The sequence below is a fragment of the Camellia sinensis genome, chromosome 2 (assembly GCF_055761805.1).
Source record: "Camellia sinensis isolate YWXY chromosome 2, ASM5576180v1, whole genome shotgun sequence".
NCBI classification, from domain to species: Eukaryota; Viridiplantae; Streptophyta; class Magnoliopsida; order Ericales; family Theaceae; genus Camellia; species Camellia sinensis.
In genome coordinates this window covers 90,955,198-91,236,066 of record NC_138962.1, presented here as the reverse complement: position 1 = coordinate 91,236,066, position 280,869 = coordinate 90,955,198, and the positions used below count along the sequence as shown (strand labels likewise).

General features: G+C 36.9%; 6 protein-coding genes, 2 long non-coding RNA genes and 2 pseudogenes across 12 annotated transcripts; 7 read left to right on the top strand and 3 right to left on the bottom strand.

Annotated features, from left to right (window-relative positions):
- Nucleotides 1-15,195: 15,195 nt before the first annotated feature.
- Nucleotides 15,196-16,687, bottom strand: LOC145815451 (uncharacterized). The gene is made up of 3 exons (XM_082912160.1): nt 16,237-16,687; nt 16,078-16,126; nt 15,196-15,952 (listed from the first exon to the last, which is right to left on the bottom strand). Exons 1-3 carry the CDS (start codon nt 16,685-16,687, stop codon nt 15,196-15,198), a joined length of 1,257 nt encoding a protein of 418 aa, XP_082768286.1.
- A 52,088-nt stretch (nt 16,688-68,775) lies between these two features.
- On the top strand, nt 68,776-76,510 carry LOC114263952 (proteasome subunit beta type-4). 2 transcript variants are annotated; one of them, XM_028204531.2, is made up of 7 exons: nt 68,776-69,072; nt 69,163-69,227; nt 73,235-73,311; nt 73,678-73,807; nt 73,982-74,141; nt 74,240-74,425; nt 76,055-76,510. In XM_028204531.2, the coding sequence occupies exons 1-7, from the start codon at nt 69,067-69,069 to the stop codon at nt 76,166-76,168; spliced, it is 738 nt and encodes a 245-aa protein (XP_028060332.1). In that variant the 5' UTR covers nt 68,776-69,066; the 3' UTR covers nt 76,169-76,510. The 2 variants fall into 2 exon arrangements, with proteins under 2 accessions (XP_028060332.1, XP_082771190.1); XM_082915064.1 differs by having other exon boundaries at nt 68,998-69,072; nt 69,163-72,018.
- Nucleotides 76,511-97,421: 20,911 nt separating this feature from the next.
- On the top strand, nt 97,422-98,053 carry LOC145819623 (uncharacterized). Its single transcript, XR_014360384.1, has 2 exons — nt 97,422-97,497; nt 97,693-98,053. It is a non-coding gene; the product is annotated as an uncharacterized LOC145819623 (long non-coding RNA).
- Nucleotides 98,054-123,168: 25,115 nt separating this feature from the next.
- On the top strand, nt 123,169-123,636 carry LOC145815444 (uncharacterized). The gene has a single exon (XM_082912143.1). It carries the CDS (start codon nt 123,169-123,171, stop codon nt 123,634-123,636), a length of 468 nt encoding a protein of 155 aa, XP_082768269.1.
- Nucleotides 123,637-138,779: 15,143 nt separating this feature from the next.
- LOC114263951 (uncharacterized) lies at nt 138,780-140,353 on the top strand. The gene has a single exon (XM_028204527.2). The coding sequence runs from the start codon at nt 139,046-139,048 to the stop codon at nt 140,006-140,008; it is 963 nt and encodes a 320-aa protein (XP_028060328.2). The 5' UTR covers nt 138,780-139,045; the 3' UTR covers nt 140,009-140,353.
- Nucleotides 140,354-158,283: 17,930 nt separating this feature from the next.
- Nucleotides 158,284-279,961, bottom strand: LOC114263964 (piezo-type mechanosensitive ion channel homolog). 3 transcript variants are annotated; one of them, XM_082915059.1, is made up of 19 exons: nt 279,338-279,940; nt 279,050-279,207; nt 278,474-278,630; nt 278,179-278,365; nt 260,315-260,430; nt 234,404-234,488; nt 228,832-229,047; nt 228,571-228,748; nt 208,190-208,318; nt 207,774-207,947; nt 207,368-207,601; nt 190,519-192,045; nt 187,350-189,850; nt 186,306-186,701; nt 172,344-172,502; nt 159,464-159,967; nt 159,193-159,334; nt 158,925-159,069; nt 158,284-158,681 (listed from the first exon to the last, which is right to left on the bottom strand). In XM_082915059.1, exons 1-19 carry the CDS (start codon nt 279,508-279,510, stop codon nt 158,546-158,548), a joined length of 7,317 nt encoding a protein of 2,438 aa, XP_082771185.1. In that variant the 5' UTR covers nt 279,511-279,940; the 3' UTR covers nt 158,284-158,545. The 3 variants fall into 3 exon arrangements, with proteins under 3 accessions (XP_082771185.1, XP_082771186.1, XP_082771188.1); XM_082915060.1 differs by lacking the exons at nt 279,050-279,207; nt 279,338-279,940 and having other exon boundaries at nt 278,179-278,336; nt 278,474-278,589; XM_082915062.1 differs by lacking the exons at nt 158,284-158,681; nt 158,925-159,069; nt 159,193-159,334; ... (1 more) ...; nt 172,344-172,502; nt 186,306-186,701 and adding an exon at nt 186,939-187,168 and having other exon boundaries at nt 279,338-279,961.
- Nucleotides 192,616-195,306, top strand: LOC145820184 (ubiquitin receptor RAD23b pseudogene; annotated as a pseudogene). Its single transcript, XR_014361340.1, has one exon. The product of XR_014361340.1 is annotated as a ubiquitin receptor RAD23b pseudogene (transcript).
- On the top strand, nt 209,462-210,268 carry LOC145820186 (elongation factor 1-alpha pseudogene; annotated as a pseudogene).
- LOC145820187 (uncharacterized) lies at nt 212,061-212,481 on the bottom strand. Its single transcript, XR_014361341.1, has 2 exons — nt 212,323-212,481; nt 212,061-212,224 (listed from the first exon to the last, which is right to left on the bottom strand). It is a non-coding gene; the product is annotated as an uncharacterized LOC145820187 (long non-coding RNA).
- LOC145820185 (uncharacterized) lies at nt 240,676-248,115 on the top strand. Its single transcript, XM_082915063.1, has 2 exons — nt 240,676-242,177; nt 247,315-248,115. The coding sequence occupies exon 1, from the start codon at nt 241,543-241,545 to the stop codon at nt 241,969-241,971; it is 429 nt and encodes a 142-aa protein (XP_082771189.1). The 5' UTR covers nt 240,676-241,542; the 3' UTR covers nt 241,972-242,177; nt 247,315-248,115.
- Nucleotides 279,962-280,869: the final 908 nt, after the last annotated feature.

Sequence of the window (280,869 nt, the reverse complement as noted above, 5' to 3'; positions counted from 1 at the left end):
ATATTTACCAATCATTGGACTCTACTTACGAATGGGTGGCTCTATTTGCACACCACCACTCATCTCAAGGCACACCACTACTCAAGGCACACCTTTAATAAATTGATAAATGGGAGCTTCTATATACACACTGTGGGGACATATTTCTTGGATACCAACACGTGGCATGACGAAGCCGACATATAAGCCAAAGTGTCACATATCATGGTAGTTACGCCGAGGTAATCTCGGGGTTGCCGAGGTTATCTCCGAAGATATCGGAATCCGAGATATACAGATAAGAGACAAGAGTCCTAGGACAAAGAGGAGACTTAGCCAAGATAAGGATAAAGCTCTTAGGGAGTTTATCTTTATCTCTCGAAGAATCCAAAGTCAGTATTGAATCGGAGTCCATAGAAGTCAGGCTTCTAATGAGACTAGGATTGAGTAAACTATAAAAGAAAGGCACCCCCATGGGTCTAAGGTACACAATTCTATACTCAAGCTTGTGAGTTTAGTACTTGATTTATCTTTGAGAGATATACTGACTTGATCGTCGGAGTGCCCCCGGGTGGTCGAAACCACCGCGGGATTCTTATATTTCTGTTGCAGGTCAGTCAGGTGCCATCTATTCTGCTAGTGCTCTCCAGCTGGTTACTAAGCGGGCAGTGTGGTCGGAAAATCACCCACACAATTTGGCGCCGTCTGTGGGAATCTTAGAAGAATAGATGGCCAGTGACGGAGAAAGGGAAAACATTGGGGGCAACACTCCTGCTGGGAGTGGCAGACCAATTGATCTTGATATTGAAGGAGACAACCATAATACAGAAAATCATGACCAAGGCCACGGAGAAAAAGACGCCGGCCAGGAGGGCGGCGCTTCAAAAAGAACAGACCAAAGCAAGTACTATAACGAAGATAACCTTCAGGTTTGGTGGAATAGGTGCCTACGAAGAGATGAGGAAGTAAAAGACCTGGCAAACAAGCTGACAGACCTTCAGTCCGTCGTCAATTTCATGATGCAAAACAATGTTATGCAGCCACCATACCCGCTGCAAGATACGCCGATGCCAGCAATCAACACCCAGAAGGGAGAGAGAAAAGAAATCCCCGAAGCCCCTCAGCACACCAGGAGTGGAAACCGCTCTCACCGACGTTCCAGGGAAGTCGGACGACAAGAACCAAGACAGGGAGAATCCCAAAGGACACATCGCATGAGGGATCCAGAACCCAAAGAACATCGTCATATTCAAGGGCAAGCACTCTGCTTCGACACAACCCATGGAGAAAGATCGAAACGAGCCCACCACGAGGCCGAAAGCAGTGTGCCAAAAAGATTGAAGTCCACAGATAGCCGAGCTCCAGGTAGGAGTAAGGAAGACTTAAGGGACTACTTCAAAAGGAAGCAGCAGAATGCTGAAGCCGAGGTGACTTCAAAAGTTAAGCCGAGAACACCATTCTCGGTGGAACTCGACAGATTTGAAGCACCAAAGAGATTCAGTATGCCGAGGTTCCAAATTTATGATGGTAAGTCAGACCCCAACTTTCATGTTGGACTATACCTGAACTCAATGGCATTATACAGTGGGAATGAACCATTACTCTGCAAAGTATTTCCCTCATCTTTTGGGAAAATTGCATCCGATTGGTTCCATAAGTTACCAAAGAGAAGCGTGAAGACATAGGAAGGCCTGGCCGAGATGTTCGTAGCCAGGTTTGTAACGAACAAACTACAGCCCCTGAGGGTCGACGCCCTGATGGCTTTAAGAATTACCAAGGAAGAAAGCCTTAGGACCTACGCAAAGAGCTACTACGAGGTGTTCAATCGAATACCCGAATGCAACCAAGAAGTGGCGATCGTATCCTTCAAGAACGGCCTTAAAGATGATTGCCCACTACGGAAGTCTTTGGCAAAAACACTGCCAAAAAGCATGGAAGAGCTCATGGCAAGAATTGAGAAGTACGCCAGAGCCGAGGAAGATACATCGGGAAACAAAGAGATGAAGTAGGAGAAAGGAAACGGCTCGCCAAAGCGAAGCCGAGGTAACAACGGGCCGACCAAGCAAGAAACAGAATTAAGGGGTAAACAGGCAGTGACGACAGTATTCCGAATCCCTATCCATAAAGTCTTAGATCAGATACGAAACCAGCCCTATTTCAGAACTCCAGTACGAACACCAGGGGAATTCATGGGAAAAAACGTTGGTAGGCGTTGTGCTTACCACAACGAAGAAGGGCACCCAACTTAGGGTTGCAGAGCCCTAAAAGCACACTTAGAAGACTTGGTAAGACAAGGCCATCTGAGGGACCTTATTGACGAGGCCAGAACAAGAGAAGAACAAGCAAGATTGCCTCAAGCACCAGCAGCTCCACCACCTCCAGCACAGCAACCACAGGCAGGAGGGCCAAAGGTGGATAACGTGATCCACTCAAGGGTCAACGAGAATGAAGTCAGAGGAGAGACCCAGAGAGTAAGGCATTTACAACATGTCTACCAAATAGGGGAAAAAAGACCTCGGCCTGAAAAAAGCCAAGGACCAATGATAACCTTCACTGAGGCCGACCTAGAGATGGTCCAGCATCCGCATAATGATGCCTTGGTAGTATCCCTCCAGGTTGGGGAATGCCAAGTAAAACGAATCCTAATAGATCAAGGCAGCTCTTGTGACATAATGTACGTCAGATGTTACAAAGAGCTGGGCCTTCATCCTGACGACTTGGAACAATCCAACAATCCTATGGTCGGCTTCAATGGAACGCCGACATGGCCACTGGGTGCCGCAAGCATAGAGGTACAAGCTGGTACTAAGAAGATCAAGACAGAATTTATGGTGATTGATACACCCTCGCCATATAACATTATCTTAGGAAGACCATGGTTGCACGCAATGGGGGCAGTTTCCTCAACATTACATCAACTACTTCGGTTCCCCACAGAGCATGGAATTGAAGAAGTTAGAGGAAACCAACTGTAGGCAAAAAGTTGCTCCATGGCAGCAACAAAGTCCACTTGCAACATTCGAGAGCCAAAGGAGGCAGAGATTGAAGACAAGGACATGGAGGTCTCAGATGATGTCGGCAAGGAGCCAACCGAAAAGAGTGAAGAAACACTAAAGAAAATCCTAGTCCAGGAGGGCGACGAAGAACGTTTCTTTCTTCTCGGCTCAGGCTTAGCCGAAGAAGAGGAAAGAGAACTGGAAATTTTTTTAAGAGCCAACATTGAGGTATTCGCCTGGACACCTTATGAAATGCCTGGCATTGACCCCGAGGTCACTTGCCACAGACTGAATGTCGACAGGTCGGCAAAACCTGTGATTCAACGAGCCAGAAGACCGACGTTGATGCACGTTGAAGCAGTAGAAGAGGAAGTAGACAAACTTCTGGAAGCCAGGGCCATCCGAGAAGTTCACTACCCAACATGGCTGTCCAACACAGTAGTAGTGAAAAAGAAGAACGGTAAATGGAGGGTCTGTGTAGACTTCACCAGCCTCAACAAAGCCTGCCCCAAAGACAGTTTTCCTCTGCCAAAGATCGACCAGCTAATAGATGCGACTTCAGGGCACGAAAGGATGAGTTTTTTGGATGCATACAGGGGGTACCACCAGATCGCCATGTTCCTACCAGACGAGGAGAAAACTGCGTTCATCACTCCTAAAGGCTTGTACTGTTACAAGGTAATGCCTTTTGGGTTAAAAAACGCAGGAGCAACTTACCAAAGGTTAGTAACAAAAATGTTCAAGCACATGATTGGCAAAACGGTAGAAGTCTACATTGATGACATGGTCGTGAAGACCAAAGAATCTAAGGGACATCTTGCCGACCTAAAAGAGATCTTTGACATACTCAAAACATACCGGCTCCGACTCAACGCATCAAAGTGCGCGTTTGGAGTTGGCTCAGGTAAGTTCCTAGGGTATCTGGTAACAAGAAAGGGCATAGAAGCCAGCCTAGACCAAATCAAGGCCATCTTAGAGCTGCAGAGCCCGACGTCAGCAAAACAGGTTCAGATACTTACTGAAAGGGCTGCAGCCCTAAACAGATTCATCAGCAGAAGCTCAGATAAATGCAGACCCTTCTTCAATTTGGTGAAAAAAGCCACAGACTTTCTGTGGACAGAAGAATGCGAAGCCGCTCTAACCGACCTAAAGAAGTACCTAACCACAACTCCGGTTCTTTCCAAACCAGAACCAGGGGAAGAACTGTTTTTGTACTTAGCAGTTTCAGAACACGCAGTAAGCGCAGTACTAATCCGAGAAGAAAAAGGGGAGCAAAAAGCGGTTTACTATGTAAGTAAAACCTTGGCAAGCGCAGAAACAAGGTATCTACCATTGGAGAAATTAATGCTAGCCTTAGTAGTGGCTTCAAAGAAATTGAACCATTATTTTCAGGCGCACAAGATTGTGGTCCTAACAGAGCACCCACTGAAGTCCTTGTTGCAACAAGGAGACTTAACAGGAAGGATAGCAAGATGGGCAGTAGCCCTAGGCCAGTATGACCTGGAGTTCAGGCCAAGAACAACAATAAAGGGCCAAGTTTTGGCCGTCTTCGTGGCAGAATTCACACCTGAGAGAGTCGAACATCGGGCTCCGTTGAGCCGAGATAAGCAGTATCCCAGCAAGCAAGGAGAAGCCCAGCCAAAGGCAAAAGAACAAGGGAAGGAAAAACTCAGACCCTGCAGCATCTACATCGGCGATTCATTCAGGCTGTTCGTTGATGGAAGTTCAAACCGTCAAGGAGCAGGGGCAGAAGTACTGCTGATATCTCCAGATGGAGAAATAATAGAACAGTCCATCCGTTTGGGTTTCAAAGCCTCAAACAATGAAGTAGAGTATGAAGCATTAATTGCAGGGCTAAAACTGGCAAAAGCGGCAGAAGCAGACAAGGTAATTGTTTTTTGTGATTCACAACTTATTGTTAACCAATCAACAGGAGAATTTACAGCCAGGGACGAAAGGATGTCGGCATATGCAAAAGAAGTCATTAGATTGGCAGTCCTATTTCAGAACTGCCGACTGCTGCAAGTCAGCCAAGATGACAACACCCACGCCGACGCGTTAGCATACCTGGCAAGTTCAATACAGACTGGGAAAACAAGAACAGTCATGATCGACTATATGTCGGGCCCGAGCATAGAACCAGAGAGCACACAGCAGCAAGCAATGTGTGTGGACATTGGGCCAAGCTGGATGGATGCAATAGTTACATTCCTGAAAGACAGAAAATTGCCAGAAGATCGTAAGGAGGCACACAAAGTCAGATTGAAATCTGCAAGATTCTGCCTAACAGAAGATGGACATCTCTACAGAAGGTCCTTCACTGGACCCCTTTTAAGGTGCATACACCCTTCACAGGTCGAAGATTTCTTATATGAAATTCATGAAGGAATTTGTGGAAGCCATACTGGGGGCAGATCATTAGCCCACAGGGCCATTACGCAGGGGTATTGGTGGCCCTACATGCAAAAGGATGCTGAAGCTTACGTGAAAAATTGTGAACAATGCCAAAGGTTCGCACCTTTGATACATCAGCCAGCTGCCGACCTAAACCCAGTATCCAGCCCTTGGCCATTCGCCCAATGGGGCATGGATCTGGTTGGGAAACTTCCCCAGGCAACTGGGCAGAGAAAATACTTGTTTGTGGCAACAGATTACTTTACAAAGTGGATAGAGGCAGAACCCCTTGCCAAAATCCGAGATGTGGACGTCAAGAACTTTATCTGGAGAAACATCATCACCAGATTTGGGATTCCAAGAGCAATAGTTGCCGACAACGGAACACAGTTTGACAGCAAACTCTTCAAAAACTTTTGTGCCAAATTTAAGATCAAGAACTACTTTTCAACACCAAGTTTTCCCCAAAGTAATGGCCAAGCAGAAGCATCCAACAAAGTAATTCTGGATGGAATAAAGAAGAGGCTGCAGGCTACGAAAGGAAAGTGGGTAGACGAATTGCCCAACGTGCTTTGGGCATATCGGACTACGCCGAGAAGATCAACAGGGGAATCCCCCTTTGCCATGGCTTATGGCACAGAAGCTGTCATCCCATTGGAGATCGGCATCCCAGGGATCAGGACCCAGGGAGTAGAGAATGGCACTAACAACATAGTCTTAGCCCGAGATCTGGACCTTTTGGAAGAACGAAGAGAAAAAGCTACAATTCAGCTAGCAATATACCAGCAACAGCTTCCGAGAGCTTACAACAAAAAGGTCAATCCAAGAGATTTTCAAGTCGGTGACTTAGTCTTGAGAAAAGTCGTCGGCAACAAAAAGGATCTGAGAGAGGGCAAGCTTGGCCCAAACTGGGAAGGACCCTACAGAATTACTTCGGTATTGGGCAATGGAGCCTATCGGCTTGAAGATAACGAGGGCAAAGCACTGCCAAGACCTTGGAACACTTGTAATTTGAAATTCTTCTATCATTAGATGTGCAGTATTTTTTGCCGATGTCTTTAATAAAGTTTTCTCAAAAGTTCTTTCAAACACATATGACTGATTAAATTACATACTGATGTTTTTGGAGACATAAATAATAAGAACCCAAGTAGAACTCAGGTTCATATTGGGGGCATAAAGAAAAAGAATGTGTTTATCACTTGTTGAAATTTGTAGCAATTTACAAGTTGGTCAAACCAAGATAATGTTTAAAACTGAAATTAGACCAAGATGATGCTTAACCAAAGATAAGCCGAGGTGATTCCTTGTCTCCACTTGTTGAAATTTGTAGCAATTTACAAATTGGAGTCAAGCTGATTCCTTGTCTCCACTTCTTGAAATTTGTAGCAATTTACAAGTTGGAGTCAAGCTGATTCCTTGTCTTCACTTGTTGAAATTTGTAGCAATTTACAAGTTGGAGTCAAGTTGATTCCTTGTCTTCACTTGTTGAAATTTGTAGCAATTTACAAGTTAGAGTTAAGCTGATTCCTTATCTTCACTTGTTGAAATTTGTAGCAATTTACAAGTTGGAGTCAAGCTGATTCCTTATCTTCACTTGTTGAAATTTGTAGCAATTTACAAGTTGGAGTTAAGCTGATTCCTTATCTTCACTTGTTGAAATTTGTAGCGATTTACAAGTTGGAGTTAAGCTGATTCCTTATCTTCACTTGTTGAAATTTATAGCAATTCACAAGTTGGAGTTAAGCCGAGATTACTGTTTCTCTTCACTTGTTGAAATTTGTAGCAATTTACAAGTCGATATAAAGCCGAGGTTATTGCTAAACATTTTGCAGCAATTTACAAGTTAAGGTCTGTATCTTGCCGAAGTAAAGTTTAATATTGATTGTACCCGAGGTACGTAACCCCGAGAAGATTGCACAAAGACAGCAAAATATAGAAGGCATACAACCAAGCAGAAGCAGATCAAAAAGAAATTAAGGAATTGAAGCATCCATAGAAAAACTATTGTTCAAAAGGAAGACACATCGGCCATAAAAGAAAGTTTACATTGTTCAGAAGACAAAACAAAGTATAAAAAGTACAGAAAAACATTCGAATCAGGACTCTTCAGCATTAGCAGCTGGAGGGGCTAGGACCTCGGAAGACTCTGGTGGAGCCTCCTCGGCAACCTTTTCTGCCTCAATCTCGGCATCAATCTCAACCAGGGTTTTGTCTAGATTTCTTCCAGCCAATAGAAGGTCGGATGATAGTTGCCCGATGGCAATTTCCTTGGGTGCCTCCCCAACCTCATCACCCTCCTCATCCAAGGTTAAATCCATGACTTGCTTAGCAGGAGGAGGGGACTTGGCTTCAGCAGCATCCTTGGGTTTCCTCACCAAGGCCTCATCATCATTTTTCTCTTCATCCTCATCCTCGGCATCAGCCTCAGTCTTTGATTCATCTTCAACCTGACTTGGAGGTGGAAATGGTAAAGGAATGGCATCGGCATTACGAAAGGGTGAGTCAACAGGGAGATCAAGCTTTTTTATCAGGGACATCCAACAAGGGAAAATCCCCTGTTGCATGCCTGCCTGACTTGAAGTTTATAATCCTCTGTGACGTCGGCCATACCCTGGGCATAGGCCTTTTCGTCAGCCTCTTTGACTTCGGCCTCCTTGGTGGCCAAAGCCTGCTGGAGCTCCTTCTCAGCCTGGGCCTTTTTTACTTCGGCCTCTATCTTCTCAGCTTCAGCTACTTTTCAGATAGCCTCAGCAGACTCCACTTTCTCTTCAGCCATCTGCTGGGCCTTAGTAGCAGCCTCGGCCTGGTCCTCCAGTTTTCTCATCTTTGATTCAAGAGATTTGATCTCCTTCTTCAGGGAAGACGCTTCCCTCTTCATATCAACCAATCTTTGCCGATTTTCAAAAGATTGCATTGAAAATGAATGGGCGTGCTGAATGGCCTGAAAGAAAGCAGAAGTATTAGAGAATCTTCTAAAAAATGAAGCAGAAGGAAAAGTTACAAGTTCAAAGCAGGAATACTTACTTGAACGGAGTGCTGGAGCATTAGCGCGTAGTTCTCATATTCGCTGGGCCCAGCATTTCGCTCCAGATCCTTTGGAAGAAGAAGAGTAGTGCTGAGGGCAACACCGACATTAATATCGTCGGCACTTTCACTTGACATGATAGGCCTATCCTCCAAAGTTATTTGTGGGGCCCAGGGGATGTCGGATTTCTTGGACCCAGAAGTGGTAGCTGAAGCAGACCTTGGCCTCTTTGACTGTGTGGACCCCGAGGGTTGGGTCTCAGCGGATCTTTTTGTGGAAGCAGAGGTAGTCTTTTTGCTCTCAGCCAGTTGAGAGATAGGCAAAGCATCCTCAGCCTCGGTGTCAGTGGCCTTGGCTTTGGCTTGAGCCTTTTTAATTCTCTTCAGCTTTGGTGGGGGCATAGACTGGGTTGGTACAGCGTCAACATCGATCAGCAGATCGGATAGAAGATTTTGGGCAACTGGCTTTACACGACCCATTTCAGCAGTTTTAACAAGGCGTCGCCGACGTTTCCTTTCTGGTATTGGGATCAAGTATGGGGTCGAAGTAGATGGCAGATCGATTGGGTCAGAAGTAGATCCTTCGTCCGCTCGTGACATGGAAGCAATGGGAGGAGTTGTGGCAGAAGGTGGAGAAAGACTCTTTTTCTTCTTTTTTAGGACGTCGGGTAATGTGGATTTGTATGTCGGAATGAAATTTAGCAACAGGGGAGCCTTGCGCTTGTGGATAGGAAGACCAAGAAGCTTCTTTAAGTCTTTTCCAGGGAAGAAGGATTGACGAAAGTTCTTTGGTGGTTGATGAAGATCTGCAGGACAAGCAAACAGACATTAGAAACAGACAAAATTTTAAAGACTTAAATAAAAACAACTAAGTGTTGGCACTGGGCTCTTACCCTTGCCCTCTTTAACTGTTCGAGGAAGAGGGTAGAGGTGGACATCTTCATCTGGGCCAAATTCCCAATTTCCCGAAGCGATAACAAAGTCATCCCCAGCCCCCTTGTTGGAGTCTGGGAGGTTGGCTACAATTTTGAACTTGGTAGACCTCGGCTTAAGGTAATAAACAAAGCCCATTTCCTTCAGGTTGAGGGGGCACATTGTATAACAGTACTGAAGGTCGGCCAGGGTGATCCTAAAATTCTCCTGCCTAGCTAAGGCTATAATACCGTTAATCACCCTATAGGAGTTGATAGTAAGTTGCATGGGGTTCAGCTTGTAGAAATAAAGAACTTCACGAAACAGGGGATTAAGTGGAAGCCGAAGTCCACATTCAGTAAAAGCTACTATAGGAAAGGGCATCGTATGATCTGTGGGCATAATGGAATCGTCATCCCCAGCTAGTCTGAGGTGAACATCGGTTGGGATGGAAAACTCCTGCCGAAAGTATTCGAGTTTTGTTGGGGTATTTACCCTATGCCTCCATATACCCATTACGTCGGCCTAAACAAAGAGGAAAGTGTTTCAGAAGATGGGCGTTTTAGAAGGGTTGTAAGGACCTCGACAAAGGCCTAGGAAAGGACTGATAAGGCTTGTTTCAGTTTTCCCTAAAACTTGAAGGTTCTACACACAAATCCCAAGCCTAAGAATTATAAAGATCAAGATCAAAGGCACAGATCTGGGACATATACGAAAAATAGAAAACAAAGACGAAGTTTCAGATTCAAGAACAAAGACGGGCTATCAGAAACATGAAGAATACAAGGGGTTAAAGGTCAAGAATTATGGCAAGAAAAGTGTTGAAACAGTGCAAGTGTTCAAAATATAAGTGAAATCATGAATAGACACATCCAGATAACAGTTCAGCGAATCCAAGGTTTGAACAAAGCAGTAATGGTGAAAGCACATAAAAGAGATTGGGTGTAAAGGGAACAGGACCTTACCAGAACAAATGAAGCCGGAAAGAAAGACGCCGAGGAATGATAACGATTGCGGACACGATGAAACGGAGAAAGCTTCGCTAAGGTGAAGGGACAAAGAATCGCAGAACTTCGAGTTAAAACAATGGCGGATTTCAGAAAGTTTAGAGAGAGAGAGCTAGAAAAACGAATGCGTAAAGCAAAGGGAAAAAGATGTAAAGAAAAGTTTTATCAAAACTTGAAACGGCGGCAAAAATAGGGCATTTATTACGCCTGGAGCAACGCACGCGTCAGACGGCGCAGATGAATGACAGACAGCTTTCAGGCACGTCACAGACACGCTCCAATGAAGACAAAACACGTGAAAGGAACGGTTAGATGTGCATGACAGCTCATGCGCGTGATGGAGTTCATTTGAATTCTTGTTCTCATAAGCGAACACATCGGCTTGGAAAAGAGTTATCTCGGCCAAACAGTTTCTTAGCCACTATGCAAAAAGAAATATCGATATAGGTTCCATCACCTCAGAATGCCGAGGTAATAGAACCTAGGGGGCAGTTGTGGGGACATATTTCTTGGATACCAACACGTGGCATGACGAAGCCGACATATAAGCCAAAGTGTCACATATCATGGTAGTTACGCCGAGGTGATCTCGGGGTTGCCGAGGTTATCTCCGAAGATATCGGAATCTGAGATATACAGATAAGAGACAAGAGTCTTTGGACAAAGAGGAGACTTAGCCAAGATAAGGATAAAGCTCTTAGGGAGTTTATCTTTTATCTCTTGAAGAATCCAAAGTCAGTATTGAATCGGAGTCCATAGAAGTCAGGCTTCTAATGAGACTAGGATTGAGTAAACTATAAAAGAAAGGCACCCCCATAGGTTTAAGGTACACAATTCTATACTCAAGCTTGTGAGTTTAGTACTTGATTTATCTTTGAGAGATATACTGACTTGATCATCGGAGTGCCCCCGGGTGGTCGAAACCACCGCGGGATTCTTATATTTTTGTTGCAGGTCAGTCAGGTGCCATCTATTTTGCTAGTGCTCTCCAGCTGGTTACTAAGCGGGCAGTGTGGTCGGAAAATCACCCACACACACACCTAATCCCCTCTTTGCACATCCTTCTCACTACACACACCAAAAAAATTAATTCCTAATTAGTTTCCTCAGTACACACACGGCGAGTTCCAAATGTACCCTCACACACACACACACACATACACACCCAACCCCAAATACACACACCTATTGAATCTGAAGCACATCTTCAACCTTGAAGCATTCCATCACATACAAGCTGAAGCACATCTTCAACCGTGTGCAAATACATTGAAGCATTCCATCTCATTACCGTGTGCAACCCAGGTGTGCAAATACATTGAAGCATTTCATCCACGAAGCTGCATCCCATTGAAGCATTTCATCAGATTTTCAATCCTCATTAGGTGAGTTTACTTTTGAATCATCATTCCTATTCAATCCTCATTTTCATTTGTAATGTAGAGTTTTTCACTTGGGATGTAGAGTTTTTGATTTGGAACCGTCGTTCGGAACTGGTTAACCGAAATATAACAATGTGTTCGGACGTAGGAATCCGAAAATAATCAATAATTTCATCAGTAGATTTCCAAAAATGTTACATTGTTTCGATAGTCAACTTCTGAAAAAAATGAATTTGGACAACACTCAACCTCCGAAATTATGTTTTTGTTTCGGATTTCAACTTCCGAACAGAATATGTATTTTCGGTTGTGAACTTCCGAACAGGTTTTTTTTTTTTTTTCCCTTCTTAATTAAAACACTTAATTATAACACTTATTATAATTTAAAACACTTATTATAATTTACACACACTTATTATAATTTTACACACGCTCTCATTAATTTTACACATACTCTCTTTATTTACACACACTCTCTTTATTTACACACACACTTATTATTTTTTGCAGATAATATGGATTCTGAATATTAACAACGTGTCCCACCTACTGCTTCAAATAGACGACGTCGTGAATTGGATGTAGACCATGAACGGGGACGAGGGCGTGGGCGTGGGCGAGGACGAGGTCAAGGTCGTGGTTGAGGTCGTGATCCAGTTTCGGTAGAATATGATATTCCCAGTGCCAGTCAAAGTTGGAGCCAAAGCCAAAGACGAGTTGAAGGTTATGATATGCCTGACATTGCTGTGGAGGATACCTCTTTACCTGATTCTCCTCCTGTCCAGGAAGAGTACCTTACTCATGCTTTTCTAGGTGGACCGACTAATCCATCAATACTGCGGAGTTTCAATAGTCATGTGGCTGCAGCTATTTGGCACGGGGAGGTAAACATTCCTCAGTAAAAGTGAAATTCATTTGTATATGAGTTTTTTTTTTTTTTTTTTTGTGTTTTATATGGGAGTTTGTAATGACATATCATTTGTGTTGTTGGAACGAGGGCCCCTAAAGTGTCATAATCACTCTTCCAAGATCCTTGCATGGCTATGGTGGTTAGTAGAGAACAACACCAGATTCAAAGCCATTATTGAGCAGCCTGGACTGTCACAGTTAGCTCGTTGCACTTATCAGTTCGTCAACAAGCTTCTAATCTCCAGTTTTGTTGAGAGATGGCAACCTGAGACGACCACATTTCATATGACAGTTAGTGAGATGACCTTGACCCTGGATGATGTTGGCACTATTCTTGGCCTTCCCATTGTAGGCAAATCAGTCAGCATACCAGATGTGACAGATCATCATGGAGTTACATTACTCGTTTATGGCTTGGGGATTACTGAACGTGCAGCACATGAAGAGGTTTCTTCTGCTGGCGGTAATTCAGTCAGGCTTGAATGGTTGCGAAGTCAGCTTGCTGGTGTCACAGATTCAGACCCCGAGGAGGCTATACAGTGCGCTGCTAGAGCTTATTTGTTGTTTCTGTTGGGATATACACTCTTCAGTGACAAGAGTGGCGGCAGGGTTCCCGTTGTTTACCTTGGCTTATTGATGGATTTGGGATCCATACATACTTACGCCTGGGGTGCTGCTGCATTAGCATTTTTATACAGACAGTTGGGGTATGCTAGCCGATCTGGGGTTAAGCAGATGGGTGGTTATATGAATCTTTTGGAGGCGTGGATTTATGATCACTTCCGAGCATTCCGACCTCATCAGAACATGGGCTACAATGAAGACATGCCACACGTGTACCATTGGGTATCTAGGAGAGAGGCGGGTTCCTCCATTGAGCATTTGAAATCTTTTCGAGCCGAGCTTGACAGTTTGGTAGCTACTGATGTAAGTTTACTCATCCTGCGATAATTTTAACACTCCCATTTATCTTACCCTTTCTGTACTTTAATTCAAAAACACTTTTCGTTTATAGATTATTTGGGATCCATACCACAGCTGCAGAGACCGGCATCCATGTAACCCGGTTACGTTCTACCATGGATGCTTAAAGTGCTTAGACGTTGTCGAACCCTATCATCCAGATAGAGTATTGAGGCAGTTTAGCAGGGTTCAAGCCATCCCAGATGCACTGCTAGCTCCCAGTCGTGGTGCGTGAGGCAACATATCTGCACGATATACAGTCATGTACAGATACTTGGATAGGATCTAGGAGGCTTGGGATAACCACGTGTTATCTGAGCAACGGAGGAGCACACCAGTTTGTCAGCCTTGGCAATGTGTACTGGGTTGCATGGATTGGTATAAGAATATCACGCACCTATATGTCGAGCACACTGATGAACCGCGTGTCCATGACCATCAGGATTTCGGCGAACATGCGGATGTAATCTATTATCCTCTCTTATGCATACATATGTAACTTACTTTTTTTTTCTGATATGTTCTCTAAAATGTGATATTCTTTTCAAATGCAGCGTATTGAACATGCACTGCAGATTTCACATCTTATTATTGACGCTGGTTATCAGGAGGGGATTCGACATCCTTATCGACTTTATCAGGCTATCGAGAGTATGACGCATGTCCTTGAAGGTCAGCACATTGACGAAGCTGGACCTAGTTCTACTGGACCTAGTTCTGCTAGAGGTCGCTTTCCATCTTCGACATTGACATACAGTCGTAGGCCTAGGCGTAGGCATACAGCTGATTCGTGACATGTTATTTTGTTACATGTTATTTTGTTAGTTGATGAATTTTTTTTGGTGTTTTTTGTAAGATGACATTGTTGTAATGGTAACAGTGGTTAATATTTTCTTATTACAATGGAATGGCAACAATGGTATTGTAATGACATTGTAATGACATTTTATTATTATAATGGAATGGTAACAATGGTCGTTGATTTTGTAAATGATATTTTCTTATTACAATGGAATGGTAACAATGGTCGACAACATTCAATCCACATTGCAAAACATAACACATCAACATCAAAAACACATCCATTAATATCTTCCATAATTCTAACATTGTCAAATGCATACATGTGTCATGCGACATCAACAACATCAAAAGTCTCTCGAGTAGCTACATTATCATGAATAATGTCCTTGAAATGTTGAATGCGACGCACATATGCATCGTCCCAGTCGACAGCGCAAGGGTGACGGTATTTTCTCCAATTAGTGGCAATAGGAGGAACTAGATGGCCTGGCTGCAACAAAACCGGCACCAAATATCAATTGACTTAGTGGTCATGCCTCATAACTTCTTGTACATGCGCAAACCCAATTGATAAGTTTCTGTTATACCTGGACGAAATGATTTCAATTGACAAACCCAATGGCAATCTCACGTCTATCAAGTTGAGGTACTTGCACTGTTCTAAGAAGTAAAAAGGTGAGACATTGTTGTAAAGACAAGTGGTATAACACAAGATTGTAGCACGATGCAACAAGATACCCCATGTCTGGCATAGTCATCCAATGTGAGTATCCAGGACTGTCTTCAAAGTATGACAATATGCTTGTCAATTCTTCAAACCTTTCATAGATCACGCCTAACTTGAGCCCAATCATCTTCTGTATGACCAATTGAAGCAGCTATAGCCCTGAAACCACAATTCCCATCTGCAGCTACATCCTTCACAAACTTAATGTATGGTTTCAACCTAGCAGGGAAAGCATCAACATATGCACCAGGTTTCACTGTTCTAGTAATGTATGCCTTCCCTTTCGGATTCACCTTCTCCTTTCCCTTAACAGGTCCCTTCTTCTTGGTTTGCAGAGTAGAAGCTAATGTAGTGATTTGAGTGTCCCTAGGTGAGAAGGAATCATGTCCAGATTGCACTAACTCAAATGCACACGGGTCACGACGGGTAGAAACATTGATCTTCTTATGATCTCGAGGACGTGTTTTGGGCTTCACCTCCGGCTCAACAAGAAAAGTGCTTCCCGGATATACAATCTCTTTCAACTTCTTCAAAAGCTCCAACCGCATGGTTCTATCACTTTCATTAAACTTGTTCACAAACAACTCTACTTCTGCATGACCAGTCACCTCCGTTTCCTCTTCTTTCTTGCATATGGAGATATGAAGTTGCCTCCACTGTGAGTGTATGGTAGCAAGTGGTATAGGACGATCTTGTCTGATGTAGTCAGCAATCTCATGGGCACAAGGTAAACCATGAGTGTGGCGAAGGACGCATACACAAGCTTTAACATCAATACCAATGGAATTGGCTCTCTTACTCTCTACAAGCAAATACTCTAATGCAGAGATAGACACATTACCCCGTAGCTCCCTGAATTGAGAAGGTTTAAATTGATGTTGCACAACAGTTAGACTTTTCTCAAATGAAGCCTTGATATCAGTGTGTTGCAACTCAAGCAGACTGTGTATTTTCTCAAATGATGCCTAAAATGAGACTTGACATGAACCCAATTGTCTTTTAAGTTTTGCATGTGCACTCTCAGCCCTGTTCAATTCAATGTAAGTCAAGTTAAAATCAAGTACATGACACTTATTAATAACATATTGAAGAAAAGTAATCTTATCGGTTCGTTGTAACATTGCCACAATGCATACACGTGTCTGTCCATGCCGCCACAAATTTGTCCTTGTAAGGAACCAACCAAGTATCCATGACGTATTTGACTGCATCAGGATAACTACTGAATTCCTTAAGTAATGATTTAAGACACTCATCGTATTGAATTTCAGAAGATGAATACACTATAGAGTTCCACTCATGGTTGAACTTCTCCCATTTCTGCTGTGTCTCAAACATTTTCTTACATTTGGTCAACACATTCTTACTGATATGCCAACGACATAATAAATGTCTGGCACTCGGGAATATCTTCTGTATGGCATTCATCAAGGCTAGCTCTCTGTCAGTAACAATAACTGTTGGCATAACAAACCCATCCATGACATCACGTAATGTAGCTAACACCCACGCATAGTTATCGACCCTCTCATACTGTAAGTATGCGAAAGCTACAGAGAATGTCATTTCAGTTGATGTCACTCCCATAATTACAAGAAGAGGAAGCCGATATCTGTTGGTTTTATATGTGCAATCCATAATTAATATACATGGGAAAGACTGAAATAAGTCCAAACTGGTAGGATGTGCCCAAAACAAGTCTATCACAGTCATCGTGGACTCTTCAGACCGATGGCGCTCAATGTAATTATACTTGGCCAATTCACCCAATAAGTGTTGCATCTGTGATCTTCCAGCTCTCTGTACCACCCTGTTTCGATGGCGTACATTGTAAATGGTTTTAAGTGTGCTTACATTGAGGGCATCTCGCTGTTTCAAGGTTACTAGGATTTATTTTGGCCGAACCATGCTCTTTGACGTATCCATTAACAATGCTTTCTCATCCTTTGATAGCCTCCCCGCATATAAATGTCCCTCGAGGTGCTCCACAGGTGGATGATTATGCAATCTGCATACTACGGCCAATGTCCATTCATCATGTGTGGTAAACCTGTGAGCCCTCATATCAAAAGGACAACCACACTTCTTCGTACCGGTTATTCTTGATGTATTGTTGCCATCATGTTTTAACTTCTTTATTGCTCTATATTGGCCACTCCTCTCACAAGCAAGATACATCCTGGGTCTTTTTTTCCCTCCACCATAGTCTGATGTTTTGATTACAATGACCAAACCATTTTTCTTTCCAACTTCACGTACCCAGTTGAGCAATTCATCTTTACTTTTGAATACCTACAAAGTTAAATAAATATTATCAAACATTTACATTAGGTGAGCAATTCGAAACATGATCGTTATAATTTCGTAGAGTGAACCTGTTCAGTTGTGAATTGAGTGGTGTAATCTAACACAAAATCCGCGCAAACTTGACTTCCTTGAGTTGACACATATTCCTGCATGTTTTGTATAACATTACAAATTTTTAATGGCATTATAAAGATTAATTTGCAATTTGAAACTGTAAATTTGGTATGCAGTTTGCAAATTTGGAATATAAAATGGGGAAAAAAAAATTTACTTCATTCGGAAGTAGTTGTCCGAATTTATTTTCAAATTTCGGAAGTTGAATGTTGTAAAAGTTTACTTTGTTCGGACAATAACTTCCGAATTTAAATACCTTGTTTGGACAACAACTTCCGAAATTTATTACTTTGTTCGGACAAGAACTTCCGAAAATAAATAATTATTTCGGTAGTAGATTTCCGAACCAAATAACACAATTCGGCCCTAGTTATCCGAACGACGCTGGGAAAAAAAAAATTAAACTCATATTTCCTTCGCTCTGTTTCACATGAACACTTATTTGCTGATTTTCAGAAGGAAAATCCTCCATAACAATGATGTTTTCCCTACGAATGACGAAGGTTGATGAATGAGTGCATTGAGAAGCTGCAGTGCATGTGCAATACGGAAATGCCAAAGCCCTTTGGTTTCACTTCTAGCTCAATGAACTTGGAAGAAGCTATGAATGACTCTGCTTTCACTTCTAGCTCAATGAAGCTACAAACACGATGCAACAGATGTGAACTCTAGAGGGAGGTGTGCATTGAGATGTTTTGAATTAACAATGGTGTCTAAAATAGTAATTTCACTTAGGGATACAATTGTAATAAAATTAAATATCATTAAGTGTGTGCAAAGAGGGTATTTGGTGTGTGTAGATAGAAGCTCCCTTGATAAATAAGCAATTTGCTCAATGCACACCACAATTTTCCATCTTTACCCTTACTTACACACGCCACCCACAATCTTCCATTTTTACTCTCATTCACTTACTCACACACTCCACCCCCACCCACGATCCATCTCCCCCTCCTTTCTCTGATTGATTGTCACCCCCACATATCAGTGAGCAAAACCAGTGATGAAGACTCCTCAAGACACCGGTGAACATAACCAGTGGTAAAGACTCCTCAAGATGTCGGTGACTTAGCCACTTGTCCGGAGTGTTTCGTTCGAACATTAACCATTTGTTCGACATTTTAGTGTCGAACTCGATTACAAAAGGTGTGTATTATAACCTTTTGCCCTTTATGGTCATTTTACATAAGGTTAATATTGTAATAAAAAAATAAATCAATTAATGGTTTGCCTTGAGATGAAACATGGTGTGCAAATAGAGGCACCCTTACGACTCAATAGTAAGTGAGGTTTCATTGATAAGGTTTAAGTTAAGTTAGGGTGCCTCTATTTACACACCACCTTTCATCTCAAGGGACGCTATTAATTAGTTTATTTTTTATTACAATATTAACCTAATGTAAAATGACCACAAAGGACAAAATGCTATGATACACACCTTACGTAAAATTACCATAAAAGACAATAATGAATATAATACACACCTCTCTTCTCAAACGTTACTTACGTATCTTCTTTCTCAAAGACCCAAAAACCCTGAAACAAAAATCAAAAACCCTTAAAGAAACAACCAAAAATATACGTATTATTGAAGATTTTGATTGGACTGAATGATGGATGCATTTGGCAATATTGATTTGAAACAATGGAGCAAGGAAAATGTTAGTTTTTCCATTTTTTTTTTCGTTTTCGTGTACTTGCTGAGTAGTAAACCGTTTGTATTCGTTCGGATACCCAGATTCGAACAATGAACTCATGTTTGGCTATCTACTCCAAACAATTTACTTATGTTCAATACTAAAATGTCGAACATATTACAAGTGTTTGACATAAACACTCCGGACAAAAAGTTAACATTCGAAAGACTAGTGTCGAACGGTTCGCAAAATGAAATTTTTAAATACAATGCTCATGACAATGGAAAAACGTACATAAAATCCTAAAATCTAAGCCAAATGAGAATTCTCACTTATTGTATCTCCAATGTGGATTTGTTTCCAACTGTGACACCGACGTCTTTGATGAAACAGATAATGGAGGGGGTTGTGAACCAGAGGAGAATGGAGAGAAGTCGTCTTCAGCACGAATAGAGACTGGTTTAGACTGGCTCCCAAACCTCTGAGATGACAATGAAACAGAAAATGGAAGGAGACGTTCATAACGCGTGTGTTTTTGAAGTGGAGGTGTGTACTACACGAAATATGGAAGATTGAAGATTGTGGGTGGGGTGTGTGAATGAGTAAAGGTAAAGATGGAAGATCGTGGGTGGGGTGTGTGAGTAAGGGTAAAGATAGAAGATTGTGGTGTGTATTGAGCAAATTTCTTATTTATCAAATTACTAAAGGTGTGCCTTGAGTAGTGGTGTGCCTTGAGATGAAAGATGGTGTATAAATAGAGGCACCAATAAGTTGAGTCAAATTGAATAGTAAGTAGAGAAGTACTAAGTAGTTAGTGAAATTTCATTAATTAATAAGTCATATTTAATTGAATAGTAAGTCAAGTCTAATAGAATAATAAGTAAACATTTTATTAATTTACTTATAATCAATTATGATAATTCTTATCATTATTAAATATAATACTTATTATTTGTTCTAATTCTAATTATCAATTAATGATTTTCAGTAATTAGATATTTGATTAAGTAATAAGTCAAGTCATATTATTCGTTCTAACTCTACTTACCTCTCAATAGTTGTCAAGTCAAATGTTTGATTAAGTAATAAGTCAAGGCTAATAAAATTGTAGGTAAAGTCTCATTGAGTAATAAGCGAAATTTAATTAAGTAGTATGTTAAGTCTAATGAAGTCGTAAGTGAAATCTCATTAAGTAGTAAATGCAGTTTAATAGAGTAGCTAGGTCTCGTTTGGCAAGTGCCCATTTTAGCCAAAAAGTCAAAAAGTTACTAAAAAAATCAAAAAGCTAACAACCCATACCAAAAAGTCAAAGATTCCCTTTTTTCTCTACTTTTTGCACATTTTTTCGTAAAAAACCAAAAAGTCATCCCAAACATACTAGTTTTTTTTACATCACATTTTAACCAAAAAGCCAAAAAGTTACTAAAAAAGCATATTCCCAAACGAGGCGTCAACTTTAGTGAAATAGTAAGTGAAATCTCATTCAATAATAAATGAGATCATACTATGACACTATCTAAAGTTGGTTAGATTTCTAAACTTGTTAATCACTCGTTATGAATTATCTTACCATTTGTTTTGAAATGACTTATCATTTAGTATGACACTCTCTAAATGAGATTTTATTTAATAGTAAGTCTCAAGTTTGATGAAGTAGAAAGTCTGAGTATCATTGAGTAATATTTGGGTTTGATTGAGTAGTAGGTAAATTCCAATGAAGTAGTACCTAGAAGCTCATGAAGTAATGAGTGAAGTAAGTAGAGACTTTGAGTAATAAGTGAAATTTAATTGAATAGTAACTTTTTGGGAACAAGCTATTTTAATAACTTTTTGACTTTTTATAAAAAGATGTGCAGAAAAGTAAAGAGAGTGATGTGACAACTTATAGTGACTTTTTGGCTAAAATATATAGTCGACAACTGAGGCCAAACGTAAAGTTTAATGAAGTAAAGGGACTGACTTTTTGACTTTTTGGTGTAAAGTTTAATGAAGTAATAAGTGACAACTCATTAAATAGTAAATACGATTTAATTGAGTAATAAGTGAAATATGGTAAAATAATAAGTGAAATTCCATTAACTAATTGTAATATCACTAACTATTTAGTTTGATCTAATTAATTTTATTATACTTACCACAGATAGAAGGCAACATTAGGCATAACAACACTGTATACAAATTACATGATGATGATGATGATGATGATGATGATGATGATGATGATGATATTGACATTGGTGAGTACAACATTGATAATCAAGAGAATATCCTTAGTTCTGATGATCACCCAATCGATCAAGATGTTAAGTGTATGGGGAAAGACACCTACCGTTGATTGAGTTTTCCTATAACAGTAGTTATCAGGTAAGTATCGGGATGGCATTGTTCGAGGCCTTGCATGGCCAACCTTGTAGATCACTAGTTTGTTGGGCTGAAGTGGGTGATACACCAATGTTGGGCCCGGAGATTTTTAGAGAGACGACCGAGAAAGTTGTTCTTAGTCAAAAGAGGTTAGCTACGACTCAAAACCGACAAAAGAGTTATGCCGATAAGAGAAGGCAACCTCTATCCTTTGAGGTTGGTGACCATGTGTTTCTTAAGATGTCGCCAAGACGGTAAGAGTGGAAAGTTGCCTCCAAGGTTTATTGGACCTTTTTGAGATTTTAGAACAGATTGGAGAAGTGGCATACCATTTGGCCTTACCACCACAGCTTTCTGGGGTTCACAACATATTCCATGTATCTATGCTTAGGAAGTATGAACCCGACCCTTCACATGTACTTGATTGGGTTGACTTGGAGGTAGATGAGGACGTCTCATATAAAAAGCGACTGGTTCAAATTTTAGATACCTAAGAATAAGTGTTGAGGGGCAAGACTATATAGTTAGTGAAGGTGTTGTGGAGACACCATGGGGTTGAGGAAGCAACTTGGGAACGAGAAGCGGAAGTCTGCTCCAAGTATTCAGATTTATTTGAGAATGCTTAGTTTGTTCTAGATTGTAATTTTCTCTTGTGTGTGAGAATAAATCGTTGAAATTGTAAACCACTTGTTGTCTTTTTAAGCATGAGAACTGTTATAGGATTGTTACAATTGTTGAACCTATGCTTTTGATTATCGTTTTAATGGTTGTTGGTATTGTGGCCTTGGTCCATGGAAAATTTTGATAATGGTAGTGGAGAGTAGTTGAGATTAAGATCTCCATGCTATAATTAAATTGTTGTTATCATGGATTCATTATTGTCATTGTATGGTTGTTATCACTCAAAGCTCTTTTATTGTTGTATTGTCTTTATTCATTAGAGGTGGTTTGGGAGAGGTTGATCAAATTTTGGGGGCAAAATTTTCAAAGGGAGAAGATTGTGATGTCCTGGGTCTTGGACTTGACTAGTGTCGAGTAGGAAGATAGTCTGCTTTACTTTCGACGTTTTGTTTATCGTATTGGGTCGTTGAGAATTCTTTTCAGCTCTTACTTAACCTCTTTTAACATTCCCGGATTAAAATTTTTGAGTTTTGGGCATTAAAACTTATTTCGGAGTACAAAATCAATTGCTGAGTTTTTTAGGCAAAAACGCTCAAGTAGATTCACATAGGGATTTCTCGGTTTTCTGGGTAGAAAACCGCTTGTGCAGATTCTGGATTCCATTCAACCGGATTTTGTGAAAATTTCTGGGTTTTTCTCTAGAGCAAATCACCCGTGGACCATCAAAATCTACTCGTGCAGAATTTGAACCGCTCGTACGGATTTCGGCACATCTATCTCGAATTTTGTGCTCTTTTCCTCAAAATTGATGCCAAAAACATGTTTGACACATTTTTTCACTTCTCTCTCTCTCTCTATACTCATCTTTTCTCTTCCTTCTCTTTACAAACACACCAAAATCTAAACTTCTCTCTAAGATTTAGCAAAAATCTTCAAAAATTTGAGGGGGACTTTTACACCAAATTAAAGAGGACGTCAAAGGCTACATTTACACCGATTGAATCAAGTTTTCATCAACGTCAAGATTTAGGGTTTTCATCTTCTATACTTCAAGTGTACAAAAGAGTGACACATACATTTATACATTTATAAGCCCTAATTCTGAATTTATAGCATATGTTATGAACAAAAGATATGAAATAAAAGTTAAACAGATATAAAATGCCCTATTGGCTACAACTTCCCAAGATTGTGCTTTGTTACAATAAAAGTGAGTTTAAATTCAATACAAATAAAGCCCTAGGCTTGTACAAAATAAATATAACAACAACCAAAAAATAGAAACTCTTGCCTCCACGTCCTCCTAAGTTATTGTCTTGGCGAAGGCATATCATCAGCACCTAAAAATAGTTTTCCACATAGGGTGAGCCAAAACCCAATAAAGATACTAACACAATGTATGAATCTTAACAGAGTTATAAGGTAAATGCATATGCAATGTTCATGCCAAAAATATTTTTATATCTCTTTCCAAAAGCCATGTAATGCCAGGTTATAACACAATTCATGAAATTTCTCTCTTTAAAATAGAAAATAGGGCGGTGGATACAACACTGGGAATCTCTAGAATGTGTTTGCAAGTAGGCTACAAGTACTACCAATTTGTCATTTTTACCGGTACTAACTGAAAGGCTTGATACCTAACTGCGCATGTTTTTGGACTTTCATCAAGGACATACAAGCCAACATAATACCATAACTACACTCCTACCCAAATTCACCAAGGTATTCATCCATTTTTCTCAAAACAATAACCATTTTCAATGTGTTAAATATGTTACAATGCTCAATACAAATGGATGAGAAAATAGTTTCAATTTATCTAATTCTCATGCAATTTCTACAACAATCATAGCTATCCTCCACCGATAGCCCAAAATAGATATCTCTAAACAAATAAATAATTTCTAACACAGATATACTTTCCAACATTTCTAAGTAGGAGTGATAATTCATATCCAACTCCACCACCATCATCATCATTGCTCAAATTCCATAAAACCAACATCAATTTTATTTTTCCTTATCAAAACCAAATATTCACAATTTAGGGTAAAAAACCCCATTTTCTTTAAAAATTTATCTCCACGAATAAAATCCACCATCTATCACAACCCAACCATTTTTACAAACCCACAATTATATACAAGGACCTATTTTGAAAATCCCTCTTTTGATTTCAAAGCCAAAACCGTAGGTTTTAACCAAAAATTTCCAAATCTCAATCTTGTTTAGAAAAGCAAATAACTAAGTTAAAAGTCACAAAAAAAATAGTCAAAATAATCCCTACCTCAAAAACAAGGACCAAGAAGAACAAGAGTTGAAACTTGACGAAATCGAAAATGAACTTTGCTCCGATCAAAACGAAACCCTAGGTGAGCTCTACCTTTTATCAAAGGGACTATAGTGTAGAAATCAACGGATTAAGATATATTTGAGTTTTAAAGAGGGTTTCTAGAGAGAGAGAGTAAGTAGATCTAGATTTTTGGAGTGTTTTAGAGAGAGAGAGAGAGAGAGGGAAAGAGAGGTAAGAAAATGACTTAAAATTGACCCCTTCGGATTGATATACGTGTAGATTGCTCAAGCGGAGGAATGGTCACTCGAGCTACCAGACACAACGAAGACACTGCTCGAGCGCAAGAGTGGTTGCTCGAGCGCGCAATGCACCCCTTCCAGTAGTTTAGACTTGTGAAAGTTCGCTGGAGCGCAAGAAGCGTTGCTCGAGCGTAGATATCAAACTCTCCGTAGTTTGCAAACTATAAAAGACCGCTCAAGCGTAAGAAACGTTGCTCGAGCGAATGAGCAAAATTCTGGGCAATAAACTCTTTGAAAACAAACTCCCAACCTGTTTCAAACACAACAAAGGCACTCCAATAACCAAACTCAATAAGGAATAAGATGGAAGAAGAAATAAACAACCATCAAGGCAAGAAAACTCGAATACAAGACAATAAATGGGTTGGGTTTAAACCAGATATAACCTCCTCCTTAAGGAATTTCGTCCCCAAAATTTTGAAAGAGTGTTGCTATTAGCACCTGCCCAAATTCTTTGGACCCACAATTTCTTTGGACCCCAACTCTAAATCCTGAATTTTAATAATATTTTTTTGGACACCCCACTTATTATCAAATCTACCCATATTTATAATATTTTCACAATCAAATGCACACCCACCCACCCAATTTTTCATACCTCTCCTTCCCTGACCATCCGTCTACCATATTCATCTTCTCCACACCGATTGAATCCATTCAAAGTGGTGCTGAAGTGCTTGGGACACTGTTTTTTTTTTTTTCTTTTTTCTTACAAGTGCTGCTGTAATTCATTGGAAATTCAACACCTTTGGATCATAACCACACAAAGGTACAATTTACTTCTTTTTTCTTACAAGTGCTGTAGACTTTTTCATTTACCATCAAAGGTATAATTTACTTCTCTTTTCTCTTCAATTAATCATAAAAACACAAACAAAAACCCTTTACCAACCAAAACCACAACCACACAAAACCCTAATTGTAAGAGAATATTATAATGTAATGGATGGCCTGATTCCACATAAAATTCAACTTTTTGGGGGAATAAAGGTCTGAATATTATAATCTAATGATGACTTGAATATTATAATGTAATAGAAGTTTACATACCAACTAGAAATAAAATATAAATAAATATATATATATATATATATATATTGGTACCCTTTGTCTTTTAGAAAATTTGTTTGGCTGATCCTTTGTCTTGGAGTGTTGGGTATTTTGGTTGTGTTTTCTTTGTGCATGAAAAAAACAAAATTTGTTTGGCTGATCCTTTGTCTTGGAGTGTTGGGACCAATTGCAGTGTGAGGTTTTTATGTCTGTACTATACATATAGTATAAAATTGTCCCCTTTTCTGTTGTTATAAGGCATTGCCCTTGCCATTGGTTTTGCCTTTGTTTTCTATAATAATCTTTAGAAGTACTTTATTTTCATATTTTTTTTTAAAAAATTTGTTTTGTTTTGTGTGTGTGTGTGTGTGTGTGTGTTACTTTTATTACTTAAACATTAACTAGTAGTGAGGTTAGGTTAGTTTGTTATACATTGTTTGTTGTAAATGACAAACCAGAAATTGTCAACAAAGAAAAAGGCACTTGCCTCTGTAATATTGTACCCTATTTGAGCCAAAAAGTTATGTTCTTTCTTATGTAATATTGTACCCTATAAATTCCAAGTTTATATTTGTTTGGTGGGTAAGAAGTAAGAAAATGAAAATTTTGACTTCTATTACCTCTAAATTTTCTTCCACATAAAAAACTTATATCTAAATTTTCTGCACCAAAAAAAAAAAAAAAAAAAAAGGGAAAGAGAAGGCAAATAGGGCAGCAACCAGCTAGATTATTTAATTCACATTTTCAGCTTCTTTTCGATGTATTTTCATACATCAACTTATAGCCACATAATCACACAACACTTGTACTAGTTGTCTTCCACATAAACTAACTCTAATTAGCACAATACACATCATAAACATAACAAGAGGTAAGTAGGCTATTTGAAAACAATGCTAATTTTAGCACATTATATCAACTTGGAGATGCATGTGATTATATTGCAACTATAGGCTTTGGGCTAATGTTGAATTTTCTTTAAGTACTTATAATCAATCCGAAATGTCCTAAGAAGCAAAACACACAGCTTTTGCTGTGTACTAAGCCTTTTTTGTTTTTAATACCAAATTCCATTGTTTAGGCTCTCAAATTTTTGCACTTTTTTTGGAAAACTTTGTTTTTGTCTATAATTTTGTTTAGGATTTTTTTTTGTTTTTAATGGCCTTGCTCTTGGCATGCTTCTAATGCATTGCAATTCTCAAATTTTGGTCCAACTCAAATATCTTATTTTTAGTAATTGCTTTTTATTATTTATTCATTTTGTGTTTGGCAAGAAACTATCTTAGTTTGTTGTTTCCTATTTGAATTTGTACCTTTTCTAAAGCTATCTCTAATTTGATATCTACATACATAAAAATACATGTATATATACTTCTGACCATGCATGTTTTTTTGCCTCATTGGTCATGACACACCTATTTAAGATAGGCTTCAATGGCTTATAAGTTATATATATAATGTCTCTAGATGACATGCATTTTTGATGCATAGGAAGGACTGGCTATATTATTAAGGGTAATTGACATTGGATATATTTCCTTACATTGTCATTGACTAACATCTAATTGTACTTGGTGGACAGCAATGGTGGAAACTGCTTGAGATCGCCCAACAGCGTCTAGGAGACGTAATGTTGTACTTTCTCAAAAAGTGGCTAAGAGACCTCGACGCACTCGTAAGACTAAAGATCAAGGTAGTGGAGTTAATGAACATGACATGAATCACATACGTGTTGCTCTAGCAAAAACGGTTGAGGTTGAAAACGATGGGGGCAATCAATTGAATGTGAGTGACATGGGTGATGAACCAATAGATATGGGTGATGAACCAACAGACATAGGTGATGATCCGAGTGATGAACCAACAGACATGAGTGATTATGAAGACCAACCCGCAGATACAACTGAAAAAGTTAATGAAGATCTTACTGGACTTTTTCCTGGAGGGCCACATGATCCTTCAATTTTGAAGAGTTTTCATTGTCACGTAGTAGCAAAAATTTGGCATAATGATGTAAGTCTTTGTCTTATATTAATTTAATATTTTAAATTTTATTTCAACTTTACTAATTCTTTTTTTTTTCTTTTTCTTTTTTTTTATTCTATGTTGTAGGAACGTGGAATACTTAAATGCTTAAATCATGGCTTTAAAGTTGGTGAATGGTCATTCAACTTGGAAAAGAATGAACAGTCCAAATTTCATGGTTTAATTATGGATTCGGGGTTGATTTCTTTAGTGAGTTGCTCATATAAATTTGTAAACATATTTGTAGTTTCGGCCTTTGTGGAAAGATGGCAGCTAGAGACAAATACGTTTCATCTACCATTTGGTAAGATGTCGCCAACCTTAGATGATGTTAGTGTAATTCTAGGGATTCCAGTGATTAGTAAATCAGTCTCTTGCAAGAAGCTATCAAATGTTGATGCTGCAAATCTACCTAGTTGAGGCTTTGGGAGTAACAATAGATGAGGCAAATGTAGCGTTGAAGGTAGCACGGGGCCAGTCTATCAAGGTAGAATGGTTGAGACAACGGTTTGGGTCAGTGTCTGATGCGGACAATGATAATACCATTGAGTGTGCAGCTAGGGCATATTTGTTATATTTGTTAGGTTGTACCTTATTTGCAAACAAGACTGGCACACGTGTTCCAGCAGTGTATTTGTCTTTTCTTATGGATTTGCGATTGGTTGCTTCTTATGCTTGGGGTGCAGCCGCATTGGCTTTTTTATACCGGCAATTGGGTACTACCACAAGGTATGCCGTGAAACAGATGTCGGGATACATGACATTGCTAGAAGCTTGGATTTACGAGCATTTTGTTGGTGCTAGACCCCACCCCAATTTGGACTATAAAGAAGATCAGCCTCGTGTCTTTCGTTGGATTTCTCACACCCAATCTGGTTCGTCAACATCTATTTTACAAAGGTTGCGAGAGGACCTCGATAGATTAGAGTCCCATGACGTAAGTGTCAATCTTATGTCAATATATGTACATATTACTTGTTATTATTCAACCTAATTCATAACTTACATATAAAATTTTTACTATTGTAAAAGCGTATTGAGCATCCTTTTTCTGATGTTACTTACTATAGTGGATGCCTAAAATGTATGCACATTGTTGAACCATACCATTCAGATAGGGTACTGAGACAGTTTGGTAGGGTGCAAATTATTCCCTCACCTCCGCTTGCTCCAATTCGAGCCTCTAGAGAATCCACTGCAAAACAGTACATCATTGCCTATAAATACTTGGATATGATTTGGAAGAGTTGGGAAAATCACTTGTTGTCTGAGATAGCTTGTAGTGTTCTAGTCTTACATCCATGGGATTGTGTGCTAGGTTACTTGGACTAGTTTACTTCCATTTCACACGTGCAAGTTCAAACCCGACACATCGTTCTAAGTATAACCCATGCGCTGAGACATCAGCAAATTATCGTCAACTTCAATTTGTATGTCAATTTTTTACCATTTTCATATATATTTTATTTAAGGCAATTGTTAAGTTTTATTTTATTGTTTGCAGTGCATTGACAGTGCCTTAAGCATTTCACGTTCAATGCTCGAAATCGGATACAATGAAGCAGCTCCCACCTGAGATATGTTACACAATGCTATGAAGAAGATAACACAAGTCTTTGAGGGCCAACAGTCCACTGAAGAACATGCACCATCAGAGAACTTGGTGTACACTCATCGCAGGAAATGTGGAGCAACGTCTTAGACTTTAGTATTTGTTGGGTTCAAATGTTTTAAATGTGTATTTTGAAATCTTAGTCTCAAACATATGTTAGACTTTTTGATAGTGTTAGACACAAGTATAACAAAGGTTAGATAACACTTTAGTATATGTTAATTTTTCTGAGAAAAATTTTTGGCATACATTTTGATGGTGGTATGTATATGACATAAGTATAAGCTAGGCTTGTATATGACTTTACCATACCTTTTTGAACACTCAATGAATTATTTTGATGGTTTAGAATTGCTTTGATGGTTTGAATTGGTTTGATGGTCTGGAATTAGTTTGATGGTTTGATACTTTGTTTGTTTGAAATATTGGTTTGTTTATTGCTTTATGGTCATCACTGAATAAACAAATCTGGATTAATGAATAAACATGAATTTTATGTTCATCACTGACCAACTGAACAAATCCTCCTCGTTCAGCATTGTAAAACCGAATCAAAATGACTCACTCAACACTGTAATGTCGAACAGGTAGTCTTCGTTTAGCACTGTAATGTCGAACATATATGGGTTTTTTAGTATCGTAGTGCCGAACATAAATGCTTGCTATCCCTTTCACAGTTACTGGCCTACTCATTTCAGCACTGTAAAACCGAATAAAAACAATTTGTTCACCACTATATAGCTAAAAAAATATATTTTGTTCAGAATTGTTTTGTCGAACAATAATGATCTTGTCAACACTGTATGTCCGAACAAAATTTGTTCATCACTGTGTAACTTGAATCCATTCCAATTCACTTTTTTCATCAACTTTGATTTAGTATAACACAAAAAATAACATTCAATTCAATTCACTGTTTATCATTCCAATTCATTAAAACAAAGAAAATAACGTGAATTAAATCCATTCAAAATACATAACTTAAATCCATTCCAGTTCACTATTTTCCATTCTAAGTTAGTTTAACAAAAAAAATTACATAACTGAAATCCATTCTAATTCTATTTCCTAGCTTACTCGAATGACATTAGTCCTCATCTAGGTCTACTGTTTCGATTGTGGCTACGTCTAGACTGATGAGTGATTTGAAATGTTGCACTCTGGAACAGTATGTAACCTTCCAGCCTACTGCACAAGGGTCATGGTACCTCCACCAGTTAGTTGCTATGGGTGGAATAGGATGCCCAGGCTCCAAAATGAGCTACAATATATATATATATATATATATATATATATATTAGAATGTACAAAAATGTTATCGTTATTAAGAAATTTGTCGTTATAATGTACAAGAATGTACAAAAATATTAGAAACCAATACTTGAACAAAATGGTTGTTGTTGACAAAGCCAATACATATCTCCTTGCAAGAGGCAACAGACGTCGGTATTGACTTAAGAGAGAGGAATGTCAAACATTGTTGCATAGACAAGTGGACCAAAACGACTTGGTAGAAAGGCGATATAAGATGACCCATGTCAGGTATCGTCATCCACCGGTCCAACCCAGTGTTTGGTTCAAAATATGCCAAGATGTTGGTAAGGTCATCGATTCTCTCTAGTGATCCAAATAATTTCCTATAGTGGTCACTATGCGCATGCAACTCTTTAAGTAAATTTTTTCTCACTTGTAACCATCCTTCTACTCCAAAACCCATCAAACCAGCAATAGCTCGGAACCCACAATTGCTATATGCTGCAACATCCTTAACGTATTTAATATATTGTCTCAATTTAGAAGGGAATGCCTCTAAAAAGAAATTTGGATTCAATGATCGAAGCTGGTGAACCTATCACAGGCCAATGCCAATGTTAGACAATAAAGTAGACAACATGACACAATTACATACCTCACTAGTAAACCATGTACCTTTTATTTCTTCCTTGTGTTCACCTTTTTTGTTGTTACACTTGCCTTGGCAATGACTCCGAGTGAATAGCTATCATGTGCTAAAGCAACTATTTCAAACGCATATAGCTCACGACGAGTGGAGGTCTCAATCTTCAATTTTGGCCGACCTCGTGGATTAGACTTCACTTCCGGCTTAATAAAAAATGTACAATCAGATTTGGCTAGCTCCCTCAATTTTTGTTACAAAAATCTCTTCACATCTAGATCCACTTCCTCGAATCGTTTGGCAAACAATTCTAACTCAGGTGTACAAGTCCACTCTTCACTTACAGTGTGTGGGGTACTCAACTTATCAAGCTTAGTCCAATATGAATAAACCGAAGAGAGGGGAATTGGTTAATTTTCCCTCATGTAATTTGTTATCTCATGTGCACATGGCAAACCATGAGTACGTCGAACAATACATCCATATGCAGTAATATCAATACCAACAGAAAATGCTCGTTTAGACTCTGCCATTATGATCTCGAATGCAGTAATTGAGACATTACCACGAAGCTTCTTAAACTGCGCAGGTTTGAAATCATGTTGCACAACTATCTTGTTTTTCTCAAATGATGATTTTATGTCACTATGTTGCAACACAATTTACTTCATTTCACTATGTTGCAACTCAAGTAAATTGTGTATCCTTATCCAATTCGACTTAAAATTTCCTTGACTTAATCCAAGATATCTTTTAAGTTTTGCATGTGAACTCTCAACCCTATATATGAAAATAAACTGTTATAAAAATAATGTTATAAAAAACCAAACAACTAATAAATTTAAATCTTTGTATTTACCTATTTGTTGTAGAATTTCCAAGGTGCATAAATGTCTCAGTCCAAGCAGCCACAAATTTCGACTTGTATGTATCCAACCAAGATGAGGTAACATAATGAATTGCATCTTGATAAGTACTGAACTCACTATATAACAAAGACAGTCGTTGCATGTATACTTCTTCAGACGATGACATAACCAACATTTTCCAACTCATTATAAACATTTCCCATTTATCCTTTGTCTCAAACATCTTTTTGCAATTAGCAAGCACATTTTTTCCAATATGCCATCTACACAAAAAATTTGTAGTTGCAGGAAACACTGTACATATGGCATTCATAAGGGCCAATTCTCTATCTGTGACAATAACAGAAGGAAGAGTATTTTCATCCATGACATTACGCAAAATACCAAGTGCCCATGTATAGTTATCCTCCTTCTCATACTGGAGGTATGCAAATGCAGCTGAAAAGGTCATGTCTGTTAATGTCACACCTACAATCTCTAGAAGGGGCAACCGATATCGATTGGTCTTATAAGTATAATCCATCAACAATACTTTTGGAAATGCACGTAACAAATTCAAACTAGTAGGATGTACAAAGAACAAATCAGTCACTGTCTCAGTATCTGCACAGCTTCTACGGCACCCAATGTACTTGTTCATCGCTAACTGACCTAATAGTTGTTGCATTTGAGATCTCTTAGCTTTCTCAGCAACTTTATACCTATGACGTGTATTGTAAATTTTCTTCATTGTGGAAGCATTTGCATCATCACGTTGTTTCAATGTAACTAATATCTCACTCGGTCATACCATACTCTTCGTTATGTCTACCAACAAAGAGGTTTCCTTATGTGACAATCTTCCAACATAAGAATGACCCTCAAGATATTCTGCAGTAGGATGATTATGCACACCACAAACAACTATCAAGATCCAGTCCTTCTTTGTGGCTAATTTTTTGCCCTTCAATAAAAAAGGGCATTTACATTTTTTTGTACCAGTTAGTCTTGCTTTTTTTTTGTCTTAGGCTTGCTATTTTTTCGAGGGTCCTTATAAGATCCACTCCTCTCACAAGCTAAGCTAAGTCTTGGCTTCCTACCTCGAATACCACCCCCATCTGATTTGTGCACGACAATAACGAATCCATTTCTTCTTCCAACTTAACGTGCCCATCGAATTAACTCATCTCGACTCTTGAATATCTAAAATAAATAAATTAAACTAACCAATTATTGCACATAAAAAAGGTACATTATTTGTAAAACAATCAAACACTTACTTCACGAGTATTAAATTCATTACTATAATCCATTACAAGTTTTGAATCAACCTTACTACCTCTAGTCTAAACATCATCCTGAAAACATGTGTGAATGTAATCTCAAAATTGAAAAAATGATGTTCATTTCAATAGTCCCGAAACTAATGGTTTTGTTCAGTTCAACAGTGCCGAAAATAAAGATAATATTCGGTTTAACAATACTAGCTATCTGCATTAATGTTCGGAACCTATGTATTGAATGAAAGGATTATGTTTAGTACTGTATTACCGAACATAATCCTAACAGTTAGCAAACCAGTACCGAACAGCTCGAACAAAACAAGAACGACCGAAAATGACCAAGAACGTTAATACAAGGCAGATAAACTTACCAATGGAATGTCGGTCTCACTAGAATTGTTGTCCTCGTCCTCCATTGCTCTACATAGTGAAATAAGTGATGAAGTATACGTTATACTTGAAGCAAAACTTTCAAGTTCAATAGCGTTGATGATGGTGATGAAGATGACACATTCAGGATTTAAGATGATTATGAAAAATAATAGATTTAGGGTTTATGTTGGTTGGTTATGAAAAGTAATAGGTTTAGGGTTTACAAACATAGAATACGTATAGTTGGGGGTGGAGGTGGGGGTGGGTGCCCAATATTATTGAGTATTAGTTCTTATTGATAGGTAGGTGCTCCATTTAATAATGTCTTTTAATGTAATTGTACTTTAGGGTATAATTTTAATAAAAAAAAAATTATAAAATAGGGGGTTCAAAGAATTTTGACAAGTGCTAATAGCAACACTCATTTTGAAAATCAACACAATAACCATTGTATTCAAATCAACATAATAAAGGTCCAACTATCCTTATAACCATGACCTATCCACCAGTCATCCATTCTCATGATAGTGATAAACAAGTTTTCAATATTGAATGTGCAATTCATTTCTCCCAAAACATATACAATGTTCACATATAATCAACATAACAGGATTTTCATTACATGTTTCAAACATCAACAAAAAGATCCAGATACTTCTCACGAACTTCTGCCTTACGTTCCTAAGTTGCTTCCTCAACCCCGTGATGTCTTCACAGTACCTTTACCAAAAGAATTGTTTTGCCTCGCAAGACTTGGTCCCATGTATCTAGGACTCTAATTGGTCTCTCCTCATATGAGACATTCTTATCTACCTCTAACTTAGTCCAATCCAACACGTGTGATGAATCCGTCTCATACTTCTGAAGCATATAGATATGAAACACATCATGAACACAGGAAAGCTGTGGTGGCAAGGCCAAACGATAAGGTACCTTCATAATGCACTTTAAGATCTCAAAAGGCCTAATAAATTTAGGAGACAACTTGTTGCTCTTCCCAAACCTAATTAGACCCCGTCTAGGTGATATTTTCAAGAAGACGTGGTCTCCTACCTCAAATGATAACGACCTCCTTCTACGGTCAGCATAACTCTTCTGACGACTCTAAGTTGAAACTAGCCTCTTACAGATAAGTGAAACCTTCTCCGTCGTTTTCCAGTCTAACTTATGACCGATACATAGGAGATCTACAAGGTCAACCATACAAGGCCTCAAACGGTGCCATGCCAATACTCTCTTGAAAACTATTGTTATAGGCAAACTCCACTAAAGGCAAGTGCCTCTCCCATGATCCCTTAAAGTCAAGAACACAATCTCAAAGTATATCCTCTAAGATTTAAATGGTATGCTCTGACTACCCATCAGTTTAAGGATGATAAACGGTACTAAAAGTTAATCTAGTGCCCAAGGCATTTTATAGGCTCTGTCACAATTGGGCCGTGAAACGCAGATCTCTATCTGAAACAACAGTCACAAGAACCCTGTGAAGTTGCACTATGTCCCTAACATAAAGGCCGGCAAGATAATCCACCAATTCACTTATGCGCATGGGTACAAAGTGTGCTGACTTGGTTAACCAATCAACTATCACCCACACGGCATCATTACCCTGTTGGGTCCTCAAAAGACCCACAAAAAAATCCATCGTAATATTCTCCCACATCCACTCTGCTATAGGCAAATGTTGTAACAAATTCGTTGGCCTTTGATGTTTGGCATTCATTTGTTGACAAGTGAGGCACCTTGATACAAACAAGGTTACGTCTCTCTTCATCCCCCTCCACCAAAACTGACTAAGGTCTTGATACATCTTAGTACCTCCTAGATGTACCGCAAGGCGCGAATGGTGAAACTCTTGGAGTACTTCCTCTCTATAAGACTCCGGTACAAAAGGACGGTCAAGGTATCTAACACTCAAGTCAGAATACACATTCAAGCCCTTCTCCACCTTCCCATTAGATATCTTCTCCCGTATGGATTCCACGTTGCAATCACCCCGTTGTGCTTCTATAACCCGACTCACAAGTGTAGGCTGTGCAACCTTAGTAACAAGGCTGCTAGCTCAATGGACTCACCAAGATGCAAGTCAAACTCACCAATAGTACCCAACATCTCCCATTCACAAATGAAAATACTAGCTACACTGCTGATGGATTTTCTACTCAAGGCATCAGCCACTACATTGGCCTTTCCTAGCTGATAGTGTAACTCTAAGTCCTAATCCTCCATAAACTCCATCCACCTCCTCTATCTCAGATTCAAATTTTTTTGTGAAAATAGATACTTCAGACTCTTGTGATTAGAGAATACCTCAAACCTCTCACCATACAGATAATGTCTCCAAATCTTCAAGGCAAAAATCATAGCTGCTAGCTCTAATTCATGAGTAGGGTAGTTTCTCTTATGTGTTTTCAACTGCTGTGAGCCATAAGCTACTACCTTCCCCTCTTGTATCAAGACACAACCCAAACCTTCCCAAGACGCATCACAATACACAGAATGGCCCAAACCCCTCTCCGGAATAATCAACACTGGAGCAATGGTAAGTTTAACCTTAAACTCTTGAAATGACTTCTCCCAAGTCTCATTCCACACAAAGTTAATTCCCTTCCTCTTCAGTCTAGTCAACAGTGAGGTTAATCTATAGAAATCCTTTAAGAAACATCGATAATACCCAGCTAACCCCAAGAAATTCTGGATCTCAAAGGCATTCTTAGCTTGTTCCCAATCTTGCACTGCCTCAATCTTAGAGGAATCTATAGTTACCCCTTTCCCGAATACCATATGGCCTAAGAATTTTACCTCCTTTAACCAAAACTCACACTTCTCGAACTTAGCATACAACTTGTGGGCTTTAACTCAAGTACAACCCGTAAGTGTTCCTCCTTAGAGGGTGAGTAAATCAAAATGTCATCAACAAAGACAACTACAAAGCAGTCTAGGAACTCCCGACAGATCCAATTCATCAAATCCATAAACAAGGCCGGTGCGTTGGTCCAAAAGGCATCACTAAGAACTCATAATGGCCATATCGCATACGGAATGTCGTTTTATAAATATCCTCCTCCTTCACTCTCAACTGGTGATAACCCGATCTCAAGTCTATCTTAGAGAAGCAACAAGGCCCCTTCAACTAATCAAACAAGTTATCTATATGAGGCAATAGGTACTTGTTCTTAACAGTACCCGATTTAACTTCCGGTAATCAATACAAAGTCGCAAAGTGTCATCCTTCTGCTTGGCAAAAAGAGCCGGTGTTCCCTAAGGTAAAGTACTAAGGCGGATAAAACCCTTATCTAGCAATTCTTGGAGTTAAATCTTCAACTCACTCAACTCGGCGAGTGCAAATCTATAGGGTGCCATGGAAATCAGTGCTGTGCTAGGCACTAAATCAATAGAGAACTCAATCTCACGGTGATATGGTAAACTAGTGAGATCCTTGGGAAAGACTTTCGGATATTCACAAACTACCCTCTTCAACTTTACTAAGATCACATCACTCTCAACACCCACGAATGTAGCAAGAAGAAGACTAAGCTCACCCCAACCACACGAATCATACATTTGCAACAAGGCTTTATCAATTCGGTCCCTTAGGAAATCAAAATAGTCACCACTCGAGGTGCACACCGTAACTCTCTGACGGTAACAGTCTATAATGGCCCTATAGGATGACAACCAATCCATGCCTAAAATAATATCAAAACTCGACAGATTAATCAATACAAAAACAAAAGAAAGTCGGCGACCGATAACCTCTATCTCACAACCTTGACACCCCCGGTCCAACACAACTTCACCACTAACAGGTGACTCTACCCTGAGTGGAGATGCTAACCGAGCCACTTCTAACCCCAATACTGATACGAATGCAGACGAAATAAAAGAATGGGATGCATTGATATCAATCAAAACATTAGTAATAGAATTACACAATGAGAAGTTACCTCTCACTACTGAAGGTATTGGCAACAAATCTGGCGTAGTAACAACATACACATGCCCCTCGGAGCAATCTGTCCACACTGATAACAGGTAGGCGGTTGCCCTCTCCCCTGACTCTAGCTTTGAGAACAAGTCGAAGACGGTATAGACTGTTGCCCTCCTCTCTTCTGTTGACAAATTATGAACTTGTGGCGCAACTGACTACACTTGAAGCAAGTGATCCCTCATTGGCCATCTCTCCCAGAACCAGAACTCGGTACCGGAAAAGTGGACCTAGACTATACTCCCTAGGACTATTGTGTGTTGGAACTCCTCTGCCTCTTATTGTCCCAAGTCTCCCCCTAAACCTCATGATTTCTCTACTTGGAGCCCCTTATCCTCTCCTCTTTTTTCTGAATCACGATCTCTAAGTGAACCGATGCCTCCATAAGACGATCGTAATCTCTAATCATAGGCGTGACCACATTGAAAAGGAGTTCGGTCCTCAACCTCTTCTCAAATTCCAAACAACGGCGTTCCTCCATTGCTACTATTTTTGGTGCAAACCTCGACAAACCAGTAAAGGCAACCTCAAACTCAGCCACTGGTGTGTTAAGCTGCTTGAGCTTTAGAAACTTCTCCCTCAACTTATCCCCAACAGTGAGAGGCAAAAACTTGTCCTAAAAGGTGTTGACAAAAGCCTCCCAAGTCACCCCAATGCACCCCCGCACCAACTTCCACCACTGACCCGCTATAGACACCCTATTTTTGACCGCCCTTAAGACTTGGGCGCTACTGATGGTTTCTTTGGTGATGAAAAATATGAAGGGCAAAGGTTCGATTTCTTCGGCAAGAGGAGAGTCAAATCCCAACTTCATACCCCTTTTGGACCAAAATAATCTTGATCAAAATATTTTAGACCTTAAAACCCTCTTTTTCAAAATATTTTTAAAATAAAGTTCCTACGATGTTCCGACGCTCGCATTTTGTTAAATGTTGCGCTTTTCGATAAACCGAGCAAGAACAAAGTGAAAATGAATGAAAAAGAGATGAAATCTTTGAAAAATCTTTCAAAATACCTTGTTTGGAGGTTTAGAGTTGAAGAAAAGAGGAGAAGAGGGAAGAAACCTGGTTCAGGAAGAAGATGGACATGAACCGTTAAGAGAGAGTTAAGCGGCCCTCACTAAATCGGGCCTATCCTTTTGTATATTTGGATTTAAGCTATGAGGCCACCACCGTTGGAAAGCTTACTTCCGGGGTTTCATTTTTCACTTAAGAATCTCCTAAAGCTGAGTCCGGATGGGGGAGATATGATTGGCTGAAGTTGGGCATCATTCCGGTTGGACCAAAACTGAGCAACCTTCACTAAAAGAGAGATATCTCTTAGTACACATGAAATTTTGATGTGAGGCTTGCATAATTGGAAAGAAGACTTCCGGGGCTATAGTTTAGGCTCAAGAATGACGTGAAAAGGAGTCCATATGAAGGAGTTAGGCTTTCTTCAAGTCAGGGACCAGGTTTGATTTTTGCCATCGGCCTCTATAGAAGTGCATCGGCCACAATTTGACATCAGCAGCTATAGGTCGGCCAAAACTGAACCTTATCAGCCACAAATGTTGGCCGATCGGCCAAAAATGTCTAGAAAGCCCAAAATTGGCAGATATTTCTCCTCCAGCTGTTTCCAGCTTGTGCCACCTGTCCTAGCTCAAATATTTTCAACCAAGCTTGATATTTTGCTATATAATGAAGCCTTATATCTCATATTCAAGGGTTAGAACTTTTAGAGAACATTTTTGGCAAAAGGTTTGGGAGCTTCTCACACTAGAACTTCTTCCTCTGCAATCCTCTCTTGAGCATTTGTGCTAGAAGGCTTGCATACAACCATCTTCAACCTATTAACCCTTATTAAGACTTGATCACCATTGGGTTGAGGTCCCTTGGAACTTGGTTTGAGCTCCAAAAGGTGGTTTTGGCTCAAGAAAAGTGGTTGTTTTTGCTGTTGTGCTCCAAAGGTAATCACTCACCCCTTTTTAGCTTGTTTTGCATACTAGCTTTGCCATAGTTTTCAACTACTTTGGGGCTGTTTTTTGGGGTGGTGTTGAACCACAAAAACCTCTGTTTTTCAGTCCTAAAAATGGTGGTTTAGGCCTATTTTGTGTTAGGGGGTTGTCTCTCCCTTTTGTTCCTTAGCTTGTATAGCTTTTGAGCCATCTTCTAAGGCCTTTTAAAACAACTTTTCGTGGCCTTTTAACCACTGAAATCTAGAGGATTTTTAGTAGTAAAAACCCTATTTTGAGGGCTCAAATAGGAGAGGGTGGCCCCCTCTCCTCTTGTCTTGCTTGCTAGTGTTGATGGCCAACCAAATGAGCATGTATTTTTACTTCTTTATGGCTTTGTTTAGGCTCATTTTTGTGACTTCTTAGACCTAGAATATCACTATTTTGGCTTGGTTTGATCACCTCATGCATGCTTTATACACTTGTAGTGTAATTCTTGCAAACTAGCTTTGTGTGCCTTATGAAGTAGCATGTCTTTCTAGCATGTTTTGGCTCCATTTCAACTTGTTTTTGGTGTTTTTTTAGCATGCCATGACTTTGTTTTGGGTTGGTTTGTTAGCCCCTTGCATGTCCCTTGCACTTGTAGTGCAATTCCATTCATTGGCCTAACCTACATCATGCTTTTGACTATCATTCTAGCATGATTTTGGCTTAACTCCGAGAATATTTTGGTCATGTTTTAGCATGCTCTAGATCTAATTTGTGTTGTTTTGGTCATGCATGCATTGCTTTGTATAACCATGGTTCAATCTTGTTCACTAGCTTTGTGTATTGAGTCTACTAGCATGCATTGCTTGGACTATCTTCATGATTTGGCATCATTTGTTATGTGATTTCAGAGCATATTTCATGGTCATGCACTCACATCTTTCACTCTTTTAATGCATTGGAAAGTTTGTGCTTTATGCCTTAAATATGAGCCCTCTATGTATGCCATCATGCCTAAGCTTTTGGGATGCCATCTCAGTGGGTTTTTGGTCTTATTTTGTCATGGTCTAACTCTGTTTTTGGTCGGTTAGGGCATCCCTCATTTGCTTCTTACACTTGTAGTGTAAGTCTTCTTTGCTAGCCTTACATGCCTAATGAGTGAGCTTGTTATTCTAGCATGTGTTGACTTGGTATTAGCCCATTTTTGGTGTTATTTTGACATGCCATAACTCTGATTTTTATTGGTAAAGTCATCCCATGCTTCGCTTTGGTAGGTGTAATGCAATCATCCTTATTGGCCTTGTATGCGTCATGTTTTATGCCTTCCAGTCTAGCATGAGTTAGCCCTATTCAAGCATGTTTCTAGACTTGTTTTGGCCTGCCTTGGGACTGTTTTGAATCACCTTGGCCCTTTGGGGCTTGCTTGTTATGGCCATGGTGTGAGTCCCTTGGCTAGCTTTAAGCTTTGAGCCCACTAGCATGCTTTATTTGTCATATATGCATGATTTAGCATCCTTTAGAATGTAATTTCAGAGCTTACTTCATTGCTACATTCTCACATTTGTCACCTCTTCATCATGTTTGAGAGTTGTACTATTATGCTTAAGTCATGGGCCCATGCATTGAGCATGCATTTCCTTACTTTTCAAGCCATCATTTCAGCATTATGGCCACTGTTTTGGCATGACTGAGGTCCGTCCATATTTGGTTTAAGTCCATTGAGCATGTTTGTTTGCATGCTTGTGTTGCATTGCATGTTTGCATGCTTGACATTGCATTGTGTATGCCATGTTATTTGTTGCATTGTTGTTTGGATAGGGTGTTAGTCCAAACACGAGAAACGAGGGACGTTTCATACTTGAAGTGATGAAACGTGCCTCAATTCTCAGTCGCCGACACTCTTGATCATACATGATAAAGATCAAGGCATTTATGTGCTTTTGTGCATTCATTTGACATTAATTTATGCACACTTGGCTTCTTTGGCCATCATGCATTGAGATGTGTGATTGATGGCTCAAGGGCCGAGCACTACACTCCTTTGAGCCTTAGACATGATAAGGAGTGTGGTTGCGCACATATTTTCTTGTTAATACATTGTCATGCCTCTGTTAGTACTCTGTTGCAACAAAAGAAGAATTTGCAAGAATCAGTGGCCGATCGACCATTTAGTTTGCTGATAGCCATGAAATTTGGCCGATAGCCATAATTCTGGCTGATGGCCACTCCCCTTGGCCGACCACCTCTCAGCATGTCCATAAGGTGGATCAGAATCATCTTGGAGGTTGGCACAGTTTTCAGAAGTCTAAAACAGTGTAAATAGAGGCATTATGAGGCACGGTAGTGGATTTCCGAGTGAAGCCGACCGAGTACGCATGCATCCCTCGTCACAAGGCCATTTCAGTGCTTTTGATAACTTAGAATAGTTATTTGTTTTGATTCGGTCGTGTAACAATTAATTAGCTTGATAGTTATTTTATTTTGGTTTGTAATTAATTAGCTTAGCGTAGCTAGTTAGTTGATTCATTCGGACCCTCCGTTGAGAGGGCGTATTGTTGTAGTAAGTGTGCGTGCGTGTGTGAATGTCTTCCAACCCCACGTCTTTCTCCCTTTTACTTAACTGCTTTCGATGGTTAGTTTTAGGGCATGTTTCAATTAGCATCCTTATGTTTGCATGCGTGCATCCATTCATCTGTCTTGCATGCACCGGGCTCGACACATCATACAAACTACATTATATTTCAATACATTTACTTGAATATGTGTTCAACAACATGTTATCAAGTTGCATCTCACATGACATCTTAGAATAGCCGAGCCTACTTAGTTGCATTTCGCATGTGTTGCATTAGGCATTCTTAACATAGCTAGAATCATGCATTGATTACTAACTAGCTTCTTTTTTGGCTCGGAGTACTAGGTAAGCTTTTATGCTTTAGCATCCTTGCATGCATATAAGTGACTACCATGACAGCATGCTTGCCATGAGGCTATTTGCTTAAATGATATAACTGCCTGAATGCCTGTGGGTGAAGGTTAGATTGCTTGAATTGAAACAATTCATTGAAATGCGAGTTTTAAGCCCATTTGAGGTGGCAAATTCATGTTTTCTAAGCCCACTCGAGGGTGGCAAATCCACGTCTTAGCCTATGTGTGAGTAGCACCTTCAAACCATTTTCAAACAAACATGAGATGTTTTGTTCCAACTTAGGCGATCTAGTCTATACTTGTATGCTGTGCGCATCACATAGTAAGCTAGCTAATAAACCGGAATAAGAACACATGTATTTTCAAAAACAACATATCATGTTAGTAAAGGCCGATCCTTTGATCGAGCGAGCGGGGGTGCTCATTGCATGACCTTCCCCTCTCATACCCAAGTTCCCGAGCCGAGGCAACTTTGGTGATGACGAACACGTGGCTTTAGGCACGAGTCAGGGTTTCCTAAATTTTTCAAAATAAAACATTTAGGTGGCGACTCTGTATCTGGCAAAGCAGTCCATGTTTGACACTTCTTTATAAAAATCGATTTTCCAAAACGATTTGCCGAATTTGGACTCTTTACTGATTTATCGGTCTTGCATTGCACTTTGCGAGATTAGATTCAGAACCGTAACATTGAGTCCAAACTGTAGTAGCTTAAGAACAAAACGATTTCGTGCCCTCGCGCACGGAGCTCGGGACGTTCGGGCACGTCTACACTCGCATCTCCCTTTAATTAAAAGGATGCTAAGGTCACTCTTAGCCCATCGTCCTCAATGCCAAGCATCTCGAACGTCTTCACCATTTGCTCTAACCATTCATCCACCTTCAATGGCTCCTTCGGATCTCCTAAAGACTCATCCGAATTTGGCCGAAAAAATGTCCTCTTCAAAAACGACAACCCTGTCTCAGCAAGATAGGCCTGGACTTGATTCTCAGCTCTGAGAATGTCCATGGATTCTCGCAAGGCTCCGACCATTTCACGGGCCAAAGCGCCCATGGCCTACTGACCAATTAGTTTGGCCATATTGGCCTGACCAATCCCTTCCTTCTGCGCCGGAATACCAGCCAGTAACGACACTTCCTGCCATCTAAGCATGCCACGCCGACCATTACCACGTCCACGTTTACGTACGTCTTGACATCCTAATGAAAGGTAACACAAGAGATTAACACATTTACAAATGTGTTAAAGCTAACTCACTTGTATCCTGAAGTGGTGGACAACAATTAATTCACTCCACATAAGCACGTAGTCACATAAACACATACGAATTTCTTTTCTAAATAATGATCGTCTCGCAACGTTGCTAAAGTTCCAGTTAGAAATAGCAGTGATCAAGTGCTCTTCTAACAGGGCTTCTAGAAACTCATAGACCCAATCAATATCTTAGAAATTAAATTCCATACCCACTTAATCACATAAACATGTTATCACATAGCATACCAGGTTTATTTCTAATATCATCTAACAAGGGAACCTATTGTAATAATAACCACTCCCTACGATACCAAAGTATTCAAACCTGAGGGCTCTGATACCAAGTTGTAACGCTCGGAAATAATTACAATAAACCAAGAGTAATGATTAATTAAATAACACCATAATCCGAGAATAAAGCCCTTCCATTTATATATTTCAAGTGTACAAAAGAGTGACACGTGCATTTATACATTCATAAGCTCTAACCCTGAATATATGGCATGTGTTATAAACAAAAGATATGAAATAAAAGTTAAACAGATATAAAAGGCCCTATTGGCTACAACTTCCCAAGACGGTGTTGGGTTACAACAAAAGTGAGTTTAAACTCAATACAAATAAAGCCCTAGGCTTGTACAAAATAAATATAACAACAACCAAAAAATAGAAACTCTTGGCTCCAAGTCCTCCCAAGCTATTGCCTTGGCAGAGACATATCATCAGTACCTGAAAATAGTTTTCCACATAGGGTAAGCCAAGGCCCAGTAAAAATACTCTAACACAGTGCATGAATCTTAACAGAGTTATAAGGTGAATGCATATGCAATGTTCATGCGAAAAACATTTTTATATCTCTTTCCAAAAATAATGTAATGCCAGGTTATAACATAATTCATGAAATTTCTCTCTTTACAATAGAAAATAGGGCGGTAAATACAACACTGGGAATCTCTAGGATGTGTCTGGAAGTAGGCTACAAGCACTACCAATTTGTCATTTTTATCGATATTAACCAGAGGCTCGACACCTAACCGTGCGGGTTTTTAGACTTTCACTAAGGACACACAGGCCAACATAATACCACAACTACACTCCTATCCAGATTCACTAAGCTATTCACCAATTTTTCTCAAAACAATAACTATTTTCAATGTGTTAAATATGTTACAATGCTCAATACATATGGATGAGAAAATAGTTTCAATTCACATAATTCTCATACAATTTCTATAACAATCATAGCGATCCTCTACCGATAGCCTAAAATAGATATCTCTAAATAGATAAATAATTTCCAACAAAAATATACTTTTCAACATTTCCAAATAGGAGTGATAATTCATATCCAACTCCACCACTATCATCATCATTGCTCTAGCTCCATAAAACCAATATCAATTTCATTTTTCCTTTTCAAAACCAAATATTCACAATTTAGGGCAACAAATCCCCTTTCTTTAAAAATTAATCTCCATGAATAAAATCCACCATATATCACAACCCAACCATTTTTACAAAGCCACAATCATATACAAGGACCCATTTTGAAAACCCCTCTTTTGATTTCAAAGCCAAAACCCTTGGTTTTATCCAAAGATTTTCAAATCACAATCTTGTTTAGAAAAGCAAATAACTAAGTTAAAAGTCATAAAAAGAGTTAAAGTAATCCCTACCTCAAAGACAATGACCAAGAAGAACAAGAGTTGAAACTTGACGATGCCGAAAATGAACTTTTCTCCGATTAAAACAAAGCCCTAGGTGAGCTTTACCTTTTATCAAAGGGACTATGGTGTAGAAATCAACAGATCAAGATGTATTTGAGTTTTAGAGAGGGTTTCTAGAGAGAGAGAGAGTAAGTAGATCTAGGTTTTTGAAGTGTTTTAGAGAGAGAGAGGGAGAGAGAGAGAGATGAGAAAATTACTCAAAATTGACCCACTTCAGACTGATATACGCATAGATTGCTTGAGTGCAGGAATGGTTGCTCGAGCGACCAGACACAATGAAGACACCGCTTGAGCATAAGAATGGTCGCTTGAGTGCACAATGTACCCCTTCCAGTAGTTCAAACATGCAAAAGTTTGCTTGAGCGCAAGAAGCGTCACTCGAGTGTAGATATCAAACTCTCGGTAGTTTGTAGACTGTAAAAGACCACTCGATTGCAAGAATCGATGCTCGAGCGAACGAGCAAAATTTTAGGCAATTAACTCTTTGAAAACAGACTCCCAACCTGTTTCAAACACAAACAAGACACTCCAATAACCAAACTCAACAAGGAATAAGATGGAAGAAGACATGAATAACCATCAAGGCAAGAAAACCCATACATAAGACAATAAAATGGTCGGGTTTAAACCAGAGTTGCTATATCTCCTTCATCTCCCAAGCTTAAGGTAGGGATATTTTTAGAGTTATTTATATGTTTTTGCAAGTCTATACTTGTTTGGAGTATTTCTTACATGTTTAGATAATAGTTTTGAGTTGATGAACACTAGATGATATTAGAAGTGGATTTTCTCCTCTCTTTTTTTCCAAAGCTTTTGAGAGTATGAGCTATGTTCTAAAGTGTGGGTGTTATTTTGGAAAAATCTTTTGAAAAATGGAACAAAAACCTAGTTTTGGTAAAAACCCTAGAATTTGGGGATTTTGGAAAAAAAGTTGAGATATTGTGAAATTTATGCTTGATAAGTAGTTATATGAATAAATGATGGAGGGAATTTCTATACTTATTTCAAATGAGAAAATTTTCATGAGGAAATGAGAATTGTTGATTTAGGATGCTTGAGGAATAGTTTATCGTTGTTATCTTGGAAAGACCAAATTTAAAAAATGATGATTAATATGTGGAAAATGCATGAATAATCATATTGTATTATATTATCTCTTGGAAAAATGTATTATGATGTTACATTGATAGGAGATGTGGAAATCTGATCACAATGGAAGATTGTGTGGTGGAATTGAAAGTGAAACTATATTATTGTTAAGTCTTGTATTGCCATTCCATTTAATCATTGTTGCAATTGATTTTCAATCTTGTATTGAAAAATTATTTCTTTGAGAAAGGAATTATTATGTGAAACAAGTTCATTTTGATTTGTTTTGGAGTAAATACGTTGGAAAGTCCGGATAGGGGTGTAGTTGGTATTGGTTAAGTTGGCTTGAGTGTCCATGATGAAAGACCGAAAACAGGTGTGGAGGAGATACTACGTGCCTTCTTGTTACTAACTGATAAAGTGGTGATTGGTAGTGCTTGATATGCCTACTTGCAGACACCAACCTAGAAATTACCTCAGTCGTATTTACCACCTCTTGAACTACATTGAAGTTATTGAATTGTTGTGTTTTCAAATTGCATTGAGCACAAGATTTTCAAAAGATAGAGACATATGTTTGGAGCATAACATGGCATATGCATTCATCTCAGGAAACTATATAAAATGTATATACTTTGTTAAGATCTTCCTACTAGGCTTTGTGCTCACCCTATGGGATTTTGTACAGGAAAGGATGTGGTGATCCTACCAAGTTAAAGGTGTGGATTGTATTTTGAGTGCAGAAGGCTCTTTTCTTTTGTTGTAATTATTTTTGATAAGCTAAGGGCTTTATATGTATGGGTTTCGAAAACCATTTTTGTGTAATCAGGCTTAAGCCTTGGAATTTATAGCCCTTGCAAGCATTAGATTGCACTTGACTTATTGTGCCACATGCTATAGATTCATATTCTAGGAATGTTGAATATATAATCGCATGTGAAGTATTTATTTATTTATTTTTGTAAATCTCTAGAGTTTAATGAATACACATGTTAGAGATTGGTGATGATGTTAATGATGAGGTTTTATATTCCGTATACTTTAAGCAATGAAAGCTATTAATTTGGAAAACAAGATCATGTTGTTAGAAGATAATGAGTCTATTTGTGTTAATTTCTTTGGGGCATTACAGATCAACTAATTGAAAAACATGTGTTTTAAATGACATTTGATTTAGTAGAAAATGGAGAAAGTTTCAATAATATGATTTTACTAACACAATACTAACTATTCAATATGATTTTATTCACGATATTCATAACAACATAATGGTTTTCCATGAACACATAAATTATTTGGCAAATAGTTTACAAAATCATCATCACCATCATCAGAGAAGCCTGAAATTTCTAGATTAGAAACCAAGAGTAGATCTTTTATAATTGCTATGATGGCATTGTCATGACCAAAATTGAGTAGTAAGTTTAGTGTAATGAAGTAATAAGTGAAACCAAAATTGAGTAGTAAATGAAAGCTCATTGAGTAGTAAGTAAAACCAAAATTGAGTAGTAAATGAAGTATAATGAAATAGTAAGTGGAAGCTCATTGAGTAGTACGTGGAGTCTAGTGAAGTAGTAAGTGAAAGCTCATTCAGTAGTAAGTGGAGTCTAGTGAAATAGCAAGTGAAAGTTTATTGAGTAGTAAAGGAAATCAAAATTAAGTAGTAAGTGAAGTGTAATGAAATAGTACTTTGAAACTCATTGAATGGTACGTAAAGTCTAGTGAAATAATCAGCAGAAGCTCATTGAGTAGTAAGTGGAGTATAGTGAAGTAGAAAGTAGAAGCTCATTGAATAATAAGTGAAATTAAAATTGAGTAGTAACTAAAGTCTAGTGAAGTACTAAGTGGAAACTCATTAAGTGCTATGTGAAAGCTCAATGAGTATTTTTCAATTTTTTTGGAACAATGATAAATCTGATGAAATAGTAAGTTGAATCTAATTGAGTAGTAAGTGAGATTTAATTAAGTAGTAAGTCAAGTCCATTTAAGTGATGTCTTATTGAGTAGTAAGTCATATTTGATTGAGTAATAAATAGAGTTTGATTGAGTAGTAATAGTGATATGATGGTGACAGTAGTGGTGATGAAAGTGGCAATGGTGGTAGTGACAGTGGTAGTGGCATGGTGGTAGTGGTGGTGGTAGAAGTAACGATGGTAGTGGTAGTAAATTTTAGTGATGTTTATGGCAACAATAACAATGATGATGAAGGTGGTGGTGGTGGTGGTGGTGGTAACGGTGGTTAAGTAATAAGTGAAGTTTGATTGAGTAGTTTGTTGAGTCTTATTGACTGGTAAGTAAGATTTAATTGAGTAGTAAGTCAATCTAATTAAATAGTAAGTGAAGTCTCAATAAGTAGGATAAATGAAATTTATTTAGTAATTTTTATAAATTCAAATATTTTTTAAAAAATACATAACATGTCCTAATAATTTATTTAATAATTTTATGTAATAGTAAGTGAACCTTTATTAAGTAGTAAATTATGTTTAATTGAATAATAATAAAATTAGGTTTTAAATAATCATATAAATTATTTTGGGCAAACTTCACTTTACCCCCTAGTGGTTTGGGCCGTGTGTGGTTTATCCTTCTACCATTTGGAAATCACCACATAACCCTCATGTGGTTACTGGATTGAATTACACAGTTAACACCATTAACATCAGAAGTAAAAAGATTATTTTACCCTTAAATATATAACCTTTGTTTAGCATTTCTCATTCAATAGTTGTGCATTTGAGAAGTGCAAGGGAGAGAACTTAGGGTTTCAATATATGAGATTAGGGTTTTGATTTAACAAATTAATTTAAACAACATAATTTCTATTAAAGAATAACTTAATTTATGTTCAATTTGCCTTCAAGTTTAAAGTTCAAACCAATTATTCACTTATTTTCTTAGTTGGAATTTGGTGAGCATTACACAATAAATTGTGAAGATTGTTTCTGCCAATATATATATAGATATATATGTGCAGTGGTGTAATTTGAAACAAACCAATTAAATCAACACCCAAATATTACATACAAATCTGTGAACATTGAGATCGATTCAAATACGAATTCATTGATAAATCAATTTGAATTCGGATACTGTAATTTGAAATCACGGATGGATCTATGGAGTACCTCTCTTGCACTCGCGACTCTTGCCGAAGGCGTGAACGACATTGTTGGAAGCGTAGTCGGTGGCGACATCGGGATTAGAGTCCTGAGGTTGCTCATACTAAGCTAGATTGTTCATGCTAGTGCTTTTCTTGAACGATCCTTCCGTAAGCCGAATATCGAACACACGCGAGACATGATCGTTAGCATCATAGTTCACAGAAAGGAGGAATGATTGAGTGAAGACTATTCTCAACTCATATGCAAAGGAAAGAGAGAGAATGAAGAAGAGAGATAAAGGAAATATTTTTGTGCTTTGAAAAATGAAAAAGATAGGCTGCTTTGTTTACAGTGTATATATATATAAATATGTAGTGTGTATATATAAATTACAGTATCTATATAAATATAGATGTATATATCTGTAAAATATAATTATATGAAAATTAAGTTAAAAAGATTATGTATTTTCTTTTCTGTTTTTTATAGATCTAATAGTCCTTTCACCTTTTTTTTTTTCTCCTGGGTAGAGGTTTACAGATCTAGATATTGATGATGAAGATGAGGGTAGGTTTTGGAAATTGAGGATGAAGAAGAGGGTATTTTAGTCATTTAATTCGGAGGAAAAATCATCTTTCCATGCCCATTTGCATATTAGGCGCGTGTCATACACAGACTATTATGTTAGATGGAAATGCTAACTGTGCAATTCAATCCAATAACCACAGGGGGGTTATGTGGTGATTTTCAAACGTCAGAAAGGTAAACCACACGTGGCCTAAACCACAAGGGGATAAAGTGAAGTTTGCCCAATTATTTTTATATGCTTGATGTTTAAGTAAGTTACACGTAATATTTTGTGATCATGTTATAAATTACTTATTAGTTTGATTTGGTTTTAAAAATTTTATAGTTCCATTCTAAATTTCAGAAATCTGTAAGTAATCGTTTTGTTATTAGTTTATTCTTAAACAAACCAAATTAAATTGTAACGCCCCCAAATTAATTACAATAAATTAACTCCAAACACTAGTACAATGTGATATAAACAAAATAAGAAGCTTTCATTAATCAAAATTAATATACAAGAGGTGACACATGCGATATACATTCATAAATCGTTCATCTTGAATCTACAACATGTGTTATAAGTAGTGATAAATAATGAAAGCTAAATAGATATTCATATGCCCTAAGGGCTTACATCTTTCTAAGACCGTGCTTGGTTACAACAAAATGAGTCATAAGTTCAATACAAATTAAGCCCTAGGCTTGTGCAAAAGATTGATACAAAATAAACAAAATTGAGTCTTCAACTCCACAGTCCTCCCGAGCAAAGTCCTTGGTAGAGGCATATCACCAGCACCTGAAAAATAGTTTTTCCCAAGTAGAGTGAGTCAAAGTCTAGTAGAAACAATCTAACACAATATATGAATCTTAACAAAGATATAACTATAATGTGCCAAGTTTTATATCTCAATCCATTTTATCCGAATTCATTTCAAGTCAATTCATTTCACCTCAGCTCATGAGTCAAATTCATTATTATCCAGACAAACCAACTGAGGCTATAACTCAGCAGTTCTTTAATCAATACAACCATTTCACAAACACTTCAATTTTCCATTTTATCGAAATTTTGTTCACGGGAATCGGCACCCATGTATACGCGCAGTTTTCGAGACTTTCACCCTAAACACACAGGCCAACTTAATTCAATGGAGTCCATCTCCTTTCTTCTTCCAAACATGGAGTAAATCCATTTTCTCCTCCCAAATATTGTGCATATATAATGTATTAAAATATAGTCATATTCAATAACAACAGTTAAGAGATTAGTTTCAATTCACGTAATCCTCATGCAATTTCTACAACAATCATAACTATTTTCCACCGATAGCCCAAAACAAATATTTCTAAACAGATATACTATCTCCAGGACAGATAAATTATCCAAATTTTCATAGGTGAGAGAATATATACATCCAACTCTACCATTTATATAAACATTCATCTAATTTCATAATCCCCATAGCAATTTCATTATTTATACAAAATAATTAATTGAAACATTTTAGGGCAAAACTTCATTCTCTCCCAAGTCCAACACGTGTGCCAAAATCAACAAATTTAACACAGCACATCCTCATATCTATACCCATAACCATTTTCAATACCTTCATTTGAAAATCTCTCTTTTGATTTTAAACCAAAACCTTAGGTTTGTCTAAAATCCTCCAAATCCCAACATTATTTACACAACAACAAATAACTAAGTTAAAAATTATAGGAGAGTGTAGAAAGTCCCCACCTCAAAATTCGAAGACAAGCAAAGCAAGGAGAAAACTTCAAAGACGCCGAAACCAACTTTTGTTCGGATCAAAATGGAGTTCTTGAGATGCTCTACCTTTTCCCCCAAAGACACTAGGATAGAGAAACCAATGGATCTAGGTGAAAATGTAGAGAGAATGTGAGTTTTAGAGGGAGAGGCTCTAGATCGAGGGTTTTAGAAGGAAAATAGATGAAAAAGTGATGTAGAAAGAGGTTGTTGTGAATTGATATACGCACAGTTCGCTTGAGCGCAAGAAGTGACGCTCGAGCGTCAGACACAATAAGTTGTTCTGCTCGAACGCAAGAAGTGACGCTTGAGTGCAGAATGCACACTCCTAGTAGTTTTGCAGACAACAGACCAACGCTCGAACGCAAAAAGTGCCGCTCGAGCTGAGCTCACTCAAGCGCAGAAAATGCCGCTCGAGCGTAGAATACACTCTTCCAGTAGTTTTGCAGACCTGCAAAAGTACTGAGAGTTCACAAGCCCGCTCGAGCACAAGAAGTGTCGCTCGAGCGGAGGAACAAAATTCTGAGCAATAAGAGTTTGGAAACTAAGCAACCAACCTATCCCAAACACCTGGATACAACAAGAGTCGGGTCAAAATCGGAATTGTTAAATAAATCGCGCTCACCTCTAATAAAGAAGTTTACCACTTAATATGACTAATTATCATTTGTTACAAGTTAATTTACTACTAAATACAATTAATCTTATAAGTTTGATATAAACTGATAATTAATAACACAACAAGTTATAATCAAATATTACAAAGCTCATAACTATATATCTGGTACACATCCAAAAAAAAGAATGCATTATAAAATTTCCTATAAACACAAGAATAAATACAAATGTACTATATATATATTCTAATATTAAATAAATAACATTCTTTTTGTATTCATACAACTAACAAAATACTATTGAAAAATTAGCTAAATTTTATTTAAATTAATAAATTTTGAAGAAAATTCAATATAATTTTGTCAAATTTTATGGTACTTAATATATTTTTTAAATCTTAAAAAAGATTAGTCCAATTTTTTTTGTATAAATAATTTAATGTGAAACATTGTGTTAGGTTTTATTCTTGGCAATCCCGTTTGACAAAACCCCTTTCAGTTGTATTTGTTTTCGCACCTTTTATTTCAGTGAGGCTATGAGTTTATTAAATGCAAATCCAACCCGAATCATGCCTTTGTCAATTTCCATGGATCAAAACCGAGGTTGTAAGATGATCAAGTTTTTCAGATTTTCCAATTTTGGTCGTCCCGCTCGAGCGGGAAAAGTGACGCTCGAGCGGGGATTGCAAGCTCACAGCATCTCTGCTTCGCCTGAAAAAGTACTGGATGGTGTGATTTTCCGCTCGAGCGTGGAAACTTCCGCTCGAGCGTGAAGCCTATATGAATCACACAATTTTGAAGCCTCCGCTCGAGCGGGAAGTCCCACGCTCGAGCAGACCGCGCGAACACAGATTCTTAGATTTCTATAACGAATTGGTTTTCTTCCAAAACTAGGATTACTTTGGTTTTCTATAAGTAGTTGGTTTTCTCCCAAAACTTGGATAAGTCCTCCAGATCTTCTTTTTGGATTCTAAGGTTTATATCTAGGGATATTTTGCTAGTTTTCTTTGATATTTTGATTGAGTATTCAACTCATGATTTTAGAAGTTTACATCAAAGGATTGTTTGTTTAATTCTACACAAAAGAGAGAGTTGTTCTTCAGTGAATTCTGAAGAATTCGAGCCTGAAGCTTTGGTGGATTCCGGAGTGGCTCATCGTCAAGATAATTTCGAGGTGAAGACGGGGTTAGAAGAGACACATAGAGGTTGGTTCAATTCGGGCGTGGATTCGCTAGGTAATTGAGAGTATACCTGTGTAATTCCTTTATATCTTCTTAGTGGATTGTTTTGTGACTGTTGCCCGTGGTTTTTTATCACAATTGGAGATGTCCAATTATGGTTTTTCCACGTAAAATCGTTGTGTCGTTTTGTTTTGATTGTTTGATTGAGATTGTTATACACTGCTTAAAATTGATACATAATCACAAATCAACATCTAGGGGATTTCTAGATTTTTGAATTGGTATCAGAGCAAGTCGCTCTATTTTTTTTGTTTTACAAATCTATTAGAGCGAGATCTTGTTTGATTTGTGATAATGGACTCAATTCGTGAGGGAAATTCTATGGTTCGACCACCCCTACTTGATGGATCCAATTATTCTTTTTGGAAAGTTCGGATGAGATCGTTTTTGAAATCAATAGATGAAAAGTTTGGCAATCTGTCATGAATGGGTGGACCGAACCAACAATTATCGTTGATGGAGTAACATTCCCCAAACCAATTGAAAAGTGAGACACAATTGATTACCAAAATAGTAGTTGGAATAGTAAAACAATCAATTCTCTCTTTTGCGCTGTCACACCTGAAGAGTTTAGTCGTATTTGTAATTGTGAAGTCGCAAAAGAGGCTTGGGTATCTTACAAACTATTCATGAGGGCACTCCTTCAGTTAAACGCTCAAAACTTCAAAGGCTCACATCTAGTTTCGAAAACCTTTCAATGAAAGATAGTGAGATCTTTGATGAATTTTATGCGAAGTTGAGTGACATTGTAAATTCCAGCTTCAATTTAGGTGAAAAAATACCAGAATCTAAAGTTGTGGGAAAAAATTTTGAGATCCTTGCACGATCGGTTCCAACCAAAAGTTACGGCTATTGAGGAGGATCAAGATGTTGATAACCTCAAGCTGGATCAGTTGGTTGGAAATCTCCAAACTTATGAGGTACATAGGAATTTCAAAAAGAAACAAAAAGATATTGCTTTTAGTAGTGCTCATAGAGTTGGAGAGGATTCTGATGAGGAATGTGAGATAGATTCCAAGATTACGGCTGCTTTTGTTAAACAATTTTAAAAAATCTTTTTTGAAAAAGAATCTTAATCTTTTGGAATCTACTCATACTCATAAATCTAAAGGCAAAGATAAACTCAAAATTAATCCTATAGCCAAGAAGGAGAAAGGAAAGATACAAGGAAACTTTGAAAGAATCCAATGCTATGAATGCCAAGGATTTGGCCACTTTGCTTCAGAATGCCCCACTAGTTTGAAGAAGAAGAAAGCCCTCGCCATCACTTGGGATAATGAATCAGAATCTGATGAAGATGAAAGTGACAATGAAGATCAAGGCAAAGAGGGACATAAACAATTCCTTGCTTTCATGGCGGCTTCCGAAACTGAAGGACGAACAGTGTCTCCGAAGAGCCCAGTTGAGAATGCCACTGATGATGAATCCTCGGGAAGTGATGATGAAGAGCTTGAGTAAGCTTATGAAAAGTTATATAAGGAATCTCTTAAGTTATCCAAATTGAATGACAAACTCACTATGAAACTCAAAGCATGTGAAAGTGAGAATGTCAAACTAAAAGAGGAGATTTCTGAGGCTAGGATTGATGCCATTAAGATTTCTAATGATCGACAAGTTCTTTGTGCAAAACTCTTGACTTGTGAGACAGAGAGGAATGAGCTACATCAAATCTATGCAACATATGAAGAAAAAATTGAAACTCTCGAGATGTCTCAAGTTGCTTTGGAAGAACTTATGATCAAGAAAGAGGAAGAACTCAAGTGTGCTATGGCTACCATTGGTCTTTGGAACAGAGGATCAAAGACTTTGGACGATATTATTGGGTCTCACAAATTTGTTCAGACAAGAGTGGCATTGGCTTTGGTGGTAAGAAATAGCAAAAATAGAGTGTATCAATATCTAATGATACAAGAACTCAAGGAAAAGGAGAACAAAAAATTCAACATAAGGATGGACTTCTCAAACTTCCTAGAGTTGGTAAGGTAAAAGAAAAGAAGGTACACCCTGTTTTTATTTGTCATCATTGTGGTATGTATGGTCATATTCGCCATTATTATTATAAGTTGCATGGGAGAGTGTATTTGCCTAGACCTAAAAATAGGATGTTGGAAACCAAGTCGAGACGGGATCCCATTGAAAACAAAGGGAACCACAACGTCAAGACACCATTCAAGAACCGCAATGCTCACAACTTTGTTTATACTAAAGCGGTTTGGGTGAGAAAACGTGACTTGTGTTAATTTGTTTATTTGTTTTAGCTTTTGGGTTTTGTGTGTTGTTTTTAATGAAAAAAAAATGTGTGCTTGTTCATTTTTTGTCTTGTTTTGGTTAAGAAAAAAAATAAAAAAACCCAAAAAGATTTTCTTAGTATGGTTTTGCAAGTTTGAAATTTTTGAGTGGTCCTTGGTGCATATTGGAATTGATGAGAATATCTATTACATGTTAATATATGTGTGCTTTCTGTGGTCATTACTCATTTTGGAGTGTGTGTTTTTTGATTAGTATGTCTCATTCTGTACACACTCTTGGATTAGCAAATTTTGGAGTCTTCCGCCTTAGTGATTTTTTTTCTCTATGGACTTCTATCATTGATCTTTTGCGTTTCTAGAAGAATTGACCTATACTAGCATATCATGGGTGATGTTGAGTCTCTTAACCACCTACCATCTTTTTGCATCTCCATGGCTTTCCCCTTAATTCTTTGCAGTCTAGCCATGAAGAAAAGGCTACCTCAGAGTCACCAACCAGGCTATCCTTATTATATCCATGCTTTTCTGGTTCGTTTCCATACTCTTGAGTGTTTCAGCCGCCAATGAGTGTGAAAAAGAAAAAGAAAAAGAAAAAGAAAAAGAAAAAAGAAAGAGAAGAAGAAAAAATATGGAAAAAAAAATGTGCAAAAGAAAGAAAGAAAAAAAAAAGAAAAGATTCATTGATTGAGGGGGAGCCTCCGCCTTTACTCACCAAATACCCCTTGATTCCTAGTGGTTTAACTTTTCTTTGTTGTGCTTAGATTCTCTTATCAGAGGTCCAACTTTCAGATCACTACTAGGATTGAATCTAGTGTTTGTCGAACTCCAAGAGTCACACACACACTTTTATCATGGGATCTATACTTTTCACATAATGCATCACTTTCTTTCATGAGGAATCTACTGCAGACTGTGCACATTGTGTTTACTAGTAATTGTGCTTCTTGGATAATCTTGTGTGTTTTACGGTACAAATCTGAGATTTCTTGCTTGTTCCATCATAATTTTTGTCGTTTTCTTCTTGTTCACTGTTTACAGTGTTTGTGGTTACTTTTAGTGAGTGGGAGTTTGGTTCATCTTGACTTGGGTTGGTTTATGATCTTGCTTTTGTTGTTTGAGAGTTGTTTTTCATGAGTCTTAGTTTTCATCTATTCATGTTTTCTATCTCATGTTTTAAGATAATCGTGTCATATGTCTATTACTTTTTCATATACTCTTGTGGCACTAATAGTTGTTTTGGAGATTGTGGCACTAATACCTGTTTTGCAGATCATGATCTTGAGAAAGAAGTTGGCTTTTGTTGGCTTTTGTTGGCTGTTATGGGTTGGGGTGTTTAGGATTTTATTTGTTAGGTGTGTTTTGTCACGGCATTGCCAAAGGGGGAGATTGTTAGGTTTTATTCTTGGCAACCCCGTTTGACAAAACTCCTTTTAGTTGTATTTGTTTTCGCACCTTTTATTTCAGTGAGGCTATAAGTTTATTAGATGCGAATCCAACTCGAATCGTGCCTTTGTCAATTTCCATGGATCAAAACTGAGGTTGTAAGAGGATCAAGTTTTCTAGATTTTTCAATTTTGGTCGTCCCGCTCGAGCGGGGAAAGTGATGCTCGAGCGGGGATTGCAAGCTCACAGCATCTCTGCTTTGCCTGAAAAAGTACTGGATTGTGTGATTCTCCGCTCGAGCGTGGAAACTTCTGCTCGAGCGTGAAGCCTATATGAATCACACAATTTTGAAGCCTCCGCTCGAGTGGGAAGTCCCACGCTTGAGCGAACCGCGCGAATACAGATTCTTGGATTTCTATAACGAATTGGTTTTCTTCCAAAACTATGATTACTTTGGTTTTCTATAAGTAGTTGGTTTTCTCCCAAAACTTGGATAAGTCCTCCAGAGCTTCTTTTTGGATTCTAAGGTTTATATCTGGGGATATTTTGCTAGTTTTTTTTTATGTTTTGATTGAGTATTCAACTCATGGTTTTAGAAGTTTACATCAAAGGATTGTTTGTTTAATTCTACACAAAAGAGAGTTGTTTTTCAGTGGATTTTGAAGAATTCGAGCCTGAAGCTTTGGTGGATTCCGAAGTGGCTCATCATCAAGACAATTCCGAGGTGAAGACGGGGTTGGAAGAGACACATAGAGGTTTGTTCAATTCGGGCGAAGATTCGCTAGGTAATTGAAAGTATACCTATATAATTCCTTTATATCTTCTTAGTGGATTATTTTATGGCTGTTACCCGTGATTTTTTATCACAATTGGAGGTTTTTTTACGTAAAATCGTTGTGTCGTTTTGTTTTGATTGTTTGATTAGAATTGTTATACACTATTTAAAATTGATACATAATCACAAATCAACATTTAGAAAATTTTTAAATTTTCACATTATATAAAGGTTATACTTTTAAAAAATTATTTATTGATTCAAAAACGTCACGTAACTATACTCTTTATCAATAACAAACCACCGTACCCTTATTATTTCATAATCACCTAAGGTAAAATTATAGACCTCGTCTCCTCTATCAATTACGATATACCTATTAGTTTCAAAACAAAAAAAAATATATATATATATATATATATATAATCAAGTCACGTGACATCACCACTAAAACCGGGAACTTTCAGTGAAACAAAATTTTTTTATTAGAATACTACTTTTTTGTATGGTACGTGAAAACTCCGTAAGTGGACCCCTCAATAGGAAGAGGGAAGACTTTTCATCTTTGTACTGCACGCTGGACTTGAGGTCCTCGTCTTTTTCTTTTTATTTTTGTTTGTAATGTAATCTTCTTAATTCTTATAATTTTAATATAATTATAATAAACTTAAAATTTTAATTTAGAAAAAATTATTAATAAGTCTTATTTTACCTTTAGATTACTTTTTAATCTTATCAATTTTCAATGTGAACACCTAAGTTATATTTTTCATAAAATGTTTCCAACAAGCTAATTTCATTTCTCCATAATAGTGTATGTTATCTTAATTTTACTTCTCATTTATTATGAATACAAACTATCAATTTTTTTAATCTAAGCAAATTTATATTTTTTGAGTGTAAAAATTATGATATTATATTAAAATATTAATAAACACAATAAAAAAATTACCAATAAATTTTATTTTATTTTAAAAATTACTATTTTTTATTTTATAAATTTATTAAAAAAAATTCAATTATTCATAATAGTATATTTTATTTTATTTTTATTTTTTTCATTAAAATACGAACCAAAAAAATTATAAATATTTTTAATTGTTAAAATTAAATGAATTTTCATAAACAAAAGCTTATAAGATCATCTCATGCATTGAGAAATAAATAAATTTATCATTGTATTATTTTTTCATAACTCTTTAGAAGTTTAATAGAATTTAGCCTTTTTAAATTGTTTGTACTAAAAAAAAATCATAATTGGAAATAACAACACATTTTATACTAAAGTTGTTTTTGTTACTTATTTTTTTATCATAATTGGAAGTTTAATAGGTTTTTAAGTTTTCAATTCGTACTTTTATATCTTTAATAATTTTTTAAAATATTTTAATCAATTTTATTTTTAATTTTTAGATCCACTTAATCTTAATATACTTAAAAAATAAAAATCTTTAAAAAATTTATCGAATACAACAAAATACAAAATTTTATTGAATTTTCATTTTTTTTAATATTTTTTGTATTTGGTGAATTTTTTGAAAATTTTTTGCATAAATATTATACTTTTTAAACATATTTAGATTAGGTGTATCCAAAAAATTAAAAAGAAAATTATAAAATATTTATAAAAAAAAAATCACTAAAAGCACCCCCAAAAAAAAAACTCAATTTTCTTAAAAATTGATTCAATTTTATAGAACCAAACATATGGAGTTCAAATGCTTTTCCTTTTTCTTTTTCTTTTTCTTTTTCTTTTTTCTTTTTCCTTATTTGTGAGTGAGTTAGTGGATAACCATTACACCATGATCACCACTACTCCCCTATCATAAATCACCATGATCGTCACTTTTACTTTTTCATAAATCACCACTTTCTTTACATTTCTACCTCTCCATTTGCACCACTAATTGGTTATTATAAATGTCACATTTAATCCTTATTATAATTAAAGACCTACAATATAATCTTGTCAATCTAAAACGGATACACATAAATAAAAATGAAAATTGAATGATCTTCAAGATTGATTCTTCTCTAGTTCAGAGGTTAGCCCACATTAAGCCTAACCTAATCATCCAAGTTCACTTTTAAAAATTATTAAATTACAAATTTATTTACTTAACTCAATACATGAGTTATTATTATTTAGAGAAATGACATTCCAGTGAGAAATGAAGTTTTTTTCATTACTAGTTAGTGAAAAAGTTTTTGGAAATTATTGTAGTAGTGAAAGAACAAAAAATAAGGGTAATTCTATTTACACACTATCATTATTCTCAGTGCACATCATTGTCTAATTTTTTTTAATTACCATTGTGTCCTTGAATGAAATTACCATTTTGGACAAAAATCCTAAAATCAAATCCACTAACAGACTCCCCTTCGGCCACACCATCAACCAGCCACCGTCGACACCTTTCCCAGCCCCATCGTGCCAACTCCTCATTCTCCGGCAACTCTCAATCTCCTCTCTCCCTCTCTCTCTCTCTCTCTCTCTCTCTCTCTCTCTCTTCTTATTCCAGCCTTCATCTTTGTTGCCTCTGTCTCTGCAACTCGTGCCTCGCTTCTTTGCCATCGCCGCTGTCGCAGCAATTCACACCTTCGTCTGAGATCTGAAAACCCTCGGCTTTTCTCTCTCTCTCTCTCTCTCTCTCTTTCTCTCTCTCTCTCTCTCTCTCTCTTTCTCTCCATACGGTGGACAAGAGTTGGGTTGCGATGGAGGGGGGTGGGGAGACAAATCGTGATGGCGATATAGAAGCGGGTGGTTCACGATGGTGAAGTCACCATTGTCTTGGTGGCTAGGGATGGCGATTGTAGTTGAGGGATCAAGAGAGGAAGGTTGGCGGTGGTGAGGAGGATGATGACAATGGACAACGGGGAGAGAGAGGGCAACAACGAAGAACAACAATGGTGATGGAGATTTGTCGGAAGAACATGAAGCTTCAGGGAGTTATCGGAAGTGATGGGCTAAAGAAGGGTAACAGCCAGCGTTTGGTGGTACGAGAAGGGTAGTAGGCTGGAGAGGAAGTGGTGGCCGGCGGTGATGGTTAGGGTTTGGGATGTAGAGTTGAAGAAGATGAGGGTAATTTAGGATTTTTTGAAAAGTGATGGTGCCAAGTAAGAAGAAATAAAAAAATTGAAAATGTGTGTGGTGTATATTGAGAAAATGATGTGTACTAAAACATTTCATGGTGTATAAATAGAATCACCCAAAAAATAATTACCAAAGCATGGAATCTATTGGCAAGATTAAGAAATTGCCCTCATCTCTTTTTGTTCTCTCCCAAAATAACCCTAACCACTTTCTTTGCCCTCCTCCGCCACTGCCGCCACTTCCTCCACCCTTCCTCATCACCGTGACTTTCATTCACTCTCCACTCCCTTCTACAAATTCCAGCGACCCTCGTCCATTTTATAACCACCTCCATCGCTCTTCCACCCATTCTATTAAACCCCAAAACTTTCCCACCATCTTCGCCACACCCGGCTATACCCACCCAACCCAACACCCTAGTTGACCCAAAACCTAGCTAATAGCACCCACCCAACCCCTCGACCCCTCCTCTTCCCTGTTGCCACCGCACACCCATTTCATTCGATGTTGCAAAATGCATAGTTTAGAGTTGCATCCTATGATTATCGTAGCTAGGGTTGGATTGACTAGGTATTGGGTTGGGTGTGGGTAGTGTAGGTGGGTGGGGAAGTGGCGAGGGTGATGAGAATGAATGTCACTACAAGCATTTTGACATTCACCGTGGGAAAATATGTCACAAAGTTTGAAAATTTCTCACCAAAAACTTTTTTGCGAGGAAATTTGACTCGTCATACATTCGTTGCAAATGGGTCGCCTTCGATACTTGAATTCCACGCCAAAACCAACCTTTTAGCAAGGAACCAATCTTGACTCCAAAATGTAAAGTGTTTTGCAACGAACATTGCTGGAAGCCAAAGTGTAAAATATTTTGCCACTAAAAATTATCATTTCCTCGCTAAGTATATTCTCCAAATTTGAAAGACTACCTATGGTGGTGAGGATGTTGTCACCAAATATGTTTAACATTTAGCAAGGATTGTGCTTGTCACCAAAATGTATTCTTTGTCGACAAGTATTACTTGGGTGGCTCTATTTCCACCCAAAAAAATTGGTTAGACACCCTGAAAATATCTTTATTTAAAATGACAAAATGTACTTGATATTAGAAAAAGTGTAAATCATAGTGCTTTGGATGCCTCATTCATAATTAGTCTTAATCTTCTCTTATCTTTTCTCTTCTTCATACTCAATAATATTTCACTTGAACCTACCATTTTTGCATTCTATTTCATATTGAAGTCAATAATGAACAATGAAGAAAACGTTCCCAAGCTATTTTTTTATAGAGAAGGCAGGTTTTTTTGTTTATCTTCATTATTATTAGTCGGTGGATTTTCGAAATTTGTTCAGAAATTTAGTACCGAACAAATTACTTTTATTCGACACTATGTTTCCAAACTATTTGACATTGTTTAGTATTTAATATCCGAACAAATAGTCTGTGTTTGGCTCTACGTTTCTAAACATTTAATTTTATAACTTCTTCTTATTTCAATTCTGAACAATAAGAACTAGCCAGGTTTATATCTCCAAATAAATTTAATTTTGTTCAATATTGAGTATCCGAAAAAAATGAAAATATTTGGCTCTATGTTTCCATACCTTTAAATTTTCTAACTTCTCCTTCTATGTTTTAGAGTGATGTTCAACATTGTTCGTGGACTCCGACAGGGTACGTGACGACGGGCTTCAATGAGGGTAGGCTCCAACGGGAGGGGTTTGATTTGTTGGGTTGCTCTATGTGAGAAGTTGAGTTGGAGACAATTGAGACAAATTTAGTTTAGGACGTGTTAAGTATCTCCCTAGTGTTTTTGAAGATATAATAGGCATTATTTAGGCTGTCCCAAATAATAAAATAAATTTTAAATTTTAAAACGGGATGTCCAACCAATCTTTTGGGATGTAAATAGAGTCACCCGAAGGTTTCCCATGATGTTGCCATAATATGGCATTTTGATTTTTGGAAAAATACCATCATAGCCTATTTTAAAAAACAAAATATCTAGTGAGGTGAATGAGGGTTGAACTCAAAAATTTATCGTTTAGGAAATAACATATTCTATCACTTGAGTGGTACAAAACATATATGCTTTTAAACCAAAATCTATCTATCTATCTTTTATATTAAAGTGAAGGCATTCCATGGTGTTGACACAATGTGACATTTTGATTTTCAAAAATACCTTTATAGCCTATTTGAAAAACAAAACCATACAGTGAGGTAGATGAGGCTTGAACTCAAGACTTATGGCTTAGGAAATAACATCGTTATCACTTGAGCAGTATACAACATATATGATCAACTTAATCAAAATCTAAATTTATATTTTATAGACTTAACAACACATTCATCGGGCAAGCACACACCTACTAGTCTATCCTATATGAAAAAGCCTAGTTGGTATTGACACTTTTGTGTTATAGAATTATATTCCCAAATTAACTTTTTTGAAACGTTGAACGGATTTCTTACATTTAAAAAAAGCAAAAAAAACTAATGTGATCAAAAGAATATTTATCCATTTTTTTTTATTTGACAAGGTTTACAAAAAAGTTACTTCCATATATAACAATTAATTTTTTTTTAAATATATAACAAAGTTTACAATAATAAAAAAATAAATGATCAAATCATCTAAGCATAAGAAATAAATAAAAAGTGAATAAACTGTAGTAAAATATCACCATTTTCACATTTTTAACTACAATATTGATAACCAAACTTGCATAATCCAACTTATCAAAAAAATCACTTTCAATGGATAAAATTTCTAATTCATTTAATCTTTCTTGTGAAACAGTTGATTGAAAGTAATATTTAATCAAATTCAAATTCAATTATTTTTCCATAAATAACTTTACATGGTATAATTAATTGTATTATATACAATCAATGTACTTAAAAATAACCCTCCATTAATTTCAAATAACTCACAATATTAATTGGCTTTTTTGATTTTTTTGGATAAAAATAATTATCTCTTAGTTCTAAATAATTCACCACATCAACCATATATTAATTTTGAATTTTTATAGAATTTTATCGGGCATTATATCAAGGCTTTCAGATTCAAATAGGTTATTTTAATGGACTATATAATAGCTAAAAAATTTCTGAGGGCCATTTTTTTACTTATTTTTTGGAGTCCTTGCTTTGCCTACTTTAGGCCAAAGTCGGCCCTGCCTATTTATAGTTGAGAATTGAAGTACATATTTTATCTAACTACCCACTTAATTTTGGGGAATTGATTGAAAACTCCTAGGGCAAATTACTAACAAGTCCTCTTTGAAAAATGTGGGGCCTATTTAGTTCCATAACCTTTTGTTTATATTCAAAAGTCCTATAACGTTTTTCTTCTTCTCTATCTCTTTCTCTTCTTGATTTCCAGTAATCGGTGACTGTCGACCACGTTTTGCTTCTTATCTTTCTCTTCTTGATATATAATCACCAGCGACCAACGACTACCATCGATTGGAGTTCACCGACTACCAACTTCTTACTTCACCCTCACCAACGGCAAAGGAGAAGAGTTTTCGGTGAAGAAAATCTACATCAGATCCAATTAGATCTAAATAAAAAATAATTGCTACAATCCTCACTCTATATCTGTCTCTCTCATTCGATCTCTCAATTTTTCTATATTTTCTCTGCTACACACTTCTCTTTTCCTATTGTAACGGAGAAAATTTTCAAGTTCTAAACAAGCTGTTTTCGAGTTTTACTTATAGGCAGTGAAAACTATAAAATTTTATAGTTTCAATTTTTTTAGTGTTGAAATGAATCATGCTTTACCAAACCAAACCAAATCAACCCAAGCCTCAAGTCTCATCAAATAAGGTCGGCTACATGAATCCTTCTTCTCCACGCGGTTCTATCAAAGGCAGTTCTTGGTTCTCAATCTTCACTTCTCCTCTGCTTTCATTGTTACTGTTATTAAATTTACACTCCATATACGCTATCTTAGTTCTGCTTATCCGGAATTTTTTAGATTCAAGTGCTTTTCACTAAATCTCCAACTTTGTGTTAACTCATTCTCTAGTCTCATCCACTAGCACGATATTGTTTGCAAAAAGAATACACCATGGCATGTCATCCTGAATATTTCTCGTCAACTCATTCATAACTAAAGCAAAAAGATAAGGACTTAAGGTAGATTCTTGGTGTAACCATACAGTGATAGGAAATTCATTTGTCTCTCTGGCAGACAATCTAATAGTGGTCACTACTCCTTCATATATAACCATAATCATATCAATGTAACATTTTGTCACCCTTTTTTTTTTTTTTTCTAACACCCACCATATTATATTCCGAGGCACTTTGTCATATGCTTTCTCAAGGTCAATAAATACTGTATGAATGTCTCTTTTCTTTTCCCTATACTTTTCTATTACTCTCCTCAAAAGATAGATCGCTTCCATTGTTGACCTGCCAGGCATAAACCCAAATTGATTCTTTGACACCTCTGTTGTATCTCGCAATCGGCGTTCCATCACCCTCTTCTACACTTTCATTATATGACATATTAGTTTGATTTCGCTATAGTTGTTGCAATTATGGACATCTCCTTTATTCTTATAAATTGATACTAAAATACTCTTCCTCTACTCATCTAGCATGTTCTTAGTCAACAAAATTTTGCTAAACAACCTAGTTAGCCAAGCAACCTCCTTTTTACCTAAACACTTCCAAGCTTCAATAGGGATACATTGGGTCCTAAAGCCTTATTTGATTCCATCTTCTTAAGTACAATCTCCACTTCAAAGTTCCTAATCATGCAATAGAACCTATAGTCTTGGTTTATTGTATTACTAGTAATTTCTTCCCCTATTGATATACCTCTATATTCCTCATTTAATAGTTTCTCAAAATAATTTTTCCATCTTCTTTATTCTCTTCATCATTCACTAATACCTTAGAATCCTCACTCTTGATGCACTTAACTTGATTAAAATCTCTTATTTTCCTCTCCCGTATCTTAGCAAGTTTGTATACCCTCTTCTCTCCCTCCTTATTATCTAGTCTAGTGTATAGGTCATCATAAGCTTTCAACTTACTACTTTCTTGACCTCCTTATTAGCCAATCTATATCTCTTAAAGTTTTCCTTAGTTCTATCGTTCTGCTACTTTTTAAAGTACTTTTTTTTTGTCTTAACTACCGCTTGAACCTCTTTCCTCCACCATCAAGTTTCTCTAAAGCTGTGTCCCGTTCCTTTCGACTCTCTAAACACTATCCTTGAGATTCTCTTCATACAATGGGCTATCGAGTTTCACATAGTGTTAGTATCATCTTTCAAGTCTCAAGTACCTTTCTTATCCATTCTATTCATAAATATTTATAGTTTATCTCCTTTTAGGTTCCGCCATCTCGTCCTACGATGCTCACCATTCTTCCTAGCTTGGTATTGCCCTTTAAAATATAAATCTAGTACCAAAATCCTATGTTAAGAGGTCAGACTCTCTCCAGGAATCACTTTACAATCATTGCATTTTAGGCAGTCCACTTTTCTCACTAAGAAGTAATCTATTTGGCTCTTAACTCACTCACTCTTAAAGGTTATCAAATGCTCCTCCCTCTTCTTATACATAAAGCTAACTCAAAATCTAAGATAATCTCTCCAGCCTCATTTCTGTCACCAAAATTGTATCCACCATGTACCTTTTCACAGCCTAGTTTATTTATGCCTACATGGCTATTAAAATCTCCACTTATAACCAGGTTTTCTCCTACGGGTATTTCTTGTAAGATCTTATCCATTTGTCCCAAAAAATCCCTTTTAGTCCGATCATCTAGTCCTACTTGAAGGGCGTATGCACTAATAACATTCACTATATTCCCTCCAATAACTAGTTTAACTAACATAATCATATCCCCTTTCCTAATAACTGCCATTACATTCTCCACAAGACCTTTAGTAATTATGATTCCTACCACATTCCTGAGTCCATCCTTACCACTATAATACAGTTTAAAACCAGTATCCTCAATTTTCCTAACTTTCTCACCCTTCCACTTAGTTTCTTGTACGCAATCTATACTAACTCTCTTTCTAATCATAACATCTATCAATTCCATTGTCTTACCAGTTAAGGTTCCTATATTCCAAGTGGCTACCCTAAACCTATAGTCTTGGACTAGCTTCTTTACCCGCGCTTGTTTAGAAAAACATGGGAACCTTTGCCCATTTTTCACCACACCCAGGCGTCGATGTGGTGTTCCTTACTCACTTTTTGAAACACCTGGAGGCAAGCGCAACGCGTCACTTGAGGGGAACGACCTAACATTTGAACGATTCAAAGTAGGATTCATTGTCATAAGGGATCCGAGCGGCTTTTTTACGTATTGACTGTCGACTACCTAACACATAACCCTCCTCCTTTAGCTGGACTTGGGACCGGCGGAGTTATTAACAACCCTGGCGGAGTTATGAATTATGCTTTAAAACTGAAAATTTTTGCAATTTCATAACATTGTTTAGAACTGTAAAATTTTGTAATTTCATAACATGTTTTAGAACTGTAAAATTTTGCAGTTTCATAACATGTTTTTCAATTTGATTAATAAAGATAAATGCTTAATAGATTTTTGTTTTTCAATTTGATTAATAAAGATAAATGCTTAATAGATTTTTGCTTTGAAACTCTAACATTTTACAGTATCAGAACTTGCTTTTCAATTTGATCAATATTGGAGATTATTTGTTTAATCCCTCCAAAAATTGAAAATAACATATGTTTTTTTTCTCATTGTTACTGCTACTTCTTTGTTTTTTTTTCCTTTCATTTTATCAATATTTAGCACATTTTGCTATGTTTTTCATTTATTCTTTTTTTTTTCCAGGTAATATTCTGAACATTCTGGTGAGTCTCTGATGACATTCTTAATGTTCAACAAACGTTCTAAACATTCTGGTGACTTAGAGTGACATTCAAAACACTCTGACGATATTTCAGTGAACTTCCGGTGATATTCTAGCAAATTGTTGGTGATGTTGAATATTCCGGCGAATCTTCGATAATCGTCTGAAAGAAATTTGATGATGGTAGGATGTAGTAACATCTATAAATTTAAAAAATAAAAAAATAAAAAAGAATTTTTTTGAAAACAATTGAAAATATATAAGACTAATTAGTGTAAGTATATTTTTTTCTAGAATTAGATAAATTTTAAACTTTGTATATAAGACATACTGATAAATTCTTCAAAATCTTATTAGAAAGATGAGTGCACAAATAAGTCTTATGGACATTTTGGTGTATCAGGTCCCGTTGCCTTTTAATTGTTATTTGGATGGCCATTATTGAGTATCTTTGGGCCCCAAGTCAAGTCGAGCCCAATACTCTCAAAAGTTAACGGGCTGAGCGGTTTGGAGTGGGTCCAAGTTAACCCTGGCTTTCTTCAAAGAAGGGACACCCGAAGTTCATTCATTATTATATAGCTTTAAGATCGAAACCAAATTTTGCTCTGCATTTTGCTGCAAAAAGTACCCATCAAAATCAAAATCAAAATCAAAATCAAAATCAAAATCTCAAAATGAATGTAAGTCTTTTTTTTGTTTTTGTTGTGATTTTGGTAATCATCCCTCGGAAAATATTGTTACTGATGTATTATTGTCTGTTATATATGCAGTTGGTGGACTCTAATCAACCTCAAAACAACTTCATGGTCTCTCAAGCAGCATCAGAGAGAACTCTGTATGTCTTCTCTCTCTCTCTCTCTCTCTCTCTATATATATATATATATATATACACACACACATATACACAAACAAATTCTATTATTGATGTGCAGAAATAGCCTGCTATATATATATGAATCATTGGTTTCTTATTGTTTTTGAGGATTGTTAAAAGGTATTAGTTTTAACCCTAATTACATTGTACTTTCTTTGATGTTACGCAGCATGGCAATATGCGTATGTATGTACTCAGTAGGAGTGAGATTTGAAACTTTTTCTCTACAGGGGTATCCATAAGTTCACTTGTTTTGGATTGAAAATTTGCAGCCCTAGGAGTGATTTTTGTAAGATGGCTAGGTTGAAATTAACATAAATCATAGGTGTTATTTTTATTTTTATTTTTTTGTAAATCTCTTTTCCATGAGAAGATGATTAAAGAATTGGTTTATTTTTTAGGGAATTATCACAATTTTGGACAGTGGGTATTTACAAAATTCGTGCCCAAAAAAATAAAATAAAATGAGCTATCATTAATCAGGAAATTCTTTCTTTGACAACACCTGACTGCACTAATTTTGGGGAAATGTCAAATAATTTGAGACATTTTCCAAAGCATGCAAGCGATTCCCGATGGTTATAGTATTTGTGTGTTGGTTTACTTTATTTTATTTTGTTTCATGCCCTGTTGTTGTAAAATTCCATGTATTACCTGGAGTTATGCAATTCTAGCTTTGGGTTCATGTGGCAAGGATTATCTTCTTGTCTATTTTTCCAAAATCCAACTAATGAAGCTTATTGAGTGCCTTTGCCATGGTTCCACTAGAAAATTTGGACTCTTGTTGGGATGTTTACCTTGAAAGCATAGTGAATTTTTTAACCACACTTGTGCATGTCAAACTTTTGGAATGACTTAGATGCCTTTCTTTTCACCTTTTCAACAGTGCTGCCAATATTTATGGGTCCTCCTAACTGCCCAAAGAGCATCCTTGAATATTGCGTCATAGCCCTTTGAGTTATGCTGCCAAGATTTCCTAATGGATAGTAGTGTAGTCGCTACTTCCAAGTTCCAATCTACTTAAGTTATGCCTCCGTTCATTTAGGGCCCCTTTTTGTTTCTGGGAGTAAAAAATGAATTTAGTGATATCAAGGTTTCAAAAATATAGGGACTTTGTTGATGTTGATTATTGCAGGAGAGTGGTAGTTAACTTTAGTAGTGATATTAACATTCTAGAAGTGGTGAAATTTAGTAATAGAATGGCATACACAATGACTTTAATACATACAAAAGCAGAAAGCATGTGTTGAAGTTTGAAATATTGATGATGACATATGTATGATACCTGTATTTTGATATCGACACATAATCAATTCCATGACTTGTTAAGAGTTTTAATCTAGAGAGTTCAAACATTTGGAATTAGCTTTTAGAAGATGAATTTAATGTAGTCCTAATATGTGGTTTTTTCAATATATGTTTCCTTGTTGCAACTCATTGCTGTGATGGAAATATGAATAGGTTGAGCTTTGTTATAGCATTATTCAATTCAAGTTTTATTTGGTTGTGTTCTTTGTGCATGTTGGCAAAAGAAAATTTTACCATAATATTTTTATCTGATCTGCAATATGTTGTTTGAAAATCTTTTAGTCGTTTAATTGGCCTATATGCATACATGAAAGTGAATCTGCCGGAGATTTTTTCTGATGTCCGAACTCATCAAATGAATTCAATTCATGTACTTATATGATCGTTGATATTGAGGTTTCAGTTGTTCGATCTTCATGAGTCAAAGATCCAAAAAAATGATAATAACAATAAATAAAACTTAAAAAAATCTTGACGACATATTTTTTTAAATGACATATGTTACATGGAGTTGTGTGCATGGACTTGAGCAGGTAAGTGCAGGTGTAGGTACCTTTACTTGTGCGCAATTTAGTGTTTATAGTTTTGTTGTAAACAGGGTAGACTGGTTTTTTAAGGTTCGAGAAATGAACAATGGTGTACTATTTTTTTTTTCTTTTTTCCTTCTTCATGCCTTTTCCTCCCTATTTTGTGTGCGTGTGTGTGGTTGTTAGAGACTGATGAAAACCTAAAAAGCATGGACACTATGCAGGAGGTGTGCCATGTCGAACACGACACTCTGTGGGCACTCCCAAGAGCGTGTTCGATGCTTCTTCAACTCGTCTTAATTGAAATTTAAATTCATAATATCGGACACTTCATAAACACTTCTTGAACCCTCCAAACTCAACTTATGTGATGAATCTCTTCATAGTAACAATGTGCACTAAGTATGTTTCGAAACATTTATCAGATAAATACATTATGTGTAATTTAATGTTCTACAATTGTTTTGCTTTCTTTAAAAGTAATTGTTATGTGAATGATATCTTAATGTTAAGTTATGGTATATATGACTTTTTAATTTTAGTTAGTGTTATGTTTATGTTTCTTTTTCTTTTTCTTTTTTTTTCCTTCTTCAGTACATTTGAATAAACTATGCATATGTTGGACATATAATAAATTTATAAAAATATAAAATTTTAATGTGTCTCAAGCTTATTGTGTCCTCATTTTTTTGAAAATTGCCATGTCACTGTTTTGTGTCATGTGTTTGTGCTACTTAGATGAAAACCAATCTATTCATGGCTCCAAGTTGAGGGATGTTATGATATGATTCTACAACAACTGGGAGAGACACTTTCAAGTTGATTTAGGCTATCTCACGTTTAGATTGAAAACCTCAAGGAGAAAGAGTGGATAGAGCAAGCTGGAGACATATTTCATTTGGCTAGTTGCCAATAAGGTGAGCTATACCCATTGAGGGAGATAAACCTTTGTCAAATTGCCTATGTGCCTGCAGCTACTTTCATTCTGCATGATAGTTATTGAATACTAGGTTCAATAGAAGAGACCTATCTTGACCCCATAGATCCCATAAACTCACCATTCAACAGATAAGGAGGGTCTTGTAGTGCTTTAAGTAATCAAGGGCTAAGCATCTGGTGACAAACATAAGTCAACAAGGGAGAGGAATAAGATATATCTAAAAAAGCGCCAAGGGCACTCCTTTATTATTCCCCTACAAGCACAAGTATTCCATCAGGACCTGTTTGGTGGTCTCGAAATGTTAATTGGACCATTTTAGAAGCAGCAAACCAGAACAGGGTGCAAAGAACCGAAAGTCCTTTTAAGTTCGTCCGAGAATTATGCTTATGCACTAGGCTCAAAATTCTTGGTAAACAATTGAATCAAAGGTCCGGACGAGAACTGGCCATTCAATCTTGTGAATCAAATGAGATTAGAATTGGAGAAAGAGATATAATTGGAGGGAATAACCAACTGATGAAAGAACATGAAACCATTATGTTTCAATGGAGGAACAAGAAACAGTTGGGGGCAATAAAGTAGGTAAAGTGATTGGATTTTGCATGTCATTCCCCCATTTATGAATTGGATAATTAGATGTGTTTGGTTGTAAAATAATTCCCAAATCTACTATATTTTGCTTTTGTAATAAAAATTTAAAATCAATCATTTGTTATAAACTAAAGAATTACCTAATCTATAATTGGGAGATTTAATATATATATATATATCCTCTTATGGCTATACCAGTTTTTGAATTAACTAATTTAGGATTGCTCATTGGAATTATTAAATTCTAAATGGAATGGTTGAATCTGTTCAACCAAATGTGGCCTTTCCATGATGGGTACTCATTAGTGAAATACAAGAATGTATCGAGTGGTAGATTATTGGAGGGTCACTAGTCATGTTCGTATCTCATGGCTTTAGTTTGGAGTTGAAACTCTGAACCAGGGTTGAATCGCTGAACCTGAATGTCTACGCATATATATCAACAAAAACGTGTATATATGTATATAGATGCATGCATATGCACATTGGTCCCATTCACGAGTATGAAGTATGTAATGGATTAGCTTCTCTTCTTCTTTTTTTTTCTTTCTGTGTGTGTGTGTGTGGAGTATGAAATCATTACTTGTTGAATTTTGGTACAGTTATCCATATGTGACCGGTACATCAGTAATTGGCATCAAGTTCAAGGATGGTATTCTCATGGCTGCTGATATGGGAGGTAGCTCCTTAACTTGTCTTACTTGAATTCGCATGACATATACTTATTTATTGATTTACTTGATTTGTTTTGTTTTGTGTTTTTTTTTTTTTTTCAATATCCAATTCTTTGGTACCAACATCTGTTTGAAGAGTATGATTGTCAACATCTGTTTGAAGAGTATGATTGTTTAGATGCAGACAGTGGATAATCTACTGGAAGTCAACACCGAAGATTTGGCTATTTGCACTTTTTAGTTTTTCATACTAGTAGAGATAGCATTGATACTTCTTTATTCCTCATGTTACACATATGCTTCTATCTGGGTACTTGTTACAAAATTCTAAAATTATGTCTACTTCAAGTGATTGATGCTTTCATTTACAGGTTCCTATGGGTCTACCCTGCGTTACAAGAGTGTGGAGCGATTGAAGTCTGTTGGGAAACACTCTCTCCTTGGTGCAAGTGGTGAAATAAGTGATTTCCAGGAGATTTTATGCAACCTTGACAAGCTCATGTAAGCATCTGATCCTGTAGAAAGGCTTGGCAAGTGATAAAATGCTGACCCTTTTGTATTTATTAATTTTTATTTGTTTTCTATTGTTACTATCACTATATGGAGGATGGTGGTGCTCCTAGTGTTCATTGTAGATTCGTGACTCTTTTTTCCGTGAGTGCTTAATTTGGGCAGTTTGTATGACAATATGTGGGATGATGGGAACTCACTGGGGCCTAAGGAAGTGCACAACTATTTGACTAGGATGATGTACAATCGTCGCAACAAGTTCAACCCACTATGGAATTCACTTGTACTTGGAGGAGTGAAAAATGGTCAGAAGTATCTTGGAACGGTAATCCTGTCAGTAACTTAGTTCATTTTCTTGATGCTCAAGGATAAGCTTTCAGTAATCTGGAATATGAATAATTTGTTTTAGTAAATGTGATCCAGGTTAATATGATTGGTGTTCATTTTGAAGACGATCATGTGGCAACTGGATTTGGAAATCACCTTGCAAGGCCTATTCTCCGTGATGAATGGCATGCGGACTTGAGTTTTGAAGATGGTGTTAAGTTACTGGAGAAATGCATGCGTGTACTTCTCTATCGTGATAGGTCTGCGGTCAACAAACTTCAGGTATATTTTTAACTCATGAAATTTAATTGATGGCTTCTTCTTATGGTGCCATTTATCATGTTCTTTTTTTTTTGTTTTGTTGCAATTATATGCTTGAGCCTTGATAGACTTTTGAGATGTTGACTTAAAGAAGATTTTCAGATTGCATTTCTTGTCTTGCTGAACTTCAGAAATTTTTAATTTGTATTAACTGCTATTTGTCTTGTCTATTTATACCATTGTTATAATCGGGATAAGTTACAATATGTTTTTTCGTTGATTCTAATTATGTCAAAATCTTTAAATTTTATCGCATTCATGAAGATCTGAGGGAGTTGTGAATTGAAGAAACATATATATATATTTTTTCCATCTGGTTCCTATGAAAGTTTGATCCAACTATTGTGTTCTAGTTTAAAAACATATATACACTTTTTTTCTTCTAGACAACTGTAAATCTTCAAGAAACATTGAGGAAATTTTGCGAACACTGTATCTCAGCGATACTTTCTTTCTTAACGTCTCTCTGGCCTAAATTCAAGTTTTGAACTTCATGTTGCTATTCTAATTTAGCCTGCTTTGAGAATAGATTCTCTTTTTGGCACGGGATGAATTGCTTCTAAAGCCTTGAGCACTAAGCTACGGCATGGGTCATATTACGTGGACTTGGGTACAGGTATCAGTGGCTATAGTATTGTGTATCTAAGGGTTGGACCCATCAAACCTCTAACTGAAGGATATGTGGACTCCGCAAAGAAAGGGGAAAAAAATATATTTTGAAATGATATTTCATGTAACATATAGAGTGTCAAAAAAGACACTGAACTTTTGTAGCAATTATGCAACAAAAAATACATGCAATGACATTTCAGTACAGGTATATGGAAAATTGAATTGATGGATATGGTTGTTGAACCAATATCCAATGGTAAGTGTCAGGCACATTATACCTCGTAGCCTTTTCCAAAGTGTTCAATATGGGTATTTTGATCTATTTTGAAGAGTCCATGTGACATAGAGGCCGTGGGTTATTAGGCCCCTCACTGATTTGTGGCGACTTTTATGTTGGTGCATGACAACTGGACCTGCAGTAGCATATGCTGTAGTTTAGGAACTTATCAGGTGACTATCATGAATTAATGAAATTAAACCGATCATTTGAATGTTTCTAAGCGCTCATTGTGGTAATTTTTTTTTCAATTCTCTGCTATCATTGAGATTAGATAATGCCAAATTTGATTTGTGTTATGTAGTGCCAAATCCTCCTAGAGTTTTATGCATCTTTTCTGATGTTCTAATAATACAAGGAAAAGCCGGTTACTTTGGTCTAATCTAGAGAAGGGACTGTGAAATTTGTTTCCTTGCTATAATGAGGATCTATATAAAGGCTTTTCATTGCAGAATTGGTTGTACTTGGAACTAGTTCACCCGAGCCAACTTAGTTATTAGTTCCCTTTTCATATTTATGTGAATTACTGTGCTCAAGCTATTGGAAGAAAGTTCTTTTCCGTGACAAGGTTTTTTTGTTGCAAGCATTAATTCTTAATTTTATACTGCTAGATTTTTATTTTTTTTTACTGGAAAATGAGCTGTAGATGTGGCAGTTTTTGAACATTATATCTAAACAGAATTGATATTTGGAAATTGCAGATAGCAAAAATCACTGAAGAGGGCGTGACGATTTCTCAGCCCTACGCATTGAAGACTTTCTGGAATTTCGCTGCTTTTCAGAATCCAACTGTGGGTGCTGAAGGGTCTTGGTAGTGCCGCCGAAGCGCATGGCGTGAAAATTGAAAACAGATGCAGCACCTTGAGTTGCTGAATTTAAAATTTGTTTCCATCTTTATTTTCATTTAGTAACTATATGTATGTTTTTGTTAACTGAGTTCATTTCAAGTTTCTCTTGTGGACTGATTCTACCGTGTTCATCAACTGATCCAAAGTGATCAGTAACACGTTGATTATTATCTGAACTGAAATGAATTGCCTTTTAAAAAAAAAAAAAATTCCCTAGATTATGAAGGATTGTTAAGTTTCATTCTTGCAGATAATGTTGGCACTATAAATAAATAGTAATAATAATAATATTTATTACTTATATAATTACACACAGCGCTTTGGTGATTGAAGGAAGTTAAGAGCACGTGTGGAAAATATGAAGCGGAAGAATATGGAATATAAAATAGAGAAAATGGAAAGACACATGTCAACAATAACGATGGGAGAATAGGATAGTTAATAGGGTACTAGTGGCCGGGCAACTTGGAAAATAAATGTAAGTTTGAAACAGTGCATTAAAAATTAAATATATTAATTAAAAAAAAAAAAACAGATTGAATATGAAAATAATTTTGCTTGAACTCAATACTCCTAACTAAATATAATTTTTTTTAAAAAAATTGAATATATAAATAATTAAACACATTTAACATTTGCAATCAAAGAGTTTTAATAAACATGAAAAAATTAATTAATTAAAAACTCAAAAGAAAAAAATAAAAGGTAAAGCACCAATAAATATCAAAATATGGTATTGTGAACTATTTAGTCATTTTTTTCTTCTTATGAACTCAAAAGTTCTATTAAAGTGAAGATTACATAAAATGATAGTCATTTATACGTATGGGTTTAATTTTTGAGAGATAAAAGTGAGTTTCTCCAAACGTGAAATTACACATTTAGACAATCCACACTATAAAGGTTTTTGATTTCCCCTCCTAGAATAAATTTCACATTACGAATAAAAACGTAACACTCTAATATAACGCACTAAAAAACACTCTAAACTTTTTTCAAATGTAATATTCCAAACGTAACACACTCCAATACATTTCTCAAACATAACCTTCCAAACTCCAATACATTTTTCAAACATAACACTCCAATCAATGTAATCTCAAACATAACATTCCAATCAATGTAATTTCAAACATAACACTCCAATGTAACACACATAAAAACACTAAAAAATTACTTAGTGTACTTTTTTTAAACGTAATATTCACAATTTGAAATTATATATTTACCCAAAATTTACTAAGGAATTTTTATACTCTTTTTGGAATGGTTTGAAGAATTCTACACCCGAAAAAGTACACTAAGGAATTTTTTTTTGTTACATTAGAGTGTTACACTAAGAAATTTTTTTGGAGTATGGAGTTTTTATTGGAGTGTTATGTTTGGAAAAAGTATAATAAAAAGTTTTTTTAAAGCGTTATATTGGAGTGCTACGCTTAAAAAAAATATAATAAAGTTTTTTTCTAAGTATTACATTGGAGTGTTACCTTTGAGTGTTATATTGGAGGGTTATAGATTGAAATTATACATTTGCTCAAAACTTACTAAAAAGTTTTTGTACTCCTTTTGAAATATTTGAAGAATGGGTCAAGCTTGTCTCCAGTCCACTTTGTGGACTAGACGGTACTATTGGGCCTGTGGAGCCCACCACAGATCCTATTTCGATAATCCGAATCGTTCAATGTGAAGATTTCATTGAATACTTTATTCTTGAAAAAATACGTTGATCGGATAGATTTTTGTCAACAATTTATTTTGAAAATTATATTTGTCGTTGACAGAAATCTGATCCGATCAAGTAATTATTGATATTCGATCAACGTGATTTTCTTACATGGATAAAGTACTCGATGAGTTCTATATATTAAACGATTCAGATCATCAAAATAAGACCTATGGTGGGCCTACACAGGCCTAACAGTACGCTTCAGTCTGATCTCAGATTGGAGAGAAGCCTGGCCTTTGAAGAATCCCACATATTTTTGAAATGTTTGAAGAATCTCATATTTCTAATCATTTTTATACTCTTTTTGAAATATTTGAAAAATCTTACATTTCAAATCATTCCAAATAAAAAAGATTCTTATATATAAATTCATCTCAAATTTGATTTCCATAAGTTATGTATCTTACCTTTCTAGTACAAAAGGAAAAAAAAAAAAAAAAAAATTAGAAATAAGGGTATAATTGTAAATCTAATTTTTAAATTATATATTAATTCTACCTTTCTAAAATTAATGGGACCAATTGGTCTATAAAAAAAACTCTTGGGACTAATCGGATCATCATTCCTCAAGATGTGATTTATAAGTAAATTTTTCTTAAAACAATGTGCACAAAAAAAAAAAAAAAAAAAAATTATACTTAGGTGGATAATCTATATAATTTTAAAAATTTGTATTATAAAATCCACATCTATCTATGCTATGTATAAAGCATCGTATGTATATTTGCACGAAATCTATAAACAAATAAAATAAAAATATGCTCACAAAGATAATATATACACAAAATATGTACAGTTATTTTTATTTTTTGTATTTTTTTAATCAACATAATAAAGAAAATGAAAATGAAGTTTTTTTATTTATTTATTTTTGCAATGAACGTGATGAAGCAATAAAAACTATTAAAGAATTACAAAATTTGTACCAAAAAAAAAAAAAAAAAAAGTCCAACACTTTTAGATCACTTACAGTGAAAGAGAAGCAAAAAGATAAATATTGATAAGTAATTACTTGAAAAGTTATTTCTTTTGAACAATACAAAGTCGTAAACACAATCTGGGGAAAAAAAAATTTGTATATAAGTTGTAAGACAACACAAATTTCTGTATATAAGTTGAAAACTAACCTTTGAAAAAAAAATTGTATAAATTTGTGTAAAACAACCTGGAAAAAAAATAGGAATACGAATTCTATAAATGTAAATTTTGTATAATGACTCATCAAATGACCAACTCTTATATGGGTATGCACTTTACTTTTGTACTTCCTTTGCAAACCCAATCAAAACCTCTGAATTTTGGCTCCAAAAGACTTTTCTCTTAATTTCTAAACTTTTAATAATTGTTCTTCTTTTATTATATCTCGTTCTTCCTCAATTTCTCCTTTTTTTTTTTGACCCATTTGGACATCTTCAATAGACTCAACCACATTTTCTGAAAAATCAAAAAGTTAAAACTAAAAATAAAATCATGTAATAGAATAATTGTAAAAGGGGAAGAAGAAAAGAAATAAACAAAACAAAACAAAACAAATAAACAAAAGTTCAGTCATTGAAAATATAAAAATTGACTCTTAAATCACTTACCATAAAAGAGAAACAAAAGATAGTCTTCTATTGGTTTGTACTTCCTTTGTCATGATTGAATCAAACACTTTTGTACTTTCTTTAAAAGAGAAAAACATTGTAAAAATAGAGGAAGAAAGCAAAAAGTTAATTTTTTTTTTTATGTGGATAAAAGTAACTTATTGGAGAAGAGAAAAAGTTATTGTAGGGTATTTATTTGGTGAATGTGGTTGAATGGGAAGTTATTGTAGAATAGTTATTATATTTATTCTTTTTTTTTATATTTTTTAATTATGTAAATGTCACATGACAAAAGTTTAAAGAAATCAAGATAGAGGTTCACTTAATATAATATAATAGTATAGATAGATTATTTCCTACACTTCGTTTTTCTATAAATAGTCATTCATAATGTAAGCTTTCCAAAAAAAAATCAAAGACATTGATTTATATTTGGAAAATTCTATTTTTACATAAAATTTATACAAAAAAACTCCACATCATTAAATATGAAATTTATGTATGAATCTTTGTTTTGTATAGCATTATTCTTTATATTTTTTTGTCATTTCTCTTATTTTAGGAGTAAAGCCAACTTAGTTTTATTTTTTACACTTCTTTTTCAAAGTATAGGAGTAGAGGTAAATTAATGGTTCCTTTGATTATTCACTTCATCTTCTTCATTTCCTTAGATTTTTCTTTTAGTTTTATTTTCTTTACACTTGGTAATTTTGGAAGTTCTCTTCGTTGAGGGAAAAGAACCTTTCATATTTGCTTGACTACTAACTTGAATTTAATTTGTATGGATTTTTTAATCTTTACCAGCACGCTCGTACTTATGATATTTTCTTTCGTAGAAAAAACAAGCCAAACAGTTTTGTGGCATGCCTAGTAGGACGTCAACTGTAAAAAATGAAAAACAAATTGGATTTTTTTATTCAAATTAGTCAATATGAAATATATTGGTGTGAATGGAAAATTTTAGATCTTCAATAAGAGATCTATTTTCTTTATGAAAAAAATGTTCAAGTTGATTCTTCAATACCATATTATTTGGTTGAAAAAAAAGACACCATTTAATTTGAGTAATTCATCAATTTAAAATAGAAATTCGCCAATGGAGGGATTCACTCTCACTACCAAGTCTTTAAAGACTAAAATTGGTGGAATTTTTCAAAAAAATTTCAAGTCATTAATGTTGAAATTGGCAAAGAGTTGACTTTATCAATGGTTCGGAGTCGAAAAATATATATATTCTTAAGAAGCCAAGTTACAAAAATAACATGACCAAAGAGAATGTTGTGGAGCCAAACATGGTTAGGAATGATATTCCATATAGGAGGAGGATTCCTTCCATGATATTCCATATGGACTGGAAGGGGTTGTTTGGGCTCGTAGGCCCACTACGGGTCCCGTTTCGATGAGCTGAACCGTTTATTTTGTCAAGCACTTCATGTATTTCATCCCAAAAAAATTAAGCTGATTCGATAATTGTAATTTGTTCAATTTATTATTTTTGTTATCAAAAAACTGTATGGATTATTTTTTAAAAACACATGTATCATCTTTTTTTTAGTAAAAAACACGGTAAATTGAACAAACTATCGGATCGACTTAAGTTTTTTTAAGGATGAAATGCATGAAATATCCAATAAAATGAACGATTCGAATTATCAAAATGAAACTCATGGTAGGCCCTACAGGCTCAAACAGTCCCCTCCAATTCAAATCCTCCTTCATATGGCTTAGGGTGTCAAAAAATCCATTCTTAGAGGAGTTGGAATCCTCTCCTTCAGCTCTCTCCTTCCCTCCCTACTTGCAATGGTGGAGACGCATCTTGAGTTGATCTAACAGTCCAGATTTGGGCCGAAAAAGCAAATTTGAATTTGTTTTCTTATTTTTTTTTAATTTTTAAATAGCTAAATCTGAACCGTTAGATCAACTCAAAGTGCATCTCCACCGTTGCAAGTAAGGAGACAATGAGAGAACACAAGGAGAGAATCTCAACTCTATGTCATGCGTGGGTCAACTATTTCTGGGTAATAAAAAATTAGGGCTTCATTCAAAATGGTGTAGTATTGACAAATAAATTATTAGCGACTAAATTAATTAGGTTGCCATAAATATAGCCCACATTTTCCCTAACTAAATAATTGTTGTCTCCAAAAAGTTACATTTGGAGACAAATTTTAGTCACCATGTATTAATTTTGTCGCAGAAACTTTTTCCTCGCTCTCACACAGAAATTTAGGCTCACGCCAAATCCAGTCACAATCAACCATGTTAACTAGTCGCCAATTGGTTACTTTTTGGGGACCAATCAATATATGGTCGTCAATTATGTATATTTGGCAACTAATTTATATTCTATTGCCAAAAATAGTCGCCAAAAATATTAGTGCATTTTGAACTGTTTGATTTTAGAACAGGTTTTTTGGTTGAATAATTTTCACTATTCAATGACAAATGAGTTATTTATTTTTTTATTTTTTCTATTAATGGATTATAAGAATCTCCCGTAGTCATGTTATCTTCATAATTTGACTCTCTAAGAAGAATTGAGATTCTCTCCATGTGCTCTTTACTTGTAATGACAGAGATGTACTTTGAATTGATCCAACAATTCATATTTAACTATTTAAAAATAATAAAACAAATTCAAATTTTCTTTTTCCACCCAAATCTAAACCGTTCGATTAATTCAAGATACAACTCTACCATTGCATTGCAAGTAGCATGGTTGAAGCGCCATTCTCTCATTCTCTCACTCTCGCGACCTCAAATGGCACAGGTGTATGTCTTCTCTTCTTCTTCTTCTTCTTCTCTCTCTCTCTCTCTCTCTCTCTCTCTCTCTCGTGTCGCTGACTGCACTGGCAGTGGCGTTGCCTATTCATCTCTCTCTCTCTTCTGTTCTTCGTCTGAACTGTAGAAGATTCTCTTGAAGGTTGTCGATGATGATGATCATTACCATCTTCCAAGGTTTGATTTTGATTCTTCAAAGTCACTCTTTTCATGAATTGTATATGTGAGATTTCTGTATTCATTTCCGTGGTTTTAGCTATAGTTTTGATGCTCTGATTAACGCTGATCGCGACTGCACTGGCAATGGTCGCTGCCCTCTTCTCTTTTCTTCTCTTCTCCTCTCTTCTCTCCTCTCTCTCTCTCTCTCTCTCTATATATATATATATATTTGATCGCTTTCTACAGTCTCTTCTCTTATCTGCTCTCCCTTTTATTTTCCCCAAAATGTGCAATGCATCTCTTTATTTTGATTGTTGGGTGTTGTTTGTTTTGCCATATATGCATTTGAGTTGGTTGAGGAATGATTGTGGATTGAACGGTAATCTTTTGGGCTATAAAGATGATGAGTATATTATGAAATATAATAATCAAGCCTTCATGAGAGTGACACACAATGAATCTCACCGAGTTGATCCCGAAACTCTGTTTGTTCTTTGAAATACGTTTTGATTGTTGTTTTATTAGTTTGTTTTTTGAGTGAAATGTTTTTTTTTTTTTTTTCTGACTTTTGAGTCTTGAATGTGTTTTTTCAGCTGTGTACGAACCGTTATTTCAACTTATATTTTATTTTGTGAATTCGGTTGCAATTTGATTGGGATTTGTTATTGCTTGATTTTGAATTTTATCAAATTTTTATATGGTTTGTACGGGAAATAAATAAACCTTCTCGTATAATCCTGTTGATCAAGTCCGCGTTTCTCCAAACGTCGTCGTTTTACTTCTTGAAAACACAAATGTAAGCTAGCCGGCGGGTGTGTGCCGGAAACCCCTCCGATGCCTAAGTCAGCAAAATAGACAAGTAGACAAAAAGTTCTGTGTATCAAAGTTGTGTTATCTCCCCATAGGTGATATTTGTGAGCTTTTATAGGTTCTGTGTGGCACAATCCAAGTAGGACTCTTACTCCTCCATATAGAGTCCTCCTAGGATTCATACTCCTGAAAGATAATGCTTATCATTCAACACCCTCCTCACTGCTTAAACCAAGTGAGATGGTTTTACCATGGTCGGATTCTACTATGACCGAGGTAAGCATGGCCTATGCTAAGCCGCAGACTAGACCGAGCTAACTTTAGTACGGCTCTTCCATTCATTGCTCTTACCCAGGTTTCTCCTAGTGCCAACCATGGTGTGATCAGACCGAGCTATCAAATAGCAAGGTTCTGGCTGAGATAACCTCGATAAGCCAAGACCGGGCTAACTTTGAGTACGACAATCGAGCTATGTTCAAAGCTTCCTTTAGACCGGAGTAACCTCAAGATTCTTTCGGACCGGAGTAACTTTATACATCTCTTGGGCTGGAGTAACTTTACACCTCTCTTGGGCCGGAGTAACTTCATGGCCTCTCTTGGGCCGGAGTAACTTCATGGCCTTTTTACCCAGTCCTTCGTAACGTGGCCCGTAATGGCCCATTACCCAGCTCGGCCCAATTTATAAGTATAAATTACCCTCTCAATTTCCCCTTAATTCCATCTGCGTAGCATGAAAGGGATTACCCGTTACCAGCCGAGCTAAAAAATTTCAGAATTCCAACCGAGCTAAAATCATTTAGCCGTTCCAGCCGGGTAAAAAACCTTTTTAGCCTTTCCAGCCGGGCTAAAAAACCATCTTAGCCTTTCCAGCCGAGCTAAATTCACTCCGGATTGCACCTGTCCGGTCAAAACGTCTCTTCAATCACAGCAACTGAAACGCTTCTTATTTCATGGACACGTGGCATGCTCTTATTGGCTGAAGGCAGCTGTCACGCCGCCCTCGTACCTCGCGTTTTTTGAACAGTTCCCCACCTTTTCGTCCTTTCATTTACACAAAATAAACCCTTGCTATTTTGAATCACTACTCATCTCCTTCTTTCTCTCTTCTAACCTCCATTGTCCTTCAACCTTGCAGCTGTGAAGCTCGTGTTTTGCTGCTGCCATGTGCTCCCATCCTCTAGGCTGTTCAATCTTCATCAGGTAAGCATTATAAATCTGTTTTATTTTTCTTGTTTTCGTATTTGTTCAATCCATTGTATCTTGTTTTGTGTGGTTTTGCAAAACACACTCTTTCTTTCTACTTGATTCGTATGTTTCTGGAAAAACTTAGCAATAGAACACTCGAATACATGTAATACCCTGTAGAACACTGGTTTTCGATCCAAAATCATAATGCAACCGGACTAGGATACTGTTTATGCTATGTGTAAGTCTAGCCAGACCATTCAACCGAACCAACACTTGTACCAGTAGTTTTAACAAGTCAAAAAACCATCTTTTGGTTTATCTTAGCCGAGATAACAAACCGAACTAAGTCTGCACTGAGTGTGTTTGAAGGCCTTAATTCCGACCGAACTATCTTGGGGCTAAACTAGCACTCTTAGTTCAGACCGAACTAAGAAAGTTGCTCCTAGAATTTCAACCGATCTAACAAATCACTTGCCCCAACCGAGCTGCCAAGCAGCTTACTGAAACCGAGATAGGACCTGCAACATTTCACAAAGCCGAAGTTGGACTTAACTTGTTTTTACTTTGTAGCACGGTCTACAGATCTGTGCTTAACACTTCTGTTTTTTCACTTTGCAGACTTAGGTTGCCCAGGCACTCTTTTTGATCGCTCAACCGAGCTAAACAGCAACATTTTCCAACCGAGCTAGCACCAAGCATTATTTATACATAACTTAGGAGTAAATGGATAAATATAGGTTTTTAATAGAAACACCAGGTGGCATGGCCGAATTCCGAAGGGATTATAACATCCCTGACGATGTCCACCTAACCTTAGCCAAAAAAGATGTTATATCTTGGGGAAACCAGGGCTTTGTACCCTTTACCCTTTTATCAATAATAGAAACCGGACTAAGATTTCCAGTCCAACCCTTAATTTGTGAATTCCTTAGGCAAACGAGAATATGCCCAACCCAGCTTTCCACCAACTCATACCGCCTAGTAATGGGCATAGCCGAGCTAAACCGCCGTGCTGGCATTAACCTCGGCTTAGCCGAACTGTTCCATCAATACTCCATAGGGTCAAAAGAAGACGACTGGGTTTACTATCTTAGAATACGCCGCCGCCGAGAAAAAATGATAAAAGACACACCGGACAAAGACTTGAATGATGATGACTTTTTCTGGGTGTCTAGCAATTTTGAAGACTAGTAAGCCCAGATCTCTGGCCGAAGTATAAACTAGAATAAAGGAGAACCTGGTATAATTACTTCGGTTTGTTGGCATGCTTTGTTTTATTTCGGTTACCTGCTCCTGAACCGAACTAACAGTTTGTCTTCTTTATGCAGATTCAGCCCATCTTCAATCCTTGTACAGTTACCCCAACCTGAACACTATCCGCGCCGCACTACGTTTTCCAGAAAGAAGTTGGGCCAAACTTCTAAATTTCGAACCGACATACAGATACAGCGGCCGCCGAAAAGCCAGAGTAACTAACTTTTTGTTAGAGGACGCCCCCGAACCAGACCCAACCTTGCCACAAATTATACTAATCCCATTGACTGCTGAAGAAGAGATGGCCAAAAGGAACAGAGTCAGGGCTCTCTTGACCGAGACAAACAGGGCCGAGGTACCACCACCAAACCAATCACAAGAAACAGTGGTGGCCCTTCTATCTCAACAACCTTCTTCATCACACCGAACTAAGCGCGCCCGTACTACCCAGACCGAACAACGCTTAATTGATGAAGACGAAACCACTCTGCCACCAAGCCCACCACCGAGCTCGCAACCGGAACATGCCGACCGAGCCAGCTCTTCCAAGTGGGCACCCAAACTGACTTTCCAGAACCGTGATATTCAGGATACTGATTCAGTTGTCGCTGAAAAAGACCATCTGATGGCTTTCAACCTTGCCAAGAGTGTGTGCCTCCCAGCTGACATGGAGCACCACAAGAACTTGACCGAGCTAAAGGCCATCCGCTCGGCCACGAAATCCATGATCCTGGTGAGTTGTTCATCTTGTCTTTCTAAATATCACCAACTTTCTGTTCGGTTTTGACATTAGTTTTTTTTTCAAGCCGTGCAAAAGGGCCAAATTGCGCATAAAAATGTGTTAGAGCTCAGGAGCACAGCAAGGCAAGCCATAGCAGAGGTTGAAGCAAAAACAACCGAACTGAAGGAGTCCTACCAGAAACGACCGAGCTAGAGGCCGAGGTAGCTCGTCTGACCGCACTAGTTACCTCGGTCGATGCAGACAAACAGAAGGCCCTAGCTGTGATGAAGGACAAGTACCTTCGTGAGCTAGTCAAGCTCGAAGGTAAGAAGGACGCCGAGATAACAGAGCTGAAGAAGAAGACAGAAGACGCCGAGCTTCGGGGTTTCAAGGAGGGCGAAGCCCTTTATATTAAACAATGTGAAGCAGCAAAGGATTTGTTCTTCAAGTGCGGTTGGAGAGGTGCAGTGGAGCAGCTCGGTTGCGGCCTAAAACCGAAATCTACAATGCTTCTCAGTATTTCTTTCCGGCCTCACTAGCGGAGTATGTTGCCGACCTTCAGAAGCAATTTCTTGAAGAAGGTGGAGATGAAGGCTCTTCTTCTGAAGACGACTCCCAGCCTGGTCGCCAGCCTACTCCTCCAATTCCAGCGATCTCCAATCCCCCAGCACCTGATGCTATAGTCGTGTCTCCAGCTGAGCCGAACCCAGAGGAGCTTGTTTCAACCGAGCCCAACCGAGTTCTGGCTACAACCAAACTTCCTGCTGAGACCGGACTCAGAGTTGAGTTGGATGCTGATCTGGACGATCTTTTTAACTGATTTTGTATGTTCTTCTTTTTCTTTTTTTTTTTGCTCTTGTAACCGGGCTGTGGCCCCTCCTTTGTACTTGTTTTGAATTTGATCAATGAAAATCATCTTTTCTGCTCAACACTTATTCCGGTTTGATCTGTATGCTTGTACCTGTAATGACTTTTCAATGAAATCTATTGCTCCAACTGTTATCTCGGTTTGCATTCCTGTTTGTGCTTGCTTTCTAACTGCAACTTGAAACACAATATTTGTGGCCGAGATACTTTATTCCGGTCTTAGCTGAGCAATCTGACTGAGCTTACTAGCCAACCACTCTTTAGCCGATATACTTACTTCGGCTGAAGAGTACCAAGAGTTGGTTTAATCCAGTCAACTTCTAAGTTGGTTTTTACCAGCCAACCACTCTTTAGCTGAATTAGCCGATGTCCTTACTTCGGCTAAAGAGTACTAAGAGTTGGTTTAGTCCAGCCAACCACTCTTTAGCCGATGTCCTTACTTCGGCTAAAGAGTACTAAGAGTTGGTTTAATCCAGCCAACTACTTTTGGTCGATGTTCTTACTTCTTTAGCCGATGTTCTTACTTCGGCTAAAGAGTACTAAGAGTTGGTTTAATCCAGCCAACCACTCTTTAGCCGATGTTCTTTCTTCGGCTAAAGAGTGTTAAGAGTTGGTTTAATCCAGCCAACCACTCTTTAGTCGATGTCCTTTCTTCGGCTAAAAAGTATCAAGAGTTGGTTTAATCCAGCCAACCACTCTTTAGCCGATGTTCTTACTATGGCTAAAGAGTATCAAGAGTTGGTTTAATCCAGCCAACCACTCTTTAGCTGATGTCCTTATTTCTTTAGCCGATGTTCTTACTTCGACTAAAGAGTACGAAGAGTTGGTTTAGTCCAGCCAACCACTCTTTAGCCGTTGTCCTTTCTTCGGCTAAAGAATATTAAGAGTTGGTTTAATCCAGCCAACCACTTTTTAGCCGATGTTCTTTCTTCGGCTAAAGAGTGTTAAGAGTTGGTTTAATCCAGCTAACCACTCTTTAGCCGATGTCCTTTCTTCGGCTAAAGAGTATCAAGAGTTGGTTTAATCCAGCCAACCACTCTTTAGCCGATGTTCTTACTATGGCTAAAAAGTATCAAGAGTTGGTTTAATCCAGCCAACCACTCTTTAGCTGATGTCCCTATTTCGGCTAAAGAGTACGAAAAGTTGGTTTAATCTAGCCAACCACTAAATTGGTTATTCCTGCCAATTTAGAATAAAATGTTTGGTTATTCCGACCAAACGTCCTGCAGCCTGGATCCTTATCCTGGGCTTAGGAGGGGTGTTGGTTTTTTCAGCCAACCTTCAGATTGGTTTTTCCAGCCAACCTAAAGTAAAGTGTTTGGTTATTCCGACCAAACGTCCTGCAGCCTGGATCCTTATCCTGGGCTTAGGAAGGGTGTTGGTTTTTCCAGCCAACCTATAGATTGGTTTTTCCAGCCAACCTTGCTTTTGATGTCCTTAACTTCTTAATACAATCTTTTAAAAAAAACAACTATGCTGAAAAGAATCGACTTTGTTTTATTAAGAAAAAGGAAAATTACATATATTTTTAAAAAAAAAAAACTAAAAATAAAATAGTTTGAGATTGGCAGTATTCCATGGCCTAAGAATAGCTTTGCCGTCCTCACCTTCCAGGTGGTATGCCCCTTTGCCAGCTAATCCGACCACTTTGTAAGGTCCTTTCCAATTAGGCCCTAACTTGCCATCTCCTAGTACTAAGGTGTTTCCCATCACTTTGCGCAGCACCCAATCTCCGATCTTGAATTGCCTTGGATGCACTGTTTTGTTGTATTTCCTGGATAACTCTTGTGGTATGAGGCAATGTGAACCAGTGCTCTTTCTCTTCTTTCTTCGGCGAGGTTGAGGTCCAATGCTATGGTTTCTCCATTTAAGTCTGGATCAAAATTTTCGCTTCTAATTGTAGGAAGGCCAACTTCCAGTGGGATTACTGCTTCCATGCCGTAGGCTAAGGAGAATGGTGTTTCTCCTGTTGATCGTCGAGGTGTGGTGCGGTAAGCCCATAAAACATGAGGAAGTTCCTCTGCCCACTTGCCTTTTGCCTTCTCTAGCCTTTTCATTAATCCATCCATGATGACCTTGTTTGATGCTTCAGCTTGGCCATTTGCTTGAGGATATGCTGGTGTAGAATTGTAGAATTCTATCTTGTATTCTTCACAAAAGCTTCTAAAGATTTTGCCATCAAACTGGGTGCCGTTGTCTGATATTAGGGCTTTAGGTATGCCAAATCGAGTAATGATATTCTACCAGACGAACTTCTTCACATGTTTTTCCTTGATTGATGCCAATGCTTCTGCTTCCACCTACTTTGTGAAGTAGTCTGTTGCTGCGAGAAAGAACTTCTTATTTCCGGGCGCTGTTGGAAGTGGTCCTACTATGTCCAAGCCCCACATTGCAAAGGGCCATGGGCTGGTCAATGGTAGGAGTTCTCTGGCCGGCTGATGTATTTGATGTGCGAACTTCTGACATTTCTCGCATTTCTTCACATACTTCTCTGAGTCTACTTGCATGTATGGCCACCAGTATCCTTGCGAAATGACTCTGTAAGCTAATGATCTTCCTCCTTGGTGGCTTCCGCACGCCCCTTCATGTATTTCGAACAAGAATGCTTCTACTTTACTGGGGTGGACACACTTTAGATAAGGTCCTGAGAATGACTTTTTGTACAATGCCATAGATGGGGAGAGCCAAAATCGCTGCGACTTTGCTCTAATTTTGTTGGCTTCTTTCTTGTCTTCCGGTAAGACGCCGTCTTTTAAGAACAGTATGATGGGATCCATCCATGAGGGGCCTAATTCGGCGCAACATATATTTTCTACTTCGGGGTCTTCAATGCTTGGTCTCGGTAGGTAGTCAATTAGTAGTGGGTGAGGGATGGATGTATCTGCCATTGATGCAAAGCCTGCTAGTTCGTCTGCTCTGCTGTTTTCCTCCCTGCCAATCTGTTTTATCCTTACTACTTCAAATTTCTTGATCTCTGTTCTGACCAATTCTTGGTACTTGGCCATTCTGTCATCTTTTGTTTCATAGTCGCCAGAAATTTGGTTTACCACCAGCTGTGAGTCGCTGTAGACCATTAATTCGGTGGCTTTCATGTAGAATGTTGATTTGAGTCCTGCAAGAAGTGCTTCATACTCCGCTTCGTTGTTTGATGCTGGGAAGCCAAGGTTGATTGCTTGCTCCACAACCAGGCCGTTTGGTGAGATGAGGACTATGCCAAGTCCTGCACCATGCCGGTTGGATGCTCCATCCACAAAGAGCTTCCACATTTCACCAACGAACAACTTCCAGCAACTGGAAGGGTTAGATGATGTCCCGGGGTCAAGAATGTTGCTGGTGTTTTCTTCAAGGTCCATACTTGCTGTCTACCCCTTGCTATCTGATTGTGTCAAGTCTTTATTTGTTGGTGAGTCTTGGCTCAGTGTGGCTTGGTTCGCTTCTTCCTTGTTGTCTTTATTCTGGTCTGCCTTGGGGTCTGACTGAATATTTTGCACCAGGGGTTGCGCTATTTCGGCGTCAACTTTTATCCCTGGTTTGGTTGTATCAGTCAGGTCGACTGGGCAGATATGATGACTTCCTGGGGTGAATTCTGCGACAAAGTCTGCCAAAGCTTGGGCCTTTATTGCGGTTCTGGGTTGGAACTTGATGTCGAATTGTCCCAACTCCACTGCCCACTTCAAGATTCGCCCAGAAAAGTTTTCCCTCTCAAACAAAGCTTTTAATGGGAAAGCTGTGAGGACGACTATAATGTGGGTGTGAAAGTAGTGTGACAACTTTCTTGAGGCCATCATCAAGGCCAATGCCAGTTTTTCTAGTGGCAAATACCTTGTTTCGGCACCTAGCAACGTCTTGCTGACATAATAGATGGGCAGATGCTGGATTCCTTCCGCGCGAACCAACACTGCGCTAATTGTATGCTGAGAGACTGTCAAGTATAGGAAGAGTTCTTCTCCAGGTATTGGGGTGACTAGCAGTGGTGGAGAAGACGTGTATTCTTTTAAGCTTTCCAGAGCGCGGTCCCATTCTTCGTCCCACTCGAACTTGGCTTTTAATGCTTGAAAAAATGGTCGTAGTTTGTCTGACGACCAGCTAATGAATCGGTTGAGTGCAGCAGCCATGCCGGTGAGATGCTGTATCTCTTTTACTGAGTTAGGCCTCTCCAGATCCTGAATAGCTTTGATTTGGGAGGGGTCTGCCTCTATACCTCGGTTGGTCACCAAGAAGCCTAGGAATTTGCCAGATCCTACACCGAACGCGCACTTAGATGCATTAAGGCGCAACTTGTGTTTCTTCAGAATCTGGAACATCTCACCTAGGTCCCTTAGATGGTCGTTCTCGTCCTTGATTTTGACCACCATGTCGTCGATGTAAGCCTCCATTGTTCTGCCTAACAACGGCTCAAACATCTTGGTGACCATTCTCTAAAATGTTGCCCTTGCGTTCTTTAGGCCAAAGGGCAAGACCTTATAGCAATACAGTCCTCTTGGGATGGTAAAGAACGTGACCTCCTGGTCTGGTTCGTACATGACAATCTGATGGTAGCCTTTGTATGTATCCAAAAAGCTAAGCCGGTTGTGCCCCGCTGTTAGGTCTACCAATTGATCTATCCGTGATAGGGGGAAGCTGTCCTTTGGGCATGCTTTGTTGACTGTCTTATAGTCGACGCAGACACGCCATTTGCCATTCTTCTTTGGTACCACGACTGTGTTGGAAATCCATCTGGGGTAGTGCACCTCTCTGATAGCTCCTGCCTCTAACAGATTTCCCACCTCTTTTGCCACTATCTCGGCGTGGTGGAGTGCCGATCTGCGAGTGCGCTGAATGATTGGTCTAGCAGATGGGTGGACATTGAGTTGGTGACAGATGAAGTTTTGATCAATGCCTGGCATGTCGTAGGGCGTCCAGGCGAACACTTCAATGTTAGAGGTAAAGAATTCCAAGACCTCTAATCTCTTAGTGCTGGACAACGACGAACCGAGCAAAAAGAACTTATCCGGGTTCTTTTCATCTATTTTAATCTTTCACCGCTTTTTGATCAGCTGCTCTGCTGACATCTGCGAATAGTTCATTACTCTCAGGTTCTTCCACTGAATGAACATATCCCTTGGCAGCGCGGCTGCCATTAGCCGTGACAAAGCATTGCTTGGACATAAGCTGGTCTCCAAAGACCTCTTCAATTACTCCAGTTTCGTTGGGGAACCGCATTACTTGATGGTAGGATGATGCTATTGATTTCATGGCATGAAGCCATGTTTTCCCCAAGATTATGTTGTAAGTGGAAGGGACTTTCAATACCCAAAATTCCACTTGTTTTGTCACGCTTCCTGCCCTGACTGGAAGAATGATTTTGCCGACTGGCCATTCTGGCATTGAGTTGAATCCAATCAGGGGGGATACAGCTGGTGCCAGGTCTTTGTCCTCCAATTTCAGTTATTTGAAGGTGTCGTAGTACATTATCTCACATGAGCTACCTTGGTCTATCAGAATTCGCTTGACGTCATAGTCCTTGATGCGGAGGGTGATGACTAGTGCATTGTTGTGAGGGCAATATGTTCTCTCCAAGTCCTTGTCTGAAAAGGACATGATGTTCGTGGCCTCTGTTCTCCCCTTTTTGATGGTAGGTTGGGCACTTAGTACCTCCCTTAAGTGCTCAGCCTTCTTGATCGATCCTCTGAGCTCGCATACACGCTCAGGTTCGAATACCCCATGTATTACATTGATCACACCTTGAGGTGGGGCGTCAATTGGCATTCCATTGGGGTTATTGTGGTCCTGGGGGGCTGGTTGCGTCCCTCCTTCAATGTATTTATCTAAGTGACCGGCTGCCACCAACTCCTCCAGATGCTGTCTCAATGGCATACAATTTTCAGTGCGTGCCCCTTTTCTTTGTGGAAGGATCGTGACCTTTCGTTGTAGTCTTTCTGTGCTTCTCCTAGCTTAGCTCGCCATCTAACGAAAGGTTCATCGCGTATTTCACTCAAAATCCGATAGATCGGCTTCTTGAATACCGTGGTTATGGCAGTACGGATTCTCAAGCATCTTTTATCCTGGTCTTCTCCGTTGTCCCACTTGCCTCGTCTGTTTTTGTTTGGACGTTCTACCGCGTTGATCTTTGCTGTGGTCTTTTTATCTGGAACTATAGTCGTGCCAGAATTTACCTTAGCACAGGCGCCATCCTCTTCCACCCTGATGTGCTGATGCACGCTTTCCATCAAGGCCTCCATGGTGAGGGGCAGTGTCATGGTGATTGAGTCCCTTAGTCTGTTTCCGACTGAAAGGCCTCTTTTGTACTGTGCAATGGCGAGATTTGTGGGACAGTCCCCAATCTGGTTGAATGTCTCCCAGTAGCGACTATTGTAGGATCTTAGTGTCTCCTTTTCGCCCATGTCGATGGAGAGTAACTGGTCAATCTCCACCGGAGTTTTGGTGTTTGTTCTGAACCTTGTGACGAACGCCTCCGTCAATTGTGCCCAGGAGGCTATGCTGCCTTCTGGAAGTTTTTCGAACCAAGTTAAACCTAGATCACCAAGGCTTGATGGGAAGAGGATGCACATCAAAGCCTCGTTTCGCCGATATACCGCAATAACCTGACGGAAGTGGCTTGGGTGTATATAGGGGTCCGTCTTCTCCTTGTACGTGGTAAATTTGGGCTGAAGGAAGCCTGAAGGTAGGGGCGCGTTTTCTATTGTCGGAACGAACGGCGAGGTCTGCAGCCTTGCTAATGCTTTGTCCGTTGGTTCGTAGGCAGGGTGCGATAATGGCATTCCAACTTCGACGCCTCCATGCGTCCGAGGAGCTAACCGCTGAAGGGCAGATACCTTGCGAGGGTCGCGCGCCCTAGTATCTTCCTTCAATCGTGCCATTTCTTCCAGCATGATCCGCAAATCGGATGATTTGGGCAACTCCGTTTGCCTGGATGATGTCTAGTGCGAGCGCGAGGGTCGATAGGTACTTCCCTCTGTGTAAGACCTCAATGATCTCGTTCTCTCAGACCTAGAGAAACGAGTTCTGGAGGTTTTGGATTGAGTATCGCCTGTCCTGAGACTCCTACTTTCTGTTTGCGATGGTGTGGAATACCTTCTACAGTCTTCTGAGCGGCGATGGGGTGTTTTACTTTTGCGCCCCTCTCCTGTCACCACTCATTTTCCCTTTATCTGGCGCATCATGGCCTCCATGTCCGTCGCCATCTGCCTTATTAATTCATCTTACTCCTTTACGCAGTCCTCCAGAACTTGAGGATCAATCCTCTGCCTTTGTCTGTCTGGACTTCGTGAACGAGAGTGACGGGGGCTGTTAGTCCGCCTCCTCCCCCTTGTATCCCTCCTGGGATTTTGTCGCTGTGGCTCTAAGTCCGCCATGGAAGGGATAGAAGGTAGGCCTTCGCACCTTGCACCCCCCTCTGGTGTTTGTCCGTCGATGGCGGACTGCGGCAAATCTTCGTTGTGCGCCATTGCTTCTATAAAGGAGAAGCTTGATTAAGAGGTTTTGTTCTTGTCTGAATTCCCACAGACGGCGCCAATTGTACGGGAAAGAAATAAACCTTCTTGTATAATCCTGTTGATCAAGTCTGCGCTTCTCCAAACGTCGTCGCTTTACTTCCTGAAAACACAAACGTGAGCTAGCCGGCGGGTGTGTGCCAAAAACCCCTCCGATGCCTAAGTCAGCAAAATAGACAAGTAGACAAAAAGTTCTGTGTATCAAAGTTGTGTTATCTCCCCATAGGTGATATTTGTGAGCTTTTATAGGTTCCGTGTGGCACAATCCAAGTAGGACTCTTACTCCTCCATGTAGAGTCCTCTTAGGATTCATACTCCTGAAAGATAATGATTATCCTTCAACACCCTCCTCACTGCTTAAACCAAGTGAGATGGTTTTACCATGGTCGGATTCCACTATGACCGAGGTAAGCATGGCCTATGCTAAGCCGCAGACTAGACCGAGCTAACTTTAGTTCGGCTCTTCCATTCATTTCTCTTACCCAGGTTTCTCCTAGTGCCAACCATGGTGTGATCAGACCAAGCTATCAAATAGCAAGGTTCTGGCTGAGATAACCTCGATAAGCCAAGACCGGGCTAACTTTGAGTACGACAATCGAGCTATGTTCAAAGCTTCCTTTAGACCGGAGTAACCTCAAGATTCTTTCGGACCAGAGTAACTTTATATCTCTCTTGGGCTGGAGTAACTTTATATCTCTCTTGGGCTGGAGTAACTTCATGGCCTCTCTTGGGCCAGAGTAACTTCATGGCCTTTTTACCCAGTCCTTCGTAACGTGGCCCGTAACGGCCCATTACCCTGCTCGGCCCAATTTATAAGTATAAATTACCCTCTCATGGTTAATGATATTTGTTGTTTGGGATCCAAGAAAACTGTGTTTCTCAGGAAATTTGTTCGTAATTTTGAAGTTTTTATCGAATCTAGTTAATGGCACTTGAAATTTGTGGTGTTGAAGTGATTAAAATCTGTTTGGTAGCTAGAAAAATGGCGGAAAAGATAGAGGGAATATAACTTTGGAATTTGGATCTTATGCTTTATGGTGTCCTAAGAAAAAGTGAAAAACAAAGAAAATCTGGAAGAAAAAAAAAAAAAAAAGGTCTCGTTTGGCAAGTGGCTATTTTAGTCGGTTTTTTGATTTTTTAGCTATTTTAATAGGCTATTTAAGTTTGTGTGTTTGGGAAGTTGGGTTAAATTTTTGAGTTGATTGTTGTATTGAAAAATGTGTTTGAAATGATGTTTAAATTGAAATGACAAATTTATCCCTGACTTTATTTTTTTCAAAATTGTTTTGTAGGGGTAATATAGTAATTTAACCTATCTGTAGCCTACACTGTTGGTGGCAGTGTAGGCTGCGTTGCTGCAGTAGCCATTGCTTTTTGACTTTTTTTTTTTTTTTTTTGAAAATCAATGGCAGCCGTTGCTTTTTGACTATTTTCTCATTTAAGGCTAAAATAGCCTCACTCACGACTTCCCAAACACTCCCAAAAAATCCACTAAGCAAATCTTTTATCAAGTTAAGTCGAGTACAGTAAGTTTTTGGGTTCCAAAGTACTGGGACATTATGTGACAAAAACTGATTTATTTGCTCTTTTTTGTTTAAATTTTTTTTCTCAGTAAACAAACAGGGCAGAAATGAACTTAGCAAAAGAGATTCCCTTAATAATAAACAAATAGATTTTAGTCAAAATTGAAGTTCTAGAACTCTTTTAAGCTTTCTTGTAACTCTTGAACTTGGCTTATATATGAATGTTTTTCTTCTCTAATTTCCTTAAATTTTGGCAAATAAATTTAAATTATTTGAAGTTTGTTCACTTACCTAATTTGTTATGGCCATCAATCATGTACACAAGATGGGAAGATGGGTGGGATTTAGGTATCTAGAAGGTTTGGGTTTTGTACATTTGAAGGTGGAATTGTTAATATAAATTTCATACCTTGTTTTATGTATTTAGGAACTTAATTTATGGGTGTTAATTGGTTTTGATTTCTAATTTAGCTTCTTGGTTTTTAGTTACTTGTTTGGAAAATGGTCGTATTCAATCCCTTAAACTAATCAAACTAAATCAATCACATCTCACTCCTATAACAATCTTTTACTTGACATTGGTTTATCAATATGTTTTTCTAATTCTTTTTCTTCTAGTTTTCTCTTGTTCTCTGTAGGACAATCAGAGCATATGACAATGGGACAAACAATCACTACAGGAAATATATGATTTTACGGCGTTTATTTAACGGCGTTTTTTTAAACGTCACTATTTTTAACATTTAACGACGTTTTATAAACGTCATATTTTATTTTAATTAAAACGGTACCGTTTAATTAATCCAAGTCATTTAAAAAGCGCCTCCAAATGTGTTTCTCTCTCTCTTCAAACCCTCCAATCTCTCACCAACGTATTTGAATCTGAGAAACCCTAGAGTCTTAGAGAAACCGATCCCTCAAATCTCTCACTCGTTCTCTCTCTCTCTCTCTCTCTCTCTCTAAACCCTTCAGCTCCTTCAACTCAATTCAACCTTCTTCGCTCGGTGATTCATCATTTGGTCGATCCAATCTCAGAATGATTTTGATTTCGAAGTTTCAACATTTGCATTAGTTTTATTGTTCAAGATTTCTTTTTCGTAACTCAGGTTGTAGAAACTCCAAGTTATATGTGCCCTGAGCTTCTTGCTGACATACCTTATGGCTCTAAGTCAGACATTTGGTCCTTGGGTAAGTGTATACACAAATGTCACATAAATACATATATAAGTTATAATGCAATCATGAATGCAAGTTGCAACTTGGCATATTTTTGATGCCTATGAAAATTTAGATTTTTCCTCGTGAGGAATTGTGTTCTTATTTGTATATTGTGGCCTTTAATTAGTGTCTTAATCTAATCCTTACTCTATTTTTGTTTTCCAGTCAGGCCCTCATCAAAAGCATGCTGCGGAGAAAACCCAGAACTTCGGCCGAGTTTATTTCCTGTTCTTTATTCTTTTTTTAACACTTTCCGAAAATGTTTTACGTAGGAGAAACATTAATATAAGCATGCGAATGATTTGCCATTGCTTTAGATAATCTAAATGATTACTAATTCATTAATTAGGACTCAGCTAGTTGTGTTTGTTCTAGCTAATATATTGCCATTCATAGTCATCGGCATAAGCCTTTTCTAGTAAGTTTCTCTAATAATTTTAAATCCCTGTAATGTATCTTCCAAAATTCGAAGCCAAGACATTTTTAAGGTACTTATTGGTTTTATGTTTCAATTGGATTTAACTTTTGTGGCGTTGTATATAAGGTAGTAATTTTTTGATTGAGAATTGTGAATTCAATTTTTGGATATGTTATTTTGTGGAAAAATTAATGCTATATTAAATTGAATCGGAAAGTGAATTAATACTATATTTGTTATTTGAATGGGAGTTATTATTTCATATTAGTGTTATTTAGTTTTATTATTGGTGTTCTTTTAGTTCAATCACATAAAATTAGCACAATTTCAAAACCAAAAAAAAAAAAAAAGTTAAGACGGCGTTTTTCAAATGCCACTATAACGGTTGGAATTTTTAAAATTAAAAAAACCTATGAAGGCGTTTTAAAAACGTCGCTAAAAGCATGCTGACGTCACAGTATTGTTAGGGCAGGGCATTTGGCGGCGTTTTTAAAAACGCCGCCTATACTAATACAGCGACGTTTTCCAAACGCCATAAAGTTATAGCGACGGCCGCGTCATCGGCGTTTGGTATTAAACGTCACAAAAAGTATTGGCGACGTTTTTGGTACCTATAGCGGCGTTTTTTAAACGCCGCTAAAAGCCTAATTTCCAGCCGTGAATGGCCCACGATCCCCTCCCCTTCCCTTAAAAAACAAACAGAAAATGATTGTTAAATAAAAGGCCTAATAATGAAGAATTAGGGAGGGGTTTCAGTCTTATTTTTTAAGAATTTAAAATTAATATTTAAATTCATAAAAATAGTGCTTTGTATATAGAAATAGAGCTTTTTATTTTTGCTTGTAGATTTTGACTGCCATGCCATGCCATGCCATTGCTTTAATTGATATTTATTTTTTCTTCAATCCAAGTTTTCAATCTATGTTTTGTATCTGTCTTTTCTAGTAATGAATTGTACATTTTTCAAACTTGTGATTTATTCATTTTTGCTGATCATAATTTTCATGAATTTTCTCTCTAAGGATTCATATTGTTATTTTCCTCTTCTACTTGGTAGATTAGAAAATTAAAAAGTATTCAGGATCTAATTTCGTTTGTGTACAACACAATCAGACATCGGTGTCTTTAGACTAGGCTTCATTGTATTCTGGAGGTAAATTCGCGGATAACCCGGTGTGCTATATACAATAGGATTGGTGAGGACAAATATCGTCTTAAGGAAAATGGCGTTATAACACTCTTTGAAACAATCCTAATTATTTTATATTTTATCTTTTTCCATTACTTTTAGCAATTTTGCATCAACAATCTCAAGACGATATTACAAGAGATAGAAGGGGATTAAATAGAAGATAAAATACAAAATAATTAAGGGAGGAATTCAATTCCAATTTGATGAACAGTGGTCCTAATGAAGTAATCAAAAGTTGATTCGTTTACCAGTTGAACGTCTTTGAATAAGGCTACATAAACTGTCAAAGGTGATTAAATTTGATTGTCTATAATTATGGAGAAAGGTATGTCATAACTTCTTTGTTCATATATTTAATATTCTTGTGATGCTTGACATAATATATACGAATAATACTATATGTACCAATTGATATACTAACTAGTATACTAATTGATGATGTGACATAATTTAAGAGGTTTTTGAAATTTGTAATGTAATTAATGAGTGAGGTCAATAATAATGTCATAACTAGTGTTGATACACTCGTTAGTATACTAATTTGTGCATGTAACACTACTAATATATACACTTCACTGTTGTTATCAAAGTCATATTTGTTGAAGTTTATATATTTATTTATTCCAATTCATTGGTCAAAAAAAAATATATATATATATATATATTTTTTTCTTCTCCCTCACTCACCAACCCCCACATGTGTGTGGGGGTAGGAATCTGAGGGGGTCTGTATCGCCACTGTTAATATAAAATCATTAAAATCTAATCAACATGGAACGAGATATGCATTTTCTATATATATGCATTTGCTGAAAGTGAAATTGCAAGGTATGAGTCTTTTTTATTCTATTTTGAAATTAGTATGATATGGATCAACTTTGAATTTATGACTATATCTATTGTTTCTTTTCTTGGATAAGAAAGTGTGTCGCACTATAGTTGACACATGTAACCTTCAAGGAAATTTTTTTACTTGTATGCCATGAAAGAAACTATTATGAACAGATTCTGTCTTGTTTAATTATAATTGTTACATTTGATAATGCTTGGGACCCCCTTTTGGGGATCACCCCCTCACCCCCTTTGCCACGTGGCGGGTGGTGAATGGAGGAGCAGGAAAAAAAAGAAAAAGAAAAAGAAAATGTAACCAATGAGAGAGAGAGGGGGTCAAAGGGGGTGGGAGGAAAAGGGGGATGAATCATTGTTGTATTTCAAGTTTTGCTTTCTCTATTGCATCATGAATATAGCCTTTTCTTGATATGTGTTTACAATTAATGAGGTGTAATTTATAAAGTAGAATCTTTGTGGCATTGAAGCCTCGTTTGGCAGATGCCCGTTTTAGCCTAAAAATCAAGAAATTACTAAAAAAATTATGAAATCTATAACTTATACCAAAAAGTCAAATATTTCTTTTTTTTTCTACTTTTTGCACATCTTTTCTTAAAAAATCAAAAAACTATTCCTACTAAATTTTTTTTACCTCATATTTTAACTAAAAAGTTAAAAAATTACTAAAATAACTTGTTCATAAACGAGGCCTTAGTGTTCAGTGACCAAAACACGGGTCTAACTATAATTTTTGCCACATCAAATCCTTCCCTTTGCTTAGAAAATGCTGTCTGCATTTTGGTAGGACCCTTTTATGAAGAATTCATTGACTTCTAAATATAAGTCCATGAACAGAACATATAATTGAACATTAATTGTTGCATGTTATTTGCAAAACATATGATTTTGTTTGAATATATTCTCAATTTACATAAAAATTTAAGTCTTGTAAGAATTTTAGGATATTGTTTGATTGATTCGTTTGAATTTGATTTCTTCACAAACAGGGCAGAAACAATTTTTTGAAAGGATCCAAATTAATTTTCAAGGGGGTCAGTGTATCTAATGAAAATGATGCACCGTTTGGCCAGTGATGTGCTGATGCCGTTGATATGGTCGTTGGAATCAGAAAAAAGAAGTAAGGATTCCCTGTCTCCAAATATTTCTGTCCTCCTGTCTCAAATCACTTACAACTATTTGATCATATGAGAATACCAAAATTTGAAAATCTCAAAGACATATCAAATGATTATGAGTGATTTAACATAAGGAGACAAGGATATTTGGAGATAGGAGATCCTTAGGCCAGAAAAAACTACCAGCATCACTATGGTGTTCCGGACAAAGGTGTCGCTTCATTTAACAATGGTGATGACCCAAACTGTTTGAAACTTAAAGTTGGGGCCTTAAATGTTGAATTAAATTTGGGTCATCCAGTGATCCAAACATCAAATCTGATTGTTTGCAATAAGACTTCACTTCATTGGACTTATTTATACAGCCCAAATACTATTCTGAATGAGGAGCTTTAAATTGAGGAAATTACTCACAGGTCCTATTTGAAATATATGGACACCATTTAATCTAACAACTTTTTGAGTAGACCCAAAAGTCCTACTTTCCCCCCTCTCTCTCTTTCTATACTTTTTGCCTTACTCTTTACGTTTTCCTCTCTCTTTTTTTCTGTATTTTTCTCTCATCTTCTTTATTATGGACGACGACCGGTGATCACGTCTTTCTCCATTGATCGGGGTTCACCGGTAACCACCAACTATCGAAATCAACTCATTGACTTCACCCTCACCGACGACGAAGAAGATGAGTAGATCTACTTAGATTTGATGTAGAAAGATCTGATATAGATCTACATCAGATCTGAGTAGATCTACATCAGATTTGGCTAGATCTAAACAAAAAATAGTTGCCAGAGTACAATCCTCTCTCTATATCCGCCTCTTTCCTTCGATCTCTTATTTTTTTTCTACATTTTCTCTGTTATACACTTCTCTTTTTCTATTCTAATGGAGAAAATTTTCAAGTTCTGAACAAATAGTTTTCGAGTTTTAGTTACAGGCGGTGATGTTTTTCAGTTTGATTAATAAGGATAAATGCTTAATAGATTTTTGCTTTGAAATTGTTTCATTTTACAGTTTCAAAACTTACTTTTCAGTTTGATCAATATTGGAGATTATTTGCTTAAACGTTACAAAAATTAAAAAATAGCATATGTTTTTCCCATTGTTGCTGTTTTTTGTCGTTTCATTTTTTTTTTCTTTTAGTTTATCAATATTTAACACATTTTGCTATGTTTTTTTTGCTCGAATTTCTTCATTTATTCTTTTTTTTCCCCTGCAATATTCTAGACATTTTGGTGAGTCTCCAATGATGTTCTTAACGTCCAGTGAACGTTTTGAACACTCCAGCAATTTCCATTAATGTTCTTAACACTCTGGTGAACTTCCGGCGATACTCCGGCGACTTTTCGGCAATACTCCGGTGACTTTCTGGTGATGTTGAACATTCCGACGAGTCTCCGGTGACCGTTTGACAGAAGTCCGACGGTAATAAGACATAACAGTATCTGTAAATTTTTTTTAAAAAAAAAAGGATTTTTTGGTAATAATTAAAAATGTGTAGGTCTAATTAGTGCAAGTGTTTTGTTTGAGGATTAGATAGGCCTTGAACTTTGTATATGAGACTTATTGGTAAGTTCCCCCTTTAAATTCTTATTTTGGATTTAAGGAAAAACCAACAAGTATTGTGAAAATTTCAAGAATGTATCAAGTTATGATTTTAATTATTAAAATCTGAGTTTGATTTTTGGATTGTGATTTCTGGAAGCTCGAGAAAACATAGAGTATATATATATTATATATTTGGTAAATTTTTTGAATGTAATTAAATTAGAATTTCTATTTTATGTAACTTGTATTTGAATGAAAGTTTCATATTGGTTGGTCAGTTTATGACTCAAGACAAATACAAGCACAAATCATAAAACGTAAGACATAAGAAAGAATTAGTTCTTCATTCTTGAATTATTTGATTGTTTAAGTCTTATAATTTAATTTCTTAAAATTAATGAAATGATAAAAAAGTTCATGTTTGCCCACTTAGCATGAAAATTATGGCTTAAGAGTAAATAAAAAATTACTCTTTCTGGGGGTTTATCTCTTAGAATTGAAGTGATAATTTTTTTCAATTTGTTAGTCACTTGTAAGAAAAGATATTGAGTGACATGTTATTTTTGTCACAAGTTTTTCTTAATTTTTTCAAGATACAAACTCATCATCAGTATGAATTGATAGTTATGATAGTGATTGTTAGTTTGGACATGTTGATTACGTTATAAACTATAGTAACACATAGCTATGTAAAAATATTGTTCACATGATTGGAAAATTATCAAAAATACTTGCAAGGAATTTGATGTGAGATCATCAAAGCGGATGAATCTTAAGTCCAAGTAACATAATCACTCATAATGAAAACTCGACTAAATGCTTGAAACATCTAGTCCTTGAGCTCAATGAGCCAAAGTACATCATATGTCATAATTGCATTCATTTGAATTTTATTTTTATAACCATCGGTGTTAGTTAGGGTATTATAGTTGGAGGGGTACTCTCAGTAAACTTACTTATGTGAGTGTATGAGGTGGTGTCGTTTCTTATAAGCTCAAGGGTTTGACTCTAGAGTGCTTATGAAACATAATATATACACAAGACCAATCCACATGTCGGCTTTTTGAATTGCTAAGAAGAAGAAAATTTATGTGTGAGACATGTCTAGGTTAGTCGTATAAGATAGCTAGTTTAAAGATAAGTCTACTATGTTGTCTTAATTAACTTTGATGTGTTTTCGCTAAATGAATGGTTTAAATCGTAAGATACCTTCATTATTTTTGCATAAATTTCCTAATCTATCCAAGTTATTATTTTTATATATTTTGAAAATGGTGGGCAATCGTTGAAACATTTTCATTATATATTTATATATTTAAATATATAATTTAGTTATATGAATTATTAAACCAATCTTCTCATGTAATTTTAGAAAATCTTCCACTATCTCATAATTAACTCTCTCAACAGCCACTGAACCCTAATTCCCCCAAAATATTTTATAGAATTTTTTTTAAAAATTTTATTAAAAAATATTTGGGCTGAAATAAAGAGAGCGCTAAATTGGAAAAATTATAATGCATTTCATTGTTTTGTCAAAAAAAGAAAAAAGAAAAAAAGAAGAAGAATGAATTCATAAAAGTAACCTCCAACCTTGTTTGGCTAGATGAGCCATGTTGAAGCCCTTGAAATCTTTGAACCCAATTTTGATGTGGATAAATTCTTAATGAATTACATGAAATCATTTTTATTGCATTAATGCAATAGGTGATCAAATATGTTTACCAGCCAAAAATTGGACACCATCTGTATTGATAAAAGGTTTGGCTTCTCTTGATAAAAGACATGAAAAATAGAAAGCGTTAAACCAATCTATTGACGACATATAGACATTAAATCAATTTATTGATGTCATATCAGGCAAACTTTTATTATTTAAATTTAGTCATTATAACATTATTATTTATCCCCTTGAGAAGCTACGTCATTAAAATCCTCAGCCACAAGCCAAGAAAGGTTCATGTTGTCAGCAACTGATTCAAGGTTGTCCCACAAAAGGTCATGGTTCCTAGGGTTCAGACTTGCATAAACTGCTGACAAAATCCAATCAGCATGGTTGTCACGTTGAATTTTGGCATGGATAACTTGGGGTATGTACCTCAAGGGCTTTCACTATAGCCTCGAAAGGGTCCCAAAACACCCAAATGCCCTCACTCCTACCAACAGGGTCTACATGGAAAGAGGTATTGAACCCCAATTCGTTAAAAAATAAACCCATTGAGATCAAATCAATTTTGGTCTCCATCAGAATAATAATAGAAGTTTTATGATTTTTCTCAAGCTTCTTCATGGTTCTTGTAAAAGCTTTGTTATCGACTCCACAATAATGATGGTGGTTGGATATTTGACCCCATTGACCTTAAAAATCATGTCCATGATTATTTTTGTAATATATTCAAGAGAGGTACCAATGACTCTATGAGTTTTGGCCATGATCCTTTGTAACCTAAAATTAGTTTGGAAGATAATAGGGCCCTTAATACCCCTATTTCTGGTAAGAAAGTGTGGGAAACTATCAAAAGTGTTAAAGTCTTTAAAGCCCCTGGTAGTGACGGTATTCCATCCCTCTTCTATCATTAGCACTGGGACATCATTGGACTTCTGTCTGTAAGTTTATTCAGAATTGCTTTGCTAATAAAATACATCCCTGATAAGATGAACAAAAATCTTCTCACCCTTATACCAAAAATTAATAACCCTGAATCTATAACCTAATTCCGCCTTATTAGCCTTTGTAATGTTCTTTACAAAACCCTCACCAAAGTACTTGTTAGTAGACTTAGACCCTTGTTGACCGATATTGTTGGACCTTTCCAAAGTAGCTTCATTCATGGGCATACGACTAGTGATAATGTTATCATTGCCTAGGAGATGCTTCACACTCTTAAATGCAAGAAATGCAGTAAAGGTGACATGATTCTCAAAATTGATCTAGAAAAAGCTTATAACAATGTGTCTTGGAATTTTCTCTATCAAACTTTAATAAATCTTAACCTTAATGACCATTAGGTTGATCTCATCATGAATTGTGTCACAAATGTTTCTACCTCCATTTTGTGGAATGGGGAAAAACTTGAGGAATTTTGTTTAGAGAAAGGATTGAGACAAGGGGATCCCTTATCTCCTTATCTCTTTGTGTTATGCATGGAAAGACTCTTCAATATGATCCTTTAGAAAGTCCACAATAAAGTTTGGAAAAGGGTTAAAGCCTTTGGCAGAGTCCCTATGTTTTCCCATTTTTTTTTTTTTTTGCTGATGATCTTTTGTTGTTTGGAAGAGCTGATGAAAAGATGTGCAACACTGTTATGGGGGTGTTGAAGGAGTTCAGCAACCTCTCGGGCCTTAAGGTGAGCCTTTATAAATCTAAACTTTTTGTCTCGCCCAATGTGAGGCTCAAGAAAGCTAGAGTTTTGAGTAATTGTTGTGGTATCTCCTTTACTCAAGATTTGGGTAAGTACTTGGGCATCCCTCTGCTACATAACAAATGTAACCGTGATCATTTTAGGCATATAACTAAGAGGATTCAGAACAACTTGTCTAGGTAGAAAGCAAATATTCTTCCTTGGCTGGAAGAGTCACCTTAATCCAATCTGTCATCTCTGCCCTCCCTTTCTATACTATGCAAACTCTTGTTATCCCTATGAGTATATACAGGGACATTGACAAACTAAATCGTAATTTTCTTTCGGGTGATAGTGATCACGGCAAAAACGTTCATCTCATGAATTAGGTTATGGTCTATAAAAGCAAGAAGATTGGAGGGCTTGGCCTGAAAAAAGCCAAAACGCAAAACCTAGCCCTCCTATCAAAAATGGGTTGGAGATTGTTATGCAATGATACTAGCCTTTGGGGCAAGTTCTGAAGGAGAAATATCTCTGAAAGGAGACTTTATTGAATTATTCTTCAAAGAAAAGAACTTCTCAAACTTGGAGAGGTATTCTCAAAACTAGAGATATCCTGAGGAAATGTACTCAATGGGGAGTGGGTAATGGCACTACCATTTCCATTTTGTTTGACTAGTGGTGTGGAAAGGGAACTCTTGCAACAAAATTTCCAAACCACCAGCTTATAAACCATGATACTGTGGATTTTCTTGTGGATAATGAGGGCAAATGAGATGTGAATCACATCCGGACACATCTTCCTAGTAACGCCATTGACAGTGTTTTAAAAGTTAAACTTCCTCAATTTGTTACCTTCCCTGACAGCCCGCACTGGAAGGGTGCTTTAGGAGGGTTTTTTTGCTGCAGCAGCTTATAAAGTTGCCTTTGGGTAGCTTGAGAGTAATTTGGATCTAGAGTGGTTGTGGAAACTTAAAATCCCTCACAAATTGAAAGGGTTTCTTTGGCTAATTTGTCATGGGAGACTTCTAACCAATGTTATGAGAAAAAATAGAGGCATGGCTTTGAATGCTAACTGTCCCAAATGCAATTGTCACACTGAGGATATGGAACACCTTTTATGAGGATGCGTTGTCTTTAGAAACATTTGGAATAATATTGCTAGAATGCAATGGGTGTCAACGATTAACCATCTTAACATGGTTGATTGGATTAAGAAGAACTCGAAGTCTCATAAGATGAGTGATCCTCATTGGTGCCTTGTTTTTGTTGTGACCCTTTGGCAAATTTGGAAAGATAGGAATAAAAAAGTTTTTGATAATATTGACTCTACTTTATTTAATGCTTGTAACTGTATTTGTAATTATGTTAGAGAGATACAACAAGCTTTCTTATCTTTTATTGTCTATGTTCAACAGCCTACTAATGAGATTAAATGGAACCCTCATCTTGCAGGTAAAATCAAATTAAACACAGACGGTTGTGCTCGGGGTGATCCAAGAAAAGGAGGGTTCGGAGGCCTTTTTTGGGATGAGGCTGGCATTTGGTTGTGCGAATTTTTGGGAAGCCAGAGACGTGCTATAGCTTGGAAACAGAAATGCGGGCCATCTACAGAGGCCTTACTATAGTGCTTGAGAAAGGACTCACCAAAGTTGTCATTGAAACTGACTCTATCATAGCCCAAGAGTTGATAACCAACAAGCCACCCCCAAACTGCCCGTATAAAGCCATTGTGAAAGGTACACATCACCTACTTCAGCAGTGTAATTGTTCCATCCAACACATTATACGTGAAGCCAACCAATGCGCAGATAAGCTCGCCAATATGAGTGCAGATCAAGTTGAACACCTGCTTGTTATGGAGGAACCTCCTCCGGAAGTTAGAAGCTTGATTATAGCAGATGTGGTGGGTACGAAGTATCGGAGGATCTAGCCTCTATTGCCTCATCCACCTTAGTTTGTTCTTGTATTGCTTTACTTTTCGATGTACCCAAAAAAAAAATAACATAATCATTTTTGAAGATTTGCCTGGGTCTCATTCTATATATATATAACACATTAACACATTAAGTTCCACGTAATATTTTTAAAGCCATTAAGTCTTACCCCAAGGGCGTGTGAAACTCAACAATGCGTCACATTGTTAGTTTTTGGAGGATTTATGTGCAGGTCCCGATAGATAGATTTATTGTTTACAGTAACACTATATCCACTGACTTTGGGCTCGCTTGTATTGCCCGAATTTGTACATGCTGGTTGACGCATCAGTCATCCAAGAGAATGTCTGGTCGGTCATTTGGGCCGATACTAGTTGACATGCCAGTTAACTGTTGTTCAAATTGTGAAATTAAATAAATAGATTTATGAAGAAATCAAATTATATACCAAGAACATATGCTGATAATTACAATTAAATTTCAACAGAAATGCACAAAACAATAGAAGGGTAAAGAGACGAAACTGAAGCCTGCATGGAAATAGTTTCCTTAAAACAGATTTCGCCGTCTCACGGGTCGAGTGCTTGAGGAAACCCGACGTCTGTCTCGCAGGATACGACGGTCAAAACCAGCTACGGTAGAAGCACTTTTTGTCTAGCTTAGCGAACAAGAACAGTGGCAGCACTCTCTCAATGTAAGAACTTTCTGGCAAACTGACTTGTAAAATGGAAGCAAAAAAATTTCTATATTGAAACTTGATAGGAGGGTCTCAATTTATACATGTAAAGGGGAGAGAAGAAGAGCCTCCAGCCTTTAAGGCTGGTCATTAAAACACCAAGCATCCATAGCCTCTTTCCAAAAATATGAAAGTTTGGATGCCCAAAGGATTCACACCCTTTAGCCAAGAAAAAGGATTTAAATACTCTTTAAAATCCTATTCATGAATCTAACATCATGAGGCAATTTCTTGGCAATTTCTTATTCAAACCCCAATGGTTTTTGGCTTACTTGGACCTAACACAATAAAAGGTTGGGACCCACTTTAATATTTAATTAAAGTCACCACACTTTAATATTAAATTAAAGTCACTAAAAAACTCATTTTTTCTAACAATCCCCCACATGAATAAAAATTGACCGAAAGACTCAACAAACGGACATCGTTCAACAATAATGACTCGAAGAGAGAGTACAACAAACTAACCCCGACATCAGAGAATGTAGCTTTTGGCTTTGAACCTCTCCCAGTGAAAACCTATCGAGTTTACTGGCTGATCAGTGAATAACACATCTTGAACTACTTTGCCGTTTATGTAAACTGAGACAATAGATCTCACACGGGAATTACTCCTACCACCATTCTGTTCTCATTGGTGTGCCCTGTGTGGCCTTGGACACTAGCCTGGTTCAGCAAGTGGTTTCAAAGAATCTTGGCCTGCCCAATTCTTCTAGAAGCGGCCCCACATCACACTCACATAGGTGACTCTGCTTGAGTATCCTGCAATACTCAGCTTAACAGCTTAACACACTAAAGTCATTAAAAGCTCAGCTTAACCTCTACACTTGCAGGTATTACTGATAGAAGGAATGGCTGGAGGTTTAACCTCCTCAGTGACATACCACCATTACACGCAATTAGGTTGTCCCATTGAACCTAGATCTTGGGATCTCCAATCAACTAGGTTGGGTTTCTATTCCGGTAACTTCCAAAGGCTTCAACTCCATTCCTTTTGACGACGTTTCGACTAACACTCGACTAAACCCTTTGGTTAGCGGATCCGCAATGTTGTCCTTAGACTTTACATAGTCTAAAGAGACAACTCCATTCGAGAGTAGTTGTCGTATGGAATTATGTCTACGACGAATATGTCTAGACTTTCCATTATACATATTACTCTGTGCCCTACCAATTGCAGATTGACAATCACAATGAATACAAATAACTGGCACAAGTTTAGACCAACGTGGAATATCTTCAATGAAATGGCGAAGCCATTCTGCTTCTTCCGTTGCTTTATCCAAAACAAAAAACTCTGATTCCATCGTTGATCTAGATATACACGTTTGCTTGGAAGATTTCCAAGACACGGCTGCCCCACAAAGAGTGAACACATATCCACTAATGGACTTTGAGTCCTTTATATCTGATATCCAATTCGCGTCACTATATCCTTCAAGCACCGCTGGATATCGAGTATAATGCAGCCCATAATCCCGAGTGTAGCGTAAATACCTTAACACCCGCACAATGTCCTTCCAATGAGAAGCATCAGGATTATTTGTGTATCTACTAAGCCTGCTAACCGAGTAAGCTATATCCGGCCTAGTACAACTCATCAGATACATTAAACTTCCAATTACCCGAGAATATTCTAACTATGAGACACTTTCATTATTATTCTTGGTAAAATGTAGACTTAAGTCTACAGGTCTCGATGACACACTCGTATCTGATCCACTAAACTTCTCAAGTATCTTATCAACATAATGAGACTGAGAAAATACAATTCCACCAGAGATTCTGGTAATCCTAATTCCCAGAATAACATCTGCAATGCCCATATCTTTCATGTCAAACTTAGAGTTTAACAACTTTTTGGTAGTTTTAATCATTTCATCGTTACTACCTATAATGAGCATATCATCAACATATAGACACAAAATGACATAACCTCTGTCAGTGTCTTTGACATAAACATACTGATCACATTCGTTGATTCTAAACCCATTTGATAACATTACGTTGTCAAACTTCTCATGCCATTGTTTAGGCACTTGCTTCAAACCACACAATGATTTGACAAGTTTACAGACTTTCTTGCTTTGCCTTGGAGCTGAAAACCCTTCAGGTTGCTCCATGTAGATTTCTTCATTCAAATCCTCATTTAAGAAAGCTGTCTTTACATCCATCTGGTGTATCTCTAGATTGCGCAAAGCTGCTATCGCAATCACCATGCGAATGGATGTCATCCTAGTTACAGGTGAGTACGTATCAAAGTAATCCAGGCCTTCTCGTTGCCTGTACCCTTTGATAACGAGCCTTGCCTTATACTTGTCAATTGACCCATCGGCCTTCATCTTTCTTTTTAAAAATCCATTTGCAGCCTAAAGGCTTGCAACCTGGAGGTAAATCTACCAAGTCCCAGGTGTGGTTCTGTAAGGTGGAGTCAATCTTACTTTTGATCGCTTTTTTCCATCAAGGACTCTCAGGAGAAGTCACAGCTTCGTGAAAAGTTTAAGGTTCGTTCTCAACCATAAAAGTCAAGAAGTCTGGATCAAAAGACTTGGACATCCTAGCCCTTTTACTCCTTCTAGGCTGATCATCACCTTGATTCTCAACTTGATCATCATCACTAGCAAGCTCACCAAATTGCTCCAAAACCTCAGAACCCCTTCTTAGGTTCGGCAATGTCTTCAAAGAAACATGCATTCCTTGACTCCATGATAGTATTCCTGTGAATGTCTGAAGTTTCAGACTTATGTACAAGAAATCGATATACACTACTATTATGTGCATAATCAATGAATATACAATCCACAGATTTCGGGTCTATCCTAACCCGTTAGGGTGTAGGAATCGCCACTATTACAAGACACCCCCACATTCGTAAGAATTTATAAGAAGGCTTAACGCCTTTCCATAACTCATATGGGATCTTGTCCACTTCGCTTCAACACAAGTTTCACACCTGTGTTTCATCAGAACAACCTTGTCGGACTCAAAAAACCATGCGAAAAACATGTTTACTGAGAAGAGACCTTGAGACAAGATTCTAACGAATGTTCGGAACATACAGGACTTTGTTCAAGGTTAGCTCTTTTCCTGAGGTTAACTACAGGACCTCCTTTCCCTCAACAAATGAGGTAGTAGAGTTTCCCATAAATAACTTCTCACCATTTGTAACCGGTTCGAAAGTTGTAAACAGCTCCTTCTCGGAGGAGATGTGGCGTATAGCCCTAGTAAAACTAAAAGCCTCGCTACCACAGTTGTAGCTCTTCCCAAAGAACCGATAACTAGGTTCCCGCGGCTTGTATACCAGCTTCTTTGCAACACCACCCCTTGGCCCCAACTTAGAGCCCTTGTTCAAGGGGGGGCTTCTTCCCCATCCCAGAAAATTTGCCATGCTCAATGACATTGGCCTTCACTGAAGAGGTACTCCCTCCTTTCTTTCTATTACCCTCCTCATTACGGAGTCGGATAATCAGGTCTTCTTTGTAGAATTTATACAAAGTTTTAAACAAATCCTTGTGTCACAATGATTATGAAACTCTCAAAATCATATCACAGTAAATACATTCCCAGAATGTCATCAACCAAATTAGGCACCCAAATATATTAGGTCCAACCTATCACTCTGAAGCTAATAGTCTTACTATTAGGAAACACAAATCCAGTGTTCAATAGTCTACTATTCGGAACTTCATAACATGGCCAGTAGTCTTATCACTAGGAATCACTAATTTCTCAGCATGTGGTCAGTAGACTTTCTACTAGTAGGAATCACAATGTCTTAACCTGTGATCAGCAGTCACTTTACTACTAGGAATCACAACGTCCTGACATAAGATTAATAGACTCTTTCATTACTAGGAATCATCATGTCTTGACATATGACCAGTAGCCTCTCCACTACTAGGAACCATGATATCTTGACATGTGATCAGTAATCTGTTCACTACTAAGAACCACAATCTCATAATTGTGTAGCCAGTGGTCTAACACCTCCTAGGAACCACCAATTTTCTATCTATGTGATCAGTGATCTTGTACTCACTAGGAGCCACCAATTTAAGAATATATTTGGAATTTTAAAAATCTAAAAAATATTCACCTACTATAACAGGTTGTCTCAACTTTGCTTTCAAGCAAAGTCACATAGCAATCATAAATGCTATAAATAACACAAGGATACCATACTAATTGTCTCTAATTAAATCAGAGATATTTTAATGCAATCTTATGATTTCCTTAACCATACTTGATCTCTCAAGATCTTCCTTTAAGAATCTCGCGAGCCTAAGGTTGTCAAGTGGAACAACATTTCTGTTTGTCACCTTTGAAGCCATTTCTGAAACATCACAACAGAATTTCACTTATGTGATTCCAAAAATTAAACTTAACTTTTAGAAAATCCCTCAGATAGAAATTTAATTCAAAACTAGTCTCACCATTTAACCTAGAATCGAACATTGTCAGGAATGTTCCCAGGAAGACTGGAGGGGAATTCACCAAAAAAAAAAAGACTGGAGGGGTCACATCAGTCCCACTTAAAACCCAGTTAACCTTTTGACAAAACATCCAAGAGCATGTTGACTCCTAGTCCATAGAAAACAATTTTAAAATTAAGATTTTCAGGAGATAAACCAGGTTATAACAAACCGATTTCCAAGCAAATAAAATTTGCTACCAGAATTACACCATTCATAAAAGTTAACCGGTACTCCCGGAACTGAGCCCATTATTTCTGAATAAAATCAGAAATATTTTAGCTAAAGCTAAAATTTGGTTTCCTTTTTCAAAACCAAAACACTTGGGACATAATCAGATTATAACCAAAGACTTTCTCCAAACTTGGTTTTCCAACACTTTGGGAATAAAATGATTAAACCCAAAGACTTCCTCAAACTCCAAAGGTTTGAAACCAAATCCGTCTTAGTTGTCATTTCTGAACAAATAAGAACTACTTTTTAGCCAAGGCTAAACACTTTGGTTTCTATTACAGAAAACCAAACCAAATTCCAAATTTACAAGCAATTTAAAAATTGCTACAACCAAATACATGCATATAAAATGCTACTAATAAAACAAACAAATAAAACTTGCTACCACAAATTGATAAACAAACCAACTAAATCTCAAGCAAAACATGCTTCAAACATTTAAATAAAATAGCCAATTCATAAGGATTTTATTTAGTTCAAAAGCTTTTCCACGCTTAGGTATTCCTATTCAACACAAAAGTTAGTAGTCCAAACATTTTTTGTTTTTTACATCCCAAATACTATTCATTTGGTTTTATATTCGTTTTTCCATTCCCTTTCGCATTGGTATGCTTACAAAGAAAGTTAGTAGCAAACCACAAAAAAATACAAACAAATAATCTAAGCAAAAAATAAATATAATAAATAATAGAAACCATCTAGCCAACTATTTATAAAATTAACCAATGAATTAAAATGCCAATTTAATTAAAACTTTAAAAAAAAAAGTTCAATACTCATAAGTTATGAATGAAATTAATTCATAATAAACATTTAAACTAATAACTCTAAATAAATAAGTTAAATTCAAAGTTAATGCACCCAATTAAATAATTCAGATTAATGCACCCAATTAGATAATTTAGATTAATGCACCCAAATAAATTCAAATTAATGCACCCAATTAATTAATGCACCCAATTAAATAATTCACATTAATGCACCCAATTAGATAATTTAGATTAATGCACCCAATTAATAATTCACATGAACGCACCCAATTAGATAATTTAAATTAATGCTCCCAATTAGATAATTTAGATTAATGCACCTAATTAAATAATTCACATTAATTATGCACACAATTCATAAAAATTCTATAACTCTAAATACATTAAACTAAAATTAATAAGCAAGAGTTACAAACCAATAACCATTTAGCAATCAACATATGCAAATAATTCTAAAAACATTAAATTATGTAATCTAGTCTAGAAAATAATAAGCATGTAACAAATTAAAACTAGAATAGAATTAGTATGTCAAAATTGCAACATTCATAAATTATATTTTATAACCTTAAAATTCATGCAAATTATGATAGAGAATTCTAACTAAACTAAGCAATTAGAGAGTACCATTGCATAATTTACAATCATTGAAATAGTGAGCAATTCCGTAACAATTCCTAGTAACATTATACAAAGCTAACCTTATAGTCTATATAAATCTATTCGATCAATTTCATAGAAAATATATATAAAAATCTGTTTTAAGCTTGTTGTTCAAATTGCGAAATTAAATAAATAGATTTATGAAGAAATCAAACTATACACCAAGAACATATATTGATAATTACAATTAAATTTCAACAGAAATACACAAAACAATAAAAGGGTAAAGAGACGAAACCGAAGCCTGCACGAAAGCAGTTTCCTTAAAACAGATTTCGCCGCCTCACGGGTCGAGTGCTTGAGGAAACCCGGCGTCTGTTTCCCAGGATACGACGGTCAAAACCAACTACGGCAGAAGCACTTTCTGTCTAGCTTAGCGAACAAGAACAGTGGCAGCACTCTCTCAATGTAGGAACTTTATGGCAAACTGACTTGTAAAATGGAAGCAAAAAAATTTCTATATTAAAATTTGATAGGAGGGTCTCAATTTATACATGTAAAGGGGAGAGAAGAAGAGCCTCCAGTCCCCTTTCCAAAAATATGAAAGTTTGGATGCCTAAAGGATTCACACCCTTTAGCCAAGAAAAAGGATTTAAATACTCTTTAAAATCCTATTCATGAATCTAACATCATGAGGCAATTTCTTGACAATTTCTTATTCAAAACCCAATGATTTTTGGCTCACTTGGACCTAGCACAATAAAAGGTTGAGACCCACTTTAATATTTAATTAAAGTCACCACATTTTAATATTAAATTAAAGTCACCAAAAAACCATTTTTTCCAACATTAACAAGGGTGACAACCGTTGTTGACAAGAATGACGCCGGTCATCCTAGCAGTTGTTCGAGAAGTCGTCCGGCTTATGTAATTCGGGCAATTCGGGCGAGTTCGAATTCGGTGGATCAATCATTTTTCTATCGTCTAATAAGTCTTGTGATAATTAGCGACGTTCTTATAAAAAAAATGTCACTAATTATTAGTTTTTAGCGATAGTTTGAAAAATTCATCATAAAAAGTCGATTTTTAGCAACAAATTTAGAAGATCGTCACACAAAACATTATCAATTGTTAGTTTTTAACAACAGCTTTAGAAAATTGTCACAAAAAGTCTTTTTTAGCGATGATTCTAATAGAACCAGCTTTTAGCGACAAATTGATAGGACTTATTGGGAATTAAGTCCAATTACTAGTACCTACTAATAATTTAACCTTAGTTTTTCAACTTTTAAAATATTATGACTCTTGTTTCACACAAAGCATGAATTTATGTGTGTGTGTGTGTGTGTGTGTGTGTGTGTGTGTGTGTGAGAGAGAGAGAGAGAGAGAGAGAGAGAGAGAGAGAGAGAGAGAGAGAGAGAGAGAGAGAGAGAGAGAGATCTTAATTTCCTAAATTATGAAAAAATTTCAACCCTTCAAAAAATTTCAAAATTGATAATTTTCTTAAAACTATGAAATTCCTTACTTTTGAAACAAAGAAATCAAAGAGATATCTACTGTGGTTCCAGATCAACAACATTTAGTGAGGGCTCAAAATGGTTAAACCAGTGCCATAAAAGCAATTCAATAAGGGTTCTTTCGTTTTCGTTGTTGTTGGGTATTTTGGGCATTGTGTTGGGTGTGGGACTTCACGTGTTAATTGAGGAATTTCACAATTTCATTTTCAAGTGAGAAATATCTCTGTATTTTGGGCATTGTGTTGGGTGTGGGACTTCACGCGTTAATTGAGGAATTTCACAATTTCATTTTCAAGTGAGAAATATCTCTATTTCAAGTTACTGGGATTAGCATTTGGGATTTTGAAAACTGAGAAAAATCTCAATTTGAAACTAAGAAATTCATAGTTTTTCATAATTTGAAATGCTAGGAAATTTCTCAACTTTGAAAATTTTCAGTTTCTAAAAACTAAGAAATTTATCAAGTTGTTTTTCTTTTCACATAATTTCATATCAAATATGGGAACTTGTATTATAGATCTCGAACAATATATTTCAAAAATATAAATTTTATAAAACATAGATATGTATTATTGATATTTTTTCATAATAATACTCGAAAATATATAAAATAAAATTAAATAGAAAAGATAAAATAATTTTTGTTATTAAAGAATGAAATACAGAATAAATTACGAAACCAAAAATACAAGAATAAATTAGATTACAAAATCACTAATAAAACAAATTATTAACATAGATAACTAAAGATTAGAACTCGTTGAGATAAAATAAATTTTCAAAAATTAAAGAACAAATGACAAGAAAAGAAGAAAACAGAAATCTGTGGTATACACAGTTTCCTTAAAACAGATTCGCCACCTTGCCAATGGATGCTGGAGAAACGCCGGCGTCTGTTTTCCAAAATACGACGGTTGAAACTAGCTAATGAAAAAATATCTTCTGAATAATTTCGGTGAACTTAACAATGACAACACTCTTTTTCTAATAAGAACCAAAGAAACTGTTAGCAAAAAGAAGATAGGAAAAATCTCTTTGATGTAAAAACTATCTCCAATTTTATTATCTCAAAATATCTCCATTTTTCATATTAAAAATCTCTTCAAAATCATCCTACCAATTTGGAGGGAAAATGTCTCTATTTATATAAGTAGGCGAAGTCCATAGCCATGAAGGCTTGGCATCAATTGCCATTAAGCAAGGCCATCAAATGTCATCAACTCTAACTATTAGGGTTAGAGTTACAAATGGTCAAAATTCAAAAAATATTATATAGATCACAATGTGTTTATAATGCATAAGCTTTGAGAATTAAGTCAGATGGGTCACAAAATGGATACAGGTGTGGGTCACAACTCGATCCAAACCTAATTTTAAACACATGCACAAATTAAGCCCAACATAACTCAGCCCAGCCCAACCTACGCTCAAGACTAAGTCCAAGTCCAACTCCAACTCCAAGACCAAACCCAGCATATGCACAAGCACAAGCACAAGCCTAGGTCTAGTCCAAACCAAAACAAAGTCCAAATGTAAGCTTTATTGATGTCCACTTTATGTGACAATTTTCATTCACAGCTCAATGGTTTCAGCTCATTATTTTTATATTATAATCTTCTCACTTAAGAGAGTACAAGCCCACTCGAATCCACTTCAACCAATGGTTGGACCTCACTTTAATTTCAAATTAAAGTCGCTGAAAAACTATCAGTGTGTTTGGTTCCAATATTCTAAAAATTAAGTTTTTTATTTTTCGTGTTTGTCTTTAGTGAATATTTTAAAAAATTTAAGTATTTTTTTTTTCACTTTCTTAGATGCATCTTGCTTAGATGTATCTAAAAAGTAAAATATTTGTGAAAAATATTTTAAAAAATTAATAAATACGCAAAAATACAAAAAATATACTAAATTTTTGTATTTTTTGTATTTTTGGTATTTGGTAAACTTTTTAAAGATTTTTTTACAAATATTATACTTTTTTAGTGTATTTATGTTAGGTATGTCTAAAAATTAAAAAAATTGCTTAAATATTAAAAAAATTCAATGAAAACAAAAAAATACGAAAACAAAAAGTAGAATTTTTAGAAAAATGAATTCTGAAAATCAAAACCAAACAGAGTATTTTTCAACATGTACAATTAAAATTACAAAACCGATTGAGAGCTCGAATCGAGCTCCCTCGAATCCCCCGAATTGACGAAACGACGTCGTTTCGTCGTTTTAAAATTTTTTTTTTTTTCAATCAGAAAATCAAAAGCAGAAGGAAGAAAACGAAGAAAGAAAAAAGAAAGAAAGAAGAAGAGAAGAAGAAAGAAGAAGGGAAGAAGGCAGAGGCGGAGGCGACGGCGGCCGGGCGCAGGCAGAGCCGGCCGAGCTGCGACGATCGGCCGAGCTGCGACGATCAGACGATCGGCCGGAATGCAGGGGCCTCTGTGTGTGTGTGTCTCCGTTCCCTCTTCTCTCTTCTCTCCCTCTCTTTCCCTCTATCCTCTTCTCTCTTCTCTCCCTCTCTTTTCCTCTCTCCTCTCCTCTCTTTTTCTCCCTCTCTCTCTTTCTCCTCTTCCCTCTTTTCTCTTTCTCTCTTCTCTGTCTGATTCGGGGGATTTGGGAGGGGGTTGGATTCGGGGGAAAAAACATTTTTGTTAAAATTATGATATTTTGAAGTTTAAAGGTTTATTGCAACTGATAGGACTCTTCTTATTCAAAGGCGAGCCCATCATGAAAAAAACGAGTCCGGATCCTCGGCCGCACATTCCTGCGGCCGTTCCTGCGGCACCCCCAAAACGACGTCGTTTTGGGGGAAATTTCAATTTAAAAAAAAAAAGGGACAGAACAGAATAAAGAAGAAGAAGGAAGGAAGAACAAAAAATGGAGAAGAAGGAAGGAGAAGGTAGATCCGGACTCCTTCAATCTCTGTTGCTCTATTCAATCGATTTTCCTATCACTCCAATTGATTCGAAGCTACCTCGTCGACTCTCACGGCTCCAATTACTTCTCCTCTTGGGACTTCACCACCGACCCCTGCAACTTCCCCGGCGTCTAGTGCGACTCCGACAAGATCATCGCCATGAATCTCGGCGAGAGAAGAGAGGTTTCCGATAGCCGGGTGGAGGCGGCCGGTGAGGCCGGGTTTTGTTCCCCAAGTTTGTCTCTTTCTCGTCTCTTATCACAAATTTTTTTATTTTTTATTTTTTTTAAGAAAATCAAGCAAGTTTTAAAATCTTTTACTAACATCTGATTCATCAAATTTATTTATTTATTTATTTATTTTTGTTTCCTCTGTTTAGAGGTCAGTGAAGTAGAGAGTAAATCTCAGAGGCACAATGCAAAAGCGGAAAAAGGCCAATTTTTTTGATAGGGTTTTGATTGTAAAGCCAAAAAAAGCTTACACAAATGGAGCTTTTTGCTCAAAAAGTTGTTTGATTATTATTTTTTAAAATTTTTTGAACTAAAAGTTGTTTGCTTATGTCCAAAAGGTTTTGTAACTTATTTTTTGTTTTTTTGTTTCCCCATTTTATGAAATGATTTCAAGGAAATGCCAATGGTGTTCTTGTGAGTCTTTTCTGGGTGTGAACTCCGTTTGTTCTTCCTTCCTCCTTCTTCTTTATTTTGTTCTGTCCCTTTTTTTTTTTTTTAAATTGAAATTTCCCCCAAAACGACGTCGTTTTGAGGGTGCCGCAGGAACAGCCGCAGGAATATGCGGCCGAGGATCTGTACTCGAAAAAAACATGGCGATACAAAAAAGGCGTAAACATTGATGTTGGTGGGATTTCAATTTCATGTGTTAATGAATGTTGAGGCCTATTATTTTATAAGTTCGACTTTATACCAATTAATCCATATGTTTATGTTAAAAAAAAGAAAAAAAAAGAAAAAAAAAAGGAAAGGATATTAGATTCATGATTTATGAACTATTTAATCTCATTAATAATTTTATGAATTCATAAGTCTTATTTTACATTAAAATCTCTCAAATAAAATATACTCACATTTGAAAACGTAATAAGATTATAGTGCATAAATGTCTCATTGTCACATTTTATGAAAAATAATATATTTAGCAAAAGTTTAATAAGACATTAGTATAAACATTAGAATGATATCCCATTGTCATATTTTAAGAATAATACGGTTGGCAAAAATTTAATAAGATAATAGTGCACAAATGTCTCATTATCAAATGTTAAGCAGACACATTGTCACATTTGACAAAAGTTTACTCAGAGAATAGTGCACACATTATAATGGTATCACATTGTCACATTTTAAGAATGATACGTTTAGAAAAAGTTTAAAGACAAATAGTGCACAAATGAAGCATATCCCACATTTGTTATCTCTAAAACATATATTAAAAGGATTTCACGGTATACCTTTTCAAATTCAATAGGACTTAATAGTTTACAAGAAAAATCATAAGACTTTCTAGTATATACTTTTCTAATATGGGACTTCTGAGTAAATTTTCAAAAAACAAAACTTAAAAATACTTTACAAACAATTTTTTCTTAAATTTGAAAACTGAAATAAGACTCACTTCAATATTCAATGATGTGATTCCTTCTTGCAATTCTTCTTATGCCATGATGTTTGTGATTCTTGTTGTGCCAATTAGTTGGGGTGAATTAGATTTGCTATGATGTAGTTGTGATTTCTTGTTGGGTGGGTTCCATTAATAAAGATTTTTTTCATTGATAATATATATATATATATATATATATATATATATATATATATATATGAAGAAGAAGAAGAAGATGTGTGACATGACTAAGTAAAAAATTTCTACTTCTTCCGTCTCAAAATATTAAATTTTTATTTTATTTTTTATTATTTCAAAATATTAGTTCATTTTTAAAAATTAAGAAATAAAATAATATGAATATACTATTTTGTCATTCTTTCAAATTCATTAATAACACAAAAAGTGCAATTATGACAATTGATATTCATAAAAAAATATACTATCAAAGTGTAATTTTGAAAAATTAATATTTTTAAAATGTAATAATTGTACTATAAAAAAAGTTAAATTCTCTAAAAAGAATTATTATTTTGAGATGGAGGTACTCAAAAAAATATTGATAAAAATGACGATATTTTCAGCAGGCAAGTGTCATGGGTTGAGCCATGTGATAGACTAGAAAGTTGTAAGCGTGCTCAAATCCAAGGAAGATAAGTTATGAATGGTAGTCTACCAGATATTGCACTTGTACATCACAGGCTCTCTAACCAGCAGGTGGACCCTTCATCCCATGGTTGAGTACTTCTTCACCTCTGTATACAATATTCTCGTGGAGGGGTGATTATTTAGTATTTTCAGAATATGAACACGTGGTGTTTTATAAAGTTTTGATTGGTAGAGAGGGGTAGGACTCACGACTTCCTGAATGGTTTGAGATGATCTAAATAAGTGTACTTTTTAACTTTTTGTGAAATATGGGTTAGGTTTGAAGTGATGTGGTAGAAAGGTGATGTGACTTAAATAAGATGATGTAACTTAAATATAATAGTAACTTTTTGACTTTTTAACTTTTTAAAGTATCCCAAACAAGGCCTGAGAATAGGGGACAATATGAGAGTTAAGTAATTAATGATTGACTTGAAATATGACTCCGTGGTGTTCCGGAATTATTAAATAATTTCCCCTTGTAGACCCGGTTCAATGATTCCCATTTTAACCTTATTTTTCTTTTGTTTTCTTACTTTTTTTTTTTTTGGTTTCATTTTTTTTTTTTTTTTTTTTTGGTATGGTAATTGGTCCAGTAAATGGGAAGTGTTTGTTGTTTGTTATATATTCTTCAAGGTAGTTGCATTTGAATTTGTGGATGGATGGAGCGATTGAGAGAAGTGACAAAGGGTGTGCCGGTCGTTGGTGGTGGTGGGTGATGAAAAGTTTGGGATTTTTAGTTCTTAATAATAATTTTATAAAGAGATAAAAATGTAACAAAAAAAATTAAAATGAAAGTGTAATACACTAAAAATGTTGTGTAAGTAAAATTTTTCACCAAAAAAACCAAACAATTAAGTAATTTTCCTATGTACTTACCAACTGCGACTCAAGCGTTCCTACAATCGTCAACATGGTTTTTTTTCTTTTCATCAAATTTAAATTTGATAAAAAATTATTTATTTTTAGAGGTAGAATGGAGGGGATTCATAATGAGGGGATTAAGTAAAATTGTGTTTGTTTTGATGATAGAAAGGAGCTTACAAGACTAATGGGTCTGTAATCAGAAAGGCCGGAGGGATTTCCCAACTTAGGAATTAAACTAATGAAGGTACTATTAATCCCATAAGTCAGTTTGCTATTTGCGTGGAAGTCTGCAAAGAATTGCATGATCTCAGGCTTCATAGTCTTCCAAAATTTCTGATAACACAACAGATTGAAACCATCGGGGCCAGGGGCTTTGTTAGTATTACAATCCTTAATTGCAGCCAACACCTCAGCTTCACTGAACTCTGCAACAAGATGGTGAGAAACATAGTCTGCCTCAATGGTGTTGAATGGCCCTCCCAAGACGGGTCTGTTGGCCCAATCCTCAGTAAACAACTTCTTGAAGTGTTGGTAGACCTCTAATTGAACCCTGCTAGGATCCTCATAAGACACGTCGTTAACTACTATAGAGCTGATCATGTTTCTACTCTGTCTGGTATTAGCAAAAACATGGAAGAATCTAGTATTCTTATCCCCATTTAGAGTCCAGTTCAATCTGGATTTTTGATGCCAAATCCACTCCACCATTCTGAGCAAATGCCACATTTCTCCTCTGACCACTCTTCTTCTTGACCGCCCAGAATCATCTAATAGTCCATCCTCTGCTAAGATGTCTAATGTATGCAATTCCGCCTCTAGAGCCTTGAGTTTGGAATGGGGCTGTCCCTCCTAAGGTTTCATTCTTTACTTGGATGGCCTGGAAAAACAAAATCAAGACAGCAGTGTTTATGCACAGAATTGGCATCTTAGATGCTTCTGCTTCTCTCATCTGCCCATTTTGTCGTTCTCAACCTGAAACTGCTGTCCATATCTTGCTTCATTGCCCATTTTCTTGGTTGATTTGGTCATCTATAATTAATGAGTGGGGGTTCTCCTGGTGCATTCAAGGATCAGTGGATGATCTTCTCCAATGGTGGATAAATGTCAAGCTCAAAAATTTTGATAGGTTAATTTGGAGAGCTATCCCCCTTATCGTTCTTTGGTCGCTTTGGAAACTTAGGAATGAATGTGTCTTTGCAGAGGCTCAACCTAGTCTCTCTGGATTGAGTGAAAATATCAAAATTAGAGCTGTACTTTGGCTGAAAGCATCTATTAAAGATCTTCCTTACTCCGTTGATGATTTAACTCTCAATTGGCGCCAAATCAGAGGATGTTCTTAACTGTTCCGAGCTGCTTTGTGTTGAAATCTGGGTTTGTATGGATGTCCAGTGGCTGGGGATGATCTGCTAGTGTTTGGCTGTTGTCTTCTTGTTTTTGTCTTGTTTTGTTTTGTTCTGCTCTGTTTGTTGGTTTCTCACCATCTTGGAGCCTCGAGTGTGTGCTAGCAGATGATTGGGTGTGCGTTTTGGTGCCAACCTAGTTGGGATCCAAATGTTTCACTGTGATGCTTTTTGCACCCTCTTCTTTATTGATGTATTCTTATCACTCTTGTTTTGTTTTTCATCAATAAAGCTTTTCTTTTGCCGATCAAAAAAAAAAGTAGGAATTGTTAAATTATTTTTATATAAAATAATAAAACAAATAAAAAAATATAAAAAATTAAACATTAATATTTATAAAAAAATTCCCAATATACAACAAATAAAAAAAATTCTAATCCCCTCACTATTTTTCTAATACCATCTCTCCAACCTCCATCTCAACCCCCTCCCCAACCTCCATCTATATCACCTCCACCATCCTAATCCCCTCCCCAACCCGACAAACAAACACAACATTAAATAACACCTCCACCATCCTAATCCCCTCCCATCTACTTAATCCAAAACAAACAGGCTCTTAATGTTTATCAAATCAGAGGAAAAATATTTTTTTTCCCACTAAACTTAAGAATTCAACAAATCATTTATTAAATTTAAATTTGATGAAATTTAAAAAGGCAAAGGCCTTATTTGATTTGTCTCTTGAGAGATAATTTCTGAAAAAAAATTCAAAATTTTGTTTTATTGAAAATTTTAGTAAAAAAAAATTCAAAATCACTTTTTTTTCTACTACATGTCAATCAATCACTTTTTCTCTCTTATTTTCTCATATTTTACATATCAGTCAATTATTTTTTCTCTCACGCCCATTTATTCAACTAAAAAATAAATAAATAAATAATTTCAAACTCCAAAGCTATTTTCAAAATATACAACCAAACAAATTTTCAAATTTTATAAACTCTTTCCAAAAAAATTATTTTTTAAAATTGTTTCACAAATACAAACCAAATATGGCCAAAATATTAGAGATGGTTTTCTTTTAATCAAATTTGATGAAAAGAAATTTAGGAAAAAATAAAAATATTTTAAAATATTTTAATAAAAAGGTGATTAAAAGATTAGAGTAATTCATATCAAATAATTTTTTTATTCAATTTCAAGATTAAATTAAATAAAAAAAAATAGTGAATGGTTGAACATCCTCTTAGAATAATAGTAAGAAATAAATAGTGAAACATCCCTCTAATTTTGGATAGTAGAAGAAGTCTAATATGTTTTTTTTTAATTACCTAAGACTTCTCGATGAAATTTCTCTGTGATCATACCAGAGAAATTTTGAAATTTCTCCCTGTTACAGTGAAATTTCTCTTTGTGAAATTTTCTCTGCGAAAATATTAAGAGATCTCAATAACTATAAAAATATTATAAATCTTTTATCTTATAAAATTTTAATATCATGATCTTAAAAAAAATATTTTCCTAATAATAAATAAATAAATAAATAAAAGACAGGCTGTCTTCAAGTTTCAACCTACACACAAGTCACTTTCAGCCTTTGGATCTGAAAAAGTAAATGTGAGTGATTGATCGTGGTCATTGGGTCATATTCGATCGTATGGCACCGTTTGGAAAGAAGTTTTCAGGTTTTTTTTAGTTATTTTAGTTACAAAAAATAAAATAAGTTATTTTAGTCCTAACAAACAAAATATCACATCCAACCCATAATCATTACACTCTTCTCTCACAAAAAAGGTCAAAAAAGCCAAAAAGTCAAAAAATCATTTCAAAACTAAGCTTTTTAGCACAGGCTAAAATAGTCAAAAAAGCCAAAAAGTCAATCCACTTCCCAAACGGAGGCTTAATAGAGTAGAAAAATGTTAGGAATGTATCCTTATAAATTCATTGTTTATTTCGAATGTATTTATACAGCAAAAATTAAATTAATAAAGTATAAGTGTATGAGTAAAATAAATTTGAATAATTAATTTCTTTTTCTAAATAAATTTTAGATTGATAAAGATAGATTTGTACTGTTGTTGTAATTAATATTATTTTATATAATAACTAAAAATCATTATAATTATAATTTTTTCTAGATAGACATTTTAATTATAATTATAATTAAAATCATCACAATGAATTATAAATAACACTACTTTAATAAAACCAAACACCATAATGAGATGTACCAATTTCGATTTTGATAAATTTTAGAAAAAAAAATTATCAAAATTTGATCCTTTAACAAAATAAACCTTAAATTTTTTATTTTGTCAATTTAAACCATAAACTTTTAATTTTTTTTTAAAAATCTAAACCATCTGCTCATTTTTTGTTAACTAATATTGATGGAAAATTTTGTATTATTAGATTAAAAATAAATCAAAAATTTAGGATTTAAATTAAAAAATTTAAAATTTATTTTATTATAATAATCAAATCTTAATTTTTTTTTTATTGTTATAATGTTTTCTAATTTTTATTTTAGCCCAACCACTACGAGTAATGTTATAAGAATCTATTTTTATCATTTTACCGTTATCAGTTGATGTGCCAATTGAATTGTCAACGCTATATCGACGATATAATTTAGTGGTGGGACTCATTATAATAGTATTGTGTCTATATAAGAATCTATTTTTATCATTTTATCTTTATCAATTGATGTGCCAATTGAATTGTGAACGCTATATTGGAGATATAATTTAGTGGTGGGACTCATTACAATGGCATTGTGTTGATAAATAAAATGGTAAAAATAATATATTATAAAAAGGGTTGGGCTGGTGTTGTTTAGGATTATGGGGCCATCACCGATTATATTTTGATAATTTAAGTTATTCATTTTGTAAGATTCTTTATATATATTTTTTACACAAAAAATTAAAGCGATTAGCAAGTGTTTTTTTTAATGTCCATTGAAATCTAATACTGGAAAGTGTATTTAATTTATAGGAGAAGCATTCTCTCCGGTCTAGATTTTGGACTTGAGGGAGCTGTTTGGGCACGTGGGGCTCACCATGGACCCCGTTTCGATGATCCGAACTATTCATTTTATGGGATACTCTGTATATTTTATCCATACAAAAAATAGATTGATTCAAAAATTATAACTTGTTCAAATTTTCACTAAAAAAATAGATAACAATTGTGTTTTTAAAAATAAAGCACACATTTTTTTTTAGTGATGAATGCAATAAATTAAACAAGTTATAATTATCGAATCAACCTAATTTTTTTTTATGGACGAAAAACATGAACTGTCCGACAAAATAAATGGTTCGGATCATCAAAACGGAACTCGTCGTAGGCCTCACTAGTCCAAACAGCCCCTCCAGTCCAGATTTGGACTAGAGGGGATCCTTCTCCTAATTTATAATATTTGTCTCCAAAAAAATAGCCCGCAAGTGTATTTTTTAAAATAGATCAACATTTTTTTTGACAAATACAATAAATTGAATATGCTACGATAGTTGAATAAATTTAATTTTTTTTAATGAATGATATACATAAATGATCTTGCAAAACGAATAATTTAAATTATTAAAATGAGATTCATTTAAATATTTGGAAGCTTCTTTTTTTGATAATAATAAATATTCGGAAGATTCAATACATCAATAAAAACACAATACAAAAGAATTGCATAATAGTATTGCTAAAATTCTGGTGGTAGACAAGCTCCGTTTGATCTTTGGGTACTCGTTTAAACTTCTTCCATAATCATTCTGATTTTTTATGGGATAATTACATTTTAGGATAGAAGGAATGACCAATTGTATCCCAAGCATATATCATATGATTGAAATTATATTAATCTATGAAATTAACATTTCATTATTTGTTATAATTTTTGTTATTAGGATTATATTTCGATAGAATTCTATCCAATAAAATTGATAAATTTTTTAATTCTATAACTAAAAATGCAAAACAAACATATAATTAAGATCATATGTTTTCATATTTATTGCATAATAGATGTAACCACGAAAAAATTATTTATGTCAAATCATAATGTAATTTTATAAATTATTAATTTTCTCACTATTAATCTTATTAGTCAATATAATAGCTTCCTACTAGTCCAAAAAAGGAAATTCTACTTACAACAGTAATTTAACTCCTTACACCTTTAATATTTAATTATTTTTTATATTTTTTTATTTCTATAATTTCTTTATTACCCTCATCCCTAACCTTTCTGTTTCTCCTTCTCCTTACACCCAAAACTAAAAAAACCCTAACCCTAATTCTCCTTCACCATCACCTCCAATCACCATTTTCACTGACGCAGCCACCACTCCCTTCCCAGAAAAGGAAACGAACTCCAAATGGAGTGTAGATGGCTCATTAATCAAAACCAGAGAACAAATTGGTCATATTTCTGAGAGTAATGCTAAAGACTAAATATTCTACCAAAATTTTTATTAAATGTCTCACATAGGTGTGGAACCCACAGTCCCATGTAGGTCCCACACCCATGTGGGATATTTAGTAAAATTTTTGGTAGAATTTTTAGAACCTCTAACATTTTTGTATTTCTAATGGAGTGCAGATGCCTCATTAATCAAATTTAGAGAACAAATTGGCCATATTTCTTCATTGTGTCTTGCGTGGATTGCAAAACCAATAGTTCACTACACCTCTTATTTACCATGATTGTTATCACATTCTCATGTTTGTGTAAAAATGTAATTCGACCCATTCTCAATATCAATCAAAACTCGTAATTGAACAAAACATAATATCAAGAAGGAAGAATTAGATCAAACCCAACTACTACATTAGATGACCCATTCATCAATTTCAATCAAAACTCGTAATTGAACAAAACATAATATCAAGAAGGAAGAATTGGATCAAACCCAACTGCTACATTAGATGAAAACATTAGATGGTTGTTCAACGCCATTGGTGGCTATTGCGATGAAGATGGTTAGAGGTGACGGTGATGGGCAATTAAGATTAGGTTTTTTTTAGGTTTTAGGTGTAAGAAGAAGGTGAAAGGTTAGGGATGAGGGTAATAAAGGAATTATAGAAGTAAAAAAAAATTAAATATTAAAAGTGTAAAGAGTTAAATTAGTGGTGTAAATTTTTGATCAAATGTTGCTCTTAATATGTCAATTCGCAAATTGTAGAGGGACTATTCATCCTCTTGGAAGGATTAGGTTAGGTCTATGCATATTAATTTTTAACTTATCGTTGAGTCCAAAACATCGAATTCAACTCAAGTATTTCTTTTATATAATACAATAAATGTGAATAATATTGATCAAATACATGATAAAGATAAAGATAAAGGTAGGGAAAATTATACTAACCACCCCTTAAGCTTGAAAAATATATAACAAGTCTCATAGTTTTAACAAATTAAATTGACTCTCTTTTTAATAAAATTAAGGGTAAATTATAAATACATTCCTCAAATTTAATTAACATACGAATCACCTTCTGTGATTTTGAAAATTACGTTTCACCCCTTGAGATTTCTAATTTCATAATAAATCGTCTTTTTTATTAATAAATCATCAAGTCAATTAACAGTTTTTAATGATATTAGAAATATGCTTCAATTAATAAGTTAGGTAATTTTATTATTGTATAGGAAAATAATTATGAATTTTATTTTTTTAGTTAATTCTATTAAATAAAAAAATCTAACATAGGGGTATTTGTAATTTTTCAAATTACAGAGAGTAATCTGTACTTTAAGCAAACCTTAGGGAGTATATTTGTAATTTATCTTAAAACTAAAAGGATTGAAACTAATGAAAATAATATAAATAAAAAAAATTAAAAAAACAAAAAGATAAGATAAGCATTTTAGTATAAAATAGATAACAACATAATTTTTATATCCATATGATTAACAAATTACTGACTAAAAATGAGGTAAATATTATGCATATTAAAATCTTAAAAGGGGCAATATAATTATACAAAAAAATGTGAGGCAGCTTATATTTTCTCTAAATTTTAAAAAAATTAATGTAATTTACCCAGATATTATTAATTATGTTTGATTATTATTTGTAAATACAAAAATCAATAATGAATATTTTTTTGTTAAATAAATATAGGTAGGTCAACATAGAGAGGACATTGACATAGGTGGGCACATCCGACCCAAAGATAAAGGGTGCAGCTGTAGGAGTGATATATACCAAATTAGGGATGGGATTGTATTGATATGTACAGATTAAGATAAGGCAACCCCTACATCCCCCGCCTAGCAGGAAAAAAAATATCATGACAGATTCCTTCTCCAAATTTTTGAACCTCCCCCAGCATCCAGGAATATACTTCCCACGTCACCCCCACATCAAATCAAAACCGCCCCATCTCTATTTTATTTTATTTTTTTATATGCATATTTTACACGTGAAAGTTGGTGATTGGAGAAGGAGAAAAAAAAAAAATTTAGACCACTAATTTTGGTACTTTAATGGAACACTAAGGACATGGCAATGAACAAAAAAAAAATAAAATAAGAACAAATCAAGACCAAAACATCACATCACTGTGGATGGAGCCCATTGCCAACTCATTAGAGTTACTTTTAGAGCTAAAAAATTAGAACTCCAAAACATTTTTTTAAAAAAAAATTGGCCAATCTTAGGCCTGTGGGAGTCGTGGGGATGACCCCCTGTGGGGTCTCAATCACTTCCATTTTGTTAAAGAGAAAACAATAGAGACAACAGATTTAAAAAAGATCTACTCCGTACGTTTTAAAATATTAATTTTTTATTTTATTTTTTATTATTTCAAAATATTAATTTATTTTCAAAATTTAAGAATTAAAACAATACAAATTTTTTTTTATTTTACCCTTCTTTTAAATTCACTAATAATACAAGAAGTACAATTATAACAATTGATATTATCTAAAAAATGTACTATCAAAGGATAATTTTGAAAAAATAATATTTTTAAAGTGTAATAATTGTATTATCAAAACAAATCAAATTCCCCAAAATAGACTATTATTTTGAAACGGAGGAAGTACTATATATGTGACAGTTACAATTTTTATGATTTTTAATTATAACTTGTTATGATGCTAGTTATAATTTAATTATAACTTATTGTGATTATTATTTGGACAATTCTTAAGTATGCAAGTGCATACCATATGTATTTGTATAAGTTCTCATAAATATATGTAAATTACCTCACAAATACACGTAAATTACTTTACAAAATTGAGTAAGTTTTCATAAATATACATAAGTTAACTTATAAAAATTTGAGAAATTACAACGTATATATATTTGTGAGAATTTACACAATTTTGTGAGGTAATTTATGTATATTTATGAGAATTTACGCAAGTGCATATGGTATACACCTTACACATCCAAATACTTCGCTTGTTATTATTATTAAAGAAATTTTTAGTTATACTTTAAGTTAGCAGTTGACAAGAATCCATTGGATTTGTTAAAATTGAATGGCCCAAATCAATATGCTATAGAATGGACAGTTTAATGGTCTGAGCAAAAGAATGCGGATGTATTTCGTTCAATCTGCCTAAGTTTGTATAGATTGTGGATGAAAGGCCACCCGATCCAACCCAATCCGCCAACACTCTTTAAGAAAATAAAGTTATGATTTTTGTGTGTTGTGTGTTAAAAAAATGAATTTTATTTAGTAAATATATTTGCTATTTATGAAATATAAAAATTGAATCCTTATTTTTGATACTACAGTTTTATCGGCAAGAGATGGGTCAGACTGATCCAAGCACTCCATGGGTTGACTGTAATTTGTCTTTCTAATCGCACCTGTAACAAGTCTAGTAGGAAAATTCCAAAATGAGGGTGGTTCCTTCTTACAGACCCTCCGACGACCAAGTTCTTTACTAAACGTTCCTCAGAAACTTTCTTATATTTCTTATTAATCATTTCCTTATTTATTCATGCTGTCCCATTGGCCGAAAGTCTACCACTTGCTTGCCGTCGACCATGGCTATTTTACTATGCTTCAAAGTGAGAGGTCTTATTACATTTAATGCCTTGACAATTGTATTTAATGCTTAGCGTGTGGCTTTAACATCTTTGTAGAATCCTTGTCAGCCACATGGCTAGGCTTTTGCTTGACACATGTCTAGCTAGTGCATGGGCTTGACTGTTGTGAGTTCTCTGTTGGGCTTGGTGTTGGGGATATTCTAATCGGCTTTATGATGATAACTAATCAAATAATTGTTTGGGAAACCTATAGCAATCATGGATTGGGCCATCTTGGGCCCTGCCCCATCAATTTTGATATTTTAGATTGGTATAAACAAAATAAAACTATATGATTTGTGCTTTCACAAATGGCCCATGATATACTAATTGTTTCTATTTCTACAGTGGCTTCTGAAATAGCTTTTAGTACAAGTGGATGGGTGTTGAGCGAGTATCGCAGCAGATTTTCATCCCAAATGATTGGGGCACTTATGATATCGAGAGATCATATGCTTGCGCTTATAAGCAGACAAGATTGCAGTGAAAATGAGAGCATTCAAGGCGATTTAAATGATATATCATTGGGCACCGCAAGTAAATTGTCCTGTTCTTCCAATGATAGATTAACAATTTTTTTTTTTCACTATTTAATTTCATAATGTTTTTATTAGGTTATTGAAGTGGAATATAATATAAATGATTGATAGGCTAGTAGGTACCAACCTGGTTAGGATGTACTCGACCTATCGTGATGCAATTTCTCTACCATCATCAATAAACTACATCTATTTTATTTAATGATATAAATTTTTTTGATATTTTATTTCATTTTGAAATAAAATTTATTCATTAAATGTTATCTATTTAGTTTAATGATTGTAATATTTCATTTCATTTTGATATATATAAAATTATTCATTTCATTTTATTTTTTTTTTAGAGAAAGACTATGTACGCACCTTATAACTAAATAAGAAAATGGCATAACTTTATAATTTTTGAGTCATAACTACAAAATATAATATAACCAAATATCTCATTAATCATAACTAAAATAATATCATAATTTAAGAAGATAATTAGCTATAACTAAAGTACAAAATGACATAATTTGGTATTTAGTCATAACTATAAATAAAAAAATTAAAAAAAAATGCATAACTAAACACCACACGAGCCATAACCAAATAGCTCTCATGAATTATAATAACTAAAATAATGTCATAACAAAAGAAGAAAATTACATAACTTCTAACTTTTTTAGTCATAACTAAAAAAATAAGCCATACATGATTAAATACTACCATATGAATTATAATCAATGGACAAGAATAAAGGGGGATTGGGGATCAGAGATTTAAGACTTGTAAACCAATGTATGCTACTGAAATGGTGGTAGAGGTTTGCGATCGAAGAGGGTTTATTATGGAAAACAATGGTGTGTAAGCAACAAATTTAAGTCTTGTTTCAAAAATCTGGAGGGACATTGTTGATATAGCCCAGTCTAGTCCAAACTTGTTTAATTTCTTTGTGGAGAACGTAGAAATCACAATTGGTGATGGGAGGAGGATCAGGTTCTGGGATGACAATTGGTTTTCGGAATCTAGTCTTAGGACTCAATTCCATAGACTCTATCAATTATGCACAAAGAAATGAAGCTCATTGAGTGAAATTCTGGCAAGAAGAGATTTGTCAAATAAGTGATTCTTCAATTTCAGAAGAACTCTTTATGCTTGGGAAGAAAATGAGGTTCTAAGGCTTTATGCTGTGTTAGGTAATGGGCCAAGATTACAGTTGGAGAAAGGGGATTCTGTGAGATGAAAGGCTGGGAATGTAGGTGTATACAAGGTGAGTGTTGCATATAAATGGTGTGAATTGGTAAATGGCCAAACATCCAATTCAACTGGCCTTATTTGGAATAATTTTTCTCCTCCTAAGGCCAAGTTTATCACCTGGCTAGCATGGAAAGACGGATTAAAGACAGCTGAGTTTTTGAATAGAATTGGTAGGTAATGCAGATTTGTACTGTGTGTCCTGTAAAGAGGTAGTGGACGCTCTAAACCATATTTTATTGCTCTGTCCGTTTGTATGGCAAGTCTGATCATGTATGATTCAATGGTGGGGGCTGCAGTGGGTACCTCCACGGTCAGTTGAGGGTCTGCTCCAATGGTGTCTGAGTTGGAAGTTTAAAAAGAAGGAAAAACAAATCTGGAAAGCTATCCCTTCAGCTGTGATCTGGTCAATCTGGAGATGCAGGAATGAATGCATTTTTTCTGGTTTACAACCATGTCTGGGGAACTATGCGATCTCCTTAAAACAAGGTTAGCTCTTTGGTTGAAATCATATGATCCTGGATGCTTTTATTCTATTAATAATATTGTCTCCAATATTTAACAAGTGAGAAGAAGCTGCTAAAAGTTTGGTAGGCTGCAGAGGGGTTATGATCTGATAAGGTGTATTTCTAAGGGTAAGTGGATGCTCCAGTAAAGGGTTTCTTGAGGTTGTTATCGTTGCTGCTGATATATTACTTTGCTGGTGATAATGCTGAGTGGAGGCAGAGCAGATCAGGAGTTCTGTCTTGTTGAAAGTTAGGTGCTGCTGCTGGGTCTACTGGTGTTGCTGCTGGGTTTTTTTTGTTGAAAGTTTGATGCTGCTACGGTTTTTTGAGTACTAGTAGTTATAGAATTGATTGATGATGCTAATTTGATTAAAGTGAAGGTGGTTATCTGGCTAGTTATATCAGCAGGGTTGTAGTGTTGAATCCATTATGCTGCTCTTGTTTATGTTGTTGTTGCCGCTTGCTGGGTGAATCCATAATGCATGGGGGTGTTTTGTTTTTGGCTGTTGGGACTGTCACTGTAAAGTGTGTATGCTGCTGGAATATGCTTCTGCTACATCTGCTAGTGTGTATGTTGTTAGAGTATGCTTCTGTTGCTGTCTGTTGGTGAAGCTCTGTATTAGAAATGGAGGTTGAATGATCTGGAGCAAGTACCCTGCCTATCCTTATGCTTCTGCTGCTGGCTACTGGAGTATGCTTCTGCTATTGTCTGTTGTATGCTATCTGCTGGAGTATGCTTTTGCCTCTACTGCTGTATGCTGTCTGCTAGTAATGGAGCTGAATGCTCTGTTGCTAGTTCTCTGCCTATCCATATGAGCTCTTTGGTTCATTAGTCCAACAATAGGGTGAATCTTTTGTATTAGCCTTCGGTTGTTCTCCTCTTTGGGTGTATTTCTTTTGATTATTAGCCTTTGGTTGTTCTTTTCTTTGGGTGTTTTTGATTGGTTCCTCACCAATCCTGGGGCGAGTGCTTAGCATATGATTGTGCTTTCTTTGCGATGTCAACCTAGTTGGGATTGTTAAATTTAGCTATGATACTTTCTGTACTCCCCTGCTTTGTTGATGTAATTTTGCATGTATTTCGCCTCTTTCATCAATAAAGTTTTGTTTGTAGATAAAAAAAAGAAAAAAGAATTATAATCAAACATTTCATTAATCTTAACTAAAATACTATAGTACAAATTTTCTTTTATTTTTTATTCCTCATAAATAATTTATATATATAATATATCTATAAATTATTTTTGCAAAAAAAAAAGAAGCCCACCAAGCCCGGCTTGCGACCCGAGCTTGAGCCTAGGCGCGCGACCCTATTTTGAGCATGCTTGGGCTTGGGCCTAAATTTTTTTCGTGTGGGCTAGTCTTAAGCGAATTTTGGCAGGAGCCTGCATAACTCGACAATTCCAAATTTACACCCGTAAGTGCAGTATACAATCATGCATAGTCATATTTTTGTATTTTAAAAAGGGAGAATTTCTAAAAAGTGAAGGGTAGACAAAATAATTTTAAAATGATAGAAGTAGAAGTGGTTCGTACATAAATTTATGAAATAAAGACTTGTACTATCATCATTTTGAAATTATTTTTTATACCCTCCACTTTTTTGAAATTTTCCCTTTTAAAAATTAGGCAGTAGATCGTTTCCAACCCACTTTGTGAACTGGATTGTGCGAACCGTTCATTTTTTAGACCATAACGTATAAATTATTCTTGAAAATAATCATGTCGATCTGATAACCATAGCTACGTTAGTCTATGACATTTATTTGCAAAATATGAATGACAAATATTATTTGACAACCAGACCATTCATTTTTTGGGAGACAAATGTAATAAACTAACGTGGTTATATAGTTATCGGATCGACTTATTTTTTTTTTATGGATAATCTACATTTTGTGGTTCAAAAAATGAACAATTTGGATTATCGAGACGGAACCCCTTCCAGGTCCAAACAGTACGGTCCAGTCCACTGATCCTTAAAAATTAAAGGAAAAATAACATATCAATGTAAGGGTTGGAAAAAAAAAATCAAAATGATGATAAAGTCTATAAATTTTAATTATTAAAATCATAAAATTTTTCATATATAGGTAATTATTTTGTAATTTAACAGGGAGTATGTTTTTCCCAGTTCAATGTGGATTCCTAAAGCAATGGACTGGTTTGATTGGTTAAAATTCTTGCATCTCTTCAAATTTTTTATATTTAAATGTGGGTTTTATTCTGGTGTGTTTATTGGGATATCTCCCATTTTGAGAGTTTCTTGATTGTATGTTGTAAATAATGATATAAATTCAAAATTTTTATCTAGAATTTTGTCAAAAAAATCGATGTATAGTTAAGATTTATCTATGCCTATCATTTTAATCTCAACCTCATAGCAGATTTTTTGGTTAGAATTTGGTCTTCTTTTCTCGAACCTTAGACTTATTGACGTTGTATTTGATCTTCATCATTATAATTGTAATTCATTAAATTTCATTTATTATCTTACATGAATAAAAAATATATGAATTAAATAAAAAAGAAGTATGAAAAATTGATCTGATATTTATAATTACATAATTTTATTCAACATGTTAATCTATTTTTATTTTTTTAATAAATGACTTACACATTATCGTGTTCTTCTTTTTGTTTTCCGGTGATAATCAAACCCAAAACCCTAAAATTAAGGATTGGACAAACTTTCCATCGCCTCTTGCGTGATTCAAACTCGAAACACCAAATTTTATTTTAAAATTTTTATTTCTTTATAAGCCCCTTGAATTTACACATTATTTTAGAAAATAAACAATTCTAATGATCGGAATAGGACATCTTATGAGTCCCATGAGCCCCAACAATACTTAAGCCATCTTTTTCGAAATATTGATAGTTACCACTCTATAGTATTTGTCTAGATGTATTATTCCTAAAAACCTCACTTTAACTTTGATATATCTCTATCTGAAAAAAAAAAAAAAACAAACAAACAAACAAACAAACAAACAAACAAACAAACTTTGATTTGTTAAATTTGTTTGGAAAATTTTTGAAAATATATTTGGATGGGCAATCATTTTTTCTGTACAAAATTAAATAGCTAAACTTTTCAAAATATTATTTTGTATATTTCACCTCCACAATGACGAGGACAAATAATATTCCAACACTTTTACAAAATATAAATGGTTAGAAAAATGATATAAAAGTTAACTTTTTAGAATTGTTTTTAAAAAAGATTTGGATTCTTTTAAGTAGACCATCTCAATTTGAGAGAGTCTTTGGGCTTGCTAGGCCCATTTTGGATCCGATCTCAGTAATCTAAATTGTTTATTTTTTAGTATTCGTTAGATAAAATATTCATCTAAAAAATTAAGATGATCGATCAGATATCGATAAACATATGTTTAAATCTTGTTTGGTTTGGTTTTTCAGGATTTACTTTTTAGAAAATTTTAAAAAAAAAATTCATATTTTTTTTTGTTTTCACTGAATTTTTTTTAAATATTCTAAGGTTTTTTTAAAAAAAAAAAATTAGATACACCTAACATAAATACACTTAAAAAGTATAATATTTGTGGATTTTTTTTTTAGAAAATTCAAATACCAAAAAAAAAATAATAATAATACAAGAATTCAATACATTTTTTGTATTCTTGTGTATTTATTGATTTTTTATACATATTTTTCTTTTTAGATACATCTAAGTAAGGCATATCTAAAAAAGTTAAAAAATTACTTAAAATTTTAAAAATATTCACTAAAAATAATTTAAAAAAACACAAAAAATAGAATGGTGGTTCTACATGCACCAATTAGTGTACTAATTAGTGTACCAACACTAGTTATGACATTATTATTTCTCCTACTCATTATACAAATTACAAATATAAAAAACAGGACATTATTATTGATTTTACTCATTATACAAATTATAAATACCAAAAACATTTTAAATTATACCAAATCATCAATTAGTACACTAATTGGTGCATATAACATTATTCAAAATAAAAAAACTTAATTTGTAGAAAATTAAATTCCAAAAATTGAAATCAAACATATTTGTATTACAAAAAATGAATAACTATTATTGGAATTATAATTGTTGTCCTTTTTTTTTTTTTACATAAATGTAATTTAAATATAAAAAATGAATAGTTCGGATCATGAGGTCGGCTCCAAAATGGGTCCACCAAGTTCAAACACTAAGAAATTATTCAATACTCCTAGAGCATTGTTCCCTTCCATTTACATGTTAGATATATCATCACTTGTCTCTTATAATTCTAACACAAAAGTGGTAGGTTTTATGCTTTAAACCAATAATTATTACTTTAGCAATACTCCAAGAGTATTGAATAATTTCTTTTTAAATTAGATAACCAACCTGAGAGAATCCAATTTTTTTTTTTAAACTTAATCATATATAATTAACTAATAATTAGAGAATGAATGAAAAAATGAATTGCTTTAAATATTTAAATATATTATCATATTATGAAATTTTAAAAAAAAAAATTGAACTATTAAATTAGAGTAATATTACCCAATATAAATCAACTTCAAACCTTGTCCAAGTCTAACTAACATGTGGCCTAACAATTTCGATGCTAATCTTCCACGTGTAGATTCGATTCATGTGTGTCTTGCAAAATGCATCATATATTATCGTACTTCCACAAGTTAATTATCTCCTCCCAACCAAAACACAAAAAAAAAAAATAAATAAATATAAAAAAGAAAAAAGAAAAAAAAAAAGAAGAGGATAGGAAAAGAGAGTGGAAGAGTGGAGGTAGGGAGCGGGTAGATCTTGGGTGTTGCGAGGTCATAGTCTGCCATCTTTACGTGGGACCCGGCACCGATTCCTCTCCTCATCACCCTCCAGCTCTATTCGGCACGTTGGCACTCTGTCCACCATATCTCTCTCTCTCTCTCTCTCTCTCTCTCTCTCTCTCTCTACCCACTCTTTCTCTCTCCTCCCCCCTATCCATCTATCCATCTATATCTATCTTTGGTTTGAGTATGTTATTAATACCCTAATCCCCTACTATCATCCCTTTAACCCCAACTCACCCCAACCCAGATGTCCTTTCTTCCCTCACATTCTATAACTTTTCTACTCACAACAATTACAATTATGATCAACTTTTGCGTCAAAAGCGTACACTCTTTGCTCAATTTCGCTAACTCCAAGGACAACAACAATGGAACAGTAGTTGAAACCCCCCCTCGCCACCACTGCCAGAATCTTGCATCTCCGGTCACCGGCGGCCTCAGTTTCGTCGCTCTCACCGCCGACAACATCCACCGACCCACCAATGTCGTTGAGTCCTCCGCCGTCAAATCACCATCACCACCTTCCTCTCCCAGTGCTACCACCGCCGCTGCCGTGAAGATAGGGTTTCTTGATAAGGTGGGAGGAAGCGTGGACGGGCTGATGTTGTGTACCGAGAGTTTAGGGTTTGAAAGCTCCGATGAGTGGAGGGTTGATGACAAGATTGAGAATATTAGCGACGATGTGGTGAATTCGATGACGACGACGACGATTCGGCCAAAAAGGAATAGAATGGGATGGAGGAGTGAGGTGAAGAATTTTCCACCGCCATTATCGTCGATGAATCAGAACGGAAAGCCGATTTTCTATCTCCGGCCGGTGAGGAGAGACGGGAGGTTAGAGCTCATGGAGGTGAAGATTGAACGGCTTGAGGTTTTACGTGCCTCCCGCGAAGATGGACGGTTGAGATTATATCTCATTAGAGATATAGATGTTCAAGAAGAAGAACAAGTAGAGGAAGAGGAAAAGATTGAAGAAGTTATTGAAGAAGAAGAAGAAGAAGAACAAGTAGAGGAGGAGGAGGAGGAGATTGAAGAAACTATTGAAGAAGAAGAAGAAGAAGAAGAAGAAGAAGAAGAGATGAGTGGGAAGTGGGTATTTCCGGTGAAAAGTGGCGATGGAGATGGTTTTCGAAGGTGTCATGAGCTGGTTCACCACCACCACCACCATAATCTGCATGGGTGGAGCCAGCACAGTGTGACGATAAGATGAGATTAATAAGGGGGTCAGATGACGTGTCTGTGAATATGGATGATATATACACAATTTGAATGCATTTTTGTTGCTAAATTTAGCAGAGCTGGCAAGGGTGGTGAATTGGCAATAGTGGAAAGAAAGATACATACATGGTGGATTCTGTCTTTTTCAAGTCTTTGGAATGATACCATAGGAAAGGAATCCACAGAGCAATACATCAGATGAGAGAGAGAGAGAGAGAGAGAGAGAGAGTGTGAGGGAGAGAGAATTTGGAAGCTTTTACAACAATAAATGTTAATTTGTTACGCAAGATTTAATTTTTGAAAAAAAAAAAAAATTTGTTTTCTCATGTTACTAAAAGTAGAAGTATACAGGGGAATGCACCAATAAATCTCAAATTAATAACTTATACACTGTTTAGTCCTAAAAATTTTCTTATAGACTGAAAGGTTCCATTACAATGTTTCAAACATCAGATTAATATTTCGAACATTAAATTTCGAACATCAGATTAATGTTGCGAACATTAGATTTCGAACATCAGATTAATGTTTCGAACATTAGATTGATGTGCAAATGGGACTAAATGGAGCATAAGAAAACTTTTAGGACTAAATGGTTCAACTTTTCAGAAACTAGGACTTATGGGTAAATTTTCCAAGTATATATTCCAAAACTAGGGTTTGTATGTGAAAATTTAAAAAATTTGAGATATTGATTTGTAATTATATTTCAATTTAAAATAGTGAATAACAATTTTAATTAAATAATTAAGACAAATTGGCACAATTATTTAATATGAAAAAAATCACAATTGAAACATCACTAATTATGATAAAAAAAAATCATAGGTCAAAATAACAAAATAATCCACTAAGAAGACAAAAGCAGGAATTACACAAGAGTACTCTAAATTATCAAGCGAATACACGCCCGAATTGAATCAAACTCAATGTACCTCTTTTACCACCGTATTCACCTCAGTATTGTCTTGCCTCATTTTAAATCCACAACACCGATGTTAAATCTACGACAATGAGCCATTCCAAAATCCACTAAAGTTTCAGACTCAAATTTTTTGAAATCCACCGAAGAAACACCTCTCTCTTTATGTAAATAAACAAATAAAATCAACTATTGATGTGTGATACTTTGTTGTTCGTTGATCAATCGATAACCTTTTATACATTAAGGAAAGTCATATAAAAATATCTTTCAATGTAGAACACTTTGTATTTTTCTCATCTCTGAAAATCTAGACGTGTTAATCCTTAAAAAAAGCAAACGACACACTTTACAAAAAATAGAACCGTGAAGACCGCTCGAGTGCACATTTCACCGCTCGAGCGGTGTGAGTAAAGGCGGTGCAAAACATATAAGCCGACCACTCGAGCGGTAAAACAAAATTTTCAGAAGTTCTGAATGCAGGCTAAAATACTGGACGATCCACTTCACGCTTGAGCGCAGCAATGACTACTCTCAAGATATGAAATGTCAATATAAACTCCTCTGCATATGCATAATTCGGGTTAAATTCGCATTTAAACACTCACTACAAGAATCTACACTTTTAGCGACCACTTTCCGCGACCAATATAAAAGTTGGTAGCTAAAAATTATCTTTTGGCGACCAAATATTTATTAGTCGCGAATGATCATTATTTTTGGGGATCAATATGAGTTGGTTGCATAAGGTCATATTTTGGCGACCAAAAAATGAGTTGGTCGCAGAAAGTGATATGCTTTTGGCGACCAACTATAAATTTGGTCGCGGAAGGTCACATTTTGGCGACCAAATAATAAGTTGGTCACGAAAGATAAAAAATAAGTTGGTTGTGGAATTGGCGACCAAAATTTTAGTCGCCAAAAACTTATTTTCCCCGACCAAAAAATACTTTAGTTGCCGTGTATTGAGTTTTGGCTACTAAAACAATTTAGTCGCCGAATGGAAAATAAAAAATTATTTTTTTCTTTGGCGACCAAAAATTTGGTCACTAAAAACTTATTTTCAGCAACCAAAAAAAATCAGTCGCCAAATTAATACATTTAGCGACGAATATTTTAGTCGCCGTTGATTGAGATTTGGCGACTAAAAAGATTTGGCGGTGAAGGTACCTTTTTTGCGACTAATCTAGTATTTTCGTCGCCAAATATTAATGAAATTTTTTTACTTTTGATCTTTGCCAACCAAAAATGTGGTCGGCAAAATACTTAGTTTTAGTGACCAAAAAACAATTAGTCGGCAATAAAGTTAAACAATTTCAAAAACACAGATTTATTTTTTGGTGGGAATATACTCTTACATTACCGCCCAATTTATTAGTTATGATTTATTTTATTTATTTTTTCATATTTTCTATCAATATGTACATAGACCCAAACAAGTTTAGTCTCTTGCTCTCTCTGTCTCTCTCTCTCTCACAGACTCACCATCGTTGATTCACCGTTCACAATCACCGTCGGTCTTCCACCGTCGTTCACCCTCGATCTTCCACTGTCACACATCATTACATCGCAATTGCCGCTCGCATTGCTTCGCTTCAACATTGAGGTTTTTCTCTTCCTCTCTCTACTTCTCTTCTTCTCTTTATCTTTGTCCCTCTCACTCTTTGTTTCTCTATTTCCCCATTTCCCTCCACCTTATTTCAGTGAAACTGGGCTGAAGCCCGTCTGGACGCTTAGCAAGATTCAACTTAGCCAACCCTAAACCTCTTAACTCACACACATTCACCTCGTTCACCATATATATTTATCATCTTCTCCAAAACAGCTCTCATAGGTCTTGGGTTTCTTGCAGTTGTGCAACAATGGTAACCTCTCTCTCTCTCTCTCTATACATACAAATATATGTGTAGCTAATTTCGAATTAGATTTAGATTTTGATTTAGATTTCTTTCAATCTTGTTTTCAATTCTAACCTCCTTTGCTAATGGAATTAATTATTGTTCTCGCCTCCTTTGCTAATGGACTCCTCAAAAGTCATATCGTGAGTATATTCCTTCTCCACCGTGAACAACCACCATCAGCCCTCTTTTCCCTTTTACCCCTGTTTCTCCCCCCTCCCTTTCTCTATATATATACTATATAATTGTTATATGAATTTGGCTATGGTGAGAGTATGTGGATGACCTGTTCGATGAAATTCCAAAATGGGTTTTGAATTAGAGAAATCATGATAGTCTGTTGGATGAGCTGGGTTTGGACTGATTGTCTTTTGATTATATTAAAAGATGTTGGAAATAAGAAGAATACAACGAATGTTAAAATTATATAAGCAGTATGAATTTATTGCTTTATAGTTCTGTTTAGCTTGGGGTGGACAAGTTAGGTGAATATAAATTATTCTTATATTGCTGGTCATTTTTTGGGTTTTTTTTTAGCTTCTATTGGTTATTAGAAAAAGAGTAATAGACATGTTCACCAGCCAATGTTCTAACAGCACTTAACATGGGAAAATGTGTTCTGCACATTTGACCTGCTGTGATTTTGTCTTGTGAATTGTAATGTAAAATTTCATCTAGAATGATGATTTAAGTTTACATTTAAAACTTTAGGAAATTTTCACATGCCCGATATTTCTTTAAAATTCTGATTAACTTTTGGAGCTATTCTTATTTGGAAAAAGAATTATGGTGCAGTGCCTATTATTTACCCATTGGCTGGTATAGAAATTTTTTCAAATATAGCACCATACTCTTGTTTACAGTTGAGCACATGTTTTGACTAATCAAATAAGAATTATGGTGTAGTGCACATGTTTTGACTAATCATGTTTTGACCATATAATTACTATGCAAACCAAAGATCCCCTATACTAATCTGCAATCTACACTATGATGCATGGGTGGAAAACTTACCCCATCAGAAGCAAGAACAATGAACTTATCTCTTTCCGTAAGAATCCGGTGAGAGAATTCGGGAATAGAGATCACCCCATATTCCTTTAAACAGAAGTCCCCAAATACCTGAGCCATTGCTACGCCAGGGGCATCATCAAACGGCAGCCAAACTCTTGACACTTCAAGTTCATCTTGCAACACAAAAACCCTTCCTTTACACCGTTTAATCCTTTCGGCTTCCCCTATTAATAATCACCCCAAATTGACACAATTAGGACTTGAAAACAAACAACCCAACAGTTGAGCACATGTTTTGACTTGAGATTGTAAACAAGAATTATGATGTAGTGCACACATTTTCAAATATAATCCCATGATTAGCTCATTTCTAAATAATGTTGTTGTTGTTGTTGTTGTTGTTGTTGTTTTTATTTATTTATTTATTTATTATTATTATTATTATTATTATTATTATTATTATTATTATTATTATTTCTCCATATTTTAAAACTTGAGCTCTTTCCTTCTTTTTTTTTATGAAGCAAAATTGTCATCTGGTACCGAAACTGTGAGCAATTTTTAATTATGGTTCTTAATATGAACATACAAGGGCTTATGTTGGTGAAACTGCTTGTCAACAAGTATCATGCATATGGTTGTCTTAAATATGGTTTGAGTCCCTGTTCATATGAGGTTTGTATCATTGTCATTGAATTAATAATAAAAAAATTTGTAGCTATTTCAGTGTCGCTTAACCTGGTAGCTATTTCAATGTCAAATCTGTTTGTGACATGGCCTCTTCAGATTTTTGATCTTTGGATCTGTTGTCTTTTAGAATGAGGTTCTTTGGCTATTTGGCTATCCTATTTGTTTTCTCTTGAGGTCTTTGTTTCTATTGACTCAAAGGTAAGCAATGAAAGATAGCAAGAACCCTAACACGATGGTCAGATGCAACTTGATGTGAGCATTACTGCATTATCTGCTATTACAATGTGGGTTTAAGGCAGTTGATGGTTCAATGCATTACTCTATCCTACTTGTAGTTGACTCATGGGATTGATGTCCCTGAAAATTGTAGTTATTGGTTAATTTTGTGCCAATGTATTGTGTAATTCTGTATAACATTAATTTCATTAGACATCGATTATTATTTTATTGATTTTTCCCTCGAGAACATTTGTTAGTGGTATAATTCTTTAAAAACATCCATGACAAACTTAAGCACATTTTTTATTGACAAATACTAAATCATCTTTAGATTCTACAGAATCATAAGTGAAATAGCATATAACATGTTATTCAATTGTTTTACTTCCATTGCCATGTTCTTTTTTTCCCCCCTATATTTTGTTTTGAAAACAATTGGCTTGATGCGAACATTTGAAAATTGCTAATCATTATGAGAAATTGAACAGGAGGTTGAACGTGCGGTGCAAGTTTTAGAAGGTTCGGAGAGGGTGCCTGATCCGGTTTGTGATTATCTTTGTAAATATAGATTTTTCTTTTCCTTGCTCTTCTTCTTCCTTTTTATTTATTTATTTTTTCCTGTCTGGTTTAAATGTCCGGCTAAAATATGGAATAAATTGATTATTACAATTTCTAAGTACTTTTTCATGGGTATGAATATTTATCACAGACATTTTATTAAATTCTTGATAGCAATGAAGCAATGCACACTGAGTAGGGTACAACTGTCATTTCTCAATGGCTTAGTGATGAATTTCTATTCCTGTCAAACAATTAATGATTGAAATATTGAAGACTCCATTGGAATAAAAAACTGGAAAGAATTAGAGCTTGTCTTCAGTATTTTATTTTGACTGGAAAAACAAAATATGAATTTCTATTTGGACTGGGATAACAACATATGAATTTCAGAGCAAAAATTTCAGTATTTTATTCCAATGGAGTCTTGACTGATTTTGTATTTCTAACTTATGCAGACAAGCTCTAGTTTGATTGAAGGTTGCTGGCAATTAATGTTTACAAGAAGACCTGGAACTGCATCCCCTATTTAGGTTGACTTGATGCTATTGGTTCAAATATTATTATTATAACCCTGGTTTGAAGTTACAAGCTCACATCTCATAACTTACTTGGTACGTGTAGCATATTAAAATATAACTATTTATCACGAAACAAATTATCCAACTGCATAGCATGAATATAAGAATTTTTGTACTACAAACATACTTCCTAAATAACCCATCAAAGAGTATTTTGTTTTTATATCAGTCTTAAACTTTTCAGACCGTTACTTACAATTTAATATGAATGTGTGGATTTAATTAAACTGTGTGAAATCAATAACTAAATTTTTATTCAACAAGTAGTCATGTGACAAATATTCATATGGATAAGAATTGTGTGCTCTACATGTTTAAATCACATATAAAAAAGTGTATTCTTTTTCTTTTTACCTTTTTTTCCTTTTTTCCTCTGAGTTAAAGATTACATTTTTTTACTTTCAGTGTATTATTTACACCTTCACTATACACAGCAAAAAAGTTCCCTATGACCTAATGCATAAGTTAACACATATGTGAATGTTGGGACTGCATATTTCATTGTTCAGGTCACCATATCAGGCGGGCGGGCGGGGGGGAGGGGGGGGTAAAGGAATTAAATTTTAGAACATAATTAAATCATTCATGTGCTTAAGGTGTCTTGTTGAAATCAATAAAAAAATAGGCACAATAAAATAGATGATGTAAAGGTTTTATTCTAATTGATAATAGATTATAAGATGCAGCAATGGTGGACCTGGATATGTTTATCATATAGGCACTCTGATTATGTTTATCACATACATGTTGATAGGATCCGCAAAAGTGAACTAGCAATCCATGGATGGGCAACGAGACATTGAAATTGCAATAGGATGTCATTGTGGTATGAGCATACTACAGGAAGAGCTGAAGAACTGTTCCAATAGCCTCATACCTTGTTATTTTTTTTGATTTCTTTGTTCTTTTAATTTTTGGTGAGAGCAAAGTGTAGTTTGAGATTGAATTTTTAGTGATTGTTTTTGCCAAATCACAGATTGTACATACTATTGCTCTTGTATACATGTTAAATTCTCAAGTTTTCTTCTTAGTTAAATTCTTTGGCCGTGTTGAATGAATTTTGTTCCTTAATTGAGGTACCGAAACTGTGAGCAATTTTTAATTTTTTAAATGTTATTGTTCCTTAATTGTGGTTGGGATGAATGAATTTTGTTTGATATTGGATTGAATGTTTAAAAACAAAAATTGAATGTTCTCAACAAAAAAAAAAAAATAGAGAGATTTGGCGACTAAAAAATTGGTCGGCAAATTCTACACTTTTGCGGCTAAAATCATTGGTCGGCAATTTCTTACCTTTTGGCGACTAATCTGTTTGGTCGTGGAATGTGACAATTGGCGACTAAGATATTTGGTCGGGAAAATATCACTTTTCATGACCAAAGTGTTTCACCGACAAAATGGATTAGTCGCAGTAATGATATATTTAGCGATCAAAAATTTAGTCGGCAAATCCAACTTTTCTCGACCAACAAAAACTTTGGTCGCAAATTACTTTTGCTGACCCTCAATTGGCGACCAAAGTAGCGACTAAAAAAATTGGTCGCAGATAACTTTTGCCGACTAAAAATGGGCTTTTAGCGACCAAATTTTTGGTCAACAAAAGTGTTATTTCTTGTAGTGACTCACAATCTCACTGAAACAAAATAGTGAATAAAATTACAATTGAAAGGCATTTTGTCAAACGGAATTACCAATTACAAAATCCTAATAGTATGTAATTTTGATTGGAATACTAGACATGTAATAAATTTTACAGTTTACAATTTTGTGATTTTTCTTTAAAAGAAAATATGAATTTGTTGTTTATATTTAATTTTTTGTAAAAATGAAAACTAGAAAACATGTTTGATATGTACATTTGTTTTCAAATAATTTATTTGAAAGCAAATGAGTGAGATCGCCAAAGGTGATTGCTGGCAATTGGAGGTTTGGGTATGGGTTAATTGATGGAAAGTGCATTCCTATAGACAGTGACAACTCCAAGAATTTTTACAGATAGAATCACCTTATAAGCTTAAGTTCTACAAATGTTAAATATATATATATATATATATATATATATATTTTTAAATCTAAACAACATCGATTTTGTTTGGTTTTGAATTTCTAAGAATAGTTTGACTTTTTTGTTTTTATTTTTTGTGTTTTGTTCTCTTTAGTAAAAACAATTTATATTTTAGTGATTGTTTTAGATGCATTTTAAAAATAAAATATTTAAAAAATATATAATGGATTTTTGTAATTTTTTTTTTGTATTTAGTAAATTTAAAAAACACACAAATATTACTTTTTATGTGTATTTAGATTAATTGAATTTAAAAAGTAAAAAAAAAATTGCTTAGAATATTTAAAAAAAAACTCACCAAAGACAATCAACAGGGGAAAATAAAAAACTCAAAAATTATTTTTAAAAACTATTTACTAAATAGAGTGAATTAAAATTTTCAAAGAGTAGATCTCCATTTTTTTTTTTTTTTTTATTAGCAAAAAGAAAATGAACCTTTATTGATGATAAAACTATATATCAAATGAGATTAAAAATTCAGTGTCAGTGTCAAACAATTCAGTGTCACAATGATACCATGTCACCATTGACCTATAGTATCACCTACCAACAATAAACCTATATATGGAGAGTGAACCCCACTTTCATAATATAACTAACTACCTTGCCAAGAGGACAATGGCAAGATGTAATTAGATGATGATACTAATGACATTTTTTTTTTTTTTTGGATCAACCAAAAGAACTTTATTGATGAGGAAAACCTTACAACAAAGGTATAAACACAACAATAAAGGAAAGGAATGGGGGGGGGGGGGGGGTTGAAGCAAAAGCCATCATAGTGACAACACCATACCAAGACTTTGTTGGTGAGGAACCAACAGAGACACCAGACAGAACAACAGATCAATAACAAATAGATCAACCTGTACCAAGGCACCAGATTATCAAAAATGCACCAGATTAGTAGATTCTATAGAGGCACTAGATTAACAAAATGCACCAGATTAGCAGCTTCTCATACAGCTTCTCAAAATGCACCAGATTAGCAAATTCTACAGAGGCACCAGATTATCAAGATGCACCAAATTAGCAGCTTCTCATACAGCTTCTCAAAATGCACCAGATTAGCAGATTAACAGAGCAAACCCTCAGTGGGAAAAACACCAAATGAAAAACAAAAAACACCAATCCAGCAAACCCTCAGCAAGACAACACAGGTACATAAAAACACCAAATGAAAAACAAGATTTGCCCAACCATCAGCAGACCCTCAGTGGGACAATGTTACCCAATCCAGCAACCCAGCATCCAACAGACTCCAATACCAAAGTTGCAAAACTACAGAACTATAGAACCAAACTGCAGTCAACAGAGCCAAGCTCAACAACAAATTACAGAACCAGCAAACACAGAGCAAGCAGACACAGAAGCAATACAAGCAGTACAAAGCAGAACTACAGCACTACAAACCAGCAGACCAAACAGACCAAACAAAACTACAGAACCAGCAGACACAGAGCAAGCAGACAGAATAATATCATAACAGAAGCTGACCAAGCAAAAATAACAGAACAATTAGCACACACTTAACAGCAGACTAAAATCTGCCTTAGGTTGTGCACAATATCATGCCTTGAGTAAGAGAAACCTGAAAGGTTGAATTTGGCCCACAAGGCCACCCTCCACTTGAAAAGAACACTCAAATCCTGCAGGTTAGGTGTATACCCATTAAAAATACAATCATTCCTCATTTTCCATATAGACCAGAGCATAGCCAGTGGTACTAAATTCCAGAGTTGCCTGATAATCTTTTTGCATTTAAAGCCCATCCACCAATGTAACAAGTCCACAACTGCAGCAAGTGTTACTCAGTTCATATCCCACCAAAGTAACAGATCATTCTATGACTCCCAAATGCCCCTGCACAACAAGAAAATGTGGTTCAAAGATTCAGGCTCGGCTTTGCAAAAGGGAAAAACATTGCATACACTGCTGCTAAGTACTCCAATTCTTTGTAGAAAATCAGTGGTTTTAACTCTACCCTTCCAGATCAACCAATCCAAAAATTGAGCTTTAGGAGGAGCCACATTACCCCATAATAGTGAGGGTAACAACAACTTTGGACCATGATGAGCAGCCAACCAATCTCTCACTACAGCAACTGTGAACTGCCCAGTTGGAGACCTCTGCTACCTAATAGAATCTGGGACGGTTGGTCTCAGGGAAGGAGCCTCTGCTAGCAGGATATATAACCGATTAACCTCAGCCTCCTCCAAAAAACTTAAAGGCCTCCTAAAGGATAGATTCCAACCCCCTACTCCTTCATTTCTTCTCACAAAAAAATCCAGGGACTCCTCATTCTTGGTAGAAAAACTGAATAGCCTCGGGAATTCATCTTTAAGCTTAGTATTCCTCAACCATTTATCTAACCAAAAATTCACTCTATTACCATCACCCAAAATGATTTCAATATTGGATAGGAAAAAGGCAAGTAAATCTACATTAACCTCTACCCCAGATAGAATTCCATTCCACACAATAGACACCCTCCCAGAAGACTCAAGATTAGGAAACCAACCCCCTCCTAAAGCTCCATATCTACTGTACGGGAAAGAAATAAACCTTCTCGTATAATCCTGTTGATCAAGTCTACGCTCCTCTGTACGTCGTTGCTTTATCACCTGAAAACACAAACGTGAGCTAGCCGGCGAGTGTGTGCCGGAAACCTCTCCGATGCCTAAGTCAGTAAGCTTGACAAATAGACAAAAGCTCTGTGTATTCAGAAAGCAAAGTTGTGTCTTACCTCTCCAAAGGTGATGTTTGTGAGCTTTTATAGGTTTCGTGTGGCACAATCCTAGTAGGACTTTTACTCCTCCATGCAGAGTCCTCCTAGGATTCATACTCCTGAAAGATAATGCTTATCCTTCAACACTCCCCTCACTACTTAAACCAAGTGAGATGGTTTTATCATGGCCGAACCCCAATATAACCGAAGTAAATATGACCGTGCGTAGCCGCAGAATAAGCCGAACTAGCTCTTCCTTTTACTGCTCTTACATCGGCTTCTCCTGCACAACCCATGGCGTGGTTAGACCGAACTAACATGTCATGACCGGTGTAACTCCAAGAGCGGTCTGACTCCAAAGAACCGTTAGACCGATCTAACTTCGATCTTCTGTTTGACCGGACTAGCTTCACGGCCTTAGGACCGGACTAACCTCAAAATATCCACACGACCGGAATAACTTACACGGCCATTTTACTCGGCCCTTTGTACTGCGGTCCATAACGGCCCATTGCCCAGCTCGGCCCAATTTTCACATAAATTACCCTCTCATCTACTATTAATAACCTTCTTCCATAATGCCTGTTCCTCCACCCCATATCTCCACCACCAATTCAAGAGGAGACTGCTATTCATTTCCTTCAGATTTACAATGCCTAACCCACATTGCTTCGTACTAACTGTGACTGCCTTTCATTTAACAAGGTGCATTTTTCTTTTTTGATCAGAGCTCTCCCACAAAAAGGCTGCTTGCAGTCTATTAAGAATTTTCGCCACACCCTCAGGTAATTTGAACAATGATAAATAATAGCATGGTAAGTTGGATAGGACAGATTTAATCAAGGCTACTCTACCTGCGAAAGAGAGCAACTTTCTTTTTCAAAGGGCCAATTTTGACTTAAATTTGTCCACCACAGGTTGCCAGGACTTACGTGACTTAGTGTTAGCCCCAAGAGGAAGCCCTAAATACTTCAATGGTAATTTTTTGCATTGACAGTTGAGTTTAAATGCAAAGCCCTGTGCATGAGGTTCCTCAATTCCTACACCACAGAGCACACTCCTATGAAAATATAACTTCAGCCCTGATATAATCTCAAAGCATCTCAAAATTCTTTTAATAGTCACCACCTCTACCTCTTCTGCTTCACAGAATAGTAGAGTATCATCCACAAATTGTAGGTGAGTGAGTTGAATCTCGAAAAAGCCCACTGAAACACCATTAATTAACCCCATATCTTTAGCTCTACCCAACAACAAGTTTAGACCTTCCACAAAAATATTAAATAAGAATGGAGAAAGAGGATCACCTTGCCTTAACCCTTTACTAGGAGAGAATTCATCAGATAGAGAGCCATTGACAAGGATAGAAATTCTGACGGTAGTCACACACTCTTTCATCCATCTAACCCATAATTCTCCAAAACCAAAATTTGTAAGCATAGACCACAAAAACTCCCAGTTAACTGAGTCGAAAGCTTTTTCAAAATCCAATTTCAGAATCAACCCCTTCTTTTTGTGTTTCTTCCACCAATCCACTACCTCGTTGGCTATCATGACGCCATCAAAGATATGACGGCCACCTATGAAGGCATATTGAACTTCACTAATAACCTTTGGTAATACCAAGCTTACTCTGGGAGATAAAACTTTAGAAAGGATTTTGTATGTGAGGTTCAATAAACTGATAGGTCTGAAGTCCACAAGGCTCGAAGGACTAACCACCTTGGGAATAAGGACAATAAATGAACTATTCAGACCTTTAACCAATCTACCATTGGAGTGGAACTCTTGTAAGAATTGGAAAATATCTTTCTTCACCACTTGCCAACACTTTTGGACACAAGCCATGTTGAAACCATCCGGCCCAAGGGCTTTGTTCCATTACTTTCCTTCACCACCCTCCAAACTTCTTCCATGGTAAAGGGAGCTTCCAAAACCTCTCTGACCTTGATTGAACTGAGAGTCACAAAAAAACCAACTAATTTTGGTCTACAAGCCCAATCTTCAGCAAAAACTGAGGAGAAATGCCTTAAAACTACTTGTGTAATCATCCCCGGTTCAACATACCTTATTCTAATGACATGATCTATCACTAATGTATTGAACTTTTTTTTTTCTTATTTGATGGGATTTTTTAATTTTTTTAAAAGAATTAACCTATATAAAATAAAATATTATCAATACAAATAAAAAAAATTCAAAAGTTTTTGTTTGCCTGATGGGGGATGGGACCCCATCAGCATTAAGCTGCCATCGCCCCTACCTATGGGGTCATATGTTATTTAGTTCAAAATTTAATTCTTTTTGGTGATACATACACGTTAAAAAGTCATCAGAAAAGCTATTGGTGCCAAAAAATTCATGAAAAAATTGGCTAAAAAAGCCACTAGAATATTCACCGAAAAGTTATCGGCAAGTGGTGGTCAGCGGTGGCCAACAGTGACGGCTGGTAGTAGTGAGGTGGACAAATAGGTAATATATAGATAAATAGATAGGTGGCACATGTATCGATAAGTGTCTATTTGAACAAATAGTTAGACATTTAAACAAATAGGCAACAAATGTACAAATATATGTACATTTGGACATATAGGGGTGACAGCTTTTGAACAAATAGGTGACATTTGGATAAATAATGTACTTTTCGCCCAAAAATATTTAAGTTTGAGCATATTGGCCCACCAATTTCAGAAATGGACCCTTGACTTGAGTGCATTTTGGGTATTGTCAAAGGTAGTTGCGGATGGTAGAGTGAGAAATGAATCAAAAAATTACTTACAAAACAAGAGAAAACTCATATTTTCTTTTTTCTTTTCATAGAATTTAGTAAAAGAAATTACTTATTTTATTTTATTTATAACAACAAGAAGCTTTTATTTCAAATTTAAAATTTTATAAACATTTATTAAAAATTATAAACATAAATGTTATTAAATTCAGGTGTGGCAAATAGCAATTCCAAAAGTTATAACAATACATTTCTATGCAATAATCATTCTCACAATAATCTTGATTATTGGGAAAATGATTGTGTTTTAATGTTAAACCATTTACTTAAAATTTTATTAAGAGTTTTTTTGGGAAGATCATATTTTAGTTAAAAAATTAAAAAATTATTACAAAAAAGTCAATTATTTTTTCAACTTTTTTACATATCTTTTTATAAAGTTAAAAAGCTCAAAAATAAAAAAAAAATCAATTTTCAAAATAATCCTAATTGTATTTTTAAAAAAATCTATTTAAATAACCATTAAAAAATTGTTACAAAAATAATTATTGCAACGAATTCTAGTTGAAGCTTACATATGCCATTTGCGTGTTGAAAGTTCTATGGATGGGATGGGAGGTTGAGGTCTCATGGGTTTCTTGTTAAAATAAACAACAAGTGTGGAGGATTTATTGGATGAGAATAGGAAAAGTCAAGGGGAAGAGGAAGAGCTTTTTCATATATCTAATTCAATTTTCAGAGGCCGTTGAACTTTGACATTATAACAATCTTTGAGTTTTCACATGATGATGAGCTGGTGTGGGAACTAAAATTGACTTCAAAAGAAACAAAAAACTTTTTTGTGAAGTGGACATTGATGATATCTATCATAGAACCCAAAGTTTGTGTTGGGGGGATTGGGGAGGAAAGCAAAATGTGTCTAGGCAAATATGAACATTAGGGAAAGAAACAGTGAACATGTGTGTGTTTTTGATAATAATTTATTAAAAATCATGCACTTATTTCAAATCTTAACAAACAAACAAACAAACAAAATTTATGAACTTACTTCAAACATCATTCATATCTTCATCCAAGAAATTAAGATAAAGAGTTAAGTCAGATGGATTCACATTAATTTTGTCGAGATATATTATTCATTTATTTTTAGTTGGAATATAATTGAACAAAAGAAACTATGATTTATTTCCAGACAAATTTCACTTTTAACTCTTGTGATTTATTTCATTTGGCTAACTTCCATTTCATTTGAAAATAAACATATAATTTTTTGGGAACTAAAGTGAATTATGTCCAAATTAATAACAAGTACAAAACACATGTCAAGACATAAGAGATTTATGTACTCATTAAAAAAAAACAAAGGGAGCTAAAGGGAATTTCACCTCCAAAATAATGATGAAGCATTCGTAGTTTGCACAATAACACTATTTATACTCAAAAGTATTTTAGTACATTGACTTGTACCGTTGATGAATCTAACAGTGCATTTTATTAATTCACAGACCATAGGAGATTATGTGTTTATTTCTAAATGACTGAGAGTTATCCGCACATAATCACGAGGTAAAGTGAAATATAGCCTTTAAATAAATATATTTTGTCCCCCCACAAGATAGCGGTTAATTATATGGTCGTAGTTAGATTACAAACGCAGACTTACGTTTCTCCACAAACTCAAACTTGAAACATCACTCACTTTGGCACCTAAATGCCCTTCATAATCACACTTTGGCACCTAAATGGCCTCCATCATGATCACTTGGATAATTACTCAAGGTCATTTTTATTAATAAAATCCATCAACCCAATTTTGCCTCATAAAACAATTTTGCCAAAATGTGGAGATCATATTTGTTGTGAATGACAATTTTACTTAGATTTATTTTTGATCACCTTTGTCACACCTCTTCCGTTCAAACCCTTAAACCGTCCAACTTCACATCTAGACAAGCATGCCAATTTGCTTCCCGATTACAATTGCATTGAACATGAGAGCAACTAAAAATGCCTTTCACAAAATAACCAAAATCATATGGCAATAGCTTTCACCATTGTCAAAAAAATCACCCTCCAAGAGAAACAACACTGCATTGCACGTACTCAATACTTCCGTACTGTCACGCTAATATGAATCAATACCATTCCCCTAAAATCTCGAACAATAATCCCCACCCCATGAAATAATTTTTTAAACAAACTCCATTGAAATTTACTTTGTACACCATTTCCATCGCACAATAGGCTTGATCGTTGTTCTTAAATTGGCCTACTTGAATTCTACAAGGTACTGATCACAAAACCAACTGATGAATATTAAAAAGTGTATTATGATATTTTTAAATACTAAAACATATATCTGCTATATATTAATTCTCTCATACTACTTTTAATTATAAATTTAATGATATAATTTTACTTTTTACAGAACTACTTGTAATGAGAATAGGGATTGGGGCTAGTTTACAATTATTGAAAAGGGAATAAAAAACAGAAGAGTGCATTGAATTGGTGGATCCTTAATCTAGCAACCCAACAAAGTGATATGGTATGGTGTTTAAGGCCACTTTGAGAATTGACTATTTTAATCAATTTTTAAAAAAAAAAAATTATAAAAAATATACAAAAAAGAATTAGAAAAAATAATGTAACAATTTATAATATTTTTTGATTTTTTAACTAGATTTTTAAGTTTTCAAACGAAACCTTAGGCTATGAGACTTGTTTGCCACGTCGATGATGCAATAAAAGAAAATCAATATTTCAATGGGGAACATATGCAAGCTGCACCAAGAGGAAAAAAAATCTTATAGCAGAAAGTGTCTCGCTTTTCACCATAATGATTCACTACGCCACATTTCGGCGAATTTGGCTCACTCTACCGCCCCAGTCAATCTCAATAAAATCTGACCTCTCAGAGAGAGGGACGGTGCTTCTATCCATTATCTATCTTTCATTTCTTCTCTTGCAAGTTATCTTATTTTCTTTCTTGTTTACCACCTTCTATCATTAACTTGTCATCAAGAAAACTTTCAGATCTTTACTAAGATCTAATTCTTAACATAGATCTAACATTGCTAAACGCGCTTTTAAACGCTAAGTGACCGCTTCAGATCTATAATGCTTTATTTTGTAATGTAAAGGTAAAGATTAAGGTACCACAGTTATCAGTTGTGACGATGAACAGATCGTGAAGTGGTAATGCCTATTTGGTAGTGATTTTTTTTTTTTTTTTTTTTTCTTCAATAGCACCTCTCTATATGTAGAGGCTTTCTCCTCCTTTTATGAAAGTTTTCTCTCCTTGCGTAGATGTTTATTTTTTCTTCTTATATAGATCCTCCTGCGTGGAGGTTTTCTTTATCCTTTTTAGGATCTATTTCGTACTTCGATGTAGTTTAATTGACAAGTTATTGTCGAATGTGCAATATATTATATCTTGTGCTTCCCATAAATAATAATAACAATAATAAACAAAAAAAAAACAGAGATGAAACTCATTCAGAAAATATTGTAACAAATTGTTTCTTTGTTTCGATGGCATTCTAATTTCTTTGCTAAGCCTGGGGTGAAATCCCAATGACTTATTTATAAATATTAGGAAGAATTAAAAAAAAAAAATGGAATGTAGAAAAAAATAATTTCAAAATGATGAAAGTATAAGTGATTCATGCATAAATTTATGCAGCAAAGACTTGTACTATCTTCATTTTGAAATTATTTTTTTTCACCCTCCACTTTTTCTTCTATTGTAGACTCTGGGCATCATAGAAGCTTGATATTCTCTGTAAATCAAATAATTAAATTTTTATGGTGTGATCAATCTTATGAAATTATTTTTTATATGGAATAATCAGTTTTATTTTCCAATTGAGAATATCATGTATGTATATCTCAATTGAATATGAAATATTTTTTTAAAAAAAAAGGAAAAAAAAAAGCATTGGTGGAGCATCCCTAATGCTTTAGAACTTTTTTTTTTTTTCCTATTTCTGTCACTTTAATTTATTTTTCAACTAATTAAATTTTCCCAGATTATCCAACTATTTCAAAAATTCAAATTCAATTATTTTATTTTATTTGAATGCTCAGCCATTTTTTTGAATAAATATCAAATAAAAATGTTATTTCTGAGTCTCATCATAAAAGAGAGAGATGGAGAGATGCACCAGTGCGTAGCATGCAATAATGACAGATCGCTAGAGACGGTTTGTAGAGTATTTTTGTCAAATTTTTGGCTTTGGAATATGAATCCGAGCCGTTCAAATGTAGCATAAATCATCTATCATACCATAGTTTAGGTAAACAATTCATTAAATCCAGCTATAGTAACTAATAAAAATAAAGCTTTTAGCCAAATGTTCAGCTTTGCAATTTTCTATTGGCAGCAGCCATCTACATTCATACATGGTGAGCAATGAATAATTGCAGTGACAAGAATTTGACCCAAAAATATTCTTATGCCCTGACAAAACCTACACTTGAAGCAGGAAAATCCTATGCAGAAAGGGGAGAGTATATGCTACACCAAGAGGAGATTTCAGCTGATAAATGGAAGGATTGATGCTACTGCTACCGGAAACTGTCCATCGATAATTTTCCAAGTACAATATTCTTCCTTTGTTTGAATATGTAGCAGTGTTGCCAGAAATGGTAATACCCCAACGAATTACGTTTTGGAACGCACTTCGCAAAATATTGTATACTTTCATTTCAGAATAGTAAGTTTAGTAATCCAAAGCAATCTCAAAAATATTTTTTTTTCAAATATTTCTTTAGAGAAAAAAAAAATATATTGAACTAAAATTTAAGGGGAATGTAGTTTTGACAGGGCATGATGTAAAAAATGAGTCACAATGACAATAGAAAAAACTACATTTTATTGGATGCTCAATAGTTATCTTAAATTCTTAGTGTAATCTATACCAATCTACCCTTCTCATACCACATTTTAAAGTGTGTGGCGTATAGCGTTCTCGTTTCCGCTTCTGTTCCAGTTTCATGTACTAAAACAATTCACATTCTAAGTAACATAGATCTGTAGTTAGATAGAGTTAGCATTCAACGTCTTTTAGCTCCATGAAAATTGAAGCTTCTGTTGACCAGAGAAAACAATTCTTGTTGATGATCTAGTCACCTTTAGTGTACTCAAGCAACATGTGCGGTGATCGGTAAATCTTCACCAGTATCCAATAGAGAACCTCTTCAACTTCGAGTTCACCCTCAGCTCTTGCAGCATAAATGTCCTCGCAGATTGCCAGCAACCTGTATCAAGTAACATGAAATCTGATTTGGATAAAACTTGAAAATACTGTAATCAGGAAATTGGAACTCAGAATTTCCTCTGCCTTCAATTAAATCATTATTTTAGGTGCTGGTTCATGCCAGCTGCAATTTAGTATCTAGTTTTTTTCTTGAGGAAGACAACTTTAGATCTAAAAAGCGAGCAATCCCATCACAAAACTCAAAGAAACCTCACGAAGAAGGAATGGATATGCATTTGTATACCTGTCACAAGAAGGAAGGTTTTCAAATGGTATTCTCATTCTTAGGTCAGCACATTGAAGTCTAATGAAACGACCAACTGCAAGCACAAAGGTAATGTAGAGACCCCAAATGCTGAACTTGCTGAGTGTTTCACCAAGAATACCCTCTGGAGGAAAACAGGAGATGAATTTCAATGCACGAAAATGAAAATCAATAACATGTATCAGGATATTTACAGAATGGCAAATACAAACAATAACGCTTACAATCACATTAATTAAAAACTTACGTGGTGTTTCCTCAGATACAATGATAGCCATTGGTCCAGCCAATTCTCCACAAACACTTACATTTGAAGCATCTATATCATGGAAAGACCACCACTCTAGACTACCATGATTAAGCACAAGATCACCAGTAACCAGACGCACCTGTATGCACAATATTTTCGGTGTATGGTCATTAATTGATCATATGTATTGAAATAAATCGAAAACAATCTAGTCTACAATAATCTACATAATTGAGTCTAGAACAATAGATATTTGAATGCAACATACCGCCTGTTCAAGAAATCTCACATCACCAGAGCCAGTCACCCGGAAGTATCTTGGATAAACATTATATATCCTGAAACTGTTGGAAGTACCGTTCAGCACTTCCATCACTTCCATTGGTCTCGGAAGGTCCTGATCTTGAAGAATTAGCTCATACTTCACAACTTCCTTGCCTTTGGGCCTAGCCCTATTGAATTGCCAAGAAAATATAATGTTCATGCTCCACTTAAGAGATTGAACAAATCTGGCCTGAACAATGGGTGGGACAAGCCACGAGATGCTTCCATCAGCTTGGCAGCATATTAATTGAATGTCATCCTTGTTGTAAGCAGTTAGATAACCTTGAGGATCCAGATCAATATGTTCATCAAGCTCAACCAGTGAGAGCTTTTTGCAAAGAGTTGTTTCAAACAATGTCAGCCTACCATCAATCGTCTTTAAATCAATTCGAACACTGGCATCTTTAATTGGGTTTGCAATGTTAGTTGGATTACCACTGCTGTACATCTGTCCAAAGAGAAATTTTAAACTTCATACAAGATCAAAATGCACATAATGACGGCGTATCATGATAGATAGACATTTAAAAGATAGAAAGACGATCTTTCTTAGTATTGTTCTATGCTTTATAGTTTTCGGCCTTTCAAAGAAACTTCACATCCATAAAGAGACAGGAAATTTCAATGCATGAATTATGAAATGCTCATTAAGAACTATGATGGAATTCCATTGACATTATTTGATACAGTCTTACCTCGGTATGGTTCTAAAATGAGCAATGGGTAGATAGTGTATACCTTAAAATAAAATCATGAGTATATCCGGATATAATCAGAATTTTATTTATTTTTATACTAATAATATTATGTGAAGACAAAAATAAATTGAAAAGATGATGTTTTACAATTAGTTGTGGGAGCAAGAGCAGCAGAGTGAGCGCACATAGAAGAGTTTAAGGTTGGAAGCACTTATAAATATTGTACGAAAATATACTTCTTTCCTAATTGTAATGTATATATATATTGATGTAGGACGAGTAGCCGATGAGTTCTTTGAACTGTTGGATCAGAAGAAGCTCATGAGGAGGTTAAGAAAGAGAGGACGACCTAAGACTATTATTTCCGAAGAATTCAGGGGACTGAGCTAGTGACGCCAGACTAACGAGCCGGGAATTACTTCAAATTTGATAGTATGATCAGATGAGATGTGCCAAACACAACTCAAACCTTCGATGATGACGCACGTGTGATTTTGGTCAAATTCTAACTTTTATACTTCCAAATTAGAATTCTATCTATTTTAGAAAAGTTTTTTTAGTTATAACTTACTTTGGGAGCTTTTGTTTTCATTGTTACTCGTTTTGGCAAGTTTCCTAAACCTGGTAAGTAGTATTTCAATATGGGCATAACTCAAAATTACTATTTTTAGTAACTTTTCCTTCTTTCTTAGTTATTTTGTGTTTTACAGTAATTAGGATTTATCTACTATAAATAAAGTTGTAAAGCTCTATCACAGGAATTCATTCTTAATAATATTTCAGAATTTTCTTAGTTGAGTCAAGGTTTTCTTTCTCATGGATTTGAGACCTTCCGGGTACTAAATCAATATCTAGTTTGGTGTGGTACACTATTAAAGATAAGCATAGTAAATTCTCATTGCAATGTCAAGCATATATTAATGTCCCTATTTTGATTTGTTCTTCATTTTTTGCGCTTATATCATTATGACGTACATTGACATGTTCATCCTTGTTTACTACACATACTATACATAGTTTCTCAATATTTCTTTTGTTTATTTAGGATTCATATGTTCGAGCAGTTCTATATCAGTTGGAACTGTGATTCTATCTCGATGGGAATGTGGTTCTAACTTGATTCTTTCTCTGAACTGTGGAGTCGCAATTCTGGAGTGGAAACATCACCTTGAATAGGCAATTCCTGCAACTAAGGCTTTATATGACACATTGAGAAAGAATGGATCCAGTGCAACAGAAAATTAAAAAAGAGTCAAATGTCATAAATCATTGAGAAAATATGTCATTAAAGCAAAAACAAAAAAAAAATGTAACTTAACAAAAGACTTTGTTCCAAGAGGAGATCATTAACAAGGTAGTGTGAACATACTAATTGGATGATTTCCCGAGGAAGAAGTAAATGTTTTACATGACGGACTTAAATGGTCATCTAAAAACAAAAATAGACAGTAGAGGTTAACAATGACATAAATTTTGAGAAAGGGATGGAAGTATGAATACTTTGAACAACAAGGGGCATGTTTGTTAGTAGTATTTAAAGAGGGATTTAAAGTGTGGAGAACATAAGGGGCCCACCGGATTGTTAATCCGGTGTTTGGTTACCGGATAAGAAAATGAGGGAACATCTAGGCCCACAAGCATTTTAATCTGTTGTTTGTTTAACTCAGTATTGAAACTTTGAATAATTTTAATACATGTATGGGGTATTAAATGGGAAAATATGGGAGATTAAGTAGGAATTGTGGTATTAGGCCTCTCTCGATTATTTTTCACCTTCATCCAACAGTAAAAAATAATTATATTTTTTTAACCCATCCTATGAAAACATAATGCCATACTCCCTCAGTGAGAATGTAAAATGGAGAAATTAGGGTTGAAAGTTAGGAGGAAGAAGAAGAAGAAGAGAGAACTTTGTATTTATTAAAAACCAATTAATTCCCTCAACTGTACATCACTCAAATATATATAAAAAACCTAAAGTAGCAATATGACCATCGTACCCTCAACTTAAGTAAATATTAACAAGAGAACAAAAATAACTAAAAGAACTATTCTAACACTCCCCCTCAAGCTGGAGCATAGAGATCGAACATGCCCAGCTTGGCAGACAAACGAAGAAATGAAGGCCAAGCCAAAGGTTTGGTGAGAATATCACCCAATTGATCCGCAGAACGAACATAAGGAGTCACCAGTTGCTTGCGGAGTAAGAGATCACGAATAAAATGGCAATCAACTTCGATATGTTTGGTGCGTTCATGAAACACAGGGTTATTGGCAATGAAGATAGCAGCCTGATTGTCACAAAACATGCGCATAGGAGTGGAAACAGAAAAGCCAAAATCTTGGAGAAGAGACTGAACCCAGAGCATCTCAGAAGCAGTATGAGCCATGGCGCGATATTCAGCCTCGGCACTAGAACGAGCAACGACGGTCTGTTTCTTGCTACGCCAAGTGACAAGATTACCACCAACAAAAGTACAATAGCCTGAGGTGGAACGGCGGTCAGTCGTATTACCAGCCCAATCAGCATCACTGAAGCCAGCGACAGACAAGGAGGAAGAGGGGCGATAGAGCAACCCTCGACCTGGAGCACGCTTTAAGTATTGCAAGATACGACATACAGCCACAAAATGGGGTTGGCGGGGAGCATGCATAAACTGACTGACCACACCCACAGCATAGGTAATATCTGGACGAGTGACAGTGAGATATATTAACTTGCCAACCAACCGACGATAACGACCAATATCAGGAAAGAAGTCGCCAGTGTCACCAGCAAGCTTGACACTAGAATCCATGGGAGTATCACTGGGGCGAGTGCCTAAGAGACCAGTCTCAGTAAGAAGATCAAGAACATACTTCCGTTGAGAAAGAAACAAGCCCTGAGAAGAACGGGCAACTTCAATCCCAAGAAAATACCGAAGATGGCCCAAGTCTTTGGTGTGAAATTGTTGTCCCAAATACTGCTTCAAAGCAGCAATACCATTGGAGTCACTCCCTGAAATGATGATGTCATCCACATAGACAATAAGAACAATACTCCTAGTAGACGAGTGGCAAACAAAAACAGAGTGATCAAAAGTGGAACGGTGAAAGCCATAGGCAAGCACAACAGCACTGAAGCGATCAAACCAGGCACGAGGGGACTGCTTAAGACCATACAAGGCCTTCCTCAAACGACAAACAAGATGCTCTTGGCCGGGAACAACATAGCCAGGGGGCTGATCCATATAGACCTCCTCGTGGAGATCACCATGGAGAAAAGCATTCTTGATATCCAGTTGATATAAAGGCCAAGACTGATTAACTGCAACAGAGAGAAGAATCCGAACAGAGTTAAGACGGGCCACAGGAGAAAAAGTCTCCAAGTAATCAACACCATAGGTTTGGGTGTAGCCTTTAGCTACCAGGCGAGCCTTAAGGCGCTCAACAGTTCCATCAGGAAGATACTTAACAGTATAAATCCAACGACAACCCACAATAGATTTGCCAGAGGGCAGAGGGGTAAGGTCCCAGGTCTGATTTTGATGAAGAGCATGCATTTCCTCATCCATGGCAAACTTCCAACTAGAGATGGACATAGCCTCAAGATAGGTGCGAGGAATGGAAATACTCGACAAGCTACAAGCAAAAGAGTGAAGACCAGAAGAGAGGCGATCATAAGAAACGAAATGAGCAATAGGATGTTGAGTGCAAGTGCGTTTACCTTTGCGGAGGGCAATAGGAAGGTCATCAGATGGTAGAGCAGCAGGTGGAACAGGGGCCTCAGACGAAGGAGATGAACTGGCCGGGCCATAAGACACAATGCGACGAGCTTGAGACCGTTGATAAACCTGCAAAGGAGGGGTAGAAGTGAGAGGAGAGAGAGAGGATAGAGGAGTGGATGTGGAAGGAGCATAAGAGGGAAGAGTAGGAGCGAGAGAGGCTGGCTCCCCCTCACGAGAAGAGAGAAGATCAGTAGATAACTGTTGCCCAGAGGAAGAAAAAAACGAAGTAGACTCAAAAAACGTTACATCAGCACTGACAAAGTAGCGACGAGACTCAAGATGATAACACCGGTACCCTTTTTGAGTGCGAGAATAACCTAAGAACACACACTTGCGTGCACGAGGAGATAACTTATCCAACCCAGGGTCAAGAACATGGACAAAGGCCACACACCCGAAAATGCGAGGAGGCAAGGGAAAAGGAGATGTGGTGGGATATAGCAGAGAATAAGGAGATGTGTGTACAACACTAGAGGGCATGCGATTGATAAGCAAACAAGCAGTGAGAACAGCATCGCCCCAAAACTGTTTGGGGACATGCATATTAAACATCAGGGTGCGAGCAACATCTAGCAAATGGCGGTGTTTCCGTTCTGCAAAACCATTTTGTGGGGATGTATGAGGACAACTAGTTTGATGAATAATACCATGAGCATCACAAAAGGTAGTTACAATAGATTGCACATATTCTAAGGCATTATCAGACCGAAATATCTTAATACATTTGCCAAATTGAGTAAAGATTTCATTATAAAACTTAGAGATGATGGAAGGCAAATCAGATCTTTGTTTCATTAAAAACAACCAAGTCATCCGAGAGTAATCATCCACAAAAATAACAAAATAAAAGAACCCATTAACAGTAGGAGTTCTAGAAGGACCCCAAATATCTGTATGGACAAGAGCAAAAGACTCAGACACACGACTAACACTACGACGAGGAAAAGAACTACGATGATGCTTCCCAAATTGACAGGCTTCACACTCAATCTGAGAAACATGACTCAAACCCGGAACAGCTAACTTGAGCTTGGCCAAGGAGGGATGACCCAAGCGAAAATGCCACTGAAGAGGAGATACACTAGCACTCAACACAGCAGATGAAGGAGGAGACGTCTCAGCGTCCAAAAAGTATAAGCCATCCTTCTTATGCCCCGAACCAATCATCCTCTTGGTCTGGAGGTCCTGCAAAACACATGAAGTAGGAGAAAAGGTTATTGAACAATGGAGAGCTTGAGTCAATTGGCTAACAGAAAGCAAATTAAATGGAAATTTAGGAACATAAAGACCAGAAGGTAAGGACATGGATGGAGTGGGATGAAGAGGACCTTGACCACAGACAGGCCGAGAAGATCCATCAGCAAGTATAATGGTATGATCAACAGGTCTAAGAGTATCAAAAAGAGAGGAATTACCAGAGACATGAGAACTAGCACCAGAGTCTAGGAGCCAAGGCTGAGAGGACTTAGCCACACATGCAATATTACCTGAACTAGCCATGGTAGTAGAGGAAGAAGGTAGACTAGGCCGGAGAGACTGGACAAGGGCAGTAAGCTCACTAATTTGAGTAGTGAGTGTCTCATGCGAAGTAACAGGAGAAGCATCCGAGCCAGTGGACAACAAGGAAGACTGTGAGGAGGGGACATCCATAACCTGATGGACATGATCAGGTCTGCCATGCTTTTGCCAACACCAAGGTTCAGTATGACCTTGGGAACCACAATGAGTACACTTGCGATCACCACGTGTACGAGAACCAGGTCCACTACTACTGCCACCACGGAAACCACCACGTGAGCCACCACTACGAGAACCACCTCCACGAGAGCCCCGGAAACCAGAAGAAGAGCTCCGGGAACCAAAAGAACTATTCAAACCCCTGCGAGTAGACCCATGATCACTACTACTGGAAACCAATGCAGAAGATGATAAATGTAAAAATTTATGTATTATTGATTGATGTTTTTTGATTTATTACAATGATTCATGATTCCTATATATAGAAGAGGGTGAGTGTGTAGTAGGTAAGGAGTAGGTGAAGTGGAGGTGGTAGTGGTGTAGTGGGTTAGGTTTAGTGGAGTAGGTGAGGTGGTAGTGGTGTAGTGGGTTAGGTTTAGTGGAGTAGGTTTAAGTGGAGGTTTAAGTGGGTGAAGTAGGTGATAGGTTTTAACAGCCCCCCGCAAACTCAAGGGGGATAGGAACTAACCAACTTGAGTTTGGAGAGAGTTACAAAGCAAGAAAATACATAAAAATAAAAGAGGATAGGTGACACTGTATGGTCGTGTCAGACCATTGGTGAAGACACTGGATGGTGGTGTCATAACGTTGTAGAGGACACGGTATGGGGGTGTCATAACGTTGTAGAGGACACTGTATGGGGGTGTCATAACGTTGTAGAGGACACTGTATGGTGGTGTCAGACCGATGTAGAAGACAGTTTATGGGGTCATGTCGGACCGTTGTAGCAGACAATGTTGTGACAGTTGTTGTGACAGTTTACAGAGTCTTGCTGGACCCTTGTAGAAACTAACCGGTCGGGACAGTTTACAGAGTCTTGTCGGACCCATAAAGGAGCTAACCGGAATCAATGTCGGGACAGTTTACAGAGTCTTGTCGGACCCATAAAGGAGCTAACCGGAATTAATGTCGGGACAGTTTACAGAGTCTTGTCGGACCCATAAAGGAGCTAACCGGAATCAATGTCGAGACAGTTTACAGAGTCTTGTCGGACCCATGAAGGAGCTAACCGGAATCAATGTCGGGACAGTTTACAGAGTCTTGTCGGACCCATGAAGGAGCTAACCGGAATCAATGTCGAGACAGTTTACAGAGTCTTGTCGGACCCTTAAAAAGTCGCACCCTCAAAAGTTGTGCCCAATCCATAAAAAGGCGTGCCATCAAAAGTTGCGCCCTCAAAAGGCGCGCCCACTTCATCAAAAGTTGTGCCCGACAGAAAGCGTCGAGCCATCAAAAGGTGAGCCGGAGACGCGGCGAGGCACGTGAGCGACAGAGCGGCGTGTCGGCCGCGTCGTCAGTGTCAATATAAACCAATGCGGAGGCGGAGGAAACCAAACCAGACTGAAACCTCTGAACTTGTCATTCTGAAACAATCTGTAAATACTCTGTATCCAACCCTTCTCGGAAACACTCAGCAACCCAAAAAACATGGCCTCTTCTTCCCGTTCAGCTACCCAGAACATGGCCTCATCTTCCCGTGGTCTGCTCACTCTCTTTCCCGACCTCAACGAGTCAACAGGAGAGATAACAGGTGCGGTGGCCCGTGAACCTCAACCAAACACCTCTGGTTTTGCTCCGTTGAACTTTCCGATGTGGTCGGTGGAGCAAAAAATGGCGGTGCAAACTGATATTGAGGCCAATCAGTATACTCTGAAGTCATGTGTGGAAACCATGACTGCGGTCACAAACTTGTCGCACCGGCTGCAGAGTAGGACAAACGAGGTGCAGCAGTTAAACGCCCAACTGGCTCTGCTCCAACGCATGTATAAGGATGCGCGAGTAGAGTTAAGTGTGCTAAAGGCGGAAAATAAGGAGCTGAAGCGGAAGGCCACAGTGATGTTCCGATTTGGAGGTCCACCGTATGCTGTAGTGGAGGAGCAGGGAGGAGGCAACTTGCTTGGTGGTCTAGGAAGCACGGAGGCAACACCGGCAAGGACCACCCAGGACGGAGGCAAGAAGAAAAGACCGGCGGCTGAGTAGAGAAGAAAAATCCCACTGTGGGTGTGGTAGTTTTGTTTTTGTTTGTGTGGGTTTTTTTTTTTTTTTTTTTTTTTTTTTTTTGTTTTTGATGTAAAAGTGTGATCGGGGTTGATCCCCTGATATGAATAAAATGACAAGGTTGTGGAATGTTGTTGGTGTTATTTTGTGGTGTTGTTTTGTTTAATAAGAAAAATAAAATAAAAGAAAATAATGGATAAAGAAAATAGAGAAAAATATTTGTGGATGGGTGATAAGAAAAACAGCAGTGTGATTTTTTTTTTTTTTGGTGGAATATAAAATAAATAATAATAAGAGAATGGAAAACGGGTGATGCTTACTAACAAGGGATAGGGAAAATTTATTATAATAAAATATATATATATATATATATATATATATTAAAATAAAAGAAAAGGGTGAAAGAACGTGGATGAAATAAATTAAGAGAAAAGGAGAGATATGATTAAAGTGGGTGCATGATGATGATGTTGGGTCCATGGAGAGAGAGAGAGAGAGGGATGTCCAAGAAGCTTGTGCTTTTGATAGTTACACATTACCCAAGCTGTATGTGAAGATGCATGTTACTGTCTTACACTTCTGCAGGCTTGGTATTCTTTATGGGGCACTTGCAACACGTGACATTGAAAATTGTATTCGAAAATGATGACATCTCCAACATGAAACGTCTTGGAAGCAGCCCAGGCCTTGTAATCAATATTCCCAATGATGGTTCAACCAGCGGAGTCCCCAACCTTGTACACTGCTGCCATTGAAACCTTCAAGCCAGCAAACATGGCTACCAACAACAGAGCCACAGCTCTACACCCCACACCCAAATCCATGGCTAAGAGAGAGAGAGCAAATCGGGGAAAAAAAACAGCAGTGACGAGCAGAAAAGCAGCGCCAGAAACGCCAACGACGACGACGAGTAAGAGTACAACCACGGATATGTGAGAGGCGAGGTGAACGGCGATAGAGGCTAGACGATGATGCAGGTGCCGCCGCCGACATAGCGGAGGAGGGGTGTAAGAAAATGTTGAAGAAGTCAAGGTATGTGTAGAAAATAAGCGGAATAGGTTGAGGTCCGGCGGGCGGCCAAGGCGAGGTTGCCGCCCGCCGGTGAAGCGAGAAATACTAAGGTCTTAACCTTGCTCTGATACCATGTAGAAATTTATGTATTATTGATTGATATTTTTTGATTTATTACAATGATTCATGATTCCTATATATAGAAGAGGGTGAGTGTGTAGTAGGTAAGGAGTAGGTGAAGTGGAGGTGGTAGTGGTGTAGTGGGTTAGGTTTAGTGGAGTAGGTGAGGTGGTAGTGGTGTAGTGGGTTAGGTTTAGTGGAGTAGGTTTAAGTGGAGGTTTAAGTGGGTGAAGTAGGTGATAGGTTTTAACAATAAAGAAGACCCAACAGTGGATTGTGCTTGTCCCAATGAAGAGCGTAACAGCCTAGAATAGGCATTGGCAGCCGAAGGTAGAGTGTCACTGGCAAGAATCTGATCTTTGAACCCTCGCAACTCAGGATCTAAGCCAGAAAGTAAAGAAGCCATCATAAACTCCTCCCAATGTTGTTTCTGGGTGGTCACATCAGTTGTGAAAGGTCGATGCTGCAGTAACTGATCCCACAAAGTCTTGAGACTACTATAATAATCAGGAAGAGACCGGCCAGATTGACGCATAGCAAAAATCTGTTCATATAACTCGTAGACTCGAGAGACATTACTTTGAGTTGAAAAAGACTCAGCAAGGGAGTCCCAAATGGCCTTAGAGGTATCACAAAATTCCACGGTAGTAGCAACCTGTGGTTCCAGACTATGCCAAATCCAACCCATCACACAAGAATCCTCACAACACCAATCATCATAATCCTTATCATCAGTAGAAGGAGGGAGTTCACTAAGATAGCGGGACTTCTTCTTACCTCGTAAGAAAATCTTGACAGCATGGGCCCAAGCCAAATAATTAGCACCATTCAATTTCTTTGTAGTGATAGATTTAGGCATATCATCATCTTTACCCATAGTTATAGCCTTAGCCTCAATCTCAACCATAATGATCAACCAGACTTGCAAACAGTCAATACCCACAATCACCACTATAAACACAGAACTAGCTCAACAACCAAGTTTGGACCCAAATGAGACCAACACATCAACTCAACAGTAGCAATCAATAAAGAGAGGACAAATATCCCTTGCTAGAAGGGTGTCAGCCCTTAGAGGGGTGATTTTCGTCTCCAGAAACAGCCACAAGTGATTTTCGGCTCCAGAAACAGCCACAAATTGAACAGAATATCAACCCCACAGGAGTAAAACAACAAAGTAAGATCAAGGACCCTTAGAGGGGTGATTTTCGGCTCCTAGGGAAGTGAGCCCAGCAAGAAAAACCAGAAAAAAATAGTCCCAAAGGTAGATTCAAAAAAACAGTCCCAAAAACACGAAATAGTTTCAAAAATCGAAAACTCACATCAGGGATGATCAAAAAATTTCACAAAAATCACCATAAATCTCAGGAGGCAATTTCGAGTCTAGGGGTGAAGGACCCGTCCGTACACTGCTGACGTCATGCTGACGTCATCGTACGGCTGATGACATCAGCACGTCTCGGTCACCTCAGATCGATCTTTAGAATCTGTAGAACCCTTTCTAATGAAGAAGAGATGGCTCTGATACCAAGTGAGAATGTAAAATGGAGAAATTAGGTTTGAAAGTTAGGAGGAAGAAGAAGAAGAAGTGAGAACTTTGTATTTATTAAAAACCAATTAATTCCCTCAACTGTACATCACTCAAATATATATAAAAAACCTAAAGTAGCAATATGACCATCGTACCCTCAACTTAAGTAAATATTAACAAGAGAACAAAAATAACTAAAAGAACTATTCTAACACCCTCTATCAAAACCTTTATCCTATGGTCTAACTTATCCCCCATAGTCTTATTCACAATCTTATATCATATATCCAATCCTTTGTCCCATCTAATCTTATGGTATAAGTTATCACTGAGAGTCGTATCAATAATACCGTTTTATCTAATGCCATAAAAATTAATCCATTTAAAACAATAGAGGTTAACTATGACATAAATTTTTGCTCACTCTTACACAATATGAAGTGTGAAAAAAAATTCAGAAAACACATTAATGGGATTTTATGAATGTATAAAACATAAAGGCAGATGAGAGAGAGAGAGAGAGAGAGAATATGTTCCCAGTAGACTGGGAAGAATTTGGTTTTGCCCCATGACAAACAAAAATAGAATGATATAACACTAACTTTGCAATCCATATGCAACAAGTAGAACGGTAAACTTGTCGAACCAAGTCTTAGGAGACTGTTTAAGACCATAAATAGTCTTCTTTAATTTGCACACTTCCTCTAACTCCCACTGAGTAACATACCAGGGAGGTTGCTCCACATAAACTTCTTGAATGCCACATAAAGAAAAGCATTCTTTTACATAAGTTGGTAAAGGAGACAACATTGTATAGCTTCAATCAATTAACCACAATTTATGCCTTGTAGATTACTTACGTTTATTGTCTAAAGTTGTTCACAATTTATGTTACATGGACTTGCCAATTTTGGAGGGGTGTTGTGTTGACACAACAAGACATATTGACGCAGGTGTAGGATACATGCCGCACATGACAGTGTATATCCAGATACTTTCTTTGTAGCCAATTTTCAGAATCTGATGCACATTAGAAGTAATTCACTGTAGCTGCAAAGTAAGGGTAGAGGAAGATTTCCTGGTCCTGGTCCCTGTTAATTGAGAGTGCTGGGAGGGTGAGACTGGATCTGGATATGGACCTAAGAGGCTAAGAGTTAATTTGAATATCAAAATTCATTCAAACTGGAGGAGCCAAACTCGGAATCAATATTAGCCTCATGGCTTCAAGATTTGGTTATAGAATTGGAGAAGAATAAGAGAAACATTGAATTTCTAGAAGGGTGATAGCCCCTTCACAGTACATGTGGCTCTGCCCTATTTATGATGGAAACACCACCTGTTTTCCACATTTGATCATGTACAGGGAGGAGAAACTAAAGAGGATGCTCTACTCATATAAATAAGGTGAAAGAAATGCTTCCTTTCAACAATAGCACTAATAACAACATCAGAAGATATTTTCTTGAGCATTTGGTCATGCATAACGAATAATTATTGTCCATTGGCCGACCACAGATAGATGGGATGAGCCTTTGATTCAGAGTAAATGAATATACAATCAAGTATATGCTTATGAATGTATTACCAAGTATATGTTTATGAGTAAGTCATCAGGCTCGCATGCACTGCACATACAAAAAAGCAACCCACTCCTGATACTGAGAATAATTAAATCAAAGCTCCTCTTTACAATTATAAGAAATATTTTTTGGGGAAAAAAAAAATTATTCATGTTACACATCCCCTGGCAATACTCATGGCATATTTCCTTAATATTATTATTATTATTATTATTATTATTATTATTATTATTATTTTATTTTATTTTATTTTATTTTCAGATATAGTCAGCCTTGGTTACATAATTTACATATTTTACATTATTTTACTTTGTAAGAATCACTTCAGAGACTACAGTTACTAATATGCAATGTCAATAAATTTAGTTCAATGAAATCTTACCAGCATAGGGGCCCATATAACACACAACAAAACAAGGAATAAGCATATCCCATTGCAGAATTTGGTCATTTTGGTTTGCTTTTGTCCTGGTCGTTGTCTAACTCTATTCAAATCCGCATCACATTTGACAAGAAACAAGCTTCCATGAATGTCTTCCAGCTAGAGAAAAAGCAAACATAAGATCCAGAAAAAAAGCATGCCTCCCATTTACAAAAAAAATCTCAGTGACATAAAACAGAAATAAGAAGAAGAAAAAAAACAAAAAATTAGAAAGAAATTTAGACATCTGCTTCAGTGTAAAAGATCAATGATCGTAATTCAGGCAACTGAGTACAAATATAGGGCTCCAATTTCTGAATACAATGAATAAGAAAAGAACATTGTTTGGTTTGAGGCTCTTGTTCAAATGGAAAGGATTAGTACCTAGACAGTGTGGGATTTTGCTTTACACCCTCCCTCGCGTGCAACGTGCTTACTCAGTAGCACTTGCCATGTGCATCCTGCAGGCCAAGGACATGCAACCTACCCATCCCTAGGCAAACTTTTAAAAGGCTTTATTGGGGCTCGCCTCGAGACTAAGGCAAAACGGATCAAGGCTTTGATTTTTAGGCTTTACTCCCCAAAGGCTTACGCATAACAATTTGAGACACACGCCATAGGTGCAACTTGTATGCCTTTTGTGCATAAGAATATGAGAAGTATGCATATGAAGAGGTTGCCTTGAGTTTTTGTTAAACTTAGTCTTGTAGGTTGTTTAAACATAAAAAAGCAAAATAAAATAAAATAAAACAAAACCTATTTTGCAACTATATTCCTTTACAATTAAAATAGTTTGTAAAGGAAAACTAAGGATATTACCAACTTGGAATTGCCAACCAATTTTGTTGCTTCTACGACACTGAGAAATATGTTATATTGATACCCAATCCCGAATTTGTCAAATTCTAGGTATGGGCGGATCAGTAGCTAGAAAAACTCAAAGTAATCAAATATTCTCTCCTAACCTAAGGTTAAAATTTGATGGTACACTAAACTCCAATTGCAAGCAAAGTTATAACCTTGAATGACTAAACTGTTTTGAAAGGTTCCACACACGCTTCAAGTAATTTTGTAAAATTTTTGCTAAAAGTAAGATATACTTACAGAAATTGAACATAAAATACGAGTAACATTTGCTGGCTTAAAGCAGATTTATTGAACTGGAAAAGCAATCAACAATTAAAATGTGGTTAGAGCATCTAGTCATCTCTTGTGAGTAGGAAAATGACAAGAAAAAATTTTCAAATACCAAAGCTCCTAATGGAGACATTTCTGGCGTGGATTTCCTAAATTTTGCCCTCTAATGCTCAAGGACCTTGTACAAAATCCATAACAATAGCACATTTGATAGTGTTAGATGCACAGCCCAGCCTCCACATAAAATTATTGTTTGTTATGGCCCTGTCTAACAGCCGGCATCACGAGTTTGTCCCTTTGAGGGCAAAGCCCAAAAGGCTCCAAGTTAGAAGTGTCCTATGCTGTCTTATAAGTCCATCCTAGACATCGTCCATAACCAATATGGGATGCCAATATCCCCACCTCTGTGAAGGCACAACCTTAGCTCTGATACCATATTAGACACTTGATTACACCAACCTATCCAACACCTGCTCTTACGTGCAACCCTATCTTGCACATGGAGATGCAAAGATCCAAAAACATAATGCAAATGGGAAATAAATGCAAATAGAGAGACTTGAACTCAAGACCTTTCCCAACCTGTGCTCTAATACATTGTTAGATAACCAATTGTCTCAAAAGCTTAAGTTGTTAAGAAATGGGCCCAACAACGTATACCAAGCTATCCAACTGTTAAGTGTTATTGTTATATAAGGGTAGTTTAGTACTTTAGCTTATGTTTATGTTTATTAGCTTAAATACGTACGCTTAGGTTGTAACCCTATTATCATTGAAATAATATTACAATAGCTGCTTCTCTCTTTCTCTCTCGGTTCATTCTGCTTCCTCTTCTTCTTCATCTGTGAAGCTAACATGGTATCAAAGCCTCCTCTTCCTCCTTGAAGAATTTTTCCTAGTCTTTCTTTACTCTCTTGTTTTTTCATTTTTTTGTGTATAGTTTTAAAAAAAAAAAAAAAAAAAAAAATTCCCCATGCTCGAAATTTGATAGGCTTCCTCCCTATGATTTTATTTTAATTTTTTGTCCATTGTTTGGTTGTTTTTCGATTTTTTGTTGATTTTCTAGAAAAACGACTAATTTTTGAAACTCCTTGCTCCAGCCTTTTTAGGGCTGATTTTTCCCTTCCTCTCTTATTGTTGGGAGCCGACTGGAACAATGTGGTAGGTTAGGAGTCCTGTTTTGATGATTTCTTGAGGTTTCTTTAGTTGATTAGTCTTTTGCTCGCTCTGTCTGGCTTGTTTTGGTGTGGATTTGATTAGTTTTCACCTATATCAGTGAGTTACTGTCTCCAGTTGATTGTTTTCTGATTTGTTTGATACCTTGCTCTATTTTCCTATGGCTGGGTTCGAGAGCCAAACTTCTAAGGGCCTTGAGGAGAAGGGATTGAGTCGTTGTGTGACTCTTGGTGATAGTCCTTTTCTTCAAATTAGTCCTGTTAAGCTTGATGGTACCAACTACTTGATTTGGTCCCGCTCCTGTAGTCTTGCTATCGTTGCTCGTCGTTTGATTGGATATAGTGATGGTACCCTCAAGCAACCAACTGATGATGGTGATTTGCATAACTCAATGGATTTATGAGAATGCTTTGGTTATGACTTGGTTGATCAATTCCATGCAGCCTACACTTAGTCGGACTTTCCTTTTGTTGGACATTGCTCATAAGATTTGGACAGCTATGGCACAGATGTATTCTCAAAAGGGTAATGATGCACAGGCCTATGAGTTACGGAATAAGGTTCGGGGCTTAGATCAAAAGGGTCGCTCACTTGTGGTGTATTATGCTGAGCTGAGTGGCTTGTGGCAGGAATTGGATTATTGCCAGATCTTTCAGGCTGTTTGTTCTTAGGATGCCTCTTTGTTTCAGCAGGCTATCGAGAAGAACGTATTTATGATTTCCTTACTGGTCTTAATTTGGAGTATGATCAGATTCGCATTTAAGTATTGGGTTGTTCTCCGTTTCCCACCTTACGAGAGGCTTATGAGCTTGTCTAGCAAGAGGAGAGTAGACGTAGTGCTATGGTGCACTCCTCTCCACTAGATCGCTCTACTTTGGTTGTTGCTCCTTCTTTGCGAGATACTATGCCTAGTCCGTCACAGTTTGGTAGCAAGGTTCTATCGGCTGATTGGGATTGCTTGAAGTGTGATTATTGTGGGAAGGACAGGCATGACCGGGCACATTGTTAGAAGTTGAATAATCGTCCTTCTCGAGGCCGAGGCCGTGGTCGTGGTGGTGGAGTTCGTCCTCAAGCATATGTGTCCGAGATTACTACTAGCACCCCTGCTGACACTAGTACTTTTTCACAGGATGAGCTACACACGATCAGGCGTTTAATGGCTCGGCTGGATTCTACCACAGCCTCTTCTTCTTCTGCTTTATCCAACTTTGCTCACACAGGTATTCTTGATAGTGCACTCAGTACATCCTCATCATCTCCTTAGATTATTGATTCCGATGCTACCGACCACATGACAGGTGCCTCAAGTTTTTTTTATCTCTTTGTTCTGGGCGAGATAAAGTTAGAGTGGCAGATGGCACTTTATCCTCTGTCTTTGGCAAGGGTTCGGTTCTTTATTCCTCTTTATTGTCTCTTTTATTTGTGCTTCATGTTCCTAATTTTTCCACTAACTAACTCTATGTTAGTAGTCTTACTACCTCTCTAAATTGCTCCGTGACCTTTTTTCCTACTCATTGTGTCTTTCAGGAACTGGCTATAGGGAAAAAGATTTGCAGTGGTAGAGCACAAGGTGGACTGTACTTTCTGGATGCTGTTCCTTCTATCTTACCTTTGTCATCTCAGGCTCGCAAGTGCACTACTGGCTCCTCTTTTCATCTCCTCCATCAGTGGCATCGTCGTTTGGGTCATCCATCCTTTAGTGTTTTAGAGAAACTTTTTCTTTCTTTAGTTCATAATTGTCCTAGGCATAATTTTGGTTATGATGCTTGTGAACTTGAAAAGGGTTAAATATTAGTGTGTAAGGGTAGTTATATCATTTGTTTCTTTAGTCTTTCATTATAAATATGTATAATCCTAATATGTTTAAGAGCAAGATGATAAACACAATAAACACAGCAGTCTCTCTGTTCTTCTCTTCTTCTTATTGTTCTTCTTCTTTTCATATGTGAATCTAACATCTTACATGATATCAGAGCCACATCTTCCTCCTCAAAGATTGTGGTCTTTCCTTGTTCCTCTTTTTCTTCATTTTTTTGCACGCACGCGCAAAAAAAAAAAAAAAAAAAAAAAACACTTCCATGTTTGAAATTTCATGGGCTTCTTCTCCATGATTTTCTTTCAATTTTTTGGTAATTATTTGGTGGTTTTTCCAATTTTTGTTGATTTTTTGGAAAAAAATGGCTATTTTTCGAAAGCCACTGCTAGAGCCCTTTTAGGGCTGTTTCTTCTCCGCCTTCCCTTTCCTTGGGAGCCAACTAGACTATTAGAGGAGGCTAGGGTCACTATTTTGAAGGATTGGTGAGGATTCTCTCAGTTTTTGTTCCTTTTTTACTTTCCTGGCTTGTTTTGGCTCTGTAAGGTATCTTCCCAGTCCTTTGTTGAGGTTTTGGCACTGTTGTTGGCTTCCTAGACTATTATTTATTGTGGGGATTGATTTTCAATGGCTGGAATTGAGGATAAAGACCCTAGGGTGAGTGAAGAGGGTGGCGTGCATCGTGTTATGACTTTTAATGATAGTCTCTCTCTTCAAATCAGTCCTGTGAAACTTGATGGCTCCAATTATCTGATTTAGTCCCGTTCTTGTAGCCTTGCTATTGCTGCTCGCTGTTTGACTAGCTACATTACCAATGACCTTCCCTAGCTTGCTAACACCTGGCTCATTAACTCTATGTGGCCCACCATCAATTGGTCCTTTCTTCTCTTAGATACTGCTCATAAGATTTGGACAGCTGCAGCCCAGATGTACTCCTAACAGTGTAATGATGCACAGGCGTATGAGTTGAGGAAGAAGCTTCGGAGCTTAGATCAAAAGTATAGATCACTCGTAGTATACTATGCTGAGTTGAATAATTTGTGGTAGGAACTAGACTATTACCAAAGCTTCCAGGTTGTTTGTTCTCGGGATGCCACTTTGCTTCAGCAAACCGTGGAGAAGGAGCGTGTGTATCACTTTCTTGCTGGCTTAAACTTGGAGTATGATCAGATTCGCATCCAGGTGTTGGGTCGTTCACCTTTTCCCACCCTCTGCGAGGCTTATGCCCTTGTCCAACAAAAGGAGAGTCGACGTAGTGCTATGGTTCATTCCTCTATTCAAGATCGTTCTGCTTTGGTTGTTGCTCCTCCAACTCGAGCTCCTCGGCCTAGCCCGGTTCAGTCTGGTACTCAGGGTACACTGGTTGATCGAGATCGATTGAAGTGTGATTATTATGGGAAAGACAGACATGATCGAGAACATTGTTGGAAACTGAATGGTTGCCCTACTTGGGGTCGAGGTCGTGGTAGTACAGCTCGTCTCCAAGCACATGTGTCTGAGAATGCTGCGAGTCCTTCTCAGACTCGCACTCTTTCCCAGGATGAGTTATACACTCTCAGGCATTTAATGGTTCGACTTGATTCTCCTTCTACCACAACTTCTTCCACTCCAGCTTCTTCCAATTTTGCCCACACAGGTATTCTTGCTAGTGCTCTTAGTACATCCTCATCGCCTTCTTGGATTATTGATTCAGGCGCCACCGACCACATGACAGGTGCCTCTAGTATTTTATATTCTTATTGTCCTTGCTCCAGCCGAGACAGGGTTCAAGTGGCTGATGGCACTTTATCCTCTGTCTTCGGCAAGGGTTCGGTTCATTGTTCCTCTTTACTTTCTCTTTCATTTGTACTTCATGTTCCTAATTTTTCCACTAACCTGCTTTATGTTAGTAGTCTTACTACTTCTCTAAATTACTCAGTGACCTTTTTTCCTACTCATTGTGTCTTTCAGGAACTAGCTACAGGGAAAACGATTGGCAATGGTAGAACACAAGGTGGACTGTACTTTCTGGATGTCGTTCCTCCTGTTGTTCCATCTTAGGCTCTCAAGTGCACTAATGGCTCCCCTCTTCATCTCCTTTATCACTGGCATCGCCTTTTGGGTCATTCTTCCTTTAGTGTTTTAGAGAAACTTTTTCCTTCTTTAGTTCGTGATTATCCTAGGAGGATTTTTGGTTGTGATGCTTGTGAACTTGCAAAGCACAAACGTGCTTGTTACCCTTTAATTAATCAAAGAAGTACTTTTCCTTTTATGCTTATTCATACTGATGTGTGGGGCCCTTTCCCTGTGGTTTCTACTTCTGGGTATCGATGGTTTGTTACATTATTGATTGTTATTCCTGTGTGACTTGGATTTACTTGCTTCGAACTAAGAGTGAAGTTTTTTCTTGTTTCCAAACTTTCGATAAAATGGTGACCAATCTTTTTAATACTCAAATCAAAATTCTTCGAATTGATAATGGGACTAAGTATGTTGATGGAGTTTTTCGAGCATACCTAGAGGAGCATGGCATCCTTTATCAGACTAGTTGTGTTGGTACTCCTCAATAAAATGGAGTTGCCGAACGCAAGAATGGCCATCTTCTTGAAATTGCTCGCTTTCTCTTGTTTATCATGAATATCCCTAAGTATTTTTGGGGTTATGCTGTTCTTACAGCTGTTTACCTTATTAACCGTATGCCTTCCCGTGTCCTTCAATTCCAGATTCCTCTTCAACTACTTCCTGTCGCATATCCCACCTCTTCTCTTCCTTCTCGGGTGTTTAGGTGTGCTTGTTTTGTTCATGTGTAACCTCGCACTCGTGGGAAACTCGATCCTAAGGCTGTGCGTTGTGTCTTTATTGGTTTTTCTGCTACTCAAACGGGTTACAAATGCTATGACCCTCACACTCACAAAGTGTATGTTTGTATGGATGTCACTTTCCGTAAATCTGCGGCCTTCTTTCCTTCTTCTCCACGATCTCCTCCGCGGGAGAGTAGTGTTATGGATGAGATTGCAGATGAGGAGATGACCTATCAACACGAGTTATCTTTTTTCCTTCCTAGTCAACGGACTGCTATTTGTGGTGAGGGGAAGCCTAATAGTTCTTTTGATGTGGAGCCTAACATTGGTGGTCGTTTGGACAAGGCTGATCTTAAGACTTATTCTGAGCGTCCAAAAGAGCAAGCTTCCCTTGTGCCACCAGACCCATCATCATCCCTCATGCTAGTTCCAGGTAATGCAGATGATTCGAGTCTTCCTATTGCTCTTAGAAAGGGGGTTAGGGCTTGTACTTAACACCCTATTTCTAAATTTTTGTCATATGATTCATTGTCTTCTACATATCGTGCTTTTGTTTAGTCTTTGTCTTCTGCGTGCATTCCCCAGGGTTGGAAGGAAGCTATCAATGATCCTAAGTAGAAAGTAGCTATGGCAGAAGAGATGCAAGCTCTAAGCAAAAATAACACTTGGGAGTTAGTTCTTCTTCTTAGTGAAAAAAAGTCTGTAGGGTGTAAGTGGGTGTTCACCATTAAGCAGAAAGAAGATTGAACAATTGAACGGTACAAAGCACGACTAGTGGCCAAGGGGTTTACTCAGACATATAGAATTGATTACCAAGAAACCTTTGCCCCTGCAGCAAAGATGAATTCCATTCGAGCTATTCTCTCATGTGCAGCTAATTTGGGATGGCCTTTACAACAGTTAGATGTGAAGAATGCATTTCTCCATGGTGATTTGGAGGAGGTATATATGGATGTACTACCAGGATTCTTATCTCAATCTACAGTTTGGAAATTTTGTAGGTTGAAAAAGGCGTTATATGGTTTTAAACAGTCTCCTCGAGCTTGGTTTGACAAATTCTTAAAGGTTATGTTGAGATTCGGGTATAAGCAAAGCAATGCAGATCACACAATGTTCGTCAAACGCCATGCAGATAAGGTAATTGTGCTTATAGTATATGTGGATGACATAGTTGTAACAGATAATGATGAGAAAGAATTGACACACCTTAAGATGCTGTTGGCCAAGGAATTTGAGATCAAAGACCTTGGTCTGTTGAGGTACTTTCATGGGATTGAAGTTCTCAGATCTGACAAAGGCATCTTCATTTCTCAACGGAAGTATATCCTAAATCTTCTTGAGGAAACTGGCATGTTAGGCTGCCGACCTGCTAATTCGCCAATTGAGACTAATCACCATCTTTGTAGTGATGTTGGTGATCTTGTGGAGAAGGAACGGTACCAGCGACTTGTGGGAAGGCATATATATTTATCTCACACTCGTCCAGATATTGCCTATGCAATTGGGATTGTGAGTCAATTTATGCATGAACCTCGTGCACTTCATTTGGATGCAGTGTATCGCATTTTGAGGTACCTTAAATCTACTCCTGGAAAAGGGATTTTATTTTCCAATCATGGTCACTTGGGGTTAGAGGCGGTCACAGATGCTGATTGGGCTGGCTTTATAGATGACATCTACCTCCGGATACTGTGCATTTGTTGGGGGGGGGGAATTTAGTCACATGGTGTAGTAAGAAACAAATAGTGGTGTCCAGATCTAGTGCAGAGGTAGAAAACAGGGCTATGGCACATGGTATATGTGAACTGATGTGGCTCCAGTTTTTGTTGAATGATATTGGGTTTGTTTGCAGTGAAGCATTGACACTGTATTGTGACAACAAAGCTGCCTTTAGTATTGCTCACAATCCTATTCAACATGATAGAACAAAGCATATTGAGATCGATAGACATTTCATCAAGGAGAAGTTGAATAAGGGTTTAATAGGTATGCCTTTTGTATAGGTATGCCTTTTGTGAAGTCTGAAGATCAATTGGCTGATGTCTTTACTAAGGGTCTTAGTAGTAAGGTTTTTCACCCCATTTGTTGCAAGTTAGCATGAGAGATATCTTGGCACCAACTTGAGGGGGAGTGTTAAGTATTAGTGTGTAAGGGTAGTTATGTCATTTGTTTCTTTAGTCTTTCATTATAAATATGTGTAATCCTAATATGTTTAAGAGTAAGATAATAAACACAGCAATCTCTCTGTTCTTCTCTTCTTCTTATTGTTCTTCTTTTCATATGTGAATCTAACATCTAACAAAAAGCATAAACATACTTGTTATCCTTCCATTAATAAAAGAAGTACTTTTCCTTTTATACTTATTCATATCGATGTGTGGGTCCCCTCCCCTGTGGTTTCTACTTTTGGGTATCGGTGGTTTGTTACTTTTATTAATTGTTATTCCCATGTGACTTGGATTTATTTCTTCGAACTAAAAGTGAAGTGTTTTCTTGATTTCAAATTTTTCATAAAACGGTGACAAATCTTTTTAATGCTCAAATCAAAATTCTTCGGAGTGATAATAAGACTAAGTATGTTGATGGAGCTTTTCAGGCATACATAGAGGAGCATGGCATCCTTCATCAGACTAGTTGTGTTGGCACTCCTCAACAAAATGGAGTTGCTGAACGCAAGAATGGCCATCTCCTTGAAGTTGTTCGCTATCTCTTGTTTACCATGAATGTCCCTCAGTCTTTTTGGGGTGACGCTGTTCTTACCGCTATTTACCTTATTAACCGTACACCTTCCAGTGTCCTCCAATTTCAAATTCCTCTCGAACTTTTACTTGTCACTTATCCCACCCCTTATCTTCCTCAGGTTTTTGGGTGTGTCTGTTTTGTTCATCTCCAACCTCGTGCTCGTGGGAAACTTGATCCTAAGGTTGTACGTTGTGTCTTTATTGGCTATTCTATTACTCAGAAGGGCTACAAATGCTATGATCCACACACTCGTAAAGTGTATGTTAGTATGGATGTCACCGTCCGTGAATCTGAGTCCTTTTTTACTTCTTCTCCTCTATCTCCTCAGGGAGAGCATGTTACGGATGAGATTGCGGATGAGTCATATCAACATGAGTTATCTTTTTTCCTTCTGAGTCAACGGTCTATTATTTGTGGTGAGGGGGAGCCTAGTAGTTCTCTTGACGTGGAGCTTGACATTGGTGGTCATTTGAACAGAGCTGGTCTTAAGACTTACTCACAGCGTCAGAAAAGAACAGACTCCTCTTGTGCCACTAGGTCAATCATCATCCCTTTTGCTAGCTTTACATCCTGTTTCGGCTTATTCTCCAGGTAATGACCCTCCGTCTACTTCTCCACCAGTAGTTGATAGTTCTATTATTGATGATTTGAGTCTTCTTATCGCTCTTAGAAAGGGGGTTAGGGTTTGTACTCAACACCCCATTTCTAAATTTGTGTCATATGATTCATTATCTCCTACATATCGTGCTTATGTTTCGTCTCTGTCTTTTGTGTGTATCCCACAGGGTTAGAAAGAAGCTATCAATGATCCTAAGTGAAAAGTAGCTATGGTAGAGGAAATGCAAGCTCTGAGCAAGAATAACACTTGGGAGTTGGTTCCTCTTCCTAGTGGAAAAAAACCAGTAGGGGTGTAAGTGGGTGTTCACCATAAGCAGAAAACAAATGGGACAATTGAACGGTATAAAGCAAGATTAGTGGCCAAGGGGTTTACCCAGACGTATGGAATTGATTATCAAGAACTTTTTGCTCCTGTTGCGAAGATGAATTCCTTTCGAGCTCCTTTCACGTGCTACTAACTAGGGATGGTCTTTACAACAACTGGATATGAAGAATGCCTTTCTCCATTGTGACTTGGAGGAGGACGTGTTTATGGATGTACCACCGGGATTCTCATCTCAGTCTACAGTTGGCAAAGTTTGCAGGTTGAAGAAGGCTCTATATGGTTTGAAACAATCTCCCCGAGCTTGGTTTGACCGATTTCTAAAGGCTATGTTGAGATTCGGGTATAAGCAGAGCAATGTAGATCACACCATGTTTGTAAACACAATGCAAATAAGGTTGTTATGCTTACTGTATATGTAGATGACATAGTAGTGACAGGAAATGATAAGGAGGAAGTGACACATCTCAAGAGGCAATTGGCCAAGGAATTTGACATCAAAGATCTTGGCTCTTTGAGATACTTTCTCGGAATTGAAGTTGCTAGATCTGACAAAAGCATCTTTATTTCTCAAAGGAAGTATGTTCTAGATCTTCTTGGGGAAACTGACATGTTGGGTTGCAAACCTTCTGATTCGCCCATTGAAGCTAACCATCGTCTCTGTAGTGGTGTTGGTGATCTTATGGATAAGGATAGGTACCAGAGACTTGTGGGAAGACTTATATATATATCCTATACTCGTCCCGATATTGCTTATGCAGTCGGGATAGTGAGTCAGTTCATGCATGATCCTTGTGCAACGCATTTAGATGTAGCATATCGCATTTTGAGGTACCTCAAATCAGATTTGGGAAAAGGGATTATGTTTTCAAATCATAGCCACTTGAGGTTAGAGGTCTTCACGGATGCAGATTAGGCTGGTTCTATAGATGATAGGCGATCTACTTTTGGTTACTGCACTTCTGTGGGGTGAAATTTGGTTACCTGGCATAGTAAGAACAAACAGTGTTGTCCAGGTCTAGTGCAGAAGCAGAATATAGAGATATGGCACATGGTACATGTGAACTTATGCGGCTTCAATCCTTGTTGGGCGATATAGGAATCATTGTGATGTACCCGTGACTTTGTATTGTGACAACAAAGCTGCTATCAGTACTGCTCACAATCTTGTTCAACATGATAGGACTAAGTACATTGAAATCAACAGACATTTTATTAAGGAGAAACTAACTAAAGGTTTGATATGTGTGCCTTATGTGAAGTCGGAAGATCAATTGGCTAACATATTTACTAAAGGTCTTAGCAATAAGGTCTTCCATCCCATTTGTTCCAAGTTGGGTATGAGAGATATATTTGTACTAACTTGAGGGGGAGTGTTAAGTGTTATTGCTATCTAAGGGTAGTTTAGTACTTTAGCTTATGTTTATGTTTATTAGCTTAAATACGTATGCTTAAGTTGTAACCCTATTATCATTGGAATAATATTACAGCAGCTACTTCTCTTTTTCTCTCTCGGTTCATTCTTCTTCCTCTTCTTCTTCATCTGTGAAGCTAACACCAACAGATAGAAGCTTTAGTGTTTCCAACTCGGCTTTTATATCTATATTCTGAAATCCACAAATTAAATTAAGCATGCAGAACAAAATGGCGAAAATTGATTCATGTAGCCAAGCTTGCTTTTGTTTGGTTTGGTTATTATTAAATCCCGAGAATAATAGATTTTAAAAAATAAATAAATAAAGATAAAATAACTATAAAATCTGAAAACACACAACAATTCTAGCTAATAAATTGCTTAAGAGGGTGGATTTAACTATAGTTATCCAAAGGAAAGAAAGAAAAAAGAGAAATGAAAATATAAATAAAATAACAAAAAAGAAGTGGATTTAAATGGTTGCAAAGGGAAAGAGAAATTAAAATACTCCAAGGAGCAACTCAAGGAATATCTATACAGGTGGAACAACAATAAAACCACTAATGATTAATAATCTTCAAAGATCAAATTATTCATTTAAAATTGTTAAGATTCCCTATGATGTCCAGGAACAAAAGAACTTGCTCTTGGGATATAGTTTTTAGCACAGAAATAGGACAATGCATGGTTTTAGAGTGTAAGGAACTTGTATTTTTCACAACAAAATATATGTTATATCTAATCAATTAGGTGCTCAGCTCAATAAATAGTCATGATATCCCTTTTTTGGTCCCTTTGTCTACTTGCCTAAAATCCCAATCTACTTGATCGAAAATTCTAGGTGATGTTAAAAATGTCACATGCGTCCCATTTCAACTCAAAAAGAGAATTGAAAATTCATACACAATAGAGAATAAGGAAAGTTGACCAAAGTTTTTGCAACCAAAACCCACTGAGACATTACCTTGATGGGTAGAAAAAATGGCCTAGGATTAGTGTTAGGTCTATATACACATTGTTTGATCCATTTCCTCGTAGCTTGGGACTGGTTATGTAATACCCTAGGTATTACCTTTGCATTTGCACATTCATGTTAAGCATATGCATTATTTTATTATTGAAGAATTAATGAAAGAAGAGAGGAGAGGAGAGAAAAGATGAGAGAAGAGAGGCAACAATATGGAAAAGAGAGAATGAGAACTAGGGTTACCTTCCTGTTCTTTTAACATTTAGGGTTATTTACATGAAGACCCCCTAAATTATTGAGAAGTATCACTTTGCCCTCTAAATTATAGAAGTGTACAAATTGGGCCCCCTAACGGAAGGAGTCAAAGTGAAGCACGCCAATAGTTTTGGGGGTCTATTTGTACGATAAGATCAAGGAAGATCATGGATCAACTTGGAGATGACACCTGTGGCTACAGCAGGTGATGGCCAAGGAGTATAAAAGCTGGGACTTCAAAGAGTAAAGGACCTGCAACCTCATTCACAAATCTGTGATATTCTAGGAGTAGCTTACAACAGTTAGAAGTAGCCATTAGCCATTGCCAAGGAGTAGTTCAGTGATACTTATCTTTTGTAGATTGGTGTTTTTCTAAGTGTTTTGCTCTTGTTGTAACAAGTGTCAAATTCATTTGATTAATATCAATTCAGTTTGTTTCTTTTCATTCTTCTTTGTTTATTTCCTCCAAAGAAGTCCTTGACATTTTCAAGGCATAGAACTCAACCACATTGCTTCATCTATTATTGTTTTGTAAAGATATGTTTTGTCTGTCGATATATTCTCTGTCGATTTGACTCAAATAAGATTTTTACTAACAATAGTAACTGAAGATTTAAGAATACCAAGAGAGAAAAACAAGCATGATCAATTAAATAAGAACTTCTACCAAGGCATCTTTTAAAGAGTGTAATCACTTACCTTCAACCAGTCATACATAGTCAATGCTGTTGTTGTGCAAGACCAATCAAGTACACATCGCAATTCATATAGGAAAGGCAGAGCACGGTAAACTCGGAAACCCATAAAATTGACTTTTGAAACACTACTTGTCAAAAACTGCCGATACAAAGTACTTTTATGGGGAATCCCATAGCGTATTTGTATGGCTTGAAGTGCCAGGGAAATTGCCTTCGTAAGATAAATGGCACGGAGTGATAATCGTCCCCCATGATTATGTGAAGGCTCCATGTGCCAAGCATATTTTGTGGCTGAATATGTAAAGAGGACAAGGGTGAAAAGATAGAAGATAACCTTTCCTGTGGCAAATGAACAAAGGTATATCACACGATCAAGCACAATCAGGAAAAAGATTACCTGCAAAAGGGAAAAAACAAAAGAAAAAAAAAAGAAAATTTAGCCACTTCAAAAAAATATATCAATATCCTAGATTCACTGACAATAGCAAAATCTTGTAACTGACTCATCCTGCCATTGACAGTTGTCTTTGTCAAATCAACATGGACACTAGTAGAATTTGTCTCATAGAAATGAGATTGGGACAGTCCATTACATATCAGAAACAAATCACAAATACTGTAAAGTCAGAGTCACATCAACTCTGGAGAAAATAGTTCGTTAAAGGATTTCTTGAACATCCCATGGGAACTTAATTTCTTCTTAACATTTTACATCTCATCTTTGATATAAATCTATCATCATGATCAGTGCTTAACTACCATCAAAACCAACAGTGAGATTAAGAAACTGATATATGGCATCAGTTCTTACCCCAGTTCCACTGATCTTTAACAGCCCTATCCCGTTGATGGATTTGTAATTTCCTATGTCATGTCAATCACAATGGAGGAGTAACTCAACAAATGAGCTGACATAAAATTCTAAGCTTACAGTGTAGAATACAGTAATGTTTGAAAGAGCAAAACGTGTACAATTAAAACAAATAGAAACTCCTATGGAAATTGGTCTTCTCATTAGTAATGTGTTAAAGACAAGGAGACTTACCATTAACACAAAAACAAATTCTTTTGGAAATTGGTCTTCTAATTGATAGACTTCAAGAAAGTCGCTGTTGTTCTTAATGATTGATTGGTAGAAAATGGCGACCAAGAAGAAAACAGTTAAATCTGCACAAAATACGTAGGCATACAGATCAACTTCTCTTTTCCTTCCCCCAATTACAGATAAAATGGGATATGGGAATCGTAATTCTTTCAAAATCCCTGAGTGCTTCGCAATCAAAATCTCATTGGCTACATCGGCTGCTGGAGTTAGTGACTGGTACCATTCCACTGAAATAGGCTCTGACAAAGGGGATGCATATACCACCTCAAGAACAGCCAAAGCCATACTAGGGTTTTCTGGACTCCTTTCAATGCTTTGTACTCGAACCCTGCTCGCTGAATGTATAGTATTTTCACTCTTCTCCTTGCATCTCATATCATAAACAATTTTCAGTAACTTGTTTATTCCTGACTCAATTCTCTCCGGCTGAATTCCATCATCTGGCCACAATTTAACTTCCATTGACAGCTGCACAAAGTAAGGTGGAGTTTCTGCTCCCTGTGTTACTGATTGCCAATATCTGTACAGTCTTCTAATCATCAGTTCTGTCAGATTTTTGGCTGGTAGGAGCAGTTTATTTATTCTCTCCCCGTAAGTAGAACTTTGTACCATCTCTTCTGGGTTAAGATTTCTTCGCCTAAGAGAACTAAATTCTGTAACTGATGCCCATTCACCATCTGTTGCAGTGATTGAGGACTGTAGGAGAGTAGATAAATACACCGAGAAAAGAGGCAAGTTGCTGATAACAAAGGATGACACGATTTTATTATTAGGGAATCCCAATTCCTCAAGAAAGCTCACCTGAATGCTGAACCCACAGTGTTGGATTATGATTTGATATACATATTGTAGCAAAATACAGATCTCAGTGTAAATCAGCATGATAACCCAGAACATGTAACTTGGGCCAGTGTTTGCACATAGTGCATACAAGAAGAGAGCAGCAAGGTAAACCATGGACAACAAACTGAAATTCCATAGGAACATCAAAACAAAGCAACAATAACAGACAATATCATTGTTTGACCGCATTTGGGCCCACATGTAACAGAATATCATACCAATTTTCGAGGAAGCACCATCAGACGTCCTCTCAAAACTAGATTGCATAGAAAATGTTTGGTCCAAAGGTTCACATCCTATGTTCTGATTGTCTACTTGATAGTAAACCCCATTCTCTGAAGAGTCATCACATAACTCTGCTTCTTCATTTTCTATGTTAAAAAGTTTCACAAGGTTGGTAACTGCCAGACTCCCAAGGGATTGTACTTGAGTAACTCCATCACCAATAAAATGTACAGCTGAAATTAATGGGCTTACCTTGGCTTCAATTTTTTCCTTATCTCTTCTGTCTGAATCCAAAAATTCATTGGTAGTAGTTTTCTCCTTGAAGTCGGCAATGTCATAAAGAGAATCAGTTGAGTGCATCATGCAGTCCATTGCTAACAGACTTCCAGATTTTACACTCGTTGAAGATTCATTTGTGTTGAATGGAAATAAAGTGTCAGAGCTGATATGTGGATCATGCTTCTTGGAATCATTTTCCTCTTTCTCTAGGATGTTGCTCTCCTTAAATGAACTTAAGGAAGACTTCTTTTTCCTTCTGCAACCTTCACTTCCAGGAGAGTTGGTACCACATGTTAAATTATTGGTCATGCTATGAACCTGAATTTGTAGGTCAAGCACCTCTGATTTCATCTTTTCCACTTGCATATTTCGCAGACGTTTCTGTTCTTCAGATTTACGGATACGTTGCAACTGTGCAGTCTTCCAGGCTGCTCGCTTCTCCTGCTGACGTATCAAGGCCTCAATCTGCTCTGCTTCCAGATATTTTGATACATAATCGAACTCCTCCGACGAAAACATATATGATTGAAGTGACACTAGCACAAATATAATGATCTCTACAAGTGCAGATCTTGATGTTATCCGAAACCCATAGTCATACTTATAAAATCCAATCACTTCATATATGTAATCTACCGTTCCGCATTTCCCCTCATTGACATCCCCAACAAAAGGACACTGGTAGGCAAGAGAAAAAACTATCAAACCAAAATTATACATTCTCAAGAACTTAAAAATTTCATTCTTCTTTTTCAGTACTTCAAGCCTCAGTCGAAAGAAAATCAGAGCAAAACCAAGATACCCCAGATGAAGAATGTCATACTCGAGGGTTCCCGTAATCAAAATCAGAGCAAGAACAAGATCCAGCAAGTGACAGTAACAGTAATGCCTCAGGTGGTCAAGAAATGTCCACATGCTTTTTGTTTCAAATGAGAGGTCAATTAATAGAGATGGTTTCTTACATTGATAACTCATTTGTTTATAAGTATGCAACTCTGAGAGGCCATAGAGGTTATCAGCACGGAGTTTGAAACAAGCAAACATAAAAACCATATAATAGCTAATGAGCATTCGAGGATCATCTACTGTTATTCCTGCAGAAAAATCAGGGTGTGGCCAAAGTTAACATCTGGACAGAAATCTTATTTTATGGAAAGAAAATTCATCAGTATTCTAAAACATCTGAAATTGAAAAGATTCCAAATTTCATGGAAGTAAAAGACATCATGACAGTTACCAGTGTAGGATAAATGAACATGAGGTCACTTGATCATGAGATTTTCTTACTTCAAATAGATGTACAGAAATTAAGAGAATTACTTTGAATGTCATGGTTAGAGTAGCATAGACCCATTTTGCATACAATTAAAACAAAAGATTATCATTTTCATGTCTTTATTAACCATCAAAGAAATGTTTTGTAGACTCCATAAATGTCCTACAATAATCGATCCTAATTGGATAGAAACCAAAATTTCAGTGAAGTACAAGACCTAAATTTCTTTCTTCTTTTTTCCTCCTCAATAAATAACACAAACAAATAGAAATGAAGAGACAGTATCTGAGCCTTTCTATCAACCCTCTGGACCTTCTTCTCAAAGTTGAGTCAAAAATTTATTTGAATCTCATTTTGTCCGTGAGACGAAGAAAGACCAGCAAGGGTATTAAGTTGAGCTTGCTTATATTGAATCAAGTTTGTACAAAAGAAAAGTCAACCTACATAGATTAACAAAAAAATTTAGATAGTGCTGAAGAGAGATACCTAGCCAGCACTTCTTGCAATAGTTGAAGAAAAGATCAGAGCTTCTCCAGCAGTCATGGCAAGATATGTTTGCCTCACTGGGAGACTGTTCCTTCGAAGTTGTCAGATTCAACCAAATGGCTAAGTACTCAAGGGTAACAATAGAAGCAAATAAGAAGACAAACATGGGCCATAGCTTTCTAATGACATGGCGAGGTATAAGCACACAAGCAGCAAGTGATGCAATATAGAGCAAAGAGATGGCATTTAAAACAGCAAAGCTAGCAAGAAGTAATACAAGCATGTTAATTTCAAGGCCGAATAGATTGAACATATTCTCTATCCAAAACTTGATATATACTTTTAAGGTGTTCTTCTGCATGTCAAGCCTCTCCTTTTTCAATACATGATTTGACTTTTTAGTCCATTTATGATTCTCTTCGAAGCTATATGAATAGTTTCCAGTATTACTCTCCAAGCCTCCTGTTGTAGTGGATATGTGATCTCCAAGTTGAGATATACCAGTGCCAAAAGATGGCCATGAGTTGCTCATTGCTCCTTTATCCTTATATAACAGAACACCAGCATCACAAGATTCACATCCCTCATTACAAACAGAAATTCCAGTCAGTCCATTTGCTGAGCCAAACAAAGCACAGGGCTCCTCCCACTTTCCCCTTTTTCCATTATTGCATGGCATCATCTCCAGCCAATAGAATACATTGTACTGAAGTACACATGCAATAATAACCAAAATCTTTCCCCTCAAGCCTGATTCTAAACCCAAGAAACCAGGCTTAAACAGCCGCAAACCTAGGAAACAGGACAAATAAGAATGCTTTTGCCCAGGGAACATCTCAGCCTGCTCACCCCATATTTGAAACAGATAATCAACCATTAAAAGTAATGCTGAATAAACTAGAAACAGTTTTGAAGGGAGTCGAGAAGATTTTGGTAAAGTTGAACAAATGACCAAGCCAAGAAGATATAAGAAACCAAACACACTGATTGGGGATAAGGACGCATACAGTAAGGCAAAAAATAGTATCTTCTCACTATGCCAAATCAGAAGACGTTTAATAAAGGAAAAGAAGCCAAACTCTGGCGCATCAAAATCTACAGGTTTTAGGAACTTGCTCCGCCTCCGTTCATAGCTATATAGTTGCATCACAATTACAACAGCCAGGGAATCCCAAACATTTTTTAACATTGAGGCATTTGGGTTATAACCAAAGGCAGGGTAAAGATCTATCATCCTAGACAACCATGTCCGAAAGCTGATAAAAGCACTCAAGCCATAAATGAAAATAAAAATTGCAACTGCATACACTTTCAGAGGGAACCAGAGCCTCCTTTTAGTCTTCTCCACTAGTTGTCTTCCAGTAATCCACAGAAGAAGGAAGAAAAGGTAACCGAATGATGTATAATTAGGTGTAACTAGGTAAACCGTGAGAAGAATAGTCAGACACACAATGTAGGTTCCACATGATCGATATGCCAAAAGAAACTTCTGCTCCATTGCACTCAGATACAATGCTATCTTGCTTTCTGAAAGAAAAACAAGAACACAAGTTATATAGTTCTCATCAATTCATAACCTCAGTCGGTTTCATTTTAATATATAAATTAATTTTACAAATGAACTTCAAAGAGTTTCCATGGCATGTGGTTTAAATGCAGAAGTCTGAACATCGATACATCACTGTTATAATTTCTAGCTTGAAAGTAAACATAGTAAAACAGAGTCATTGATCAAAAGTCAAAACAACAGCTTCTCTGTAGTGCATTTACTTTTTTCCGTTGTTGTGGCTGTTATAATTGTTGTTGTTGTTGCTAATGATTCTAAAGGTAAATCATACTAATTTCCTTGTATTAGAGTTCAATTGCACAAACCTCCCCATCCTTCCGAAGAATCACTATCCCAAATCAAAGCTGTTGTGGCTATGGTGACCAAAGATGAAATTACCTTGGCCAATGTTACATGGACTCAAGTATGGATGCCGGGTGCGGATATGTGTCTAAGTGCCAGATTTATATACCTATGTCTGACACGGGAACACCACCTAATATTCACAAAAAGGTCATTTACAATGTCAAAAAATAAATTTATTTGGATAATGTTAAAATCCACCTACTCTCCACCTACTTCACCCACTTAAACCTACTCCACTAAACCTAACCCACTACACCACTACCACCTCACCTACTCCACTAAACCTAACCCACTACAACACTACCACCTCACCTACTCCACTAAACCTAACCCACTACACCACTACCACCTCCACTTCACCTACTCCTTACCTACTACACACTCACCCTCTTCTATATATATAGGAATCATGAATCATTGTAATAGAAATCAACTACAACATTATATCAATCAATAATACAATCATTTCTCTTTATACATTAAATTTCTACATGGTATCAGAACAAGGTTAAGCTCTTGGTGCTCTTCGCCTTCTGGCGGGCGGCAACTTTGCCTTAACCGCCCGCCAGACCTCAACCAATTAAAACCTACCAAAACCTCCAACCACTGCAGCAACTCAAACCACTGCTAGCTCGAATTGACGCCAACTCTTCTCGCCAAGATGAAGCTTACTGTAAAGACTCTCAAAGGCAGCCACTTCGAAATTAGGGTTCAACCCACTGACACCATCATGGCGGTTAAGAAAAAAATTGAAGATGTGCAAGGAAAAGACAATTATCCATGTGGACAGCAATTATTGATTCACAATGGAAAGGTTTTGAAAGATGAAAGTACTCTGGCAGAGAACAAGGTCTCTGAAGATGGTTTTCTTGTTGTCATGCTTAGCAAGAGTAAAACTTTGGGCTCAAGTGGGACCTCATCCACCCAGCCTGGATCTACAACTCAACCAATTTCTAATCCTACTTCTGCACCTGAAGCTCCTGTACAAGCACCGGCCCCAGAAATCACCTCGTCTGGTTCCAATGTGGCAACAGCTAATGCTCCTTCTGATACGTATGGTCAGGCTGCTTCCATTTTGGTTGCTGGTTCTAACCTTGAGCAGACCATTCAACAAATAATGGATATAGGTGGTGGCAACTGGGACAAAGAAATAGTTACCCGTGCACTTCGAGCTGCTTACAACAATCCAGAGCGAGCTGTGGATTACTTGTATTCAGGTATTCCAGAAGCAGCGGAAGTTGCAGTGCCAGTGGCTCATTTGCCTGTGAATCAGGCAACTTCTGAGGGGGCTGAAACACGTGCAGCAGCAGCTGCACCCATCTCTGGAGCACCTAATTCATCTCCTTTTGATTCTCTCTCTCTGCTCTCTTCGATCCCTGAAAGTGTCAATTTGGGTTTTCATTCACATTCTCTCTCTCTCATCTTTCCACTTTCAAACCCACAATCCTTTTTTTTAATCAACCCACTACCTCACTTTCTTTAAACCCCACTTTCACTCACACTCACATGGGCTTGTCCCATTCTCCTCTCATCTTTTCAACTTTTCTTTCAATTTTTTTTCCAAAGTATTTGATCTGCCCAAGACGTGGCACAACACTTTATTTTATATATTATTATTATTCTTATTATTTCAACCAAAAAAAAAAAAAAAAACAAAAAAAAAAGGGCAGAATTGCACACCAAACCTTCCCTTATTTTATTCATGTCGGGCCTCACCCCGATCACCATTTTACATAAAAAAAAAAAAAAACAAAAAAAAACCCAAACACCCACACACACAGGCGGGATTTTTCTTCTCTACTCTGCCGCCTGTCTTTTCTTCTTGCCTCCGTCCTGGACGGCCCTTGACGGTGTTGCCTCCGTGCTTCCTAGACCACCAAGCAAGTTTCCTCCTCCCTGCTCCTCCACTGCAGCATATGGTGGACCTCCAAATCGGAACATCACGGTGGCCTTCCGCTTCAGCTCCTTGTTTTCTGCCTTTAGCACACTTATCTCTGCTCACGCATCCTTATACATGCGTTGGAGCAGAGCCAGCTGGGAGTTTAACTGTTGCACCTCATTTGTCCTGCTCTGCAGCCGGTGCGACAAGTTTGTGACCGCAGTCATGGTTTCCACACATGACTTCAGAGTATACTGATTGGCCTCAATATCAGTTTGCACCGCCATTTTTTGCTCCACCGACCGCATCGGAAAGTTCAACGGAGCAAAACCAGAGGTGTTTGGTTGAGGTTCACTGGCCACCGCACCAGTTATTTCTCTTGTGGGCTCGTTCAGTTCTGGAAAGAGCGTGAGCAGACCACGGGAAGAGGAGGCCATGTTTTGGGTAGCTGGACGGGAAGAAGAGGCCATGTTGCTGAGTGTTTCAGAGACGGGTTGGTTACAGAGTATTACAGAGTTTCTCTCACAGGCAAGGAAGAGTTTTTCAGAAGTTTTTAGCAGGTTTTCTGCCTCAGCCTCCGCATTGATTTATATAGAACATGACGAAGAGGCCGACACGCGCACTGTCGCTCACGTGCCTCGCCGCGTCTCCGACTCACCTTTTGATGGCTCGACGCTTTCTGTCGGGCACGACTTTTGATGAAGTGGGCGCGCCTTTTGAGGGTGCAACTTTTGATGGCACGCCTTTTTATGGATTGGGCACGCCTTTTGATGGCACGCCTTTTAACAGATTGGGCACACCTTTTGAGGGTGCGACTTTTTAAGGGTCCGACAAGACTCTGTAAACTGTCCCGACATTGATTCCGGTTAGTTTCTACAAGGGTCCGACAAGACTCTGTAAACTGTCCCGACATTGATTCCGGTTAGTTTCTACAAGGGTCCGACAAGACTCTGTAAACTGTCCCGACATAGATTCCGGTTAGTTTCTACAAGGGTCCGACAAGACTCTGTAAACTGTCCCGGCATTGATTCCGGTTAGTTTCTACAAGGGTCCGACAAGACTCTGTAAACTGTCCCGATATTGATAACTGTACTATCCTTGGATGGATGTTCAACTCCATGAAGGACCGGATTTATCATATGTTCCTCTACTGTGACACTGTTTCGAGCCTATAGCATGCATTGACACAGATGTATGCTCATGCTCATAATGATGCTCGTATCTTTAAGCTTTATTAGGATATTGCTCGTGCCTCTCAGTCTACTTTGAGACTTTCTGTGGTGGAGTTCTTCGGATATCTTCAAATATCTTCGGGAAGAGTTGGCTCAATATGAGCCCTTGACTAAATTACCCATCAAAGCCGCCTCTTTTGTATCCAAGTGACTTGCCCGACAGCACACTTACCAGTTTCTAATAGGTTTAAACCCTGAATTTCAGTCTCTTCGAATTCAGATTTTAAACACATTACCTATGCCATCTCTCTATGAGGCCTTTGCCACCATTGACAATGATGAGCGCCGTCAGTGTTTGGTTCAGCCGAGACCTCCTCCAGTGTCTCCGGTTTTATCTGATCAAATGGCTCTTGCTGCAAAGTCTGGTTCTCGGGGTTCTACTAGTCCAGTTACTTGTCATCATTGTGGTGCTTCTGGACATGCTAAGGCTCGTTGCTTAAAACTTCATTCTGAGTTGAGGCAATGTTCTTCTCGCACTCGTGGTACTGGCACCCCTCGCACTTCTACTTTAATGCACTTCTACTTTAATGGAGGCTACTCTAACTCCTGGGTCTCCTAATATCCCTAATTTACAGAAGTTACAAACTCAGATTGGTCAGCTTCAGGCTTAGCTTGGATCCCTCACTACTAGTTCTCATGGCATATCATCTTCCATTGCTGCCACCCTTGCTACAGGTGCTTCTACTGCTTTTCATGTTCGGTCTACTAGTCCTTTATGGGTTCTGGATTCTAGGGCTAATGGTCATATGACAGGTGAGTTTTCCTTTCTTTCTTCTTCAATCCCTACTATTGTTGTTTGTCTTGCTGATGGCTCTTCCTCCTCTATTAGTCATATGGTGTGGTGTCTTTATCACATGATATTACTCTGCCCTCTGTTTTGCATGATCCTAATTTCGCATATAATCTATTATCTGTTAGTCGGCTTGTTAAATCCTTTTAATGTGCTATCATCTTCTTACCTTCTTCGTGTCTTTTACAGGACCTGAGTTCGAAGAGGATTTTTAGTAAGGGCTACTTTGGAGGTCCACCGGACCGACCTTCTTTTTCTTTAACTAGTTTTCAGGCGTCTATTTTTCCTGCTTCCATATCTTATGTTTTTAATGTTCAAACTTTAGAATTATGGCATGCCCTTATGGGTCATGTCAACTTTCAATACTTATGTCAACTTTTTCCTTTATTAAATAAAGCTTGCAAAGATTTTAAGTTTCATTGTGTGGTTTGTGAGTTGTCTAAGCATGCTCGTACTAGTTATCCCTCACATGACTCATGCTCCTAGTACTTTTGATCTTATACATTCTGATATTTGGTGTTCTTCTCCTATCACTGCTTTTTCTAGTCATAGATATTATGTGACCTTTATTGATGATCACACTAGGTGCATTTGGGTTTATTTGTTTCGCTATAAGTTTGACGTGTTTCCCATTTTTGTTTAGTTTTTGCAAATGGTTAAGACTCAATTTCGTACAATTGTTAGGAACATCCGTTCTAATAATGGTGGGGAATATATTTCCAATGAATTTCGTTCCCATTTTAATTAGATCAGCATTCTTTAACAACTTACATGTCATCGGACCCCTAAGCAAAATGGTGTTATTGAATGCAAAAATCATCATATTATGTCTGTTGTGTGATGTCTCCTTCGAGGTATGCATGTTCCCTAGTCTTATTGGCATATGGCTGTCCTCACAGTTGTCTATCTTATTAATAGGATACCTAGTCGTGTGTTGCATGGTCTTACTCCGTTTCATGTCCTTATGCCCAACACCACTTTGTTTCCTCTCCTACCACGTGTCTTTGGATGTACCTGTTTTGTTCAAGATCAGAGTCCCTCTTGCACTAAGTTAGATGGCATGTCTATTTGTTATGTCTTCTTAGGGTATTCTTCCATGTCCAAAGGGCATAGGTGTTTTGATCTTGTGTCTCGTCACTTTCACCGTACTTTGGATGTTACTTTTTGTGAGGATCTTCATTTTTTTGGTACTAACCCTCCCTTGCAAGCTTCTACTCCCGTTACTTCTAGTGTTCACCTGATTCCTATTTTGGACAAGGTTACGGATGAGGTTGTCCCACTTTGAAGGCAAGTATACTTTCATTGGCCACACTCTCAGCTGCCCCCTACCGCCTCTTCGATCTCTAGGTCAGGTAACTCTTCCCCTTTAGCTACATCTCCTCTACCTCCTCATCGTAACCCACCTCGGGATCGGCATCCTCCAAATCGATAGGGTTATTTGAGTAATACTAATCATCCCATTTCCCAGTATCTTTCCCATGACAAAGTTTCCGATTCTTATCACTCTTTCCTTGGCAAGCATGAGTCAGAGTCCATTCTTCGTTCTGTGTCAGAGGCCCTTCAGCATCCCAAATGGGTAGCGGCTACGCAGACTGAGATGGCAACCTTAGAACAGAATCACACTTGAGATCTCACTGTTGGTTGCAATTGCAAATGGTTGTTCACTATAAAGTACTTCGCTGATGGCTCAGTTGACCATTACAAAGCCTACCTAGTAGCCAAGGGTTTCACACAAATTCTTGGTAAGGATTTTGGAGCCATTTTTGCCCCTATCGCCAAGCTTACTTCTGTGCGTCTCCTTATCTCCCTTGTAGCATCCCATTCTTGGCCTCTTCATTAGCCTGATGTCAAGAATGCGTTTCTTCATGGGGGATCTTCTTGAGACGATGTACATGGCTCCTCCACTTGGTTTTCAAGCTGAGGGGGAGTATTCGGGGAAGGTTTGTCAGTTACGCAAATCTTTGTATAGTCTGAAACAGTCTCCACGAGCATGGTTTGGTCGCTTCAGTTCTGTCATCATCTCCATGGGTTTTGTTCAGTGCCACTCAGACCATACTTGTTTCATCCGCCGTAATTCTGCCGGTCAATGTATCATCTTGTTGGTTTATGTGGATGACATTATTCTCACAGGCAATAACTTTGTTGGCATTGGTCAAGTAAAGAAAGAGTTGGGCCAAACTTTTGATATCAAGGATCTGGGATATCACAAATATTTTCGGGAAATTAAGGTAGCTCGCTCAAGACGGGGGATGTCCTTGTCTCAAAAGTACACTCTTGACTTACTTAAGGATTCTGGTATGTTAGGGTGCAAACCTGCTTCTACTCCTATGGATCCTAATGTCAAGCTCACATCAGATTCTGGTAAGTTGCTGGATGATCGGGGCATGTATCAGCATCTTGTTGAACGCCTCATTTATTTGACCAACACTAGACCTGACTTGACATTTACAGTTTGTGTTGTGAGTCAATTATGCATGCACCCCGTACAAAGCACCTTGACGCAGTTCATTACATTTTGAGGTATTTGAAGACTTCTCCTAGCTTGGGATTGTTCTTCATAGCTGGTCCTCAATCTGGGCTCTCCTGTTTCACTGATGTTGACTATGTAGGATTTAGGGCCGATCGGCATTCTACTTCTGGCTTCTGTACTTTCTATGGTGACCATCTTATGTTATGGAAAAGTAAGAAGCAGACAACTATTTATAGGTCTTCTACAGAGGCTGAGTATCGAGTTATGGCACAAGGAACATGTGAGATTCTACGTGAGATTCTACGGCTTTGTTCTATTCTGGCAAAGTTGGGTTCTAAGGCTTCCTCTTTATTTTGTGACAACAAATCTACCATTATGTTATACTCTGATTCTGTGATTCATGAGCGTACCAAGCATATCAAGGTTGATATACATTTTATTAGAGAAAAGATTCGCACTGGTATTGTGAGTCCATCCTTTGTCTCTTCTCAGCAGTTAGCAACTTTGTTCGAGTCATCCATTGCCAAGCTGCGTTTGTTGAATGTCTTCAAGTCAGCTTGAGGGGGAGTGTTGAATTAGGAAATTATAATATTTTGTTTATAGTAGTATGTATAAAATCCGTGATTACATGAATCACGGATTTAGTGCCTTAACAGTTTTATTTCCTTGTTTATAATATGGATTCATTATATGTACATGGTTTTGGAATGTGTCCTACATCACCTAGAGTTGCCCCATCTGTGCTGATTATAAGGCTCAAGTTTCCCTCTCTTTAATACCTGGGTTTTAAGGAGAAGCGTGGGTTAGGCTTTTCAATTCATGGCTCTACCTTATTCAAAGGTAAGCTAATACATTTCTTTTCATTCTATCCACCTGGGATCCTTTACAGTATTTATAATATAACCAGCCATGCCTCGAGCAATGATAACCAAGTTAAAGGTGCGGAACCAAACCAAATATTAGTGGCATCCAGCATGATGGATGTCATCTATAGAGAAGGATCAGCCTTGACAGACATAACCCGAGAGGATCCAAGCGTCTCAACATGACCCAACCCTCTTGTCCCACTGCCCACAGGAGTTTTACCGTCTTCCACCATGTATGTAAGGATGAAAGGGACTCAAAACACAACACACCCAAAAAAAATTTTTTTGAGGAAAGATTCACAATGCACTAATTACCCAGAAACATAACGATTTGCAGCAGTCAAACAGAACGCAGATACCCATCAATTAAAGAAAAAAAATCCAAAAAACACAAACCCGGTCAAAAATATACCTCAATCATTTATTAGATAAATCAATTTTTCATCAAAATCTCTAAAATGATACAAGAAGGCTAATCAGCATCTTTAGGTTGGGATTCAAGCATCTAATTGAACAAAAAAGCCCCTGATTAACAGATCGCGAAAAAGAAACAAAAAAAAAAAAAAAAAATTGAAATGAGGACCTTAGGCTAACCAAAAAATTTTAAAAATGCTAGGGTATAGTATTCCTTAGCCAAACATTCATTTTTTTTTATTTTATTTTTGCTTTTTACATAACCAATGCTGACAAAACAGGCAAAAAAGGAGGAAAAACTGAAATACAAACTAGAGAAGAAAATAGATCTATGCTCTGATACCAAATTAGAGATAGAAAAGATAAATGAAAATAAACCAGAAAATATTGAGTGGTTGAAAGAGGTAAAGAGAATGGTGTGAGACAAAATAGAAGAGAGTAACTTATGTTTCTCTCTCTCATCCATCATATTTACATTAATAATCTTCAAAGTAAAAAAATACCCATAGATAAAAATAATGCATTAACTTAACAATTACCTAAACCACCAATACATACATTTGTTTCTACCTCACTTCATGTCCATAACACACTACAATAGTCTGCATTCTCTCTTTAGTTTCTCTCTCTACCACAACCACCTCCACAACTTCAGTTTCCCTCTTTTTTGCTTCTAAATCAAATTAAACCACCTCTAAAGTCATAATCCTGTTAGAATATAGAATGTTAGAATATAGAAATATTTCCTATTTCATTCGCTGTAATTATGCCAATGATTTAATATAAAAGAGGGTGAGAGATCACTCATACCTCTAATTTTTCTCTTCTCAAAACTCACATGGTATCAGAGCCACTCTAAAATAAAGAGGAAAAATAAATAATAATAATAAAAAAAAAACCCTAGCCACAAACTTACCACATCACTACTGCACCACCACCCCAGCCACAGCCCCTTCGGCCTTCGCTAGCACCAGGCGCCCCTTCCTAGGGCTCCGAAAGCCCCAGTCAACGTCACAGCCCTAGTCGTCGCCACAGGCGCAGTCCCTAGGGCTCGTCAGAGCCTTCCTTCTCCAGCCCTAGTCTGTCGATTGGCTTAGATACCTAGGGTATGCACTGACGTCTCTCTCTCTTCGTCTTTGTACTCCATCCTCATGTAACTCTGTCTTCATAATCTCTCTCTGTGTCTTCGTAAATCTCTCTCTCTTTCTGTCTTTGTAACCCTGTCTTCTTAATCTCTCTCTCTGTCTTCTCAAAAAAATAAAAAAATAAAAATTTATGATTTTCTAGTTACTATTGTGCTTGTTCCTCCACCATCTTCCAAGTTTGTGATTGGTCCTGAGTTTTGAGGGTTGCTTAGTAGAATATTCATGGCCAATTTCCCTAGTGAGTCAACAGCTTCTCAGCCGCTTAAGAGCGAGAGTTGCGTTATACCTTCTACTATGATTGATAATCTCAGCCCTGGCTTTAAAATCACCACTTCTCTATTCAATGGTCAGAACTATCTAGCGTGGTCGCAGAATCTGACTATTTTCTCGAAGAGTAGAGGGAAGATGGGGTATGGCAGGATACAGGCACCCACCACTACGGACCCAAGTTATGATCAGTGGGAGATCACCAACTCCCTCATTATGGGTTGGTTGATACATTCTATGGTCCTAGAGATTGGAGAGGGCTATCTCTCTATGGACACTGCCCAGGATATTTGGGAGGCAATGGCTACCACTTACTCCTGGAAGGGAAACCTTCTCCCAGGCGTTTAAGTTACGTCACTCCATTGAAAGGTCTGTACAAGGTGAGATGACTATCCTTCAGTATTTTACCTTCCTTAACAATGGATGGAAGCGACTTGATCACCTTCAGAATTACAAACCTGTCTGTCCCACTGATTCTGTTGGTTACTAAAAGTTTGTGGCCCAAGAGCGGGTCTTCAAGTTCTTGGAAGGTCTCAATATGGAGTATGATCCGATTCAGAGCAGAGTCCTTGGCATGGATGTGCTTCCTTCTCTTCAGGAAACCTTTGCTTTTGTGCAAAATGAGGAGAGTCGCCGTTCTGCTATACTTCCGACTACCTCTACTGATCGATCTCCCCTAGTTTCTGCACCCTCTAGAAATGGGGATCGTGGTTCCCGGCCTCCTTCTGAGAAAGATACACTCTTTTGTGACTATTGTTGTCACCCTCACCATACCCGTGAGACTTGTTGGAAGTTACATGGGCCACCATCTGGGGGTCGTGGAACTCGTTCTAGTTCTCGTGGGGGTCATTCTAAAGGCCAAGGGCCTAATGCTCGAGCCCATCATTCTGATACAGTTGAGCTCCAATCCCTAGCTCCGGATGTTTCTTCTGCTGATATCTCTGGTTTTTCTACTTCTGAGTTGGAGGTTGCTCTTTGCTACTTGCTAGACCGTCGGGCATCTAGTTCTTCTTCAGGTAACTTTGCCAATTCAGGTAATTTAGTGTTTTCTCCAAGTGCTTTCCTATCTCATCAAACATTGCCTTGGATTATCGATTCTGGTGCTTCAAGTCATATGTCTGGGTCTTCTGATTTGTTTACAGCATATACCCCTTCTTCAGGCCAGGATAAAGTTCGTATTGCTAATGGCACCATTTCTTCTATGTCTGGGAAATGTTTAATTCATGCCACTGCTTCCCTTCCTTTGTCTTCTGTCCTACATGTTCCTAATTTTCGTGTTAATCTTTTATCTTTGAGTCGTATTACTCGGGGACTTAAATTGCAGTGTGACATTTTTTCCTAATCATTGTCTGTTTCAGAACCTTATCACGAGGAAGATGATTGGCAGTGGTAGACACGAGAATGGTCCCTATATCTTGGATCAAGCAGACAAGCGGGCTCATTCCTTCATTCAGTTACCCTCTACCAAGGAAGACTTATGGCTGTGGCACTGTCGTCTTGGGCCATCTTTTTTGTTACTTAAACATCTTTTTCCTTCAATTTTTTTGAACCATCATGTTTCTAAGTTTCATTGTGAGTCGTGTCAATTTGGCAAGCAACACAGAGCTTCTTTTGCTCCGTCTATTAATAAAAGTTTAGTTCATTTTTCATTGATTCATTCTGATGTATGGGGTCCCTCTCGTTTTGTATCTTTAAAGGGTTAAAGATGGTTTGTCACCTTTATTGATGATTTTTCTAGGTCCACCTGGGTATATCTTATGAAGGATAAATGTGAGATTTTTTCTGTGTTTCAAAATTTTCATAAAATGATTTGCACTCAGTTTGGGGCCGTTGAAAAAGTTCTGCGTTTTGATAATGGGGGGAAATACATTAACTCCGGTCTTGCCAACTATTTTGCCACTCATGGTATTATTCACCAAACTTCTTGTGATATTGCGCGTTGTTTGACCTTTGAAATGCGTGTTCCTCGCTCCTATTGGGGGGAAGCTGTTCTTACGGCAGCCTACCTCATCAATCGTCTGCCTACCCAAGTTCTTCACAAACGCACTCCTCTTCAGGTTTTGTTAGGGTCCTCCTCTTTTAATTTCTCCCTTCCTCCAAAAACCTTTGGGTGTGTGTGCTTTGTTCATAACTATTCTCCTACCCGTGGTAAGTTGGATCCTCGGTCTCTTCGCTGTGTCTTCATCGATTACCCTGCCACCCAAAAGGGCTACAAGTGTTATCATCCTCCCTCTCGAAAATGGTTTGTCTCTATGAACGTGTCTTTCTTTGAGTCTCGGCCCAACTTCCTGTCCTCTCCGGTGCTCCAGTCATACCTTCAGGGGAAGCCTTGGTGTGAAGCGATTCCTGTATCCGTGATTGAGCAGGATGTTCAAGGTGACTCAGCTATTGAGCCTGTTGAGTCGGAATCTGACACAACCGTAAAATATGGCAAAGTTTATGTCAGAGACAAAGATAGAAAACAAGTTACTTGGATACAAGAGCCTTCGGAGTCTCCCCTGCTATCTCCTCCTTCTGATAAGTGTCCAGAATCCTCTTCTACTGATGAGACTCCAGGAACTCTATTCCTTCTAATCTAGATGTTCCCATTGCTAATAGGAAGGGGGTTAGGTCATGTACTCAACATCCTATTTCTCATTTTGTCTCCTATACTAATCTGTCTTCTTCCTATAAAGCTTTCTTATCTAAAGTTTCTTCTATGAGTCTTCCTTCTAATTTTCAAGATGCTCTTTCTACTCTTGAGTGGAAGCGTGCCATGATGGAGGAGATGAGAGCTCTTGCAAAAAATGGCACTTGGGAATTGGTTGAGTTACCTAAGGGCAAAAGACCTGTTGGATGTAAGTGGGTATATATCGTGAAGCACAAAGCTGATGGATCAATTGAACGTTACAAGGCAAGATTGGTGGCCAAGGGCTTTACTCAAACTTATGGAGTAGACTACCAGGAGACATTTGCACCTATTGCTAAGATGAACTTTGTCAGAGTCCTTTTCTCCCTTGCCTCCAATCTCGACTGGCTTCTCCATCAATTTGATGTGAAGAATGCTTTCCTCCATGGTGATTTGGAAGAAGAAGTATACATGGACATTCCCCCAGGCTTTGAGAATGTTAAAACCAAAGGAAAAGTGTGCCGTCTACACAAGTCGCTTTATGGCCATAAACAATCTCTTAGGGCTTGGTTTGAGAGATTTACTTAGCCCATCCTGCGATATGGTTTCAAACAGAGTCAAGCTGACCATATTTTGTTTGTGAAACACTCCTCCTAGGGTAAGACGACAGTTCTTATTGTCTATGTCGATGATACTGTACTCACAGGAGATGATGTTGAGGAGGTTCCTAGATTAAAGGAATATTTGGCCAATGAGTTTGAAATCAAAGACTTAGGCAGCTTGAAGTACTTTCTAGGTATTGAGGTTGCTCGGTCCAAAGATGGCATCTTCATATGTCAAAGGAAGTATGTGCTTGATTTGCTAAGAGAAACTGGAATGCTTGGCAGTAAAGCTTGTGATACACCACTTGAGCCTGGGCTAAAGCTTAGTGAGGATCAAGGAGGCAAGCTTGTAGACAAGGGGAGGTACCAGAGGCTCGTGGGTAAGTTTATTTACTTATCTCATTCACGTCCTGACATTGCTATTGCCATGAGTATGGTTAGCCAGTTTATGCATGCTCCACGTGCCAGTCACTTAGAGGCAGTTATGCGGATTCTGCAGTACTTGAAGTCTTCTCCGGGAAAAGGTCTCTATTTCTCCAAACATGATCATCTGAGTGTGGAGGCATATACAGATGCTGATTGGGCTGGCTCAGTCACTGATAGACAGTCAACCTCTGGCTATTGTACTTTTGTTTGAGGAAATCTAGTAACTCGGAGAAGCAAAAAACAAAATGTCGTTGTGCGGTCCAGTGCAGAGGCTAAATTCAGAGCTATGGCTCAGGGTGTGTGTGAGCTTTTATGGATTCGATTACTTTTGAGGGATTTGGGGATTCATCACATAGATTCATTGAGGCTATATTGTGACAACAAGGCAGCTATCAATATAGCTCACAATCCGGTTCAACATGACAGGACCAAGCATGTGAAGATTGATAGACATTTTATTAAGGAAAAGTTCACTAGTGGCACTATATGTACTCCCTTCGTGAGGTCTGGGGACCAACTGGCTGATGTTCTCACCAAAGGCTTAGGGAATAAATCATTTTGTGACATTCTCAACAAGCTAGGCACGAGAGATATCTTCGCCCCAGCTTGAGGGGGCGTGTTAGGATATATAATGTTAGAATATAGAAATATTTCCTATTTCATTCACTGTAATTATGCCAATGATTTAATATAAAAAAGGGTGAGAGATCACTCATACCTCTAATTTTTCTTTTCTCAAAACTCACAAATCCTAGCAATTGTTGTTGCCTAAATCTCTTTAACAACTATGAGAAAGCTTATCCTCCCTATCACCATCAAATAGCCCCAAAATAATCATTGCCACTTTGCTAACTCCCATATTAGTTCTTTCCACTGCTCTCACCACTATACCTCCAAACCAACAATACCACCACTAGCCCACCAAACCACCACCACAATATAATCTCCACGAAGCCCAAATTTAACTCCGCGTGTTACCATGAAAGCACACTATTCTTTATTTATATTTCTCCATCACCAAAACCTCTCTAATTGGGTGGTTTTGGGTGGTCATTGTTGTACTAGAGATATAGTATAAAACTAGGCTTGAGCAAGAGAAAGAGTTTAAAAAGAAAAAAAGAAGTTGATTAAAAGGGAGCAGTATGTGCGGAATAGTGGAGTTCTATGTACTAGGTGTAACCAAACCAAACTAAACCTTATGTCCCACTTAAATAGGATCGGCTACATGAATCATTTTTCGTCATTCTGCTCCGTAAAGGGCTATATGCTCAGTTAAATTAAATAAATTCATTTATTATTTTACTACCACAATCGATGTCAGTTTAGGCTTCCCCTCCCCCCAACATTTCCATTTATGGTGAACATATGACTCTTCGTTGATGTTGCATCTATAGGTCTTTGTTGTATATAACCAAACCATTTTAGTTTGTTCTCTCTCAACTTATCTTAAATTGGTGCTACTCCTACCATTTCACAATATATTCATTTATAATTATATTTTTACATCAACTAGGTGTATGAAGAAAAAATAAAATGAGAGAGAGAGAGAGAGAGAGAGAGAGAGGGAGTAGTGAGAGAAATTTGGAAGGGAGAGAGAGAATGGTGGGAAAGAAGCTAGTAATGGTGCTTCATGATTGATGTTGAGGCTTTGATTGAAAAGCTAAGATGGTGGTGGTATAGACAAATTTCACATTTTATTTTCTCTAACAAGGGCATATCAGGTTTGTATGTGTTGAATGAAATTATTATGAGTCAGACAAGAATTAACAAATTGAAATAAGTAATGCAAGAGAAAATCTTCTAAAGGGGTCACTACGAAGGAGAGGTTAGTGAATTATTAAAAAGGGAGGGATTGTTTGTGAATTAAGACCAATGCAACAATGATGGTGATGGGAACGACAACTGTCTGATATAAAGTATCTTGCAATAACCTAACCAATAGGGTAAACAACTTGATTCCTGGTTTCTAGACAGTGAAAATGGTTTAGAGACTTGAAGAAAAAGTCTTTTACTATCGTAACAATATCATCCAAGTGCCTATGCTCTTCTGCCACATGCCATATGTTTTGTTTACATATAACACAATGTGTGAACTATGGAGTTAAGCATAACAATATTAGCTAAAGGTCTTTCTGCAAACCACAAAAAGGGAGACAATTTCAAGTTTGTAGCAATTGAGAAAATAATTTGAATCACAAAAATCACCCAGGATGTATTCAGCCTTGGATACAATTATACCATTAAAAGAATTTGTGGGCTCCCTTTCTCTGGATGATGGTGTATAAACTGATAGTAGAACTGATTTATTCAGACCAGCTTTCAAGATGCTCCATCCAATCGGAGGGAAGGGTGTGTGTTGCACAATGGTTGAATATGAAAAAAGCATATCAGAGCCGTGATTATAAACAGAACAAAAGCAAGCAAGCCCAGCAATCTTCACAAAATCCCCAGAACTAGCATGATCGAGAAGACCTAAAATGATTCACAAAATACAAGTATCAATATTACCAGCAAAAAGGGGAAAATTAAGTATAGACATTCTTCAGAAAATACAATAGTTGCTTTTGAAAGACTAGAGTACCCATAATAACATATTGAAGAAATTTAATGGCTCAAGTAAAACAAGTAGTTTACAGATGCTTACCTAATTGTGAGATTATTTCCAAAGCCAAAGAACCTTTCTCCTCTAAGGCCTTGGAGATTAAATTGAGCTGAAGAATGTACTTTAACACAAAATGTACCTCGCATAGAAGAATAAGGTATTGGCGAATCCTCCTACTGATGGTGTGGCTCAATAGATAAATCATAAAGAATACCACTGTGATATTAATAAGAAATTGACAGCAGTAAGTACATTCCTGTAGATTTATATATATTCGAATAGTGAATAAATCAAGAATGCCGTCACTTTCTAAAAACTTGATAGAAACAGAGATACATCTTTTTTTTGGCATTTCAAGGAAATTCCATCCTTGTCTTCGTATGAAAAAGTTTTGGTGGTACATTGACCATAACCGATAGAAACTATGAGAGGAAAGGTATAAAAGGAATTCAACTTACTATATACAGCATGAATGAAGCCAGGTTTCAGAGCAATTGAAAATATTAATGTCAAGACTATAGCACGAGAGCTTTTGCACAGTCCCCATGCTATTGTAGCCACAATCATTACTTCTGGTTCCCCGCTATCTAAAATTTAAAATAAATGCCAAATTTAAGACACCAATATACAACAATCAGAGATAAGAGCAGAGCACAAAGGTCCCCAAGAAATGTCAAACCAAAGAGCAGAAAGAAATAATGAAGTTATGATATTTAATATGATTTATTGAACACAAAAACTAACTTTATCAGGAAAACCTGCAGCCAACAACAAAAGCAGGGGAAACCGAGAAACTAAAAAATAAAATAAAATAAGAACACTACACAAGGATATTCATGGTGATTTGAACCACATAGACTAATCTTACAAACCCCATTTCAATTCATAGATAATTATCATTTACCATGAAAACCTGAAAAGATCCTAAGAAAAATCTGTATTTTTAAAACTGAAACTAGCACATAAGCAATTAAAGAAAGAGTGGTTTTGTGTAATCTTACTTCTCTGCTTGCTACTAATCCGAAAGAGTGTTGTAATCTTAATGTACTAGTGAATTAAAGGAGACAAAAGTATCAACCTGAGACAAAAAATAAGAATAATAATAATATTCCTAGAGGTTCAAGATTAAAACTTTTGTAATCAATGCAAGGACAACTACAATACCATGGAAGGGTTCAATAGACAAAATATAGATACTTGAGTTGAGGAACTAATCAACTCAATTAGTAGTGAATTAATTAAAGACATAAAAGACTGTTAAAACCTATCACCTACTTCACCCACTTAAACCTACTCCACTAAACCTAACCCACTACACCACTACCACCTCACCTACTCCATTAAACCTAACCCACTACACCACTATCACCTACTTCACCCACTTAAACCTACTCCACTAAACCTAACCCACTACACCACTACCACCTCACCTACTCCATTAAACCTAACCCACTACACCACTACCACCTCCACTTCACCTACTCCTTACCTACTACACACTCACCCTCTTCTATATATAGGAATCATGAATCATTGTAATAAATAGAACATTAATATCAATCAATAATACAATTCTCTATTTCTCTTTATACATTAAATTTTCTACATGGTATCAGAGCAAGGTTAAGCACTTAGTATTTTTCGCTTCACCGGCGGGCGGCAACCTCGCCTTGGCCGCCCGCCGGACCTCAACCTAATCTGCTAGAATTTTCTACACATACCTTGAAATTTCTTCGAGTCCACCACCACTGCCCCTCCTCTCACTGTTGTCCTCCCATACACCACCGTCTCGATCGTCTTCATCTACAATGTTGCAGTGAAGGATCTCAAGCGTGGTTTTGTTGCATCCAACTCAAAGGATGATCCAGCCAAGGAAGCTGCAAATTTCACCTCCCAGGTTATTATTATGAATCACCCGGGTCAGATTGGTAATGGGTATGCTCCAGTTCTTGACTGCCACACCTCCCACATTGCTGTCAAGTTTGCTGAGATTGATCGTCGATCTGGCAAGGAGATTGAGAAGGAGCCCAAGTTCTTCCGTGAACATGCTCTCCTTCCTTTTACTCTTGGAGTGAGGCAGATGATTTGCTGCTGTAACAAGATGGATGCTACCACTCCTAAGTACTCAAAAGCAAGGTATGATGAAATTGTGCAGGAAGTCTCTTCCTATCTGAAGAAGGTTGGTTACAACCCTGACAAAATTCCTTTTGTCCCCATCTCTGGTTTTGAGGGTGACAACATGATTGAGAGGTCCACCAACCTCAATATGATTACACAGCCCAAGAGGCCATCAGACAAGCCTCCTCTTCTCCACATTCTTGATAACACCAACAGCAACAGTTTGACGCATTTATTAGAGAAAAGGTCCAAAGGCAGCTCCTGTCAAAGCTAATGCTCAACAGGCTGTACCACCTATTGAAGTGCCAGCACTATCCTTGCACATGGGGGGCACCCACTCATTTCTTTATTGTTTTCTTTTACTCACCCATGTGACCCACGATGCAACCTATACTTTTTCTTTTCTTTACACTCTTGTTCCCCACTTTCTTTATTATATATATATATATATATATATTTTTTTTTTATTATATTATATTAAAAAAAAAAAAAAATCTTCATCTCTCCTCCGTTTGATTTCCAACTCCATTATTTTTATTTTTATTTATTTTCTCCAAACCACTTTCCTTATTTCCTCTATCTTTCATTTTTTGATTTCAAATATATTTTTATTATTTTTTCTTTATTTTTCTTTCACATTCTTTTTAATCTTTTTCCAATTCCCTTCATACCATATAGCTTTGCACACCAAATCATATTTTATTCATCTCAGGGATCAACCCCGATCACAATTTTACACCAAAAAAAAAAAAAAAAAAAACAAAAAAAAACAAACAAACAAACAAACAAACCACCACAACACACCCGCACCCACAGTGGGATTTTTCTTCTCTACTCTGCTGCAGGTCTCTTCTTCTTGCTTTTCTCTTGGGTGTCCCTTACCGGCGCTGCCTCCATACTACCCACTCCACCGAGCACGTTCACTCCACCCTGCTCCTCCACTACAGCATATGGTGGACCTCCAAATCGGAACATCACAGTAGCCTTCCGCTTCAGCTCCTTGTTTTCCGCCTTCAGCACACTTATCTCTGCTCGCGCATCCTTATACATGCGCTGGAGCAGAGCCAATTGGCCGTTTAAATGCTGCACCTCATTTGTCCTACTCTGCAGCCGGTGCGACAAGTTTGTGACTGCCGTCATCGTCTCCACACAGGACTTCAAAGTATACTGATTGGCTTCAATGTCAGTTTGCACTGCCATTTTTTGCTCCACAGACCGCATAGGAAAGTTTAACGGAGCAAACCCTGGGGCGCTTGGTTGAGGTTCACTGGCCCCCGTACCAGTTATCTCTCTTGTTGACTCGTTAAGGTCTGGAAAGAGAGTGAGCAGACCACGGGAAGACGAAGCCATTTTCTGGACAACAGAGTGTTACAGAGTGTCTCTCTCAGAAATCTCTCTCAGAAAACAGAGTGTTACAGAGTATCTCTCTCAGAAATCTCTCTCAACAGAGTGTTACAGAGTATCTCTCTCAAAAATCTCTCTCAAAAAACAGAGTGTTACAGAGTATCTCTCTCAGAAAACGAAGAGTTTTTCAGAATTTTTCTAGCAGGTTTTTGTCTCTGCTTCCAAGCCTCAGCCTCCGCTTCGGTTTATAAAGACCATGACAAAGAGGCCGACACGCGTTCTGTCGATCACGTGCATCGCCGCGTGTCTGGCGCACCTTTTGATGGCACGCCTTTTTATGGATTGGGCACGCCTTTTGATGGCACGCCTTTTGAAAACATGGGCACGCCTTTTGATGGCACGCCTTTTTATGGATTGGGCACGCCTTTTGATGGCACGCCTTTTGAAAGATTGGGCACACCTTTTGAGGGTGCGACTTTATAAGGGTCCGACAAGACTCTGTAAACTGTCCCGACATTGATTCCGGTTAGCTCCTTTATGGGTCCGACAAGACTCTGTAAACTGTCCCGACATTGATTCCGGTTAGTTTCTACAAGGGTCCAGCAAGACTCCGTAAACTGTCGCAACAACTGTCACAACATTGTCTGCTACAACGGTCTGACATGACCCCATAAACTGTCTTCTACATCGGTCTGACACCGCCATCCAGTGTCCTCTACACCGTTATGACACCACCATACAGTGTCCTCTACAACGTTATGACACCTCCATACAGTGTCCTCTACCACGTTATGACACCTCCATCCAGTGTCTTCACCAATGGTCTGACACGACCATACAGTGTCACCTATCCTCTTTTATTTTTATGTATTTTCTTGTTTTGTAACTCTCTCCAACCTCAAGTTGGCTAGTTCCTATCCCCCTTGAGTTTGCGGGGGGCTGTTAAAACCTATCACCTACTTCACCCACTTAAACCTACTCCACTAAACCTAACCCACTACACCACTACCACCTCACCTACTCCATTAAACCTAACCCACTACACCACTATCACCTACTTCACCCACTTAAACCTACTCCACTAAACCTAACCCACTACACCACTACCACCTCACCTACTCCATTAAACCTAACCCACTACACCACTACCACCTCCACTTCACCTACTCCTTACCTACTACACACTCACCCTCTTCTATATATAGGAATCATGAATCATTGTAATAAATAGAACATTAATATCAATCAATAATACAATTCTCTATATCTCTTTATACATTAAATTTTCTACAAAGACCACAGGATAGAGTATGTGGTAATGAAACATAAGTGCACGAGCACACACACATGACAAAGTGGTCCCTTGGCATCATCTATATGAGCATGTATTTCACCTTAGAAAAATATGAACAACCCATCAAATTATATACCATATGCAGAGGAATTTATCAATATACCCACTGTAGTAATAAAGTTATTTATCATCGTGGAGATAAAAAAGTATTTGTACTTCATTGATATCATTAATAAGACATGCTATTATACTTGATTTTTTAATTCATAACTTATGAGACTGTGTTTAGGCTTCAATGTCCTATAACACTGATTGGTGCCATTACTGTCAGAACGGGTAGCTCCCTTGTTGTCTTTGTGGGTTCATTAAATAAGTTGTTTTGTGTTTGGTTGTGTTCTATTCCTAGTAGGTGGGCATGTCTAAGGCTAGGCCGATTTCTACTAGTTGTAAGGTGAGTGGATTAACTCATGCAAGAACTCTTGGTGATAACCCATCTCCCCAAATTAATCTTGTTAAGTTGGATGGCAACTGTTTGATTTGGTCACATGCTTGTAGTGTAGTGATTGGTACTAGTTATATCACGGGAGCGACCAAATAGCCAGCCATGGATGGACATGCATGTAATCAATGGATTTCTGAAAATACAATAATCATGTCTCGGTTGCTTCATTCGATGCAACCCAAAATCAGTCGTATTTTATTGTTAGCGGACACAACTAATAAAATTTGCTTTGTTATAGCTCAGACATACTCCCGAAGTCGTAATGACGCACAAGCTTATGAACTCACAAAAAAGATTAGCAGGATAGGCCAAAAGGATAGGTCACATTCCTTGCAGAGCTGAGTAGTTTGTGACAAGAGGTTGACCACTATTAGGACTATCAAGCTTCTTTTTCTATTGATGCAACCATGTTTCAGCAAATAGTGGAGAAAGCGTGTTTATGATTTGCTCGCTGGTTTCAATATCAAATTCGAGTACAGGTCTTAAGGCCAAGATCCTTCCCCCACAAGAGGAGTTTTAGCTCAATGCTATGGTGCATACTTCTAGTCATGAATACTCTACTTTAGCTATCATATCTACTCCATGGGACTGAAGATCATCAGTCTAAGTCCAATAACAAGGGTGGCAAGATTGATCTGATCAGCTAAGTGTGATTACTGTGGAAAAAGTCAACATACTAGATTGCAGTACTAGAAATTGAAGGATAGTGACTGCAGTGGGTATTATGTGTTCTCGGACTCACCTATCTGAGACTTCAAAGGCTCCTTTTTAGCCTAGTAATAGTGGCACTCTTTCACAGGATGAGTTGTAAACTCTCAACTGTCTAATAACCAGGATTGATATTTCATCTACCACATCTTTTAGCTTTGGTTCATCCCCCAACTTTGCTCACACAAGTATCTCAATGTGTGCACTTAGTGCATCTTCACTTATATTCCTTAGATAATATATTTTAATATTACTTAGATAATATATTTTAATATTACTAAACATATGTCAGGCCCCTCTATTATTTTCTACTCTTACTCTTCTTGTTTTGATAGGGATAAAGCAAGAGTGGCAAATGGCCTTTTGTCCTTTATATTTGGAAAAGATTCCATCAATTGATCTTCGTCCATATCTTCCTCATGTTCTTTATGTTCCACATTTTTCTATTAATCTACTTTTTGTTAGTCACCTTGTCAATTCCATGAACTGTTCTTTGAAATTTTTCATACCCATTGTGTCATTGAAGACTTAGTGATGGGGAGAATGATTGACAGTTGTAGAGATCATGTTGGTTTGTACTTTTTAGATGTTGGAACTTTCTCATAGTCGCTATCTTATGGTTAGGCTCTTCAAGCATATTGTGGTTTTGCTCTTCAATTCTCACATCAATGGCATATGCATTTGGGACATCATCTCTTTCGGTCTTTTAGAAAAACTTTATAGTAGACTAGTGGAATAGTGTTAGCACCTTCTACTTGAAGGCTGCATGGTTGGCATTGGCAGCACCTTGCGCCCATGTCCAACCAAGACCAAGGCATGATGGTGGCATGCCAAGACAGCAAGGTGAAATGTTGGCAAAGTGCTGAGGCAGCAGCACACAACCCTTGGCCAAAGTATGTGTAGCCGTTGCATAGATGCAAGGCATTACCATGACCCCAATGTGGAGGCTTTTCCGAATATAAGCCTTTTTTACATTGTATTTCCAAAACTAGGCCAACTTCTGACGGAATTCCAAAACTAAGCTAAAGCGCCATTACTATTCGCGCTTTTACTGTTAGGAGGCCAAAAGTTGATGAATAGTGAAATCGCTATTTGAAATCGCGATTTTAATTAAGAAAACGCTGTTCCAAATCGCGCTTTTAACATAAAAAAAATTTCTGAAAAAAACGCTATTTAAAATAGCGCTTTTACTGTGCATATAATAATTTTTTTTTTTTTTTTTTTTAAAAACGCCATTTGAAATGGCGTTTCTACTATTGCTACACCAAAGCCAACACACACTGACACACACACACAACAATGAAATAATATAATTTTTATATATAATAATAATTTATAATAATTAATTATATAATTTTTATAATTTTCGTAAATATAAATCATTTTTAGGTTATGAATGGTTTGATTTATAATATGTATGTAAGGATAAAAATAATTTATAAATTATCAAAAATAATTTATAATACGTATGTATTATTTAAATCTTTACATTTTTTATTTAAAATTTTTTACAGTAAACCGATCTTCACATTTTATAATACGTACGTATTATTCAAAAATAATTTATAAAAATTTATAATTAATACGTATGTAAATAATTTAATACGTATCTTCACATTTACATTTACAGTAAACCCATCTTCACATTTACATACGTATGGTTTAAGGGTAAATTTTTTTATAAATGACTTAAATGATAAATCAAACCATCCATAACCTAAATTTTTTTACCCTTACATACGTATGGTTTAAATAATTTATAAAAATTATTGTCATACGTATGTAAAAATCGATTATAAAAATTGCAAAAATTATTCAAAAATTATTACAGTAAATCCATCTTCACATTTAGATTATTTGTAATTTTTAAAATTGCAAAATATAATTTTCGTAAATATAAATCATTTTTTTACCCTTTATTTATAAAATAAAGGGTAAAAAAATTGTAAAAATTGTAAAAATTAAAAAATTTTTAAAAATTATAAAAATTATATAATTGATTATTATAAATTATTATTATATATAAAAAAATTTATAATCAATTTTTGCAATTTTTATAATCAATTTTTACATACGTATGGCAATAATTTTTATAAATTATTTAAACCATACGTATGTAAGGGTAAAAAATTTTAGGTTATGAATGGTTTGATTTATCATTTAAGTCATTTATAAAAAAATTTACCCTTAAACCATACGTATGTAAATGTGAAGATAGGTTTACTGTAAATGTAAATGTGAAGATACGTATTAAATTATTTACATACGTATTAATTATAAATTTTTATAAATTATTTTTGAATAATACATACGTATTATAAAATGTGAAGATCGGTTTACTGTAAAAAATTTTAAATAAAAAATGTAAAGATTTAAATAATACATACGTATTATAAATTATTTTTGATAATTTATAAATTATTTTTATCCTTACATACGTATTATAAATCAAACCATTCATAACCTAAAAATGATTTATATTTACGAAAATTATAAAAATTATATAATTAATTATTATAAATTATTATTATATATAAAAATTATATTATTTCATTGTTGTGTGTGTGTGTCAGTGTGTGTTGGCTTTGGTTGGTGTATCAATAGTAGAAACGCCATTTCAAATGGCGTTTTTTAAAAAAAAAAAAAAAAAAATTATTATATGTACAGTAAAAGCGCGATTTGGAACAGCGTTTTCTTAATTAAAATCACGATTTCAAATAGCGATTTCACTATTCATCAACTTTTGGCCTCCTAACAGTAAAAGCGCGAATAGTAATGGCGCTTTAGCTTAGTTTTGGAATTCCGTCAGAAGTTGGCCTAGTTTTGGAAATACAATGTAAAAAAGGCTTATATTGGGAAAAGCCTCCCCCAATGTGGGCTACAGCATGTTTGGGGGTTCAAAGCAATCAGTAGGCAAAACTTGGTCTGGGGGCCAAGACAACCAAATTCGTGGCTGATTTGATGAGGCAAACAACATGGCAGTTTCTAGCAGTTATGCATGTCTGTTGGCAGCAGTTACCCATGTTGAGCAGAGATAAGGCAAGGCTGGACATCTGGAATGAAGGCAGAAAGTTAGCAGCAGTTACTAGCAGTTATGCCCCAGAAATGATCCTAAGTCTCTAGGCAGTTGGGGGTGTCAACTGCCATGCCACTTGGCATGCTTTCCTTGTAATGCTGGTTGTAAAGTTTGTAACTGATTGTAAGCCTATTTAGGCATAGCCAAGGAACTCAAAAATTAACTAAGTGTTGGCAAGAGTTTCCATAGGCATCCTTTGTATTGTTGGTGCAATTAATAAAGGTTGGGATTTTTCCTGTAATCTCTTGTTGCCTATTCTCTTACTTGTTATAGCACTTTGTGTGTGTGTGTGTATTCATACTTGGCTGAGACTAAGTGTCCAACTTAGTGTCATTGCAAGCTGGAATTTTGAAACAAAAATTGACCCTGTAACAAATAGCATTGTCGAACTAGTTTTAATTGTGATTCTTATGAGTTTGCCAAGCATAAATGTTCTCATTCTCTTACAAATAAAAGAATCTCATTTATTTTATGCTTATTCTTTCTAATGTGTGGGGGACACTCATATGTTGGTTCAATATCCGACTCATTGGTTTGTCAACTTTATTGATTGTTACTCCTGTGGTACTTTGGAATTATTTAAGTGAAGATTTCTTCCATTTCAAAAAAAATTATAAAGTGGTGGCTAACCAATTTAATTCCAAAGTCTAAATCCATCACAGTGATAGTGGGTTTGAACATACTAATGGCGAATTTTGTGCCTAACTCAAATTATAAGGTTTGGAAAATTGTCAAAAAAAAAAATTACCTTGTAGGTCCTACTAGACTAGAATACCATAAAAGCTACAAAAAAAATGAAGGGCAAATTACACCGGTGGTCCCTATATTTTACTTCTTGTATTATTTTGGTCCCTACACTTTAAATTGACTCAATTTTGACCCTTAATTATAAATTTTATGTCAATTTGGTCCGATTGATAATATCATTAGTATTTTTGAAAGAAAATTATCACTAAATTGGTTGAGGTTAACTCACTGAGTTGAGTAAGTTTATAATTTTGTCCTTTCAAATATGACACAAGACACTTATAGGCGTATTTTTCATAAAAAAAATGCTAAGAGTTGTAAACAATTGGACCAAATTGAGACAAAATCATAAATTCAGGATCAAAATCGAGCCAATTGAAATTATAAGGACTGAAATGACACAATAATCAAAGTACAAGGACTACCAGAGTAATTTGTCCTCCCCCCCAAAAAAAAACAAAAAAAAAGAGACCAAATTGGGGGAAAATCATAATAGACACACACAAAGAAAAGAGAGCCTAATTTCTTGGCTTTTTTAACCTTTTTGTTTTTAGTGATTTTATATATATATATATATATACATAAAAACCGGTCCAAGTTTTTAATAAATTTATAGGACCTAACATGTGTAAAACATTTGAAAATAATTTTAAAACTAATTAACTAAAGACAAAAAAGTTTGGAAAAAAAGTTGCTAAAAAAGTAGTAGCCCTCTCTTAATGGAGTTGTTGCAAAAGAAACTCCCCATCTTCTTGAAATTGCTAGTTATCTTAATGTATTAATCTAGAGGGATATGACAATTTTAGAGAATACCAAGATTACGGAATGATTGTGATATTATCCCCTTTTTATATTAAAGAAGATTAATAATTACAAGGAAGCCCTAAGGCATAAAATAATTACAATTGAATAACAACCTAACTAATAATATACTATTTTAACACTCCCCCTCAAGCTGGTGCGAAGATATCTGTCATGCTAAGCTTGCCTAGGATGTCATGCAATGGTTTACTCCCAACTCCCTTGGTGAGGATATCAGCGAGTTGTTCACCAGTCTGCACAAATAGAGTACAGATTGTGCCACTAGTGAGTTTCTCCTTAATGAAATGACGATCAATCTTAACATGCTTTATTCCTGTCATGTTGAACCGGATTGTGAGCGATGTTGATGGCGGCTTTATTATCACAATATAACCGCATGGAGTCCGTTTGATCAATACCTAGATCACTCAACAATAACTTGATCCATAAGAGTTCACACATCCCTTGTGTCATAACTCTAAACTCAGCTTCAGCACTTGACCTAGCAACCGCATTCTCTTTCTTACTTCTCCAAGTAACTAGGTTGCTTCCAACAAAGGTGCAATACCCTGACATCGACCTCCTATCAATTACTAATCCAGCCCAGTCAACATCTATATAGGCTTCCACACAAAGATGATCATGCTTTGAAAAATAAAGACCTTTACCAAGAGCAAACTTCAAGTACCTCAAAATTCTCATGACAACCTCAAAGTGAATCTGATGAGGAGCATGCATAAACTGGCTAACCACACTAACAACAACAGCAATATCAAGATGGGAGTGAGATAGATAGATAAGCTTACCCACTAATCGTTGATAGCTCCCCCTATCAACAGCTGCTCCTTCTTCATCATCCCCCAGTTTTTTATTGGGTTCCAATGGAGTGTCACAAGCCTTGCAGCCAAGCATCCCAGTTTCCTTCAACAGGTCAAGCACATACTTCCTCTGTGAGATAAATATCCCAAACTTGGAGCGAGCAACTTCAATTCCTAGAAAATACTACAAGCTCCCTAAGTCTTTGATTTCAAACTCACTTGCTAAATATTTCTTCAACAAAAGTATTTCCTCACTATCATTGCTTGTAAGAACTATGTCATCCACATACCACGTAAGGAATGTTTCACAAACAAGGTTTGATCTGCTTGACTCTGTTTGAAGCCATATTTAAGCATAGCCTAAATGAATCTCTCAAACCAAGCCCTTGGAGACTGTTTGAGACCATATAATGACTTTCGAAGCCAGCATACTTTACCCTCTGTCTGATGATCCTCAAAACCAGGAGGAATGTCGATATATACCTCTTTTTCTAGGTCACTATGGAGAAAAACATTCTTTACATCAAACTAATGAAGTGGCCTATCTAGATTAGCTGCTAGATAGAGAAGTACTTTGACTGAATTCATCTTAGCCACGGGTGCAAAAGTCTCTTGATAGTCAAGGCCATATGTCTGAGTGAATCTTTTTGCCACAAGTCTAGCCATGTAACACTTAATAGAACCATCCGCTTTGTGTTTCACAGTATACACCCATTTGCATCTCACAGGTCATTTGCCCTTAGGTAACTCAGTCAATTCCCAAGTGTCATTCTTCCTAAGTATTTTCATTTCCTCAATCATGGCAAGTTTCCACTCAGAGGTAGCAAGAGCATCATGAAAATGGTTAGGAATGCTAACAGAGGAAATATTTGACACAAAAACTCTATATGGGGACGATAAATGAAAGTAAGACACAAAATTTGAGAAGATGTTGAGTACAAGATCTCATACCCTTTCTCTTGGCAATAGGAACATTAAGATCAATAGGAGTATCAAGATCAGTGGACTCAAGAGATTCAAAGTTACCTAGACTCTCATCAGAAGCAGGAGATGGCAGTGGGTGAGCAGAAGTGATCTCTTGTATCTAGTTAACTTTATGTCCGTCTTTGTCCCGGACATAAACTTGCCCTTCCCTATCCTTGGTGACATTGGGTTCAGTAGTCCCAGTAAGAGATGGTGGTGCAAGAACAACTGGTTCCACCATAGGAATCACAGGAATCACTTCACACCAAGGCTCCCCCTGAAGGGAGGATTGTGACACCGGAGAGGACAAGAAATAGGACTAGGACTCAAAAAAGATGACATTTATGGACACAAACCACTTACAAGAAAGAGGGTGATAACACTTATACCCTTTTTGAGTAGGAGAGTACCCAAGGAAAACACATTTGAGGGAGCGAGGGTCCAACTTACCACAAGTAGGAGAGTGATTATGGACAAAATAGACACAGTCAAATATTTTGAGAGGAATAGAAAATAAGGACTCAGAACCTAAGAGAACTTGAAGGGGAGTTTGTTTTTTGAAAGACTTGGGTAGGAAGATGATTATTAAGGTGGGCAGCGGTGAGAACAACATCACCCTAGTAGGACCGAGGCACAGTCATAAAAAAACACTTGCACCGAGCTATGTCAAGAAGATGACGATTCTTGTGTTCCGCCACGCCATTTTGTTGAGGGGTATTGGAGCAAGAGGTCTGATAGATAATGCAATGAGCAGAAAAATATTGTCCTAAGTCAGAATCTATGTATTCACCCCCATTTCAGAACGGAAGAATTTGACAGTGACCCCAAACTGAGTACAAATCATCTTATGAAAATTGCGAAACACAAAAAAAACCTCACTCGTCTTTCATGAGATACACCCAAGTAGTACAAGAAAAATCATCAATAAATGTAGCAAACCATCGATGACCTTTCATAGACACAACACGAGATGGACCCCAGACATCAGAATGGATTAAAGAAAAATGAACTAAACTTTTATTAAAACTGAGAGCAAAAGAAACTCTGTGTTTTTTTCCAAGTTGACAAGACTCACAAAGAAATTTAGACACATTATTGTTCGCAAAAACAGATGGAAATAAATGCTTAAGTAAATAAAAGGAAGGATGCCCAAGACGCCGATGCCACAGCCATAAATCATCTTTGGTGGTAGGACTTGTGGTGGAAGAATGAGCAAGCTTTTCCAGTTGATCCAGGAAGTAGAGACCATTTTCTGCACTACCACTACCAATCATCCTCCTCGTGACAAGGTCCTGAAAAAGACAATGATTAGGGAAAAATGTCACACTACAATTCAAATCCTTTGTAATACGACTCAAGGATAACAGGTTAACAGAAAAATTGGGAACATGGAGAAAAGAATATAGAGGGATGGTAGGAGTGACAAGGACTTAACCTTTCCCAGAAATAGAAGAAACAATGCCATCTGCAATCCTAACTTTGTCCAAACCTGAAGACGGCTTATAAGCAGAGAAAAGGTCAAAGGATCCAAACATATGATCTGAGGCACCATAATCAATAATCCAGGGCAAAGACTTAAGAGAAAGTAAAACAAGAGGAGAAGAGGCTAAGTTACCTGAGCGGGCAAATGACGAGGAAGATGTATTGAAAGTAGTAGAAGACCGGTGGTCCAGCAGGTGACGCAGAACATCCTCAAGCTCATGAGTAGTCATGCTAGAGAGACCATCAGAAGCCTGGCCAATGAAAGCGAAAGTAGAATCAAGTGTATCAACAGCACTAGACTGATAAGCCCGTAGATGAGAGCCACGTCCTCTAGACTGGCTTGACCGACCTCCTCTAGAATCAGACCAATCACCTCGGCCCCTGGATGGAGTCCCATGAAGCTTCCAACACGTCTCACGAGTATGTCGCAGCTTGCACAGTAATCACAGAATACAGACTCCTTGGTAGCAGAATGAGGGATGGGACTTAGACTAAGGCCATCTCTAGGGGTAGATAATAATGCTGAGTAGTCAGTAGAGACAGGTGACATCATAGCAGACCGGCGACTCTCATCATTCTGTACATAAGCAAATGCCTCCTAAAGTAAAGGAAGAGTGTCCATATTCAGAACCCGACTTTGAACCGGATCATACTCCACATTAAGACATGCCAGAAACATGAAGACCCTTTCCTGTGCAATGAACTTCCTGTACCTGACTGAATCAGCAGTGCAAACAGGCTTTATAGTCCTGCAGGTGATCAATGCGTTTCCAACCGTTGGTAAGGAAGGTGAAGTACTGAAAAACAATCTGCTCCCCTTGAACCGAGCTCTCAATAGAGCGGCGTAACTCAAATGCCTATGAGAAATTCCCTTTGCGGGAATAAATGGCAGCCACAACATCCCAAACATCCTGGGTAGTCCATATACAAGTAGCCCTCACCAATTTCTGATACCATCAAATGAACAAGCCAACCCATAATCAAAGAGTTGGTAATCTCTCATTGGTCGTAACCCGGGGTCAGTTGTGCTGGGTGCTTGTATCCTGCCATCAACATACTCCATCTTCCTTCTGCTCTTAAAACATAGTCAAACTCTACGACCACGCTAGATAGTTCTGACCATTAAATAAAGAGGTGATGATTTTAAGGCTAGAGTTGGGGTTATCAGTCATAGTAATAGGTATAGTGGAACTCTCACTCCTAGGTGTCTGAGAAGTAGTGGACACACTAGTGGAATCTGCCATGAATACTATACTACCGAACCCTCAACAAACTAATGCCAATCACAAACCCGAAAGATGGTGGTGGAAGGGAAAAACAACATAAAGAATTAAGAAGTCATAGAGTTTTTTTTTTTGTTTCCTTTCTTTTTTTTCATTTTTTTTTTAGAGAAACGAAGAAACCAGGCATTGTTCAAAGAAATAGTCCGAGAATGTTCAATATCTCATAACAATAGACACAAAATAGAGTACACACACAAACGAATGTAGAGGAAGAGAAGGACGACAGCAGAGAGAGAGACGATACCATCAGAGGTGTAGCATGGAGCCAAAGAAGGCACAGGGGCTGTTGGAGGCAGTCGGCCAAGCAAGGAGAGCCTACACCAGTGGTCAACTAGGCCAGGAGGCCTGTCGGCAAAGACCAACGAGAGACCAGGATGGCCTTTGGCATTGATTTCAACCAACCAAGGTGATTTTCGAACCCTACAATGACATTAACCCAGCTGAAACAACCTGGGTCCTTCTCGGCTGCTGAAGTGGGTTGTCTCCGGCTGGTGGCTCCGGTGGGTAACAGAACTGTGTGGGTAGATGGGTTTAGGTTTTAGGGTTAGGCTCTGATACCATGATAATTTTAGAGAATACCAAGATTAGGGAATGATTGTGATATCATCCCCTTTTTATATTGATGAAGATTAATAATAACAAGGGAGCCCTAAGGCATAGAATAATCACAATTGAATAATAACCCAACTAATAATAATAATAATAACCCAACTAATAATATACTATTTTAACAGGATATATTTATACTTTGAACTAAATTAATATAAATACAAGAGGATAAGGGAGAGAACCCTAATTCTAATTCTCTTGTTCATTTACCATACACTGCCTCTCGTTCTTCTTCTTCCCATTCCTAATAAATTTAACTTAAAAGGTAAGATCACAAACACTTCAAAATCGGTGGTAAGTGTTAGAATATCTAAACGAGAGAAAGAGAGAGAGAGAGATTTGTACTATATTGAATATTGTGTTGAATAATTATGCAACAATATATACAAGACTCCTTTATAAATGAGGAGAGAAACCTAAGTATGGTAATCCTAAATATGGTAATGAATATAATATGAGACGTATGATAGATAGAATATATAGTTGCTATATTAACACACTCCCTCAGACTCAAGTAGGGATACCAACTTGAGTTTGGCGAGAGAAACTAAAACTAAAAATAAAACTAAAAATAAAATAAAATATGGATAGATCCGAGACAAATAGATTGCAAAGTTTAGATGGGTGCACAGGGATGCTTGAGATAGATTAGAGGTAGGAGCTAATACCGGGAGTGTGAGAACCCAAAAAATAAATAATAAAAGCATTAATAATTTTACGACCTCAAATATTTTGCTTGTGAATATGAAAGTGCCAATTAAATATTATTGGAGTGTATTTTAATTAAGTTTAAGCTTTAAATAAATTTATAATGCAGGTCTATAATGAAAATATAAGGTTTTAATAATATATGTAAAAAAATGTACTAAATATAATTTATCAAATAATGTTATTTTATTTTGACTAATAAGGCGAAGTAGTATAAAACAAATAAAATAGTTAGTAATAAGGTCATTTTGAAAATTTATTATAGGAGGATTAAACCCTGTTGGTGAGATATCGTTTCTTTTCTAAACTACCCTAGTAGCAGCCGTGAGATACAGTGAAGAGAGAGAAGAGGGTGTCATTTGTAAAGGAAATTAAAGAAGGAATAGGAGCAGTTGTATAGGTAAATATTTTTATATGTAAACATGTATCTTATTTTCTTTAAATAAGACCATGGTAATCATTGAGTTGCTGAAGTCATTGTTGTGTAAGGGTGAGGGACGGAGGTGTGAAGCGAGGGGTTGGTGATGGGAAGTTTTGGGTTACAATGGTGGATGGAAATTCTTGGTCCTAAAATCACAAACTATAAAAATCAAGAAACCATATCAAATGAATGAACTTTGAACTGAAATTTTTACTGTGACTTTATTACATATTTAATTTCATATTAGAATTTTTTCATAATTTTTGGGAGTCAAAATCCATAAACCGATGCGTTCAAATCTGTCCAAAAAATTAGTACAAATAGTAACTTTAGAAGTAACTTTAGAAGTCTCGTTCTCTATGGGTATAAATCTAAAAATTATCAAATCAACATCATCAGAACCGGTTACGAGTCTAGTTACTTACATTTTTGGCCTTCCATTGATTGCTAGTGTATATTAAGAGAACCATCAATTTCTTTAAAGTGCTGCAGAAAGCGACCTGTTTGGATATAACTAATTATTTTGATAAGAAAATCGAACAAAACCATATGGGTTTGAAGCTTAGGATATATTAGTTGATATTTGGAGGGTTTTGGAATTTTTCAAACGGCGTAGACTGGGTTTTTAATTTTCAAATTTAGAGAGTGAATTGGGAAAACTTGTTTAAAATTTTGTTTTATCTTAAAGTTACTTTTAATTAAGTTTCGATCTGAACCCATGTCTTGAGTAATTTGAGACCTTGAAGAACATAAACTTAGGTATTATTTAAGAGTAACGGTGAGTGGGGTTGAGCTGTGTTAGTGCGCTTTAGTATGGGGTACTTTATTATTCTTTTTAGTATTTTTGAATTAGTAGTAACGTGTAATTTTCATACTTGGTTCATGGCAATAATTGGACTTTCATACTCTATTCGAAGATTATATTACTTCGTTTTCAAGTGAGTAGTTGCATGCTACATATTTTATAAATGTTTTCCTACCCTGAACTGTTGGGAAATTAAATTGTTATTTCAGGACTAAACTGTTTTAATAAATTATTATATTATTTATGGAATTAAATTATTTCTGAAACATGTGTAAACTTGGCATACAGTAAACTGTTTGAAATATTCTGATGTTTATAATGGTGAATTACCACATTCTGCGCAACTGAATTGTATTGATGATTGGGACCAACTGTATATAAAACTCCAGGGAATTTATTCCACTGCATGTGGTGGCTCTAGCTACTAGGGAACAGATCCAGGTTGGGCTGTGATGACTCTAGTGCTCGACCATTATAAGGAAAAGACCTAGGCTAAGCTAGGTGACCTTCAATCAGATCTTCTTTAGAGAAAATGTCCAGGTTGCCACCCTGAGGATGACTTTTGGTTCAATATTGGATCCAACGGGCTTATTGCCTTGAGAACTTTGTAGCGTGTTACTTGTTATTCTTGGTACCCAGAAAATTATTGATGATCATGTTGTAATCTATTTTAAGTGGAGAATGCCATTTGTAATATTCTCGAGAGACATGAGTGTTTTAACCATTGAACTGTTGAACATTCTTTTTGAAACAGACTGTCTTTATCAAAACTGTATGCCAATCTAGTTTCTGTGATATATATCTTATTTTGGAATTGAACCCTGTTTTTCAAAACTGTATTTACTATCCATGCTTCTACTCACTGAGCTATCAGCTGACTTAGTTGTTTATCATTTCCAGGTGATAGAAGGACTCAGAGTGGACTCATGGCGTAGCGGGGACTCAATTGCATGCACCTCTAGGACATTCATTTATTCTGTTTTAGCTTGTTATGTCAGTTTTGTGCATACATTGTGGTTGGATTTTATTTAGAATTATTTTATTTTGTGGCCGGTTTGTGTTCCCTTTAGTATATATTTTTGGAAGTTGGTTATGGCTGGTTTTACCATTTATACTTGTGACATGTCACTGGATTGGATTTTGATTTGTTTATTTCTAGACTATCGTTACATTTATTCTTTGTGATATTGGATTCGTGTTTAGGCATACGTGTGCCTTGGGCTTAGTCCCTGTGGGCAACGGCCGGTCATGCCCGGATTTACGGTGTGACAGGGAAACAGTTTATGGTCATGCCAGACCATTGTAGAAACTGGTCAGAACTAATGCCGGGACAGTTTAACATCATGTTGGACCATTGTAGGAATTAACCGAAATCAATGTCAGGATAGTTTACAAGGTCATGCTGAACCGTTATAGGAACTGACCGGAATCAATGTCGGGACAGTTTAAGGGGTCATGACGAACCATTGTAGAGACTAACTGGAATCAATGTCGAGATAGTTTAAAGGAGTCATGTTGGACCAATGTAAAGAACTGGATGTTGAACCAGCAAGCGTGGCACATACATAACTTATGACGTGGTGCTAAACGATGATGACAACAGATGACTAAGTGCACTAAGGGGTGGCTTATTAGAAAGTGAGCCAGGAGGTGGCTTGGATGGTGCGCCAAAGGGGGCGCCTTGGGTTGTGAGCCAAAGGGGGCGGCTTAAGTGGTTCACATGGTATATCACCATGCTCACCATGATATAGATATAATACCCCCCTCAAACTCAAATAGGTTTGAAGATAGAAGAAACCTATTTGAGGTTGAAACAGAGGGAAAGACAAAGTGGAGCAAAAATACACACAAAAAGAAAAAATAATGGATTCCAAGTATAAAAAAAAAATATGATGAGATATTTGGGATAGGAATAAACTAGTGAACAGAGGATGAAATCACCACAAAGCGATATTGAAAAGAAAATATGGCAACGAAATGAGTTGAGGTCCGGCAAGCGGCCAAGACAAGGTTGCCGCCCACCGGTGAAGCAAAATTACTAGGTGCTTAACCTAGCTTTGATACCATGTTAAATTTAGTAACTATATATTCTATCATATATACCATATTATATTCATTACAATATTTAGGATTACCATACTTAGGTTTCTCTCCTCCCATATAAAGGAGTCTTGTATATATTGTTACATATTTATTCAACACAATATTCAATATTATACAGATCTTTCTTTCCCTATCTCTCCTCTCCTTAAAACCCAGGTGTTAAGGAGAGGGAAATTGGAGCCATATAACTAGCAGAGATGGGACAACTCTAGGCAATGTGGGACACATTCCAACACATCCTCCTGGACTACAACACACCAAGCTCTGATACCAAATTGAAAAGCCCAGCCTACACTTCTTAAAACCCAAGTGTTAAGGAGAGGGAAACTGGAGCCTTATAACTAGCACAGATGGGACAACTCTAGATGATGTGGGACACATTCTAACAGTAAGATCACACACTTTAAAATAGGTGGCATGTCCATGTTTGGAACATATTGGACACCAACACACCAAGGAAACGCATGTCCATGTGTCAGACATGTTGTGTGTCAATTTTTTTAATTATTATTTTTTACAAGACACGTGTCCTATGGTTTCTTATTTTTTATAATTTTTTATAGTTGATTAGGGATCAAAGTGAAATTTATGAAAACAAAAGTGGAAAGTAAAAATATAAATACACCCGCATCTACATTGATCTTCTTATATATTTGTGCTCTAAATTTATATTCATATATATAGCAAATAAAATAACATATATATGTGTGTATATTTCTTTTTTTGTCATATCCTCATTGTATCCGTATCCTAATTATTTTCAAAATCACTGTGTCCCATGTCCATGTCCATACCCATGTCTATATCCATGTCATGTTCATATCCATACTTTTAGGGTAAGATGTTAAAATGTTTTATTCCCACTTATTTTTAAACAAATAAATGTAGAAAATACACAGTGACATATTTGACACCATGTACCTGCTCTGTGTCCAAGTCCAAATTTTCTAGGAATTGTTGTGTCAACAAATAAAACTGCATAAAAATAAACAAAGTACAAAGATGTGATGCAGACTGCTGCAAATTCTACAGTTGAAAAGACAAGTTATTTCCTCACCTTCCACTGTGCAATTATCATTTGTGGATTGTGCATCCCCATCAGACAAGTATAGAAATACAGAGCTGTTCACAAGGTTACTCATAGCAACAAGAATTCCAAGACAAAATTGTGCAAATATGAAAAATCCAGGAATAGGGTAATGCCATAAGCCAATAGTTTCCCATACATCCATGTCCTGGAAAAAAGTTACAAGGTCTAATCAAAAAAATTCAATCAAAATAATAAAGAGCTTGTGCATCTATCGAAAGAGAGGTTTACCTTCTGTAGTTCTTTATTTAGAACTGTAAATGCCACATTAAAGATATATGTGCTGGCAGCCCACAAGAGGATGAAAATAAGAAGCAAGCAGTTCAAACGGTGCAATTGAAACAAGGAAGGGAAGGTGTATAGTATGTAGCCAACATATGCAAGTAATCCAAATGCACATAGACTTGCAAAATGGAAACTCCAGAATGAAAGAGCAAACAAGGAGATCTGCCACATTAAGAACCGAAATATGTAGGTAAATAAACTGAAATCTCTAAGTAAATAAACATAATGGCAATTGTGTAGATCTACGTCAAAAGCATGAACAAGACTAGTCGCTCCTGAAAGGGCATGTAAAAAACAACAAACTTTAGAAAGCAAAAGAACTAAATACACTTACTAGTTCAATATCCACTATATGATATTCGACACAAGAACAAGAAACCATAGCTTACAAAATGACACATAATAGGCCAAAGCATGTATAATATAAGCATAGATAAACAGAATCGCATTAATAAACCAAACCATGCATTGTGTCCCAATAAATTGCGGTCTACTACACAAATCATTTTCCATCATTCCACTTTATCAAGGGCTATACGCTCAGCTATATTAAATAAATTCATATCCTTTTGACTACAATATCTCATGTCAATTTAAGCCTTACCCTCCCCTAACATTTTTATTTATAGTAATCATATCACTCTTCCTTACTGTTTCATTTACCAATATTTATTTTACATGACCAAACCATCTTAATTTGCTCTCTCCCAATTTATTGATGTTGCTACCACTATTTCACAAATATAGTCAGTTCTAATTCTATCTTTCCAAGTCTGACCAGACATCTGTCTTAGCATGATCATCTCAACTACACTCATTTTATTATTGCGTTATTTCATAGTTGTCCAATATCATATCAAGTAAAGTTTCGTTGGCCTTATAGATCTTTTATAAAAAAGAAAAAAGAAAACAAGAAAATCTTCTTTCTAATTTTGTTAGTATCTATTGTTGAATGCCAAAAGCATTTCTCCACCTATTAATAATTGACACCTAGATAACAAAATTGTTCACTTTTTAGTATCTCTCGAGGGTTTTTTTTAATCTAAACTTCTTTTCTACTTCTACTTCTATTATTTCTAAAATTACATTCCGTATATTTAGTTTAGCCCTTATTCTAAGAAATATGGGCATAGAAACGAATATGGACATGGGACACAGTGATTTCAAAAGAATGAAGATACGGACACGGTAGGGCTACGACCAAAACTATTTTTTTTATTTTCTATATATATAAATATTACGTTACATCCATAAACAACCAAAATTAATGAAAATTGACACTAATTTAACCTATAGAAAAAAACACACACACACACACACGCACACACAAAACAAAACTAACTAAATTTAAATCAGCCAAAGTCTTGTGTTAGGCTTCATGGATCATTAGAAGCTAGTCTCCCAACTCTACAACTATAGTTAGATTTGTGTTGCATTTTTGATAGTTTGATATGACTTGTTCAGTAAGTAGTAGGAAACTCCTGGGGTGACATTTCTTATTCAGAAACTCAATTATGCGCTTGTTAGCAAAAATTTAGTTTTAATGAGATCTACAGAAGCCAATCGACAGATAAACTAAAATATTCACAAAACAAAAATAGATCAAGCAATGTGGTTGGGTTCTATTCCTTAAATAGATTAAGGACTTCTTTGGAGAAAATTAAATGAAGAGGAATATAAAAAAACAGAACTGAATTGATATTAAACTGATAAAATTATCACTTGTCACAAGTTACATGAACTTAATCAAGAATAAAGAAACAGTAAAACCACCAACCACTAGAGAGTAACAGTAACAATCTATAGCTGAACTACTCCTAAAATGCTAAGTGACTACTCCTAGATAGATACTACTACTAGAATTCACGTTGTGTGAGTTGAGTTGTGTGTCCTTTCTTTGTATCTTTGTTGGCCTATATTATAGGCTTAGCCACATGAGAGAGAGGGGTAACTAAACCCATGATTTCCTCAACATCATCCATATCCCATGTTTGACCACCCACCTAATTCCTTCACATTCTGCATAAAACTAGCAATCATATTAATAACAATAATATAAAAAAATTGATAAAGATGATATTAATAATAATAGTAATAAATGTAGCCAACTTTACTATTTAAAGATGGTTTATGGTCTGAATCAACAAATCATAATTGACAGGCCACAATCAACTAAATTAGATTTGGCCATAATCGACGGGCTACAACCAAGAGAAAAATAAACTATGGTGTCAACAGCGCTCCTAAGTGAGAAACTTGCTCCTGTCAAGAAGAAACTTGCTCCAAAATGAGAAACTCTTCATCCTATTGCTTATTATCCTATTGTTCATATTTTGACCTTCCAATTCACTTGGCAAAGGACTTTGCTCCTATAACTTTCCTTGTAGAAAGAAGATAGTGTGGACATAAGAGGGTGTTTACAGTACAATATGAAGTTGTTGGTTCCATGGAAGCCAAAAATTGGTGTATAAGGACTTCACTCAAACTAGTGGGATTGATTATCTGGTACACTCATATTGCAAAAATGAACTCCTACGTGTTCTACACTCTGCTAGAAACTTAGGTTTCCCTCTTGATTAATTTAATATAGAAAATGCCTTCCTATATAGAGGCCTAGAGAAGAAAGTCAAAGTAGTTATTCCTCTGGTTTTCCATTCCCTCGAATGAGAGGGAAGGATTGTATGCAAGGACAAGCTTTATATGGATTATATGGTACAATTCTATTGCAAACAATGAACTCCTCTTCTAAGTTTTACTCTCTAGTAGCAAACTCAGGTGGTCCTCTTGAATAATTTGATAAGGATAATGTGTGTTGTGTGTGTGTGTGTGTGTATAATATAAGTAAATAATTTATTGTTGTGTGAAGAACTAGAAGGGTTATGTTAGGCTCCTTTCCTAATAGCTTAATCTTTTGGGACTAGTAGTGATCTAACAATGGTATCAAAGCTAGGTTAGAAGAGCTTTTGGGTTCTAGTCTCCAAGGCAGTCTTTGGGACAACCCGACAAAGCCGTCTCTTTAGGCCCCTCGGTTTGAGCTAAAAATTAGGGGCCCCGTTTAGAAAAAATCCTTGTAATATTGATTTTTTTTATACATCAATTAAATGAAGGGCCCCAATTATTTTAATTTTTAACTTACCAAAGCTCACCTAACTCCAGCCTTGAATACTAAACTCAAAAACAAATTTGTTTTTATAAATGGAGGATCCTAATTACTTTGATTTTAGCTTGCCAAAACCTAACTAAATCCAGCATATAACACCAAACCCAAAAACAACACAATTTTATTAGTGAAGGAGCCAAAGTAATCAATTTCACTTTACCAAACTTCTCTCCAGCCTAATTCATCATTATGAGTTTTTACTTTCTTAGATCTTAATATTCTCTCTAGATGCCTTTAGATTTTGTATCATTTCAAGTTTTACTTCAATTGTTTGTTGACTTACTTAAAAACTAAAATCTCTAGAATTGAATTGATTGTAGCTTGTTGAATAATGGAATGCATTGAATGGATTGTTTATTTAATCATACTTCCTGAAACTATAGAAGAATTAACTGAATCTCAATTAGGAGCTCTTGGTTCAATTTTACAACTAAAAATGCAAGAACAGTAATGTTTAACTGATACAGTGATATACTTCGTTTAAATTTTCTTTGAAGTTATAACTCTAAATTTTTGTATAGTATTTTTTTTTTCATGTGTAAATGGTTAAAATATAAAACAATAAAACTAGATTTTATCCTTCTAAATTTTTGTAATAACTTTTTTAAGTTGATTTTATCTTTTTGAGTGATATGCAGAAATGTAAGGCCTCCGTATTAGGTATTCTCTTTGGGCCTATGAACTTTTAGGGCCAGCCTTGCAAGTCTCCCTTTGCATTTGTTTCCCCATTTGCATTTTGTTTCTTTACCCAGTTGGATGTTTACATCTCCATGTGCGAAACAGAGATGTATGTCAAAGAGGATGTATGATATACACTATTGGGCCACTTCCCTAATAGCTTAAGCTTGTGGAACTAATGGTGATCTAACAGGTTGTTGCCCTGGGTTTTTATTCCCTTCAATTAGAGGGAAGGAATGTATGCCAGGAAAAGTTTTATATTGATAAAGCAATATCTAAGAGTATGATGTAAGATCTTTAGCATTGCTAGCAAGAAATAGAGATACAAGTTAGGGAGACAATGATGAGATGCAAGGCTTAATGACTTATAGGACTAATAGTTTGAAATAAAGGACCTCAATATTCAAAACACCAATTAGGTGTTAAGGGCCAAGTTTAGGTAAGGTATGTACATCTCATAAAGAAATATCTTCTTGATCTATTGAAGATATAGGGATGTCCAGTTGCAAGCCCGTGAACACACCAACTAAACAAAATCTAAGAAGCATAGACCTAGACACACGACACAAACATGCTGATATGTCAATTTTCAAAAAATGCAAAACACGACATGTGGTACATGCACAAAATATATACTTCTATATATTCCTTATATGCCATATATTTGAATATTTCATTCAAAGATAATACTAATAATAAAATAAATAAACATTAATTTCTAAATTTTAAAGGAGGGATTAATAAGCATAAATTGTTAGATCACCACTAACCAAAAGCATAAGTTGTTAAAACATTAGCCCAACAATGTCTTCCAACACCCTTCCTTACGTTCAACCACATCTTGCAAGTGGAGATGCAATGGACATACATAGAGACAACTAGAATGCAAATCAGAAACAAATACAAACAGAAAGACTTCAACAAAAAGACCTCTAACCTAAGCTCTCATATCATATTAGATTACCACTAGTCCCAAAAGTTAAATTTGTTTAGAAATGAGCCCAACAATGTTTTTAAACTATCCAACATAAATATACATTGTTTTTCTTTCATAATTAGATCTTCAAACTTGTAATATGTTCATATGTGTCTAAGTCTAAGCAATGGACACATTTTTCCCCCAAGTGCCCAAAGCAAGTCTAGGTCTTAAATAAATAAATAAATAATAGGATATGTATGGACATGTGTCCAACACATGTTGGAAATTGTCCAAACAATTGACGGTGTCTGAACGAACACACCACTGTGAAAGTGTATGTGCGTCTTAGAACAAAACTATAGACTAGGTATCAATAGTAAGAGTGCATTATTTGATGCACGTAGATATCAGACTTGGTTGTCAAATTTATTGTGGTGACCTCAATTCAATAGCCAAGACTAGCATATAATTAGGGGCAGTAGTGTAGCTCCCTTGTGAGTTGCACTTAAATTATAATAAACAGGGCAAGAACTCTAGGACTGTCACTATTTTCAGCCATTACTCCTCACCCTTCCATCCCTCTTCTTCTCATATTTCTTATTCTTCTTATTGAGTAGATTATCCAATTCAAAAAATCAACTGCTCCCCTCAACATCACATTGGTGTGTCTTGAAATATTGGGAGTGATAGGTTACAGATTTGAAATGAAACAGTTACTAATGAAAGAAACAGATGAAAATATTTATAGTTGAAATATCTACCGGCAAACCATAAGTAAAAAAGTTGATGCTAAATGTCCGAAAAACTGCTCCCCTCAACATCACATTGGTGTGCCTTACACCAGATCTGCAGAACAAAATACATGACATAAATATAGCATACTAGCATGCAAGAAATGTTAGCCAATATGAGAGAAAATATGTATTATTCCATTTGTAAGAGAAGATGAATAGTTATTGTGTCAAACGATAATCAGAAATTACATGCGCTAATACAGTTGTCAAGAGCTAACCTTAATTAGAATACAAAATACAAAACTACCCTTATACGAAACAAATACACATAAAACAAGAAGTCGGCAAACCAAAAATAAGCAGAAGTCTGAGTCCTGGTGAAGAAGTTGGTGAACTACAAGGAGGAAGAAACAAAAGGAAGAGCAATAATCCCCAATTAAAAATGCTGACGAACAAAGTGACAATCAATTTCAATGTGCTTACGCTCATGGAAAACAGAATTGTGGGCAATCTGGACAGCACTCCTATTATCACAGTAGAGAGGCATACGAGAGAAGATAGACACCCATAGTAGAAAGAAGCCAAAGAAGCCATACTATCTTTAACAGTTCATGAGCCATAGCACGATATTCGGCCTCATCCGCTGACTGAGCCACAACAGATTGTTTCTTACTACACCGCATGAGATAAGAAAGTCACCAAGAAAAACACAAACCAAAGGTAGAGTTGTGATCAGAATCATCACCAGCCCAATCAACATCAACATAAGAGCAAAGAGTCAATGGAGAAGAACACGACAACAATAAACTCTGAAAGATAGTGTCACATATATCGCAAAGAATGTGAAGCAAAACTTCCTAATGAGTAGAGCAAGGAGCAAAAACAAATTGGTTAACCGCATGGACAACATAGGCAATATCAAGTCATGTCATAATGAGATAGACCAAGCAATCAACCCACTCATGATACTCACAAGGATCATCAAGAAGAACCCCATCAAATGGAGAGAACTTGGCATGCAATTCAATAGGACTATCAACAACCTTCTTATCAATTAGACGGGTACAACAAAGAATCTCACGAGCATACCTGGACTGAGACAAGAAGTAACCCTTGGGATAGAAAGCAACCTCAATACCAAAAAAATAACACAAAAGACCAAGATTCTTCATCTCAAAGCTTAAAACAAATATTGTTTCACCTGAGAAATAGTAGAAGAATCAAACCCAATAACAATCATGTCATCCACATAAAGCAATAGAACAACCATTCCAACAAAAAAGTATGAAGAAAAAGAGCAGAATCATGAGCACTGAAGTGGAAACCGATTCGAGTGATTGTGGATTAAAAGCGCTCATACCAAGTACAAGAAGATTGCTTGAAACCATAGAGAGCACAACACAGGCGACAAACATACTGTAGAGGGATGAGACAAGCCATGAGGCAAACTCATATAAACTTCCTCATTAAACTGACCATTGAAGAAGGCATTCTTAACATCGAGCTGAAAGAGACTAACAAACCACAACAACAAAATTAAGGAAAAATCAGTTATCACCTGAGCAATAAGAGCAAACTTCTCCTCATAATCAATCTTATACTTCTGAGAAAAATCCTTGGCAACCAAGCGAGCCTTGTAATGTTCCAAAGAACCATCAAAGTGGCTTTCCACTTTATGAAACCACTTACACCCTACCTGATGTTTACCAGCATGCAGAGGAACCAAATCCCAAGTACAAGTCTTTTCAAAAACAGCTAATTCATCTTGAATAGCATGTACCTAGCTAGGGTCAGTACAAGCATCCTTGTAAGACTAAGGCTCAAAGTAAGCATGGAGAATAGATAACAAAAGCCTAATAGAAAATAGAAATTCAAGTATTAGCAAAGTTAAGTCTTACTAGTGGTTTATGATCACAAAGAGGATAATGCCATTTAGGAGCAGGATCTACGGAAGCAATGGGAGGAGCAACAAAGGTAATGGACATTGAAGTATGATCCACATGAGTAGGGGTAGGAGTAAACGAACTAATGGACACAAGGGGGAGAAGGAGCCTTCTTAAGATAATAGAGCAAAGCAAAAGACTAGATACTGAAAGGAGGAGCTAGAGAAGAGTGAAGCTCGATACCTGAAGAAGGAGCAGGGGAAGAGAGAATCTCGAAAACTTCAATCATACAGGTATAGTCATCATCCGAAACAACAACAGGAAACAAATTAGTATTAATCAAATCTTCCTTAGAGACGGGAACAGTCTTGGGAGGGAGAGAAAAGTTAGGGAGACGCTCAAGAAAAATCACATGATGGGAAACATATAACTTCTTAGAAACCGGATCATGGCATCGATACCCCTTCAGATGGATAGTTCTTGCATCAAACAATAATCATAAATTACATGTGCTAATATAGTTGTGAAGAGCAAAACCTAATTAGAATACAAAATACGAAACTACCCTTATAGGAAACAAATGCATACAAAACTACCCTTGTACTATTACAACATTCACACCATTAACCTCAAAACCAAACTATTTATGTTGTTTATATAAAAGACGAGAGAATAAAACACTCTAATAAACACCAAAGACTAAAATACCCATATATAGTAAACATAAACCAACCAATACATTGAAAACCCATGATGCAAGCCCAGTGAGTACTGAAAGTTTGTCAAATCAAAAGTGAGTCTTGATGAAGACGTTCACATAGTGCAAGGAAGATGAGACAACAAACAATGCATTGCCACCCAACTAAAGATATCAATGAACAAAAGGACAATCAATCTCCATGTGCATAGTGCGCTCAAGAAAGATAAAGTTATAAGCGATCTGGATTGCACTTTTATTTTCAAATTAGAGAGTAAGAGACGACAAGAAAACAACTAAATCAGAGAGGAGCCAATAAAACCAAACTATAACGATCCAAAATTTTGAATCTATTTGAGTATACTTGAGTTGTGCCATGTTTGCAGTTCCTGCAAATTTAAACTTTTTGTCACTTTAGAGTTGACTATTTTGGACTTAGATGAGTTAAATTTTGACCTAGGGTTGTTCCTGCTTAATATAGATCAAATCCTCAAAGATTTGGAAAGTGTAATCAAACCACCTTGCACTATTTTGACCATATCTCCTTTTATAGTTGGAATGTTGATGTGATGCCATCACCATTAGAAACTAGACTTTTTTAGGCATTAATTTAGACAACTTTTTCCCAATTCCGAGTTTGGAGAAAGGAGATGTGTCCATTTGAAATTGACCCGTGAAGTCTTTCTAGATTTGTGCGCTCAAGCAAACGAAAGGCTTCGCCCGAGCGAAGATCAATAGGTAATTTCACGTGAAACACTAGACTGGTTCCCCTAAGAGAAGATACCTATAGAATTCGGGAATTTTCTATCAAAAACAGTAATTTTGACACACCTCTATAAATATTCACTTCAAATTCAAGAGAACCTTAAACCTATCAAATTTTTCTCTTCCACTCTCTCTATATGCTCTCTTTATATATTTATCCTCTCAAACCCTCCTATATATCCCAAGATTTGAAGGCCAAAGAGTGAGATCATCCAAGAGTTGAAGCTTTAAAGTTGTTCTACTCATCAAGAACTTCAAATCTATCCAAATAGAATTGGGTTTTATCATCATTTCGTTTCTAACTAAGATACACTGACATGGGACATGGGACATGGTGATTTCAAAAAAATAGAGACACGGACATGGTGGTGATAGGGCAATAAGTTGTTTTATATTTTTATTTGCCATCTAGATTAATATTTACATCAACAAACACAAAATCAACAAAAACTAACACTAATTTAATATTTAAAAAAATTTGCACTTAATTTAACTCTTATCTTTTACGTCTTTTTTATGGATGATCTAATAATTATTTAAATCTAAGTAAAAAGTAATAAACATTCAACATCTAACATCCATCAAAAACACTAAAAAAATAATTAAATAAAGGGACATGTCAACTGGCATACCTGTACGTGTTCTTTTATCCCTGTTGTGTCACCACGTCCAACACCGCTACGGCACCTATTTTGAAGTGACGGTGCATCATAGGTTTCTAGGGTTTCTTCTCTTCACTTCAAGAGGGAGGGTTTGTATGATTTATGAATAAGAACTATATATTCAATTGTGTCAAAATACAAAGGATACATCTTATTATATAGTACTCCTAACCCTAAGACTAAAAAGGAAATGAAAATATTCACCCAATCTCTCACAATCTCTCAGAATATATACACACTACACTACCATATATACATATATACACAATATTTTCACACCTCCGCTCAAACTCAAGGTGTTTTAGCAGAAAACACTAAGAGTTTGCCAAGAAGAAATTGAAACCGGGCCATGGTGTGAGTCTTGGTAAAGAAGTCAGCAAGTTGCAGAGTCGAAGAGATAAAAAGAACCGAGATAAAGCCAGACTGCAGATACTGACGAGCAAAGTGACAATCAATCTCAATATACATGGTCCACTCATGGAAGACAGTGTTATGTGCAATCTGAATAGCATTATAGTTGTCACAATAGAGGGAGGTCAGAGAAGACTGAGGGATGCCCAAGTCAGAGATAAGACAATGAAGCCAGACAACTTCAGCAGTAGCATGAGCCATAGCACGATACTCAGCTTCAGCAGTAGAGCGAGCAATAACAGTTTATTTCTTGCTTTTCCAAGAGATCAAGGAAGCGCTAAGAAACATATAGAAACCAGACATGAACTTGCGATCAGTAACATCACCAGCCCAATCAGAATCAGCATAGGCCACCAAATCTAAAGAGAAAGTAGAGGACAATAGTAAACCCTAAAATATAGTACCTCAGATATAGCGAAGAATCCGAACCAATGCAGCCCAATGCATGGAGCGAGGAGCAAAGACAAACAGGCTAACCACATGAATAGCATAGGCAAGATCAGGACGAGTAACCATCAGATAGACTAAACAACCCACGAGCTCTCGATATAAAGTAGGATCATCCAGAAGAACACCATCAGTAGTGTTGAGCTTTATATTAAGTTCAATTAAGGTATCAGAAATCTTAGTGTCAGTAAGAGCAGCACGATGAATAACCTCATTGGCATACTTGGCCGAAGATAGAAAGTAGCTCTTGGAAGAAAAAGCTACCTCAATACCAAGAAAATACTGCAAGGGGCCCAGATCCTTCGTTTCAAAGGTGCGAAAAGATGCTGCTGACCTCAGAGATAACAGAAGAGTCAGAGCCAGTGATGATCATATCATTCACATACAGTAATAAGGCAACAAATCCAACAAAGGTATGGAGAAAAAATAAAGTAGAGTCATGAGCACAAGGATGAAACCTAAGCGTAGTAACAGCAATCTGAAAGCGATCATACCAAGCACGAAGAGATTGTTTCAGACCATACAGAGTATGCCAAAAGCGACAAACTTGTCCAGGGGAATGGTGAAGGCCAAGGAGAGGACGCATGCAAACCTCCTCTGTGAGATGGCCATTAAGAAAAGCATTCTTAACATCCATCTGATAAAGAGGTCAAGAACGAACAACGACAGAGATCAAAGTACGGACAGTAATCATCTTGGCAACAGGAGCAAAGGTCTCCTCATAATCAATACCATACTCCTATGAGAAACCTTTGGCAACCAAATGAGCTTTGTAGCGCTCAAGAGAACCATCGGAATGAGTTTTGACTTTATAGACCCATTTGCAACCAACCAGATTCTTACTAGCAAGCAAAGGAACCAACTCCCAAGTACTAGTTTTCTGCAAAGCAGACAACTCATCCTCCATAACTTGAATGCAATAAAGATCCTGACAGGCCTCTTTGTAAGATTGAGGTTCTAAACAAGAGTGAATAGCAGATAAAAAAGTACGATAGGAAGCAGAAAAACATGTATTAAACCAACCCAACTTGTTTGGAGGATGATGCACTCGAGTAGGATATCGGTGTGCAGCAGGATCAGAGTCGTTAGAAGCAGGAGGATCAGCAGCAGGGGCAGAGACAACCGGTGGAAGAAGAGCCCTGTGATAAGAATAAACTAACAACGGAGGAAGAGAAGCAGCTAGAGGTGAAGCTGGAGGAGAAAATGGAACAAGCTCAGGAGGAACTGTGGAGATGTACTCATCAGACGGGATCTCAAAAGGAAACGGATCAATATGAACTAAATCCTCTTTGAAAACTAGGGCGGTGAGAGGAGGAAAATGAAAGTAAGGTAGACGTTCGAGAAAGGGAACATGGCGGGAGACAGAAATATGACGGGAAATGGGGTCATAACAGCAATAACCTTTCTGAGTGAAACTATAACTGTATGGAGTGATCGTGCCCAGTGGAGTGGGAAACACGGAGGCAACACCGTCAAGGGCCGCCCAGGACGGAGGCAAGAAGAAAAGACCGGCGGAATAGGCGAAAAAGTGAGGTCGGTGGGTGGCCGTCTGCAGAAAAGAAAACAAATCTTGTGGTGTTGTGGTTTGTGTTGTTGTGGTTGTTTTTTTTTTTTTTTTTTGTTAAAATTGTGATCGGGGTTGATCCCTGAGATGAATAAAAGATGGTTTGGTGTGCAAAGCTATATGGTATGAATGGAATTTGAAAAAGATAAAAAAATAATGTGAAAGAAAAATAAAGAAAGAAATAATAAAAATATATTTGAAATCAAAATGAAAGATGGGGGAAATAAGGAAAGTGGTTTGGAGAAAATAAATAAAAATAATGGATTTTGAAATCAAACGGAGGAGAGAGAGGGGACAAGCCCATGTGAGAGAAAGAGGGGAAAAATGATAGCCGATACACCCAAAAATAATCTAGCTGCTATCCACAGGCGCTTAGGGGAAGGAAATGGTAGCAAGAGACGGCCAACACCATATATGGCTATAGCAAAGAAATGGAGTATCAAGCTCAATGGGCTAGGATTTAGACCAGAGAGTAAAGCCACTGGTCCTGTTGAACACACACCTCCAAGGCTCAAATAATCAAAACATGCTTCACGCATTTCCTTCCTTGCTTGATCAGGAGATGCACAAAACACCTTATACAGGGCTCCAGTCATTCCTCCACCAGTTAAAGGATGACGCATGTTGAAAGCATCACCTATTAATAGTGCTCCAGGAGTAGGGTAAGGAGCAGCTGGCATACTTCTATTGGGCATTGTTCTAATACTTCCCTTATCAATTGCAGCTATAAATGAATCATGCAGCTCAGGTGGAACCTGGGGAGCCACCAGAGGGAAGCAAAGCCGAAGGCTGCTGCAAAGCCGAAGGCTGTAAAAACGAAAAAGGAAAAGAAGGCTCCGGTTAAGACAAAAGCTGCTGCGTCAAAAGCTAAAGCCGCTGTGAAGCCCAAGCCAGCGGCAAATGCCAAGCCAGCTGCGAAGCCAAAAGCTGCTGTGAAACCGAAGGCTGTCGTGAAGCTGAAAGCTGCAGTGAAGCTCAAGGCTGTGGCGAAGCCCAAACCAAAGCTGAAGGCGAAGGATCCTAACAAGAGGCAAATGAGCATGGAGGAGAAGCATAGATTGAGTGTTGGGTTGCAGAGTTTGCCCCAGGAAAAGATGCCACAGTTAGTGCAGATTATGAAGAAGAGGAATTCACATTGGCCTCAAGAGAGAGGATTTAGGCAGTGATGGGAAGGTATGTGTAGAAAATAAGCGGAATAGGTTGAGGTCCGGCGGGCGGCCAAGGCGAGGTTGCCGCCCGCCGGTGAAACGAAAAATACTAAGTGCTTAACCTTGCTCTGATACCATGTAGAAATTTAATGTATTATTGATTGATTTATATTGATTTTTATTACAATGATTCATGATTCCTATATATAGAAGAGGGTGAGTGTGTAGTAGACTTAGAAAATATGAGGAAGAAGAACTCCTAACTTAGAAAATATGAGGAAGAAGAAATATATTTCTGTTATATTCAAAACTTCTTATTTTACAAGACCAAATGACACTCCTTATATAGGAGATATTACAAACATCATTATAACCCATTATATGCCACTTACATATTATATATTACCACTATCTACCACTATCATATTATATACATGCCACTATCTACCACCAACACCACTATCATATTCTATACATGCCACTATCTACCACCAACACCACTATCATATTCTATACATGCCACTATCTACCACCAACACCACTATCATATTATATGTATTAACACAAATTTCCAGCACTCCCCCTCAAGCTGGTTTGAAGATATCTTCCATAGCCAGCTTGCTAGTCAGCTTATCAAATTGCTTCTTGTGTAGTCCCTTCGTTAGTACATCAGCTAATTGTTCACCTGTTGGAAGGTAGATCATACAGATTATGCCAGCATTGATTTTCTCCTTGATGAAATGTTTATCCACTTCTATATGTTTTGTGCGATCATGTAGAACTGGATTATGAGCTATAGATATAGCTGCTTTGTTGTCACAATAGACCTTCATAGGTGTCGGGTGAGAAAGTTTTAATTCTTCAAGAATTCTTTTAATCCACATTACTTCACAGATTCCATGGGCAACAGCTCTGAACTCTGCTTCTGCACTACTTCTAGCTACCACATTCTGTTTTTTACTCCGCCATGTAACTAGGTTCCCACCTACAAAGGAGCAGTATCCGGATGTTGATCTCCTGTCTGTAACACTTCCGGCCCAGTCTGCATCTGTGTATACTTCAACTTGAAGATGTCCATGTTTCTTGAACAGTAAGCCTCTCCCTGGAGTTCCTTTCAAATATCTTAAGATCTTATAAACGGCCTCAAAGTGCTCTGCCCCTGGTGAGTGCATGAACTGACTTACCATGCTGACTGCAAAGGCAATATCAGGCCGCGTATGAGACAAGTAAATCAATTTCCCGACAAGTCGCTGATATTGTTCCCTCTCTTTGACTTCTTCAGCCTTAGCAGCTTGTAACTTCAAGTTAGGCTCGATCGGAGTCTCCACCATCTTACAACCAAGCATACCTGTTTCTCCAAGGAGATCAAGAACATATTTTCTCTGATTAACGAATATACCTTCCTTGGATCTTGCAAATTCCATTCCGAGGAAATACTTGAGAGCTCCCAGATCCTTAATGTGAAATTCTTTTGCGAGTTTCTCTTTGAGGGCTGCTAACTCTGCTTCATCATTACCAGTTAAAATGATGTCATCAACATAAACAATCAAAATTGCAATTTTACTGTTTTTTGAATGTTTATAAAATATTGTGTGATCTGCTTGACTCTGCGAGAAGCCACAACTGATAACTGCCTTCCCAAAGCGTTCAAACCACGCTCTTGGTGATTGTTTGAGTCCGTATAATGATTTGTTCAATCTGCATACTCTCTCGCTTCCAAGTCTCTGCTCAAATCCCGGCGGTAGGCTCATGAACACCTCCTCTTCAAGATCACCATTGAGAAATGCATTTTTAATGTCAAGTTGATGTAGAGGCCAATCTGAATTTACTGCAAGAGATAACAGTACTCTGATGGAATTTATTTTAGCAACAGGAGCAAACGTCTCCTGATAGTCGATCCCATAAGTTTGAGTGAAACCTTTAGCCACCAGTCTCGCCTTGTATCTCTCAACGCTTCCATCTGCGTTACATTTTATCGTAAACACCCATTTACACCCAACTGTTTTCTTGTCTTTGGGTAGATCAACTATCTCCCAAGTACCACTTCTCCTTAAAGCATTCATCTCCTCCATGACTGCTAATTTCCAATTCGGATCATCCAATGCTTCCTGTATATTCCTTGGAACAAACAAGTGTGAAATCCTAGATGTGAAAGCTCTATGGTTTTTAGACAGTCTTTGATAGGAGAGGTAATTTGCAATAGGATGTTTAATGCAATTTCGGACACCTTTCCTAATTGCTATAGGAACATCAAGGTCGGAAATAGAAGGAATAGGATTACCTAAAATTTCGATGCCAGAACTCGGGTGGACATTCGGGTCATTAGGATGGACATTCAGGTCATTATTCTTCAGATGAAATCGCTTCCTAGTATAAACCTGAAGCTCAGGATTTAGATCATTTTGTAGTACTTCTCCCCCTAAACAAGAATCTTCTTGACTAGGCACCATAGAACTTGGTTCTCCTAAGTGATCATTATCAGACAGATGTGGTTTTTGTGTAGGATAAATGACATTGGGGAGCGGGATAGAAATATCCCAAAAACGGTCTTCTACTCCACTTGTCTCCCCCTGAAGAGAAGTGTTGGGGAAATAGGATTTTGTTTCCACAAATGACACATCCATACTCACATGAAATTTCTTGGTTTGAGGATCGAAACACTTATACCCCTTTTTGTTTGAGGAATAACCCAAAAAAACACATTTTATAGCACGGGGGTCAAGTTTTGAACGAAATTGACTAGGAACATGAACATAGGCAGTACATCCAAAAACTTTGGCGGGTAAATCAGAAAACAACCTCGTGTCAGGAAAAAAAGCTTTGAGACAATCGAAAGGTGTTTTGTATGTTAACACCTTTGTAGGCATCCTGTTTATCAAATAAGAGGCTGTTAAAATTGCTTCACCCCATAAATATTTAGGAACATGCATGTAAAACATTATAGCACGTGCAACTTCAAGTAGATGTTTATTTTTTCGTTCTGCAATGCCATTTTGTTGAGGGGTATCCCGACATGTAGATTGATGAAAAATTCCCTTTTTTTCCAAAAACTCACCCAACTGCTCATTGAAATATTCTGTTCCATTATCAGAATGTAAAATACCAATTTTGGTTTGAAATTGGTTTTCAATCATATTGTAAAAATTTGTGAATAAATTTTTCACGTCAGATTTTTTATTCATCAAATAAATCCAACATAAGCGGGTATGGTCATCAATAAATGTAACAAACCATCTTTTACCAGAAAGAGTAGTGATTTTAGAAGGGCCCCAAACATCACTATGAATCAAATAAAAAGGTTTGGAAGTCTGGTAAGGTTTTGGCAAATAAGTAGAGCGATGAAATTTTGCAAAAATGCAACTTTCACAATGAAAAGAAGAACAATCAATCCCTTGAAATAATTCTGGAAATAAATGTTTCAGATAAAGAAAACTAGGATGTCCTAGCCTATAGTGCCATAGCATTATTTTTTCTCGAACAGAGATTGAACTAGTACTATTAAAGCTCTGAGTTTTTTTATTACTAACAGGTACTTCATCAAAGTAGTAAAGACCTTCAAGCATCCTAGCACGCCCAATCATCATCCCCGAGTTCTGGTCCTGAAATTCACAATGGGATTCAAAAAATGTAACACGACAATTAGAATCCTTAGATAGTTTACTGACAGACAAAAGGTTACAGGCTAAGTTGGGGACGTGAAGAACAGCATTGAGATTAATTTTCTCAGTTAGTTTAATAAATCCTTTTCCTGCAATAGGTGAAAAACTACCATCGGCTATTCTGATTTTGTCATGACCAGAACAAGGGAAATAGGTATTAAATAAATGGGAAAAACTAGTCATGTGATCGGAGGCACCGGAATCTATGATCCACGGAGAGAAGTTTAGGCAAGAGAAGGCTTTAGGATTTCTACCTGTTTGTGCCAACAAAACACTAGGAGTACCGGATGAGGAGTTGGATTTTATCAGCTTTAAGAGTTGATCAATCTGCTCTTTGTTGAAGGGACCTGAATCGGCTTCATTAGCAGTAGGAAAGCCACGATTCTTCTCTCCTTGTTTGCTGCTTTTCCAGTTGACAGGTTTGCCATGGATCTTCCAACACGTTTCGCGTGTATGGCGAGGCTTGTTGCAAAAATCACACCAGACCCGTGGCTTATCATCAAACCTGCGCTGGTAATTTGCAGCCTTGTTGGCCGCAGCATCGCTAATTAAAGCAGAAATTTCAATTGATTCACCTGTACCTTTTTTCTTAAGCATGACGCTCCTTCGGCTCTCTTCCCTTCTGACTTCGGCAAATACTTCGCCAATGGATGGGAGAGGAGGTCTGCCAATAATTCTTCCTCGCACTTCATCGAACTCAATGTTGAGGCCGGCAAGAAACTTGTAAATACGGCTGTCTTCCACAGTTTTCTTGTGGTGGTTGCAGTCGTCAACCGATTTCCATTCGTATGTGTTGAAGATGTCAAGATCCTGCCACAACCTTTTCAACGAATTGAAATATTTGGTGACGGAATCATCTCCTTGACGAATCTCTCCCAACTTCAAAGTTAATTCGAAAACTTGAGATTGATTTCCTAGGTCAGAATACATCTGACTAACATTATCCCACAATTCTTGTGCAGTAGGATAGCACATGTAATTAGAGCTTATATCCTCCTACATAGAATTGACCAACCATGTCATAACCATGGAGTTTTCAGCGTCCCAACTGTCGAACAGCGGATCATTAATAGCAGGAGCCTTCTTGTCACCAGTGATGTAACCGATCTTTCCTTGCCCACGGATATACATCCGGACAGATTGTGACCAGCGGAGAAAATTATCACCATTTAGGCGGATGGTGGTGATTTGGACAGAGTGAGAGTTGGACGTTTTCACCGGAATGGCAGCGGCAGGGGTTGAAGTGGTTTCGGACGTGACTTCCGACATGGCTATGACGGTTTTAGGGCTGCTGCGTTTTTTGTTGCTCTGATACCAACTTAGAAAATATGAGGAAGAAGAACTCCTAACTTAGAAAATATGAGGAAGAAGAAATATATTTCTGTTATATTCAAAACTTCTTATTTTACAAGACCAAATGACACTCCTTATATAGGAGATATTACAAACATCATTATAACCCATTATATGCCACTTACATATTATATATTACCACTATCTACCACTATCATATTATATACATGCCACTATCTACCACCAACACCACTATCATATTCTATACATGCCACTATCTACCACCAACACCACTATCATATTCTATACATGCCACTATCTACCACCAACACCACTATCATATTCTATACATGCCACTATCTACCACCAACACCACTATCATATTATATGTATTAACACAAATTTCCAGCAAGTAGGTAAGGAGTAGGTGAAGTGGAGGTGGTAGTGGTGTAGTGGGTTAGGTTTAGTGGAGTAGGTGAGGTGGTAGTGGTGTAGTGGGTTAGGTTTAGTGGAGTAGGTTTAAGTGGGTGAAGTAGGTGGAGAGTAGGTGGATTTTAACAGCCCCCCGCAAACTCAAGGGGGATAGGAACTAACCAACTTGAGTTTGGAGAGAGTAACAAAACAAGAAAATACATAAAAATAAAAGAGGATAAGAGACACTGTATGGTCGTGTCAGACCATTGGTGAAGACACTGGATGGTGGTGTCATAATGTTGTAGAGGACACTGTATGGGGGTGTCATAACCATGTAGAAGACAGTTTATGGGGTCATGTCGGACCGTTGTAACAGACACTGTTGTGACAGTTGTTGTGACAGTTTACGGAGTCTTGCTGGACCCTTGTAGAAACTAACCGGAATCAATGTCGGGACAGTTTACAGAGTCTTGTCGGACCCTTAAAAAATCGCACCCTCAAAAGGTGTGCCCAATCTTTCAAAAGGCGTGCCATCAAAGGCGTGCCCAATCCATAAAAAGGCGTGCCATCAAAAGGCGTGCCATCAAAAGGCGCGCCCACTTCATCAAAAGACGTGCTCGACAGAAAGCGTCGAGCCATCAAAAGGGGCGCCTAACACGCGGCGATGCACGTGATTGACAGAGCGCGTGTCGGCCTCGTCGTCTCTGTCTTTATAAACCAAAGCGAAGTCTGAGGCTTGGAAGCATAACAAACCAGTTGAAACCTCTTCGTTCTCTGTAACATTCTGTAACCAACCCTGCTCCTCCACTACAGCATATGGCGGACCTCCAAATCGGAACATAACGGTGGCCTTCCGCTTCAGCTCCTTATTTTCCGCCTTTAGCACACTTATCTCTGCTCGCGCATCCTTATACATGCGTTGGAGCAGAGCCAGTTGGGCGTTTAACTGCTGCACCTCATTTGTCCTACTCTGCAGCCGGTGCGACAAGTTTGTGACCGCAGTCATAGTTTCAACACAGGACTTCAATGTATACTGATTAGCTTCAATATCCGTTTGCACTGCCATTTTTTGCTCCATCGACCGCATCGGAAAGTTCAACGGAGCAAAACCAGAGGTGTTTGGTTGAGGTTCACAGGCCACCGCACCAGTTATCTCTCTTGTTGACTCGTTGAGGTCACATAGGACAGACTAGGCACTAAGTTTGGTCCCATCTTTACGAGGTAAAAGGACAAAACAATCGGACCCAAACACACGAAGGAGGAAGTAATTAGGAAGTTGAGAAAACAGAATCTTATAAGGAAACCGACCAAAAGAAGGGGGGTAGGCATACGGTTGAGAAGAAAAGTAGTAGTAAGAACTACCTCACCCCAAAACGGAGCTGAAACGGAGGCAGAGAGAAAGAGAGACCGAGCTATCTCAAGGAGATGACGGTGTTTATACTCAGCTAAACCATTTTGGGCAGGTGTATCAGTACAAGAAGTTTGGTGAATGGTACCCAATTTGGCCAAATATTCACAGAATTCAATTTTAAAGTATTCCCTACCCAAGTCAGACCGCAACAATTTAATAGTAGACCCAAATTGTGTAGTGACCATAGACTGAAAAGTACGGTATGTCTAGTAGAAGTCAGATTTACAAGTCATAAGATAAACCCAAGTGTAACGGGTGTAGTATCAACAAATAACACATAGTATGCAGAACCCCCTTTGGTGAGATCAGGAGAAGGACCCCAAATATCAGTATGAACTAAAGAAAATGATGTATCAGTGATAGAAGTACTTTTACGAAAAAATAAGGCTGTCATTTTGGCAAGTTTACACCCACGACATTCAGTAAGTTCACTAGAAGAAACTTTACCCAAGATATCAGACTGAGCTAAAGACTGTAAGCGATCAACAGACAAATGCCCTAATCTAGAATGCCACAAGTAGAAAGGACTAGACAAAGAATCTAACTACAAAGAGGAAAAGGCAGTCAGAGAGGTTGCCATAGGCAGATGCAAGCTCTCTACCACATAGAGGTCTCTAACTCTACGGCCAGTCCTAATCTACTGTTCAGACATCCGATCCTGCACAGAACAGATAGAAGAAGAAAAGATAACATCAAAACCAGAGGTATCAAGCTAACTGATAGATAATAAACTTATAGACAACTGAGGAACATAAAGGACACATGGAATAGAGACAACAAACATAGCAAACGTTATGACAGACTCAACAGATATAACAGACATACTAGACCTATTAGCGGCATTGGCAGTAATAGAAAAGGGAGAAGGAGTACAATTTTGAAGTAAGAAGAAATGGGGAGTCATATGATAAGAGGCACCAGAGTCAAAAAGCCAGACAAACGAAGAAATACCTGAAGAAAACCCAAGCAAACCTGAATAAAAAGAGGAAACAATAGAGGCAGATAAGGATGACTGGGAGGTAGACAATATATGTTGAAGCTGACTAATTTGAGCAATCAAGGAAGCCAAGCCAGGATCAGGAGCCGGAGCAGATGCAATAGAACCAGCAGGAGGCCGAACGGTACTCAGAGGAGGAGCGCAAAACTTGATCGAAAACTGCTGAGAAGACGAGGCAGACATAGGCAAAGCAGTTAAACATCCCTTCTTAGGACAATGATACTTCCAATGACTCATTTGATGGCAAAAGGCACACTTATTAAAAGCCAAAGACATCATAATAACTAGATAATTGAGAGGTTTAAGTGTAATAAACCCAAAATAAAACACAATAGCCAAACCAGGGGTTCAAGTGTAAAAACCAAAAAATTTGAGGGGACAAACTGTAATAAATCAAATAGAATGATATCATATGGTCAAATACAACCAAAGTAGAGCCATAAAAACTGAAGCTGAGAGAGGTCGAAGAGCGATGAACCTGATGCCGAAGTCCAAAGTCGAAGACTTGGAGCCAAAATTGAAGAGAGAACCACGAACGACAATAACGAAGAAGAACAGTAGAGGTAGTCACGAGACAAAGGCAGTCGGGTTGTGAGGTTGAGGTTATGTGTTACGACCTGAGGGAAGTTGCAATCAAGAGAGAACCACGCATGACAATTGCTTGAGGCCTTCAGTCGAACCAGACAAACACAGAGAAGAAGAAATCGACTTCTAGAGTTTTGGCTTAGAGACGACTCTGATACCATGTATGATTTATGAATAAGAGTTGTATATTCAATTGTGTCAAAATACAAATGATACATCTGATTATATAGTACGCCTAACCCTAAGACTAAAAAGGAAATGAAAATATACACCCAATCTCTCACAATCTCTCAGAATATATACACACTATACTACCATATATACATATATACACAATATTTTCATAGGGGTTTCTTCTAGTTTGTTCAATATAGGGTTTAGGTGTCTGTGTGGTAGTTTGTATATGTAATGGTAAAGAAATTTTGAGAAATTGTATGCCTTAGGGGGTTTGAATCACATACTAGAAATTGGGAATTTTCATATATTATCATTGTATTATGAGATTGAGTATATTGAATTATGAAAAATGTTACAACATTGCATATTTGTTGAATACCATGATGCCTATTTTTGTGAAAGAGCATAAAACGTTGGTCATTTACTACATGTTTGAAAAAAGTTGAGAATATCACGTTATGATCTGGTATATTAGGAAAATGTTGAAAGCCCTTTTGTAGGGAGTTTTGAGAAAATTGTTTGAAAATATTGAACAATATGGTAAAATGAATATTTGAAATGAGAATTGGGCTTTTGGCCATTGTTGTTGAGATTGTGAACCCAAATTGTGAAATGAGTTGATCTTGAAATGATTGGAGAACGGTAAACCTTGAAATGCTTCTGAATAGGTAAACTTTGATAAAATTTTCATAATTGAACTTGTGAGTTCAAAGTTAGTGTATTATGTAGTAAATTGGGCCAGATATGCTCCTTGGTAAAAGTTTGGAAACCCTCGTAATATAGGTACCAAATGTCATTTGGGTTAGTAGCCTGAGAAGCTAAGAAATTAACGTGTCGTGTCTGCCACCGACTCAACACAACACTTGTCAAACATTTCACAACACTTAGATACACATAAAACACATTACAAGTCTAAATAAAATAACTTGGAATAAAATTATAAAACAAAAACAATGTAAATTTATACTCATTCTCTTCTTTTAGACTTAAAAATTATTATCAATTTTTTTTTTTATTAGCATTGGGGTGTCTGGATCAAAACCCGACTAATCCCTAAGGGTACACAGGCCCTTGTCAAAGAGTTTCCTACAAGTGCACCACAGTTAATTCAAGGGTTTTCCCCCAATCCAATGTCCCCAAGGAATTGTTTGCACATAAGAGGGAGAACACCCCCAAGACCCAAGGCCTAGCCACTAAGCCAACCCCCAAGGGTTAAAAGAAAATTATTAATTATTATTTTTTACTTTAAAATTATTATCTTCCACATAAAAATTCATATATATGACATATAGTAGTTATTCCATCCTTATATATGAAATATAACAAATATATAAATTTATATACGTTGCATGTGTTCCCCACGTATCAGATCCTACATTATGTGTTGGCGTGTTTGTGTCGTGTCACATGTCTGTGTCCATGCTTCTTCACCAAGCAGTAATTGAAAAGCCCAACCCACACTTCTTCTTAAAACCTAGGTATTAAGCAGAGGGAAACTGAAGCCTTATAACCAACACAAATGGGGCAATTTCAACTAATGTGGGACACATTCTAACACCCTCCTAGACCACAACATACAATAGCCGGACAAACGACACACCAATTCCAAGCCCAACCAAGCTCTAATACCAAATTGAAAAGCTCAGGCTACACTTCTCCTTAAAACCCAGATATTAAGGAGAGGGGAAACTGAAGCCTTATAACCAGCACAGATGGGCCAACTTCAAGCGATGTGGGATACATTCCAACAGAAGTGAGGGTTATGTAACTCATGTTTGAGAGTTTCTCATTAGTAAACAACTTTAAAATCATTGAATGAGAATAATGATTTGTGTGCATTGGAAACTAGAGCCTCAAGCTCAACTTTGATGAAAATGAAATAAGGGATAAGATTTTGATAAAATGTGAGTTGTGAACTTCAATTGACTAATAATTGTTGAATAACATTGGATAAACTATTTTCGTATTATGCTATGTATCGCATCATGATCACAAGTTGAGCATGCTAGTTGCATATTTTACTGAGCTTTATGCTCACCCCATCGTTAATAAACATGCTAGATGCTAGTGGTGATTTGAAGCCGTGAGGTAGCTTGGAATCTTCTTTTGTGGATTGTGTGAGGCCATTAAGCCATTTTTGTGCAAGGCCTTGTGCCATTAATTGTGATGTAAAGGCACAATGCCAATTATTTGTTGAGAGCCAAGGGCCTCTTTTGTTGTAGGCCCTTGAGGGCGTAACTTGTTAATATTATGGATTGAACTCATATGCTGTAATTCATTCAACATAGAATGAGAAGCCAATTTATGTTATTAGATTACATGACAATGAATGGGAAATGAACCTTGGAATTGCATGGTTGATTTTCATTGAGAATTGATAAGATGATGTATCATTTACTTATGCTTAAATATTCATGTTATTGCCATTGGATTGAGGATCGGTGTGACCCATTCTTGAATCTTGAATAAGGGGAAGGCTGCCCAGTTCCTTTAGACTTGCCTGGTGACTGAAACCGCTTAAGCAGTAGACCATTTCTTTGACTCACACTTAGAAAATATGAGGAAGAAGAACTCCGAAAATATGAGGAAGAAGGAATATATTTATGTTATATTCAAAACTTCTTATTTTACAAGACCAAATGACACTCCTTATATAGGAGATATTACAAACATCATTATAACCCATTATATGCCACTTACATATTATATATTACCACTATCTACCACTATCATATTATATACATGCCACTATCTACCACCAACACCACTATCATATTCTATACATGCCACTATCTACCACCAACACCACTATCATATGCCACTATCTTATTATATGCATTAACACAAATTTCCAACACTCCCCCTCAAGCTGGTTTGAAGATATCTTCCATAGCCAGCTTGCTAGTCAGCTTATCAAATTGCTTCTTGTGTAGTCCCTTCGTAAGCACATCAGCTAATTGTTCACCTGTTGGAAGGTAGGTCATACAGATTATGCCAGCATTGATTTTCTCCTTGATGAAATGTTTATCCACTTCTATATGTTTTGTGCGATCATGTAGAATTGGATTATGAGCTATAGATATAGCTGCTTTGTTGTCACAATAGACCTTCATAGGTGTCGGGTGAGAAAGCTTTAATTCTTCAAGAATTCTTTTAATCCACATTACTTCACAGATTCCATGGGCAACAGCTCTGAACTCTGCTTCTGCACTACTTCTAGCTACCACATTCTGTTTTTTACTCCGCCATGTAACTAGGTTCCCACCTACAAAGGAGCAGTATCCGGATGTTGATCTCCTGTCTGTAACACTTCCTGCCCAGTCTGCATCTGTGTATACTTCAACTTGAAGATGTCCATGTTTCTTGAACAGTAAGCCTCTCCCTGGAGTTCCTTTCAAATATCTTAAGATCTTATAAACGGCCTCAAAGTGCTCTGCCCCTGGTGAGTGCATGAACTGACTTACCATGCTGACTGCAAAGGCAATATCAGGCCGCGTATGAGACAAGTAAATCAATTTCCCGACAAGTCGCTGATATTGTTCCCTCTCTTTGACTTCTTCAGCCTTAGCAGCTTGTAACTTCAAGTTAGGCTCGATCGGAGTCTCCACCATCTTACAACCAAGCATACCTGTTTCTCCAAGGAGATCAAGAACATATTTTCTCTGATTAACGAATATACCTTCCTTGGATCTTGCAAATTCCATTCCGAGAAAATACTTGAGGGCTCCCAGATCCTTAATGTGAAATTCTTTTGCGAGTTTTTCTTTGAGGGCTGCTAACTCTGCTTCATCATTACCAGTTAAAATGATGTCATCAACATAAACAATCAAAATTGCAATTTTACTGTTTTTTGAATGTTTATAAAATATTGTGTGATCTGCTTGACTCTGCGAGAAGCCACAACTGATAACTGCCTTCCCAAAGCGTTCAAACCACGCTCTTGGTGATTGTTTGAGTCCGTATAATGATTTGTTCAATCTGCATACTCTCTCGCTTCCAAGTCTCTGCTCAAATCCCGGCGGTAGGCTCATGAACACCTCCTCTTCAAGATCACCATTGAGAAATGCATTTTTAATGTCAAGTTGATGTAGAGGCCAATCTGAATTTACTGCAAGAGATAACAGTACTCTGATGGAATTTATTTTAGCAACAGGAGCAAACGTCTCCTGATAGTCGATCCCATAAGTTTGAGTGAAACCTTTAGCCACCAGTCTCGCCTTGTATCTCTCAACGCTTCCATCTGCGTTACATTTTATCGTAAACACCCATTTACACCCAACTGTTTTCTTGTCTTTGGGTAGATCAACTATCTCCCAAGTACCACTTCTCCTTAAAGCATTCATCTCCTCCATGACTGCTAATTTCCAATTCGGATCATCCAATGCTTCCTGTATATTCCTTGGAACAAACAAGTGTGAAATCCTAGATGTGAAAGCTCTATGGTTTTTAGACAGTCTTTGATAGGAGAGGTAATTTGCAATAGGATGTTTAATGCAATTTCGGACACCTTTCCTTATTGCTATAGGAACATCAAGGTCGGAAATAGAAGGAATAGGATTACCTAAAATTTCGATGCCAGAACTCGGGTGGACATTCGGGTCATTAGGATGGACATTCGGGTCATTATTCCTCAGATGAAATCGCTTCCTAGTATAAACCTGAAGCTCAGGATTTAGATCATTTTGTAGTACTTCTCCCCCTAAACAAGAATCTTCTTGACTAGGCACTATAGAACTTGGTTCTCCTAAGTGATCATTATCAGACAGATGTGGTTTTTGTGTAGGATAAATGACATTGGGGAGCGGGATAGAAATATCCCAAAAACGGTCTTCTACTCCACTTGTCTCCCCCTGAAGAGAAGTGTTGGGGAAATAGGATTTTGTTTCCACAAATGACACATCCATACTCACATGAAATTTCTTGGTTTGAGGATCGAAACACTTATACCCCTTTTTGTTTGAGGAATAACCCAAAAAAACACATTTTATAGCACGGGGGTCAAGTTTTGAACGAAATTGACTAGGAACATGAACATAGGCAGTACATCCAAAAACTTTGGCGGGTAAATCAGAAAACAACCTCGTGTTAGGAAAAAAAGTTTTGAGACAATCGAAAGGTGTTTTGTATGTTAACACCTTTGTAGGCATCCTGTTTATCAAATAAGAGGCTGTTAAAATTGCTTCACCCCATAAATATTTAGGAACATGCATGTAAAACATTATAGCACGTGCTACTTCAAGTAGATGTTTATTTTTTCGTTCTGCAATGCCATTTTGTTGAGGGGTATCCCGACATGTAGATTGATGAAAAATCCCATTTTTTTCCAAAAACTCACCCAACTGCTCATTGAAATATTCTGTTCCATTATCAGAATGTAAAATACCAATTTTGGTTTGAAATTGGTTTTCAATCATATTGTAAAAATTTGTGAATAAATTTTTCACGTCAGATTTTTTATTCATCAAATAAATCCAACATAAGCGGGTATGGTCATCAATAAATGTAACAAACCATCTTTTACCAGAAAGAGTAGTGATTTTAGAAGGGCCCCAAACATCACTATGAATCAAATAAAAAGGTTTGGAAGCCTGGTAAGGTTTTGGCAAATAAGTAGAGCGATGAAATTTTGCAAAAATGCAACTTTCACAATGAAAAGAAGAACAATCAATCCCTTTAAATAATTCTGGAAATAAATGTTTCAGATAAAGAAAACTAGGATGTCCTAGCCTATAGTGCCATAGCATTATTTTTTCTCGAACAGAGATTGAACTAGTACTATTAAAGCTCTGAGCTTTTTTATTACTAACAGGTACTTCATCAAAGTAATAAAGACCTTCAAGCATCCTAGCACGCCCAATCATCATCCCCGAGTTCTGGTCCTGAAATTCACAATGGGATTCAAAAAATGTAACACGACAATTAGAATCCTTAGATAGTTTACTGACAGACAAAAGGTTACAGGCTAAGTTGGGGACGTGAAGAACAGCATTGAGATTAATTTTCTCAGTTAGTTTAATAAATCCTTTTCCTGCAATAGGTGAAAAACTACCATCGGCTATTCTGATTTTGTCATGACCAGAACAAGGGAAATAGGTACTAAATAAATGGGAAAAACTAGTCATGTGATCGGAGGCACCGGAATCTATGATCCACGGAGAGAAGTTTAGGCAAGAGAAGGCTTTAGGATTTCTACCTGTTTGTGCCAACAAAACACTAGGAGTACCGGATGAGGAGTTGGATTTTATCAGCTTTAAGAGTTGATCAATCTGCTCTTTGTTGAAGGGACCTGAATCGGCTTCATTAGCGGTAGGAAAGCCACAATTCTTCTCTCCTTGTTTGCTGCTTTTCCAGTTGACAGGTTTGCCATGGATCTTCCAACACGTTTCGCGTGTATGGCGAGGCTTGTTGCAAAAATCACACCAGACCCGTGGCTTATCATCAAACCTGCGCTGGTAATTTGCAGCCTTGTTGGCCGCAGCATCGCTAATTAAAGCAGAAATTTCAATTGATTCACCAGTACCTTTTTTCTTAAGCATGACGCTCCTTCGGCTCTCTTCCCTTCTGACTTCGGCAAATACTTCGCCAATGGATGGGAGAGGAGGTCTGCCAATAATTCTTCCTCGCACTTCATCGAACTCAATGTTGAGGCCGGCAAGAAACTTGTAAATACGGCTGTCTTCCACAGTTTTCTTGTGGTGGTTGCAGTCGTCAACCGATTTCCATTCGTATGTGTTGAAGATGTCAAGATCCTGCCACAACCTTTTCAACGAATTGAAATATTTGGTGACGGAATCATCTCCTTGACGAATCTCTCCCAACTTCAAAGTTAATTCGAAAACTTGAGATTGATTTCCTAGGTCAGAATACATCTGACTAACATTATCCCACAATTCTTGTGCAGTAGGATAGCACATGTAATTAGAGCTTATATCCTCCTCCATGGAATTGACCAACCATGTCATAACCATGGAGTTTTCAGCGTCCCAACTGTCGAACAGCGGATCATTAACAGCAGGAGCCTTCTTGTCACCAGTGATGTAACCGATCTTTCCTTGCCCACGGATATACATCCGGACAGATTGTGACCAGCGGAGAAAATTATCACCATTTAGGCGGATGGTGGTGATTTGGACAGAGTGGGAGTTGGACGTTTTCACCGGAATGGCAGCGGCAGGGGTTGAAGTGGTTTCTGACGTGACTTCCGACATGGCTATGACGGTTTTAGGGCTGCTGTGTTTTTTGTAGCTCTGATACCAACTTAGAAAATATGAGGAAGAAGAACTCCGAAAATATGAGGAAGAAGGAATATATTTATGTTATATTCAAAACTTCTTATTTTACAAGACCAAATGACACTCCTTATATAGGAGATATTACAAACATCATTATAACCCATTATATGCCACTTACATATTATATATTACCACTATCTACCACTATCATATTATATACATGCCACTATCTACCACCAACACCACTATCATATTCTATACATGCCACTATCTACCACCAACACCACTATCATATGCCACTATCTTATTATATGCATTAACACAAATTTCCAGCACTCACCTTGTTGACTTTCAGCCTTGATCTTTGACTCAGTCAACCTCTTGGTGATTTCCTATATTTCTCACTTATCATTCCTTGACCCATCCCTATCCCTTTACCTCTTATCATGGTCTTGGGTTACAGAATTCAAGGTGTGAAACAAATAATCTCAGCAGTGGCATGAACCATAGCATGATACTCAACCTCGACAATAGAACAAGCAATAATAGACTGCTTCTTGTTTTCCCAAGGGATAAAAAATCACCAAGGAAAACACAAAAATCAGTAGTGGACTTGTGATCAAAAACATCACTAGCCCAATTAGAATCGACATAGGCTCAAAGAGTGAAAGAGAATGCAAAAGAGAACAACAAACTCCGAAATATACCACGAATATAACACGGGGTGGATAACAAAGCAATCAAATGAATAGTACAAAGTGCAGCAACAAACTGGCTCGCCACATGAATAATACATACAATACTAGGTTGAGTAACGATAAGATAAACCAAGCAACCAACCAAGTCATGACACAAAGTAGAAGAACACCATCTGTAGTAGAAAACTAGGCATGTAGCTCAATAGGAGTATCAATTCTTTAGTATCTGTGAATCTGGCACACTGAATGATCTCATTTGCATGCTTAGATTATGATAAGAGATAATAACCCTTGATGGAAGAAGCTACCTCAATGCCCAAAAAATAATGCAGCAGACTTAAACTCCCAAACATGTCTTTTATCTTCAGTAATAGCAGCAAAATCATAATCAGTGATCATCATATCAACCACCTACAACAAAAGAATAACTATCCAAAAAGCAGTATAACATACAAAAGGACAAAATCATGAGCACTCAGATGAAAACCAATCTGAGTAACAGCCAACTGAAAACACCCATACCATGCACAAGGAGATTGTTTCAAACCATAGAGCACAACACAATGACAGACATAGCCATTGGGATGAGAAAGACTTAGGGAAGGACACAAACTTATTCACTAAGATGCCTATTAAAGGTATTCTTGACATCCAACTAAAAAATGAACCATTGACAAACTGTAGAAACAGAAATCAAAGTATGAACGGTGGTCATCTAACCTACAAGAAAAAAAAGTCTCATCATAATCAATCACATACTCATGAGAAAAACCCTTTGCAACTAGTTTGGCCTTATAATGCTCAAGAGAACCGTTATAGTGGGTTTAAACTTTGTAAACCCAATTACACCCAGTAAGGTTCTTTCCTTCTTTAGAGATAGAAAGATAATTGGTTGCGATTGACTTGATGGCCCTGTTTGGTAGGGCTTATTTCCAGCTTATTTCAGCTTCAAACTTAATTTAAGCTATTTTGATGTGTTTGGTTTAGCTTAACAACACAGCTTAGAGCTTTTTGTAAGTCAAAAATCAACTTATTCTTTGAGTGGAGGAGAAGAAACTTAATTTATAAGTCAAAAATCAGCTTATGTTCACAGTTCTAAGGTATAAGCTGTTAAGGTATAAGCTATAATCACTTTCTCACAGCTCTACCAAACGGGGCCGATGACAAAGATTGCAATTTCAATTCCAAGAACTAATGTGAGAGACTACAATGTCACCCAAGAACAAAGGAGGTTGCTCCAATGTCACTCGAAAATAGAGGGGCTTACATAGACGTTGTTCGAGGGCAAGACACCTAAGAACGAAGGGGCAAAGATGACTAAGAACAAAGTTCACTGTGATGTTGTCTTAGCTAAGAATGAGGGGGATGTGACGAATAAAAAGAGAATCCCGACTTCTACAAAATACGAGAAGAGAAAAACTACAATTAATCCTAGATACTAAAATAATACCATTATGATAAATACAAACTATACAAAATATCCAAAATACATTTCACAACACCACCAATTTGACGGGGAGTGTTACATGTTAAGGTGCTAATTAGTCTGCATTTTTTTTACTTTGAACCATATAAGTATAAACACATAAGAACAAGGAAGAGGACCCTAATTCTAGCTTCTTTGTTTAACTTATTGTTGCATTGTCTCGCTGTTTCTCTTCTCTCCTCCGCCTCCTCCTCCTTCTTTCTCTTATTGTTAATTTTACAACAACCGAAGCTTTTGTCTTTGCACCAAGCAACAACTGACCTTTTTAACAATGCTACCTGTTACAGTTGCTTAAACAGCCACAAACATTGACTTCCAAATAAGTGCCAGTCACACATTAAGTGTTATGTAAAATTAAGAAGAGATTCTACAAAGGAGATATGTATATAAAACACCCAATTTATATTACCTCAATTCATGAATGAGAAAAGAATGTTTCAAGGGAAGAAGCTGCTCAGTCAAGCTAGTTTCTCTCGTGGACATAATGATATCCATTTCCACAAGATCATATCTAATGCAGGAAAGCTGAAAGGGAGGGCAACACATAGATCATAAAATAAGAAACTATACATAAAGAACTATCTCTAAATAAATGTAACAAAGAAAAGAAAAGACCAAGTATCACTTCCACAGCATGAGGTTTAACTATCTAGTACATTATATGATACAGTTACTAAGAAAATGGCATAGGTTCCACAAAATAGCATAAGCAAAGCTACAAATATTACAACTTGCAGTATAGATTTCCTCATTTTTATTTTTATTTTTAATATGATCAACAACAACAACAACCAAAAAAATATATATATTAATAAAAAAGAAAAGAAAAATATAAAGAAGGGAACAAGTTATCCACCAAACAAAAAGAAAATATATTACAAGAATCATCACTAGTTACATACAACTCTCCAAACCCTAGAAATAAAAAATAAAGAAATCTCTTTTAAAAGGAGATACTGGAGCCTAAAAATAAGCCACATAACAAATTTTCTCCCAAATACCCATAAGTCTTCACACTTATCTTCAAAAGCATTCCTTTCTAACCAAATATCAAACAACCACACATACTACACAACTCCAAAGAGCCCTTGCTCTGTGATTCGATCCAACACTTCTAAAATCAAGTGCAAAGCATTTGAACACTAGAAGAAGGTATCACCAACTCCAACTCCCCCAGCTGAAACACCCTCCACCATAATATTAATGGCGTGGCAAAAACAAATGGTCAATGTTCTCCATGCAAACACTATTGACGGAGTAAAGAACGATTAGACCTATTCTTTTGAAACATATCTTGGTATTAAGCTTCTTAGGAAACATAGTCCATGCAAACACTTTAACCTTCAAGGGCATATATTGCTGGAAATTTGTGTTAATGCATATAATAAGATAGTGGCATATGATAGTGGTGTTGGTGGTAGATAGTGGCATGTATAGAATATGATAGTGGTGTTGGTGGTAGATAGTGGCATGTATAGAATATGATAGTGGTGTTGGTGGTAGATAGTGGCATGTATATAACATGATAGTGGTAGATAATGGTAATATATAATATGTAAGTGGCATATAATGGGTTATAATGATGTTTGTAATATCTCCTATATAAGGAGTGTCATTTGGTCTTGTAAAATAAGAAGTTTTGAATATAACAAAAATATATTCCTTCTTCCTCATATTTTCTAAGTTGGTATCAGAGCTACAAAAAACACAGCAGCCCTAAAACCGTCATAGCCATGTCGGAAGTCACGTCCGAAACCACTTCAACCCCTGCCGCTGCCATTCCGGTGAAAACGTCCAACTCTCACTCTGTCCAAATCACCACCATCCGCCTAAATGGTGATAATTTTCTCCGCTGGTCACAATCTGTCCGGATGTATATTCGTGGGCAAGGAAAGATCGGTTACATCACTGGTGACAAGAAGGCTCCTGCTGTTAATGATCCGCTGTTCGACAGTTGGGACGCTGAAAACTCCATGGTTATGACATGGTTGGTCAATTCTATGGAGGAGGATATAAGCTCTAATTACATGTGCTATCCTACTGCACAAGAATTGTGGGATAATGTTAGTCAGATGTATTCTGACCTAGGAAATCAATCTCAAGTTTTCGAATTAACTTTGAAGTTGGGAGAGATTCGTCAAGGAGATGATTCCGTCACCAAATATTTCAATTCGTTGAAAAGGTTGTGGCAGGATCTTGACATCTTCAACACATACGAATGGAAATCCGTTGACGACTGCAACCACCACAAGAAAACTATGGAAGACAGCCGTATTTACAAGTTTCTTGCCGGCCTCAACATTGAGTTCGATGAAGTGCGAGGAAGAATTATTGGCAGACCTCCTCTCCCATCCATTGGCGAAGTATTTGCCGAAGTCAGAAGGGAAGAGAGCCGAAGGAGCGTCATGCTTAAGAAAAAAGGTACTGGTGAATCAATTGAAATTTCTGCTTTAATTAGCGATGCTGCGGCCAACAAGGCTGCAAATTACCAGCACAGGTTTGATGATAAGCCACGGGTCTGGTGTGATTTTTGCAACAAGCCTCGCCATACACGCGAAACGTGTTGGAAGATCCATGGCAAACCTGTCAACTGGAAAAGCAGCAAACAAGGAGAGAAGAATCGTGGCTTTCCTACCGCTAATGAAGCCGATTCAAGTCCCTTCAACAAAGAGCAGATTGATCAACTCTTAAAGCTGATAAAATCCAACTCCACATCCGGTACTCCTAGTGTTTTGTTGGCACAAACAGGTAGAAATCCTAAAGCCTTCTCTTGCCTAAACTTCTCTCCGTGGATCATAGATTCCGGTGCCTCCGATCACATGACTAGTTTTTCCCATTTATTTAGTACCTATTTCCCTTGTTCTGGTCATGACAAAATCAGAATAGCCGATGGTAGTTTTTCACCTATTGCAGGAAAAGGATTTATTAAACTAACTGAGAAAATTAATCTCAATGCTGTTCTTCACGTCCCCAACTTAGCCCGTAACCTTTTGTCTGTCAGTAAACTATCTAAGGATTCTAATTGTCGTGTTACATTTTTTGAATCCCATTGTGAATTTCAGGACCAGAACTCGGGGATGATGATTGGGCGTGCTAGGATGCTTGAAGGTCTTTACTACTTTGATGAAGTACCTGTTAGTAATAAAAAAGCTCAGAGCTTTAATAGTACTAGTTCAATCTCTGTTCGAGAAAAAATAATACTATGGCACTATAGGCTAGGACATCCTAGTTTTCTTTATCTGAAACATTTATTTCCAGAATTATTTGAAGGGATTGATTGTTCTTCTTTTCATTGTGAAAGTTGCATTTTTGCAAAATTTCATCGCTCTACTTATTTGCCAAAACCTTACCAGGCTTCCAAACCTTTTTATTTGATTCATAGTGATGTTTGGGGCCCTTCTAAAATCACTACTCTTTCTGGTAAAAGATGGTTTGTTACATTTATTGATGACCATACCCGCTTATGTTGGATTTATTTGATGAATAAAAAATCTGACGTGAAAAATTTATTCACAAATTTTTACAATATGATTGAAAACCAATTTCAAACCAAAATTGGTATTTTACATTCTGATAATGGAACAGAATATTTCAATGAGCAGTTGGGTGAGTTTTTGGAAAAAAAGGGAATTTTTCATCAATCTACATGTCGGGATACCCCTCAACAAAATGGCATTGCAGAACGAAAAAATAAACATCTACTTGAAGTAGCACGTGCTATAATGTTTTACATGCATGTTCCTAAATATTTATGGGGTAAAGCAATTTTAACAGCCTCTTATTTGATAAACAGGATGCCTACAAAGGTGTTAACATACAAAACACCTTTCGATTGTCTCAAAACTTTTTTTCCTGACACGAGGTTGTTTTCTGATTTACCCGCCAAAGTTTTTGGATGTACTGCCTATGTTCATGTTCCTAGTCAATTTCGTTCAAAACTTGACCACCGTGCTATAAAATGTGTTTTTTTGGGTTATTCCTCAAACAAAAAGGGGTATAAGTGTTTCGATCCTCAAACCAAGAAATTTCATGTGAGTATGGATGTGTCATTTGTGGAAACAAAATCCTATTTCCCCAACACTTCTCTTCAGGGGGAGACAAGTGGAGTAGAAGACCGTTTTTGGGATATTTCTATCCCGCTCCCCAATGTCATTTATCCTACACAAAAATCACATCTGTCTGATAATGATCACTTAGGAGAACCAAGTTCTATGGTGCCTAGTCAAGAAGATTCTTGTTTAGGGGGAGAAGTACTACAAAATGATCTAAATCCTGAGCTTCAGGTTTATACTAGGAAGCGATTTCATCTGAGGAATAATGACCCGAATGTCCATCCTAATGACCCGAATGTCCACCCGAGTTCTGGCATCGAAATTTTAGGTAATCCTATTCCTTCTATTTCCGACCTTGATGTTCCTATAGCAATTAGGAAAGGTGTTCGAAATTGCATTAAACATCCTATTGCAAATTACCTCTCCTATCAAAGACTGTCTAAAAACCATAGAGCTTTCACATCTAGGATTTCACACTTGTTTGTTCCAAGGAATATACAGGAAGCATTGGATGATCCGAATTGGAAATTAGCAGTCATGGAGGAGATGAATGCTTTAAGGAGAAGTGGTACTTGGGAGATAGTTGATCTACCCAAAGACAAGAAAACAGTTGGGTGTAAATGGGTGTTTACGATAAAATGTAACGCAGATGGAAGCGTTGAGAGATACAAGGCGAGACTGGTGGCTAAAGGCTTCACTCAAACTTATGGGATCAACTATCAGGAGACGTTTGCTCCTGTTGCTAAAATAAATTCCATCAGAGTACTGTTATCTCTTGCAGTAAATTCAGATTGGCCTCTACATCAACTTGACATTAAAAATGCATTTCTCAATGGTGATCTTGAAGAGGAGGTGTTCATGAGCCTACCGCCGGGATTTGAGCAGAGACTTGGAAGCGACAGAGTATGCAGATTGAACAAGTCATTATACGGACTCAAACAATCACCAAGAGCGTGGTTTGAACGCTTTGGGAAGGCAGTTATCAGTTGTGGCTTCTCGCAGAGTCAAGCAGATCACACAATATTTTATAAACATTCAAAAAACAGTAAAATTGCAATTTTGATTGTTTATGTTGATGACATCATTTTAACTGGTAATGATGAAGCAGAGTTAGCAGCCCTCAAAGAGAAACTCGCAAAAGAATTTCACATTAAGGATCTGGGAGCCCTCAAGTATTTCCTCGGAATGGAATTTGCAAGATCCAAGGAAGGTATATTCGTTAATCAGAGAAACTATGTTCTTGATCTCCTTGGAGAAACAGGTATGCTTGGTTGTAAGATGGTGGAGACTCCGATCGAGCTTAACTTGAAGTTACAAGCTGCTAAGGCTGAAGAAGTCAAAGAGAGGGAACAATATCAGCGACTTGTCGGAAAATTGATTTACTTGTCTCATACGCGGCCTGATATTGCCTTTGCAGTCAGCATGGTAAGTCAGTTCATGCACTCACCAGGGGCAGAGCACTTTGAGGCCGTTTATAAGATCTTAAGATATTTGAAAGGAACTCCAGGGAGAGGCTTACTGTTCAAGAAACATGGACATCTTCAAGTTGAAGTATACACAGATGCAGACTGGGCAGGAAGTGTTACAGACAGGAGATCAACATCCGGATACTGCTCCTTTGTAGGTGGGAACCTAGTTACATGGCGGAGTAAAAAACAGAATGTGGTAGCTAGAAGTAGTGCAGAAGCAGAGTTCAGAGCTGTTGCCCATGGAATCTGTGAAGTAATGTGGATTAAAAGAATTCTTGAAGAATTAAAACTTTCTCACCCGACACCTATGAAGGTCTATTGTGACAACAAAGCAGCTATATCTATAGCTCATAATCCAGTTCTACATGATCGCACAAAACATATAGAAGTGGATAAACATTTCATCAAGGAGAAAATCAATGCTGGCATAATCTGTATGACCTACCTTCCAACAGGTGAACAATTAGCTGATGTGCTAACGAAGGGACTACACAAGAAGCAATTTGATAAGCTGACTAGCAAGCTGGCTATGGAAGATATCTTCAAACCAGCTTGAGGGGGAGTGCTGGAAATTTGTGTTAATGCATATAATAAGATAGTGGCATATGATAGTGGTGTTGGTGGTAGATAGTGGCATGTATAGAATATGATAGTGGTGTTGGTGGTAGATAGTGGCATGTATAGAATATGATAGTGGTGTTGGTGGTAGATAGTGGCATGTATATAATATGATAGTGGTAGATAATGGTAATATATAATATGTAAGTGGCATATAATGGGTTATAATGATGTTTGTAATATCTCCTATATAAGGAGTGTCATTTGGTCTTGTAAAATAAGAAGTTTTGAATATAACAGAAATATATTCCTTCTTCCTCATATTTTCGGAGTTCTTCTTCCTCATATTTTCTAAGTTATATGCACTCCAAAGATTAGAACAATAGAATCATCAATAATTTTATCAAAAACTCAATTGCAAGAGAAACTGTATGTCCGATGAATTTATTTTCTTAAGATTAAGTAATTAATTTGCATTAATTGTCCATATATCTCACTAATTAAAAATTATTTAGCAATTGTACTTGACTCAATTAATTTAGTATGGTACTTGATCATACTTATTTAAAATTAAATTGAATTGAAATGAATGAATCAATTAATAACTGAGAAACAGAGCTCCCTCAAAATTCTGAGCCTTGTATCGAGAGAAACAGAGCTCCATTTCTCAATCATGACTTCACACAAATCAGCCCACTAAGCCAACAATTGTTTAATAACTGCTCCGTGACTACTTTTAACAATTCATACACTTAAACAATTCTTTCCTGCCTTGTTTCTCTTTGATCAAATGAAAGACTTTGACTTTATTGCCATGTCTCATCATTCAATTGATCCACCCGTCGATAGGAAATTTACGAAAATGGGTGCAAACAATGCCCCCCCAACTCTTTAAGAATGAGAAGACTCAAATTCTTGAAGAGTTGTATATAAAATTGATTTGTCAAAAAACCATCACCAAAATAAATCTTTTTTACTAACCAAAAAAAAAATGATTATTATAAGCACATGTTAATAAAATAGCAACCAAAGGCCATATTATAAATATGTTGTGCATCCTTCACAAATGTAGTCCATGTAGGCCATGTATGAGTTTTTAAATTGGTACTAGATTACTTCAATCGACAGTGTATTTACACAATTGACAGAGCAATGCATGAACCAAGTGTGAAACCAAGGGTTGGCCTATTATTTGGAGTACAATAATCTTCCCATGTTGGCATTGGTAAATACTCTAAGCATTAAAGCAAACATTTGGAATTTCAGTTTGTTTTATTTTCTAGCACTGTGAAAATGGCCAATCAAGAAATCATAATTCGCAATATATCTCTATGACTTTTTGGACTTTGTTCTCTCGCTAGCCATTTCATAAAAAACAAGCTTTGATGTGATCCACAAATCAAAAAAGGACCATGAATAATAAAAGCCATAGCATAAGGTGGTCTTAAAAACTCATACTTTACATCTTGAACAATGTCAAAGATTTCAAAGTCATGAACATTTGATTGTTAATAATTTTCAGCCATGGTTGGCTTAAGATCACACTTTTTAACCAAATTGTTTGCATTACTCTCTGTACTAAGAGTTGCAACAAAGGGCTGATTTTTTGTTTCACACATTAATGGGTTAGAAATATTTTTTGAAAACCCAAAAAATATTTCTTCCTTGTGAAATTGCCCCCTAGCCATGAAATTTTGGTTCTCATGGCCGTCTGTTTTTGCTACCATGACAATTGATGGAGTAACAACACCAACATTTGAAGGTGTCTTGTGGACCTCCACCCTTGTCTGACACTGCCCTCTAGAAAAATCATCAATAACACTTCTTAACTCACCAACAACACTTCTTAACTCACCAACCAGCACCTGTTTTTCCTCAACTGAAAGAGATGCAAGAGCCTCCTTTAATTGTGAAACCAAACTGCTACTAGGCTGTACAGAAGGGCCACTCGTTTGGCTTTGATGCCTCGTCTTTTCCATTGTTCCAAATTAGGATGTAGTCCTACTAGGCGTGCCAAAAATTGTTAGTAAAAATTATGATAAGTCTTGATCGACAGAGACTTAACAGCAATTTTAACCAAACAACCAAACAGAAAATCAGACGACTATGTAAAGGTTCTAATGCCTTGAAAGTACAAGGACTTCTTTGGAACAATTAACAATCAAAAGAGTGAAGTAAACATGGAAAAACCTCTATTGAAATCTTCTAAGTTTACAAAGTTACAAACTGTTGAAAGCTACTCCTAAAAATTAGGACAATCTACTCATAAGAATTAAGGTAGACTACTCCTAAAAATAAAGAGACAAAAAACTATGATAAGTTTGATGATTTGTTGATCTCCTTTTTCTGCTTGCATCTCTTTGTCTATTTATAATCGACGCCCAAAGCTTCTTTAGGCAAGAATTGCTAGGCAATTTCTCCTCCAATATAGCCACGTTTGCCACTTCAAATCATGCAGGCTCCACTACTCCTCTTTGGAACCAACATTCCATCACGCTTTTTTTTTTTTTGGGTGAATCATCACGTTGTTATTTTCCTTAATTCATATCATGATCAACTAATTAATTACATTCTGCACTAAACAAAAAATAACAATAATAATAAATATAAATATAATGTGGCCATAACTTTATATTAAAAATAATTTATAGTTTAAATCGACAGACCAAAATCGACTGGCCACAATCAATAAGATTAAATTTGGCCATGATTGACAGGCCACAATCAACAAAAAATAATTTATGGTGAAAACAATGCCCCCTTAACTCTTTAAGAATGAGAAATCTTGAATTCTTGAAAAGTTGTATATAAAATTTATTTGGCCTTGACTTTTTCACCAAACAGACATATGTAAAATATATGTTGTGAGACATATATGAGCTACTTTTCACTATTCAAGCAATGTTGGATCTTTAACCAAACCAAACCAAGCCTTAAGTCCCATAAAATGGGGTCGGCCACATCAATCCTTCTTCTTCACGCAGCCCTATCAAAGGCCATTTCGTTAGTCAAATTAAGTAAATCCATATCTCTATTTACAACGCTAGCCAACGTTAATCTAGGCCTACCCCGTCCCCTAACACTCTCATCTACCGTTACAGCATCGCATCTCTTTACTACTGCCTCTGTTGGTCTCCGTTGAATGTGACCAAACCATCTCAATCGATTCTCTCTCAACTTATTTTCTATCAGTGCTACTCCCACCCATTCCCGAATACACTCATTCCTAATTATGTCTTGCCTAGTCTTGCCACACATCCACCTTAGCATCCTCATCTCAGCCACACCCATCTTATCTACATGTTATTTCTTGGTTGCCCAACACTCCGCCCCATACATCGCTAGTCTAATAGCCGTTCTATAGAACTTACCTTTTAGTCTAGTAGGCATTCGTTTATCGCACAGTACCCCAGACACACTTCTCCATTTACACCATCCTGCTTTAATTCTATAGGTCATATCCGCATCAATCTCCCCCGCTGTTGTGATGATCTACCCTAAATAACGAAAATGTTCACTCTTAGGCAATTCTTGGTTCTCAATCTTCACTTCTCCTCTGCTTTCATTATTACTGTTACTAAATTTACACTCCACGTACTCTGTCTTAGTTCTACTTATCCAGAATCCTTTAGATTCAAGAGCTTTTCTCCAAATCTCCAACTTTGTGTTAACTCCTTCTCTAGTCTCATCCACTAGCACTATATCATCTGCAAAAAGCATACACCATGGCACGTCATCCTGAATATTTCTCGTCAACTCATCCATAACTAAAGCAAAAAAAAAGGACTTAAGGTAGATCCTTGGTGTAACCCTACAGTGATAGGAAAATCATTTGTCTCTCCAGCAGGCGATCTAATAGTGGTCACCACCCCTTCATACATGTCCCTAATCACATCAATGTAACCTTTTATCACCTCTTTCTTCTCTTACACCCACCATATTATATCCTAGAGCACTTTATCATATGTTTTCTCAAGGTCAATAAACACTATATGAATGTCTCTTTTCTTTTCTCGATACTTTTCTATTACTCTCCTCAAAAGATAAATCGCTTCCATTGACCTGCTAAGCATAAACCCAAATTAATTCTCTGACACCTCTGTTATATCTCGCAATCAGCGTTCCATCACCCTCTCCCACACTTTCATTATATGACACATTAGCTTGATTCCTCTATAGTTGTTGCAATTCTGGACATCTCCTTTATTCTTATAGATTGACACTAAAATACTCTTCCTCCACTCATCTGGCATGTTCCTAGTCAACAAAATTTTGCTAAACAACCTAGTTAACCAAGCAACCCCTTTTTACCCAACCCCTTTTAACCAATTCACCAAAATTAAGTTTTGATGTGATCCACAGACCTAAAATGGGTGTTGAATGTCATAATTCATAGTTTTGCATGGCTCAAAATTTCTGAAAAATTCAACATTTTGAACAATGTCAAAAATATTAAAATCATCATGAATTGATTGTTCATTTTTAGCCACAGTTGGCTCAAAATCAAACTTTTTTACCACATTGTTTGCATCACTCTTTGGACTAAGATTTGCAAAAAATGACTGATTTTTCCTTTCACAAATCAATGGGTTAGAAATATTTTTTGACAACCTAGAAAATATTTCTTCCTTGTGAAATTGCCCCCCAGCCATAAAATTTTTATTCTCATAGCCTTTCATTTTTTCAGTCATAACAACTGAAGAATTAATTTTTTCATCATCCACAACCTTTAAAGGTGTAGGAAGAACAACTGAAAAGCCACAAATTTTAGCTTCTGTAAAAATTTTCAATGTTTCCCTCCATTGATGAATTTCAATCTCAAAATGGTCAATTTGATCATCAAGTTGACCAATCACTTTATCAAAATGATTTGGTGTTTCTAACCTCAAATAATATGGCAATGGCGCTATTGTTTGAAATTCTTGCCAACCAAGATAATCAATCTTTTCATGTAAATATAAAATTTCATTCTCACTCCAACACATTTCATCTTCACAAAACCAAATCATTTCATCTATTTGTTTGGACACGTCATTCCATGGAAATCCACTTATTAGAACATCATGTGACTGTGTTTTACGAAATTTTTCCATGCCATATTTCAGGTCTTCTTATACTTCATCTTGCCGTCGAATTCTTGTCATTATTCCAAATTAGGAAGATGTCCCACCAGGTGTGCCAAAAAATTGTTAGTAAGAATTATGCTGGGATTGGATCGACAGCAACCAAGCAGTAGTTCAAACTAAACAATTTAAACAGGAGCAATCAAGCAACTATGGTAGTGGTTCGAATGCCTCAAAAGGATGAGGACTTCTTTGGATCAACTGATGGTAACAAAGTAAACAAGTAAAACAAACTGCTTTATATCAACTGATGGTAACAAACTAGATGAGATAAACAAAAGTAATTTTAGATTGAAATCACCAAGGCTTATCCAGTTACAAGGTACAAATTACAGTGGAAGAAACTACTCCTAAGTTACAATCTGAACTACTTCTAAGTCTAAAAACTAAGTTGTTGTGTTGTTGTTGCTGTCTTCTCTCTGCAAACTTTTTGGCCTTTATAGCTCTTCTTTCCCACGACCCCACGATCTTCTCAATCTGCAACTGTTGTTGTGTAACTACTACAGCTGCACTCTCACTTCCAAGTCTTCAAACCACATCAAGCCTTCACGTCCACCTATCAAACTTCACTTCCTTCGAGTTGACACGTGTCCCTAGGTCCTTTCGTCCTTCCTTTGACAGAGAAAAATCCCCACCTTGTTCATGCTTCCCTCTGCAAGTCACCTACTAAGCCCATGACTTAGCCAAAAACTGCTCCATCATCTGCACTGTTTAATGCACATTCTCAACCTTTCTCAAATTGCTTACCCCCTTAAACAACCGTTGAACCCTCGCTTGTCTCTGCCACATGTCACACTCCAACTAGTCCACCTGTCAACAAGAAATTTACGAAAATGGGTGCAAACACCCACCCAAATGAAATTAAGTATATGATTAGCCAATTCTATTTCAATTTTTGAAGGGAATTTTCCCCCCACATTTCTCCTTGGCTACCGACACCACCTTTCCTTGTCTTTGTTGGAATTAGAATCAATTAGGTCTTATTTTATGCCCATTGTTTAGGCCTTGATTTTGTTTCCTTTTACGTTATTTCCTATCTAGTAAATCTCTATCAGTAAATATACACAAGCTAGTCTCCATTCTAGACTAAGCCATTCTATTCTTTTCATTCTTTATGGTATCAGAGCCAAAGAAAAAACCCTAGCCGCCTCCTTCTTCTCTCTCTACCTAACAACCCTACCTATCACCTCCAGCTGCCTTTTTCTTACTACCTAGCCACCGACAGCCCTTCCCAGCCCCTCTCCTCCACCCAAAAGCCGTACCCAGCCCCCTTAAACCCTTCGCCTAGGCTATTCCACAGTCCTAGTTTAGGCCGACAGCCCCTCTAGGGAAGTTCGGCAGGTTCTATCCCATGTTTCGTGACTTGGTGTTGATGTGGTAAGTCTTTTTCTTGCGTTATTTTTGTTAGTGGGCTACCGGGTTGTTCGGTAGCACTTGTTAGATTGGTTATGCCGTTTGTCCGGTGTGTTTTGTGATTTGTATCGTTCTATATTGTTAACTATACACATCACCTATTTCCCTAGCCACCATGACTGACTCTCCATCCGATGTTTCTCCTGTGGCACTAGTTAAACCTGTTTCAATTAATCTAGATTTTTCTCTCTCGCACCATACTGTTGTTCATCGTATCACGTGTAGTGTTGAATGGGAAATATTTTGCTGCCTGGAGTCATTCCCTTAAACTTTATTTAGGGGGAAAGGGAAAAGCTCATTGGCTTTGTGGCAAGTACCAATGGAAAACCTCTCTATATGGACTCGGTCACCCATTCAAGGAAAAGATTATCCTATGCTAAGATTTGTGTTGAAATCCAAGCCTAATATGAGATTCCAAAATCTTTCAAGCTTGACTTGGGTTATGATGACCCCTACGAACAGTGATGACTCCATAAACTTTTGTTGGTGATGTCAAAAACTTAAATTTTATACTATATTAATTTTACATTTATCATATTCATCACCTATTTCTAATAAATCAACAAACTAATTTAAATTTATCACATCAAAATAAAGAGAATTTTATTGTATTGATAATAATTTTTTATGTACAAAAATGTAATTATATATAGAAAAATGTTATTTACCACTAGATTTATTTCATCAATTTTTTTTTCCACTTTTCAAGTGTATTGATATGGTAAAAATTATGTGTATGTGTAAAATCTACCATGTAACCATGTTTAAAATAGTGGATCTCACTATGTTGGTCGGAAGTTCCTTGTATATAACTTGAGTAAAGATATTGGTACTTATTTTTTTACTCTCTCACGAGTTTAGGGCAGCTCACACCCATATGAAGGTGTGTAAAATAATAGATACCCTTAACATTGTTGATAGTTTTATCATACATATATATATGATTTTTTTATAGGTATATATGGAGCCAACCGTAGGGTTTCAAACCCTCTGTTTTCAATGGGTTCATGTATGTTAAGTTGTTCCTAAGACCACAAATGATATGCCGAAAATCATAGTTTTTCCTCAGTCTAGTGGGTTCAAGTGACACCACTACTGAGTGAGTGGCATCATCCCTACCTACGAAATTATATTGGTAATCCTTTGGATAGCTAAAAGATGTGTTAATTACGAGATTTATGGTCACTCCCAAAATTCTTGTCCTTCTCATCTTCAACTTACTAGTATAGAAAAACAAGTATAGAGAAAGAAGGAGGAGGTGACAAAAGACCCCATGGAGGATTGGATGGAAGTTCTACCCAAAAAGATTCCAAGAGGGGATTATTATTCAAGATGCCGCGGGTAGTGGGCCCAAAAGAAATACTCCCACCAATAGCACATGGTCACTCCCAAAATTCTTGTCCTTCTCATCTTCAATTACTAATATAGAGAAAGAAAGAGGAGGTGACAAAAGACCCCATGGAGGATTGGATGGAAGTTCTACCCAAAAAGGTTCCAAGAGGGGATTATTATTCAAGATGCCGCGGGTAGTGGGCCCAAAAGAAATACTCCCACCAATAGCACAAACATGTTTTAGTGTGCTTGACACTTGCCTCTCTAGGTTTGAATGTGATGATAATTTGGAAGTCCAACCACATCAAAAAATGAAAACCAGAAGAAGCTAAAAGAGAAAATTCACAACTTGAAATTGGCTCGAGGGAAGGTTTCTTAACTCAAGTAGCAATCCTAAGCCCGGCCAAGGAGGTAGCAAGAATATGACAGAGATTCTCAGGTTGTGAAAGTTTGATGTGAGGTTAGGTCTTTTGATCTTTGGTTGCTGCCTTTTGGAGCTAGCTGATTTTGCCTTTGTGCATGTTGTCTATTAGGGCTTTGAATTTATTAAACCAATTGTCCCGAAAGCTTAAGCTGTTAGGAAAAAGGCCCGACAATGTAAATCAAGCTATTCAAAAGCCTCCCTCACGTGCAACCATGACTTGCACGTGGAAATGCAAACATCCAAACATAGAGAGAAGAAAGAATACGAATAAGAGAGAAAGAATTCAAATGGAATGACTTGAACCCAAATCCTTCTCCAACTTGAGCTCTAATACCATGTTAATCATGTTTTGAGGGAGAAAATTAGAGTTGTATTATTGCGTAATCATATTCTGAATACAATATTAGCGCAAACAGCAAAATCCTAATAAAAGAAGACAAAAAAGATGTAAAAGCTAAACTACCCTTAATATCTAAATTACATATATCATTAACACCCTCCCGCAAACTCAAGATGTGACAGTAGATAGCATCGAGAGTTTGTCAAGGAGACAGAAGTGCAAAATGGTGTGAGACTTAGCGAAATGATCAGCCAACTACAGACTAGAAGGGATAAAAGGTAAGGACAAAGACCCGAGCTGCAGATGATAATGCACAAAGTGACAATCAATCTCAATATGCTTGGTGTGCTCATGAAAGACAGAATTGTATGCAATCTAAATGGCTCTCTTGCTATCACAATACATAGGAGAATGAGATGAGATAGGGATGCCAAGATAAAAAGCAAACAATGCAACAAAACTATTTCAGCAGGCACTATACTCAAGTTCAGTAGAGGAATGGGCAACAACAGTTTGTTTTTAACTCTTAGAAGAAATAAGAGAATCATCCAGGAAAATATAAAATCCAGCAACAAAGGTCCTATCCATAATATCACATGGCCAATCAGCATCAGAAAAGGCACGAAGCTTTAAAGAAGAAGTTAAGAAGAAAAACAAATTTTGATGTAAAAAACCTCAAAGATAGTGTAGAATGAGCAAAACAGCAACCGAAAGAATTGTGGTAGGAGAAGACACAAACTAACAGAGAGCTTATAGATTGGTTGGCGCTGGATCTAGGGTAGGACATCGTACTCCAAAGGGGATACGCATTCGGCTCGCTCAAGGCATTCCCTAAGCTATTTTTTGAGAGCATCCGCTGTGGGACTTCACAAGCTCATGCCGTCAAAAGCAACATGAACTGCATAGACAATATCACATCGAGTGACAGTGAGATAGAGAAGGCTACCGGAAATAGTTCGATATGAAGTAGAATCTGTTAACAGAACTCCATCAATAGAAGAAGAGTGCCACATTCAGCTCAAGAGGAGTCTCAACTATCCAAGAATCAGTTGGCACGCTGAATAATGTCAGTTGCATAGTTAGACTGAGAAAGAAAAATCCCTGAAGAGAAGAAGCCACTTCTATACCTAAGAAATATCGCAGCAAACCCAGATACTTCATCTCAAAATGTTGTTGCAACTAAGTTTTTAAAACAGAAATACCTTCAGAATCACACAAGCAATAATCATGTTATCAACATATAGAAAAAGACCAATGTGGAGAAAAGAATCATGATCACCGAAGCGAAAAGCCAAGGCACACACATAATGGAGAATTTCTCAAACCGAACTCGTGGTGCTTGTTTGAGACCATATAACGCTTTGTGAAGTTGACAAACTTCACTTGCATAGTGTCAAAGGCCAGAAGGTTGTAAACCCTATGTAACAAAGATGCTCTATGGCTGTAAAGATTACAACATTGCATAAATCGTACTTAATTGTGAACCATAAGATTTGCACACAATTCAGATAGATCACGAATCATTGTAATATAAGACTCAGCCAATAGATTCTAATCAAATAGGGTCAAATTGAATCGAAAAGAATGAAAGGAATCACGAATTGTAATATCTACAAATAGATTTGGCTTGTGATACCTCGAATACCATTGTCTATGTCACACGGACTCGGATGCGGGTATCGGGTGCCTCAAAACTACAAATGAAGGATACATGGATACGGATCCAAACTTGGATACGGATAGAAGGATACATTAAATAGTTATTTCTTCATATGAACATGAGTTAAAAAGTTCTGTTCTTTTTTCATTTTTGTTGAGTCATGAATTAAAAAGTTGACCCCAATAACTTTTTTATATATAATTTATGGACCGAACATGTGGGTAAGCCACATATCGGCCCATGTTATTAAAAAAGATGTTGGCCAGCTGTAAAACACTAAAAGGCCCAAATTTTTATAGCTGAGCAAAGTTTATTAATAGACCCGAATTTTTATTTTATTTATTTGGGTCCAACTCATTAGCCAAACCCAACAAAAGATGCTCCACAACTGTAGATCACCTTAATATCTCCAGTAGTGTTTTGCAATCTCAATAACGATTGAAACCCATTGGTCAAAACTCTCTCCCTCCCTCTCTCTCTCATGCACATCACAATCAATCTCAATCTTGATACCAACCCTAAATATCTCTCTGTTCAAACCCTACATTATGTCGTTATTGTAGCCAAGATTCAATCATCATGTGATTCAGCAGATCCAAATCTTCAACCCAACATATATCGAAGTTCTTTTGTAAGTAAGCATCCACCAACCTTCTTCCTTTTTGAATTAGCAATGTCCAAGAGAGAGGAGATGAATCCAACACAGATCCCGTACCCGTGTCTTGTCGTGTCGACACAGGTACTTCACCCCCAAACGGCCAAGTGCATGTAACACAGACCATGATTGCCCTTTGTAATGATCCCAATTTGTGCAAACCTGTGCCAAGTCCCACACAGAAAGTCTATAAGGGTGGTCTTGAGTATATAACTAAGAATTATGAATCCAATTGATATAATGGGCTAAACATTTATTTTGGTGAGGACCCAACCAATTACTCTCCCAACCTTATGTATATGTACTAACCTTAGATATTTGAGACTCACTTTGCATTTAAGAGATTTCTTGAGAGCTTTGAATACACCAATGCTTTTAATTTCTTGCAAAGCTTCTTCTTTGAAAGTTTTCTTCTATTGAGACACCCATTACCCAAACAACATGGCAAAGTTCTCAAAAGTACCCACAGTGTTGCTTCACTCAACAAGGAGGGTGACCCCATGACTTCCCAACTTAAAATATGCCCCAAGTGAGCCAGGCACCTGGAAACCCTTTGCTCCTTGAGGAAATACTATGTTGGAGTTAAACCACCCCCTTCTTGGGGAGGGGGGGAGGGGCGATGCACTCTAGACTGAAGCAAGGTCACCTCTACTACATTAACTACAAGAATTATGCAGCCACAACAAGGCCACGGACTAGTGGACAGAGGATATTTTGAGGAAGTGGAAGCAATAAACAGCCCTCTCTAGTGCCAACATCCTCTTGGCAATCAAGAACTCCCTCAGCCTAAAGCTGACAAGGAATGCTAGGGCACTTGAAAACATTGTTATTGAGACCTAAAGTTGGCAGATAAGAAAAAGAAACTATAGATGCAAATACAAAGTACTCAATCATACAATCCCTCTCAACTAGAAGTTCTACAAGCCTATGGTAACAATTAAACCAAATAAATCACACATCTCAAAAAGCACCTTAGTGTCCGACAACTCCAATTTATTCTGTTTCTAAAGATGTTCACTGACACTCGAAAACTTGCAACTTGGGCTAAAATGTCAGTCTGCTCGGATATAATGTATTTTTTCCTCTTGGATTCCAATTTTTTTGGAAATGTGGAACCTCATGGATGCTCAAAACCTTTATAGTGATGCACAAAATATGAGACAAACAAATAAACTTTCAACGAAAGTAATTCAATTGTCAAAACCTTATACTTGACATAAATTGAAGTTGAGTATAAGTGTGCTTACCATGAAGTAGAAAAGAAGAAGTGAAACACCCGAACATATTTCTGACCAATTAGACTTCGCAGATATTTTATAGAGCCCAATGAAATCAGCATGCCATTGAAACATACAAGAGAATTCTCCAGGGAGCTGATATACATACAGTAGAACAATATTCAAGCCTGCATACAACAAAAGATACCTCCATCCCCTTCAAACCAATCCGAGTAAATGTAAATCAGTGAAAGGATTAAGAAATAATTCATAAGTACATAACCAATCATAGCCAGACAAAGTAAAGGAACTACAATATGCTCACCTGAAGAGGCCTAGAAAATTGCTTGTTAAAGACCAATCAATAAGTCCAATGCAGCTACAAATGAAAAATGGTAGAGAAACCCATGAAGGGTGGCTACTGCCCACAACCAGCTGAACAGCAGGCAACAATAAACAGCATAGAACCCTGAGATAAGAACCTTCCATGGAACAAAACACGATAATAACAGAATCAAAATTCAAGTGATTATTTGCACCTCCAATGTCATAAAGCACCACTTCTGTGATTAGCAAGAAGATTTCATTTCATTCAGAAGTCAAAATTTGAATAAGATAATTCAGTGAATGAATTCCAATGGTTTAGTTTTACAAAGCCTTCTGTATACAGTTCAGGACTTTTGCTTCTTTAGCATTGCATTATATCACCTAATTACTTTGTGTTCATGTTCTTGTGACCACTAAATTGTTTCTGCAATCATGAAAAACCTATAAGAGACTGGAGAACTGCATAAAATGAACAATAAATGCAAATGATAAAATAAAATTCTTCACATAGGACATGTCAACAGCCTATCTTCTCAAAGCTTATGATATGAAAAGAAAAAGAAAAAGCCCAAACCTATATGCTTGAAAGAAGAAAGTAAATGGCCCAAACAAAGGTTTCTATATAGATCCAGCCCAAATCTACTCCCATACACTTCAAAAACTGCAACCAAAGCTGCCACTAGTTGAACGACCAGGAAATAAATAATGGACGGAGACTTCAAGGAGTGATCTCTGCAAAGCCAACCCACTTTAAGTTGTACGGAGGTAGATAATTAAGAAAATAACTGTATTCCTTGGTGAAATCATTTTCAAGAATAAAAAGAAGAAAGAAAAGAATTAGAATGTGGACATCAGTTTTTACCTTAAGAGACCAATAAGCTTTGCCCAACGAGCATCCACCATACTCCATTGATCCCCCTCAACAGCCAAAGTGATTTGAAATATGGCATGTGAAATAGCCAGTGTGGATAATATAATCACACCCCACAATACTGGGGACTTAATTCGATGAAAACCTATTGAATACCAATACATTGACAACCATAGTCATCCAAAACAACATATACAAAAACATATCATGATAGAATTGCAAATTCTACTGCATTGCATTAGACACAGATAAAACATGCCTACTGCTTGTATACGGCTAGACAAGTAATTAACTGACTTTTGTACCCAACCTTATTCATGTAAGTTTTTCTGAATGATCTGTATATTCAACTTGTTTCTAATACAAAGATGACAACCGATATATATAGCAATCCTAAACCTAATCTGAAATAGGAAATAATAACCCTATACAATCAATCTAATATTCACACAATCAATCTAAAATATATAATCAACCAAATTGATATATTTCCATAACTACAATAATATTCTCACACCCCCGCTCAAACTTAAGGTGTTTTAGCAAAAAACACTAACGCTATGTTTGGATTGAGTGATTTGGAGAGAAAAAAAAAGAAATGGAGAGATATGTATTTCTCTTACTTGTTTGGATAACCTAAGTGGAGAGAAATGGGAAAAAATTGAGAGAAATTGAGAGAAACTCATTTCTCTTATAAGCTTCATTTTTAATCTTTCCAAAAATGGAGAGATTGGGAGAGAAGAAAGGAAACCACTATTTTCATAATACCAATTTTGTCCCTATAAAAATAAAATAAACAAAATGATTGAAAACATAAAAAAAGTTATTTTGGTAATATAACATAAAATAATTTCTTTTCTTTTCTTTTCTCTTAATGAAATCTAACCAAATAAGAATGAGAGAAATCACAATCATTTCTTTACTTTTATTTCTTCCTTATCCAAACAAAAAGGAAAGAAATCACAATCATTTCTTTTTTTTTCATTTCTCTTATAACTTAAGTAATCCTTTCTTTTTTTTTCTCTCCTAAGTTCCCAAACATAGTGTAAGAGTTTGCCAAGAAGAAACTGAAAACAAGCAGTGGTATGAGTCTTCATAAAGAAATCAGTAAGTTGCAATGCCGAAGAGACGAAAGGAAGCGAGATGGAGCCAAACTGCAGATGCTGACACACAAAATGACAATCAATCTCAATATGCTTCGTCCGCTCATAAAAGACAATGTTATGTGCAATCTGATTAGCATTGCGGTTGTCACAGTAAAGGGAGGTCGGAGAAGACTGAGGGACACCCAAATCAGTCAAGAGACAACGAAGCCAAACAATCTCAGCAATGGCATGAGTCATAGCAGAGTACTCAGCCTCGGCAGTGGAACGCGCAACAACAGTCTGTTTCTTGCCCTTCCAAGAAATCAAGAAATCACCAAGAAACATGCAGACGCCAGAAGTGGACTTGGGATCAGTGACATCACCAGCCCAACCAGAACCAACATAAGCCACTTAGTCCAAAGAGGAAGTAGAAGACAA

Coding starts and splice junctions, on each gene's coding strand:
- LOC145815451 (XM_082912160.1), bottom strand. CDS start 16,687: ATGGGAGTGACATCAACTGAAATGACATTCTCTGTAGCTTTCGCATAC. Junction 16,127..16,236: donor GGCGGCATGGACAGACACGT/GTATGCATTGTG, acceptor TGAATTGAACAG/GGCTGAGAGTGCACATGCAA. Junction 15,953..16,077: donor GACAATTGGGTTCATGTCAA/GTCTCATTTTAG, acceptor TTCTCAATTCAG/GGAGCTACGGGGTAATGTGT.
- LOC114263952 (XM_028204531.2), top strand. Junction 69,228..73,234: donor GCAGCATCAGAGAGAACTCT/GTATGTCTTCTC, acceptor ATTTTGGTACAG/TTATCCATATGTGACCGGTA. Junction 73,808..73,981: donor TGCAACCTTGACAAGCTCAT/GTAAGCATCTGA, acceptor TAATTTGGGCAG/TTTGTATGACAATATGTGGG.
- LOC145815444 (XM_082912143.1), top strand. CDS start 123,169: ATGGCCTGGAAAAACAAAATCAAGACAGCAGTGTTTATGCACAGAATT.
- LOC114263951 (XM_028204527.2), top strand. CDS start 139,046: ATGTCCTTTCTTCCCTCACATTCTATAACTTTTCTACTCACAACAATT.
- LOC145820185 (XM_082915063.1), top strand. CDS start 241,543: ATGCAGCTCAGGTGGAACCTGGGGAGCCACCAGAGGGAAGCAAAGCCG.
- LOC114263964 (XM_082915059.1), bottom strand. CDS start 279,510: ATGTATTGGTATTCAATAGGTTTTCATCGAATTAAGTCCCCAGTATTG. Junction 279,208..279,337: donor AAGCTTATTGGTCTCTTAAG/GTAAAAACTGAT, acceptor TTGGCTTTGCAG/AGATCACTCCTTGAAGTCTC. Junction 207,948..208,189: donor CTTCATTCATGCTGTATATA/GTAAGTTGAATT, acceptor TTAATATCACAG/TGGTATTCTTTATGATTTAT.